This window comes from Pempheris klunzingeri, chromosome 19 (genome assembly GCF_042242105.1).
Source record: "Pempheris klunzingeri isolate RE-2024b chromosome 19, fPemKlu1.hap1, whole genome shotgun sequence".
Lineage (NCBI taxonomy): Eukaryota > Metazoa > Chordata > Actinopteri > Acropomatiformes > Pempheridae > Pempheris > Pempheris klunzingeri.
The window spans coordinates 9,254,745-9,490,000 of NC_092030.1; the positions used below are offsets into that span (position 1 = coordinate 9,254,745).

A 235,256-nucleotide genomic window follows, 5' to 3' on the forward strand; every position below is an offset into this window, starting at 1 on the left:
CCAAACTGTTACTGATCAAAACAGACAGTCAGTTAATGAGCTGACAGCACAGCACTGTCTGCGAGGGAGCAGTAGCTATGAGCTAAAAGTAACTTTACGTTTGTCAGCTGTTTCTCTTGCAGGAGAACCAGGACCTGGATCCACAGGAACCTGAGAACCACAGCAGGAGAATCAGGACCAGGATCCACAGGAACCAGAGAGATTAGAAAAGCACAGAAAGGCTCCGGGGAAGATACCAAGTTAGTAACAGACATTAAAGAGACATGAGGCATCAGGATGGAAAGGAAGAGGAGGAGAGAGGAGCCCAGTGCATCATGGGAGTCCCCCGGCAGTCTGAGCCTATAGCAGCATAACTAGGGGATGGTCCAAGGCCTGAGCCAGCCCTAAATTATAAGCTTTATCAAAAAGGAAGGTTTTTAGTCTACTCTGAAATGTAGAGAGGGTGTCTGCCCCCTGAACCCAGACTGGAAGGAGGTTCCAGAGGAGAGGAGCCTGAAAGCTGAAAGCTCTGGCTCCATCACTACTTTAGAGGACTTTAGGAACCACCAGTAGGCCTGCATTCTGGGAGTGCAGTGCTCTAGTGGGGTAGTACGGTACTATGAGTTCTTTAAGATACGATGGAGCCTGACCATTAAGAGCTTTGGAGGTGAGGAGAAGGATTTTAAACTCTATTCTGGATTTTACTGGAAGCCAGTGAAGAGAAGCCAGTACAGGAGAAATATGGTCTCTTCTCTTAGTTCTCGTCAGAACTCGAGCAGCAGCGTTCTGGACCAGCTGGAGAGTCTTTAAGGACTTATTGGGACAGCCTGATAATAAGGAACAGAAATAATCCAACCTGGAAGTGACTAATGTGTGGACTAGTGTTTCTGCATCATCTATAGACAAGATGGGTCTGATTTTAGCAATATTACGTAAAAGGCAGTTCTGGAAATCTGTTTAATGTGGGAGTTAAAGGACAAATCCTGATCAAAGATAACTCCCAGATTCCTCACAGTGGAGCTGGAGGCCAGAGTAATGCCATCCACAGCAGCTATGTTGTTAGAAAAGGTGTCTCTAAGGTGTTTGGGGCCAAGCAGAATAACCAGTTTTATCTGAGTTTAGCAGCAGAAAATTGCTGCTCATCCAGGACTTTATGTCCTTAAGGCAGACTTGGAGTTTAGTCAGCTGATTGGATTCATGAGGCTTTATTGATAATGTAAAGTATAGTATATAGATGTATGTATAGTTGTGTATATGTTTTAGGATCTAGTTTCTACATCACTTTCCCAAATAACAAATGTAGGCGGCTGTGTTGATGGCTGACAACAACACTGTAAATGTCAGTAGATCTCCAAATGTTCATGTTATCGGTTTCAAATTTGTGCCCTGGTGATTTGTAATGTGTTCATACTGACATGCAGCCTACAAGTTAAACAGTCTGAGGTGTAACATTATGTATCTGCCCAGTTTGAACAGAGAGTGATGTTATGCAACTATGACATGTTGTTAATCTCCTCCTAAATTAGATGTGTCCAGGCCAGCTTCCCTGGAGGTTACAGGTTACTAATAACAGTCAGCACAGGTCTGTTCTAAACATTTAAAGACATAACGGTTGGTGTAAGATCAGAAGTGGCCATCCCATAGTATCTCTACATTGTTCAGAGAGGCATGAGCATCTGCTGTAAACACAGAGATCAAGCCGAGATGATGTGTGCCAAGCTTCACTAAAACAAGTACGACTCTTACCAGACAGGAACATTTCTGGATGAAATCAGGCTGCTGTCATTACAGAACTGCAGCAGGTGTTTCTGTAATACAGGATTACTGACAAATCAGGATTATAATCCCCAGTGACAGAAACATGAACTGGACCAGCAGTATGGTTCCAGTATACAGTTTAATGCCACAGCTCAGTCACATTTCAGATGCATGTTTACGCATGTTAGTGCTCGTAGTGACTGACAGTCTGACTCCAGCATGGGCTGTTCTCTTGTTTCTATGTGACCAGACAGCAGATGATCGACTGGTGTGTATATCCATAGTGAGGAGGTCTAATGTTTCCTCTGTCCCTGACTGTCCTTGTCCAACCCCCCAAACCCACAAAGTGGTGACATGTTACCTACACTTGTGTATGCTGTGGCTTTTAATCACAACCATGATCGATGGTAGGAACAGATGTGTGACAGGTGAACACAGCTGACAGCTTTCTCCACACTCCGTCAGAGCTGTGTGTGTTCACAGCCTGACAGGCTGGATGGAGGCAGAAACCTTCCCACATCCATCAGATCAGTGACGACACTTGATACAAATATCAAGACGACTACAACAATGTAGTTACAGACTTAGTGGTGTTAGCAGTGTTTAACAGACACAGACACACACACTGTCTATCGTCCTTGTTTTAAACTAACTCCATGTGACAGCAAACAGTCTCTGTGTAACGCTGATGTCTCTAAAGTCATCGGCAAATCAATGTGATAGAAAAGCAAAGTCATTGCAGTCAGTGTTTATTTCGTCATTTGACAAATATTCTTCAAAGGCCCTCGACACATCTGTTCCACATGGGAATATCACCAGTTAATCCACCACTCGTTAGACCGTCACTCCTCCCCTGATGGCGCGTACAGCACTTAGAAAATGCCACTGTTTGACAGAGGACTTAATGCTGCCTGTTGTGGAGGAGAACATCATCAAAGAAGCCCAGGGTAAAGATTTTAGCACAAAGTAATCCGCACAGGAGAACTTTTTGAGTTCATTACCCTGCTGTCAGCTACAGGGAATTAAAGAAATGTCTTGCTGCCATCCTGCTTGAGGATCCGAAGGCCAAACTCATCTGCCAGGCATATGATGGAGCCAGCGTGATGAGAGGTGCCACTGCAGGTGTACAGACGAAAATACAGGCTGTGTACCCTAATTACCACTACATGTACTGCTATGCCCTGGTAATACCAGGCCACCTTGGTAAATTCAATCAAGCGGACCTCTGTCCTTGAAAAAAGCAATGCCATCAACACCATGTTTGAGCATAGAGAGGACCTCATTCAGTGTTTTGAGACCATTCGAGACTCAGGTGACTTTCACCCCATTGCTGCTAGAGAAACGGGGCCTGTGCTATGCTACTAGAGGATCAGGATTTCAAGTTCTTTCTGAAGCTCTTTCACCACATCGCGTCACATTGTGTCTTCACAAGAGGAACATTGATTCGGTCCATATCAATGGGTGCATGCAGCAGTTCAAGTAGGAGGAGTATTCCTGTTATTAATATGATTTGTTATTATTTGTTCTCACTATTTTATTATAGCTTAGTTTTTACTTTCGATGATCTTTGTTGTCCACAGAAATTATCTCCATTCCATGGTTGAGCAAAGCAGTGACCCACGGTCCAGAGGTAGGTTGTAGAAATCAGTCAGTTAGCATTTTGATAGTGACAAGATCAAGGACATAACCTCAATAATTTTATTTTCTTTACTTAGAAAGAAGTGAGAACATCAGAAGAGATATTATTCAATTACTCTGTCAAGGTGCAGGTGTTTTTTCATGTTATCAAGCAATGAAATATGAAGACCAGTTTGGCAAACAAGTATTTTTTGCACAACTTTGTGGAGAGGCATAACCATTACCAGAAATTTCATTCAAATCATTTTCTCTTTAATCCTGAGCTATTCCTACTGTGTAAAATGCACAACTTTGTAAGTGACAGCTTGTTCCACCCCATGTCAAAACTAGCTTATTATCAAAATGAACGTTTACTATTCCCACTGTGTAAAATGCAGAACTTTGTATAGGTAAAAAACAGCTCTTTCTTGAACCACTCCTTTCTTATACAATATAAAATATGCAATCCTATTAAAAATGCTTTTTTAACTGTAACTGTACAGGCACACTACTGCATCATTAGTTTTGCATTGTAAAATGAAGCTTTGTTTAGGGCTAGTTATTCAGAGCTGAAACCTGTATGAAGATGCAATAAATGAAAAGATAATGTTTTTTAATCCTCACCTAGTAAACATTCAATTCAAAGCAATATCACCATTATAACCAAGTTGGAATAGCCAATTGTGCACATGAATTTCTTGTGTCTCAGATATTGTTTCAATAGAGGGCTTTAGCAATGGACAGTATGAGATAAAATAATATTTTTTGAACATTATAACATGTAAACCTATTCTAGTAGACACCTAAAATAAAAGTATAACCCTGAAATCGAGCAGTTTATCATTTTAAAATCAGATCTATGTTCAACTGAGGGAGGTCAATGTCACAAAATATTAAATTTAAGGATTATTTTCTCCAGTACTTCAGTAATAATCTTCACATTCACATTTTGTCCAGCAGATGGCTGTAGAAGGCTCTATAAATGGCCCTGGAGTTGGGCTATATTAGTCTAGTGTTCTATGACTTGGAATGTAAGTCTTAAAACTAATTGTAGTACCAGATTTAAACACTGTGCTGGTGACCTTTGGGTGATGAAATCATCCATGGAAGGTGAAATGGGCTTTTGTCAGCTCAAATAGTTTTTGTTTTTTTTTCTTCTTCTTTCTGTAGGTCTGTGATTCCGTAGGGACATGCTGGGGAAAGCTTCGCCCTCACAAACCACCTCCTCAGTGCCACTTTACTGCTGGGGGACAAGTTTTAGCTGTGCAACAATGTATTTCCTTGAGGCCCTGAAGGCCTCCCCCCATGCTGAATGGAAGCAAGCTGAAGACGGAGCTTGGTCTAATCTACAGTTCAAAGCCTGTCAGAGGGGACACTAACACTTTCACTTACTTACAAATAGTTAAAACAGTTTCAAATATATCAATGAAAATGACATGTAACTAACAAGATGAAAGTTCACTTTTTTTTAATTGATTTATTATCAGTTAATTTTGTATATGTTTGGCTAACCCTAGATGGCTAAACTTAAGTGTGTTTTTATATATATGAATATCAAATGAGCCGACATTTTAGGCCTCAAACTTCCAGGTTCCATCTTAACACAATTTTCAAAACACTTAAAAAAATATCAGTAAATAGTATTTGGCATTTAGTTTTTGTAGCTCATGAGACTTGATAAATTCTCATCACATCGTGGCCAGTTAAGCAGAATGAGATGTCTGTTTTCTCCCATACAAATCAGCCTATTATACAAATGATACCAAATTAAGGATTGTTTTTTTTTCCTTGCAGGTAAAGATACTTCCTTTATTCCAAATCGGAGATTCTTTCTTCAGAAAAAAGTCGTAACAGGGACTGAATAAGAGGGAAGTGGAAAGAGAACTAGAATTTCTTCACTCCTTTGACAGCTTCTTGAGGCTCAGCAATGAAAAATCTCACTTTCAAACTCACTATCCAAGCAATGTCTGTTTAATGTGGATATTTCTTACAGTGGAGTGCAGGAGGGTGTGACTTGTGCTGAGGAAGTGAAAGTAAAAGTAAAAACCCATGAAACGCTGACAACCAGCCTGACAGAGCTTCTGTTGAAAGTTCATATCTTAAATTCTGAATCAGCTCTCCACCTCATCTTCACCTCTTCTGTCTTCACACTGAAGATGCTCCACAGCCTGAAGCCCTTTGAGGCGCACACTGGAGGTTTCTGCTTTGAAAATAGCCTCAGGTAAATGAATACTGCATGTCTTGTTACTGAGGCTGCTCAGGAGGAAGAATGTTCATTAGGGCCTAGTGGGTCTTTCTGCTCTTCATACTGAACTGATAAAGTTCAGTGACCATTCTTTGGCAATCTCAGTGCTGTGGGGACTTCAAGGGAGTCTTTGTGGCACAGAGGACAACAAAGTGAGGTCCATACGGGGCTTTAGCCTGGATTTTAGAAATCCTGTCATCATGAGTCCATAACCAAGTTCCAAACAACAATAGTTACTAGACAAGTTGTCTTGTAAAGCCTTCGCCACAGTCTCTGTGGTGGGGAAACACAGGATCTATTACTTCTCTATGTACTTACTGGGCTACAGTTAGTCTAAATATATTGAGTACAGGGAATACTACAGTCAGCTAATAAAAACCTGTAAATGAGCAATCAGCACTTGTGTGTGTTTGAAAAGTCACTCCTTGTTTGAAGTTGCAGTCTAATATTGAGCACGCAGCAAAGTCATAGATCCTTTATGGCAGGATATTAGGGGGAGGGCGGGTGTCTCTGTCCATGTGTCTGTCTCATGCTAATTCATCATCTCCAGGAATGCAGTATTGGAGTCCAATTTGTCGGAAGTCGGCTACAAAGCCCCCAGTGCCAGAAAGACGGGAACCACCATCGCTGGGATTGTTTACAAGGTGATGATCTGCCTTCTGTGTTTTCACTGAGAAGCACAGCCAGACCGACAGAAACCTGGGGCTAACTGGTATTTTTGGAAATAAGCTGCTATATGTATTGATTATGATTTAAACGAACATTTGTACTTAAAAGTCGAAGCTTCCTGGTTGGCACGTGTTTGGAATAAATCTGGAGGCTGTTTTAATGTTTTCACATGAGACCAGTGTGGTAAGTACTTCCTGTCCTTGTCCATCAGGATGGAGTGATCCTGGGAGCAGACACCAGGGCTACAGACGACATGGTGGTAGCCAGCAAAAACTGCATGAAGATTCATTACATTGCTCCGAAGATCTAGTGAGTAAAATCAGTGAGCAGGACAACCCTGGCTTCGTCTTAATTTAGATTTCCATTATATTTCTGTCTTTACAGTATTTTTACAGTATTACTTTTTGTGTTGGTGTGACTTTATTGAATGTTTATTAATGTATTTCTATTTCATATGCTAATTGTTACATTATGATTTATTGCCACTTTTACTGTACTCCTGCAAAGTCTCAATTTAACCTCATTTTAAAAAGAGGATCAGCAGAGCAGGTCAGGGTGAGGCATGTGCAGCTCCGTCTGTATGGCAGGGTTCTTTGGTACGTTGGACTGCTACGTCTGCTATGTTCTGTAGCTGCTGTGGGGCCGGCGTGGCTGCAGATGCAGAGATCACCACGCAGATCATGTCATCCAATGTAGAACTGCACACACTCAATACTGGGCGGCCCCCCCTCGTTGCCATGGTAACCCGACAACTGAAACAGATGCTGTTCCGGTGAGTGTAATAGATATAAAGCATACAAAATCCAAAGCACTGATTTGTAAAGCATTTCTAATTTCAGTGTTCATGCAGCCTAATGATCTCTTTCGTTTTCTTTTGTTTCTGTGTTCATTAATCCCCTCACACCTCTGGGCAGACAAGTTCTTTATTTCTCCCATTAAGAGAGAGAAAGCAACTTACTGTAGTGATGTCTGTCTGGTTTTTCAGGTACCAGGGACAGATTGGTTCATCTCTGATCGTTGGAGGAGTTGATGTGACTGGAGCTCACCTGTACAGTGTTTACCCACATGGCTCCTACGACAAGCTGCCTTTCCTAACCATGGGTATGTGTTTATGTGTTTAATGTAGTTTAATGTAGTGTGTACTTCGGTTAGTGGTGACCAGGCTGGACATTTCAAGGTTCCTTCAACTTTATTTGTTGTTTCGACCATAAAAATACAGCTGAATGAATATAGTGTCAGTCAGGGCCAGGCTTTAACCCAAGCGAGTGTCAGATAAGACATAAAATGCAAGTTTTTGATTGTGGTTCCAGGCTCTGGAGCTGCAGCTGCTGTCTCTGTATTTGAAGACAGATTCAAACCAAACATGGAGGTAAGACCTACTGACTGTCTACTTTCCTTTCATGGCAATAAATAAAGCGAGTAAAAATGTCATGTCTGTTATAGTACAGAACAGAGAATATAGTTTATTTTGATCACTGCAGATTACATCATAATGGAGATGTATGGGGATAAAACACCAAGAAGCCAACCCCCCCCTGAAATAAAGTAAAATAAAATAAAAATGTCATTCACATGTGGAAACTCTGACTCCAATCATGCTGATATCATTGTTCTCCAGATGCTCAGTTTTCTGCAGGTACACTGAAACATGAGGCCGGAGCTAAAAAACTCTCTTCAATCAATCAATCAATCTTTATTTATATAGCGCCAATTCACAACAGCGTTATCTCAAGACGCTTTACATGAAGAGCAGGTCTAGACCAAACTCTTTAATTAGAGAGAGACCCAACGATTCAGGAATTCAACATTAAGGATTCAAGAATTCCCACATGAGCAAGCATCAGATATTATATTGAGCAACAGTGGCAAGGAAAAACTCCCCTTCTTCTCATAACCTGATAACAAACATTTCTCCTGTTTTACTCCTCCACCCCTCTCCCTTTCAGCTGGGGGAAGCAAAGCAGCTCGTACGAGATGCCATTGCTGCAGGGATTTTCTGTGACCTGGGTTCAGGCAGCAACGTGGACTTGTGTGTTATCACCGAGGCCGGGGTGTCATACCAAAGAGGCTACGACGTGATCGCAACAAAGGGGAAAAGGTACGCTGTTATAGACACACATAATATTCTGTGTGTTCAGTGGTTCAATCCCTGGTAAAGCACATTGTCCTTTAGGGTACATATATGCACTAAATCCATACAAGTCCATTTACCATTTTTAGGGACTACAGATAAAAGTTAGCTTCAAGCTAACTCTGGTGCAATACAGCAAATGATAGCATTCACGTTTAATGCTGTACATGGTCTCTTACAGTAATTAAACAAATGTATACAAAGGTGTGGACACAGGAACTGAACATCTTGTATTTCTTGTCATTTAGTGGCAAACAATCATTCTCTGAAAATATTTGGTGCCAAAATTAACAAGCCAACCCCCCCTCTTTTATATATATAAAAGAGACTTACAGCTGACATCACCCAAAATACCTGGAACATTAAATAAAAATGTGAATTGGAGTCAAATATCATAATTGAAGACAATGTGTGGGATGACTTATGTGCTGGCAGCCACAAAGGAATTAATAGTCAGTTATGGAGGGAATTTGATCGGAAGTTTAAAAAACAGATATTTCAGGTACGTTAAAGAGCCCCTGGCTGCATTTTGTTGGAGGAAATGTGGAACAATACGAGATCACACGTGTTTTGGAAAACTGTTAAAGAGGAAATTGAAAACATTCTGGAAGTGACCACTGGATCCTCTGTACCTAAGGAGACATACCACACGGACCAGAGGGACATATTACAGATACTCTTATTGATTGCCAAGAAGATGATTACTGTGAACTGGAACAATGTAAAACCACCAACAATAACTCAGTGGACACACAAACTTAAACAGATCGGAAAAATGACCACAAGTCTACAAATGAAAACTGGCATTTCACTGGCACTTTCACTGCCATATCTGAATAACTGATGTGGTAGAAAGGGTTGTTGTGACGGGACTGCGCTGTAAGTGTGTCCTGTATCCAGCTCTGCTGAGGCTGCCTTTCCTCACGTCAGTGGCCTCTCTCACCTGTGTCACGGTATGCATTGTGGAAAATGAAAATAAAAAGTAAAATGTAATCAATACACCTAGAGATGAATGTGATTAAACTTGACTTTTTCTCCTCCTTGTCTGTCTTTTTTTCCAGGGAGGGACAGTACAGATATAAGCCAGGCACCACGGCTGTCCTCACCAACACTGTGACTCCGCTCTCTCTGGATGTGGTCAACGAATCTGTTGAGATCATGGATACAGAATGAAATACAGTATAATGCTCCTGGGGAAATGAAAATGTATTCAATATGTGGTAGGCACCCGTGTTGATTATTGTGTGTTGAGATTGAAATAAAGACTGGTGTGGGCAACAGTTTGAGAGCAGGCTGTTTTGTATCTCTAAAACATCGCTGCCTGTAGACGAAGTAGTTTTGTTATAAAAGCTTGTGTGTTAGGCGGAACGGACTGGCTGAACCCGCAATGCAGACACAGGACACGACTATTTAGAAGACAACAAATTTAATAAGTACACCACTAGGAGCAGGAATGGGAAAGGGACCAGGGGAAGCAGGCTGAAGGTGCAGGTAGCTGGACTGGAGCGGAGACCCGGGTAGGCAGGCTGGAGAGGCAGGGAATAGGACCGGGATGAAGACCAGGGGAGCAAACAGGAGAGGGAGACAAAAACCTGGGCAGAGACGAGAAGCAAAAATCACCACTGAATCGCTGAGTCAAGAGCCTGAAGTGCACCATAGCAAACGGACAATCTGGCAGTGAGGGAATGAATGGAGCTGGGTTAAATAGGCAGGGAAGGTGAGAGTGGCTGGGTGGAATGACCGTGGGTAACCTCCTCGACTCTGCTCCGGTTACAGATAGAGGGAGACAAACACACATGAGGGAAAAGGACAGGGAAAACAGGATCCTAACATTGTGCTTGTTAAATGTTAGGTGCCTGCAAGTTATTTGGTGATACATAGGGGCTGGAAGACTTTTACTTCTCTTTCTTTTTCTTACTAAAACAAGTCTTGCCTTAATGACTCGACTCCAGCTATTTCCTATAAACTATTGAAGATATTACCAGCTCAGTGTTTTAATGTTTTGTCTCACGTAGTTATATTGTCATGTTTTAAATGGGGACAGCATGGTGGTTGGGGTACAAATTTACTGGCCGGCAGGTTTGCAGTTTGAGCCTTGAACCTTTCTGTGTGGAGTCTGCATGTTCTCCCCATGCTTGTGTGGGTTTTCTCCTCCCACAATCCAAAGACCTGCAGGTTAATCGGTGACTCTAAATTGCTCGTAGGTGTGAGTGTGAGTGGTTGTCTGTCTCTATGTGTCAGCCCTGTGATTGACTGGCGACCAGTCCAGGCCTCTCGCCCAAAGTCAGCTGGGAATGTCAGCTGAGATTGGCTCCAGCCCCCCTGCAATTTTAAAGGATAAGCGGTGCAGACTGATGCCTCTCAGCAAGACAGTTCCAGGTTCAAATCTGCTGATTTGCAGTTCGAACCTGAGAAGAACTTACATGGGCTAGCACCAACCATAAAGAGGAAAGCTTCTCTTTAAGTGGAAGAATCCTCAGACAGAAGCCAGCTCAGAGGGAAGCAGCTTTCTGTCGGGCTTCATGTTGGGTGTGGGTTGGAGAGAGAGAGAGAGAGAGAGAGAGAGAGAGAGATGACACAACCATACTCATGAAAAATAGTAAACAAATTCCAAAAATCCTTGAAACCTTAAAACAGTGTGAACTGCTATAACTCCCCCTGGCGACAATTTGTAATATCCCTGTTTAATCAGCCGTTATATACCTTGGCATACATACTACAAAGGACAATAACACACTGGATTATCTCAACATCTGGAAACCTCATGTGAATTTGTGGTGTCAAAGAGATGTTTTGATTATTGACCGATTTTTTTCTTACAAAAATGGAATGTATTTCAAGATTCATTTATCCAACACAATAAAAGCTACAAATCAGACTAACTAATTATATTTGAAAGAGAAAAACATCATATTAGGAGAGGAATTATGGGCTACAAGCCAAAGTTATTGAGTGAGCATAGTTTTAGTCCCCATAACACCCCATCGTTACATTTAGAAATAAATCTACCAGTATGTTCTACACAACTGGCAAGAGAAAGGAATATGGTCTTTAATGCACTTCCTCTCTTTTCAAAATGTAACTAAATGACTGAAAACAGTAGGAGAATGTTATCAAAGCAATCCTACAGTGTATGTGTGTGATATGCTACAACTTATATTAAAAAAATGTAAATCTACATCTTCCTAAACTCTTGGTGAATGTTCAAACTCTCACCTCAACAACACTTCAATCTGGATAGCCTTTGTTGAGGAATTGTATCTATTTTCATCAAACATTTTACAATATTTTTCCAGAGATGAAGCTGAAAAATTGAGAACAACATTCTTTCAGTTCCAAACTGTCTTTAAAGCCCATGATGAAACATATCTTTCAGGAGAGTTTTTAAGACAATGATTTGGTCTTGATCACAACAATTGCTCGTTCTCTGATGGACGTGCTGAAACAACAGAACGTTTCTATTTGAATGTAAGTTTGCTTGTGTCTTCTGTAAAGATTTGCATTACTGGTTATTTGCTAAATTTGACAATCTCCAAATTATCAAAAGAAAATGTGATGTTGGTGTGTTTATGTAAAATGGAACATATGATTTGGCAATCAACATTTTTGTTATTCTTGGAAAACTCTTTTTACATACATCTTGAAAACAACTGAGCATAGAAGCCCCCAGGCTCCTCCTTTTCTTTTTCTTTAATTTATATATGAATGTTCTGCCCTCTTGTATAATAATAATAATCCTTTATATTTCCCCCATGGGGATCCATAAAGGATTATTATTATTATTGTATTGTTTATGTTTGTTTCATCTGTCTGGATGCTTGTCTGGATAATAGGAGGTTTATATAGTACAGTGCCAATTCTTTGGACATCACTTTCAGTTGTCATACATCCATGTTTAAAGGGCTCTGACCGAGAACATCTTCCCTCGGCTCCCATGATGGGCGTGTGAAGGCATCTCCGCCTGTGTGGCGAGTGTGGACACTTCTCACCAAGCGCTCCCTCAGACTGTGTCCAGCCCACTTGCTCCAAGCTGATTGGTTGAGCCGATGAAGAGCAACGTTTGAATTTCATTTGGAGTCTGTTGTGTTTGGTGACTATCAACAGTCGGACACTTCGGCCTCCAGTATTTTATAAAACATTGAATTCGGGAATATTACTCCATTCCACAGGTACGTTCACAGGCCGAAAGACCTACAGGAGCGTGTTAATATGAGAACGTTAACTCACAGTGACGTTGTTAACTTGAAATAGCACCTCATAGCAAAAGCGAATCGAGCTAACGCTAACGTTAGCTTGAATTGTAGTAACCCTCAGTTAAATTCAACGTAGCTAGTTGTGTTCAGTGTCCTCAATTATATAAGCTATGGACGGATATTGTGTATTTTAACGTTGTTTTACACAAAGGTTTCGGTTGCCGTGTCTGTCCACCATGAGCTCACTAAGAGAGAACCCAGTACCTCAGGGTCCCTCTGCAGTGGCTCACAGGACCAAGCTTAAATCATCATTGTTGGTGTCTGTATTTGTCTGGCATTACCAGCAAATGAAAAATGAATGGGAGATGAAGCATGTAATGTCCTCAGTTTTTCAGACCTTGGATGCAGTATATTTCCTCTTATGGTCCTGACCTGTTAATTGGAGGCAATGCGTCATAACACATCTACCAGCCGCCGGAAGGCCAGGACCCCCCAACGTCGCCCCCCGCTGCCAGCCCCGGGGACCTCTGATCCAACACCCAAGTCCCCAAGAAGAAGTGGAGTTACAAGTGAGACTGACTGAAGTTGTGGTGTTGATGTGTGAGGTAATGGCCGTGTTCAGACCTGGCACTAACGTGGGTCTTTTGTGATCTGATCACAAGTGGACAGCTGGAAGTACAGGCGTGAATGCACCCAAGACATATGGGACACACTGAGATCCAATTATTCAGACCACATTTGGAGGAGGTCTGGGCTGCATATGACCACATGTTTAAGTGTACATGGGGGCCACATGAAGGACTGCCTACTCTACTGACGTCCTCTGCCTAAGCAGAAGTTATGCCGATATTTAGGCAATATTTAACTTACCATGAGAACTAAAATATGTTCTAAAAATTCAGTTGAATTTGTGCCCTGCTGTGCATTTAGAGATGTTTCTGGTGGCACAGCATTTCTGTCCACTGAGCCCCATTTTAAATCCTTAATGTCTTTTTTTCATGGGTCTGATAACCAGCATCCTTGTTCTCCATATGCCTGCTCACTAAACTACTACTATTATGATATTAAAGATAAGACAATAATGTGAAACGGAAGCACAGACACACAGATTTTTAACAGGAACCTTTTGTTTAGTCTGCCGTTGTAGAGGAGAAAGTGCTATGAAATTGATTTTTTAAGTCTTTTTAGTCTTTTATAAATGTTTGTACAAATGATTGATATGTTTATTTGCATACAGAGCAATAAAATGAATGTCCACTTGTGATCTGATCACCCAAGACATATCTTAATGCCAGGTCTGAACAGGAACAAAGATTATTATTCACACAGAGAAATAAGTCACTACTTTTGTCTACACTGAATGCAAGTACAACTTCTGAAGAACAAGCAACGTCATTTAACAAAGCTGCTGTTAGGAACGTACTCCATAAGCTAAAGCTCTTCTGTCACCTGTACAAGGGGAGGTTGAATTACTTGACCTGTGTGTCAAATGTATTCCTTTAGAGGAAAGCCTGTCCCAACAAACACTCTACCTGTTTTCCAGAGCAGCCTCCTATGTCTCCCCGGAAGAGAAGGTTTCGACCAGGAACCAGGGCCTTAATGGAAATCCGCAAGTACCAGAAAAGCACAGATCTTCTGCTTAGGAAGGAGCCCTTCTCTCGCCTGGTGAGTCAAACAGTGGCCATTTTAAGTCAGAAGTAAGTAAGACAGAAGTAAAGCTCACTGTTGAAGAGAAGTTGATGAGGCAAAATGCTCTCTTTGAGAACTGGTGATTAAAAAGTCTTCGTTACTCCCTCCTGGTTCAGGTTCGTGAGGTGTGCCAGAGTTTTTCCAGAGAGGCTCTCCGGTGGCAGGTCTATGCTCTTCTAGCCCTGCAAGAGGTGAGCTGTTGCCTCTTCCACCAACCAAACAACGTGCTGTAGTTTGTAGCAGTAGTCTGCTAGTTTCAGTCTTACATTCCACCACCCAATATTATTTTATAATCAGTGACACCAGCCCAGATGTCAACCTGTCGGAGTTTTTTTTTTTTAACAACATAGACGACAAGAGGTTCATCTTGGATGTCGAAAAACACCTTCACTTTAACCTGCTGTCTGTAGGCTACAGCACAATACATGGTATTATAGTGGTATAAAAAAGACCAAATCACCAAAATCTTAGCAAGACAACTAATCAGCCAGGTGAAATTCTCCTGCTGGGATTTTAAGTTGTGCAGAGGATGGAACAAAACTGGAACAGCTGGAACGCAACACAGCTGTACCCTGTGGGATTTCAGGGTTATACAATTGATTAACCATCACACAACCGTTTCAAAGCATAAAATACATAAATGGTATGCATAAATAGTTTTACAAGCTATTGTTATTCGCAGCACTTGGCTGTGATTGTGGCCAATGGCTTCACAGCCTCTCTGTAAGCAAATTGTTAGTGAAATACTTCACTTTTCAGCAGGGCTGTACAAATAGTATGCTAGCCAGCAATAGCACTGTGCTCCAACAACTGACCTAGCAATGTCATAGCCTGTAAGTTAACATCAATTTGCTTTAACCCAGTCAGTGCCCCCAACCCCAACCAGTAACTATTAGTTGCCTACAAAGAAACCAGGCCCCACTACCTCAGTAACAACAACACAGGAGGCTATGAACTTTTGTAGAGTTATTGACTACCTTGATTCTGCAAAGCACACAGGCTCTGTCCAGTCCTTTCAATATGTGCTGTGGCTAGTGATGTTGGCTAATTTATCAAAATAAATTGATCATTATTTTATCAATCACTGTGGTCAAACAGTGCTGCTAGAAATGTTTTCTGATAAATGTGATCACTTCTTCATTTAAGTCCTAAAAATGCATGAAGAGGACCCGACTTAACAAATACCACCCCAGTCAGCTCTTGGCTTAGTATTTGATATGGTTCAAATGATTTTAGTCACATTTGGTTGCTTTTGGATCATCACTTAAATCGAGTAACAGATCAGGTACACTAAAGTTTTGGGCCAATTCTAAAACCGACTCAATGAAATAACACATAACACTTTTTGCCACAGCTAAACTGTCCTGTTGTAGGGTTCTATTTTCATCAGCTCTATTCCCACAAGTTTATCCACACTTCTCCATAGCAGGGCTCCAGACTAACTTTTCTTCTGGTAGCTCTTGTGCTACCAACTGTCTCAGTTGGTCACACCAGCTCAGGATTGATTTCATATTAATCGATTACCTTGTATACTTGTAAATAGTTTCTACATTTTTATAACATAGTTTTGTATTGATGTAAAGATAGAACATAAAGTTTCAGTATAATAGGTTATCTCATATTAATTACCATTAGATGTGGCAGTTTCTAAGTATGTTTGATTTGGAAAGGTGGAGTAACAGCACCGTCCAGCTAGTTCACATGGCCTGCATTGTGAATACAAAGTCTGGTAATGAAGAAAATAATTACATGAATTTGGTGTTTGAAAAAAAAAAAAAATCTCAAAAAAACCTCTAATTTCTTTGAATTAATCATCACCTGTTGTTTCTACTCTCTTGCCCTTCCAGGCTGCAGAGGCGTTTCTTGTCCTGCTATTCTCAGATGCAAACCTATGTGCCATCCATGCCAAGCGGGTCACTGTGTTCCCCCGTGACATTCAGCTGGCCAGGAGGATCCGCGGGGTGGATAACCTGTAAAAACAACCCCACAGAGTAGACGAGCGAGTTTCAGAATCAGGCACGATGTTCCATCTTAGCAGATTTTATACACTGAAGAATTTTACTACACATAATAGATCTGCTGTGTTAGTGTAATCACTGCTCTGTAATGTGTTGGTTTTGATATATTATTGATGTATACATATTGTGTTCCATTCATGTACATTTATTTTGTTAATAAACAGTTTTTTCTATTACATGCCAGATGCGTTATTTTGGTTTGGACATAAGGAAAGATTTAACTATTAGTTAAAGCTGCGAGCGGTGATGAATGGGCTCTGCCCCACCTCCTAAGAATGTGTTTGTGTGGGAGAAAAAACAAAAGCAAATACATGTCTACAAAAGCAATAAGTTCCTTGCACTTTCATCTTCATCTTAAAACAAAGAGAGACCTGGCTAGCACTACTACAAACAGAGAAAAGTCAAACTTATAACACAGGCCGGGCCTGAAGTAGCGTGTGGCGTCATCCATGGTTCTGTTGCAAAGATACAGACCCAGCACCCAGCATTGTGATATCAGGAGATTTGAAATCACGTCAGCCTCACCTCCCATCTGACATTGCACAGTATGTTGATTGTCCCACAAAGGAAAGCAAGACACTTGATCGGCTGTTTGCAAATGCCAAATAGGCATACACTGCTTCCAGTGCAACCTGGTCTTTCTAATATCTTCCTACAAACCCTGAGAACAGAGGCAGCCTGCAACCACCTGCACATTGGACAGCAGAGGCCAGAGTCTCTCAGGGCCTGCTTTGGGTGCACGGATTGGGATGTACTGCTGGGGTGACATTGACAGAATGGTTGAGTGCACTACAGACTACATTAACTTCTGTAGGGACAAGGTTATACCAGCAAGGACTGTATGCTGTTTTCCCAATAATAAACCCTGGATCACCAGTGACATTACGACTCTCCTCACCCATCCCCTCTTCCACTATCCCCTCCACCTGGGCCCACACTACAGACTAGGTGAGGGTGGAGCTCGAGAGGCTGCATCCAGAAAAAGCAGCTGGCCTGGATGGTGGTTGTCCAAGACTGTTTAAGGTCTGTGGAGCCTCTCCAGGGCATCTTCAGCCTGAGCCTGTAGACAGTGAGGGTCTGGTTCTGTGGAAAACATCATGTCTCGTTCCAGCAGCCAAAGTAGGGCAGCCAGATGAGCTAAACAACTACAGACCAATGGCCCTCACATCGCACATCATGAACACATTGGAGCGGCTGCTTCTCCTCCTCCTGAGACCACAGTGTGAACACACACTCAGCTTCCTACAGTTTGGGTACCAGGAAAATATGGGGGTGTAAGTTGCTCCACTGGTCTGACTTTCTCTTGGATGAGCCAGGTGGTGACTTGCTTTGTGCCCATCCAACACCATCCAACGTCCCACGCTTAGAGACAAGCTAGGAAACATGGGGGTGGATCATGGATTACCTGACAGGACAACCACAGTTCATCAGGCTGGGGATGTTGGTGAGCAGCACAGGGGCTCCATAGGGGACTGTTCTGTCTCTGTTCCTGGTCACCCTGTACACATTGAGACTATGAGTCCTGCCACATCTACAAATATTCTGACAACACAGCTATTCAATCAATCAATCAATCTTTATTTATATAGCACCAATTTATAACAGCGCTATCTCAAGACGCTTTACATAAAGAGCAGCTCAGACCAAACTCTTTAATGAAGAGAGAGACCCAACATTCAGGAATTCAACATGAAGGATTCAACAATCCCCACATGAGCAGCATCAGATATTATATTAGGACACAGTGGCAGGAAGAACTCCCCTTTAACAGGAAGAAACCTCAAACAGAACCAGACTCGGGGGGGGGGGGGGGGGACTTTCTGTCGGTCTGTGTTGGATGGAGGTTGGACAGAGAGAGAGAGAGACAGAGAGACACAGAGAGAGAGAGAGACACAGAGAGAGAGACACAGAGAGAGAGACACAGAGAGAGAGAGAGAGAGAGAGACACACAGAGAGAGAGACAGAGAGACAAAACAAACAGCAACCAACATACTAACAGCAGCTATAGCACTGACAATGGAATGTCACTAATAATTAGCAATATGGTAGCACTGGAAAAACATGACAGGACTAATATCAGTAAAATGTGGCAGCAGCCAGCGATCCACAGCAGGAGAACCAGGACCAGGATCCACAGGAACCTGAGGGATGAGAGAAGCACAGAAAGGCTCCGGGGAAGATACCAAGTTAGTAACAGACATTAAAGAGACATGAAGCATAAGGATGGAGAGGAAGAGGAGGAGAAAGGAGCCCAGTGCATCATGGGAGTCCCCCGGCAGTCTGAGCCTATAGCAGCATAACTAGGGGCTGGTCCAAGGCCTGAGCCAGCCGGGTACTCGTAACCTTAAAATGCCTTACAGATAAATTCCCACCCGTTCCCTAGTCCGTGAATGCGACATATAGTACACAGTTCCGGTGCAGCAGCAGCAGCAGCAGCAGCAGCAGTTAGTTGTCAATAGCTATCAAGCTACTCTTCCGTGGCTACAATAAAGTCTCGGGTCCACTGAGTCGGAATGCGGACGTAGCTTGCTGCTCTTATGGCTTTTTCACCTGCATGCTCTGAGATAGAGTCGGAATGTTTTCAACCAACATGGAAACAAAAAGAGTTGAGATCCCCTCCGGCGTACTGGACGACCTCTGCAGGTAAGCAGAGGCTTTACCGACCTTTGCCATCGTGGCCTGGCCGTCCTCTTTTTAGAGGCTTTTAGATGTAGTGAGGTAGAAACGCAGGCTTCGCTGTATGCTGCGGTGCAGTAAGAGTCTTTGTGAGGCCGAAAACAACGGGCTAACGTTGGCGCTTTCTTCTGCGCACGTTCGTGTTTGTCGCAGGCAGCTCAGCCTGTTAATGTCGTGTTTGTTGTCTCACTTAACGCTGCACGAAATGTTCCACTTATGCTCTTCAGCGAAGTGGAAAAGCTGTTTTAGATCAAGTATACAGCACAAAGCCAGGGGGAGGATACTTGGGTTTGACCAATAAAGCACACATTTAGGAAGGACCAGTGGAGATACAGGTCATTCTTTTACACCTACAGCCTTTGTGTGGAGAAGAAATAGGCGTATCCACAGTGGGCACTGTATTAGGCACCCTACTATAGTCTGTAGTGGTCCAGTGGGCACTGTATTAGGCAACCTACTATAGTCTGTAGTGGTCCAGTGGGCACTGTATTAGGCAACCTACTATAGTCTGTAGTGGTCCAGTGGGCACTGTATTAGGCAACCTACTATAGTCTGTAGTGGTCCAGTGGGCACTGTATTAGGCACCCTACTGCAGTCTGTAGTGGTCCAGTCTGACTGCTGTGTCCTGGAGTGTTAAAGCACTGGTGGTGTTTCTACCTTTCTAACATCCCCCTCTTGTTTGGAAGTGTGTAAGACCAAACCTTAAACTAGGATCTTGGTAATAAACATTGAATTGAAATCACACGTGTTTGATCTGTTGTAGGTAGTACTGGCGTACCGAATGTTTTAGTTTCTGTCCACAATGAATGATATGTTGTTGCATGTCCACTGTGTGAGTGTGTGGATGTGAACAGGAAGTAAGACATGTCAGGGCTCAGTAAGTGCCCACAGCTCATTGTAATCAGATCCAGCCCTGATCCGTCTCTGCTCTGTTTCTCCAGCCGGTTTATCCTGCATATCCCCAGTGAAGAGAGGGACAACGCTATCCGGGTGTGCTTCCAGATTGAGCTAGCCCATTGGTTCTACCTGGACTTCTGCATGCAGAACACTCCGGGAGCTCCTCACTGTGGGATAAGAGACTTTGCCAAAGCAGATATCCTTAAATGTGAACGACGATGTTAAATGATTTCATTTTTATTCTTTTGTTGTAATGGCAAATACCCAAAAGAAATGATCAGCGATTTTTAATCCAAACTAATATCAGCTATGTGTGTTTCTTGGGACCTCTTAAGGTTCATCCTCAAAAGAAGAAACCAACTTTAGCGCTTGTGTTTCTTTACATTATTTTCCTTGACAGCTGCAAACTCTTTCATCACTGTCCCTTTTTGCTGCCTCACGGAGAAGATGTGCAGAAAGTTCTGGAACAGTGGAAGGAGTATAAGATGGGTGTACCCACTTATGGAGCAATAATTCTAGATGAATCACTTGAAAATGTGAGTTGTTTTTGCTCACTAATAAACAGCAGCAATATTTGACAGCCTTTTTGAAGTCATTTTAAGCTGCAGTTGGTAGCATTGAGAAGACAGTGGACCTCACTTCAGAATTTGAAAGAGTACAACTTCCAGGGCCCTCTTCCTCCCTCTCCAGTGCGCTTCAGTTCTGCCTTCAAACCCCCTCCCCACTGAGGAGGCTGTCATGCACAACAACTAAGCACAGCAACTGAAGAGGCGAGGTATACAATGGCGTACAATCAGTACACAACAGTAACACTGGGGGTGGCAAGCTTACTGTGGAGCTCCAGGCAGCTGACTGGCGCCGTGGAGCTGCCTGCTCCAGCGCAGCTGTTAGAAGATCACAAGCCAGCTTGCTGCAGAAGCTCCAGCCCGTGGGCAGGAGCCACAGAGCTGCTGGCTGATTTTGTGGAGTTTAAATCCCACTGTTGCTTGTGATTGTGTTTTTTAAATGATATACGTATTCCACATATTTGAGTTATGTTGAGGCAGCAAGAAAGACAAGCAGACATACCCACATACAAGCAGACGGATGGGTGGGAGTGGGCGTGGAGAAATTCACTTCTAATGTGAACACCCAGGCTGCTGCTTGCTATGCAGCATGTGCACGACCAGTGAGTGACACTGTGTCAGAGAAGACTCCTGGCCCTGATTCTTTAGGATTGCATTGGATTCTTGCAAATACTGCTAGGAGCACTAGGAGGAGCCAAGAACGTTTACACTTTTCAACAAATATGACGAAAATCCATTTTTATGAAAGTTACTGAACTTTTTCTGATGTATTACAACTTGGTTCTTATTTTCACATCTTTGTTAATCAATTCTAAAACTACAAAAATAAGACCTATGTGGTAATAAACCAGAATTATTCTTATAAGGCTGGTTTTGTTTTATACTTAAGCTGTTTTTGCAGCAAATCCCACAAAAAGACAACCCCCTCCCCCATTTTATTGATGTTGCCTGAGTTATATAAATTAAGCGTTTAGGATCTTCAAATGGTGAGAAAACCAGAATTCTACGCTCAGTTGTCAGTTCATTAGGAACACCTAGCTAAAACTTATGTAGTCTAATGCAACTGCCCTACAATAAGTCCTACCTTCATGAAGGTTAAAATGTTACGGTGTTTAAACTGTATTGGAGAGGTGTAGAAACATTTAGTGTCATTAAGCCTGGGGTTCAATAGCTATAAGGACAAAGAGCACTCCAACTGGTGTCTCAGTAGAGAGTAAAATAATCAGAAACAGTTTAGTGTGTGCAAGCCTTTGGTGAAGCATATATCCAAGAACAAAATGCTGTGCCAAAGTTCAATTGATTTAAAGATGTAGATGATTGATTCTACTCTATCTGGTCAAGTGATTTGTGAGCATCGAGAGACAAACAACTCTGGAGAACGGGATCCATCAAACATAATGTGTGTTAAATAATTAGCATAAATTACCAAAAAGTTGTCACCCAGAGCTTAATCCTGTTTGAGCAGGAGCTCCTATAAAGTTTCTGATCTTATCAAGTTTGTCTGCAGGGACCTTGGGTAGAATCTTATTATCACTTGAAGGCAGAAATGGAACTGTGGCTTGTGTCATGTTTGGCAGTAGTGACTTCTTTTCGACGGTCTCTGCAAGCACTTCTCTTAGAATAGAGAACATACTTGTTAGTAGGACACATTCATAGTTTGGTCTCTTTTTGGGATTTGTTGACAATAATAAAATATAGAATATTACCAACCTCGTACTTTGAAATTAGGAGGAAAAGTTAAATCATAAACTATCCTTTACATTCAGACTTAGTAATGTTTTTGATGTGCGTTCCGTGGCACATCTTTCACCAGTATACAAAGGGGTGCTGTTTGAGGGAAAACCACCCCACATGCTGCAGCTAACTGTTGTGTTTTCTCTTCAGGCGCTGCTTGTTCAGGGCTACCTTGCTAAGTCAGGCTGGGGCTTTCCAAAAGGGAAAGTTAATGAGGATGAAGCTCCACATGACTGTGCAGTTCGTGAAGTGAGTCGACTTTGACCAATTGAAAGCATTAAGACTCATATGTAATTAATGCTTGCACTTCAGTTCACAGTTCAAAATACTGGCTGTTTTCTAGGTGATGGAGGAGACGGGCTTTGACATAAAGAATCGCATCTGCAAGGACATGTACATAGAGCAGAAAATCACTGACCAGGTGGTGCGGCTCTACATCATCCCAGGAGTGTCAAAGGATACCAAGTTCAACCCTAAAACAAGGAAAGAGATCAGGGTAAACAATCCTGTTTCTACACGTTCCCTTCTCAGATTGATTTCTAATTTTTGGAGCTGGCAGAAACTCTCTGATCTTGTTCTCTCTCTCTCTGTTTTTTTTGTAGAATATTGAATGGTTTCCTGTTGAGAAGCTGCCATGTCACAGGAATGACATGACCCCAAAGTCTAAACTTGGTCTCGCCCCCAACAGATTTTTCATGGCTATTCCATTCATAAGGTGCGTTTGTAGAATGCAATTCAATTAATTATTTTCCTTATTATTTATTGATATTTTTCCATTAAAAAAATATACACATTTACTTTGCCTCTGAGAGTGAGATGGATATCAGTCCACTGTCTGTATTTAAATCTAGATCTGGAGTTGGACTGGAACAATACATCTCCACTATCACCACCTCTGAAGCTCAATAAATCACATGTTGTGTCTCATTTTCTCAATCTGTACAAACAGAAGTGAAAAAAAAAATTGTGTGGTTTCCTCAATGTTGTTGACCATTTGTAGATTTCAACTAAGTGTGATTTTAGTTTCATCATATGAATTGACTGTAAATGATGACCTACTTCCTGCTCTACCTGTACAGACCACTGCGAGAATGGATCAGCAGGCTGAAAGGCGAGTCTACGGACAGTGATGAGGACTTCGCAAACAACAGCAACACTCCGGGCAAACCCTCAGACAATGCTCGGTACAAACATTTCATATACTGCAACATCAGTTCTCAGTAGAACTCTCATTGATTCTCAAATGAAAGTTACACAAAGTTACTCAAATAACATCTAGGGGTTCCATTTTTAAAAAACCTGTCCCACAAAGAACAGTCCTCAACTGTGCAGTTCCCCCTTAGCTTCACTGAGTGTTGAAGCTTTTGCGAGCTCCTTGTGTTGGTTTTCCAGCCCACAAATGACAGCGAATATTGGTGTCACATCATCAGGTGGACACAAACATCGCTCCAAATGAATGGTCATGTTGCTCTGTTTCTGGTGGATGTGCAAAGCATCACCATGAAATAAATGGAGGTGGGGTTTTTTTCTCTCTCAACAAAATCCTGATTGGTGCCTATATCACAAAGCGAGTTCAGCTTAGTCAGGCTCTCTCTGAGTTATCTGGTTAATTGAGCAAAACATTGGTCACTCTGGATAACTGATAACTGGATCTCTAAACTGTGGTCCTTACAAGGCAGCTACGAGCGCGGCCATGTGAAAGAAGCGGAGTTGTAACTTACACAAAACGTCATCAGAACCATGAATAAGATACTTAATGAAATGTGATGCTACAGTGACGCCCATGGACAAACTGCCATGAACGCATATAAAAACAGTTAGAAGTGATATTACACTGTTTATGCTGCCAAAGCTGAGAGGAGGAGAAAAGTAGTGAATATCTAATGAGGTCTATTTGACTGAAATACATTTCTAATCATGAAAGCTCATTAATTAAAAGCCAATTAGCATCACAAAGCCTTGTGTATATTGTTATACTGAGCTGCAGTGATGCTGCAGAATATGAGTGTGAAAGCATCAACACTGTTAGGAAAACTTTCATAAATAAAATAAGCTATAATTGACATTGTGTATTTAGTGACACAAACTGTCATTCAGTTTGTTTGAGGCTCTGTTTTAAAACCAGTTTAGAGATTGAAAGTATTGAACAACAAAGCAATTCCACTGACTGTGTGTTAAGTCCATGACAGGATGCTGTAGGAATAATGACCACATTGTTTCAGCCATCTTTGGAAGGTAACCTGCACTGGAGCAGGTTAGCCCTGCGTTATAGGTTACCATGGTGATATGCCTTGGTTAAAAGTGAGCCAGCTTCATGATACTGGAAAACTGGAGTTAAGATAACTGGCTAACCCAATATTCTCAGTTTGTGGTACAGGCATTGTGACACAGAAGAGCAGGCTATTATTATTATTATTATGATGATGATTAGATTTCCTGAATGCAATAGCGTTGGGTCTATATCATAACAACCCTTCAGTAGAAGTTTAGGGCATTCCCTTCTGGGCGACCAAGAGTTTATTATTTTTTTGTACTTTTATGGTTTTGTTTCACTTTTTTGTGCTTTGAATTTCGTTGTATTTATTTACAATGACAATAAAAGGCATCTATCTATCTATTATCCACCTTGTACAATTGACAATATCTTCTTTGTTTTTTCTCTTAGGTCAAAATCCCGTCGCCTCACAGGTACTGATGCATTTCCAGGAGATGGCTGGATGAAACAGAAACAGCAGAAAACGTTGTGCCAGCTGAGTCAGTATGAGCTGAGCCAGGTTAGAAAAGGCGAGATCACTCTGCTACAGTCAACCATTATGTAACAGCAGCTTCTTGTTAGCTTGTGTGTGTTAATAATCGACAACAAATCAACCCTGACTGTTTACTTGCTGTTTTGGGTTGTTTTGAAACCTAAAACCGCCATAGACAGTCCTCCCACTGCCAATAGTTATTATACAACTCCGACTATTATCAGCTTACTGCCAGCCAGAGAGTGGAGGAACAATACATGACTGGCTAACACAGAACTCTGCCCCATGACATGCAAGCAGGGTTCATACCTGGCCCAGCAGCACCTGCAGGCTGCCCCATACTTATTCAGACTTGAGGACAGAACTCCCCACCAGGGTGCAGTACCATCCAAGCCCTGTTTTCCTCCTGTCTCCAGTCCTTAAGGCCATCCTTGATAGCCAATTGTAGTATTTCATCATGGTACCAGCCTACTAGTTGCTACCTCCAATGCCATTCAGATCATTACTTTTGGGTCCTGAGATCTGCACAGCCTGTGTATTCACAGGACTATAGTAGATGATGCGAGTAGATGATGCAAGATGTAGTCACGTCTTTACTGCGTTGCAGACCATTCCATCTAGAGTGGCCAAGGTTGCTGCTAGTACATCCCAGTGATCTCCATTCCCCTCACCAAACTGCTCAACAGCACCAAATCATGTAGAGACATGCTACTCAACGGTTACCTCATTACTTCTGTTCTTTGCTCTGTAGAATCCAAATTTTAAAGGCAATGGGAAGAAATGCCAGGACTCCCCTTATATGAAGAAAGGAACCACTGACAATGGAGCCAGCAACCAGCAGGTAAAAAACATATTAGTAGTGGTAGTAGTAGCTACTGTGTGTAGATTTAGAAAATGATTGATTTGGCATGATACTGCTCTGTAAGTGATTGTTTATGAGCAGTGCACTCTTATACTATCTTTACAGAAAGATGATAAAAGACTTCAACCCAGAAGACTGCAAGACAGTTTTGAGAAAGGTATGGTTCGTACAGTTCAATGTCTGAGACATGGAAAACATAGAATATACTGAAAAGAATATATACAAAATCTGTTAATTCCTGCACTGTATCTGCTAATGTGACAGTGTTGAATTCACACTTGAACTGTGTAGGAAAAGGGGCAGCTGTGAGTCTTAAGTGGGTGGTCTATGGGTGCAAATTGTATTATTTATTTGTGGAAGTCATGTTCTCAGTTGTATTATAATACACTAATGTCATGTTCTACAGATGCCTGTTTGAACTTTTGCATTAGAATTAGAAGTTAGAAGAAAGCAAGTGCACCTCTGAATTTTGCGTCTTGCGTCGAGCACAAAGGCTTCCTCTGCACTTAACGCAAGAAATGTAATGACATCCTTGCATTTGTCTGAATTTTCAACAAAGTCGGCGGCAAATATTACAAAGACAGCCCGCTTTTGAGTTAAGAGAAACTCCTGTGAACTGATACCTTTTTTTAATGAAAAACAACACTGGCTCCTATTCAAACATGAGACCATCACGTAAAGTTACTGTGACATTTACGGAGTGAAATAAGCCTCTTTTCCACCACAGGAACTTTTATTACCTGGTAAAAGAATTCCTGGTAATCTGTGTGGTTTGTGTTTCCACCGCACCTCAAAGTTCAGGAACATTTATTCAAATCAGGCTGATGACGTATGGGGGGTGCCAGAAAATGCCGGTCTGTGGCCCAGTATGGTGTCGAGCTGGTCATTCCACTTAGTACGGAGGTCAGACTCACTACAACTGTTGTGGTCCTTCAGCTTCTTATAATCTTGCTTACGTTTCTTCAACTTTTCACGAATCTGTTGTCCTACATTTAGCTCCGCCAGCTTGTCGGCTATTCTTCCATAGCCTCAGTCGTTTCGACCACGTCCGTCCACTTCTCGTAGCTTCTCTTCTTTTGCTCCATTTTCCAAATGATCAAAACACAAACGAAGTGAAGCTTGTCAGTGACAGTTATTTGAGCTTACAGTATATATTGAAGTGTTGGTTTCCAGAAGGATTTCCTTGAAATGGCTGCCTGATTTAAGTACAAACACTCCTGGCAGTTGTTATGTTAAATTGTAATATTTAAGATGAGCTGGCCTGCTCTTCACCAACTAAAGCATTCTCCAGGTCACACTAGCAATTAATTGAATTAATTAATTGGACATTAATGTGTTGAACGCTTTACTTTCCAGGGCAACTTACTATGACTGTTATATCAGTTCCATCTGAGGACATGATGGAAAAATTATGTAAATAATACTGTCTCCAAATAAAAAATATAAGTGGAGAAAATGTAATGCAGTAATAAATTGCCATTGCCACTAAATGAAAACACATACTAATAACTAGTGTCAGAAAATAGCAAAAAATCCCACAATATTCTGTGTGCTGCAGATAGTAAACTGAAAAATAAGTGACTCAGCACGTTAGCCCTGCCATCATTTCTTGTCCACGCAGCCTCGTCTTCCTCAAATAAACGCAAAGCAATGTCTTCAAAGCAATGTGTTCAATATACGTACGTTTGACATTTTACACAACTAGCTTAACACAGTGAAATGAGAGTTGGAGCCTCTTCATGCTACACACACATACAATATACCGTATAAACAGATAATTACATTTAGAATATAACAGGATCAAGTATGAAATAAAAACAATATACACAGTTTTTACATACATATTTACTATACAACCAGGAAATACCTCAAAATACAAATACAGGTGGTGTAAACAGTAAATTAACTTTTCTTTTCACAGATGTGACACCATGCAGCTCCAACGGTCACCAGACAGTCCACAGCAGAGTGTGTGAGCATCTGGTGTCCTCCAAAACTTTCCTCAATTTCAAATTTGACAGAGACGCCATCATGAAATGTTTTGACTACTGACATGGCTGATGGCGCATTGTGTCTCCCTCCTTAACAACAACTAACTATGGCCGCAGAGACCAGACAAGGATATGGAATTCCTGTTTTTCATTGAACACATCAATGAGGCTTCACTGGAGTTGTTGCCTTTATTGCCCAACTTTTCAGACCTTACTAGCTAGCAACCTAACTGCATTCATCTATTCAAAGCAGAAACCTAACTTTAATTTTCACTTCTTCCTCTTTGAAATTCCATAGATTCTCAATTCAGTCTGCAGGAGACAACACATAGACCACAATGAGAGGAGTGCTCATATTCACCGTTTGTCTGTCAAAGGCAAACGATGAAAAGCTTTGAGAACTAATGAATTTTAAGATTGTGAGGTGATAGTGAAAAGTAATACATTCAATGTTACCTTGATCATGCTATATATTGATTTTAAGATATATTTGGGCATTGATCATTTCCACCATTATTCCAATTGAGTCCCTAAAATGTTAGGGATGCTAAAGATAGGTGGGTATTAACAGCATTATTGGCTTCATTGCCAAAATGGCTGAAGATTTTATTCAGAAATGTATAATGTAATGGAATATTGACTTGATAAAGGAAGTGCTCTGCAGTGTAAGTTGAATGTCATCAAATTGTTACTCTGAAGTATGGAAGCTTAGGAGTGTCAGTATTAAATGAAATTGACATTTGATCAGGCTTGGACAATTTCAAGTTTCCATTTCAAATAATAGTTAAAAAGCCCTAATTTTTGTATATCTTGCATAATAATAATGACAATGAATGAAATTGGTCGACGGTATGCAACGTGAATGAAATTGTCTGTCTAATGAAAATGAAGTTTACATGATGTCAGGATTCTTGCACACCTCTTGTCAAACTCAATCATCATGACACTGACCATTTTACCGTTTTATTTCCAAGTTCAGATTGTACAATATCTGCGAATTTTAAAATGAATATACAAAGTTGGTTTCACATTCAGTGTAATGACTGTGGGAGTGTAGAGCAGCTTTGTGTTGGCAGGAAATATTGAATATTTTCAAACATAGACTTCCATACATGATTGTTATTTGCCATAAAGTCACTCACATCACACTTGTCTTTGTCTAGTTTTCAGCAGCCTTGTAATTCCAGGCTGTTGGGTCCTGCAAACCAGAAGTTCTGAATCCTATTTAGCATAGTGTTGGGTTGGCGTGAAACTGTGCAGACTCAGTGGCATATGCCATGATGGAGGACCACTGGGTTAGACTACTGTGAACAGAAATTATTCTCAAAAACATTGCAAATGACTCTCACAATGGGCAACGATTCTGGCCACTAGGGCTGAAAAATAAGTACAATTTCATAGAATCATAAACTGTTTTAGAAGTTAAAGTTCAACCCACAGTCTAACAATTTGTATTTTCATATACATGCATTGTTTGAGATGAGTGAGTCTGGCTGTGTGATCCCTTCTTGTGATGTTTGTCACTGGGGGTTCTTTGTTATTGATGCACAGATGGTGATCTCAAGTTGTACTTTAGCTTCAACATATTTTTGACTTTAAATGTGAATATTAATAAAGACTTTTTTTCATTCTCAGTTGTTGACTTGTTATACAATTAACACGAGCTTATGACTATACACTATAGCAAACATTTGGTTTGACCCTGGAGAAATGCTCATATTTTGGGGCTAATGGTAGGTACACTGACTGTGTCCTTAATCCAGTAGGTTTTTGAATGTGTTGTCCATAATGAACATGGTGTATTTCTAACATTACACACCAAACATGTTAGCAGAGAAAGAAAAGGCTTTAATGCTAAAGATTTTCCTGGACTAAAAGTGAGGCACATGGATTGAAATGTTGCTTATCTGTGAAACTCTTTGGAGCAAATTATCTCAACAATTATTGAAATTTGCAGTGGGTAATAAAGGTTCCCAGATTATGATGGTTATGACAATGTTTACCATTACCAGCGCTGAATATCTGCAATCAATGTTCAACGGGTCTTTTTTTATTAAAGACTTGTTTATCAAAATTATTTAAAGTATGGTTTAACAAATTACACATCAAATCATGCTGTCGCTCAGTCCTGTGCAAAAGACATGAAGAAATGCTGTAAAGTAAGAATGCTTTAAAAGTTATTTTTATTGATTTACAACATGTAAAGTGAGCGAACAGGATGAGAATCTGATCAGTTCTTCTAGGTACATTTAGTAGGAAGAAGAAGAATTTAGTAGGATTATAGTCGGGTGTATGATTAACCCTTCGGAGTCTAGGACCGCCACACGGCGTCAAAGTCACATGTCGTACGTTTGAAAACGTAAAGCTGTGACACAAGCACGCAGGTGCTCAATTCAAAGACTGTTGGAAAGCGGACACTTCAAACTTTTTACAAGTGTTTGAATTTTGTCGATCGGCCTATTAAGACTAAATTTATGAAGAGCCGAAGTCGCGCACTACAGCTCTTCTACGAGTTAGAAGATGCTGAATCTGGGGAAGAACGTTCTGATTCTGAGGAAGACTCCTTTCAGAGGATGAAGTGGATGCTGCGCGTGAAGACGAACGAGAGGAGGTGTCCGCGCAGACCCCCGCTCCTCCAAAGATCCAACTAGTTCCTACTTGGATTTTGTGTTTCTTTTGCACTTTTACATACAGTGTGTCCATATATTATGTCAAAATAAATAAATACTTGTAGAATCACATAGGTGAGGTTGTGCTGAAAAGAAAGACACAAAGAAAGGCAAGCTAAGCAGTTTTAATGGGAAACACAAAGGTAAAATGAAAAGTAGTAAAAAACGCCGTTTTACCCCAGACTCTGAAGGGTTAACTAACTATAATTAACAGGTCGCACTACTGATCATCAATTTCATATCATTAACTGAATTTTGTCTGATATATATATTCATTGACCGTAAGTCACTGTTTTTCTTGCCTTTTTCCGTCTGCTTATCAGTGTTTGTCTCATAATATCAGAGGCGTTCAGTTGATGAACCACAAGGAGACAAGTTGTGGAACAGTTGACGTTATTGTACGTTTGTACAGGAAATAAGTCAGAGCTGCAATTTCTCAGTTTCTTGTTTATTCTTCTTGTTTGCAACTACAAATAATCTACGCTCGGTCTGTCGTGAGTCTTGGCCTGAAGGAGTCTGACCGCATGTACTTTCGTTGATAACAGCAGCATTACCGGCGAACGAAGTGTGCCAGGCTTTGAAGCCCATTTCACATACCGGCCAAACTGTGGAATTACAACAATGGCGTCCGTCACGTGATGCCACAGTTCCTAAAGTGACCTTTCCCCTGTAGACATAGCTTGTTAGAGAGACGTCTGGAAACCAGCGGTTATGTTTTGAGCGTCACAACCGCCGAGAAATGATTTGTTTCGCCATCAAAATTTGATTCATTCTGTCCGATTACATTTCGAAAGTATAGAAGAGCCGCGCGATTAAATCATTTATCCCTAACCAAGTTAGCGGAGGGCTAATCGGAAGTTAGCCGGCTCGACAGACCCGAGACACTAATGCGCATGCTCTATGGCCCCAACAGAGCTAAAGATCCGGGTACTTTTGTGCGCGGGAAGTGGAACTTTTTCGGCTTCAAGCGCCGCTGAGCAGCTTTCATAGGAAAGAGCGCAGCTCCGCCTCCAGCGCTGCATCCAGTTCTCTTTACACCCGTGGGCGGAACACTGACCGAACGCGGAACATTTCAGCGGAAGTAATATCAACGGTGTCCCCCTAATCTGACTGGATCCTGCTCGTGAGAGCTCACTGCCGAAGCTCTTGACTGATCAAGGCACAGTATCTGCGTTCGTTTCACTTCTCGGTTGGACATTTGGCGAGCAACGTCACACGGCCAGCTAACTTAGCTAAGTCAGTCCCGGATTCGTGTCCTCTAACCTTTGACACTGTGTTTGAATGCTCATTGAAAGTAGCTACTAACTACGCTACCTGCTCATCAGCTACCAGGGACAGTTTAGTTTGTAATTGCTTTAGCAGGCTGTCGTATTAATGACAACTGGCTGGCTAATGAAACATAGAAATGAATGGCTTCGGAGAGGAGCCACAGAAAGGAAGCAGGACTGCTGAGAGCCGACTGACGTTTATACGATGGGGAATTCGGCACGCAACACCCATTCACTGCTAGTGTCCTCTGCTCTCTTACTCTAGATCCACACATACAGTCAAAGTTAGCATGAACAGCTGATGAAAGATGGCGACAAGATGCATTGGTTGTTGTGGGTAGAGAGGAATTCTGTCAGTTTAGATGTGATGATTAAAGGCTTCCAGACTGTTGGTTCGTACAAACCCTGCTCTTAACACAAGCATTCATACACGACTTTGTCATGAGTTAATATAACATCTGGAAGAGTAATGATGTAAGCTAGGACACGTGATGAAATAATACATAAGCAAGACCTGACAAAGTATTCAATGCTGTAGTTCAATAAATGTTATGATGTTCCACTTGATAGTAGGGACACATATTGTCTGTTATGATAAAGGATGGCCTTTGATACCTAGTCCCAGCATTTTCATACAAAACCGTACTATTATTTTGTCCATTAAGATTTCTGGGTACATTCAGGAGTCGTGAATCAAACAAAACGTTTCTGCACTTCTGTTGATGGTTTCTAAGGACTGCTTCACACATGCACAGGAATGTATTAAATTAGCTTTTTCTCTGTTTTGGACTTTGCTCAACACACCAACAGCATTTTAGGACACTGAAAACAAACCTTTTTGAAAACTGCTAATCTTGCATCAAGACAGGTAAAATGGACTTTTGGCTTGTCATGTCTGAGTTTGTTCCCATAGTCATAAGGGGACATTTCCTAGCCAGCAAAGCTTTTAATATATTGAGGCATAAATTTACACTTACTGTTCCACTATGAAAAGAGGCATCAAAATATGGCATTACTAGTCATTGCTACATAATCCAACACTCCTACGACACAGATGTACCAGGCTGGACTAGTTGGTGGGGCAACTTTGAGAAAGGTTGTTGCTGCTGTTGTCTTTGAGTGAGCTGAACGTTGATGGGTAACAACTGCAATGAGGTCATCTGTCCCTGTTGTCTCTGCACACTCTTCTATTTATCAGACGAGAGAAGATTACTGTTATTTTTGGCTCTCTCAATTATGTTTCACTGTTTTATTGCAGTTCATCATGTTGAATGCTGGTACAGGCTCACGACCACCAGCCAAGAGCCGGAACACACCACTGCATGGTTCCATCTCAAACAGACTCAAAGAAATTCACATTGATGAAGCAGTCAAGATAGCAGTGAACCTCTCCCTGGAGAGGTTTCGCTACAGTGACCAGAAAGGTATAAATTATTTTTTATTGTTTATATCAGAAAATAAAAGCAGAACAGTTCCGTTTGGTCCACTTTAGTAAAGCATTAGTTGTTGTTATGATATGACGGGGGTACGCCAATGTCATGCTCAGTACTCATGCTAATGTGAGCAGGAAGGTATGGTGGTCGAGTCTTAATGATTGTCCTAATATTTACTGTTCCTTTTCCCCGACGGAACAGAAATGGAATTTCCCTCCTCCTTGACCAGTAGTGAAAGGGCTTTCATTCATCGAATGGCACAGTCCCTGGGTTATATTTCTAAGAGCAGAGGGTAAGTTCCTCAAACAGGCCTGTGTTCACCAATTACCTGAGTATCATCATTTTGAGGAATTTTGCTAAAAATATAACTGGTCTAAAAATGAAATTTATAAAGTAGCATAGACTCACTCTCACAATGGAGTAGAAGTTCTTAGCTGCTGTAAGTACTTCTGTCTAGGGCAGGACTAGATAACCCTTTGCATCAAGTTTAATTCCAGCTCAAGTGTAATGTCATGTAATTCTTTTTGCCATTTAAACTGATTTTCATTGTTTTAACCAACATTCATATCAGTAATGACATTCTTCTTGCAACATCCATGCATGGCAGTCCCAGTCTTACTCCCTTTTTTCCTGTCTGTCCTTTAATGTTAGCTTTCAGAAAAAGGCATTCCTTTAGAAAAAGAAATTCCTTTAAAAAAAAAAAGTAAGGACATTGTCCTCACTTATCCCCAATGAGACTTTGTTACCAGCTCAAAGTCATTACTTTGACTACAATATTATAGTAACTGATAGAGAATTATGGACAAAAGTATGAAAATAAGAATGGGATCAAAAGTAAGATCACTCAGAAAGATTTTGGGGTCAGCAACAGTTCTTGGCACTTGATAAGCACAAGCCCAAATCAGTTTTAACAAGTATATTGATGGAAGAAAATTCTCTCGTTTTCTTTCAGGAAAGGATCAAGCCGCTTCCTCACTATCAGGAAGAAAGATGGTTCAGACAAACCTCGACCTACCATGCCCCTCACACTCTCCCAAAATTCCTTATATTTTATTCGTAGCCTACTTCAGAGGTTTCCCATCAGCAGTAAGGAACGCACAGACCTGCAGCACAACACCAAGAGTGGCTTGTCTGTAGCTGCAGAACCTGGTGAGTCTCTGTGTTTGTGTGTAGATCAAGACTGTGCAGTGAGATACACTGATGTGGGTGTGGTAGCTCTATGAGATGAAAATGGGAAAATTGATAATGGTGCCTACCTCCTCTGGTGTGCTGTCTATACTGCCCCAAATAATTATGGCTGTTGGGCATTAACATGAACATGCATTGTTAAGAATGGGCAAAGTTAAGACTAGGCTTAAGTCTCGTTGGTGAAACCAAAAACTTGAAGTCCAAGACTGGTACTAACAGGATCAGGCTTTGTAAAGACCAGCGTGTAAAGCTGCTCATCCATGCATCTAAGCATGCTCATGCATCCATTCATGAACTGTGGGAGGAAGCCAGAGCACCTGGAGAGAATCCACACAAGCATGGGAAAGCAAGAACATGTAAACTCCACTCATACAGGTCCCAGGTTCAAACTGCAAAGCGCATTTTGCCGGCCAGCAGGTTTGAACCTGAAACCTTCTTGCTGTGAGGCAACAGTGCTAACTACCACATCACTGTGCCGCACACATAGTGTTCAGAAATAAAAAAATGTACACATTCCAATGCAAATAGAAATGTCAGGACACCAAACAGTCCAAATCGGCTGCAACTTCTTCTGCAAAGTCTTTCAAGATGAAAGTCAGCGTGTTGTATAGGGTCACCTAATGTTCTTCCACTTGTCCCTTAGACAACAGCTGTGACAGGAATAAGGCAAGTGGGCGCTTAAACAACGGTATACCCATGGTACCTCAGAGGAGGAATCCATCAGAACTGGACAGTTTTCGACGCTCCCTGCATGTGCATGAACGCCAGGAGGAGATCACTCAGCTTATTAGAGAAAACAGAGTGGTGCTGGTAGTGGGAGAGACCGGCTCTGGAAAAACTACACAGGTGGGTAAATCCAATAGACTGACAGACACTAGATCACCATGAAATTTGGCTCACACATTCAATATCCCCTCAGAATGACTTGTAATGACTTATCATCTAGTGCCGTCAACATTTCAATTTGTTCAATATTCTGTTTATGTCTGCATAAAAATAACTTTTCCAGAATCCTCACCTCACTTTGTTTACTGCTAATTAGCAAACATAAACTTGCTAACACGCAGTTGTTTCTTTCTTTTTTTATTTTTTGGCATTATTGTCCTTATTAGACAGTTGAAAGTGAAGATACAGTCAGGAAACACCCCCCACACCCAACACATACCCTGACAGAAAGCTGCCCACATCTGAGCCTGGTTCTGTTTGAATTCTTAATATTGAATTCTTGAATCATTGGGTCTCTCTCTTAATTAAAGTTTGGTCTAGATTAATTGGCGCTAAATAAATAAATATTGATTTATTGATTGATGAGACAATAGACAACCAGGATTCCCCTATTTATGACAAGGAGATTTATTAGTTTAATTTGGAATTCGTTCACTGATTTGACCATTTTCTTTAGGAAGATTGGGACACTAAAGCAAAGTAATATCTTGGATATACGCAGGGGTTGGTTTCATTTGAATCTTTCTCTGTGTTACAAAATATCACACTTTTGAAGGGGTTAAATCCACCGATATTGGACAACTGTTTTGTGTGTGTGTGTGTGTGTGTGTGGTAAAGATCAGCCTATGGATGAACTCTGTAAAGGTAATCCAGTGCCACTGTGTATTGTCCAGATCCCACAGTTCCTGCTGGATGAGTGTAGCAGAAATGAAGAGCCCTGCAGGATCTTCTGCACGCAGCCCAGACGTCTGGCTGCCATCGCTGTGGCTGAGAGAGTGGCAGCTGAGAGAGGAGAGAGTGTGGGCCAGACTGTTGGCTATCACATCAGACTAGAGAGCAGGTAGACACTAAGGCTTTATTTGAAATGGCAATATAACATACTAATCCTACTAAGTATGACACCAAATTGAGTATGGAGTGTGTTTCAACTGCATAGTTTGTGGATGTTGTGTATGCGATATTAGCTAGAATTTCTATGTGCCATGAGCTCGCTTGTTTATACTCAATTGCCCCAAAATGCACTCTTCAGACTGTGCAATGGCAGACCGCAGTGTGGCTGCTGAGGGGTAAAGTGAGGCGAGGAGTGATGTGCAGTTTATGTCGCATAAATCCACTGCTACCCACCAGGATTAATCATTTTCTTTCAATCAATTTAGAGTATGAATTATTTTATCCTTTTTAGATTAAATTGAGCAGCCTGGACTTCCTAGATGATTTCTTGTTTCTTGTATCTCTTATTGTTTTAATGTCAGAGATCAGAGTGGCTGCTCTGTAATTCAGTTATTCTAAATGTTTCCATGTGTGCCATAATGTCACTGCAGCAAATATTGTGGGAGAGTTAAGCAGCGAAACTATAAACTGTAGTTATAAACTTGACAGGACAGGGGAAGTATAAATAAATGTTTAGCTTCTGAAATAAAGACTGCTCTGATGGAACTCAGGATTAATCAGGTGGATGCAGCTTTAGTCCAAACAATCTCATTGTATGAACATGGGCTGTGTGTGTGTGTGTGTGTGAACTTTTGGATGTGCCGAAGAACACAGAACAAAAATCAACATTAGATCCTGACTGATCCTGTCTGTGTCTGGAGATTTAGATAATCGATGAAGGTACGCTGCTGTGTGTAAACGTGCACAGCGACTCTCTTAAGGTGGAGATGCGCTTATTGTTTGAAAAAAAACATCAATAATGGGGAAGATAAATACAATACAACCACCACAACCCGTCTGTCAATGATCAGAATGTGGTGAGTGAGCATGAAGCAGGACCTACTCAGAACCCTGCAGAAAAGATGTATTGCTTGAGCATACTTTAGTGTGAACAGTCAGCTGGAATTAGCATACTTAGTGGTTCATTTAGTAGACAGTATGCAGTCCATACTGTCGGAGTAGGTAGTATGCAGTATGTTAGTATGCCATTCCGAACACAGCCTAACACTTCTGAGAATGCTATGTAGCTTTTTTTCCCATCTTTATTCAAGAGCGTGACTCTTTGATTTCACATTCACATTCAGATGTTGTAATACTTTCCCTCCAAGCCCTTCCCTCGCTTTCCAATAGCCCCTGCTTACGTCATTGTCGTTGCAATTGATGATGTCCAGCAAAATATTCTACACACTGCATGTGAGCTAATGTTAGCAATTATGTGAGAAGCAGACCTCACTCTCCGTATCAAATCATGAAAATTCATGCAGAATTAGTGGATTCATTGTGTTTTTAAAAGAACAAGGCTCAGAAATGATAGAGCAGCAGCCCTACGACTACTGTGATGTAGCAGACGCTGATGCTTACTATTGTGGGAGTATTCCATTAGAAAGATGCTCCAGCCTTGTGGAACCAGATGTGCACACTAGAACTGTGCTCTGCCTAATCCTGTGTCAATGTACGTCCATGGAAAAGTAAGAGCAGATTAATTATTCTTCTTTGATAGATTTGTGGGTGGAGTGTGCCTTGACAGCACCATATCATATTTATGCAGGGTTGGCTTCATCTAGTGACTTATTCAGAGCTAGGTAGTCGGGGAAAAGGCAAGAAGTATAATGTTATTGAAATATATTGTAAATCGTTGCCTTGCATGCTTGCGCAGTGTAATCACAGTGGCTTAAAGGGAATGCTCACAAAAATATCAAACGGGTGGATTTAAATGAGTGTAAGCTATTTACTTCATAATCAGTTTATACTCTTCATATTATGTTAGTGCTCAATATGTAGATATTTTGTAGATATTGTTTTTTTATGTTGTGCATAGAATGAAATATTCTTTTAACCATAAATCTACTGATGCTCCCATCTGCCTCCACTAAGCCCACTTGACTGTTTCAGTGAGATTTTCTCTAACCCCATAATTCAGATGATTACTATCCAAATTTAAATGTAAGTGATATTGCCTTTACAAGTTAATTCTAGATAGGTCTATATTCTGTCTTAATGTTTGCAATATTGTTTTAATCTTTTCACATGATTTTTAGTTTGAGATGTCTAATACACGAAACAACTACAGTTCATACCCATGCATGATAGTAGCATGCCGTTTGTACACTGAGGGGACACTGTGAAACCTCTCATTCTGACAAAAAGTTATGGAATAGACAGGAAGTAATTTAGGAAAATGTGATTAACATTCAAAAAGTTATTGTTCAATGTTAAATCCAGAAATGGACTCATTTACTATCGTTAGAACATTAACCTTTGAACCTGCCAACTCTTTTTCTTTTAGTCGCTTGGTCTTCAGAAATCTTCATAAATATCTGCAGTTTCAAGCAGCTGGCTGGACCACAAATTTCAAATGCCAAAAGCACACCATAGGACAAACATACAGACAAAATGACAACACATATTGAAAGTTGAAGTATTAAAGAGTCATTTCCACTATAGTTTTTATTTTGTTCATAAATAGTTTGAGGCTACATTCCAAAGAAGACACACAGGTAAAAAGGCTGGTCACACCTGTTTCAAATGTCAAATGATAGGAATAGAGCCAAAATGAAAATGGCTATTGAGAGCTAATAGAATGGAGATTTTAATAGAACAAGTTTGTAGTGTGAAGCTCTTTTCAATATGTCTAATTATCAACATATCATGAACTGGGCTTGTTTGAAATACCTTAAAGGGTATGTCAGGTACCCTTTTAGCCCATGCCAGACCTCTAACACATTTTGACAAATTACACAATAAAAACGTTTTAAATTTGAATAAAGAAATTATTGACACTTCAATTGAGAAACAATCTTTCACTTTAGCAAATTTTTTTTCAAACATTATATACACTGCCTCACTTAAAGTAGAGCAGTGTATATTAAATATGTATGAAAAGTGAATTTGTGGGCTTAATAGGGACATTTACGCTACTGTATACAAGGACTGTCATGGTAAAGGAATTTCCCCCACAGTGATTTAGGTGGCTCAATAGCGGAGTAAGCAGTAAGGGTCGCAGTAAGATCACGATATGAACATGGAGGCTCCTTTGTCGGAGCAGGTGATCACAACTGCAGAGACACACCCGAGCAATGAACAGGTGAAATAAGGGGCAGGGGAACACTTTGGCAGAGATAATTACACTCAGAGCCTTTCACTAAAAGAGCCTCAAGTCTCACTGCACTGGCTACAGCCGGCAAGACGCTATAGCCAAGGGCAAGCTGTCACAGGAGGGGCCAGTCCCATATTAAAGGGCTCTGCAGCCGCTGAAATGGCACTTTCGTCAGTGTGCACATCAGTAGAACCAGAAAAACAACCATGAAAAGCTTTTGGCAGTTGTGGCTTGACATCCTCCATTGTTGGCCTGTTGATATTGCAGTTATCGTTAGCCCTACTGTGTATGCTGCGGTTATTTGGTCCTGTCTATCTCACAAGGTTTGGAGTTTGGAGTTTTTAGGGTCTGGCATGCTGAATGTATAACCAGTTTCTCCCAGAATCTCTCTTGTATTACTGGAAAAATAGTTGCTATTATCTGTATATTTCTTAGTATTTTCATTGTTCATTTGATTAGTGTGTGAGATTTACCTTTACCCTTTGGAGGGGATCATGGGTTTGGTCGTGTGTGTGTGTGTGTGTGTGTATCTATCTGTCTGTCTATCCACAGCTAACCTTAAACATATTGGACCTGTTAGCCTAAAATTTTCTGTGCACATTTATGACCGTATGCTGAACGATTTCTTGTGATCGACAGGTTTTGGAAAACCTATTTTTATACACCCCACTCCTCTTAACTGGCAGAAGGGGGCCGGACGCCATTGGCTGGCTAAAAACCAGCCTTACCTAGTTTGTTTCAGGCTAGATTTTGCTTTTGTTGTAGCTCAAAAACTGCATCCATAGAAAACTGTGGTCTCATTTTGAACCAGAGCATCTACAGATTGATTCCATGCCCAATATGTTATGATCCACCAAAATTCTGCACAAAACGACATGAAAAAAAAGCATGAATCTAAAATTGCAAAAGACATTAAAACAAAAACAAATTAAATTGTCTTGTGCACTGAGTGCACTTTTTTAATTGTGTAATAGATGATCTGGAAATTGAGAGTCAGGCTTGACACATGGTGAACTATAGAACTGTGCTAGATATTTTATAGGGCCCTGTTTTCCACTGTAACAGGGCAATAGGTAGAGGGACTTTGATTTACCTGAATCTGTAGGGTATTCACTGCCTTAATTGCAGCCTATTGTGTATAAGTATTATATTGGTAGCCTTGATATTAAGTTATATTGGTAATTTGTTCAGTTATTCATATGTAGAATCTATCTGGGTTAATCTAGGTATGTAAATAAATGCTCTAAATTACCATTCACATTAACATTCCTACCAAACATTTGTGAGGTTGCAGAAGACACTTATATTGCTTAATATGAAGATGACTCTTAACTGTTGTCTTAAATCCCAGGGTCTCCCCCAAGACACTGCTGACCTTCTGCACCAGTGGAGTGTTCCTCAGAACTTTGATGGCTGGAGATGCCAGCCTAACAACTGTCACACATGTCATTGTGGTGAGCACAAGGTTACAAATATACAGGACTTGCAGTCTCAGAAAACTCTGTAATGCTGCTTAATGAAATTCAGGGATTGTTCTTAAGAGTAACATAACAGCAGTCTGAAAAGTGGTGGTTTGCTGCCCTCTCTGGTTGAAAGGTGTGGAACCACAATTGGGCCTGAAGTACACATGTACAGTACATCACAGCAGCAAGGTGAAAAGTGAAACCACTGGAGGTCAGCAAAAACGATTTTCAGGATGTGTTAAGTTTCTCTTTAAAGGTGTTTCAGCTCAAACCTTTATCACCTCACAGACTTCTTTTTTGGGATTTACTGAGAATCATGTTTATGTGACTTGCTGTGTTTAATAGGATGAGGTGCATGAGCGTGATGGTCTGACTGACTTCCTCCTCACTAAGATGCGGGATGCGCTTCAGAAGCTCCCCACACTGAAACTGATCCTCTCTAGTGCAGCTCTGGATATCGACCTGTTCCATCAGTATTTTGGCTCCTGCCCTGTTATCAAGCGTAAGTCCTAACCCTAACCATCCCTTCATTCATTAAGATATAATATATGCAGGTGAATATGAATTACCAGGCAGCATATTACAAGAAATAATTACAGTACTGTAAAATATGATTTATGATCAACACTAGGAACTAGGAACGGATTGGCTCCACACCCCCAATTATCCTTAAGGATGAACGTTATTCTTTTTTTATTTAAAAAAATAAGTTAGATTGAACTGGTGACGTTGCGATCACAGTATACCGTATATACTGTGTCTTAACCACATGAGTGCACTGGGATGCAGCTAGAAGGAGGCTATGACGGGAGGCTTTTCATCATGCCCACAAGTGCCATGTATTTAGATCTGGCTGGAAGGCACTTTCTGTTACCTCACTTATTTGGCGGCTGTGGCTCAGAGGTAGAGTGGGTCATCCCTCAATCGGTAGTTCGATCCCTGGCTATGAGTCAGCATGTCGAAGTGTTCTTGGGCAAGACACTGAACTCCAACTTGCTCCTGAAGCAGCTTCAGTGTGTGAAAGAACAGTCTTAGACTCCTCCTGAATGAATGATGTGTGAATGGGTGAATGAGGATGTGATGTAAAAAAGCTTTGAGTGGTTGAAATTACTAGAAAGGCATTTACCATTTACTTATTGCAAGCTGTCTCAACTCTTTACTAGCAGGGTGGTGGGACCTGTTCTAAAATCCAGAGCATGTTAATCATAGATATAAAAAACAAAAACAATTGCAGTGACACGATTTCTTCACTTTACAGTATCAACACATTTCTTTGACATTATTAAGGCTCAGAATGTCCCATCAACATGGTTCCCTACAATACTTGACATTCATATATTCATTGGCAAATAAATGGTACATTGAAAACTTTGAGTTACAGGCAAAAAAAACATACATACATAAGCATTTTCTTTTCCATTAAAACGACCATGGAGCGTGTATAGTAGCACTCATGCAAACTGGTGGCATTTCTAAGTAGACCAGTGTGCTAAAATAATGGATAATTAAGTGTAAACACAGCAACAACATCCTGGTGCTTTAAAAGTATACAGGTAAAAAGGGATGGAACACTGTCAGGGAATTGCTAATAATACATTCACATGAATTACTACAAATAGGTTATACATAAATACTAGAGCAAGAGTGTCACATCCAGAACAACTGAGTTAAAGATGAGTTATCATTACCTGAAACGATGCAAATTAAGTGCCCCCCCCATTTCTGAGGGCCATCTGTGTACATGGAAGAGGATGTTAATAATTTTATTATTAATATGTTGTAAATGTTTTTAGTTAAAGGAAGACAGTTTGAAGTGAAGGAGCTCTTCCTGGAGGACATTCTGAGGCTGACAGGCTTTAATAACAAGGATATGAGGAAATACAAGGAAGAGACACAGAGAAGTATGAAAGTTTTATTGACTAGTTGACTAGAGTCAGACTGAATGGGGCGGAAAAATGTCTTCGTCTTAATCTCCTCTGTGTGTCACATCCTCTTTTCCTCAGAGGAGAAGAAGCAGAAACATCTGATGGAGTGGTGTAAGGCAGTGGAGAACAGTTCAGTTGTGGAAGAACAGAGGACCCCTGTGCCTGCCCCAGGTGTCCTCCATGACAACAGTTCTCTGGACAGCCACACCTTTATCAAGCTGGTACCCCAACACACACTCACACACTTGCCAGCCTTTACGTCTGCACCCCTCCAGTGGTTTGAGTCTTCAAGGAAATTGGAGCATTTTTAACCACTGACACATGTAGTTATTACTTTAAAGGGCTGTTACAAATGATCATTAGGTGAAATCTTCGAAGCGTTTCAGTCATAACATGATGCACATTTCAAAATGTGTTTTTTTTGGTCTTTGCATTTATCCTTATTCCAAAACATAACAAAGGCACACTTGACATCACTGACATGGCTGATATGTGCTCTAATCATACCTATGGGCGTTCATATCCTAAACATGTATGTTAATGTTAACACATTTGTCATTTATTTATCAATTTTACAACTTTATCAAGAATAAATTCCATTTTGTCATGTTGCTGCTCCCATGTAGTCTCAAATAGTTTTTTACCTCAAGAAGTGAAGTAAATGAAGAGGAAACCCAAGCCCTAATGTAAAGCTATATTTATCTTTCCCTATGTCGTAAAGTTAGTTTAACCATCGCTTCAAACGGACTTTTCGGTTCAGTGCGTATGCAGTGTTATCAGACCTTGGAAATCCAAAGTGTTTATACCTGGTCTACGGTCACACTAGAGGGCAGAGTGAAAAGCAGACTGTCGTCGAAGGACGAGACGTGATGTTTTTAAAGTATGGACATGACAACGCACATTTTCATACAGTCACTCCTGGAAGACATTTATAGTGTTGAACTTAATGGTTCACAGGAACAGTGACACATAGTTGTGTCAAAAATGGAAAAAAAAGAACTTGACAGAAACGTTCACACCCTGTCCAATCAGGGTGTGAAGTGGCTTGGCTGTGAGTGCCGTGTTGTCCGTTTCAGAAAGTGTCTGACACAGCCTGTGAAACCTGATCCTAGTCCAAGATCCAAGTCACTGTGTCATTTTGTGTCACAGAGTGAGGATGGCACAGAACAGTTGGAACCATGGCTGCTGAATGAGATGGACTCCTGCATTTCCAACATTTTCCTCAGTGAAGACCAGGATGCTTTCATTCAGCTCTTCAACCTCATCCTGTATGAAAATGTCAACGGTATGACTCTCATGGCTGATCTTTAAATCTTTTTAGAATAACTTAGATTATAGACAAATTCTGAATTCCATTAGAATAGTTATAATTATGCTCAGTGTACTATTGTGTTCAAAATTCCTGTGAATAATGTATATCTGATGATTTCTGTCATCAATGTAATAGTGTGCCTTGTATTTGTGAGGTATATAATTCACTGGATTAGACGCTCCTTTGTGTTATTTTATCCATCAGTAAGCTTTCACCAGAAATTGGAAATTCAAATTACATATATTGCAATGACATGATTTTATCCATGTCGCTACTAACAGTTAGGGGTACCCATAAAACCACATTGTTGATTTACTGAATCTGTCTTCTAGCTCTCAGCAAGAAACATCTTACTCTTTGCCAACAAGTCAATTTCCTAAAATGTCAAACTTCTCCTAGAACAGTTAGTCTTAGTTTTGACCCTGTGCTATCGTTAAAATAAAGAGAAGGTGTAGAGAATGAATGGATGTATTAAAAACATGAAGGCTGTACATGTTTTCTCATACTTGGATTCTTTTACCTAGTGGACTACAGCCACAGTGAGACGGGGACCACAGCTCTGATGGTGGCAGCAGGTCGAGGGTTTGTCACGCAGATGGAGCAGCTACTCAACATGGGGGCTGACATCGGCAAGAAGGCATCAAATGGATGGTAGAACATCCATTATGTTATAGTACCAAACAGATGTTAGGCCATTATGTTAAATTAAGTCTTGTTACAGTTTCCATTTATTTAAAGAGTTTACTGTGGTTAACTGCGGGTTTTTGTTAGTTTTCCTGTCATTGTCCACAGAAAAGAAGGAGGCATATGTTTTTGTTGGCAGGTATTTTTATCTCAAGGCATCTTCACAATATGACGGATATTGTAGCTGTATGAACTGCAAACTTTGCACCCAAGCCACTGCATTTTCCACATGTAGACCTATACCTACTACACCCTTCTTCCAGGGCACATATGAATGCTTGTGTCTTCACCTCATTTCAGGACTGCCTTTGACTTTGCCCAACATTTCCAGCAGACCGATGCTATGGATCTACTCAAGTCATCCATGTGAGTGTAATGTTGCCATCAATGCACAAAACATCACTGTGTAATGAGAACTGAAATTTGATACCTTTTGAAAAAGGCCTATACCGTGAGAAATGTATTGGACTCTTAATCAGCTTGCACCTACACTCCTGTTATTGTGCAGTCCTTTGGGAGTGGTGAAAAGCCTGGATGAGTCCACTGTGGTGCAGTGTGACAGTGCCGAGCTGAGCACTGATGAGCAGGAGCTGCTCAACTTGTACCACCACAGCTTTGATGATGAGTGGGTAGACGTGGACCTCATCATGGATCTTCTGCACAACATCTGCTCCACCACCAGTGACGGTTAGCTTCAGCAGTCATCTGGATTTTAACATCATAGCTGCTTATTGAATAGTGTGTTTCATGGCTTGAACATACCACTGCTTCTTTCAGGAATAGTACTGTGTATTTAGACCAAAAGCCAGGTGAATTTTATGCACTGTGTGATCTCATACAAAGTTAATGCAATGATGCGAATAGATGTGAAGTTGTGCCAAGCAACGAGAATGATGTGAAAATCATCATCAGTATGAGAGTAAGCGCGCGATCAAACTTGCATGAGTAAGACGAGGCAAATTTTAGTTTTGCTTTTGGTGTGAACACACACACACACACACAGAATGTGAGCATTTATGTGTTGGTCCTCAGGTGCTGTCCTGATTTTTCTTCCTGGATATGATGACATAGTGACACTCAGGGACCGCATCTTGTATGACGATAAGAGATTCTCCATCCACTCTGAGAGGTGAAATCTATATTGGATTGAAGGGATTTGAACATCATGCAATATCTATAACACTATGTTTTTGGTATGATGAGAACTCAGGTATAGGTTATGCTAATTTAAAGTCATGCTAAGTAAGGGATTTTTTAGAATTCTTGAAAAAGATTTTTGTCTCTAGATTTAGACTCAGATTTGGATTCATCTTGCCTTAAACAAAACATGGACACTTTTATATATAACTTATATACTTTTACATATAACTTCTAAGCGGACACATAACGTGCACTTTTTGTGTTAATGTGTACGTCTGTGTTTCTACGGACACTTTCATTGGTGACAGTTTGCCTTGCTTCTACTCACATTCTCTTTCATAACTTGATTCGATTATCATAGACTTTTGTGGGAGGGATCATTGCTTCAGCAGAGTTTTTTCTTTCTTCGCTTTGGCCCAATATACAGTACTGCAAGAGTTTGACATTCAAACAAGTGCACAGTGTTTTGAATTGCAACTGATCACTTTTACTCAAAAAGATTAAACTTCTTCAACTTTTTATATCTATATGAAGGGAGAACTGTTGTGCAGAACAATAAAAAAAAAAAACTTTACAAGATTATGCAGTTGTTACACAACACAATAAATTACTTAATTTCAAAGTTTGTGCCAACACATCAGTTTATCAATGTGAATATAGTGTAACGTAGTAGCATATTTTGTGTCTCTGACAGAATTGTGTCTTCTTTCAGTTACCAGGTGTTCACTCTGCATTCAGACATGCAGACTCTGGATCAGAAGAAAGCCATGAAGACCTCTCCCCCTGGTATCAGGAAGATAGTGAGTCTCCAAATTTATAAAGACACCTCTTGACTAAGACAACCACAACTTGTTACAGTGGGGCAAAAAAGTATTTAGTCAGCCACCAATTGTGCAAGTTCTCCCACTTAAAAAGACGAGAGAGGCCTGTAATTTTCATCATAGGTACACTTCAACTATGAGAGACAGAATGGAGGGAAAGAATCCAGGAAATCACATTGTAGGATTTTTAATGAATTAATTGGTAAATTCCTCGGTAAAATAAGTATTTGGTCACACACAAACAAGCAAGATTTCTGGCTCTCACAGACCTGTAACTTCTTCTTTAAGAGGCTCCTCTGTCCTCCACTTGTTACCTGTATTAATGGCACCTGTTTGAACTCGTTATCAGTATAAAAGACACCTGTCCACAACCTCAAAGAGTCACACTCCAAACTCCACTATGGCCAAGACCAAAGAGCTGTCAAAGGACACCAGAAACAAAATTGGAGACCTGCACCAGGCTGGGAAGACTGAATCTGCAATAGGTAAGCAGCTTGGTGTGAAGAAATCAACTGTGGGAGCAATTATTAGAAAATGGAAGACATACAAGACCACTGATAATCTCCCTCGATCTGGGGCTCCACGCAAGATCTCACCCAGTGGGGTCAAAATGATCACAAGAGCGGTGAGCAAAAGTCCCAGAACCACATGGGGGGACCTAGTGAATGACCTGCAGAGAGCTGGGACCAAAGTAACAAAGGCTACCATCGGTAACACACTACGCCGCCAGGGACTCAAATCCTGCAGTGCCAGACATGTCCCCCTGCTTAAGCCAGTACATGTCCAGGCCCGTCTGAAGTTTGCTAGAGAGCATTTGGATGATCCAGAAGAGGATTGGGAGAATGTCATATGGTCAGATGAAACCAAAATAGAACTTTTTGGTAAAAACTCAGTTTGTCATGTTTGGAGGAGAAAGAATGCTGAGTTGCATCCAAAGAACACCATACCTACTGTGAAGCATGGGGGTGGAAGCATCATGCTTTGGTGCTGTTTTTCTGCAAAGGGACCAGGACGACTGATCCGTGTAAAGGAAAGAATGAATGGGGCCATGTATATATGAAAACCTCCTTCCATCAGCAAGGGCATTGAAGATGAAACGTGGCTGGGTCTTTCAGCATGACAATGATCCCAAACACACCGCCCGGGCAATGAACGAGTGGCTTCGTAAGAAGCATTTCAAGGTCCTGGAGTGGCCTAGCCAGTCTCCAGATCTCAACCCCATAGAAAATCTTTGGAGGGAGTTGAAAGTCCGTGTTGCCCAGTGACAGCCCCAAAACATCACTGCTCTGGAGGAGATCTGCATGGAGGAATGGGCCAAAATACCAGCAACAGTGTGTGAAAACCTTGTGAAGACTTACAGAAAATGTTTGACCTCTGTCATTGCCAACAAAGGGTATATAACAAAGTATAGAGATGAACCCTTTTTTTTTTTTCCTCATTTTGTCTCTCATAGTTGAGGTATACCTATGATGAAAATTACAGGCCTCTCTCATCTTGCACAATTGGTGGATGACTAAATACTTTTTTGCCCCACTGTAGATGTTTAAATAATCGCTGATCAGCCATACCTAATCCTGGAGGGAATCATGCGTTAAGCTCTGTTTGTGTGTGCATGTGTGTGTGCGGGTACATGTATTCTTTTGTCTTACTTGGTGCGGCCCAAAAACTGGAGGCACACTCGTGGCGCCAACCGTACCTTATGGCCTTTTGCTGGCCCCCACTAGAGCAATGTTTTTCTAAACTATGTGGTTGTTACTGATAAAACAAAAACTAAAGAATACCTAACCTTAACCATCACCAAAAAAACATGTTGACACTTTAAGTATACATTGAAAATACCAGACTGATTAGTCTATTGTTTTTTGTTCACATGTTTGCCTGTACATTGAATGGTCTCATTTGGTTTCAGTAATTCACAATATTTGAAAAACCTTTTGTTGACTATTTTGTGCCATTGTTGACTACTGACTTCTCAGTCCTCTTAACCGTCTGGTAGGCTACCAGTCATCAGTCGTCAGTAACTGCTTCAGTTTGACATCACAAAGCCACAATTTGACCTTCGTTATGACTCAAAAACTGACGCCCATAGAAAGGTTTGTCCTCGTTTATAACTGGTGCATCTGTAGATTAATTCCATATCCAGTATGTTATACATTAAAATTATGCATGATACAACATGATAAATCCTGGCTAGTGTCAAGATGGCAGCTCAATAGACGCAACTCTCGAGCTCCACTTATGCAAAACGATATGAATAGAACTAGAAAGTGCAGTCTGTTAGTGACATAAACTCTGTTGTAACCTTTCTTTCATAGTTCTTTTTCCCATTTGACGTGGTTACAGGCAGTCACAAAGTGAAGCCACACGCTGCCAGCATGCAGTTCTATCTGTGCACTGAGCGGTGCTTTATTAAAGGCAGCTAAAAGTTCTTGAAAGATTTATCCTAAGACTTTTTTTCAGACAATCTCACCCCACCTGACCAGGAAAGTAGATGCCTGCTCTGGCTGATGATAGAAGAGACAGCTGGTAAAACAGCATATTACATTGGAGCACATGCCTTTGCGAATGGCATTCAAATCATCCTGTCAGTCATTACCTGATCATCTACAGTATGTTTAAAATTTACCATATACAGGTAAATTAGGTCTCACTAAGCAACTTTCTAAACTGCATTTTGGCTATAGAAACAGTTTTCAAATTTTTAAAGGACTGTTAGTGGAGCTTGAGCTCTGCTTTCATAAAGTTGACATCTTTTCATGTCTTTGATGCCTTTTATATTTTTTTCTATGCTGGGGGTCTAAGGAACCATTTAAAATGTTAAGCAGTTTTTTTTATTTATCAAGAAGTTTTATTCTACCGCTTATCCGGGATCTGGTCACAGTGGCAACAGGTCAAGCAGGGCGCTCCAGGCGTCCCTCTCCTGAGCAACGCTGTCCAGCTCCTCTTGGGGGATCCCGAGGCATCAGGCCAGATGAGATATATAATTCCTCCAGCGAGTTCTGGATCTGCCCCAGGGTCTCCTCCCGGTGGGAAGTGGCTGGAAAACCTCCAAAGGGAGGCGCCGAGGAGGCATCCTGACTGCAACGGACTGGCATTACTGCTGACGCTGCACCAATTCGTCTGTCCATCTTGCGCCCCATTTTACCCTCACTCGTGAACAAGATCCTCAGATACTTAAACTCCCCCACTTGGGACAGTAACTCACTCCCAACTCAGAGGGTGCAATCCACCGCTTTCCGGCAGAGACCCATGGCCTCGTACTTAGACGTGCTGACCCTAATCCCTCAGCTGCAAACCGCCCCAGCACATGCTGAAGGTCACGGTCTGAGGAAGCCAACAGAACCACATCATCTGCAAAATGCAGAGATGCAATTCTGAGGTCTACAAACCGGACACTCACCTCAGTTGCACCTTGAGATCCTGTCCGTGAATATCACGAACAGGATCGGTGACAAGGGTCAGCCTTGGTGGAGTCCAACAGCCATTGAGAACGTGCTTGACTGCTTGAAGCTCGTTGGTGCTGGTTGGGGTCCCTCGGCAAATCCTGTGGGGGGTACTGCAGGAGTATGGGGTACCGGGTCCGTTGCTACAGGCTATTTGGTCCCTGTATAACTAAAGTGAGAGCTGTGTCCGCATTCTCGGCACTTTGGTATTGTTATAGATAAAAGTGAAGATTCTAGATGGAATTTTTACTTTAGCCCCTTTATTGATAAAATGCATTGATTTATTCTGTGGCTGCAAAGAGACTGACTTTAAAAGGCATAACTATGTTAACAAAAGCTCAAGGCATATCCACGTTAACATATGCTGCACTTCCTTTAAATGTTGAAAAACTAAACCCATTACATCAAAAAAATGATGAATATTATTGACTCTGGTGGCCTTAACTTCCTAGATATTACTACCCTGACCTTTGCATAGGTCTAACTATATTATTGAAAAATTACAACTTATATTAGCTAATTTCCATAAACAATTGCTTTTAGGTTGGTCTCTTATTTATAAGATCTCTCCACACAAATATCACTTTTGGAATAATTGGGAAAGTAACCATTAATTACTTCTTGAGGTTTTCTATCTACAATATCCCTGTCACCTCAAAACAATTTCCCATTGTTATGGATGGAATTCTCTAAAGGTGTGATGATATTCTTTGAGGGTAACACTGAACCACCTCTTTTCCCTTGTCCCTTAACTTTGAATGACACCATAGTAGGAAAATATTTTTTTTATCCAGCCCCTCAAACTGGAACAAAAGGATGAAATCCCTCTTTCAGAAAGACATTGTCACCATCCCATATGCTATCTACTACTGGAGAGGGTTTGTCTCAAATGTCCACTGGAAAAACTTTGGACTTTATTTTCAAAATGCTTGATCACAAACAAACCTCTGCATGTCTGTTTCGAACTTCTCCATCGTTACTATTCAGCAAAACATTATTTGCAAAAGGTAGAAATTAATTACTCTTTATATCTGGCACAAACCCCAAAGCTGTGGGAACTCTTAAATTGTCTAATCTAATCTGAACTACTGAATTTTGTTCATAGCATGCAAACCATGGCATAAGTATCATTTTTTTTTTATCATTGTTTGTTTGTTCAGTTTTGCAATAAAAAATATATTGCCATATATATTATCCATATTATCAGGGTCCAAGCAGCTTGCCTGCTTTTGGATGCTTGTTTCTTATTTAATTGTCAAGATGAAAAGCTCTTAATTTCTTTTAAAATAATTCAGCATGGTGCATAGCATGCCATCACTCTATGCTGATACTCTGAGGCATATTAATCTACTTTCAGAAACATTTGATGTAGCTGATGACCTTTAGTGAAGACTGTTTCATATGACTACAAAACCGATTGGCTTATATGATTGAAATGAATTGAGATGGGAACAAATGGATAATAAAAAGCAAAGTCAGAGTGGTAATTTATTTTCAGAAACAAAACCCACACACGGCGTGTTTTTTTTTGTTTTGTTTTGTTTTTTTTCTGTCTTGCCAGACCAAGCATGTCATCACAGCACTTTCCAGCACCCTGCTGGCAGATTGCCAAACCATGGGGAAATTAAAAAAATCCGTATCACCACAGCCCTAATTAACAGATTAATGCCAAATTATAGATGCTCTTTTGTGTCATGAGTCAATTGTATGATTTTCCTGTTAAATGGAATTTAACAGTCAAACAAAATTATGACTGATAATTTTTTCTCAGATTCTTTCTACCAACATTGCTGAGACGAGCATTACCATCAACGACGTGGTCTTTGTCATTGATTCAGGAAAGGTCAAAGAGGTACAGTCACTGCTGAAGAGTCAGATTTACAATACAAGACTAACATGAGGTCTATCAATAGAGAGAATTTTACAAATGTGGTTGATAATTATGTAATGTTTTTCTACATTACAATTTTTCTTCTCTTTTCCTTTTGAAGAAATCCTTTGATACCCTCAGTCATGTATCCATGTTAAAGACAGTCTGGATCTCGAAAGCCAGCGCTCTGCAAAGGAAGGGAAGGTAGCATTAATGATGCCCATAATCTGAATTTTTACTCTCCTCAAAAGATCTTAAATTTTACATCTCACCTGATATTCTATGTGAAGGCCTCTGTTGCTGGTAATGCCAGTTTTTACCCATTGATATAAATCGATGTTTGAATCATCCAAACAACCCTCTGAATGTGTGATGTATCTACAGAGCAGGCCGCTGCAGACCAGGTATTTGCTTCCATCTCTTCAGTCGACTCAGATTCAGCAATATGTTGGAATTCCAGGTTCCACAGCTGCTGCGGATGCCATTGCAGGTAGCAGCATACTGACACACACATACACACATACACTTGAAGCAAAGTCCTTTCTTATTTTTTTGTTAAACACAGGATCACATTAAATGATTTCACTTGAATACAATGAAAATACAATTCAGACATTCCTTAAGGCAAGAGTTGAAGTAATTAACATACAAACATGGCTAAATGGACTGCTTAGTGTTGCTTATGTAGTGACTTCTTGGCAGTGCAACGATTGCTGTATCGTTGATATCATAGATAATGGAGTGCTTTGAATTTTACTAATTGTCAGCATTGCATCACCATTGTATAAATGAATTGTTATTAAAACCCAGCACGTGTATACTGTATGTTCACATTTGTTGCATCTCCCTCCAGACAAGTCTGATTTTGTGAGTTATTGCTGTGATAACCTCATTGTTATTGGCTCAGCTATTTCAGAGCTATGAGAGCAGTGATGAGATTGGATGAGTGTATTTATCAATCACAGCACCCTTCAATTTATGTTCCACTTCACCCAGTTCTTTAGCACTTTGATCTGCTGCCACTGCACTTGTTGCTATGTTTTCTGTATAATCATATGTCAGTGCATGTGCGACTACTGAATTTTAGCCTCCCCCAGCATAATGTCCTGGTCCCGACGGTCTCTGCCTGGCTTTAAAGTCAGCAGGACGAGAAAGAATAGTGGCTTCTATCGCTATCAAAGTATTTTTTGAGGATTCTAATAGAAATAACTAAATCTCGATGAACGCTGACACAGTGCTACTTTAAAAATGCAGTAGACTTAGTAATAGCCTGTAATAATGCATTATATTATATTGTGCTTTTAAGGAACTGTGTCTGCAGACCAAACTGCTGGCTCCCTCCTCCGCTCCAGTTGCTGATTTCTTGTCCAGAGCTCCACAGCCACCTCCTATACATGCCATCAGGAACGCTGTGCAGATGCTAAAGGTAGCAATTTATTTTATTTAATTCTGATCTCGGACACATGCCAGAGATCTGACACATGCCACTATACACACACAGACGAGCCTAAACATGCATGCCTACACATCCAGTAATCCAGCATTGTCACTTCAGACAATAGATGCAATGGACCATTCCGAAGACCTGACTGATCTGGGCTACCACCTGGCTGATCTACCTGTGGAGCCCCACCTGGGCAAGATGGTGCTGTGTGCTGTGGTGCTCAAGTGTCTGGATCCCATTTTAACCATTGCCTGTACACTGGCCTATCGCGATCCCTTCGTCCTTCCTGCCCAGGGCGCTCAGAGAGGAGCTGCTCTACACTGCCGCAAACGTTTCACTTCCAGCACCTTCAGCGACCACATGGCCTTGCTGAGAGCCTTCCAGGTAGGCGGGGAAACATATAAAATATGCAGTTCAAGGTTATTATTGGAGCTGATTTGGAGAGGAGTGTAAGGGCAACATGGTAATGTGGTGGTATGCACTTCAGTCTCACAACAAAAAGGTGGGGCCTTTTTGTGTTGAGTTTGCATGTTCTCCCCAGGCTTTTGTTCTCTCAGGGTACTTCAGCTTCCTCCCACAAATTGGTAACCCTAAATTGCCCATAGGTGTGAGTGTGAGTTGTCAACCTTGTGATTGACTGGCAGACAGTCCAGGATGTACCCTGCCTCTCCACCCTGAGACCCTTAAGGATAAGTGGTATAGATAATGAATGAATTAAGTGGCCACATATATTAGGTCACAAAATGACTAAGTTACGAAATAACTTAGAAACGCACAGTAGTTCTTCTATGCTACATGCTATTTTTATCTTTTAAGATGTTAAAAAAACTAAAATAATGGCAGGTAATTGTTCTGTTGAACTGCTCATATCTTATCATGCAATCTGCAGTAACGCGTGGCAAGTTGGCATGGCTTTGGTATAAAGTAAGTAGGGACAAGTTACCCATCAGTATTATGAAAAGATGGACAAATGCTAGAACTTTTCCTCTACAGTGCCTATAGAAAGTCATCATAGCCCTTTGAAATAGTTACTTTATTTGTTGTACAGCCTGAAATCATTTTTTTTTGTAGTGAAACATCTTCTAATGCATAGCTGGGGCACATCATCAGTGATGGACCTGAGGTCACTGGGTGTTTCGGGCCTTTCGAACATCAGACACCCTCTCTCAGGCGGCCCAGCTGAGGTTCATGATGCCTCAGCTTGTGCCCCAGCAGCATTCAACCACGGATCCGCCCTCTTTATCCAGAGCCACCTAGAGGCTTTCTCTGCTGCCTCTGTGTTGTTACGGATGGCCCTTCTCCTTCTCTCTCCTGTGATGCCGAGTGCAGTGTAGGCTTTGCACAGAGACTGTCCGGCGAAGCCTCTGCACCCTACTTCCACAGGCAAGCACCTAGCCTTCCAGCCTTGTCTGTGGCAGTCGCTGACTAAGTCGTCATACTTACCCCTCTTCCGCTCAAAGGCCTCCTCCATTCGCGCTTCCCACGGCACAGTGAGCTCCAGCATGACAACGTTCTTTGTTGCCTCAGACACCAAAACGATGTCAGGTCTGAGGTTGGTTTTAGCAACATGCTAGGGGAACTTGAGTTGGCTGCCCAAGTCCACTGACAGCTGCCAGTCTTGTGCAGTGTTGAGAAGCCCTCCTCTTGCTCTCAATGTTGTTCTTGGCTTCTCCCCAGCTCTGATGAAGTTGATGGCTTTCTTCGTGGGTTTTGACCTCTGACAGCTGGCGATGCCACTGCAGATGCTCTCTGCGATGGTCTTGAGCACCTGATCATAACGCCATCTGTATCGGCCCATCCCCAGGGCTTTTGGGCAGCAACTCATTATGTGCAAGTTGGAAGGGCTGGGAAGTACATCGTAGACAGCCTGGACCAAGAACTTGATTCGGTGTGGCTCTGCCCGCCAGAGGTCAGTCCACGAGATCTTCCTCTCCGCAACTTGCTCCCATCTCGTCCAGGCGCCTTGCTGTCTCATTCCCACTGCTCTGCTGGATCTCTCCTCCTCCACCACTGCTCTCACCTCATTCTGTACTAGTTGCCTCCGCTCCTTTCCCCGAGCCTTGTCAAAACGGGGGGTTGCGATGGTTCCTAGTCCAGCCCTTCCTCTGGCCACTGTTCCCACCAGGACTCTGTGGCGTAGCCAGGACTCTGCTTGATCCACTGCAGCCGCTGCTCTCCATTTCCGGCCAGTCTTAACTGCTACTCCTGCCCCAGATACTTTTGGATCCGCTGACTCGCAGAATTGCAGCACCTCCCTTGCACGCAAGACCTTGAACTCCTCCTCAATTGATTTCAAGGGGAGTGTCAGTTTGCAGGTGTTTCCATAGAGGGCGATGTTGCTCAAGCTCCTCGGCAGTCCTAACCATCTCCTCAAGTAACGGCTGACTCTCCTTTCCAGATCTGAGATTATAGTGAATCAAAACCCATAAAAAAAATTAAAGAAATCCAGCTTTATTTACAAAATTTGGCCTTACAATGTCAAGCTAAAGAAAAAAAAAAGTGCCAGTTCTGAAAATTAATAAAAAAAATGAAAAACTAGAATAACAGGGTTGGAAAAGTCATCAGTCCCCTGATTTAATATTTCGTAGAGCCACGTTTTGCTGTAATTACAGCCATCACTTTGTTTGGATAGGTCTCTACTACCTTTGCACACCTAGATTGGGGAATATTTGCCCATTCTTCCTTGCAGAATTGTTCGACTTCAGTCAAATTCTGTGGTGAGCAGTGATGAACTGCTCTCTTCAAGTCCATCCACAAATTTTCTGTTGGATTTAAGTCAGGACTCTGACTTGGCCACTCAAGGACATGCACCTTCCAATCCTTAAGCCATTGCGTTGTTCTTTTGGTTGTATGTTTAGGATCGTTGTCGTGTTGGAAGGTGACTGACCTGCCCATCTTCAGCTGTCTAGCAGAGGGATGCAGGTTTTCCTCAAGAATTTGGGTGTACTTGGCAGCATCCATTTCCCCTTCAATCTTGACCAATTTCCCAGTCCCCACTGAAGAGAAACATCCCCACAACTTAATGTTGGCATCACCATGCTTCACAGTAGGTATGGTGTGTTTTGGGTGGTGTGCTGTGTTTGGTTTTCCCCAAACGTAGCGCTTGGAGTTCAGTCCAAAAAGTTCAATCTTAGTCTCACCTGACCATAAAAAAATTTTCCACATGGCAACAGAATCTTCCAGGTGTGTTTTTGCATAGCACAAACGAGACTGAGTGTGGCACTTTTTCAGAAGAGGCTTCTTTCTTGCCACCCTGCCATTCAGGCCAGCTTTGTGTAAAGCTTGTGAGATTGTTGTCACATGCACAGACCTACCAGTTCCAGCCATAAAGACTTGTAAGTCTGCCATACTCTTTCCACTTCTTAATGATGCGCTGAACGGTACTCAAAGGGATAGCTAAAACCTTTGAAATCTTTTTGTAGCCTTCACCTAACTTGTGCCTTTCTACAACTTTATCCCAAAGGTCTTTGGAAAGCACTTTTCCAACCATGGTGAATTCTTTGCAGCACCATGCACTACTAGTAGTGGAATCTTCAAGAAACAGCTGGTTTTATGCTGAAGTAATCCAAACCACTACAATTGATGTCAGGTGGGAGGCAATTAGCTTGGTGTTTCATCTGGAAGTTGGTTGGTTGCACCTGAGCAAGTTTATAATGGTATACTCCAAGGAGCTGATCACTTAACCAAACCAGGTATTTCACTATTAATATTTTAAAACATTCTGGACAAATAATTAAAAATTAATTTTCACTTTGATAATGAGGTTTATAATGTGTACATACAGCTCAAACAAGTTAGCTCTAATTTATTTTAAGTTCCAGGGTGTAATGTAACAAAATGTAAAGATTTTCACAGGGTATGATGATTTTCTATAGGTACTGTATTTGAGAGCAAGTAAGAGCAGGGAGATGCCTGGCAGAACTACTGCTCTGTTCCTGCACACAGCCATACAACCGTGACATGATTTTTTTTTTTAATGATGTGCTATTTAGCATATTATGCTTTCAGAAAGAGAGAATAGAACATTTAAAAATCCTATCAAGATCACCATCATCACATCGTCACACCCTCTTCCAGTCTGCCATTATAAACTGATTTTTTTAATTCCCAATATTATAAATTACTCAATGAGTTGTATTTACTCATATCACAATGTTAAATGAATAAATTGTCCAAATCGCAAAATGATTCACTCCCATTCCCTTAAGACAGAATATTTAGAAGCCCAGAATGTTCCACTTGTCATATAGTAATTAGGACAAAAAAAAACAGAGAAACAGAAGTAGGGAATTATCATGTTTTGGTTAAAAAGACAATTTATCACCTTTGCCTTAGTCGAAAGCTAGCGTAGTATGCTGTCCATCATGTTTTTCCTGTGTGCTGTCAGGCATGGCAGAAGGCCTGCAGTGATGGCTGGGAAAGATCCTTCTGTGAGAAGAATTTTTTGTCCCAGGCCACCATGGACATGATATTTGGCATGAGGACGCAGCTGCTGGGGCAACTCCGTGCTATTGGTCAGTAGCACTTTCATTTCCTTTATACTCCAATGTCACTCCACCAAGGGTTTGTGGTATACCTCAACAACACCAAACTGCCTGTTATCTATAATTGGCCTTTTGGTTTTCTTTGTGTCATTATCACATTGACATTAAAGCTGTCCAACAATGTCGTACATTAATTCTCACAGTCCTATAATATAAGAAATACAGATTTTGAAGGACTTGGATCAGGGAGGAAGCACTTGTGTGCTTGTTGAATGAATGACTAAATGAACCAGAAAAGTGCACCGGGTAAAGTGCAGATCTCTGCCAGGCTAACTTCTGCTACAGCTAACCATAACCTAATCTTTTTTACTATTTTTTTTTTTTATTACACACTTTGATCCTCCAGCCATTTGTAATTGTAGACCTAAACTGTATACAGAAGTTGTCTTAAATGTGTTGTATATATCTGTCACATCAAACATAACTTTAGTGGATTATACAACATCCAGGAATAAATGCGCACAAAAAACATTAGGCAGATCGGTCTAGTATTTCCCAAGATTAGTAGATACACACACAGACAACCAAATGCACAATCCCCTCCAGGCTTCCACCTAGCTGAGACAATTAAGACTAATATTTAGAATTTTGCTTGTCTGTCCCCTAGGTTTTGTGCGGGCCCGTGGAGGCAATGACATCCGGGATGTGAATGTGAACTCTGAGAACTGGGCTTTGGTGAAGGCAGCCCTGGTGGCTGGCATGTATCCAAACCTAGTCCATGTCAACCAGGATACCTCCCTGCTTTCCAGTCACAGGGAGAAGAAGGTCCACTTTCATCCCACATCTGTCCTGTCCCAGTGTAAGGAGGTATGAAAACCAATTTCATTGATATAGAATTCTGTCTTTGCCTTGTGCATAGAAATTTCAAATAAAGGGCTGCTTCTGTCTTCATTTCAGATATACAGTACAGGCCAAAAGTTTTGACACACCTCCTCATTCAATGCGTTTTCTTTATTTTCATGACTATTTACATTGTAGATTCTCACTGAAGGCATCAAAACTATGAATGAACACGTGGAATTATGTACTTAACAAAAAAGTGTTGAAATAACTGAAAACATGTCTTATATTCTAGTTTCTTCAAAGTAGCCACCCTTTGCTCTGATTACTGCTTTGCACACTTTTGGCATTCTCTTGATGAGCTTCAAGAGGTAGTCACCTGAAATGGTTTTCCAACAGTCTTCCCAGAGATGCTTAGCACTTGTTGGCCCTTTTGCCTTCACTCTGCGGTCCAGCTCACCCCAAACCATCTTGATTGGGTTCAGGTCCGGTGACTGTGGAGGCCTGGTCATCTGGCGCAGCACTCCATTACTCTCCTTCTTGGTCAAATAGCCCTTACACAGCCTGGAGGTGTGTTTGGGGTCATTGTCCTGTTGAAAAATAAATGATGGTCCAACTAAACGCAAACTGGATGGGATGGCATGTTGCTGCAGGATGCTGTGGTAGCCATGCTGGTTCAGTATGCCTTCAGTTTTGAATAAATCCCCAACAGTGTCACCAGCAAAGCACCCCCACACCATCACATCTCCTCCTCCATGCTTCACGGTGGGAACCAGGCATGTAGAATCCATCCGTTCACCTTTTCTGCGTCGCACAAAGACACGACGGTTGGAACCAAAGATCTCAAATTTGGACTCATCAGACCGAAGCACAGATTTCCACTGGTCTAATGTCCATTCCTTGTGTTTCTTGGCCCAAACAAATCTCTTCTGCTTGTTGCCTCTCCTTAGCAGTGGTTTCCTAGCAGCTATTTGACCATGAAGGTCTGATTCGCGCAGTCTCCTCTTAACAGTTGTTCTAGAGATGTGTCTGCTGCTAGAGCTCTGTGTGGCATTCATCTGGTCTCTAATCTGAGCTGCTGTTAACTTGCGATTTCTGAGGCTGGTGACTCGGATGAACTTATCCTCAGCAGCAGAGGTGACTCTTGGTCTTCCTTTCCTGGGGCGGTCCTCATGTGAGCCAGTTTCGTTGTAGCGCTTGATGGTTTTTTGCGACTGCACTTGGGGACATTCAAAGTTTTTGCAATTTTCCGGACTGACTGACCTTCATTTCTTAAAGTAATGATGGCCACTCGTTTCTCTTTACTTAGCTGATTGGTTCTTGCCATAATATGAATTCTAACAGTTGTCCAATAGGGCTGTCGGCGGTGTATCGACCTGACTTCTGATGGTCCCAACCCCATTAATAAGGCAAGAAATTCCACTAAGTAACCCTGACAAGGCACAGCTGTGAAGTGAAAACCATTTCAGGTGACTACCTCTTGAAGCTCATCGAGAATGCCAAGAGTGTGCAAAGCAGTAATCAGAGCAAAGGGTGGCTACTTTGAAGAAACTAGAATATAAGACATGTTTTCAGTTATTTCACACTTTTTTGTTAAGTACATAATTCCACATGTGTTCATTCATAGTTTTGATGCCTTCAGTGAGAATCTACAATGTAAATAGTCATGAAAATAAAGAAAACGCATTGAATGAGAAGGTTTGTCCAAACTTTTGGCCTGTACTGTATAAAAACCTTAATCTAACCCAAGTAACATCATTAAAGTGGAGAAGATATTAAAATTCAAGACACTGGGCTGCCTGATTTTTAAGAGGAATTAAGGAAAGAAAATATGGCAGCTGGAGTGGTCATAAAACGTCAGGAGCTCTGAGAAAAACTTTAATCTTTATTGTTAATTCTAAATCCTTTTATTGAGTTTGTCACAGTTTTAGATAGATAAATATAAATCATACTTTTCTCCTAATGGGTATAAGCTAAAGTCACCTCTACTTCCTCAGAGTTTTAATGTTTTAACCTGATTTAAGTTTAGTGTAGGATTAAAAAAAGTTGGCTGGTTCTAGTGATAGTATTACAAAGATACTTTCCGTATTTCTTTCTATCACCAGTTATTTACCAAATAGAAGACAGAGATGTTGAAAATCTAAGTTCCAGTTTCATGACAGTGTGTGTTTTTGCTGTTGCCAGATGAGTCCAGCCAAATCAGCCCAGGCCCTTCCCACAGACTGGTTTATCTACGATGAGATGAGCCGAGGTCACAGGATGGCCAGTGTCCGCTGTTGCTCCATCGTGACGCCCATCACTGTGGCCATATTTGGAGGTTGTGCAAAACTACCCAGCTCTGCCCTGCAGGAACCTGATGTACAGAAAGCTACAGGTAATCAAGTCAATACAAAATAGCAGGTGTTTGTCAAGTTATTTCAATTACATGTGAATTCAACGGAAATAAGTTATGTCAGCCGAATCAACAACATATTTCATGTACTATTTCATTTCAGGTTTTCCAAAGATTTTACCTTGTTCCTGTGTTTCATGACAGAAGCTGATTTAGAAGCCTGCCTATGAAGAATTAGTCTTGGTCTCTCTTTCAGACATTCCACTGGATGACACCAGCGACAGTGAGACAGAGGACCTAGCTGAGTTGAGGATTGATGATTGGCTTGCTTTCCAGTCGGACACAGAGGTGAGGTAACATTGCTGTCCACATTGACATTTAGACCTTTCACATCTTAGTTTATCCATGTTAATGTGATTTTCCCCTCCCCCCTTATAAACATAATCTGTGCTGTGAAATCTGCACCAGTGGATATATTTCTACCATCACACAGTATGTACTGTCATACTCCCTAATCCTAGTCTATAATGAGTCCAAGATATTTGAGGGTGCACACCTGTGCAACTGGCTTGCCATGGAGGTTCAGTCCAATGTGTGTTTGATGTGCTTCTGTTCAGGTCTTCTCTTTGTCCACTTTCAGGTGCAGGTAGGTAGGAAGGTTCCCTTCACCACTGTTTTAGGTTTAGTTTTAGGCTGTAATACCTCTTAGTCATTGAGCCATTGTTATTGAATAGAGAGAATATTTTAAGTGTCATGAATTGGCCTAAAGTCGGTGTCAAAAAAGAAATTACACATGAAATAAAATTTAAAGAAATTGAATTTATTGTAAACTTCAGTCAGTCAATAATCAGGTCAGTAATGAATGCAGCATGTGGATGAGTGTAGTATGCCTGGGAGTAAAAAAAAGCACAAAACCTTAACTGTCTGGTGGAGGTCTTGGAGGAAGAGCAAAGAATGAGGTTAAAGAGGAAGCCCCTTAAATTTACTAAGATGTTGGCAGAATCCTGATGTCCTGCTTCATTCTGCCCATTCACTCCTGAGCCAGAGAGCTCATTTTCATTTGTTCTTTAAAGATTTCTTTTATAGAATTTTTTAAAATTTAAATCTAAATACACTTCAAATCGACTTTATTTATATTTCTATTTATTGTCTTGTTGGAATGTTATATGGGAGAGGTCAGACGGAATTTCATTGTACTTTGCTGTATGATGACAATAAATCTGATTCTGGACTTACATTTACATGATGGGAAACTGTACATTTGCCCCCCCATACTTAAAAAATGTTTAATTCTCAACAGTAGACCTTCCAAATCAATTGAAATTTTACAAAAGGTTCTCAAGACTTATTTATATATTCCCCACTTTTCTTAACTAACTGTTTTGTTCTGCTCTCTGTTATTACTAATTCTAGTCTGTGGCTCTTTTCTTACTTGCAGTTTTATCTTTTGTTGTTTATCATGTTGTCAGGCTGTAGGACTGGTGTTTGAACTGAGACAGAAGTGGCAAAATTTGTTCATCAAGAGAATCCGTTATCCGTCAAAGCCCTGGTCTCAACAAGACGAGGCCATCATCCGCACCCTGGTTTCTGTATGTGATATTTTCTTTTCTTTGCCTGAGTTTGATTTGGTTATACAGGAACTAACAACATAAATTGAGCAACATCTACATAAAGTGTCACATTTAGGGTGAGGAGCTTCAGGCAAGTTGTCCTTCTCTTCTTCCTCTCACCCACCTCCAACACAGTCAGTACCGTTCCGACTCACAATTTCATGTGCACTTCTTTTTGAGTGTTATGGCTTCATAATTCTACTGCACTCGTAGCATTTGTTGATAATGTTAAAATACAGTCACACTTTAAAAAGTAGGGGTCTAAATTAGAGATCTCTTTGTTTATTCATAATATTCCATAAGCTACCAATGTATGCTTGGTAAGGCTGTCTCAATGTCTTGTCTGCAACTTGTAGTAAAGTAACAAATCTATCAACTAAATTTTTCATAATTTGATCAACTCTTTTACACCAACAGCTCCAAAAATAAATTGAAAAAGAACCAAGACCCAGTAGACACAAACCATAGCAGTGCTTGACTGCCTTGTTTCACCCATGTGCTTAAGTTCACATAATTCCGTGATGCTACATATATTTTGTACATGTGTACACTGTGGTTTAGGTGGTTGAATCTCTATCTGCATCTTTTTAGTGTATCAGTATTTGCATATAATGCCTTTGGCTCTGGTGTTTCCACTTTGGACGCCAGGATGCAGATTAATGACTGATGTCTCCCAGGTGCTCACGGCAGAGGAGCACGGGGCAGGCCTGCAGCAGCCCACAGGGATTGGCCAACGACCACGACCCATGTCATCAGAGGACAGACACCAGGCCTCTGTGAAGAACAGCCCCCAACTACCCACCAATGACAAGTATGGAGTAGTCTCAGATACATTTATACTGCAGTTTGATGTGTTGTGAGGTATTGTGTGTTGTTTATAATCACATCTGGCTTGTAGCAGTTGGTTACTGTCAGTCTTACTGGCAGGCACAGGCTAAGAGGTGATGTAAGGTAGATATGGCTTAAGTCTTGATAAATATTCACTGTTCAGGAGGTGATTGAATTATTAACATCAGTGAGAAGGCAGACATTTTAGTGGTGACAGTGGAGATTAGGGGGTGGGCTGTATGGACAATGTCAGGTCATCAGCAAGATGCAGTAGCAGATGTGATCTTCTACAAAAATGGCCATGAAGACAGCCAAAACAGAGGCTAGTAGTAGTATTTGTGTGTGTATGTGTGTGCGCTTGTCTGTGAGTTTAGTTGTACAGCTATCTTTGTGAGAACCAATTCTTAGGAGTCCTCACTTTTTGACAGACATTCAAAGGACTGTTAGAGGGTTCAGACTTGGTTCAGACTGGTTTTAAGGTTCACTTTAGAATTAGGTTAATGTTAGAGTAAGGGTTGAGGTTAGAGTAGAGGGCTGGGGAATGCATTATGGCAGTGAGGGTCCTCACAAGTAGAGAAGTAAATGCTTTTGTGTGTACGTGTGTGTTTGTTTGTTAGTGACTGAGACACCTTAAAAAAAAGTCAGAGTTCAGTAGCTAATCAGAATACAGCCATTACCAAAAACCCATAGAAATGAATGGAAACTCATGCTTATGGAGCTACATGGGGTGGCTGTGGCTCATGGGTAGAGGGTCGTCCATGAATTGGGAGATTGGCAGTTTGAGACACAGCTCCTCCAAGTCCGCATTTGGAAGTGTCTTTGGGCAAGACTCTGAATGCTATGCTTCAGGAGCAAGTTGGGGTTCATGCAAAAGAATAGTCTTCTCCAACTTAGTTTCCCCCTGTATGAATGTCTTACGAGCTTTGCAAAAACATCATAAGGACCCATTCATTTGATTCTGGTGTGGTGGAGCAGGCAAATATATGAAACATGCAGGACAGTGGGCCTCCAAGACAGGAAAGAAGTGTTGTACAAAGAATCAAAAAAACAGAAAGCTCTTGTGACTAACAATCTAAAAAAGGATGTTAAGAAAAACCTTCCCTGTAAGCCTCTTACTCTGACAATTTTTTGTAAAAAGTGCTGTAAAAGAAATCCTAAAATTCCACTGTGGGTATTAATGGGTTCATTTGAAACGTGCAGGAAGTTCCATAGAAGGAGGGCTTAATGGTGCTTGAAAAAAGTAAAAAATTATAAGCAATTGGAATTAGTACATGAATAAAGTATTTTCACTATTTGTGTCAAACATTGAAACTCAGAGCAGCAGAGAGGTAAAAATGATTGAACTGTTTTTGGAATGATGGAATCGGTGTTGTGGAAATGTACATTATGCTGATGTTATCAAGGCAACAGGTAAACATGGAGGACATGTTGTTTGCATTAGGAGCAAATGAAAAGAGGAGTAGACCACAAAAAAGTAAGACATTATACTTCAAAGTAACATGTGAATTGAAGGCCTGTTCATAATATGAGCCTGGTCACATGAAGTCCTGGCTCTCTCTGCTGTTATGGTAAATAAAAGCCCAGGCTGGTGTTTGAGAATTTAAGATATTCACCTGTCATATTCACTTCATACTCTCACTACTGCACCATTTCACCACATCCTCTGGTTTTGTAGGATGCCAGCAGCCTCAGGACAGCAGAAAGCCCACAGCAGGAGTGAGGTCTCACTGCCGCTAAATAAGCTCTCTGAGGACCCTCGCTCTTCCAGTAATTCTTCCTGCTCTGTGACCTCTGACAGCACATGTCCCTCCTCAGAAAAGGTATTCACTGTTTGCCAAGCTTTGTTGATCCTCCTGATTCTTATATTAGTTCTTTTGTGAGATTTTAAAGTATGTCTAATCTTTCTGTGTTTATGACATTTTTCAAAGTATGCTAATGCACAAGGTTTTGTGTTCAGTCCTCATTGATGCTGGTTCAAGTGTCATCACTTGAGGACATGTATCAGATTGCACCCAGCTTCCCCTGGAGACACTAAAAGCTTTATGCTACTTTTATCATATATGCAGTAGTACCCAGCACCCAAAGACTTCCGGTTTTAAAGAAAGTGTCTATATGTAACATGGAGCCACGGTTTGCTCAACCAAAATAACAAAAAGCAATATCACTAAAATACTGTGTGTGCAGTGTGTGTGCAGTGTGTGTGCAGTGTGTGTGCTGTGTGTGTGTGTGTGTGTGTGTGTGTGTGTGTGTGTATGAGTCCAATTTAAAATTGGGCAATTATATTTAAATATACAAAAATGTGGTTTTCAGTTGCTTTCAATGTTTTACTATTACTGTTCAACTGCAGCAACAGTAACTGCTCATTTACATTGTCAGTATTAGTCAGTATCTTCCTAAACTCCAACAAGTAAAAAAGGCCGCGCTGTGTATAGACCCTAAAAGTGAGGATTATCGTGGGACATTCCTGAATTTACTACTACTTTATCAGCTGTGTGAGGGCAACTGCACTGTGGTCATTTCTGATTGAATCGTGAATGGGGGACATTAGTTTGGGTCCCTGCAGTCAAGGGCAAGAGTTTATTGTCATTATTATTATTTTATTAACAACAAAGCTATGGTGTGCACGAAATACAGATCAGTCTGAAGCTTTTCATTGAATTTCATCAAATTATTTCTTCATTTCATCAGATAAGTAGCTAGTCACATTAAATATGAGGTCTTTTTGTTAGTTTGGACATGTTGTTGTTTTCATCACCAGGTCTCAAAGCCAGTGTCCCCACAGCTGATATTTTCATCGGTGCGGTACTTCATCATGAAGAGCAGCAACATCAGAAACATAGAAATTTCTCAGCAGAAAGGTATCTGGTCCACAACACCAAGCAATGAGACCAAACTCACCAAGGCCTTCCTGGAGAATAACCTCGTCATCCTCATCTTCTCTGTTCAGGGCTCTGGACACTTCCAGGTAACACAAAAGCTACAAAAGCTGCATCATGCTATATGTAATTCATGATTGTAATTTAAAATGTGTAAAAGTCCAATATAAAAAAAATATTTAAAAGAAAAAACAAAACTGATGTATTTAGTCTTTTTCACAGGGCTACACTCGCATGACATCAGCAATCAGTCAGGAGACCTGTCAGGACTGGGGCTTCATGGGACTTAGAGGGGTGTTCAGTGTAGAGTGGGTCCACAAGGAGAATCTTCCCTTCCATTGCACTCAACACATCCTCAACCCATGGAACAACAACAAGAAGGTCCAGATCAGCAGAGATGGGCAGGTGAGTGGGTGGTGCATATACAGGTGCAGCTGAGTTAGCTTCATATCATAAAGGCTGTTTCATTTCATGATAAAAGCAATTGCTCCTCACTAGCCCCAGGCTAGTGCACTGGGTTTCTGCCTGCCACTCCCTTCTTTCCTTGACTGCCTACTTTCACTACTCCCTTAGCCCTGCCAGTCGCTGCTTCATTCTCAGTGGCAGGGATGCTCATATCCTGTGATCTTTGATTACTAGCCTGTCGTTTGGGCTTCACCAACCTGATTTGATGGACTTCTTAAAAAGTACTGATCCGTGTGGGGTCCCTTGCCACTGCCCTCTTCACCTGCCCCCAAGCTCCCTTTCTCCTTAGTCACCTTCATTCTACCACAAGGGCATAGTTGCCGATGTCTTAGAAGGATCATTTCCTGTGCCTTTTTATGTGATGCACAGAAAACAAACAAACAAAGCTGTGCAGTTACAGCAGCGCAAACTGTATTCACTCAGTTGGCGATGTAGAAAATCTGTGAGATTAATACACTCACTAACAAATGTTAAAGCGCAGATCATCCATATGCTAAACAAATGATGATGACATTCTCAACCATCTAAGTACCTTGTTTTCACACACATTTACTTAAAAATTAACTCAGTCAGGCAGTCTTTAGGCACACTGGGGACATATTTAGGTTGAAAGGACATAAAAAAGGGCATTTAGCATAATATGGGACCTTTTTAATGTGCTAATGTGGAGCTGGTATATTAGAAAGAAACTGGAAGCATTGAGAGTGCATTGAGTGGTTAAATAAATAGGTAAACTTATTCTGCCAACATTCCTCTTATTTCCAACAACAGTTTTTACAGTCTTCATATTTCTCCATTATGAAGAGCTGTTTTTTTCTTAGTCTTTATTGAGAAAACATTGAGGGATTTTCTGCAGAAGAATGAAATGATGCACCAAATGGCCCCTTTTATGGGAACAATGCACAGAGCCTGAAGCAGAAAGCCTGGGTTAACAAAGATAGTTGGTAACGACCTTTGCAATATTCCCACAGGTTTGTGTGAATGGGTGAGTGAGGATGTAATGTCAAAATAACTAGAAAGGCAGACCATTTACCATGACCCATGATTGGGAGTTTGTTTAGCCACCTTGCACAAAGAAAGTCTGGTTATGTTGAACTTGCCTCATTGCACACCTTTCAGCACCTCTGCTGCTTCAACCACATTACTGAAAATAGAAGATGGAGATGCTCAGAGTCTGAAAACCCAAGGACTTCCAGTTTCTGCTGGTCATTGCACTTGACAAGATTAGAATTGGGCCCTAAATGTCTATATAATGTATATATATTATTATATATATATTATATTATTATTGTTGTTATTATTATCATTATTATTATTAGAATATGGTACAGCTCCTCACTCTGAGTGTACATGTTGTTATATATTATTGTTGGTAGTAGTAGTAGTATTGGTATTATATAGTACAGCGCCTTACTATGATCTTTTGGAGCTGTCTGTAACAAAAAGCAATTTCCCCCTGGGGATTATTAAAGTGATTCTGATTCTGTATTAGGACTGTAACTGATTTTATATCTGTCGGTTATGGTTAGGAGTATTTTTCAATTAATTAAACTGCATGTCACAATTTCTCAAAATTCAAGGTGAAAACCCAAGATATTTTATTTCAAAAGAGATAAAACAGAAACGGTGTATGGTCTGCATTGGGTGTCTCTTCCTTAAATAGTTTCTTAAAGTTTGACAATAGAAAACATTTCCATTCCAAACTAGTGTTAGATCTTTGCCAACGGGGGATGCACTTCCTTTGCTCCATGATTTATGGAGAAACTGTCAGTTGCTTTCATGTTTACTTGTGTAATTACTGCATTTGAACCTTTTTCCCATCTCTTCTGCAACTCATGTAGGAGTTGGAGCCTCAAGCAGGCCGCCAGCTGCTGTTACTGTGGGACTCTGGGAATCAATAACAGGTAGCAGCAGAACACCTGTCTGCGCCACATTCATCAAGTGTTGTTCTTTGTCTGCCTCAGACTACATGCATACATTGTACATTGATAGAAATGTGTATTTTTCTATCAATTAGGGAGCAGATCTCGTTATTGTTTGATTTCTATTTTCTCTTGAACAGTCCAAGGATTGTTCTAGCACTTAAGGCAAAGAAGGCTGTATGTGGAAGAGGGACTGATTCATCTGAAAGCAAAAGTTCAAGTACGTTCTAATTCAGTACTCCTGTTCTTCTCAATATGTTCAGTGTGTAACAGTATGTTCACAATTAAATGTGTCTTTGTGGGCATTAAACAGCATTTTAAAAAGTCTGACATGAATTAGAATGGATGAAACATGTTTGTATCACTGTTTTGTTCATGATAAATCCAGAAGCTATTGCAGTTCGTTCAGCTTATTGTAATGATGTCCAGTTAGCTTTATGGTATATATACACTATTTACAGCACATAAACAATGCATGTGTACACATCCTTTAAGAATTTCTTTAAAATGTTTGGGATGTTAAAGCTTTGCTCTGATGATTTCATAGTGCCTCAGGCTCACCTGGGCATCAGCAGGGACCTTTTATGGTATTCATTTTAACACAACTGTCAGCGTTTTGTTCATTTGACTTTGACCTTTTCATTCTTACTGCTGTATGAGGAGAGGTGCTTAAGGCATACTCATGACTGTGTTGACAGGATGGCCAAATTAAATAATGATTTCTTCTTAAAACCCTGTTGTTAGTGTGATGTCCTCATTTCTCTCTAACAGTGAATCCACGTGAAATAAGACTTGCATTCACAGCAATAAGAAAGTGCTTTATGTTCCTGGGTTTCACCTCTTAGGTTGTGCTAGACAGACAAGGAGTTCTGAAGATACTACCAAGGGCTGAATAAAAACTGCTGTACTGCCTTTTTAGCAGAAATCAGTCATTTTACTAGTATTTTGATTGACATAGTTATTCAAAGGATTCTATTGCTTGAACATGCTTTTGAAGAATTCAATAAAGGACAATAGTACTTTCTAGTTAAGACCAGGCACAATAACCCACTAGGCAAAGCCTAGCTGTGAGCCCCTACTGACCAAACTGGAAAATGAACTACACAAGATTAACTGTATGTCAGTGTGTCGAATCAGCACTGTGTAATGTGCACCATGTGAAAATAATATCAACTGATTAACCTTTATTTTGACACAAGGTCCCACTAAAAGACTTAGCTAAGATCCTTATCATTTCAGTTCATTGTGTTTTTTAACTGTACTGTTTTACTTGTTGCAGCTCAAAAGACGGACATAAAGCAACCAATTAAAGAAAGAGAAATTCAATAAACATAATATACAGAAACATTATGTACACAGTAATACAGTAATTATAAAGAAACATTATGTGGATTATTGCACAGTGGATTGGTTGAGAAATAAAGTGCATCAGTAAAACATCAGTCATACTATGCTGAGTGGTGATTGCAGTTGGTGCAGCAGGTTATAACAGCATTATACTGACTGCAGTCGGAATGAAAGACCTGCAGAGGCGTTCCTTCTTACACCTGGGGTGTAAAAGTCTTTTACTGAAGGAAATACTTAAGGCCCCTACAGTCTGATGCAGAGGGTGTGAGGGCAGCCACAGACTGAGCTGGCTCTTTTTATCAGTCTGTTGAGTCTGTTCTCGTCCTGCTCAGAACACCCCCCTCCCCAACACACCACTGCATAAAGGACCACAGATGCCACCACAGTCTCGTAAAAGGTTCTCAGCAGTGGTCTGCCCACACCGAAGGATCCTAGCCTCCTCAGCAGGTATAGACGACACTGACCCTTCTTATAAAGAGAGTCTGTGTTGTCTTTTTTGTCCAGTTTGTTATTTAGGTGAATATCCACTAAGGGCAACCTTGGTGCTTGTCTGTGATTCTGTGAATCTTGAGTAGAGCTTAACATACAAGAACCTAACTCATGAAGCCTAACATATGAGAACCATATGAGAAGAATCTTGTTTCTTACTGTTAACCCTTTATCGGGCAAGGGACCATATTTGGTAACTTAAGTGGGAGTTCAAAATGCCGCCCCTTGCCTCACCATGAGCCAGTAGAACTACGAGATTTCTCCAAGCCAAACAGCGACAATCAGGCTATATGACAGACCGGCAAGAAACCATTAAATTGAATTTCTTTTTTAAAAACTCTCAAAAGTAAAAAAGTCTTGTAATGACCACCAGTAATGGTCTAGGGTTGAAATTTTGAATTTCTAAGTATTTCAGTGAGTATATATAAATAGGGTTAAAGAAGTTTAAGTTTAAATAAAGGGTTAAAGAAGTTTCATAATGTTAACAGATTGAAATGTTAAGAAAGCTTTTATAAAAATCTACTGTATGTGGCATAGCACATGCTCCACTGAGTGAGGGAGACTGAGGACTGGTGAGAATCAGAGCCACTGTCCAGGATGAAACAACCAATATCCAAAAATACTTCAGGAAGATGCCCCCCGAAGATGAACTGCTAAGTGAGTACCTCAGGTAGCAGAAACCTCATATAGTAGAAGAGGAGGATGAACCTTCCATGCCCTTACACAGCATGTATGACTGACAAATAGAAGAAGTGGCTGATATCAAGAAATCCTATATGTGGCTGGAAAAGGCTGGGTTATAAGACAGTACAGAAGCACTAATCGTGGCAGCACAAGAGCAGGCATTTAGTACAAGATCAATAGAGGCAGGGGCCTACCACACCGGACAGGACCCCAGGTGCAGGCTGTGCACAGATGCTTCTGAAACAGTCCAACACATTAGCAGGGTGTAAGATGCAGGCAGGAACAGTGTAGAAGTGGCTGGCATAGTGAAGAGGAACATCTGCAGTCAGAATGGATGACACCTCCCAAAGTAGTTGAGAATGACCAGACTAAGATTCTTTGGGACCTCCAGATCCAGACTGACAAACTGGTGATGGCTAACCAAAAGGACATCATGCTGATTAACAAACAACAGCAGAAGGCAGTGGTGGTAGTTGTAGCAATCCAGTACGATGGCAACATGAGAAGCTGTAAAAATAGTTCAGTTCAATTCAATTCAATTTAATTTAATTTATTTGTATAGCCCAATATCACAACAGAGTTGTCTCAGTGCTTTACAAAGTTCACTGAAATAAACAAGTGTAAGCGAACAAACAATCTAATAAAGAGTCCAGCAGTTGATGAGGCCAATGGATCAGTCCGAGGCATCACCTGCCCTTTATGACCCTCCTTCTTTGGGATGGAAAAACTCAAAAAACCCAGTGGGAAAAGAGAAACCTCCGGGAGCACCACAGTGAAGTAGAGATCCAGCTCCCAAGGACGGACAGGCTGTAGCCTTGGACAGACGCACATCCATTGGCTGGTGGAGAACCACGTCAGCGGGACCAGGACCAGGATCCATAGGAACCAGGGAACCACATCAGCAGAACCAGGACCAGGATCCACAGGATCCACAGGATCCTGAGAGATGAGAAAGCACAGAAAGGCTTCGGGGAAGGTAGCAAGTTAGAGGCAGACATTTGGCTGACATGAGACATAACGATGGAGAGGAAGAGGAGGATAGAGAATAGAGGAGCTCAGTGCACCATAGGAGTCCCCCGGCAGTCTGAGCCTATAGCAGCATAACTAGGGGCTGGTCTAAGGCCTGAGCCAGCCCTTAACTATAAGCCTTATCAAAAAGGAAGGTTTTTAGTCTACTCTTAAATAGTGAGGGCAGAAAGACGAGCTAGAAAAGATTTGGGGAGTGAAGGCATCGGTGGTGCTTGTGGTGATGGGAGCACTGGGGACTTTGGCCCACAAACTGGGAGAGTGGCTCCAACAGATTCCAGGTCTCTGTCCAGCAGAGCACAATCCTAGGAACAGCTAAGATGCTGCCCAGAACCCTCAACCTCCCAGGCCTCTGGTAGAGAAGCTTGAGGAAGACGCACGCAGTGAGAAGTTTTTATTTTATTTTATATATGCAGATACACTTAGCCATACATTATGCTTACATTCATACCCACACATGCAGTATAAATATGTGCCTGTATGAAATTCAGTGACATTGTTGTCCATCCACTCAAGGTAAAGACTTTCTAAAGTTATAGTTGTTAGAATGTAGTTATAATTTCCAATCATCTAAAGTGTACCTTTTCTCAAACACTTCTTTGATATTCCTTATTTTGTGGGCAACTTCCTCCATCAGTTGCACTTCTCAAATCATTCTTTTCCATTTATTAAATCTGGGGGTTCAGTTTTCTTCACCCCTTTTGATATTCGCGTCACTGCTGTGATTGTATTTGATCATTTGCATGAAAAGAAGATATGTAAATAAATGTTACCTTCAGCACTGACAGCCTTCTCTTCTTTTATATTTAGAGGTGATTTCTGGCATATCTAATATTTACTTTCCAAGCAAATTCTCTCCAAGATAAGGAACAGTTGGTTTTGTGAATTTTATTGCATATCTGTGTCCATTCATCTGTTACTTGCATCCCCAGCCCTTCTTCCCATTTTTTTCTTAAAACAACCACTCATTGTTTCATGCTTCCTTTGTAAAATGTTATACACATTTCCCATAGTATTTTTCAATTTGTCATTTTAATTGACATACTCCAACCTCATATTCCTGACATATACTCTGTAAATAACTTCTTATTTGCATGTATCTATAGAGCTGATGATTAGATACAGTAGCACTCAAACGCTTTGCATCACATTTCACAGTATGGCAGAAGCAGTTACTGTGAGGTGTGTATGACTTGAGTTAATGCCTGGCTTAAGTGTTTTGAGTTATATAGAATGTACGAATACGTTTACATTGCATTTACATCATCTAATAAAGTCTAAATTGGTTAAATCAAATGAGATGACTGTATCTTACATAAAATGGGATTTATTGGCATGGTCATTTGTTTTTTGAATACAGCTCGGGCAATATTAGTTCCTGAGCGCCGATGGTCATCACCGGAAGTGATGTGAGGCTGTATGTAAGGCAGGATGGTTTCCATGGACACGCTGCGTCGTCAACTGCAGTGTTTACCGCGCCAGGAATTACTTTCGCAATCTGATTGGCTCCTTCTCTCTCACCAGACATCGTACATCTCATCCTATTGGATCGCCGGTACGACTGTGGCGCGTGGTTGTGATTCCTAAACTCTGATTGGCCAGAAACATGCGGGACCTGGTAGCGCCGCATGTCGCCTGTGAGCCGTGATTGGAAGCCAGGTACTGTGGCGCAGGGTCACCGCTGCTCCGTCATCCTTATATACAAGTACACTAGTCCGGCTGGGAACGACTGAGAACGGAGTAGTAAGTCCTACCGTCACCGGAGGGAACTTAACACGGGTGAGACACCTTACACACACTCTGCTGCTTCATACTTTGAAGTCTTCTCGGGTTCTGTGGAGATGGTAATAATGAAGCAGAAAGCTTAGCTTGTTGATTTGCAGTACAGTTGGTTTAACCCACAAACACCCAGCTAACGGTAAATCAAGCCACCGTAGGAAGTCTCTTGAGCTGGACAGGAAGCGGGTCCGTCAGCCATCGGTCCGTGTAGCAATCAAACTGTCCGAATTGATGCCGTTACTCCGCAGTAAAATGAGGGTTTATCCTCCTGTATTTGTTCTCACGGGTACATCGTCTTCTCTCACACAACTGACCCTTCAGTGTGACAGTGTGACGGCTTACAGGTTTCTGTACCGGACATTAACGACTTAGTTGTAGGAAATCCCGTTGCCCTTTCACCTAGTTTTGCTCCCCTCTATCCTTATCTCCCAAACACGAGCTTAATGTAACTGTTCAGGTATGTCTAATAAACTGTATACGCTAACAGCTAACGTTAGCTAGTTTCCAGACGTTGACCTATCAAAGTATCAGTTCCATTAGCCTAGCTAACGTTACGTTAGATCTGAAAATGCCCTGCGTATGCCCTTTTAATAAGCTAGCGTTAGCAACTGTGTCTTTGTGTGGATTTCGATCTTTTTTGTTAGCTAGTGGCATGTGCGTTTTGATATCTTGATTACTGTGTAAACGTCTGTAGTATCTCAACCACAGCAACAGTGTCATAACGTTATTACTAGTGCAGCGGCGTTGGCTAACTTGCTAGCTGGTCCATGTTGTCAGTAACTTAGCCAGATGGCTAAACTTACTTTAGGTAAATAATGATGGCTACAAGAGAATACAAAGTTGATGACTAATGTATAAGGTCACCTGACGTATGACATAACTTTTAAACTCAACAAAGCACAAAGCACAGTGTTATTAGCCTGGTTCCAGGCTACTGAGAGGCTATGAGGTAACTCAGTTATTACAAAGCTGTTGGCTGTACTCATGTAGCTTTGAGTAGTTTTGTGTGTTTGTGTCCACCACCTTTTTATTCATCCATTCCAACATTAACAGTTAGGTAGCATTGCAGGCACCTGGTTGTTAACTGTAGACATTTCAAACTTGCATACTCCAAGTCTAACCACACACAACTTATTTATCTGATGAATTTATTTCTGAATGTGAAACCCCTTCTCAACCTGTTCAGGATGCCTGGATCAGCCCCAATCAGTTGCTTGGGACCATGGCCCAAAGATGTGGGTATTATAGCCATGGAACTGTACATACCATCCCAGTATGTGGACCAAGCTGAGCTGGAGCAGTTTGATGGTGTGTCAGCTGGTAAATACACAGTTGGCCTGGGTCAAGCTCGCATGGGCTTCTGCTCAGATCGTGAGGACATCAACTCTTTGTGCCTGACGGTGGTCCAGAGGCTGATCGAAAGGAACGGCCTGTCCTACGACAGTGTGGGCCGACTGGAAGTCGGCACTGAGACGATCATTGACAAGTCCAAGTCTGTCAAGACAGTCATCATGCAGCTGTTTGAGGACTCTGGCAATACAGACGTGGAAGGCATTGACACTACAAATGCTTGCTACGGTGGTACAGCTGCACTCTTCAATGCTGTCAACTGGGTAGAGTCCAGCTCATGGGATGGTGAGGGAACAAACTTATGTAATGTTTGTTGTTGTCTTTTCAGTACTACATCGTTTTATTCCATCAATCGATTCATTTCTTGGTCTATGAAATATCATGAAATGGTGACGAATGTCTGTCACAAAAGGCGAATTAGAGAGAGGCATCAAATTCATTTGAGATGCTGACAAGAGAATAGTTGCCATTTTTGGTTTGATAAATGAGTTAAATGTTGTTGAGTTACTCAAGTTTCTGTTGAAAGTTTTCGTTTTTTTTTTTAGGCAGTTTCACAAAGCAGAATGTGATTCAGTAACAATGAGCTAATGTTATTGTTATTTAAAAAAATCTGTCCTACAACACAAAAAGTGATTGTAATAATACAGGTATTATGATATAATGCCTCAGACATTTGAACAGTGAAAAAATGGAATAATTATTGATCTTAATGTTTCCTCTCTGCAGGACGCTATGCTTTGGTGGTAGCAGGGGACATTGCTGTCTATGCCACGGGAAATGCCCGGCCTACGGGGGGTGCAGGTGCTGTGGCCATGCTGGTTGGGCCTAATGCACCTCTGGCCTTTGAACGAGGTCAGTTAAGTGATAACTGTACTCTTCATTTATGAGGCAGCACTCCATTTATTTAGCCAATATTTATGTAACTGATCCAATCATTCAAGTGCGTACTGATAACTGAATTTTTGATTGAATCATTTTGTCTGTTTGGCTCTGAGATAAATGTTAGACACTTGGAAAGAAGCTGCCTATGAAAGCAAGGCTTTCCGTTTTTATGATTGTGCTGCTGGTAATTGCTGCGGCTGTGGTACAGGTCTGCGAGGAACCCACATACAACACGCATATGACTTCTACAAGCCAGACATGGCGTCAGAGTATCCTGTGGTCGACGGCAAGCTGTCGATACAGTGCTACCTGAGTGCCTTGGACCGCTGCTACGCTGTGTATCGCAACAAAATCCACGCACAGTGGCAAAGAGGTGGGTTAAATCAGTGGTCTTTGATCAGCACAGACTGATCCTCCAACGTTTCAAAGTATTCCATGAAGACTTTTTCATGAGCAAGAAGAATATAAAAACAACACTTCATTAGATATTTGTTAGTCCCGGTACCTTCCTGTTTGAAAGGCACTGTTGCTATCATGCATGTGGAGGGTAGTATAGTGGAGGGACTGGTTGGATAATAGTTTAATTAGTTAAGAGGGTTTGGGATATTACCTACTTGTTGTGCTATGTTTACCTACGTTCAAGGTGAAAACTGTTCTCAATGCTCTTTGCAGCCGTGCCAATTAAATGGAACCCAGTGTTTTAGGAATCTGATACCAAACAAAGCAAGTAACAATGATTTAAAACAGGAAATAGTTATATGTGCTATTCTTCTTCTTCACAGAGGGTTTAGAGAAGCGCTTCAGCCTGGATGACTTTGGCTATCTAGTGTTCCATTCTCCATACTGCAAGCTGGTGCAGAAGTCTTTGGCAAGACTGGTGCTTAATGACTTTCTGAGCCATTCCAGCCCCAACACTGAGACAGGTCCCTATGCCGGCCTTGACGCCTTCAGGTACACTCTTTTGGGTTTTGTGCATGGCCTTTTGATTTCAATTTTGCTGTAAAGGATCTCTTTATAAAGCACTCACTTTTTGGAATGTAGATGGTCTGAAGATAGATTCTTAAGTTCCTTTCTATGTATAGTTATGAAATAACAGAAGTTAGGCTTACAGTCGCAAGCACTGATGGCTGCCTGCTGAAATTAGCACAGTCATCAAACTGAAGTCCAGCTGAGCTTGCTTTAGGACACAAAGAAACACGTCTCCCTGCCTGAGATCACTTCATGCTATTATGAAATGCCCCTCTGGTAGTACATGTATCCAGGTGTATGCCAAAAAAACACCAAAGCTTTGGATGTAGCAATGTGTTGTGGTGGATTATTTTCCACTTTGTTGGTTTCTCAACGTCATTGGTTTCTCAATGACGGAAACAAAGACACTATACTTTACAATGCTTCCATGTAACCATATGAATCACTTTAAACTGGAAAGAAATAGTCCCTATCAAAACTGTCAGTAGTGTGTTTTGTGCATTAAAGTATTCAGGGCATTGACATACCACTGTTGATTTTTAATGATCTAGTATTTCATTACTGTGATCACCATAAACTACATTCCATTCACCTTCACTGTATTTAGGTGGAAGTAGAAATCTCAAAAAATGACACTAAAACTATCTTAATGGAGAGGTCGCAGCAGAGGGAAGTGGGGAAATATAGTTTTGGTATTTGGGGAAAACTGATCCTTTAAACCCTACGCCACCGTAACTCAACATAGACTACATTTATTTGATTTTGAATTCTGCAATGAATCTCCAAGCACCACGAAAAACTGACGTAAGGTTCAGTGATTAACAACAGGTTTTATAGTTGTATGTGATGATGCTAGCCTAATCTCTTGATGTTAGAGATGATGTAACTTGTAACTACAGTGATCAACCACGTATATGGATCAAAAAGCTTCGGAGAGAACCATTCCAGTGTAAATGGTCTTAAAATAGTTTGCTCATAGTAATCAAGTACTCTTCTCACGGTGTTCATTTCACAAATAAGGGAAAACAATTTAAAACTATGGTAATGCTATGTAACTTGTCTGCTTCTGGCTGGCTACCAGCCAGGCTATCAATCTGGCTATCATGACGAGAACAAGGGTAATTTTCTCTCAGGTCAAGTTTGTCAAGTTTGGTTTTTGTCAGTCATAAGTTTTGAAGAGACTGTTTTTAACTAACAGCAAAACCGTGTGTTACTCAGGCTACTGTGCCCTGTGCAATCTACTCAAATAACGAAAAGCAATCATGGCTGCTGGCGGTGGAAAAGAAAAACTGATGCACACAGGGTGAACACCTGTGGTTATCAAGTTGACTAATTATGTCCAGTCACATAATCTGTTTCATTTCTTCATATTCATGATATAAATATACAATTGTCAATAAGATGGTGATCTGCATGATAAATAAAGAAAAAAAGGAAAAAATAGTTTTGGTTAAATAATCATCTTGCATTTAATGATAAATTAGACCTGAACAGATGACATCACTATAAACGATTTCCACGGTGGTTTTGATTTTGCCCCAGCTAGTTCCTTAGTTGACAAGTTGAGCATTTCACTCATCTTTCTTGCCATATTTTCTTTGTCTCTAAGTTTTTATTCAGAAAGTGATCAGATCAAACATTCAAGATTCATGATGTCATGTTATTGTCATATGTACAGTAGGGAAACATGTTTCCATGTACAATGAAATTCTTTCATTGCTGTATGCAATGAATTCCTAACAATTTAAGTAACATGTCAGCTGGCACAGAACACAACCGTGACATGGATTCAGAGGTTGTCTGACATCATTTAGAGACCTTTCAAATATTGAATACATGTTTGTAAATGGCATGAGGCCTGCTATCATTCAGTATGTGTTTGCATGAACTGCTGTCGCCAAGAGTTTAGCGATGACCTTTAGGTGGTCAGGGTGTCTGCTGTCTAATTTTGCTCTGTTTGTGCGTGTGTGTGATTGCAGAGATGTACAGCCAGAAGACACTTACTTTGACCGGGATGTGGAGAAGGCTTTTATGAAGGCCAGTGCAGATCTGTTTGAGAAGAAGACAAAGTCTTCCCTGCTGATTTCCAACCAGAATGGAAACATGTACACCCCCTCTGTCTATGGCTGTCTGGCCTCAGTCATTGCACAGTATGTCTCAGTGTCTTACTGGTCTGACTTTCAGTGATTTATTTACTATATTTAATCACTTGATGCAAGAGGCAGGAAGTCAAACAACATAGGAATCAAAGAATCTGTATATTCAGTAAAGGCTTTAAGCAGAGAAAAGGAAGAAAATCAAAACAACCCAGTGTGTCCGCTGAGGAAAAGACACTCTACCTCTGAAATTAATCTAAGCATGAATGCATCTTAAGTTTGAAGATTATTTTGATATTTCTGACAGCTGTTTGTATTGTAAGATTATTGGTGAGATCTTCAAACAGCAGTATTTTTTTATTGCAACAAAAACACATTTTCAGGAAAGTCACTGCCAGCAAATTACATTTGAGCGGTAAAATGACTATTCAGTGTTGTAGTTTGCAAAGAGAATCTTTGTTGCCTGTGTTCCAGACACACACCTTCACAGATGGCAGGACAGAGGATTGGAGTTTTCTCCTATGGTTCAGGATTTGCTGCTACTCTGTATTCTCTCAGAGTTACACAGGACTATACACCCGGTAGGTCTGCCATGGTTCAGTGCATTTGTGTGACATCAATGTAATTAGAATATATGGTGATTATAACACCGTAGAACCAAATGGTAGTATCTTCTTCCATGTGATTTGTTGATTGTGTGTTTCAGGATCTGGACTGGACAAACTTGTGTCCAGCCTGAGTGATCTGAAGGTCAGACTGGACTCAAGGAAGAAGGTGTCGCCTTCAGTCTTCTCTGAGAACATGAAACTGAGGGAGGAGACTCACCATTTAGGTATGACCTTGCTGTTGCTGCCGCTCGTGTCTACAGGAGACGAGCACAAGCCTATCACACAAGTCTGTCAGGAATGAAAGCTTTGCCTAAAACAAGGGGTGGTCCTTCTCTCTGGATGATGATGATGTTCTATTTGTTTGACATGCAGGTAACTAAAACCACATTCCTGGTGGCATTAGCTTAAAGAACATGTGGAGTCATTGATAAGCTCTCGTGCCTTTTTGAGCACTTGTTTTGTATTAAGCTGTGCAAGACATCTATGATTTGCACATATTATTACATTAGACATTAATAACATCTAACAATTCATTCGTGTCCCATTATTATCATCCGAAAGAGTCCTGCCCCGATAAGGAACACTGTGTACTGACTTGGGATTGTGTCTCACTAACAGGACATAATATTTAGAACCCTTCATGTCTCACTGATTGCTGTCACTGAGATCATTTTTTCTGATCTTTTTATACAGCCAGCTATATCCCTCGAGGCTCAGTGGAGGATTTGTTCCCAGGTACATGGTACCTGACACGAGTGGATGAAAAACACCGCAGGGAATACGCCAGAAGACGTCTGGATAATGACCTGCCAGCAGAGCCAGAACTTGTTCGCTCCAGCAGTGCCACCGAGGTACAGGATGAATAAATGTCAGGGCAGACTTTCCTACTTCGAATATTATATCTAATGGACATCAAAGGAACAGCAGGTAGAACAAAGTGATGATGAATTTATGTAAATGTGGGAGTCCATGTGTCCAATTGGATCTTGTATGGCAGTTTGAGTTTAGGATCATTTTGGTTTCTTCTAGCTTTGGTCCTTTATTTGCAGTTCTGTCCGTCATGTTTGTCAGTAATCTAAACACTATTCACCAAGTTAATATCTGGGAACACGGTGACAATACAAAAAATTGGTCAGATGGGTGAAGACATGCGAGTGGGCAGATGATCAATCGGGTTATTGTGACTGATAGAAATCATGGACAAAACTAGAAAAGTCGACTTACATTGTGATAAACCAGAACAATCTTTTAAAGACAACATCCTGGCTTACATGAAAGATGTTCTTTTCTAACTATCTGTAGTAAACAGAGGAAGATATTTACGATGAAAAGATCAGATTAGAAATGTACATTTCCACAACAGTAATTCCATCAGTACAACAATATTGTTTCCGTTCACTGATCATTTTGAGTTGCTTCTACTTTGTATATGCAGCAGTACTCCTTGACACTGATGTGGAAAACCAGTGGAGTTTCCCTTCGCCATCAGTGGAAATTAAATTACTTCCTGCTGATGTTTCAGATTAAAAGCCAGTCTAAAAGAGGAGGAATTTTGCTCTTTGAGCATTTAATGTGAAACATCTGTGGTAAGAGGTGTTCACTTTCTTTGACTATTTAAAAAAAGCAACAAAGAACAAGTGACTGCAAATAATGAGTAAATGAAAACAGAGGAGCAGAGAGCAGGAAGGTGGTAATTATGACAACTGTTGTATTGATGGAATTAGTGCTGTGGAAATGGAAATTCTGGTCTTTATTGAGACAATAGGTTAACAGGAAGGGCATGTTGCTTTAACAGCAAATTGAGGCTTTCAATGAAAAACTAAAACAAATATACTTGACAAATATACTTTTAAACAGGGGAATTAGAAATGAGATGCATGAATACAAGTTCCAAATAATAAAACTGGAGTTCTCCCTGCAGTTGAGGTAAATGCAGTATGCACAACCATATCCAGCCCTAGTTCACAGCAGTTTACAGTCCTTAATTCTGCCTTCCGGAATCGTATGTATAATGCTGCTATGACTGGCATTGTGTTCCACAGTGTCTTTTCACATATATGTGGAAAGGTGAGATCAAAATGTACTTAGCCCTAAACCATTTAGTGTTTCGGCATTTCTTTCCTGGTGTTAATGGTCTGTTTTGCTCCTTCAGCACATCCCCAGTCCAGCCAAGAAGATGCCTCGTATCCCCACTGTGACCAGCCCTGAGGCTGCTGTCAGCAACTGAGAGCTCTTGGCTTACCCCTGGGAGGTATCAAGGAAACTGTAATAATTAGACAACACTAGAGGTCAGAAGGCTGGAAGAGACAACAGTGTCACATCTGAAATCATTATAGGATAAACTTAATTAGGTTGGAGCAGTGTGCGACAACTGAGTAGAGGCCAGTGGATGGCTATAGAGACTCGACTGCCTGTACCCTTCCCATCATCATTTAATGCTCCAGATTTGACTACAGAGTCTATTTTGATCACAATAATTGATTTTGAAATCCTCTAGTTGAAAGTTAACTCTTGCTCTCCTTTTGCATTTGTGCAAAAGTTGTATATTTGGGAGGAGCACAGGCTGATGTTTGCATGGAGTGTTGCTGATACCGGACTTCCTGCTGGCAGCTGGCAGCCAGTGACAGGAAGAGGAAATGGACATAATTAATGCGGTTTTAGTTGCTCCTGCTGATAAAAAGAACCAAGGGAAGTGGGCCTCAACTGCGTTAACGCATCCAAATATTGCTGCCACAGCAACCCAGTGTGAGACAGAGCTCATACATCCACCCTGCTGTTTGTGTTCAATACCTCAGTTTTCTATGAAAACCCTGCAGGTTCATCATGTGACGCTGTAAGTGGTGCTTTGCCCAGACGGTGTCAGAGTCCTCTCTCAGCCTACACACAGCGGCCACAGTCTTGCTTTAAACTGCATATAACAAATTAACGTGGTAGGAAATTCTGCCACACAGAAGATGTCAGCTGTCCTACTTGATGAAGACCAGTTCTGTTCCATAGGTGCATGTTAAACTGAAGCCATTTAGGATAACATCAGTGTCATTTTAGTTTTTCTGTTTGCCTTTCATTGCAATGAAATGTCTAAACCCCTTGAATGATATGGCATAACTACTGCTGTTCTATGTTCAGCTCTGATTGTTTTCAACTTCCATAAAAGCAGCTGACTAGATTATTATTCAGACTGGATATGATTATTTAACTACTTTGCAACACCCAAGACGTGTCTTTGCCTTTTCACTGCCACCACATGTAGTCACATGTCCAGTAACAGTCTGTCATAATGGAGCAAAGTTAATTGAAAAATGTTATCATTGCAACGTAATAGTAAGGCTCAGGAACACACAGTAGAGTGTGACCATAATCAGTGGGTTTAGACTTTTCTAGACCAGTAATTAATGAAAAACATTCCCCCAGTGTCATCCTTTAAAGGTGCAATCAGCAAAATGTGGCTGTTAAATAGTGATAGTACAAAAAGAATTATGCTGTAACTTGACTCACATTTTAAACTACCACTTGTAGGAAGCATGCTCCTTCAATGAGAAGATGTGGAACTGCACATCAGAGCGACGTTTCTGAAGTCTATCCAACTTAAGTTTACTCTGCAAATATCCTTTGCTCCCATATCTGCTCTGTGTCCCAAATCAGCAGTCTCACTGCTCCAGCTAGCAGCATGAGATCAACAGTACCCAGTTTATTAATGTTCATCTAGCTAAAACTAATGCTGTCCAGTGAAACACCTCTTTGTGTAAGGCAAAATGATGTTTAATCACCACCAATACTAACAGAACCTTAGAACCTTCATGAAGGTAGAATTTATTGCTGCATTAGGTTTAGAAAGGTGGAAAAGTCACCTGGAAACAAAGTGTAAATGTGGCCCCTGTCATAGTAAATCATGCTGAGCAAGACTAAACAATATAATGTGATTTTACTCTGGTTTTACAGACGAGTGCAGACAAGATAGTGGATTCCCAGCGAATCCCCTACGTTGTGCAGGCTGTCTCATTAAAAGTTTGGAGGCAGCCACTGAGACTGCAGCTGTTCGATTGTGTTTATTTTGTGCAAAGATTCAGCAAAATATTACCGATTGCTCCTTCAATGGTATACACCACATCAGGCAATGAATTAAGGACCATTATATGCAAGAGTTGTTTTGTGTTGAGAAAGCACATGGTTGGGCAATAATTTCACCATATTACCATATCAGCTAGTGTAGCACTGAAACTGCTGCTGTGAATGTGAACTGCAGCACACCTGTGTTGTCTGTCCTTGTCAGTTTGATTCAAACAGAAGTCAACATATTAAATCCTACCAAAGCCTTCATGTGAAAGGGCTTTGTTTCTTGGAGTTACAGGTCAGAAGATTTACATGCAACAAAAAGAAATGAAAAGATTTTTTATATTAGTAACAGTTGTTTTTCCTGTTTAACATTGATTTGTTTGGTGATGGCTGCTGTCAGCAACAAGAAACCAAATGTTGAAACAGAGCTCAGGCAGAAAACATCAGCCTTAAAATAAGTGTTGGTGTTTTCCAGTCGATGGCTGGACCGGCTCTTAGACTAGCACACAGGGATCAGAGGAATGAGAAGAGTTGATGTCAAGGTGACTACATTTTGGAGAAGCCTTACGATTAGTATGTATGAACTGTAAACAGACAAAGCGATTCTTCTAAAACTGTATAGATATTCTTTTTAATTGTACAGTCAGATTTAGTTCATCTGAAGTCAGGCCTTGCTCACACCAGTATCACAAACACAGTGTTGCTGCGAATGTTCTGGCCATGACTGTAATATTACATCTCTGTGGTGTATAACCTGTCTCAGAGGTCACATGATCTTTACCAATGTTGATGGTAATGTACAGTACAACCTGTAAGATTATTTATGCTGTGTAGATATGAATGAATCGATGCCTCAGATGACTTTTATCCAGACAGTGTGTGTGTAAACCTGTAGACTCAGAATAAATGGACATTCAACATGTGTGGTGTAAGTATAATTATTTTTTCATCAATAAGCTTAATCATCAAGACCATACATGGATTTAGGTGTAACTCAGGTTTTTCTCACTGTTATGCCTTAACATGCTAATCAGTGTGAAGTTACTCATCCAAGACATTTTGATATGTATTCCTACGTATGTTAGCACAGAAGCTCTGAGTTTCAATGAAATATGAATATGTACACTGTGAAAAACCATGTGACAAAGCCAACTGCTTCCAACACCATTTCCACCATGGTGACATCCGCCCCTTCCTGTAACCTTAAAACGACAAGAAAAAACAGTAGATAATAGAGGACAGGATTTCACGCAAAATACATAAATCAAAGAAGACGTGTTTGCAAAACAGCTCTGAATTCATTTGCATTCATTGTATCACAAGGATACATAGACTAGAGGAGTTTTCACCTTGTATACTGCACATTTATTAGATTACATATGAAATACTGTATTAGCAGCGAGACACTTGGTTAGCCACAGAAAAACTTCTGCCAAGGTAACTTGCAATGTGTTGTCTCATTCCACGTATAGTATGTAGAAGCCTTGTGTCGTCATGCATTCAGGCCCATGTGACCACACTGACGACTTCTTCTAATCTTCAAAACCTTTCTAGTCTTTTTGACCACTCAAAGTGCTTTTACATTACATTCACACAACAGCACAGCACAACCCTGCTGTCAGTGGGAACTAACCATTGACACGCACTCACACTGAAGCTGTGATTGTCATGACTGTAGAATTAGAGACTTACCCCTAGTTAAGCTGCAGATTCTGTTGTATGCTCCGACCACTACAACTGTGCACAGTCCTTATACCGGAGCATTTCGGCATTCTCAATAGATCCCCATGAGAATTGAACCTTTACAGGGATAATGGCACCAATAACATTTAGAATCTAATAGTTGAAATAATCAAACACATGCTGCTTGGCTGTGGACAGATGAACCAGCCCAAATGGATGACTCCATGCACAACAAAGGGCTCTGGCACACCTGAAAAAACCTTCTCCTTATCCCCCTAAACCATAGTCCTTGGGGCCTGTCCTCCAGCCACAGGCCAATCATCTGCATGTTCTGCAGGTCCAGCCTCAACCAGTACCTCAACCACTATCCCACTGCAGCATATCTGGCCCTTCCTTTCTCCCCTCACCATCGCCCATCATGACAACCAACCTTGGGCCCTTCGAACACCTCGAGGATCATTGCCCACCAATGTCTTGTACAATTTATTTGAACAAAATCACCGCATCACTCACATTCTCCGGTATAGATCTTGATTGAATATCAGCAGAAAGCAACATATCAGAGAAAACATAGTCGAAGAGGCCTATTTCACTTTCACTTCATTTCTGTAAAATGGCCACATGTCCAGAGGCTGTGGAATTAGTTCGGAGTGTGAGTATCTCTGTGGCTTCATGGTTTTTCATTTTATTTCTTCAGTTTCCTGAGGAAGAACTTCACTGCTGGGCTTTTTTGGTGGGGTGACTTAACACTCCACCAGAATACTCTGCACATATGCATGCCAAAGCATTTAAATGAGTCAGTGATGGTCATGGCCTCACCTGAGCTATGTACGGGAAATCTGGATGGGGCACTGGACCTGAAAATCAATGATGACGTCCTGGTTTTGGGATTCGTTGTTGTGGCACGAAGTGACTGCTTGGGCTACCTGCTTTTTAAAAAATATGGATATGAGTTCTGTTCTGACTCCAAAGAGTGGCAAATACATGGACTGCATGAATAATATGGGCTTCATTTAAGAGGCTACAACAGTCAGTGTGGGTTATCTGCCATAACTGGCTAGTAAGAACATGTGCTAAAACTGTGAAAGAAAAGAAAAGGAGAGGGCAGACAGTGATACCATGGCCTGAAAACCAACCATACTTTTATCACACTAATGAAATATGCCACCACAAACCACATCATCATCAAAAGTGAGTGGACTGAAAGCATATCTACTACACCTGTAACTGGAAACCACCACCACCTGCAGCACTGGAAATAAAGAGAGACAGAATGATCATATGTTATGTAAAATCCAACCTAACATGAATACCCCTAAAACAATAAGATGCATAAGACTAAGGCAGGGTGATGAGACACAGGCCCTCAGGGCTGAGTTCTAAGGATTAAAGGACAAGATAAAAGAATGTTCACCCACTTTCTTCCTCCCCACAAGAGGCTCAGGATTCACTGGGACTGATGTTCATGTCCATCATTAAATTGGGGAACTTGATAGGAGTTATGGCATTAAAGGCAGAGCTGAAATCGACAAACAGGATGCAGGAGTAGATGCCAGGGTTGTCCTGGTGTTGCAGTATGTGGTGAGGGGCAAGGTTGACAGCATCTGCGGCAGATCTGTTGGTGCAATACGCAAATTGGTATGCATCCATTATAGCGGTGGTGCAGGCTTTCAGGTGTGACAGAATTATGCACTCGAACGACTTCATGACCACAGATGTTACTTTAATTGATTTATAGCCACCGAGACAGGAGATCTTGTGCATTTTGATTGGATTGAGTAGTTGAAGTCTTTAGTTAACACTGCATAGTATTTGAGCACTGCTGGCCTGATCTTATCCCGGCCTTCCTCTTTTAAGCCTCTGAAGTGTATCTCACACCTCCTTCTTGTGGATGTAGAGTGGAGGGGCAAAAACACGGCACTGTTGGAATCTCCCATAGAATCTGTCAGGAAGGTTCAGATCAGTCTCAGGAGTGGGACTTGGGGCTTTTTGTGATTATCATATTTTTGTGACTTTATTCCAAATGGTCCGTGTGTCATTAGATAGCAAATGGACTGTACAAGTGTACTAGTGTACTGGTGGACTAGTGTACTAGTGACTGTACTAGTGCTTTTCTAGTCTTTTTGACCTCTCAAAGAACGTTTTCACTACATTGACATTCAACGATACACACACCGTTCATACACTGATGGGAGATTGCCAACCCTTCCATCAGAAGGAAACTATTCACACACCAACGCTATGCTTTGGGAGTTCAGTGTCTTTCCCAAGGACAGTGGGGGAGCTGGAAATGGATCCTGTGATCTTCTGATTGGTGGACAACCTGTTCTACCTCTGAGATGACGATAAATGCAATGTGTTGTTCCTGCTTGGTTGTGTAATTTGATTTTGACCTCACTTCATATCATCAGTTGTGACAACAGTCAAATCAGTGGCAGCTCAGTGAAGGTCATTTTATAGGTTGGTGAACAACACTTGTGGGGTTCACTGGAGCTCAGCGGGTATTCACTAATGGCAATCTGTTAACATTCAAATGAGTCTGTACATAATCACACTACTGAAGTTCAGGGGGCTTCAGACAATAGCTCTTGTTGCTGCCGCTATTATCCAGCAGCACCTGTTTCTGCCGCCAGGTGTCACTGTCAGAGTCTTATAGCTAGATAGATAGATAGATAGAGACAGACAGACAGACAGACAGAGAGAGAGAGATAGATAGAAATACTTTATTGATCCCCGGGGGGAAATTCTGGTATACATGTCAGTATGAATGTATAGTTTGAATACTTTACTCTTGGACTATTTGAGGTTGTTTTTTACTGTCGTCTTCTTTTTAAATGTAATTTAAAGATTGTGTTAGTTTATCGAAAATGATCTTTCTATATAGTGGGCTTTTTTCTTTTTAACTCTTTAACTCTTCTTTGATTAGAAGACTTTTTACCTATCGTACTCAAACGGGTTCCTTCCTGGTACAAACATCCCTGAAGGATTTGTACCATGGCCGAGGCGCTGATCCAACAGCAGCAGTACACTCATACCTCCACCAGCGTGACACCGCCCCACTGCAGGGCGACGCAGGGTGGAGAGTTTAAGCACCACCCTGCGTCACCACCCTTGCTGAGAGCGGACAGGGAGGGGAACTGAGGAAAAGTCGCTTTTTGGCCTTTCCCCTTGCTAAAAACTGACCTTGTGCCGGGGAATAATTGATTTATCATTAACAATCCTGGTGTCTGAAGTTCGAGGGGCCGCCGGCCGGAGTGGACTCGCGCTCAGGTCAGACTGAATATTTCTAACTTGAAAAAGTTTCCACTATTCTAGCAAGAAGTCTTTGACGTCACCAGAAGCTCGATGTGGAAGCGAGAAAAGTTAGTGTTAGTGTGCAGACACAGGCCCACAATCTGTAGATGCAGTGCAAACTGTCGTGTGTGTGGAAACCCAGAAGTTCGTTAACAGAGAAAAAGAAAAAAGAACGACGACAGGCGCCACACAGACTGAAATATGGCTTTCCCCACACACCCAGCTGAGCGACGAGTGGGCTTAACGCTGCTCCGTCAAGAAACATGCAATGGTGTGTTCAAGTTTCCGTCCGTGGAGTAAGTTAGGGCGTCTGGGACTTTAATGAGGCAACCGTTAATGTCGAAGTGTGTGTGTGTGTGTGTGTGTGTGTGTGTGTGCGCGCGCGCCCACGCCACAACGAGCGAGAGCATTTGTTTCTGGTAAAATGGTGCTGCTCTGTCAAAGTTCCGTATTTGGAAGAAGTTCTTGTGTTCAGACCACCTCTGCACTTCTCCTACAGACTGGCACGTTCAGCTCCACGGCCCCCACAGACCACAGTGCTAAGACAAGCAGATTGTGACCCATCACTTGTGGTTGTGCTCCCATGATTCTCAGTGGTGGCATGTTAGCAGACAGACAAGCAAGAAAAGATAGCCTCTGGCTGGGAATGATCACCCCGCTGTGATGTGGAGGAACTTGTATGGTGACACTGCCCAAATAGCAGTTGTATTTGAGAACAGGTTTGGGAGACTTTGTGAGGTCTAATAGCAGTTTGTATCCATGCATGCTGCAGGGCTTGCTACGTGTTAGGACATGATATGAATGCCTGCATGCAATTTATAGACATTTTCACATATTTCTACAAACATATATAGTACTTCCATGGTCATTTTTGGATTGTACATGTCTTTGCAAAAGCTTTCCACTAGTAGTTCACCCATTATACTACAATAATGCTGTTTCAGCATAATGATCCAGATGTCTAATAACACGATTTTATCAGAGTGTGTAGTCAACTTCCTGGTGTGTCTCAGCAGAGACTCAGGTCAGGGCTAAAGTTCTTAAGTCTGTCAAATCTTGGACTCGGACATCCATGGTCATTAATGACATTGCTCAAAGTCTGCTTTGTTCCAACTTTTTGCTGTCTTTTGTTTCATATTGTTGAATTTGATGCATTACGATCTGAAAACAATGTGTTTTTAATCAGCTTAGACCTCAGTGTACATCTTTGTCATGCTACGGTCGTTTGCAATAAAATGACTTCTTACATGTGGCCACCACGCATGTAACGATAGTGAGCCGGCTCTTGGTGGCTTTATATAGAGAGGAATGAACCTAATTGATGGAATTGTGATTATAGTTTGACTGCGAAGAGTTTGCAACTGTAAATGATTACTGAATTCTCAGTTGGACAGAAGTAAGTCTGGATGTCTGAATGAAATTGTCTTTAAAGACAAACTGAGTGAACCAAAAAATGGCAATAGAAACAAGAGCTGTTGAATCCAGTGATGACATAATTAGTTGATTGATCAAAAAAAAGAATGAATATATTTGGACACACAATAAGAGCACAATAACTGCTGTGAACATGTGATGGCCAATTGCACTATTTTCTGACATTTTGTAATAGAAAATTCATCAAAATTAATTGGTCATGGAAATAATTGTTAATTACAACTAAGATGCTTAAATTGTCAAAAAACAGGAATAATTTCTCAGGCTTTAGCTCCACAGGTAATACGGTTCTGAGTCCTTTCATAGTCTGTGTTGAGTATAAGAAAATATAGCACATTACCAGCCTTATCCTTTCACATGACATTCAGGTATTTTCATATTCTGGTGAAAGTGACATTGTAAATTCCTGAATTTTTCTCAGATAAAATGTGAAAAGGGAGGTAACTGTGCACGCCACAAACAAACAGCTCACCTGGTCTTTTCAAAACAAAGGTCTTGACAAGAAGCATTTACTGCCAGACTGACAACTTGCTGCTAACCTTTTCCATCACTTTTCTGCTGCTCAACTCTTTCACTCCTGCTTAACCCCTCGTTTGCAACACTATGTAGATGTCCTGAAGATGTGGAGAATGAGGAAGTGGAAGATTTTAGCAGCGGTGCTCATAATTATGCAGCGGCAGTGCTTTGCTACCAAATGAATACACAGGAAACACTGCTCTCTCTATCCGTTCTTGTTTCTAAATACAGCACTTGAACCAGTTCAGCATATTTGAGGCTGATGTGCTCAGCGTGATTCTTGCTAAAGGAGGAGCACATCTTACCCAAAATGCATTGTAATCATTCATGATTTTGTTTGCACAGTATGTGAAGGGACACAAAGTGACAGGTGGAAGTAAACATCGGCCATACCAGATTCTTTAACTCTGGCTGCTGGCAGCTGGACGTTCGTAAAGTTACTTTTTGCAATCAAACAGAATACGTTTGAGTGCAAAACCTTCCATTTTGTGAATCAAAAAACAGATTTGAGAGCAAAACTACTGACCGTGCCATCAAAAAATGTTTTATTCCAAGTAAGTACATTTTGTGATTGAAAATGTATTAATGCTTTTCTTTGTAAATCCAAATGTTTCGACTCCGGAGGTTTTGCAGTTTTGTTGAGCTTGATCTTGTGGGTGGGACCTATGCTGAAAGATGTAAGCCACGTCTCCACTGGAAACTTGATTTGACTGTGTCTTACATCTTTCAGCGTAGGTCGCGCCCACAAGATTCAGCTCAACAAAAGCAAAACTTTTGGATTCAACTTTTCGATTTGCAAACAAACCTTTTTGATTTGTTAACAAAACTTTTGGATTGCATTAACATATTTTAATCACACATTTATTTTACTTGCAATAAAACATTTTTTTGACTGAATAATGTTTAAATCAAATTTTATTTCAGTTTTTTAGTTAGTTTTAGTAGTCTTGCTGTCAAACTTATTCTGTTTGATTGCATAGTAAAGAAAAGGCCTCACAGCCATTCTCCTCATGTATGATGTTACAGTATGTATTAATAAATGTGCCAGTGTTCTCCATGAGAGCTGCTTGTCAGATGGTCAAATAGCTCCAGAGCCCCCCACCCCACACACCTTTCTGACCTTGGATTGGTCTGGACTGTTTCTAACCAATTCTGTAGCTTTCTGAGGCTAACATTTACACCCACTTCAAGCCGATATGGAGGTGAGGATGGAGCAAGGGTTTGGCCCTGTCTGCAAGGCTTCTCATTTATCACACCCCTTTTTTGTCACTTTGCATGAGAACAATTAGGGCTCAATGTATCATTCTTTCCCCACTGGCTCACTTGGCCATTAGATCAGAGTTTTACTGGCTGCATGAATATTTTCACAGGCCCAGCATCAACATCATGAAAGTAGCTCTTTTTCCCATTATTTTGGCGATTTATTATACATAACATTTACAACATCGCTGCCCACTTCCTCACATCACCCATGTTAACCAGCTGGTCTCTTCAGTCAAGAAGTGGCGTGGCGCGGAGCTGGACAGTGCAATCTGCAGTGATGCTTCGGCATTCTGTCTGTTGCAAAATCTGTCTACAGCACAATCACTTGCTGACTGGCACAAAGAAATGTGCCTCTGGTTTGAATAGCCAGGCTACTGCCTGCTAGGAACTGACATAGTGTGGCATGCAAACAGCATGGTTTCTGCATGGTTCAGTCAGGTTCTACTTCAGTCATGGATATTGCTTTGGTGTATGAAGTTAAACCAGCAGATTACATGTTCTGTTTCAGTATAAACAATCATTATCTCATCTCTGTCATAAATCTCTCATCCCTGCCTCAATGTGTGGTAGTCTAATGGACAGACAGCGGTAAAGCTCTGTTGGATAGATGTCAGTGTGTTGTATCATGGCTTACTCTCACACCAGTTAAGGAAACCTGCTTTTCATTCCAATGTGCTGCAGAGATCAGAGTGTAGTGTTTTCACTCAGCCATATTTGGTCAAGACAACATGTGCTGCCACTCCTCCAGCACAAGAAATTATTTGTTTTAGACTTGAGCCAATTCCCAAGCCTGTGTCAGATGCCTGGGGAGTTCAGTCAGACCAGGACTCAATGTGCACTTAATTTAAAGGGCACATGAAGCAGCAAAGCTGTTTGGACAAATCAGATACTTCTAAGAAGCTATTGATTTTGATGTTTGACTATTATTTTACTTTTACAATGGTAGACTTGAGAAAGCCATGCTAGTTTCCAAGCTGAAGTTTGAAGTGAGCCTTGAGGAAGATCTGAAACAATATGTACACTGATTCATGGTTCCAGTGAATCCTGGTAATTGATTTGGACCTGTCAACACCACTGACATGATTACAAGCATTCTGGTGTATTTATTCATCCAGAAGCTGAATCTGTTGTTGAGTGTGGTAGACAACACCAATGCACTGATACTGATATTGGATATCGGTTATCTTCCTTCTGCCACAGAATTTCTTCATCTCCACATTCCTGTATTCCACTGGGATTGGCTTCATTTAGCTCTTGTGCTGGCTGCTAGTGACATGAGACTGAATAAAGCCTCTCTTCTGTCTTCTCTCTCCATTTCTCTGTCTCTATGTTCTGATGCTGGTATTCCAAAGGAATGCAGAGTTGAATTCCTCTGCGGGGCTGGAGGCAGCAGAACAGCTTTACAGTCTGGGTTCATGTTGCCCTGCTAAATATGTACCTGTGTGTAATTTATATAGCAATAGGATAGCAATAAAACTCTCCATTATGCAAACATACAATATTTCCCTCACAACTTCATGTGTTTCCTAACTACAATTCAAACACTAAAAAATGTACTTCAGGTTGTGACAAAATGAAATTAACTTTCAACCTCTAGATTTAGATATGAGCCTAATAATGATATATTTGGACTGAAGTAGATCTCTTATCATTATTAACACTTTGAAAGTCAAAGTAATGAACACAGGGTATTTTTTCCCAGGAAACTGATTGTATATGGGGTATTTTTGGGATTTACAACTCTGTCTGATCACAGTTATTGATGCAGACAACTCATACAATTTCATGGTACTCATACAAATCCTACAAACTTGAAACTAGCTAAAACACAATGTATGTCTTCAGTTGATGATTATCAAACAGTTTAGTGCAGCCATGTGTGATATAATAGCACACATGGTATAAATAGTATGAACACAGATGTACTGTTGAAGTTACATTGCTGTGTGATGTAGCAATATGCAGATTTCATAAAAGTATAATAAATTGTTCTGACATCAGCAAGGGTCAATTATAATACACTGCAGCAAATACATGAATGACAGTGGACGTTTTGACTTGTAATTGGAAGAAGGTGTTAATATTAATGTGGCTCTGTTCTGTACTTTAAGTGTCCTAGGAAGCTGTGACGGTAAACTAGCAGGAACAATACCAAGAGTTGTTCACACTTGTGTGTCTATTCGGGGTATTTCAGGGGCCTATTTCCAATAGTTGTTGGATGTTTCCATATAATGTAAATGTTACTTTTGGCTCTACTTCAGTAGACATTTAAAAAACAAAAAAAACTGCATATTGTTTGCAGAAATCTACCAAAGATTTGTAGGTGTGAATGCCCTCAACCATGGGAGACTGTGAAGATCGCAGCTTTTGTCACGCTATTTTAGGAGGTCACCATTATTTGACAATTAGAAGTCAGGGAAAGTACTGATACAACTGCAACTAACAACTATTTTTGATTGTTGACCAAGTTTTGTTAATTTTCTCAATTAATTGATTATATGGCCTGTAAAATTTCAGAAAACTGTGAAAAGAGCCCAAGCAGACATACTGTATTTAAGCTGGACTTTGGATGGTGCGTTGAGCAAAAATATACAGAGATTCAGTTTACTGAGATAAGTTTGCATTTCTCTTTAACTATAGTAGGAAATTCCAGTTGGAAAGCAATGAGAAAAACGATACAAATGTTCACAGCCTGCCCTCTGGAAAGAGACATGACCAAGTTCTCTCACTTAGGTTGTGATACATGAGACATTTAGTAGATCATGACTGCTGAAATGTCTGACGCGTTATGTTGGCTGCGTGTGTCCATTGTTTTGCATTGTCAATTATTTTGATAATTAATTTAGTAATTTGATATTGATCAAATCTATTCGGAGGCATAGAGTAAAATTAAGTAGGCCAGGTCAAATGATCACTTCCTTTTAAATTGCTTCAGCATGCTGTATTTATGTGTTTGGGTGGCATATGTTAGTATTGGCACTGCTACTGGTGTGTAACAGTAACAAACTGCATGACAGCTCCCACATCCCAGCACCAGTTCTCCTTTTGAAACTGTGACTACCCACAGGGGAAGCTGATTACTACCATGAAAGTTGTAGAGCGAGCTCATTGCTATTATGCCACAGCAGTTAAAATACAGGTGTGCTGCTGCTTTCACATTGATATGCTAGAATTCGTGGGGATGTTTTGGTTATGCTGTTGGTGTTGCAGACCACTAGGCCACCTTGATGACCCCATCTGGTCACAGCAGGATAAACACAGCTGCATCCGATAACATTAACAGGTGGCACGGTTTGATTTAGGTGTGCCAGGTAGTGAGCCCTGTAAGAAGGACGACTGTCGGTGCTTTGTCGTTTGCCACTTTCATCAAATAGAGACTTAATTTGTTTTTAGGAGCTGCAGCTGTCTACTCTGCTTTGACACACCTGTGAAAGACTTCTTTTGGCAGCTAAGTGGTGCTAGTGTGGAAAATGACTGACCAGAGATCATCGCTAAGAAAAAGTTAGCAGGGCCTACAACATTTTTCAGGATTTTAACATCCGTATGTCCAAGCAATAACTGCATACTTTTTCTCAGGTGGCTTGTGACAGCAGGGCATTTATTGGAAAGCAAAACATGAGAACTAAAATGGGTAAATATGCTACCATTTGTATACCCTGCCCTAGTACAGGTAGATTATTGTTATTCGTGGTGCAGGGTGTGCCAGTATTGCTCTGCTGCAGCAGGACTGGTTAACAGCCACGATCACACAGGATGTTTGAGTGCGGCTCGGAGCAGAGACAGTACAGCTCATTGGTTGCTAACAGCTGTATATCCCCCGTAGCGCTGTGAACATGTTCACAACTGTTCTTCACCACAGATTGTCTTGCCTCTGCTACACTGCTTACTGTCAACATTTCTATAAGAAGACGTGTTCTTTTACCTATTTGTCATTGCCAACAGAAATGTATAAAACTTAAAAAAAGATGACAGTTGTGGTCTGAGGAGACACAATTTATTTTTCCATGTTGGAGAACAAATGTTGTCTTTAAGAGAAATGTCAAATGCAGGATGTGAGTATTATGTTATTGTTGTTCTACTTCTGGTAATTCACTACCCTCAGTAAAGCATATCTGTGATACAGGTTTCTGTGAAACATGCAGTTACACTATATCCACACAATGGTTCAGATTGCGGTGGATAAAATTACAAGTACTACTCTATTGTGCTAACCAACTTGTTCAGTAAATAAGCAAATGAGTATTTTCCCTCCTATTCCACTGCTGCACTACTGTCTTTTCACCCTGTAGATAGACCATAAATGGTTAATGAGTGTTTACTTTGTTCAGCTTTGTTGTTCTTTTTCTCTGATTCTGTGCAAGTCAACCAAAGTCAAATCCCTTGTGCTTGTTCACATACTTGGCCAGTAAAAGCTGATTCTGATAACTGCCAGTTGAATTATTATTATTATTATTATTATTTTACTAATGATCGACAGGTGGATCCGAGAGGTCTTTGTCTTCCTTCCTCACAGTGTTGTCTGAAGCTGCAGTCAGCTTCAGCTTGTAGTCAGAAACTTACTCGTTTGTCTTAATTTTGGCCTTTTTTTGCCTTTTGTTAGTAGCAGGAGTCAGTGGAGTTTCAAAAAAATGAAGAGTGAGAGAGAGAACAGTAAAAGCTAGATGCCCCAGCTGATCCAAATGGGCCAATCTGGGCATGTTTTACTGGATCGTTATGGATCGGTGTTGAATGACCACACACCCGGCCAGGGTAGTACGCTGTGCAGAGGTTTTTTTCCTGCATTCCTCTACAGCGTGTAACATTAGACTGGCAATCACCAACATTGTTAGAACAAGCATGCTGCATGTTTATTGGCTCACTGGCACTGATGACATTTACTCTTTATGTATTGAATTTGGTACTTAATAACAAGGCATTTTCCAATACTTTCTACTATCAAAGCAATTCAGTCGGTGCATTTCAAGTATTAAAGTTTGGTACCCAGCCCTAGTTATGATTAGAGTTTTTACAATGAACTGAACGGGATGTTTTTAACATAGAAGCTGATGTCTGCAATACTACAGGCAGTGCATGTACAGAATCACATTGCTTATCAGCAGTTGCAAAACTAAAATTTGTTGCTGTGGCATAATAAGATAAGTTATTGTAATATTCCTCTGGTTGTTGGTTGACAGTGTGACTTGAAAGCAGTCTGGTCAGGCCTGAAGGACATGAGATAGAGGCTGAAATGTACAGCGTCTGACTGCTGGAGATGGACAGGATGTTTGTTCTCAGAATGACAGTTGACTGCAGTCACTTTCCAGTGGAAGTATGGACTGGACTGATAGCAAGTGAAGTCACCTAAGAAAGTTCTTTAAGCATGGATGATATATATTTATCTTATGTATATATAGCTCCTCCATTTTGCTTTTTTATTTTTCCACAGGTAACCCAAAAGAGGTTTTGTCTATTGCTTTTTGGATTTTGAATAATTTGTCATCTGTGTATGTAACCTTTGGTTGATAATTGTGTGGTGTTCATGGTGTGATTTTCAGTGTCATTGTGTTTCTTGTTTGACAGGTTGCTGAGATGTCAAACATTTGCTCCTTTGCTTCTTTTTTGTTTGATTTTGGATTTGGTCTCTTCATTATGGGCTCTTGCCAATTTCATAAATATGAGATTCAAATCTTTTGTGGCCAGATCCATATTATCTTTATCAGGCACATATCACGTATATAGACAGTTATCTAGTATGTTTTTGATGTTTGTGCTTTTAAATGCATTGGTGTAATCTGAGAGACTTTTCTCTGTCCAGGTTTTTGGTAACTTGCCCAGTCAAGCAGGTGGCTCAGAAATCTACCTGCCCAAAGTCAGATTTGACATGCTTTCTATTGTCAAATAACAACAAAGTCTAAATTGTCATGTTTAATCTTTTAAACAAGAAAACAGATAAAAAAAAAAAACAAAAAACAATAAAATACAACACAACTATATTTCACTTTTATTGATTCATCGAATGTATGGTTTAGGACAATGTCATTTCACTTTAACTCAGATAATTGCAGTGCAGAACTGCCACTGCTTGTGTCCTTGAGCTCCTGTAGTTTTTACACAAGAGTTGCCCCAGAGCGTTCACTTCAGACAGCATCAACATGACAGCATGCACTAATAAAAGTGACTAGGTAGTTCCCAAAAAGGACACTTTCTCCTCAGTCACCTGGATGGCGCTTTGTTTTGCAGCGTCTCACCTTGACCAAACCATTGTCGGCTGTAAAGTAAACGCACGCAGCAGTGGGAAAAGTGTGAGGCACTGCGAGTGTCATTCCATCAGTAGAATCTTTTCACTTAGTTTAAAGGGAAAAAATATATAAATCCGGTATGGTGTGAAAAAAATCTTTTTAACAACATTTTTTACATTTGCTATAATGCTGTCTATACTCTCGTGGAAATTTCTGAAAGATAAAGTCTGCTGCAAGGAGTTCTTGTGCGCATTTATTTTTGCAAAAAGGAACAGCTGTTACAGAGACAGTCACGCAGTCTAACAGTTCTGAAACAGAGTTCCCAGAGTCTCTCCCAGTGTTGCTATTTATGTGGTGAGAACAATGGGGGTTCACCTGTAGACTTGGGGGTTTGCCTGTAGACCTGGAATATGCTAGACAAATACACATCCTGTTGATCAGACGCTACTTTAACACCCCTTTGTTCCCATACCTGGTCGGGATGCATCCTGACAGACCAAATGTTTTAGCACCTCTTTCTTCTGTAGTCTGGTCGGGACACACCCTGGTGGATCAAACTGTGAATTTACATTTCTTTGTCTTCCGTCATGTAAATTTCCATCACAACACCTACTAGTAAAATTTGTTATTACCTGTCCAGTCTGGCCTGGAGGCTTCATATCAAATCGAAAGTTTTTGCATTGGTCCGAGCCTAATATAGTCATCAATCCAAAAGTTCAAATGTTCATGTGTGTAATTCCTGGTTTTGTCTCTCTTTCTGCTACTGGTGAGAGGACAGCTGTGATCAGGGAAGTTGCTGCTCGTGAAGGGCCCAGTGGAGATGCTCAGGGTGGTGTGGAGGGTGTATTAGCTGATAGCTGGGATGCTGCTGCTTCTGTTGGGTTGATCACTGCTGTTCCTGGCAAGGGTGGGGGTACCCCTGGTGCTCCTGGGGAGGTTCTTTGTTCAGAGCTGTCTCTTTGGCAAAAAGTTCCTCTGTCATTGAGATGGATATGATCTAACAAGTTACTTAACCATAGGGTGCCACAATTACATAAGTGAGATTACTACAATCCCTGAAGATCTCTGAGTTATTGGTGCTGATAATACAGTATTTTGGGTAATGTCTGACTGAGGAAGTAATGTGGATATTGTTACTTTTGCAGTTGGGAAGTCGTCAGTGGCTCTTTTTGCCCGCTTCTATAGTGCTGTAGGTATATCACAGTTTCTCCTGGTGGTTTGGATGAAGATATGCTTAATGGATATGTTCTACTTCTTTCTTGGCTTGTAGTTGTAGTAGCCACCTTTTGCTTTGGTGACAGCTTTGGGATTGAGATGCCAAGAGTGTGCAAAGCTGTCATCAAAGCAAAAGGTGGCTACCTTGAAGAATCCAAAATATAAAACATATTCTGTTTGTTTCACACTTTTTTGTTCACTGCATAATTCCAATTGCATTTCTTTATAGATTTGATGTCTTCAATATTTATCTACAATGTAGAAAATAATAAAAATAGAGAAAAACCTTTGAATGAGAAGATGTGTCCAAACTTTTGACTGGTAAAATGGTAAATGGTCTGTATTTGAATAGTGCCTTTCTAGTCATTTCGCTACTCAAAGCGTTAAATCACATCACCTCACTTACCCATTCACACATCATTCATACAGGAGGAATCTAAGTTGGAGGAGACTGTTCTTTCACACAGTTCAGTGTCTTGCCAGAGATCGAACTGCCAACCTCTTGATGGGGAACAACAGATAGCAAAGCCAAAGCTCTATCATATGACAAACACTGTAATAATAATCATCATCATAGCATGTGCATAAAATATATCAGCCACCTAACGATCACCAGTGTGTTTAACCACTTGTTTATTGCTTATTTAACTTATTACTTAGTCTGAATCATCTGAGTCTGCTGTGTTTCTGGTGAGTCTGCTAACTCGCCTTGTGTACTTAGAGGCAGCAGCCAGAGGACTCATAGGATCCGGGTTAATGGAGACCTAGGACTCGTGATTCCTGATTCAGTACAAAGATGCCAAATCTTTGTACTGAATCAGGAAATCATTAACCCGGGTGTTTCAGGAACCGACCAGCTCTGATATCTGCATAGGACTCAGAAACCCAGTAGTTGCTCTAACTCTAGTACATGGTATGCAGTATGTCTCATAGTTATATGTTGGTTTGTTACCACAACTGCAATTTTTACTTAAAATGCTTTGAACCACTTGGTGTTTATGCAGCTTATATGCATATTACCATTGATAACACTGCTTGGCTGCTGTGGACTTTATTGCACTCTTCCTCATTTCTCAGTAACTGCAGTAATTACTGTTGTGACTCAGCACTTCCTCTTTCAGTCAGGGTGGAGTGAGAAGTACTATTTCTTAAGTCTCCAGACTTTTTTCAAACAGTATTATCTCTTTGTCATTGACTTGATACTGAGCAAACAGGAAGAGTGGAATGTTGAAAGTGCCATGGCTTTTTTGTCCCAAATGGGCTTCTTAATGTCTTTAATTAATAATATTGTCGATAGTGACACTTACATCCACTGCAGACAGGATACACTGCTCCCAGATGAATCATGGCTGGGAATATACAGATGGCTGAAATGCCCTTTTATGGCATTGAAGGGCTTTTTGAAACAGGAAATTACTTCAGGACATCTGAGAGGGATCTCACAAGAACCATGCCATTCCAGAATAGAGGAAGATCCTAGGTCCAAGTCACTCGAAACTAATGATGACATTATTTCATCTCTGAAATTCTGATGATAGCCAACAGAGAGAACCCAGAAGCTCTGTTGTGTACAGCAGCCTGAGAGCTCTGCAGATTACAGTCAGAGGTCTCAAGAGAGAAATGTTGCTGCAGGCAAATCCAGACTCAACCAGTAAAATATAGGCAAGACCTGACTTCAGATGATTTGAACTTGTAACGAAGCTTCTGAATTTGAGTATTGACTACAGGAAAGAATTACTGGACAGCTGTTTGTAGTCTTTGTGCTATGCTAGGCTAACTACCTGCTAGCTGTAGCTTCATATTTACAATTATAATCTCATGCAAATAATTTGGAGATTTGCTTGAAATTGCAAGACCACAAATTACTGGAGGGTCTGGTAATTGTGTTTTCATTGGTTATGAAGGTGAAAGAGTTCTTGTCATGTCCGTAAAAAGTGTTGACTGAATATAAAATTAATGTAACTTGGTCTGTTTTTTTTCCTTTTTCTTCAACCAGAGAGAAGAAACCATCATCCACACATCAAGTTCATCATCTGGCTAGCACCCAAACACTGGTTACATCAGGTATATTCTTCTCTCACCGTCTTTCAAATTAAATTAGAGTGGATATTGAAAGTCAGTAGCAAGAAAGCAACAAGCACTCTCAACAGTTGATCTGAGATTTATTCAGTCCTCACACTCACCTTAGAAAGTAGGATCACCTGAGTCAAATATTACAAATAAAAATCTTTCACAGCAATATGAAAACAAAAGAAAGAATTAATTAAAAAATTAATAAAGTGCAAATGCTTTAACTATTGAAAGTCCTGCTAAACAAAAAAGTCAAACAAGGTTATTCAAACTCTAGCCATTGATAAGTCACTCATCATTGTGGCTCATTTGGCTCAGCTTATTTTGACCTTGTTAAACTAGAATCATTCATTTTAAGTTTGCCTTTGTGGTTGTGGATCTTGTTTCACTCTTAAGAATCACCCTTGGGGGTGGAATGCACTTACTATATGCCATGAAAATACAGTGTTTATTATTACAATACAGCATTCAGTTTGATTGCTGTATCCTTAGATCTGATCCACTCCCTGTTGCACATCATCAAGGAAGCAGCCAGACAGAAGAAGGAATTGATAGTGGCACAGTTTCAGCAGGATGTGAGGCTGAGGCTGTGTTGTAACATTCAGTCCCTCTGAGCTCTGATGCCATCATATGCCATGCTGTCACCCTGCAGCTAAGATGTCACCTCCAAACAGTTTTAAAAAGAAACCTGCTTACTTTCTGTTCTTTCTACCAGTCTCCATATAATACACTGCCTCACTTGACAGACCCTCCAGAGTTCTTTCAAGTATTGGAGCCCAAAATGACAAGATTTGCACGTGATTATCTAGATAGATAGATACAGACAGATCATCAAACAAATTTTAATATCACACAAAGATAACCTGAGTAAATACAAAAAGCAGTTTTTAAATGATGATTTCATTTATTAAGGGAAAAAAGCTATCCAAACCAACCTGGCCCTATGTGAAAAAGTAATTGCCCCCCCTTGTTAAATCATGAATTAACTGTGATTAACCACGTTTGAAAGCTGAGTTCAATTTCACTAGCCACACCCAGGCCTGATTACTGCCAGAGCTGTAGAATCAAGAAATCACTTAAATAGACAATATGAAGTAGGCTAAAAAATCTCAAAATGCAACACATCATGCCCCTATCTAAAGCAATTCAAGAACAGACAAGAAACATAGCCATTGACATCTATCAGTCTGGAAAGGGTTAAAAAGCCATTTCTAAGGCTTTGGGACTCCAGCGAACAACAGTGAGAGCCATTATCCACGAATGGAGATAACATGGAACAGTGGTGAACCTTCCCAGGGGTGGCCGGCCCACCAAAATGACTCCAAGAGCGCATCGACGACTCATCCAGGAGGTCACAAAAGAACCTGGAACAACATCTAAAGCACTGCAGGCCTCACTTGCTTCAGTTAAGGTCAGTGTTCATGATTCAACAATAAGAAAGACACTGGGCAAAAATGGCCTCCATGGGAGAGTTCCAAGGCAAAAACCACTGCTGACCAAAAAGAACACAAAGGCACATCTCACATTTGCCAAAAAACATCTTGATGATCCCCCACACTTTTGGGAAAATATTCTGTGGACTGACGGGACAAAAGTGGAACTTTTTGGAAGGTGTGTGTCCCGTTACATCTGGCGTAAAACTAACACAGCATTTCGGAGAAAGAACATCATACCGACAGTCAAACATGGTGGTGGTAGTGTGATGGTCTGGGGCTGCTTTGCTGCTTCAGGACCTGGACAACTTGCCGTAATTGATGGAACCATGAATTCTGCTCTCTACCAGAAAATCCTGAAGGAGAATGTCCGGCCATCAGTTCGTGACCTTAAGCACAAGCGCACTTGGGTTATGCAGCAGGACAATGATCCGAAGCACACCAGCAAGTCCACCTCCGAATAGCTCAAAAAAAAAATGAAGGTTTTGGAGTGACCTAGTCAAAGTCCGGACTTAAATCCGATTGAGATGCTGTAGCATGACTTTAAACAGGCCGTTCATGCTCGAAAACCCTCCAATGTGGCTGAATTAAGACAATTCTGCAAAGAAGAGTGGCCAAAATTCCCCCACAGTGATGTGAAAGACTCATTGCCAGTTACTGCAAACGCTTGATTGCAGTTGTTGCCGCCAAGGGTGGCACAACCAGTTATTAGGTTTAGGGGGCAATTACTTTTTCACATAGGGCCAGGTTGGTTTGGATAGCTTTTTTCCCTTAATAAATAAAATCATCATTTAAAAACTGCTTTTTGTATTTACTCAGGTTATCTTTGAGTGATCTTAAAATTAGTTTGATGTCATGATTGATCACAGTAAATGTTAAAGCATTTTTTTAAATCAATAACAACAAATGATTGCTGGTAGTGTGGATGTGCATGTGTGTCCTTGTGTGTGAGATGCAAACGCATTGGGACTGGCTGACAAAAGCATTGCCCCATAGTGCTACTAGGGGACAAGAGCTTTGCTCTCCCTTATAGACAGCCTGGTCCTCATACATTTCCTGCAGATTGATCCCTAATTGAAAAAAAATCTTGCTGTGCTGTTCTAGTTGAGATAGCATACGTTTATGCAGGTACAAGGGGGGCACGTGACAAATCATGGATATTTAGAGGTTAGCCACAGTTTTCAACCACTATTAACCATTATACTCTTAGGTTAAGAGTTCACTAAGTAACAGAAAATGTTTTTATAGGTATAATCTTGTAGATTACATAAACAAACATTTAGTGTAACTCTGTTTCCTGTCCGAACTGTGTTTCTCACAGTCCTCTGGTTTCTTGTGCAATTATATAACTTGTGTTGCTTATTTTAAACTCAGCTCTGCATTTTGTACAGAGAAATGTAATAAAACAAGTACGAAATACTCTCATTAAAAATGTGTTTGTTCAGTGAAGGGGGGGTGTTGACTTTGTATTGTATTAAGCATTGTATCTAATTTCTGGCATATAAGATTGATTTGTCTTGACTAACTACTTTGCAGGTGTGAGTTGGGCCGAAGTGCAGAGCAGCAATCATGGTGGCGTTGTCACTAAAGATCGGTGTGGGGAACGTGATAAAGACCATGCAGTTTGAGCCCTCCACCATGGTGTACGATGCCTGTCGTATCATCAGGGAGAGAGTTCCAGAAGCTCAGTTCGGCCAACGTGAGTTTTCTCTCTCTTTCCCTCCCCTCACACACACACACACACATATTTAGTCAGTCCTGTTTGTTAGATGATCCAAAAGCTTCAGAACCCCCACCCCACAACTTTTCGATTACTGCACTTGTGTCAGCAATTGTCTGAAACTTACAATCCAACATTCACACCCACTTCTCACTGTGACAGGCTAGGCATGCATTTGACTATTTGCAGGAATTAGCATGTATAACATCATTCTCTTCACATGTTCAGTGTCAAGTAACAAAATTTCCTAAAGGTGGTGAACATGTGGAAGCTTGAGTTAAACCTATCCCCAGGCCAGTGGAGTGGAATGCAGGAGAAATTGTGTAACGGCAGATGAATTGTGGCCCTGCTACTTTTTGTCTAGTTGATAACAGGCTCTGCAAGAAGTGCTGCAGTTGAAACTTAGAAACTGTGTCAACTGGGAATAGCCCCCTACTTCACACGTGCATCTGGTGTTTGCGGAGTTATGTCTCATGCATCAGCTATTTCAACAGCAGCTTTCTGTGTTACTTGTTCCAACTTGTAAGTCATTTTACATTTAGAGAGAGCTAAAGCCACTGTTTTGTTTTTACTCTCAGACATATTTAATGGTCCAGTTCTCCTGTCTTACCCTGAAGAGACGAGTGGTCACATTTTAAGAGTGGAACCTGATATGATTGATGCTGATGTATGTGTTGAAACGGATCATCCAGACATGATTAACAGGGACAGGGCAAGCTAGTGCAAATATTTTCCTTCCAGCACAAGTACTTGAGACAGTAACAGCTTCATAATGGCTGAATATCCACATGTGTATGTATGTGAACGAATGTACTCACAGTGACTCATTCAGTATTTGTCTTCCCTTCTGCAGCAAATGACTATGGGCTGTTTCTGTCTGATGAAGACCCAAAGAAAGGCATCTGGCTGGAGGCAGGAAAGGCCCTGGACTACTACATGTTGAGGAATGGGGTGAGTCATTCTCAGACTCTACACAACAATAAATGCCACAAATACATATTAGCACACACCAGCCTCCCATACAGAGAATAAATGAAAGGGTGGCAAACTGGGAGGATGAAAACATGTGTCCAGTGTGATTTAAAGGTTCCGTGTCAGTATTAGAGGTTTGTGCAAACCACCTTCCTGTATAGGACATTTATGGGGACCCTAACAATTAAACGATTTTTTCAATAGACAGGAATATAACAATATGTATTAAAGGTAACATCTGTAATATTATTCAGGAAATGCATCAAGGCCGTATTAAACTGCCATGGGGTCCAGGGCCTTTAAACGCCCCTCTTCCTTCTGTGTATTTACAGTTTTGATGGAACTAATTGAGCCTAGGTTTACTGTGTGTTCATTTGATTAAACCCACGTGCCTTTAGGAATATGCACCATGTAAGCATAACACTGAAATCATAACAGATCTTGAAACTAATTCTTGATATAGGAACTCTTTTCACGGCTGAGCCTCAAAATCAAGGTTATAAAGCAAGCCCCTTTAAGACTGTTTATATTTTGTTTACCAGTACATATTCCCAAAGAGATTTTCAAACCAGTCACATCAATCTGACACTGTTTTAATCTTAATCCTACTTTATCTCAGGACGTATTGTAATCAGAGGATTAGAGCCTGACAAAACCACTTGTGATAAAAATCAGGACAGGAGGTAATGATGTGCAGGTGAACAGTTTGCATACTGTGCTCTACTATGGCATGTACATCAGTGACTGCAACATATGTGTCTTGCTGCCTTTAGATGGCCGCAGAGATTTAATGAATGAAAAGAGGCTTTTCAGACAGTATAAAGCATCTGTGGACAGTGGAGATTTAAGAATCTCGTGGACAATCATGTCTCATCTGTCAGTATATTATTCTCATTATCAATATCTTTTTGATTAATTGATAATTTGTTTGGTGTCCATCAGTTTCCTAGAGCTCAAGCTGCTGTCTCCAAATATCTTGTTTTGTTTGGTCAACAGTCCAAAACCTAAAAGATATTCAATTCACAATGTTGTAAGACAGAGAAAAGCAGCTTATCCTCACATTTTTTGGATATCTGCCTGAAAAGTAAATCTCATGATTGTACTGTTCTCAAAATATTTTGCCGATTAATTTTCTGTCAATCAACTGATTAATTGATTAGCATCTAGTAACAGAGCTCCTGACCTTTCTTCTCTGTCTGTCAGGACACTTTAGAGTACAAGAAGAAGCAGAGACCTCTGAAGATCCGCATGCTGGACGGCACAGTGAAGACCGTTATGGTGGACGACTCCAAGATTGTCAGTGACATGCTCATGACCATCTGTGCTAGAATAGGTCAGCTCTTACCTGGACAACTCTCTGATATGTGTGGTTGAAATGTCTGCCCTTTGACTGTTTGAGCCCGTTGTCATTCTGCTTGTCTCTCCATCAGTGCATCACAATATGTGTTGACACTACTGGTTAATGATGTCTTACATTTATCATGAAAACTGCTATCAATCCAATTAAATTTTCAAGTTTTGCTTGCTTGTAAGTAAATGCAGTAACCTGAATCTCTTTGTGTGTCAGGCATTACAAACTATGATGAGTACTCACTAGTGCGAGACATTGGTGAGGAGAAGAAGGAGGAGACCACAGGCACCCTGAAAAGAGACAAGACTCTGCTCAGAGATGACAAGAAGATGGAGAAGCTGAAGCAGAAGCTCCACACAGATGATGAGTGTATGACAAGCACAAGCTCTCGCACTCATTGTTTTTTAACACACTCACTTCATGGCCTGCAGTTTCACAGAGTCAGAATGATGAAACTGAAAAAGAATGCAGCACTGATCCACCATCTTTAACCTCATTTCTTGAGAATACCTGTCACTGTTTCTGTCAACACATTTTACAAGAAAGTCCAGGGACCAGTAAGTCTTTGCTATTCAGGTTATTTGGTTGATGTGTTTCCTTAGTGAACTGGTTGGACCATGGCAGGACTTTGAGGGAACAGGGTGTGGAGGAAACAGAGATGTTGCTGCTGAGGAGGAAGTTCTTCTATTCTGACCAGAACGTAGACTCCAGAGACCCTGTGCAGCTCAACTTGCTCTACGTACAGGTAGAAAAATGATGCACACTCTCTCTAGTTTCCCTGACTTAGTTTGCTGACATGCTTCCTGTGTCCTTTTTCTCCTGTTTCATCAAATGGTTTTTAAAAAATCAGCATGAATTAATCAGATGGTCTCTTTTTGTGCTTTGCACTAGCTAACTGCCAAGCAAAATTCTTTGTTCACAGTTAAAAAGGTTTTCTCAAATCTCTCATATATTTGTCTAGTGTATTTTGAGATTTTTTTTCAACAAATAAAACTGCTAATAATACATAAAGATAAAACACAATAAAGAAAACAGTGCCTGTCTTAGAGCAACAAGTTTCCATAAGGGAGCAGAAGACAAATCAATGTATCTCTTTGTATGTCTCCAATATGTACACCACACACGTACCATAACGCACGACAATTTGATGGCGCTACTTCTGTTGACCTTGAAATAAATATTGCTTTACTTCATCTTCAAAGCTTCGTAACAGCGGAAACTAGCAGCCTTTCATATGAGCCTTAAACCCTTAATGTGTATTTGAGTTTTCTCCATGGCTATTGGTTGCAATGGTCAGGTTATCTTTGTTAAAAGTTGTTTTCAGTTTATGTTGGATGATATTCTGTGGCTTGACTAGTGTCTTTGTGCACAGGCCCGTGATGACATTCTGAATGGATCTCATCCGGTCTCCTTTGACAAGGCCTGTGAGTTTGCTGGCTATCAGTGTCAGATTCAGTTCGGTGACCACAATGAGTCCAAACACAAGCCTGGATTCTTAGAGTGAGAATTGCCTTCATATTCATATTCACTGTTTTATTTTGGTTACATCAATTGTTATTTGACATTATCACTTGAGGCTCATTTCATTCCAGTTGAGCTTTTTCCTCCTCAGTTTAAAGGAGTTCCTTCCCAAAGAGTACATCAAGAACAAAGGAGAGAGAAAGATCTTCCAGGTAAGAACTAGACTCTATGGAGGCAAAGGAGTCCGTCACTTTTGATTCTACTCTTCTCCTTACTGATCTGATTCTTCCTCAATCCTGGTTAGACGAACCACTGTACACAGAGGTGTTGTAATATTTATTTAGTTTTATTGACTGAAGATACACTGGTCTGGTTTTGCTATAGCTTCCAATATTGAAACAGAAACTCTTTTTTACATTGTTTTTTGGCCTTTACACTCTGAATAGTGACAGTGGATAGATTGGAAACGGATGAGAGAGAGGAAGACATGCAGCAAAGGGCCACAGGCTGGAATTGAACCCTGGTTGCTGCAGTAAGGCCTAAGACATAATGATTTGCGCTTCACCAAGTGAGCCACCAGGGCACCCAGACATATAAACTCTTAGTAATAACTTTGAAATCATCAGCAGTTAGTCTAGTAGTGTTGAACTAACGCTAAGCAAAACTGTAATGGTCTGATGGAAAACAAACACGTTGCATGCAGGACAAAATAAAGTAGCATCCCACATGGTCATAAATCATGAGACGAACATATCTAAGTAAGATGACTTATTTTTGGGTTTGCTTAGTTAATGCTGCACTGAATTAATCTACTCCTCTGATTGTTTCTCTTGTCTCTGCAGGCACACAAAAACTATCAGAACATGACAGAGATCGAGGCTAAAGTCAGCTATGTGAAGCTGGCCAGGTCTCTGAAAACCTACGGAGTGTCATTCTTTCTGGTCAAGGTGACATGAAAGCTATCACTCAACATTTCTGTTTGAGTTCGGCTCTTAGCTGTTTGTTTTTGATTAAAAACTGTAGTGTTCGATTTTTTTCCTTCAAATGATAAGATGGATAGAGTGACTTCATATCTGTCGTCAGGTGCCGAACTTTTCGCCTTTCATACACCTATCCATTCACAGACACAAACCAGTAGCATCTAGCTACCATGCAAGGCACTGGCCCAAGCACTGGGTGAGCAAGTTAGTTACAACTCGCCTAACCAGTCAGCGATGAGATGCCCTCCTACAGGCTGCTAAATGTATTTTTCCCAAACAAGAACTAATCTCTGTCAATGTTTCCTACATATAGTATCAACATAGTCTGTGAATTATACTTTGTTATCAGTGTGTTAAGTCTTTTATTTCCAGTGAGGACATTCTAACTTTCCTCAAACTTCCCGCAGGAGAAAATGAAAGGCAAAAACAAACTGGTGCCACGTCTGCTCGGTATCACCAAAGAGAGTGTGATGAGGGTGGACGAGAAGACAAAAGAGGTGATCCAGGAGTGGAACTTGACCAACATCAAACGCTGGGCTGCTTCACCCAAGAGCTTTACCCTGGTGAGTGTTTCATTGAAAGACGGAACGTCATTGACTCCGAGCTGCTTCAAAACTATTAAAATGTGCTTTAAAAAGCTGCAGGGATTGAAGGATCTGTATTTAAACAGGATATCTAGAATTGTAACCTGCCTCCTCCTCCTCCTCCAGTCAGCCCACAACCATCTGCTTTAAAAATGTGTCAATTTAATGTATGAAACAAAATTTCAGAACTTGTTTGATAAATCCTCTGCTGCAAATCATATCTTTGTATGTCCAGTGTACAATTGTTGGGGTGAACCTATAGTCTCAAGCATTCAAAGCACAATTTTCTTTCATTCTCAGAAAAAGTAGGATCATATCAGTTGAATCTGCACAATTTGAATAAACAAAGTACTGGTTTTCAGTTAATATAGTGGTAGCTGTGGCTCAAAGGTAGAGCAGTTTGTCCACCAATCAGAAGATTGTTGTTGCGACCCCTCCTCCACTCACACACACACTAATTACATTCATGTTCACGCATCATTCACGCACACTCACACATTGAAGCTGTGCTAGTGTGAGTGTGTGAATGCTTCCTTCTGATAGCAGATTGTGTGACTGTGAATGTAGCGTTTAAGTGGTCAAAAACACTAGAAAGACTCTGCACAAGTATACTTCCATGTACCATTTGTTAAACTGTTCATTGAAGGGATATTTCACATTAATTTTTGTCATGTTGGAGGACATCACTACACCACTGTTCTGGCAATAGTCACTGTGCACCTGTATTAATTTTGGATGTACATCAAGCTCCAAGACAGGCAGAGCTGGTAATATCAGCAGACTGACCACAGACCAGGGCAGCACGGTAGTGCGATGGTTAGCACTGTTGCCTCAGGTTGCAGGTTCAAATCCACTGGCCAGCAGGTTTGTGATTTGAGCATTGAACCTTTCCTTGTGGAGTTTGCATGTTCTCCCTGTGCTTGTGTAGGTTTTCTCCGGGTACTCCGTCTAAAGATATGCAGGTTAGGTTAATTGGTGACTCTAAATTGTCCGTAAGTGTGTGAGCTATGTGTCACCCCTGCGATTGACTGGTGACCAGTCCAGGGTGTACTCCACCTCTCGCCCAAAGTCAGCTGGGATTGGCTCCAGCCCCCTGCGACACTTCAAAATAAGCGGTGTAGACAATGGATGGATGGATGACCGCAGACCAGCTGTGATCCAGCTGTGCCATCATCATCAGAAACAATGTTGCTTCAGAGGAAAGGACATCTCGTTTATCTAAAAATGTGTTTCCTCTATTCCTCTCTCCTCCCATAAACTTTTTGTTTCATCTCTTTCTCACATGTTAAAATGCAAGTGAGAGAAACAACGAAACCCTTAGGCCAGAAGCATTCAATACGATGTCATCTCAAATTACAGTAATGTGAGCTACGAAATGTGTTTGTTTTCCTTTGCATTTTAAGTAAAAGAGAGATATAGCAAAGGTTCCCAGCAGCACTCAGGCCAGGGATGTTGATGGTCATGATCAGCATCCTATCTCCTAAGCTACAGAAGATGATCCTGCACATGTTAATCTTTTAGAGTTTGTTCTTTGTTGATTTCAGGACTTTGGAGACTACCAGGATGGTTACTACTCTGTGCAGACCACTGAGGGAGAGCAGATAGCTCAGCTTATTGCTGGTTACATCGATATCATCCTCAAAAAGGTACCGGTCAGCATTAATGTGCGACCAACATTACACAGTACAATGGTAAAACATAACAGTTTAGGTTATACTCACTTGAGTTTGATTGAAGTGTAGTTTAAGATATCTTTTGTCTGTTGCAGGTAACTTGAAGTGGATTCCCTATGTTGTGAACGCAAGGTGACAGTGTCTCAGAAAATCCATACCAAAGTTGTATTGGTCACCCTCAGTTTTATCATGTGTAACCCATATGCAAGGAAGGATCCTTTGATTTGATTTCTGATCTCTTCTTTTCATATTTACCATATATTTTAAAGTCATTTTTGAATCACAGAGGTTTATGTTTCAAAAAGATAAAAAATATCAATAATGTAGTCAATGCTCGCTCAACCTATCTGCCATAATATTACTTTGATTAAATTTATTCATTGATCCCTGTCCTTGAAATAAGAATTATTTTTGTAGTGGTGGTGTCTCAAATGTGCCATACCGATTTTTTTTAGTCTGCCTGATGGCCAACCTTCCTAATATCTATATTTCTGTAAAATGATGCTTCTTATGACCCAGTGTTGTCACCACTGATGTCTTTCTACAGAAAAAGAGCAAAGACCACTTTGGCCTAGAGGGAGATGAAGAGTCAACTATGCTAGAAGACTCTGTGTCACCCAAAAAGTAAGTGTGTGTGTGTGTGTGTTGTGTGTTTTACTGATGCAGCATACTATGATTCTTTACAGATATTGTACATTTGGCTGCCAGTAAATAGTGGTAATTTACATTTTACACACATTAATCAATCTTTCTAAACAGTTTCCCTGTACTCCAAACGACTGAATGGCCTATCCCTTACTGGTTAACATGTGCTCACAGCAGTCAGCACCAGTGAGGGCTTGAGGGATTTGCTCCACTCCCCAATGTCCCGTAACCAAGTCATTTTTCTCTTCCTTTTCCCTTTGTTTCCAATACCACTCCAGGTCCACAGTGATGCAACAGCAGTTCAACAAGGTTGGCAAGGTGGAGACAGGCTCAGTGGCCCTGCCAGCCATCATGCGCTCAGGAGCTGGAGGTCCAGAGAGCTTCCAGATGGGCTCTATGCCTCAGGCCAAGCAGCACATCACTAGTGGACAGATGCACCGAGGACACATGCCTCCACTGGTAAAGCAAATATCACAAAAGGCTTTAACTGGTCAAATGTGCCTCAAAACAAACTGTTATCAAAATGTTCTGTTCTCATGAGATGATCAATCAATCAATCAATCAATCAATCAATCAATCAATCAGTCTTTTTTATATAGCACCAATTCACAACAGTGTTATCTCAAGACGCTTCCATAAAGAGCAGCTCAGACCAAACTCTTTAACTAAGAGACCCAACGATTCAGGAATTCAACATCAAGGATTCAAGAATCCCCACATGAGCAGCATCAGATATTAGATTAGGAAACAGTGGCAGGAAGAACTCCCCTTTAATGTGGAGAAACTTCGAACAGAACCAGGCTCAGAGGGGGGGCTTTCTGTCTGGGTCCGTGTTGGATGGCGGTTGGAGAGAGACAGAGCGAGAGAGAGACAGACAGACAGACAGAAAGGGAGAGAGAGACAGAGAAAGGGAGAGTGACAGAGAGACAAATCAAACAGCAACCAATATACTAACAGCAGCTATAGCACTAACAACAGGAATATGACTAATGATAAAGATGATGCATCCAGCCTGCTTGAATTTTCAAGATGTTTTGTTTTACAAACCTGAATCAGAGTGGATGCCATTTGTGTTTTTTGAGGCAAAGGAAGCTATTGGAAGTATTGATTTTAATTGTTTATTTAACAAGGACAGTGCACAATACATTTATTGTGACATATATAGCTAAAAGCTTATACATATCAATTTTACAGTAACAAAATGCATATTGATCATATGTAAACATATTAATGATATATTGAGGAGGGAGTTTTATCAGAATTATGAGATTGAATAGTGTTTGTTAAAGTACAGTGAGCAGCTGGTTTTTGGAACTGTTGAGTCTTTTTCAAAACTCAAACTATGTTTGTTTTTTGTTTTTTTAAATATGCAGTCCAAAATATTTTAAATCTAGCGATGTAATTGATATTGAGAGCGCAGACATATTTAGCAAATTGTAATAACTATGAAATAGTAGATCATAACACTGACAGTACCTTTGTGTGTCCACAGACTTCAGCACAGCAAGCCCTGACTGGAACCATCAACTCCAGTATGCATGCTGTCCAGGCTGCCCAGGCCTCTTTGGATGACTTTGATACACTGCCGCCACTGGGAACAGACGCTGTGAGATTTAACTCTCTTTTTTCTGTGTCTAAGTGAATTGACTTGAGTACAAACAAATGGAGTGTTGAGCACTCCATTCTAGATATTTTTCATCAGAGGGTTTTATTCTTTGTTCAAGGCATCCCAAGCCTGGCGCAAAAACAAGATGGATGAGTCCAAACATGAGATCCATTCTCAGGTAGATGCCATCACAGCAGGAACCGCCTCCATGGTTAACCTCACTGCAGGTAGAAACATTGTCCTTCACCTTATTGCTTTCAGTCTGTGTAATACCAGTGATGTGGAAAACATGTTGGTCAGCTTAAAGAGCAGTTTCTCAATCTTGCAGCTGTGATGTAAAAAAGTCCTGCAGCTGGAAACTTTCAACCAGACAGGATGCTTTTCAATTTTTCTGTAATGACTAACCAACTATAGACCATGAATTACCTGTATGAAATACTGAAAAACTTTAGAATCTCAAACTACACAGGCCTTCCCATTTGCAGTTAATGTCCAGAAAAGTGACACACTGCTTTACATATTAAACACTTTCAGAACTTGTTTGATAAATCCTCTGCTGCAAATCATATCTTTGGATATCTAGTGTACAATTGTTGGGGCGACCCTATAGTCTTAAGCATTCAAAGCATAATTTTGTTTCTTTCATAGAAAAAGTAGGATCATATCAGTTTAATCTGTACAATTTACGCCCACGAACTGAGCAGTGGTCAGTATTTTGGGGTAACAGCATTTTGCCAGTGACCACAGTAGGATTAATAAGCTGGTCAGAGGCTGGCTCTATAACTGCCTGTGCTAATACTGGGTCTTGATTCATTAGAAAGGAACCAGGGGAACAGTTCACACTATACATCAGTTAATGGTGTAGTCAGTAAAATAAAAAGAGTTATGTCTGAATTTGTTTGACCAAACTTGTTTGTGCTCTTGGAATGAATACAATTATCTAACTATGGATCTACCTGTCTTCAGGTGATCCAGCAGAGACAGACTACACAGCAGTGGGCTGTGCTGTTACCACAATCTCCTCCAACCTGACTGAGATGTCAAAAGGTGTTAAATTGCTGGCAGCTTTGATGGATGATGAAGGAGGAAATGGGCAACAGCTGCTGGGTGCTGCTAAGAACTTGGCCTGTGCTGTCTCTGACATGTTGAAGACCGCCCAGCCTGCAAACACAGAGGTACACAATCAGACTGCAAGAGAGATGGAAATAAGTCATGTTTTTTTGAAGTTGTTTAACTTTGTGTCCATGATATCTTTTGATTCTAGCCTCGGCAGATCCTGCTGCAGGCAGCAGGAAATGTGGGCCAGGCCAGTGGAGAGCTGCTCTCTCACATAGGAGAGACAGACACTGATCCACAGTTCCAGGTGTGTCAATCTGAACTTCCATCTTCCAAATTTAACCGGTCTAGAATGTTCTCCTGTTAATGGGGGTAATGTGTTGTAAAATGAAAAAGATCTTAAAGGTAAGTATTTTAAATTAATAAAATTAACTTTTAAACTATTAACAATTCAATGTTATTTGGCATACATTCTCTTCATTCATTTAAGATAGCTTTTCAAGTGGCACCACAGGGGTCAAATAAAGTGAACCTTTAAAAAACAGCTCCCTAACAAATACACTAATTAAGGATTTTATTCCCCCTGAAGCAAGATTCTCATGCAATGGTTATTATAAAACTGTTTCATATCTGTATTTGAAAGTTTCTAGTTAAAGGATCTTTCAGAGGTGCCAGATGGAGAGTTCCCTCTCCATCTCCATGTGTATTTTAGACAAACGCTTCATTCTAAAAAGATGATCAAAATGATCTCTTAGTTAACCAGATAGTAGTAAGTAATCCACTCATAATCCAATCTGTCAATCATAGTCCAATTCAAATCCAAATTGCTAACAGATGACTCCAGAGATTTGAAACCATAGTTAGGTACAGATTTAGTTTCAGAATTGCTCTTTAATAATTCATACAAAGTAGCCTCATATCATGTCAGGTTTAACTGTATAATCCAGTTTGTGTCTTAAAAGGCTCACAGCAGTAATGGTTAGGATACCTGCATTGTAAGGTGTAGGATATTTACTCGAATACATGACTCAGTCAGATGCCGATGTGTGCTTTGAGTTAATCGTTGCTGTAATCATTCTCCCTTTGGCTCTGAGGGGACTGTCCCTACATGACAACACTGTATAGATGTGAGTCAGAATCCAACTGATTCTAAAGTTCAGCTGAAAGTAATATGAGGCTGCTGCAATCTTTGTTGGTCAAATCAGATGGGTATTTTTCAAAGTTACAATCTTTGGAAGTTACTATGTTACTACTTACTGTTACTCCCCCTCCACTGTTCAACAAGGAAACACTTGACAGGGAAACATAATGAAATAATTCCACACTAAAAAGACTAACTTCACTTGTCTCAGGCACCTGGAGCCCCATATTAGCCTCATCTGGACTTCAGAACACAGTTCACAGAACAAGGACAGTAGATTTTGTCCCCTTATTCTTAAAGTGTAATTGAGGGATCACTTAACTACCAGTTTGGACAGGAAGAATGATTACAGTTAGCAATAACTCATTCAATGTCATATGCATAGCATGACCATGCTAACTAGTGTATTAAAATAGATCCAAATACCTTCTGCTTTAAAGCCATACTCCCTGATATTGTCGACACACAAATCCGAAAATGTGTTTGAAATGGAACAACATTTTGGGAATTATGGGCGGTGCAGTGTTGGGGCCTCACTTCTATTCCAATAAAATGGAACAACACCTTTTAACTGTCACTGTAGGCAGAAAAGATGAAGCCTAATCAAGTCTGAACCATCCATAGGACTTTAATAGTCTGCCTTTTTCCCTCATGTCACTTCTCTTCCATATCACTACCACATCATTCTTTTCAGATTTCAATTATGTTTTGAGTAATTTCATAAATCTACATAATTCCAAGCATTAATTTTTTTACAACACATTATATTCTAATATATTACATTATAATAACTGTTCTTTCATCACCTAGTGACTGGCTAGTGCTAAGTAATTCTGACTGCTGTGTGTGTTTGCTATTGTCAGGACATGCTGATGCAACTGGCTAAGGCTGTGGCTAATGCTGCAGCAGCTCTGGTACTCAAAGCTAAGAACGTGGCCCAGAAGACTGAGGACTCAGGCCAGCAGAACAGGGTCATTGCTGCAGCCACCCAGTGTGCTCTGTCCACATCTCAGCTGGTAGCTTGCACAAGGGTGAGTAGTCTGCCTTAGAGATTTCTACTCAGAGCTGACAGTTACCATAGTATTCACCATCTGAAACCCAAGGAAAACACTTTTGTTGAGGATGTTCACAACTTGGATTTTCCTGTTGCATGTGAATGCATCTTAACACTCCTCAAGGTGGTGGCTCCAACCATTAGCTCCCCAGTATGCCAGGAGCAGCTGATCGAGGCAGGCAAGCTGGTGGCTAAGTCGGTAGAAGGCTGCGTAGAGGCGTCACAAGGGGCCACCAATGATGAGGGGCTCCTGAAACAGGTGGGTGTGGCTGCCACAGGTGTCACTCAGGCCCTCAATGAGCTGCTTCAACACATCAAACAGTATGCCAGCGGAGGCCATCCTATTGGACGCCATGGAGAAGCCACCGACCGCATTCTCGATGTCACAGAAAACATCTTCAGCTCAATGGGAGATGCTGGTAAGTGAGTTACCATCATGACCACAGAGGTCACAGAGAGACACACATTGGTTTTGCTACCAGATGGGCATCAAAATGATGCCATCGATCTGTCCATCCCTGTAGTGTCTGCTCCAGATTAACATGTTTTGACAGCTATAGGTCAGATTGCCCTACAATTTACTGTGGCTCTTGATGCTCCTCAAAGCATAACCTTTGACATTTTGGACCCTCTTTGAGCTTTTCTCCATCTGAGATCAAATTTGTATAAAAGATATCCGATGGCTTGATTACTATAAAATGTTTTGTGGGTATCTGTGGTCTCTAGAGGATGAACCATGGATGTATTATGAAAAAAATAATGACTAATGACAGGATATTGGTAAGGCAGTGAACTGTTCTCAATGTTCTTCTGCCAGAAGCAAGGCTAATAAATGTGATAACTCGTCGGTATGTCGTTGAATGTACCTAACACTTGTATATTGTGTGCTATAGTTAACATTGCAGCCTGGACTTTATATTATTAGACCCTCACTATATAGAAAAACCAAATCATATTCTGTGGTGTTGTTGAAGAGGTTAGAAGATATACTAATATACTCCCTTTTAACTTCATTCACTTAATCATGAAATATATAACTCCTGAAATGAATTAAAAATGACAGATTGATGATATCCAACAATAATGGAGTGGAATTTATTTCTAAAGTTGTTTCTTCATTTCCATCTTGTTTAACCAACCAGGAGAGATGGTTCGTCAGGCTCGTATCCTTGCCCAGGCCACATCTGATCTGGTCAACGCCATCAAGATGGATGCAGAGGGAGAGTCAGACCTGGAGAACTCACGAAAGCTGCTGTCAGCCGCCAAGCTCCTGGCTGATGCCACTGCAAAGATGGTGGAAGCTGCCAAGGTCTTCCTTTGTCCTTCTCTTTCATACAGTTGGCCTCAAAATTATTCAACCCCCATTGCAAATTAGGTGTATTGGAAAAATTTACAATCTTTCGGCTGTGTTCAATTAACTACTCAAACAAGAACAATTTAATAGTGCAACACAACTAAGATAATAAATGGTTTCTCAAAATTCTACACAAAATGCCACTTTACATCTAATTTGAGGGTTGAATAATTTTGAGTGCAACTATATGCCTTTTTTTAAAATAATGAATAGGCACTTTTCGTTTCAGTCAGTCTGTAAGTATAAAATACGATTAATATAATTATCTGCATGTGTTTCACCCCAGGGTGCAGCAGCAAACCCTGACAGTGAGGAGCAGCAGCAGAAGTTGCGAGAGGCTGCTGAAGGCCTCCGCATGGCCACCAATGCTGCTGCCCAGAACGCTATCAAGAAACGACTGGTCAATAAACTGGAGGTATAGTGGCATAGAGAGAGACAGGGACAGAGACAGCATTTAAACATGCATCCCCATATTAGTTTTATTAACAAGTTGATATTAGCTGCCAATGTTGTGCTAGCTATTTTGATCGTACAATTCTAAATGATTTTTATTGCTAGTCCTATACAAGCATGGTTCTTTAAGCTGACATGTCTGTTTCCTATATCCCGTCAGAACGCAGCCAAACAGGCAGCGGCAGCAGCCACTCAGACCATTGCTGCAGCCCAGCATGCCGCCTCCTCCAACAGGAACCAGGCTGCCCAGCAGCAGCTCGTCCAGAGCTGCAAGGTGAACACACTCACTACTTACTTCTGTCTGTTCACACACTGCACCAGGGCAGTAATTCAGGGTAGTAATAGAAGAGTGTCTTTGTCTTCAAAATCTCATCTCTCCTTTTTATTTTCACATTTTTGTCTGTTCTCTTACTCTATGTATCACCGTTTTGGATCTTTTGTTTGCAAGTGCAACTAAAATTACTAAAAGGCATCTTGTTTTGAGGTGAAAATGTCAGTAATTTGACCTATGTTTACATATCTATTACACAAGATTACAATACAGTGGATTGAATGGCAATCTGACTTGACTTTTTTTTTAAAGCATTGCATAGGGCATGCATTTTTAGATGTACATTCCATTCCATTTTTATTTTGTAAGGTAATATATATGTGTGTGCGTGTGTGTGTATGTGTGTGTACGTGCGCACGAGATTAGGTGGTGGCAGAGCAGATCCCTCAGCTGGTTCAGGGAGTCAGAGGCAGCCAGTCTCAGCCTGACAGTCCCAGTGCTCAGCTGGCCCTCATCAGTGCCAGCCAGAACTTCCTACAGGTGATTGTCACACCACCAGCTTCATTTACTCAGTGAATACATCTATAACCAATAAAAGCTCATTTTCCACAGGACAGCATACTTCTAACAGAGCAGGATGCACAATGGCAGAACAGTACAGAAGTGGTGGTACAGCTAGGATAATTACAGTCTCAAACAGCTATTGTTTTGTGGGTATGCACGTCATGTGATCTGCTGGGATACTGCTTCACTAAGTAACAATAATACTATGCCAGTCCACGCCTCAAGTTTCATAACCTGAAATCAGGGTCTGGGTGATTAGCTGAAAAAACCCATTCAGGACAACATGCTTGGGTAAATAGTCAACAACATGACTGGATTTCAATGGCAAGATTTCCTTTACATTTAATGTAGTGGACTGGATATTTATGATCCAGAGAATACAGGTTTTTTAGATGATCTTGGTCTTTTTGATCCAAATGAGTCAGTTTTCTTTTAATGACACAGTCATTAAAAATATAATTAATTTTAGCATTGACTTTGGTTCCCCTGCCCCTGTCCCTGCCCAAAATTCATCCATTCTCATCTGGTCATCCTATGTAGGACACATAAGATGGTTTTGACCCAGGCAAAAAACTCAAGCTAAAGCATCATCATGTTTTTTGGTCTATTCAGCACTCTCATATTGTGGAGATAAAGTTATTTGAAATTTAGCCCAGTGCTAATAGTTTGTTATTTCATCTCCTCTACCAGCCTGGTGCTAAGATGGTTACAGCCTCCAAGGCCACAGTTCCAACTATCAGTGACCAAGCCTCAGCTATGCAGCTCAGCCAGTGTGCTAAGAACCTGGCCAGCGCCCTGGCTGAGCTTCGCACCGCCTCACAGAAGGTACTATACATGTATATTCTTTCTTATATTGTCTACTGTAAACAGAATATAAATATAGCTGCAAGCGTCAGTGACTGGGGTCCAAGTAGCTTACTCTGGACGCTTGTTTCTTATTTAACTGTCAAGAAGCAAAACAACTGGCAATTCTATAACTATTAATTAATTGACATCGAAATTTCTCTAACAACATATAGTAAGTATTTAGGCCAAGAGTTTTTCGAGGTATTTGTGAAAATGCAAACTTGATTGTTACAGCACCACCATGAAGTCTGCTGCATGAGCAAATTTAGTGGAATAAATAAATAGATAAATAAATGCATACATAAAAACATTTTTGAGAAAAACTGACAGGCTTGAATATTTGAAATGGGTGGGTGTCACAGTTTTTATTGTATGAACTCTTTTAGCAAAGAAGAAGAACAATAGCAACAACAAAAGCTAAAACTAAAACAATAGGACTCCAGCAGCAAGCATCACTCCTTGGACCTCTAATAATGATACATCTGTCAGTAAAGTGCCATCATCTGTCGGGCTTGACGTCAGGTGGATGTCTTGCATAAGATTATTAAAAGTCTTAATTACTCAATCTTAAAAAAAAAAAAAACTCTGTGAATTGGTAAGCCATGTGGCAATTTTCACATAAACGTATCATAGTCTGATTTTCTGGCAGTGTTTAACATGTCACATCACATTGTGTGTGTGTGTGTGTGTGTGTGCGTGCAGGCTCAGGAAGCGTGCGGTCCACTGGAGATAGACAATGCTCTGTCAGTCGTTAAAGATCTGGAGAAGGACATCCAGGAAGCCAAGGTTTCAGCTGAAGAGGGCAAACTCAAACCACTGCCAGGAGAGACGGTGTGACACACACACTCACACACACACACACACACACACTCTCTCTCTCTCTCACTCTCTCTCTGTCTCTCTCACACTCTCTCCCTCGCTCGTCTTTTTATTCCTTACCTGGTTGTAACATGCCATGAACTGGGCATAGACAGAGGAAGCTTTATTTCCCAATTAGATTAATTGAATAACAGTTTGTTTCTTCCTATGTCTCCTCTCTGTGTTGTTCAGCTTGAGAAATGCTCCCAGGACCTGGGTACCAGCACTAAGGCTGTGAGCTCAGCCATTGCCCAGCTGCTGAGTGAGGCCACCCAGGGCAATGAGAACTACACTGGTTGGTTTAATCAATCAATCAGTCTTTATTTATATTGTGCCAATTCACAACAAGTGTAATGTCAAGATTCTTTCCATAAAAGACCAGGTCTAGGCCAAAGTCTTTAATTAAGAGAGACCCAACAATTCAAGAATTCAAAATTAAGGATTCAAGAATTTCCACATGAATGAGCATCAGGTAACAGTGGCAGGGAAAATCTCCCTTTTAACTGAAAAAAACCTCAGACAAAACCAGGCTCAAGAGGTTGGCAACTTTCTGTCGGGGACAGAGAGAGAGGGGGGGGTCGGGGTAGGTACACAGCAAACAACAAGCATAATAATAATATTAACAATGTTACTGATAATAGGAATATGACTAATAATGAGCAATATAGCAACAATAACTAACATGACAATAATTAATATATGAATAATAGTAACATGAATAATAATACTAAGCATGAGCACACCTAGATGAAGAGCAGCAGAAAATGAACTAATTTGTTTGGACAATCCCATCACATCCAGGGACGTTCATGATATGAGAATTCATTTTGCCACAAAAAACTGCAAAAGAAATCAAAAAATGAAATCAGTCTATAAACTACTGCGACCAAAATGCTAGAATGAATATGGTGGTTTGTGTAAAAACAACAAAATACATTTTTAGCACCTCTTAAATGGACTATACAACCAAAAACCAACCAACCTAGAACCAAGCTGTGAATTATGCATTTGTAATACTCAGGTCTTTTCAATAAAATATTATTTGCTCCTGCTCCTTTTTACATTAACCCTTGTATGGTGTTTGGGTTTGTGGACCCGATTTCATCCGTTTTCATGTTCTTTATCAAAAGAAAAATTATACGATTAATAATTTTTTCAAACTCAGACTCATCAATATGAGCCATGGCCAATGAGTCTGAGTTTGAAAAAATAATTAATCGTATCATTTTGCTCTTGATTAAAAAAAAAAAAAAAAAAAAAAAAATGAAAACAGGTCCCACAGATCCGAACACCATACAAGGGTTAAAAAGAAGTTTATTGGTGATTTTTATTTTAATTCCCACAGTTTTAATTTCAAAATGTCCTTTTTCCAAATTATAATCCCAAAGTATTATGCTTTCAATCAAGACAAACAGAATAGTGCTAGTTTTTTGAGTGGCTGTTACCTTGGTCTGAATGAGCAGACAACCAATCACAAGTCTGCAAGTAATTAGCTTCAATAACCTTTTAGAAGTGGATGGAATAACTTTTAGAATGTGTTTGATTTTTTCAAATGTAGTGGTTGCTTTATATTATATCCTCATGGTTATTTATTGTATGATATTTAATTTATTTAATTTTTAACAATTTGGGTCTCCATAGCATGAAGTGCATTCATTAAGTATTCATGAAGTTACGCTTCTATTGCATCCAGGCATGGCAGCTAGAGATGTGGCCCAGGCTCTTAAGTCCTTGGCCTCAGCCGCCAGAGGAGTTGCTGCCACCACAGCTGATTCACCAGCACGTAACGCCATGCTGGACTGTGCCAGTGATGTGATGGATAAGTCAGCCAACCTGATCGAAGAGACCAAGAGGGCCATCGCTAAGCCAGGAGATGCAGAGAATCAGCAGAGGCTGGCCCAGGTCAGACATGAGTAGTGACATGAGAATATGAACTGTTTGTGAAATGACTGTCGGCTAGTTAGTTAGAAGACGGTCACTCAGTCATGATGATGACGTGTGTGTGGGTGTGTGGGTGTGTGTGTAGGTGGCTAAGGCAGTGTCTCAGGCCCTGAACAGATGTGTGAACTGCCTTCCTGGCCAGAGAGATGTGGACAATGCTATCCGCACTGTGGGCGAAGCAAGCAAGACTCTCCTGTCTGATTCTGTAAGAAAGATACATTGCATTACCCTTAATGTCCTTGAATATTTTCCTCTTGGTTTTGTGTGTTTCATAGTGGAGATCCTCTGTTAGTGGACCAAGCCCCAAAAGAGCCTTTCCATGAATGTCAATGAACCAGTCTCATCCAAAATGAAGTATTATTGATTCCGATAATAGTTTCCCAGATGTTGGTGCCATGGCAACCACCTATGTTTTCATTCAGACCTCTGTTTTTTTCCTCTTTCATATAGATATATATCTATATCTATAGATATAGACATATACACACACACACATAAGATAGAGATAAATAAATAATAAATATATTGCTACTTGCATTGTTCTCCTCCTCCCTCTGTAGTTCCCATCCAGTGGAAGGAGCTTCCAGGAGGTTCAAGCTCAGCTAAACAATGTTGCCGCTGGTTTGAACCAGTCTGCCAACGAGGTGGTCCAGTCATCCAGAGGGACCACCCAGGACCTGGCCAGGGCCACCGGCAAGTTTGGACAAGACTTCAGCAACTTCCTGGATGCTGGTGTTGACATGGCTGGAGCATCAAATGTCAGTATGATGAGAAAATAGTTACATAAGTGATTCTGGCTGTGGCCAGTTGTAACACAGGTTTAAGACTTCACTGACACTTCATCCATTCAGGAGGAGGCAACTGAATTACGTGATTAGCTAGCTAAGCTATCCTCAGCATCCTCAAAACAGAATACATAGGTATAGGTACGTAAGTATAACAGAATATAGGTAACAAGCGTATGAACTTGCTATTTTATGATTCATTTGCAAAATAATTTCCTATTAACACTTGCAGATGATCCTTGAATAATGTGTTGGTACGAGTAGTTTCTCCAAATTCAACACAGAATGCCACTTGTGCTGTCTCAAAAGGATTCAACCCCCTAAATAGAATCCCTCATAAAAGCACTCATTTGCAAATCGAGTCTTGTCTGAAGCACACCTGATGCAACTTATCAAGGGCCTCATTAGTTTCATCAGATAGAACACATCACATACCTGGACTGGCTAGGTGTTTGTTCACAGTGATGTTTGGTTGCATGTTAAAAAAATATCTGAGGAGGCAGGAGGCCAAAAACCCTTGAGTGACTGTAAAAGACCTGCAGCAAGACTTGGTGACAGCAGGCACTGAGGTGTCAGTTTCTACAGTAAGGAGCACACTAAACACTGAAGGCCTCCATGACCGAACTCCAAGACATTCACCACTACTGACCCAAAAGCACAAGACAAGTGGGCTCCAGAATGCTTGAGACCATATAAATAAGCCACAGAAGTTTTGAGATTCTGTTCTGTGGAGCAGGTCATTGGGCCTTCCAACAGGACAATGATCCCAAGCATACCTCAAAGTCTCCTAAGGCTTGGTTTCAGGAAAAGTCCTGGAAGATAAGAGTGGCCGTCACAGGCACCTGACTTAAATCCCAAAGAAAATCTCTGGTGGGATTTGAAGAAGGCGGTTGCAGCGAGCAAACCCAAGAATATTAGAGAGCTAGAGGCTGTTGTCCATGAGGAATGGACTCAGAACTTGATGTCTGGCTATGCATTGCATTTGGAGCAGGTCATAACAGCAAATGGGTGGACTACTAAGAACTGAAGATGCTTGTCAAGAAGGGGTTGAATAATTAAGAGCACAGTAGTCATTAAAAGTGGCATGTTGTGTTGAATTTGGAGAAACCACCTGTAATATTAGTTGTGTTGAGCTATTTCAATTGTTCTTGTTTGAGCTGTTCATTGAACACAGCTGAAGGTTTGTAAACTTTGCCAATACATCTGATTTGCAATGGGGGTGGAATCATTTTGAGTTCAACTGTATGTAAATGGTAATTGGTCTGTATTTGTATATACCCTTTCTAGTCATTTCAACCACTCAAGGCACTTTTACATTACATCCGCATTCACACATTCACACATCATTCATTCAGGAGGAGTCTAAACTGGAAGAGATTATTCTTTCACACACATTCACACACTGAAGCTGCTTCAGAAGCAAGTTGGGGTTCAGTGTCTTGCCCAAGGACACTTTGACATGCTGACCCATAGGAGCTGGGGATCGAACCACTGACCTTCTGATTGAGGGACGATTGATCTGACCCATATTCAATATAGGATTGTGGATTTGTTTAGGACTGTTTTGGATAGGATTAATCCACATTTGGTGCTTATATGAGTATTTGGGGCAGCAGAATGGTGTATGTGGAATTGAGTCAAATTAAACAACATTGTGTTTGTGATAATGAAGCAAGATGTCGTGTTATCAGGATAAATGGATAGGAGTCATTTTTAGGCATAATCATTTTATTTCAGGTAGTTATACAGTACAGTTACTACAACTGTGAGTTTTCTGACATTTTCAACAAACCTTCCTCCCCCTCCTCCAGTCTAAAGAGGACCAGACACAGGTGGTGTCCAACCTAAAGACAATCTCCATGTCCTCCAGCAAGCTGCTGCTGGCAGCCAAGGCCTTGTCCACCGACCCCAGCTCCCCCAACCTCAAGAACCAGCTAGCAGCCGCTGCTCGGTAAGAAACATTTCTCTCGGTTTGTGCTTGCCTCGTTGGGGTTGTGCCATTTTTGGGGCAAATCAGAAATTATTAATAATTGTCAGATGATTAATAATTATATTTATTAATGGGACTTTCTGTTAAGTCCTCCTCAAGGGGCACCACTCCATTAAACGAAGAAAAAGATGGCAAGTTTAACTGATTCAGTCTGATAGAATAACTACACATTCAATTCGGAAATATGATAATTAATGTAACAACTACTCCAAAATTGTCATATTGATAACTTTGATTTCACAGTTCTGACAGAGTAGAGGTTGGGAGTATTCACTCTTATCCAATATTAAAGAAGACAGCATGTGTAGTCAAACATTTATTAAAACATAGCAAAGTCAAACATACAAACTATCTAACTAAATGTGCCTAGCTTATGAACAATAGTGAGAGTGTGTGTGAGGGTGTGAATGTGCAAAAGAAGGTAAGATGGAGGCTCAGCCATGTTGTGGCAAGTCCCATGCTATGTGCTTTAGGCAAGTACATAGATGTGGAGCAGCTTTGTCTCTCGGTGGAGACCAATTTGTGAATGTAAGTATGTAGGATAGAGGTGCCAGGTTATGAAAGGATGGTTAGTTTGCATGCAGGACCTTGTGTATGTGTGAGCAGAACTAAAGTCAAAGGTTAATAGAGGTGGACCCCCAGGCCCAGGAGCGTCCAGGACAAAAAGGAGTGCCCAGGTGAAAAGAAAAGGAAGACCTGTCACAGAATCCTACTTATATTGACCATTGGAGGTAATAAAGCTGGGTCTAGGGGTGTGATTCACACATAGGTGTGAAACTTCAGGACTCTGGGAAACTGAGTTCAGAGAGGAATCCCTTTGTTTAGAATACAAGAAACATGGAGGCCCAGCCTTCATCTTTTCTACAGTCTCTAATGTCTCTCAACTCTTGTGTCCACAGGGCAGTTACAGACAGCATCAACCAGCTCATCACCATGTGCACTCAGCAGGCTCCTGGTCAGAAGGAGTGTGACAATGCTCTCAGAGAGCTGGAGGTGACAGCTGTCATACAACCATACAATTATTATTCATTATTATGATTATTTCTCTACAGTTTCATCTCCTCTTTAGTCCGGGTTTGCTTTTCCTGAAATCATTAGTACTGTTTCAGCTCAGGTTATGGATACCGCCTTTAAAAATGGACTTATGCTATTGATAATAAAGAAAATTACAAAATGAAGACTTAATTCCAGCAACTAGACACTACAGTAGCCAATGTGGCATTGACCTGCAAAGTGAAGACACAGATGTTTGTGTGTGTCTGTGTGTGGTGACTATATTGGGTCTGTGTGCAGTCTGTGAGGGGAATGCTGGAGAACCCGACAGAAGCCGTCAATGAGCTGTCATACTTTGACTGCATCGACAGTGTCATGGAGAACTCTAAGGTAAAACATACGCCACTGTGTTTGGTTTTTTTACTTTCCACCATTTGTCATCTAATTTTTCTTTAATCACTCCCCTCTCACCTCTTTATGTTGCAGTATACATTCAGTGTTGATTGCATTTTACGGTTCTTTCTCTTAAAATAGGTGCTGCCTCACATTAAGATGTATATATTCATATGTAAGACACAATTCAATTCAATTCAATTTTATTTGTATAGCCCAATATCACAACAGAGTGTCTCATAGTGCTTTACAAAGTTCACTGAAATAAACAAGTGTAAGCGAACAAACAATCTAAATCTCACAATAGTGGCATTCAGTTTTCGATAACCTGTGCTACCAACACAATTCACTTGTTACCAAGGAAGTATTGAGGTTTGATATCCACACTATTTTTTGAAGAGTTATCAGTTATAGGATTATTTTTTCAATTATTGTTTTGCTTATCAATTTTTGTTCTTTTTATTGGCTCAGTGAATTGCTCAGCATAAAAATATACAACAAAGACATTCTCCAAACTAAACTGTGTCTCTTGTGTGAATCTCTGGTTTCCTGTTGGCAGGTCCTTGGCGAGTCCATGGCTGGCATTTCCCACAATGCCAAGAACTCCAACCTGCCAGAGTTTGGTGATTCAGTCAGTGCTGGCTCCAAAGCCCTGTGTGGTCTGACTGAAGCAGCTGCACAGGTAAAAATGTTTCCTGAAGGCTACTACAATATAGCCCTGGTCTGAGAGACAACTGGATTAGGCTGGCATAGTGTGTGTTTTGGTTGTGTCAGTAATGCATGCACTTGTAATGTTTACTATGTAAAACTGACCAGTGAATTGTTAATGTCCTCAGGCTGCCTATCTGGTGGGAGTATCAGACCCCAACAGTTCAGCAGGTCAGAAGGGCCTAGTGGACCCCGCTCAGTTTGCTCGGGCTAATCAGTCTATTCAGATGGCCTGCCAGAACCTGGTGGACCCAGCCTGCACCCAATCTCAGGTACATGCTGACCTCACTATAACATCACTCTTAAGGTCAGTTTTATCATCAGTCTTCTTCGTCTTGGTTAGTGAGTGGTAATGTGGTAATTCAGCCCTGTATACTGATATTCCTCACAGGTGCTCTCTGCAGCCACCATTGTGGCCAAACACACCTCTGCACTGTGTAACGCCTGCCGCCTGGCTTCATCCAAAACTCCAAACCCTGTTGCCAAGAGGCAGTTTGTCCAGTCAGCCAAAGAAGTTGCCAACACCACTGCCAACCTGGTGAAGTCCATAAAGGTTTGTAGTACAAGTTCAAAAAAGTACTGAAAAAAGCAATACACAAGTTGTAGTAGCTATACAATCTGTATTTTAACCAACTTCGATGGTCACCCCGGAGAACCTGCCCCTAAAGTTGCTAAATTTATGGAATTTGCTACCTCCCAAGTAGGGACTTTTCTAGCACCTGGGACTGTTGTACAGTAAGATTTGCTATGTAGGTTTAGTTCCTGAGTTCCTCAAAGGTCTTGGTTCTCTAGCAAAGTTCCAGCAATGGAAACACCCTGACAAAATGCAGAATTAGTCCCCAAGTTCCTCAAAAGGTTTTTATTTCACTGGGAAGGTTCCTGTGATGAAAACACCCTACTGGACATTCCAGTTTGTTTCCATTGCATCTAAGGAGCTGTGCTAATGAAGCAAATCAGAATCAGTCAAACTGACCAGTGATGCAATTGTCAGAGCTGCAAACTCTGTTGCATTAGCTCCTGAGAATTACCCCCAGAGCAGAGACAGGCAGGGATTTTAGTCAGTGGTCAGAGGGACAGACATGAGAAGTTCTTAGGTGAAAGTTCTTGCCAATGAAAAGAGCAGGTTAGATGGTTAGGTCTTGTTTAAGCAGAAACGTTATGGACAACCCTGACCACCCTCTCTACCACCAGCTGGACAAACAGCAGAGCACCTTCTCCAACAGACTGGTGATCACAAGGACAGATACAGGAAATCATTCCTGCCCAAAGCAATAACCCTTCACAACAGCTCACTACTGTCGAGCAGGGACTTCTCATCGTCTCTGTCTCTGTCTTTCAAATTGCACTCTGTCCTGCTAATTATTCTACATTTGCGCATTGCTATGTATATTCCTTCCCAAAGTGTCATTATTTTATTTATGCTGTTGTTAAGATATAATTTCCCAGTCTGGGATCAATAAATACACAGTAAGGGAAAAGTAAAGTACATCTATCTACCTACCCCCCTACCCACCCACCCACCTATCTACCTAAACAATATTTTTACTTCAGTCAATTAAAGCTACATCATTTACATTGAGGACCAAGTGTGGATTTCCAAGCAAGCAAAACAGGCAACATCCCTGGGTTCCCAGAGTTCAAGTGGTAGAAGTATAATCTGTTGCAAATTTCTGACACCGGACCTTTACTGCCTTGATAAGTGCCACTCTTGTCCCAGGGGCATATCTACAGGATACAATCAGAACAAATGCCAGTGCAAATTACATTTCACCACTGCAGGCTTTGGATGGAGCCTTTAACCAGGAGAACAGAGAAAAGTGTAAGGCTGCCACTGGTCCTCTGATAGAAGCTGTGGACAACCTAACTGCCTTTGCCTCCAACCCAGAGTTCGCCAGCATTCCAGCTCAAATCAGTCCTGAGGTATGTCCTTATCTAAACAAGTAAGTGCAATCTGAAATTGACTGAGAGCTAGTCTGACACTTAACTGCCAGTTCTTGCGTTAAATAATTAAATGGCACAGGAGCAGGTCAAATGCATGACTATTTTTTTGCGCTGCCTTGTTTCTCTGTTTTGTGGTCAATTCTTATCTCAACTTCTGGAAATGCTACGTTCCTGATTTCCACTCTCTCTTCAGGGACGCGCAGCCATGGAGCCCATTGTGGTGGCAGCAAAGATGATGCTTGAGAGCTCGACCGGCCTAATCCAGACTGCCCGCTCTTTGGCTGTCAACCCCAAAGACCCCCCCAAGTGGTCAGTATTGGCCGGGCACTCCAGGACTGTGTCTGACTCCATCAAGAAACTAATCACCAACATGAGGTAAACTGGGCATTATCCCACCTTCTCTGACGGGTTCATAGGTCATCTCCTACTCTGACACAAGCCTCTCCTTCTCAGTGACCTTAATTAGTAGTTCGTAATTTGACAGAGCCAGGTCCAACACCACATTACATCTTTAGCAGCTCTGGTCACAGAGATGCAGGAAGAAATATTCAGTGTGTGTTGACCCCCTGAAACCTTTCCTTTTTCTTGATTGTTCCATTTCGTACTTTGTCTCTTAACTCCTAGTTGCTTTTGCTGTCTATAGTAAATACAAATAAATTGTTGCAGTTCTGATTGGATGGCACTATTTCTCAAAGCTCTGCTGTTACAGCTTATAGATATATTTTAAAAAGAGTGAAATATACAGTAGAAACAGCAGACTGTACCGCTGCAGTAATTAAAAAAGAATAATAAACAGGCATTGTACTCAAAGGTAGACATTCACTCAAGCTAATTCGAAGAGGCTGTGATAGTTAGGGATAGAATCAGACAGATGAAAGGAACTCCTGACATAACAAATTTTATGTGCATGTGTGATGGAAAAACTGTATCAACTGCACACGGCAAAATAAAATGCTATTAGACTATAACACATTTTAATATTTAATGAAAAAATGCAACCAAAATAAAATCTATATATAGGCTTAATGCATTAACAGCACAGCACATTTCTATATTGTTTTTGTTATACCACCATTATTATAGAAAGCACAATAGTCTCTCATATCATCATCATCAGGTTTTATGAAAATCAGCTGTTTATAACACCCCCAGCGTTGTCAAATGGGTCTCAAAAAGTCTCAAAGTGCCCCGTTGCTTTGGCTGGGCAGCTGTGGCTCAGAGGTAGAGTGGGTCGTCCCTAAATCGGAGGATTGGTGGTTCGATCCCCAGCTCCTATGAGTCAGCATATCGATGTGTCCTTGAACCCTAACTTGTGAAAGAACAGTCTCCTCCAGCTTAGATCCCTCCTGAATGAATGATGTGTGAATGGGTGAATGAGGATGCGCTTTGAGTAGTCGAAACGACTAGAAGGGCGCTATACAAATACAGACCATTTACCATTTTAGCAATAATATCGTACAGTCAGTGCATAAACCCTCCGTCTCATGCACGTTGTTTTGCAGAGAAAAGGCTCCTGGTCAGAGAGAATGTGATGATGCAATTGAGGTGCTAAACGGCTGCATACGTGAAGTTGATCAGGCCTCCCTGGCTGCCATAAGCCAGCAGCTAACACCCCGAGAGGACATCTCCATGGAGGTAAATGCACACAGACACAGACTCCACTTGCTAGCTTTTCTGTACTTTTACTGCTGTAACTTAATCTGTCAGTCTGCTGCAAAGATGTCTTATGTGTGACACCTATGTCAGTTCCATTCACTTTAAGTTTCTCTTATGAATTATTGCATTAAACAATATTTGCTAAGTAAAGATACAGTGGAGTAGTGTTGGCAGAGAATGAATACTCTATAATACTATAATACTCCCATTCATTCTGTGTGTATTGTATCCTACCTTCTCTGTCCTTTGTTTTGGCAGCAGTGATGGCTGCACATGCATGTTAGTGCATGTGAGTCCATGAATCATTCAGTGAGTGAATATATGGCACAGTGAAACCGAGCAGAAAAAAACGAGTCAGAGCTGCAGTCCAGTGACAGACTCGGATAAGCTACTGAGCTAGCATAGTAGCACAAAGGCTGAGAGTGCAAGAAGAGACGTGGTAGAGGTGATCTGAGTTACTAAGATCCTGTATAAAGAACCTTTTTAAGAGGATTTGAGATGTTGTTGGAAATCCAGAGCTGTTTTTTTTCTTTGATATAATGTCCTTAATTCAAGGTTCACTTGCTGGCTTTTCTTCAATGCTTTCAACCATATTCCATAGCATTTCTCAGCTAACTGAATTTCTTTGGGTGTTATCAGGCAATCAAATGATCAAGATGTAAATCAAGAGTGCATTGTGCCTGACATAAGTAATAACAAGAATTATTAGAATGAAATTAAATGTGTACTAGAGTTAAGGTATATTGATGAATGTTATATTTGTACATGTTGCAGACTCTCCATGAGCAGATGGCTGCCTCAGTCCATGAGATCAGTAACTTGATTGATCCTGTAGCTGTGGCTGCTCGCTCTGAGGCCTCCCAGCTGGGACACAAGGTAAAACACAGGACAGCACCTTTACATAGCTAACACAGTGGATTGTGAATCTTGAACAGCTGGTGGCCCATCCAAAGACTGACCAGGGCTACATTGACATTGTTAAAACTTTTTCAAAGCTATTTTAGAATCTGTTTTGAACTTATCTTCATGTATAATTTGCTCCCTACACACTTGAACAGGTATCTCAGATGGTCAGCTACTTTGAGCCCCTGATAATGGCAGCCATTGGCACAGCATCCAAGATCCTCAGCAGCCAACAGCAGATGGCTGTCTTAGACCAGACCAAAACTCTGACGGAGTCAGCTCTGCAGATGCTCTATACTTCCAAGGAGGCTGGAGGAAACCCCAAGGTACTGAAGCTAGTGCTTGTCCTACAGAGCCCTCCGGAGAAGCTGGTAGAGAAACCTGGCCAAATGATACAGCTCCTTAATTTTTAATCTATCTCGGTCCTGGGGGAGGGGGGCTAACAAAGCACACGGCCAATATTATGATGTAGAGTAGAATTTTATCTGAAACGAAAGAAGATACAAGCATGTCAGTGGGCGACAACATAGTTTTGTTCAGTATTGTTTTTATTTGAACTTCCAAAGTCCATCCTCACTTTGCAGAAATCTTGACCCCTGTCTGCAAATATCAAAACTGCAGCCAGAAACCTGGGTGTATGGTTAAGATGAAAAACAATCTCATGTTAGTATAAAATGCCGCTGCTCAGCTTCTAACAAACAAGATCATATGTAAGTCCAAAGTTTCATTTTTACAAAACCACCAGGCTGCTTATTTGTTTGTTTTTATAGTTTGCACCTTATTTTACTCTTTTTCTTTTTGCTGAATTTTATTGAATTGTGGTGCTTCAGTTGTGGTACAGTCACTTGAATATTTTAGCATTGCCCAGCCAAATGTGTTTTCCTTTCTCCAGGCAGCACACATGCAGGAGGCCCTGGAGGAGTCGGTGCAGATGATGAAAGAAGCAGTAGATGACCTGGGTGCCACTCTGGCTGAGGCAGCCAGTGCAGCAGGAGCTGTGGGTGGCATGGTGGACTCTATCAATGATGCCATTAATAAAATGGACACACCTGCACTAGAACCTGAAGGCACCTTTGTGGACTACCAGACTACAATGGTTAAGACAGCCAAGGCAATAGCTGTCACTGTGCAGGAGATGGTAAGGCAGTAGAGTAGAGGTGACTAAAGCAAAGTCAGATATTTAGTCAGATAGCTAAATGATAAACCATGTTATCCAATTCAAATGCCCCTTGTGGCTGTAGCAGACTCCTGTTTAAAAAATAAAAATAAAAGCCAGAATTTTTTTTTTAAATCACATAATCCATTATATCCTTTATAGTTTTATTAATATAATACTAAATTAGCCTAATTTGATTCAGCATAAATTATAAATCAGCAGTATATGTTTTTTGTTCTGGTTATGGTATCATCAGTACTTGTTTTAAACAACTATTGTGGTTTCTCATCTCTCTTCAGGTGACCAAGTCTAACACTAACCCCGATGACCTGGGAGGATTGGCCAACCAGCTGACCAATGAGTTTGGCAACCTGGCAGATGAGGCCAAATATGCAGCCATAACTGCAGAGAATGATGAAGTAAGTATCATTAAGTCAGCTTGCTGTCTTTTGGGAGCTACTTTACAGGCCATGCCAGCTTCGCTTGTCTCTTTCTCTCTGTCGCTTTAATGCTGTCAGTCAGATTTATCTCTTTGTCTGTTCCCAGATTGGGTCTCACATTAAGAAGCAAGTGGGCGAGTTGGGTTTCAGCTGCACAGGTCTGGTAACCAAAGCTGGAGCTCTGCAGTGCAGCCCCAACGACTCATTCACCAAGAAAGAGCTGATTGAAAGTGCCCGCAAAGTCTCGGAGAAGGTCAGGCCGCAACCAATCACTACTCACTACTTTTTTTTTTTCCAATTATTTTTGGGGCAGTTTATTTTGGGGTGCATTTTATTAAATAGCATGGCTGAGGAGATCATAGTAAACAAGGGAAGGGAGAGAGATACATGAGATGGCATTCATGGCATTTCTTTTTACATAACTAGAAATAAACAGTAACTCCCAATCATAAACAATTGGTCATCTTCTTGCAGGTCTCCCATGTGCTGGCATCCTTGCAGGCAGGTAACCGTGGCACCCAGGCCTGCATCACAGCAGCCAGTGCTGTGTCAGGGATCATCGCAGACCTTGACACTACAATTATGTTTGCCACTGCTGGTACCCTGAACAGAGAGAACGCAGAGACATTTGCTGATCACAGGTACTAATCAAGACAGAGGCCCTCAATAAAAAGATATCATTACAGTAAAGACTTAGTGGCAGCCTCAAAGATCTCTATTTTGTTCTCTTTTGCTACACCTGTGGTGAGTAGTGATAATTGCTGAAATGGGTGTGATTTTGAGCCTCATTCTAACAGAGATCCACACATCGTCCTCACTGCCATTTTTCTTAGCTTATTTTTGAAGTATCATCATTATCTGTAGTTAATTTATTTCTTTGTTTGGTTATAACCATCTACTAACCACTGCTAGGTGATGGATGCCACCTTCATTTGGCGGTGACTTACTGGACATTTAGTCAACTGAAAATATTTGAGACTGCCAATTAACACTTGAATGGACTTGCTATTGAATGGAGACAACAAAATACCACCTGTAATCATATAGAAAGATATATGTGCACTACTTTTAGCTTTTTTCAAACCTTTTGGTGCTAGCTGGTGACTGTCCTTCCTGTGTGCAGAGAATACATCTTGAAGACAGCCAAGGCTCTGGTGGAGGACACCAAGCTGCTTGTGTCTGGTGCTGGAGCCAGTCAGGAGAAACTGGCTCAAGCTGCCCAGTCCTCAGTGTCCACCATCACCAAACTGGCTGATGTGGTCAAACTGGGAGCTGCCAGTCTGGGCTCTGAAGACCCAGAAACCCAGGTACAGACAGTAGAGATGACAAAAAATGTTGCATGTTTGTCAGCTGTGTGTGTCTTCACAATTACCTTTTGTAAAACTGATCCACTGACAAAATGTAGTTGAAAAGCAAAATGATAGATTTAGACCAACTTCTAACCTGAGCAACAACACAACATACATTGGATCCTGCCAACAGGTATCATTAGTATGAAGGCTCTGTCTTTTTTGACTTCATCCTGACAAGACATTTCATGCATCAGAAGACTTTGCTAAAGATGTAAAAGTGAAAACCACCTTCAACCTTCAGTATGACTGTCAGAGGTACCTCTACAGGGCCAGACATTTATGCTTCTGTTCATCTTTGATTCTACCGTTTATACTTTGTAGGTATATTGTGATTTTTTTCAGCATTTATTTTAAGTACTCCACAAAGTCAGGTTTTTAAGCAGTGCAATGCAATGCATTTGAGCTTTCAGTTTTTCAGGCAATTTCATTTCATATTTATTCATTTTTAGCATTTCCTTTTGCGCTTTCTTTCAACTGTCTGCATTCATAAGCAAATTTTGTAAATTTGTCTTTTACACAATGTTGCTTTTAAGCAGAAAATTCAGCAACAATCTCACTGCTTAAATAGTTATAGTGAGCCCTTCCACCATCTCATTCACTCTCATTATATTTTGGCTGTGAAACTTTTGACCAAAACCACAACTATTGGACTTTTTAATCTGTGTTTTCACATGCAAGTAGCAATTTTTCTAATTATTACTGTTTTTGGCAGTGAAGCACTGAGCCACTTTGATTGGATGATTAACACCTGCATCACTTTCTAATTGGTGTGTCACTATCACTATAAGAGTAGAGTAACAATCATTTTAGCCCTGCTGTACTGCTCACTGAGAGTGGTCTGAGGTTCGAATCTTAGGTCAACTTGTGCAGGCTATTTATTTTAAACCACACACTGCTGATGTGGTGATAGAAGACACCTCTTGTTGGGTCTGATTGGGTGCCACTGAGCAGAACAATGATCAAAGTTAGCTGACAAATCATTTGGTTCCCACAAACTCTAACGGAGTGGTTTCAAGGGTATGTCAGTTGTCCTCACCTTGTATGCAGCAATGTGCTACAACTACAGCTACATTAGAGTTTTTGGCTTTTTCTGCAATGGGCATTTCAACTGCTAGTGCTACTGCTAATACTTCTTCTACTGCTAATATTGCTACAGGTACTGCTAATACTAGACTAGGACTTCAGCCTTATTGTACTGCTCAATGGTAGTTGAGTGGTTCAAGAACATGCCAGTTGTCCACCATGCTGTGTGGGACTGGTTTGAGGTACAAATCCTGTCTGGTGCACATTCTTTTTGGGGAGGCAGAATTACAGAAGACAATTGTTTCAAACCACACACTGCTGGTTTAACTACAATGTTTGTTAATGTTAATGTTTAACCACTTCACCACTGACCAAAAAAATCAGGTCCTAATTGTTAGAGTTTGTGACATATGTCATCAGACTGAAAACTACATGATTGGTAGTTCAATTTCTAGTTGCGCTGCAGTGCAATGCATCACTGGCAATGGACATTTTGCACTGCATTTTCCATAGGAAATGCCTCTTCCAGTGAATGGCTTAAAATGAATACTTATCTCATTAGAACCTATTGTTTCAAATGAACACATTCTTCTAGTACCAGAATTCATTGTTCATTAAAAAGTACGTAAACCTGAAGATATAGAGTGACATGACTGAGCACCAAAGATCAGCTAATAAGCAGATGGTTGATTCAGGAACAGCTTTTAAAAATTGCCAGGCATCACACAGGCTTACAAGCTTTGGTATTGTGATGGACTTAACAAACTTATAAATTCCTTAAAATAGGAATAGTAAGCTAAACAATAAGATACAAAAGAGCAAATTGATTTGGAGTAAAAATATTGAAATGATATTTTTAATTCTCCATTTTATACGTTATATGTTTTCTAGGACAAAAGACACCATTAACTTTGATCTACTTAAAGCCAGGGGACCTTGAACCTGGAATCTTCTTTCTGTGAGGCAACAGTGCTAACCACTGCACCACCATGCTGTCCTGCCACTAGGGCATATCATACATAAACACAAAAGTACAGTATTATTATTATTGAGATGACATGCAAATCTATGTCCCATGTCCCACATTCTAGGTATAGTCATGTCCTGTGTGAAAGTATCAAATTAAACTGAACCGGTTTCCTCACTCTACAGGTGGTCCTGATCAATGCAGTGAAAGATGTGGCCAAAGCTCTTGGCAACCTCATCAGTACCACCAAGGCAGCTGCAGGCAAACCTCATGACGACCCCAGCATGCTGCAGCTTAAGAATTCTGCCAAGGTAAAATTCAAAGCCCAAAGTCAAATGAGATTTATCTACTTTGATCTTAATTTATCTGAAGATCCACAGAGTTCTCCTCTCCACTACATCAACACCCTGCCTCACACCAAAGACAGGGGTATGAAAAAGTTTGAGAGAGAAGTTCAAGCCCTGTAGACTTTCTCGACTCTGCACAGTTGGCAAATCACTACATGAAATGGGCATGAGGGTTGTATTGTTGGTTTTGGAAAGTCTATCACTGTAAAATGCTTTTTTTCCCCTTGCCATTAAGAATTCAATTGCCATGCCATTTCTAACCTATCACCACATGATCTGACTGATGTAGGTGATGGTGACCAATGTAACATCCCTCCTGAAAACAGTGAAGGCAGTGGAGGATGAAGCCACAAAGGGGACCAGAGCTTTGGAAGCTACAATTGAACACATCAAACAGGAGCTGGCTGTGAGTAATCATACTCACATACAAATTTATGTTGTCAATATCTTGGTCAACATTTTGAATACACATTTTTTTTTTGTTCAAGTTCTTTATTTATTTCTAGCCATTTCTAGCTACTTTTCAGTGCCCATCCCTGTCATGTGCACAACAAATACAGTGAAACAGTTGTGGGCAAAGAAATTCTTCAGGCTTTCAGGCTCCCTTCAACAATGCTCACACAGATATGTATACAAAAAAGGATCTAAGACATTAACCCTTTATAGGGCACTCATTGAAATACTTAGAAATTCAAAATTTCAACCCTAGACCATTACTGGTGGTCATTACAAGACTTTTTTACTTTTGTGAGTTTTTCAAAAAAGAATTTCAATGTTATGGTGAAAATCAAGGTCAGTGAAGTTACCATATATGGTTTCTTGCCGGTCTGTCATGTAGCTTGATTGTTGCTGATTGGCTTGGTGAAATCTCGTAGTTCTACTGCCTCATGGTGAGGCAAGGGGCGGCATTTTGAACTCCCACTTAAGTCACCAAATATGGTCCCTTGCCCGATAAAGGGTTAATAGTGGAGCAGCTAGGTGTAGGTGTAGTTTGATGTATAAACTGTAATGTTAACAGTTTGTACAGTAATGTTGTAAATATATGCACAATATGGGTACAAACCATCTCTGGTTTTATCACACAGGTGTTCAGCAGTTCTGACCCACCACCAAAGACAACCACACCAGAGGAGTTCATTCGTATGACTAAAGGAATCACTATGGCAACAGCAAAGGCTGTGGCTGCTGGGAACTCTTGTCGTCAGGAAGACATCATTGCCACGGCCAACCTCAGCAGAAGGGCCATCGCTGACATGCTGCACTCCTGCAAGGTACACAGGAGACTCATGTCAGGGATTTCTTGACACTCTGTTAGCCAACACAACTGCCTAGTGATAAATTAAATGTTAAAGGGCAGGCAGTTTATTTTTTGAGTGTTTTTAATGTAAAACTGCCACTTTCCCAAGCTCTTCTAAAAACTGTGTCCCATGTGCCCTGATGTAGGTATTTGCATGATGATGTTGCTACATATAAACCCCCTAACCTTCTGCCTCTTTGTGACTAAATCAAGTGAGTGTTCTCAATCTTGCAAATTAGCTATTTAGCCATTGGACGTTTTGTTGTTGTGCTTCCCTTCTGTCCACCTACCAGTTACTCTTCTGCTGGGGATACATGCAAAGTGGGAGCACTGAGAAGTGCTGTGATCCTTTTAATACATCCATAGATATCTCCTGCGAGCAATGGTGTAGCTGTTCACAAGGGAAACTCATTTCTCTGCACCTGTCTGTCTGTGTGATACTTGTCATTACATATCACCTCTCTATACTATGGCACCATGCTACTTATTCTTGACTGATTATAACACATTCTCTTGCAGTTGTGGGTCACAAATGTTAATTATTTCAGTTCTGGATTCTGATGTTTATTCTACACTGGTTTTTGAGGGCAAAATCAATTACCCATTTAATCATTACAATAACTTTTGTTCCTCTGAAAAGACAAAGATGTTTCTGGATGAAAGCAGCAGTTGGTAAGACAGAGAAGAGAGTGGATTTAGCATCAGAATTTGAACTTCCAGGTCCCTGCTCTTCGCACTCCAGTGCCAACCATGGAAACTGAAAAGGCCTGGTATACAATGGCATACACAACAATACAAGACGGTAACACTGCAAGCCACAGAGCCCCCTCCTGCTGTTACACCCTTCCTGCTCTGACTTTTTCTTCAGTGGTGGATTCTTACAAATTACATTAGAAGCACTATGAGGAACCAAATGAAACAACATTTTTTCAAAATGCTGTCTTTATAAGTTACCACCTGAAAATTGACCATTTACCAACTTCATATTCCATTTTTGTCTCTCTGTTTGTTTGCTCTTTCAGCAAGCAGCCTATCATCCAGAGGTCAGCAAGGAGGTCCAAATGAGAGCTCTGCGCTATGGCAATGAATGTGCTTGTGGATATCTGGGACTGCTGGAGCACGTGCTGGTGGTAGGACATCATTACCCACATGCACATACTGTGCTTTCGACAGTTCACATTGCTATCCAGTTGTCCTAGCAGTCCCTACAAACATTTCATGAATTGGAGAGAAGCAGTCAAAATACGAGAATTCTGCAGACCTGCATGACAGTAGCCTTGTCATAGCCACTAACAGTAACTAACTAGTTATGGTGACAAACACTTTGTCACCACAATTGTGTAGTTGGAATAAACATAGAAACAAGGTCTTTAGAATGACACCTAATTCAGAGCCTATCTGGGCGGACATTAGAGTAAAAATACAACACTGAAATGTCACATTGTGAATGACAAAAGATATTTGGGATATTCAGCACAGAAAGTAGTTGCTTTCTGATGCCGAAAAAATAATTAAACACTGCTGTAGTTTTTCTAAGTAATATTGTCGCCAAATTTAAGATGTATACTCATCCATTATGAGTGATCTAATTATCATCTTTCACTTTTCTTCTTCTTATGAATGATGCCCCTGAACCACAGTCCACTGATAGCTCATTTGTATCTGTCATATCTGTATTCATGTCCTGATCTGCTTGTTGGTCTCTCAGCACACCCCAGTACCTTCTAGTATTTCTACTCGAACTTTGCCTGGCACAGATATGAATGATGCCCCTGTTGTTACCCCTGTAGTCACTTGGTACCTTTTCTTCCTCCTGTATGTCCAAAGAGTTGGTGGAGTGGGGTGGTAGCTGTTTCCAGGTCTGTTTTGTTGACTCCTGGAGTTAAACCATCAGGTCCTGGTGCTTTGTTTTTCAGCTTTTGAATAGCCTTATTTATTTCTTGTTTATTAGACTAGCTGGTGTTGACCTTTGGGGGGATGGAGGGATGTTGCCTGGTTCTTTCGGAATGAGTATGGCAGTATGACAATTATGATAATTACAATATTAATTATTTTTATTTATAGAGCATTTTTTTTAGCTCGATGACTATTTACAAATGGTTAAACAATCATTAAACATAAAAAAGATAAACAGCACACACTTTCATATTAATATATTTTATGATTATGATTATCATTATTCCATCTACGGTAAAGTGTAAAAAAAAAGTCCAATAAGTGTTGAATGTGGAGTACTTCTTCTCTTAGCCCATGTTCCTGCCCTCTGGTGGGTGTAACAAAACAACAGCGCAGTCTCTCTGGTCCTTAACTTCGATAGGAAGTATGGCACAAATACAAACAACTCCATGCATCAATTCAAGGTAAGGAGCAAAACCAAACCATGTCACTGAGCAACATAGTCAGTGGCAATACTGTATTTCCTGTTTCCACCTGCCGAATACTGTTTCAGCAGTTTGTTGGTGTGCAATATGTGGAAGTATTTGTGTCTGGCCCGCTGCATGCGTTCCTGAGCAGTTACGTCGCTGCCTTTATCTTCTCATGACAACACATCTGAATAAACCTGAGCTGGGTATGGGCTGTGCCCTATTAATGCCCTGCACCTGTCACGCATTGCTCCAACCTAATTACTGCATGTCCACATAGGACAGACAGAGGACACAAACTGAAACACATCTGAGCACAAACAAATCAAACTAGTCTGCCTATGGGCTAACATCAGTTGTAATATCAATATCAATCAATCAGTCTTTAGTTATATAGCGCCAATTCATAACAGTGTTATCTCAAGACACGATCTCTCTCGGTCTCTCTCTCTCTCTCAAGAGAGAGAACAGTCCCCCGGCAGTTTAAGCCTATAGCCGCATAATTAGTGGCTGGTCCAAGGCCTGAGCCAGCCCTTAACTATAAACTTTATCCAAAAGGAAGATTTGATACCCAAACTGGAAGAAGATTCCACAGGAGAGGAGCCTGATAGCTGAAAGCTCTGCCTCCTGCACTACTTTTCAGGACTTCAGGAACCACCAGTAGACCAGCAATCTGGGAACACAGTACTCTAGTGGGGTAGTACGGTGCTATGAGTGACTATTGACTATTACTGACCATTAAGAGCCTTGTATGTGAGGAGAAGGATTTTAAATTTTATTCTGGATTTTACTGGAAGCCAGTGAAGAGAAGCCAGTACAGTAGAAATATGGTCTCGTCAGTACACAAGCAGCAGCATTCTGGTCTAGCTGGAGAGTCTAACGACTTATTGGGGCAGCCTGGTAATAAGGAGTTGCAATAGTCCAACCTGGAAATGACTAATGTGTGGACTAGTGTTTCTGCATCATTCATAGACAGGATGGGCCTGATTTTAGCAATATTACGTAGATGAAAAAAGGCAGTCCTGGAAATATGTTTTATGTGGGAGTTAAAGGACAAATCCTGATCAAAGATAACTCCCAGATTCCTCACAGTGGAACTGGAGGCCAGAGTAATGCCATCCAGAGCAGCTATGTTGTTGGGGGAATTTTGGCCCACTCTTCTTTGCAGAATTGTCTTAATTCAGCCACATTGGCAGGTTTTCAAGCATGAACGGCCTGTTTGAAGTCATGCTACAGCATCTCAATCGGATTTAAGTCCGGACTTTGACTAGGTCACTCCAAAACCTTCATTTTTTTTTTTTTTTTTTGTGCTATTCGGAGGTGGACTTGCTGGTGTGCTTCAGATCATTGTCCTGCTGCATAACCCAAGTGCACACCTCCCAAAAAGTTCCACTTTTGTCCCGTCAGTCCACAGAATATTTTCCCAAAAGTGTGGGGGATCATCAAGATGTTTTTTGGCAAATGTGAGATGTGCCCTTGTGTTCTTTTTGGTCAAAAATGGAGGCCATTTTTGCCCAGTGTCTTTCTTATTGTTGAATCATGAACACTGACCTTAACTGAAGCAAGTGAGGCCTGCAGTGCTTTAGATGTTGTTCGGGGTTCTTTTGTGACCTCCTGGATGAGTCGTTGATGCGCTCTTGGAGTCATTTTGGTGGGCCGGCCACCCCTGGGAAGGTTCACCAATGTTCCATGTTATCTCCATTCGTGGATAATGGCTCTCACTGTTGTTCGCTGGAGTCCCAAAGCCTTAGAAATGGCTTTTTAACCCTTTCCAGACTGATAGATGTCAATGGCTATGTTTCTTGTCTCTTCTTGAATTGCTTTAGATAGGGGCATGATGTGTTGCATTTTGAGATCTTTTAGCCTACTTCATATTGTCTATTTAAGTGATTTCTTGATTCTACAGCTCTGGCAGTAATCAGGCCTGGGTGTGGCTAGTGAAATTGAACTCAGCTTTCAAACGTGGTTAATCACAGTTAATTCATGATTTAACAAGGGGGGGCAATTACTTTTTCACACAGGGCCAGGTTGGTTTGGATAGCTTTTTTCCCTTAATAAATGAAATCATCATTTAAAAACTGCTTTTTGTATTTACTCAGGTTATCTTTGTGTGATATTAAAATTTGTTTGATGATCTGAAACATATAAGTGTGACAATAAAGCAAAAACAGAAGAAATCTGTAAGGGGGCAAATACTTTTTCACAGCACTGTAAGGTTAATAATATCAGTCCACCATAGTCTATGGTGTTAAGTGCAGCACTCAGATCTAACAAGACCAGTACAGAGAGAAGTCCTCCGTCTGATGCCATAAGGAGGTCTTTTGCAACCTTCACCAGTGCTGTCTCTGTGCTATGGTGCGCTCTAAAACCTGACCGAAAGTCCTCAAATAGGCTGTTGGAATTACACAGCTGATCGGCTACTACTTTCTCGAATATCTTGGAGAGAAAGGGAAAGTTGGATATAGGTCTATAGTTGGCTAATACACCTGAATCAAGAGTAGGCTTTTTCAGAGGAGGTTTAATTACTGCTACTTTGAAGGACTGGAGTACGTAGCCTGTTAGTAAAGACTGATTGATCATATCTAGTAAGGACATGTTAATTAAGGGTAGGACTTCCTTAAGAAGCCCAGTAGGAATGGGGTCTAGGAGACAAGTTGACGGTTTGGATGAGGAAATCACTGAAGCCAATTCAGGAAGATCATTTGGAGAAAAGCAGTCCAAATGCACATTAAGCCCAACAGCTGTTTCCATGATTCCTGAGTTTGAGGTTGAATCAGAGCCTGTTGAGGGCAGGAGGTGAATTTTGTGTCTAATAGTTAGAATTTTATCATTAAAGAAGCTCATGAAGTCGTTGCTACTAAGCTTTTAAGGAATACAAGGATCAACTGAGTTCTGGCTCTTTGTAAGCCTGGCTAACGTCTTTTTATCAGTGAGGAGTAATAGGCGGCTCTGGCATTACAGAGGGCCTTTCTATAGGTTTTCAGGAGTTCAGTGTTGCCAGATTAAGCATGATTCTTCCAATTTCATGGCACACCATATCCTTTCAAGTTTTCGTGAATTTTGCTTGAGTATATGGGTCTGGGAATTATACCAGGGAGCTTGTCTCTTTTCTTAAATTATCTTCTTTCTTAGAGGGGCATTAGATTCAAGTGTCATTCGCAGGGAGCCTGAAGCACTATCGACCAGATAATCAATTTGGGGGGGGCTAAGATTAGCATAGAGGTCTTCTATTGTATGGAGACATGGCACTGGCTTGGATAGGCATCTAGTGAGGACATTTTTGTCATATGGCGCATAGTCCAGTAACAAGAAATCAGGTAATGGTCTGATAGAACAGAGTTTTGGGGGAAGACTGTTAACTGTTCAGTTTCAATACCATATGCCAGAGCAAGGTCAAGGGTGTGGTTAAAGCAGTGTGCGGGTTCATTTACACTCTGAGAGAAGCCAATTGAGTCCAATAGTGAGATGAAAGCAGTGCTAAGACATCATTATCATCGTCCACTTGAATATTAAAGTCACCTACTATAATTACTTTATCTGCACTAACGACTAAATTTGATAGAAACTCTGAGAACTCAGCTAAGAATTCAGAGTATGGGCCAGGAGGGCGGTACAGTGTAACAACTAAGACTGGTTTTAGTGTTTTCCAAGTTGGATGATAGAAACTAAGAACAAGGCTTTCAAATGAATTATAGTTGTGTTTTAGGTCTGGGCTTGATTAATAAGCTAGATTTGTAAATGGCAGCAACTCCACCTCCTCGTCCAGAGTCTGGAGGAATATGAGTATTAGTATGAGGGGGGAGTGGCTTCATTAAGGCTAACATACTCTTCATGGCGCAGCCAGGTTTCTGTCAGATCAATAAATCAGTATGATGGTCTGATATCAGATCATTTACTAAAACAGCTTTCAAAAAAGTCCACATTTAACTCTCCTGTCCTGTTTGACTTTGCCAGTGGTGGTATTAACTTTGATTAGGTTTTTATGCAAGATGAATACATAAAAAGGTTGAATTAGGTTGTGACTTTTTTTCTTCATCCATAGATCATCCAGAAGCCCACTCATGATCTGAAGCAACAGTTGGCAAACTACTCGAAGCGGGTGGCAGGCTCTGTCACTGAGCTCATCCAGGCTGCTGAGGCCATGAAAGGTATCTTAACCTTTGAACCCTTCAGCAACAGAATGACAACCAAACAAACCCACATTCCTCGGATGGTGTCACTGTCGGTGTCCTTATTGATCTGTCTAAATGGGCCTGGATACGGCTGGATAGTTGTAGGGTAACACCAAGGCTTACCACACATTTGTTACCAATAATGAACTTTGATCATGGCAATAAGACAATTACAAATTTCATGTACAGTTGCACAGAAAATCATTTAAACCCCATTGCAAATTAGGTGTATTGGCAAAATTGTATTTGATATGTTGTATCTCACACCAGATGCAATTAATGAGTCTCTTGATTAGTTGCATTTGGTTTGCTTGAGACAACACCTGATTTGCAAATTGCATTGTATGAGAGAGGGTTGAATACTTTTATGACTGCAGTAGTCATTAAAAGTGGCATTTTGTGTTGAATTTGGAGATGCCATCTGTAATATTAGTTGTGTTGAGCTATTTAAATTGTTCTTGTTTCAGTTGTTCACTGAACATAGCTGAACATTTGTAATTTTTGCCAATACAACCTAATTTGCAATGGGGGTTGAATAATTTTGAGTGCAATATCAAAAAAGAAAGTGCAATAGATAATTTTTTCACCAGTGGAACGATAAAAAAAAACAGACAATACATGTCTTGTGCATGTGTGAAAGGCAGTGTGTATTAAGTAGCCCAGCACAGCTCTTTTTATAGCACTTCATACAAATGAGCCCTGTCAGTAATTTGATGTAGGATTTGTAAATCTCCCCTTTAGCGTTCTAGTTTCACACAGCTCTGTTCTAGTGTATAAATTACATTGAACTCAAGGCGATTCCATGAATGTATCATCTGTCAAATGGAGGGAAAGTCTTCCTCAGAGCTTTAAGAGACATTAGCTGCAACTGAATCCTGCTGCTTGCATGGCAGTAGGTTCATGACTTCATTCAACAGATGATGCGAATGGAACGGCCATAGTTCCTCTATCCTAGCCTATATTCTCTGCTGCCATTAAATCATAGCATCAAAGAGTGCTCATCTGTGATACACTGGAGGGTGTACGGTTAAAGAAAACCTTGACCCAAAGTTGTTTGGAGACCCAAATATTATCTATAAGCTTATTCAAGGCAATTTAGAGTCACCAATTAACCTAACTTGCATGTCTTTGGACTGTGGGAGGAAGCCGGATTGCCTGGAGTCTCCCACGCCAGCATTGGATGAACATGCAAACTGCAGACAGTGCTAAACACTGCACCACCATATTGCCCTCACTGCAACATATTGCACCAAATATGAATAAACAATGAATGGATAAAAACCAATGTATGTAGTACAATGGAGCATAAAAATGAAAGACAATCTGGAATGTGAAGTGGTCCCAGTCAATTAAAAAGCAGAACTTAAATTGAAAAGATACCTTTTTTTTGTGGGTGTCGTAGGCACAGAGTGGGTGGACCCTGAAGATCCTACCGTCATCGCAGAAAATGAGCTGTTGGGAGCAGCGGCAGCTATTGAAGCAGCTGCCAAGAAACTAGAGCAGCTGAGGCCCAGGACCAAACCCAAGGTTAGAGGGCTTTTTACAGAGCAGCAGCATTCACACTGAGCCTGTTACCCTTACCACAGAGTTGCATAGTGTGTGCTGCATGTCTTCTCTGATGTCAGCTACTCATACTGTGAATGATAGCTGTCATTCACACCTCAGCTACCCCTCACACAAGCCCTGTTTTTGTCAGTATAAATCTTCCCGAGATCGTCACAGTCCTGTAAGAGTGTGTTTGACTATTGGTGTCCTTTTCTTGTAAACAGGAGGCTGATGAGAGCTTGAACTTTGAGGAGCAGATCCTAGAGGCAGCCAAGTCCATTGCAGCTGCCACCAGTGCTTTGGTCAAGGCTGCTTCAGCAGCACAGAGGGAGCTGGTAGCTCAAGGGAAGGTACAACTGAGGATAAATATTCTTTGGGATCTAATTATAGAGCCAATTCTAAATACTGCAGGCAACATTTGAACTCTTCACAGAGAAACAGTTAACTGAGTTTTCTTCATGTGTGAATTTATTCTTCATCTCGGCACCATTTGCCCTGAACAAAAAATTAGAACATGGATATATAATAACATTTAATAGTACACTTTTGGAGCACATCTTTCCTGCCACCTAAATCTGCTAAACAAACACATAGTTTAGAGATATACCAATCCTAAAAGAGACAATGTGATGATGTTTTTAAGAAATGTGTATATTTCTGAGTTTTCCTGTATTTCCAGGTAGGAGCGATCCCAGCCAATGCAGTGGATGATGGACAGTGGTCTCAGGGGCTTATCTCAGCTGTAAGTCTATTCCCTCAAAGATTATTTATTTTATGAAGTCATTAGTAAAGCATCTCACTCTCTGTGCCTTTGACTCCCTAGGCTCGAATGGTTGCAGCAGCAACCAACAACCTATGTGAGGCAGCCAACTCTGCGGTGCAGGGACACGCAAGCGAGGAGAAGCTAATTTCATCAGCCAAGCAAGTGGCGGCCTCCACTGCTCAGCTGCTGGTGGCCTGTAAGGTCAAGGCTGACCAGGACTCTCAGACCATGAAGAGGCTCCAGGTCAGCAATACATGCTAATTTATATCAAGATGCTTCATACACACATCCACTTCTGTTTTTTAAATGCACTGTGCTGTTACTGTAGCACTTCAAGACACATCATTTAGTTATCTGCTAAATAAAGAAAAGGGCTGCAATTATTAGAGGGGAGCAGGGAGGAGAGCTCAGTTGTTCAGATATTGGCACAAAGAGGGAGAAACAATGAAGATATAAGGTAGAATCCATCGGTGCCTAAAGTCTCTTGTGGTTCGGTAAATTTTTTTCCACACCAAGGAAGAAAATGATACATAGTTATCTTTTCGTCATTCATAGGGACTTACAAGTAACAAGTAATTCATTGGACAGTTGTTGTAATGTTATCCTGCATCATCAGCTCTACATGGATGATGTCATACTGTTGTTAACCTTATCAGGGTTAACCATGTATCAGGGAAAATCCTGATACTCATCTGCACACACACATTTTACCATGGTTACCAGATGACCTTGCATAAATGTAGGCTAAAACATCAGATTCTTTAAGTATTTTAAACACTCCTCACTTCCTCACCAAAATATGATTTAATTGCAGTCAACATGGGAAATATAGGGAAGGAATCTGTATTAGTTGCCATGGCAACTGTGTTCTTTGAACTTGATCCATTTTCTCAAGGCTGAAAAGCCAGGGTTAGTTCCAAAGTTAGCTCCCAAACCCTCTAATCCTGCTTCGTCAGACTGATATCTGATAGCGAGATGTATGATCCTCGTCTGTCCTAATGGTTCAGACTTACAGTACCTGCTGAGGGAACAATAACATTAGTCAGTATGCAACAGTTGAAGTCATTGGAGAGCACACAGTATGTGACAGTCTATTAATAGACTGGAGTTTGAGTGTTTACGGTTACAGGTGAGCTGCATGATCTTTACAGCTGTTACATCAGGATTAGTGTGCTCTATATTTAGCACAGGTAAGAGTGCTCTTTACTGCTGCACTTCAATGTTTTAAACGTGTAGATCTCCAGAGACTTAGTATTGCATTTCCATAAAGTTGGGGACTAAGAGCAATAGAGCTGGTAGAATCTCCCTGGTAAATGCACATGTATTCTCCACACTGTCAGTTTGTAGGTCAGGCCTTCTGATATAAACTTGTAATCTCAAAGCCCAAACTGGGTTTGTCTAAACTTAATGTGTGTAATTGGTGGAATGTCCCTTTGACTTAAGTTTTCTTCTTAAACTGCACTGAAAGCACCGACTCCCGGATGGAAGCAAAAGGGTTGTTGTGTTACGTATTGGGACTGACTGCATCAGTTACACATAAAGGTCACAACTAGAAGGATCCCCTGGCAACCCATCCACCCAAAAATACTATCTTTGAGGCTGTGTGTATGCTAGATGTGAGAACATCAGCCTGGCCAGGCCATCTCAAATTCTCTGATCCAATCAGCAGTGGCTTATCTCCTCCTCTTCTGAGCTTGCAGCTGCCATCACAGTAATTCCCATACATTTATGTCTACAGCAGCTCTGGAAACAATCCACCAGTCCACACATTGCACCAAGAACTGGAAACATTAGCCGGTGTAATCATAGATCAGCTATGATTACAACAGCACCATTTGCTCTCTTCACTCCTTACCATGGTACTTTTTAAGGTTGTAATTATTGTGAGAGCTGAATAATGATTAATAATTCAGCGTGGGAAATATGTATTTATAAGACTCAATATTGCATTTTAATCACAGGTAACTAGCAGCAATGGTGGTGAATTGAGACCATTTTGTCACTGGTTTGTTAACACTTATATAGTTCTCTTTGCCAATTGGTGATTTCACTAGCAGTAAGAAATATACAGTGGGGCAAAAAAGTATTTAGTCAGCCACCAATTGTGCAAGTTCTCCCACTTAAAAAGATGAGAGGCCTGTCATTTCATCATAGGTATACCTCAACTATGAGAGACAAAATGAGAAAAAAAAAAATCCAGAAAATCACATTGTCTGATTTTTAAAGAATTTATTTGCAAATTATGGTGCAAAATAAGTATTTGGTCAATAACAAAAGTTCATCTCAATACTTTGTTATATGCCCTTTGTTGGCAATGACAGAGGTCAAACGTTTTCTGTAAGTCTTCACAAGGTTTTCACACACTGTTGCTGGTATTTTGGCCCATTCCTCCATGCAGATCTCCTCCAGAGCAGTGATGTTTTGGGGGTGTCGCTGGGCAACACGGACTTTCAACTCCCTCCAAAGATTTTCTATGGGGTTGAGATCTGGAGACTGGCTAGGCCACTCCAGGACCTTGAAATGCTTCTTATGAAGCCACTCCTTCATTGCCCGGGCGGTGTGTTTGGGATCATTGTCATGCTGAAAGACCCAGCCACGTTTCATCTTCAATGCCCTTGCTGATGGAAGGAGGTTTTCACTCAAAATCTCACGATACATGGCCCCATTCATTCTTTCCTTTACACGGATCAGTCGTCCTGGTCCCTTTGCAGAAAAACAGCCCCAAAGCATGATGTTTCCATCCCCATGCTTCACAGTTGGTATGGTGTTCTTTGGATGCAACTCAGCATTCTTTCTCCTCCAAACATGACAAGTTGAGTTTTTACCAAAAAGTTCTATTTTGGTTTCATCTGATCATATGACATTCTCCCAATCCTCTTCTGGATCATCCAAATGCTCAGAGAAGAATCAGAATCAGAATTCCTTTATTGTCATTGTGCAAGAAGCACAACGAAATTTAAATGAGAAACAGCAGCTCTCATGGACAGTGCAAACTCTCTCTCTTGCTCTCTAGCAAACTTCAGACGGGCCTGGACATGTACTGGCTTAAGCAGGGGGACACGTCTGGCACTGCAGGATTTGAGTCCCTGGCGGCGTAGTGTGTTACTGATGGTAGCCTTTGTTACTTTGGTCCCAGCTCTCTGCAGGTCATTCACTAGGTCTCCCCATGTGGTTCTGGGATTTTTGCTCACCGTTCTTGTGATCATTTTGACCTCACGGGGTGAGATCTTGCGTGGAGCCCCAGATTGAGGGAGATTATCAGTGGTCTTGTATGTCTTCCATTTTCTAATAATTGCTCCCACAGTTGATTTCTTCACACCAAGCTGCTTACCTATTGCAGATTCAGTCTTGTCAGCCTGGTGCAGGTCTGCAATTTTGTTTCTGGTGTCCTTTGACAGCTCTTTGGTCTTGGCCATAGTGGAGTTTGGAGTGTGACTGTTTGAGGTTGTGGACAGGTGTCTTTTATACTGATAACGAGTTCAAACAGGTGTCATTAATACAGGTAACGAGTGGAGGACAGAGGAGCCTCTTAAAGAAGAAGTTACAGGTCTGGGAGAGCCAGAAATCTTGCTTGTTTGTAGGTGACCAAATACTTATTTTACAGAGGAATTTACCAATTAATTCATTAAAAATCCTACAATGTGATTTCCTGGATTCTTTCCCTCCATTCTGTCTCTCATACTTGAAGTGTACCAATGATGAAAATTACAGGTCTCTCTCATCTTTTTAAGTGGGAGAACTTGCACAATTGGTGGCTGACTAAATACTTTTTTGCCCCACTGTACCACATCTCTGACTAGGAACTGCTACCAGCAGGCTGGCATGAATGGCTTTTTCCACTTGGCAGATGTGAGTGCAGCCTTACACTGTTGAGTTTGTGTTGACTCTGGATGTGTCAAGTGTAAATTGTATACACTCAAAAATTCCCACAAAGCAACATAAAAACTCATGTTTGTGGCATGTACCAAACTTTCTGCTTAACAATCCCACAATGTAGCTTGGCCTCTGTGACTTACAAATCTATCAATCACAAATGTAGATCAGGTTACTGTCCAATACAGAATAAAATTGAACCTCTGTGTCAGAGGTATTGATTCAACCCTGTGCTCATTCTTGGAGGCTCAAGTTAGCTGTATCCGTGCATTAGACTGTATTATGTGACCCATACAGTACATGATAAAACAGAATATAAAAGGGCAGTAATTCTCTCCAGTTTTGGTTAATTTGTCTCTGATATTTTGGGTTAGGGTTAGGGTTCCATACAATGAGGTGAGTAAAAATGCAACATCTTTATTCAGGAACAATGTACTTGTTACTGCAAATAATAATAATCCACAGAACACACTGAAGGTGGCTCTAGTATGAATTCTTTTGGTAGAAACTAATTTAGTTCCAGTGATGTATTATTATTATTATTTTTCCATTATTTAGATTCCATTGACCATGTGTTACTACTACATAGCCAGTCCATAACTAGACAGCTACGTCCACCAGAAACCTAAACAGAGCCATATAAGAGGATGGTCATATGACCACATGACAACTTGGACATGGATCAGCCCATATGATCACACGGGGTGGGCTTTGCAGTGCAGCATTAGTCTTAAAACACCATATTCTATGGGTGGCTTTGGCTCAGAGGTACAACGGGTTGTCCATTAATTGTGGTTTGTCAAAGTGTCCTTGGGCAACACACTGAACTCCAACTTGCTCCCGAAGCATAGCTTTAGTGTGTGAATGTGTGTTCCTCCGACTTAAATTCACCCATTCACACATCATTCATACAGGAGGAATCTGAGTTTGAGCTTTGAGTGGTCGAAATGACTAGAAAGGAGCAAAACCATATAAATAACTGTGTGTGTAAAGATCCTGTAGGTGAACACGCATGACAAACTACACAGTAATTGGATCACTGTTAGATGTCTGTGCAAGATTAGACAGACAGGGAAAGATACTGGAGGAACATTCTGTCACAGGTGTGAGTGGTAGGGATGAGTGTAGGTCGTGGTGATGGGATGTCCCTGGAATTTAGTGGAATTTTTTGAGTGTGACTGAACAGAATTTTAACAGATTGATTTGATGTACATTTTTAGAATATTAGTCCTTCAGTGGTGCCTGCTGTGACAAACACTGACAGTCCCAGTTTAGTGTGTGGACTTCACAGTGTTGTGTATATCAGGGCCAGTCTAACGGTAACATTCTAGCCAAAGACAAACCAGCAGAGGAGAATTCAATATTGTATGTGTGACTGTACTGTCTTCTGCTAGCTCAGTGTCTGTTTTCAGGCCACGGAGCCACAAAAGGAAAAAAGTCCTCGTTGTTGGAGCCGAGCTGCTAAAAGAGACAAATGTTTGGCTTTGAGTGTAGTTCAGTAGGCTGCCCTTCGTTGCCTTTTACAGTGATTCTCAGTCACTGAGCAAGAAAAAACCCTGTTATGGTTATCCTTCTGAGTGCTGGTGGGAGTTATCATTCCCTTTCCAGGAGTTGCTGCTGACAAGATGCACAGTTGACGTGTCTGTCTGACGAATCTCCACATTCCCTCAAAGACTAAATCATGCTCATGGACCTCTTTTAAGCATTACTTTTACAATTCAACTAATCTTCCTTTCATTTTTGTAAAAGCTTAAATCAAGATCCACTTACTTGCTTTTTCAGGAACTTTCAACTGTGAAAACCACCAGAAAACTTTGAGCTATAATGTGTTCTGTCACACCCAGCTTTCTGGAATCCTGACTGACTCTGTGTGTGTGTGTGTGTGTGTGTGTGTGTGTGTGTGTGTGTGTAGGCTGCTGGAAATGCTGTGAAGAGAGCCTCTGATAACCTTGTGAAAGCAGCGCAGAAAGCAGCTTTTGATGCTCAGGATGACCAGGCTGTGGTGGTCAAGAGTAAGATGGTGGGGGGTATTGCTCAGGTGAGTCAAAGATCCTAAACACAGTGAAAGCACAAACACATTACAAATACAGCTGCAGCTAAAGAGCTAGTTACATTAAGTAAAGGCCAATGGTCATAGGTATATTTGGTCACTAATTAGACATGTGATTGCAGCCGGTGTTTCTTTAGTGCACTGACAGACTGTTATGTTGCAGATCATCGCTGCTCAAGAAGAGATGCTACGGAAAGAAAGGGAACTCGACGAGGCCAGGAAGAAGCTGGCCATGATCAGACAGCAGCAGTACAAGTTCCTTCCCTCTGAGCTGCGGGAGGATGGCCAGGAACAGTGAGAGTGTGTGTGTGCCAATAATGATCACACACAGTGATCCATGGAATGCTCAGGACCCTTCCCCCAGCTACATGTAGAGAGAAAGGAGGTTTCATACTTCAGTACAAACTTACTTTACACCGTGATGTATCAGTATAGTTATTATCAAGTCAAAAGCATACTAATAATTATGAATTTTGATAATATAGATATATGCCATGAGTCCTTAAGATATCAGTGCTTTTGATTATATATGATCATATACTTTTCAATATATCTCTCTTTTCGTCCTTTTTTATCTGGATTGCATGTCTTCGTTGGTACAGTATACATGCTGTGACCTGCCAATACATTGTGCACGCTGTCACAAATGGAACTTTACGGTTAGAGTTTAGAAATATAAAGGCATGCACAATTTATTGTTCTATGCAAATTATGCATAATCTATGCAAATTTTCTATGGAGATGTTTTTGTGTCAACATATTTAGAGGCAAAGAGGCTCAGTGCGCAAGTCCATTGTCAAGCAGAGGTCTGTGGTCACTTAACTGATGATAGTCCGTAGGTCATACTACAATAGATAAAATATTGCCTTTTTAAAGTTTGGATTTGGACAAACTTGCTCTGAAACGGAACAAATCAGAGTGAAAATGTTTTTTTTTTAAGATTGAGCTATTACATGTAAAGGTATCTTCCAATAAATTGCTATCTGTCAGTATTTTGATTTAAGCAGCTACAGTATTACAGGCCTGGATTAGATTAGAGGACTTGTTTAAAGACTTGTGTAAAGATTATGAAGCCATATATTTAACTTCAAGACATTGACATCATATTGATTGTATTTGGGTGCTCACTCCAGTAACATGTTATCTGTGCCAATATCATTGCCTAAAGCAGAGGATAATACTGTCTAGAGAAATTCTGATGAGTCTAGTCAGAGGTATACACAATGCTTTTGCTAGCTAACACTTTCCTGTTGGATATAACTTACTTAGAGTTCAGTTTATCTCTTATTACCAAGGGCCTTATGTTAGCTTTAACTTTTTGCTCAGAATAAATCAGTGCTTCTAAAGTGCTTTAAAAATGTATTTGTCAAATATCTTTGAGTGTGTACAGTAGCACCACCTCATGGGCACTGTAACAGAGATTTATATTCAATAAAGCCAGTTTTCAGTGAAACTATTCACTTTCTGTCTACATTAATTTGTTAAATTAAGTGTCATTGTCTCATCTCTCCCTGTTTCTAAGATAACGTTTCCACAACTATGCTAAGAGTTACGTGCGTAACGTGCTGCAACCTAGATTGTTTTCTATAAATGCACTGGACAAAAGGTCATCCATCCACCCAACCAACTATAGTTGAACCAGATTTATTCTGTTGATATAATCAGACAGCATATCTTGCTTACTCATTTGTTGCTACAATATCTGTCATAACTAAAGCGTTCTAGAGGTTTAGTAAGGCACTGCCAGATTAACCTTCTTTCTTTGGGCACAAAGAAGGTTAATCTAGGTGCTGGGCCCCAATTAACCCCCCATTCCTACTCTGTGCAATTAATTAATCAATCACAAATGAATGCAAGATTATGGTAAATGATCTGTATTTGTATAGCGCATTGTCCAACTGGATTTCAACCCTAGGACCCCCTTCAAGATGGGCTCAGGTGCTCTCTCTTGCGTGCACCCTATTTCATTCCCACCCAACTTGCTCCAATCGACAGCAGGACCACATCTCACCCACACAGCTTCAAACATGAGGCTAGACATTACAGATGGAGATGGAGTTAATTGCAGATCATTTTCCATTTTTGGATTATATTCAGGTAATAACCGTGCACTACATTTTTTTCCTATTCCTACTCATTTTTGTGTGACCATTTCTGGATTTTTTACACTTAAAACTCTTGATTTTGTGTTTTCACAAAAACAATTTACATCTTCAAATGATTCCATACAGTTTGTTACTTTAATATCACATGTCCTGTTCTGTTTAATCCTATTTGATTAAGGTTGTTTGGTACTAGAGTATTTCCATTCCATCCTACATCTACATTTCAAGGGCAAAATATTGTAGTTTTTATTCAAGATGTATTTCCAGTATTTCTACCTTTTAAGTTAAATATCTGTATACTTCCTGAGCTGAGTTGTTAAAACTGTATTACTTGTTAGGAGGAACTTGAAAATGAACTTTTTCTCCTGTGATTTCTTGGATGTGAGAAGAAGTAAATCAGTTTCTACCTTTGCTGATGTCTCAGGTGGAGAGTAATTCATTGCTGAGGACAGACGTCACGTACTTAGACAGGACAACTGTCGCTGCCTAAATATGGGCAACGTCCCACCACGGGTGTACACTGAAAAAAGTCTGGAGCCCGTGCAGCTGCCGTCCCATCCTGCAGCTCTCCCCGAACCGCTCAGACAAGCCTTCTGTGCGCTCCTGTCCACAGACCGCTGTCCGGATAACCGAGGACACATTTCCCCCTCTGCTGAGAATACACAACCTGCAGAAACATGGAGGCCATCAAGAAGAAGATGCAGATGCTGAAGCTAGATAAGGAGAACGCGATAGACCGAGCAGAGCAGGCTGAGGGGGACAAGAAGGGAGCAGAGGACAAATGCAAACAGGTATGACAAATAAAAGATGGACCTACATCACAGCTGTGGTGAACGATCATATTGTTGAGGCTTACCTTATGTTACAGGTATTTGGGAAGTCATTTTCGTTTGTCACTGGATCACTTCAAGCAATTTCATAAAAAGTATATGATTAAGGCAATAAGAATAACAATAAAATGGCGAATACAAAAAACAGCATTAAAGTAAGAGAGGAACAATCTTGCTTATCTAATGAGTTTGAGCTAATGGTTGATGAGATTAAATGAGTGTGGTGCATCAGCATGGCTCTTTGAGCTGAGACACTGTGTGTAATTAAGCAACACATAGTTACTCTTGAAAGATGGAGGACCACATTCTCAGAACGTCATCAATCATAAACTCCAGAGTTTTGCTGCTACAGCCTTATTTGGTCTGTTCTGACCAGAGATATTACTGTGTGCTGATTGGCTGGTAGAGGTCACCAGTGGCTGCTGTTCATCCAAAGTTACACTGTCCTGCTGATGGACAGAATCTTAAAATGGTAGTAGATGCTACAATGGGGGGTTTTATGACCACTGCTTGTTCAGCATTGTGAAGAAATCTGCAGATACTGGCCTATTACACATATATACACTGTTGCCCATAAAGTTGGAATTTTGTTAAAGCCTGAATACACAGTTTGCAAAGGTTAATTGTGGTTTCACTGTGATATGTTTGGAAGAGTTTGATTAATAAAAGTTGAGAAGATATACACTTTATTTATCAAGAATAAATCATATTGTCACAATCATTTCATGAGAAGAGGTAAAAAAAACATTTTATTCAAACTTTATGGGCAACAGTGTAGTATCAGCATAAATATCCACCAAGCTGCAATATATAAATGGTAGAGACATTTTAGAGGTATTGTAGAAAGTATCTCCACTGCATAGTTTGTCCACCAGAAAGCGCAGACAAGTTTTTATTGTGTAAAATACCCCAATCAACTGATATCTTGGTCTCAATTCTTAAATAACAACATTTTTTTTAATTCATTTCTGTGAGCATTTTATGCCTATATTACATAATGGAGATCCCACGGTCAGACATCAATGTTGCGCTTCATGGTTACTGCCTTAACCCTTAGGCTACCTTGTTTATGTGTAAAATTTAAAAAAAGATATTGTATCGTTTTATTAATTCAAAAATGTCTATATATCTGACATCAAGCCTAGAAATCTTGTATCAGCTGTGTGTGTCATCAACTGTGAAGTACATGAAGGGTTAGGAGTCCATTGTGAGTGTTAAACTCAGGACAGGCTACAGGGAACATGTAACATATGTGAATGAGAGTGTTGCTGCAAAATGAGCAGAGGATTCCCTTTACAAATAATTTTTTTGACAAATTGTCAATTTTCTAGTCACGAACTGACTAATGTGTCATAAGGCATATCTTTGAATGTAAACTACTGATATACATGAAATGACTGACTGCCAGTTAACTAATTAACAATTAAATTTTGAGAATTTCTACTACTGTTTATGTCACCTCAGTCTTTTTCTAATAGCTTACAAGAGAGCTTGAAATAGCAGACTGAATGACAGAGAAATTATAAAAGTTTCACATAGCTGTGGTTTGCATACGTTTCTTGCTCATTGTAGCCAAATTGCAAGCTGTACACCGGCACAAAAGGTAACCTGCCTTAAGGGAGACGCGAATAGAACTGAAGGGGGTGTGAATCCGATGTGAGATACGGGTGTGTTGGCGCAGCCTGCCAAGGGGATTCAACTCAGCAGAGTAGGGATGGCTGCTTGGTGTGAGAGGATCCCCTAGTGCGACATAATAAACTCCCCTGACTTCCTCACTGAGCTCATTTCCTCCATGGTGCTGTGCTGCAGCTCCAAGTCAGCTTGTTACTTGACATAGTAAATGCAATAAAGTTACCAAAATTGTATTTAATAAGATGTTAAATGTCTTCATTACTGGAGCCAATCCCAGCTGACTTTGGGCGAGAGGCGGGGTCCAACCCGGACTGGTCGCCAGCCAACCACAGGGCTGACACATATAGAGCCAACCATTCACGCTCCCACTCACACCTTACACCTGCATGTCTTTGGACTGTGGGAGGTACCGGAGTACCCAAAGAGAACCCACGTGAGGAGGAAATGCAAACTCCAAACAGAAAGGTTTAAGGTTAAAACCACAAACCTGCGGATTCAAACCCAGAACCTTCTTGCTGTGAGGCAACAGTGCTAACCAACGCAACACAATGCTGCCCACACAGTGGAAATATGTATAATGAAAATAAGATGAGGCCTTCCAGTAAAGGCACACCTCACAGATATGGAAGACTGAATGTGCATATGCAGAAAAATGTCTATCAGAGAGGCTGTAACTGTATTCACATTCCCAAGACAATAAAGTCAAATATCATGATCAATTGTGTCTATTGTAGCATATCAATCAAGAGGAATTCAAATGGCAAAACTTGCGTCATCAAATATATGAGATCATCAGTGGCTTTCATATGAGCCCTTTTCATACCTCCTCAAAAACTCAACAAATCTGCCTCTCCAGGAAATCAGATAGTTGTCTGGATGGAGAAGAGCTAAACATGTTTTTTTTTTTTTTTGAGACGTCTATTCTCAGTGTAGACTCATTTTCCACCAAAATACCTATGATTACCGTGCAGATGAGTATAGAGAATTTCAATTTCATGAAGATATAAAACTGTACTGGTGGTGATAATGAATAACAACCAGCTCTGTCCAGTCCAGTCCAGTTCTGTCAGACAGACATGCAACAGATGCTGTGTGTACAATGCAGAGCAATAAAAAATCAGTGTACACAAATTATGATGGCAAAGGTGCAGATACATCACAGATAATTATAGATACAAGACTATAATATATTATCCTCTCATGGCACAGTGCGAAAGCTCAGTATGTAAATCCAGAGGGTGGTCAAAGACTGACCAATGAACAGCACCATATAGGACATTCAAGATTTGCTGCCCCCACATCCAGCCACAGGATCCAGCTTTAAACCGACAATTTGGTCATAGATATTATATAGAGGCTCTTCAACAATGCAACTGTCCACATAGCATTTGTTTCCAGAGGATTCCAGCTCAGCACTGTTACAGTCACTTGACAACAATTACTTCTGTCTGCCTAAGAGCACTGAATACTGGGATGTCTATTTCTGTGTTCCCTCTGAAGACCCCCACCTTCTTTGAATTGTTGCCCCTCTCAGAAAGACAGTCAAGGCTTTGGTTTGCCACAACATCAACAGTGGGATCAGGACTGTCCCAGGCTATTTGTGACTGAGAGACCTTACATGGCTACAGGCTAGGGAAGACAGTCAGAAGTGGTATAGAAAGGACATTTGTCTTGCGGACACATTACTGTCATTTGCAAGTGGCTTTTTATAGTTCTTGAAACAGTTGTTGCAAATTGCAACGAGTTGAAACGAGATTTGGAAAGGAGCCATTGGATAACAAAAGGCTTAAATGTTCTCTATACAACATTCAGAACATTCATATGTCATCAAACAACTATTTGCTATGTAAAGATACAGTTGTCAATCAGTGGTTGTTTACAGAATGAACAAGAATGAGCGAGAGACCCCACCATGGAGCTGTGGCGACAGGGAGTGGAGGAAGGGAAGGCACAAATTAGTTTTGGTCTGAGATGCTGAGATATCATTTAAAGAACCTTTAAGTTCAAAATGGGGGCTAATCTCATAAAGAAGGAAATTCCCAGCATATGTGGGAGCATGAATATCCTCAGTAGAATTCATTTAGTAGTATAAAAGGTAATATAAAGCTTTTAGTGTCTCCAGAGGGAGCTGTGTTGCAGTCTGATGAATGTCCTCAAGTGATGTCACTTGAGCCAGTGTCAAGACTACAAGTTAGAAAGAAGTTAGCTGACCATTTGGCTGTAGCCCACCGTTCATCTCTGCTGCAGGCTAGAAGCTCCAGGAAATATTAGCTGCAACTATCACTAACTAGCAAAACACATCCCAAACTCACAATGTAGGTACAAAGTTTTGACTAAAAAGAAGAATGTGTGGAATAAAAATGGGATGTTTTTAGTACAGCTGCATCAATTCGGATGATTTTTTTGCACTTAATCTTTATTTTAATATGTAATCATACAGAAGTGAACATACAAACACGATACATAAATCATAGCAAATGTAAGCAGCACATATGATCCTTTTTTAAAAAAACTGTCCGTCAGGAATATGACAGTTACTGAAGTGCAATGATAAATAAATGGAGGACTCTTTTAAGGTCAGCAACATGATGGCTGAATATTGAAAAAAGAGAACAAAAGTTTTGACCAAAACCGCCATCTTTCCTGAACCATAACCAAAGTGTTGTAGCAGCCTATACCGAACAACAGGTGGCATGCAAGACACTGACCCCCTATCAAAATCTTGAGTGTCAGACATTCAACCATCCACCCCCACCTCCTTTCATTTATTCCAAAATGTATTTTGCAAAGCAAATGAGTAGCATATAAATGTTTTGTAAGAGAAAGGGTTTGATGTGATATCTTGCTCTGTACCACACTTTTGGAGAGAGAATAATACCTTCACAGAACATGTTGCTGGCGGTATAAAATGTGTTCCAGTTATTCTTGATGTATATAATTTCAACATTCTTTATGGTTGCACATGTCAAACACAAACTTTCCAACCATCTGATGTTATGTTCTCTTTCTGTGTTTGTGCACTGTGTATTTGTGTGTGTGTGTGCTGTAGCTGGAGGAGGAGCTGCTGGGTCTGCAGAAGAAGCTGAAAGGAGTGGAGGATGAGCTGGACAAATACTCAGAGTCACTGAAGGATGCCCAGGAGAAGTTGGAGCAGGCAGAGAAAAAGGCCACAGATGTGAGTGAAGGGAGCTGATGCCAGTGGTCATATTACTGCAGAGGGGCAACTATATTAAGACCACATTAACCTATTGTCCTCACTGCAGTCACATCCGATACCTCGTACAGTAACATGGGTGTCATGTTGTTGACTACATGTGCTGTCATTTTGAAATGTTTTGTATGTCATTACTCAGTTTGTTTCCTTCAGGTATTATAAAAAATGTAGCAGCAGGCTGTCTTAGCTCATCCTGTCTTTTAAATATACACAGACCAGTTTGTTTCATTCAGTCAATCTTCATACTCCATCACCGCAATCCTACATGTACAGTAACCATAACCATTTTAAAGTACATTTTAAAGCTGGTTGTGCTAAATCTCTAAAGCGTCATCATTAGCTGTTGCTGAGTAGCATTCTCAGTGCTGAGCAGCGGTAGAGACAGTATTAAATCTGTCATGTGCAGTATCAGATTCTAGCAACATATCATAAAGCTTGTCAGCACCTACAGACAAATGCCATCTATTCTAACCAGTTTGGAGTGCTTGGCATCGCAGATTTAAGTCCTTTCTTGGCACCACCCTATACAAATGTCATAATGTATATCATGCACCAACATTAACCTCAAGTATACTAAACTGTGCATGGTATTTTCCTCTTTCACACACTGTGAAACACTATTGAACACTATTGAACAGAGATGTTATGGCTGCACAAGGTAGTACCACTGCAGAGTATAGCAAACATTGGTTAGTCGGCCTATCAAATCTGTGAAAACCACACATATCAGGTAGGCAAACTGATTTTTCAAGTCTGTCTAAAATCTTAGGTCAAGGTTCCATATGAATATAGAAATACATTTCGCTTGCCTCCTGTTCATACTCGATATTAGTAGATCAATTTCTAATGCACTTCCAATGTAATTGATGGGGAACAAATTTGTATTTCAAGTTTTATCTGAAGCTAATATAAGACTTCAGATGCCCAAATCCAAAGTTACCTTTATAGGCCAAAATTCCCTCTCTTCCCACTATTCTTCCGCAGCAGAGAATTTTATTCTAAATAATGAATATGATTTATAGATATCCACTTGGCTGCTGATATTAGCTTCAGATATGACCCTATTATAACCCATCAAATTTTACCAATTGCAGATCAAACCAAGTCACACTTCAACTTAGCAAACCATCTTTCTTGCATATATATTAAAGTTTCAGGGACCCTTTCCCCCCTAAATTGGTCACATCAGGCAGAGGTTCAGTGGTTGTCTCCAACAAGAGTCAAGGTCCTATCAAGGTTGAAATCCTTGAAACTCACGTTAACCTCCTACCTAAAAAGTACCATTTCTAACATAATATCTGATAACCATGTGATAGATAGAAAAACTTGCCTGTATTCAGTGGAAAAAGTGTCTCCCCCAAATCCTCAACTCTATCTGTACAGTTATCTGAGTAAGTCTGAATAGTTATGGCACATCCATGTGTCCTTGACTTCTGAGTTTGAGTTCTGAGCATTTATGACTAATTATAGTGCAAAATGTCAGAACAACTTGTGGAAGATTGAGGACTCACTTTATTTGTCCTGAAAGGAGTGGGACCTTCCTGCATGCAGCGTTACTGTGATGTTACCAAAGATGGACAAGAATTGGAGCAATGCATGAATTTGTTTATGCTTCCACTGCTTACAGAAGTCTGCTAGTGTCAGCAATGTTCACTCAAACATTCCTGCCTCAGGACGTCACAAGCACATTTTTACTGTACATACAGCAGGAGATATGACAGAAAATCAATTTACAGGATAAGTCAAATGCCATTTACGCTTAGCTTACTGTCTAAGCAATTATCTTTCTTTTAAATAGCTGCATTATACGGTCATTTATGTGTGTTTCTAAACCTGTATTTATACTTTTATTATTATATTATTATTATTATTATTTAAATATAATGTATCAAACCCGACATGATTTCAATACATATTCAGAATTGTAAAATGTTGCACCCTTGATGCGTTTCATAATTTTCCAACTCTTCACATTCCTTCAGTTGTTCCTTCATACAAAAGTAAACCTGCCGTGCAGCTGAGCTTTTAAACATTCACCAAGAAATACTATTGAGCTCCTGGCTATACAGAGACAATAGAGCTCAGCATCATCTCTTTGACAGCCAGTAATCTTACCGAAATTTCTTCAGAAATTGCATTCTCTACTATTTCATTTTTGGCTGTGCTCTATCTTTAATGTCATGCAGCAAGTGCAACAAAACTATACAAATTAATGAACAATACTTAAAACACAGCTCAACATATTGAAACATGTTATCAATAGCGCCACCATGTGTCCATTAATAAAGCTCTAATTATGTAACATTTTTTACACCCTTCTACTTAGAGCTAGACACATGGCTCCAGTTCTCATATTTCCAGTATGCATAGGAAACTGATGCTTGTACTTAATACATCAGTGCATTTCTAGTTTCAGAGGCAGTACATCTGACAGAGATATAACTGAATTAAGTCCTGGGTCGTCTGTAACCTCACAAGTCGCATGAGAAATGTTTTGTTTAGGTTAGCATGTCAGGTTCATACAACAAGTTTTATTTTTGCATTGGGGTTAAAATCATGGCAAGGGAGCTGATATTTGTCTGGTCTCCAACCTATGACAAGCAGACTTGGTTGTTTTACTTTTTTGGATGTGCAATAGCACTTTTTATATTTATACTTAAAAAAAAAAAAATATATATATATATATATATATATATATACAGTTCCCAAGAAATATTCAACCATCTCACCTCAAAAGTCATTAATGTGATGTGGATGAAAGATAATGACAATAAATGAAGAAAAAACCTCATTAAACAACAAAAAATATTTATAGATACATATTTGAGTTATTTTGACATCCGGCCGGTAGCGCAGTGGATAATTGCGCATGCCATCGGCCTGGGGAACCCGGGTTTGACTCCCCCCCAGTCCCAGCTACCAAAAATGGGCGAGGGTTACGTCAGGAAGGGCATCTGGTGTAAAAAACTAACGCCAAAATCTTTGCCCATTCTTCACGTGGCACGATGGCTTCCATGCTGCAACTGCCTTCTTTAAATCCCACCAAAGATTTTCAGTCGGATTTAAATCTGGTGACTGAGAAGGCTGCTTCAGGACGTTCCAGGATCTTTTTCTCAACCAAGCTTTGGTTGACTTGGAGGTGTGCTTGGGATCATTGTCTTGCTGGAAAGTCCAATCACCAAGATTTAATTTGTCAACAGAAGGCATCATGTTCCTCTTTAAAATGGTCCACGATCAAGATTGCCAGTTCCTGCTGCAGAAAAACAGCCCCACATCATCAATGACCCACCTCCATGCTTGACCGTGGGGATGGTATTCTTCTGGTCATAAGCCTGGCCTTTTGCACACCAGACATACCGCTGGTCCATATGTCCAAACAGTTCCAGTTTGGGTAACTGTCTCCTAAAACTCCGTAGTCTTATCCAAATTCCTCCTGGCATATGCTAGTAGACTTTTGATGTTCCTTGTTCCTGTGGTTCTCTGGTTCCTGTGGATCCTGGTCCTGGTTCTGCTGATGTGGTTCCCTGGTTCCTATGGATCCTGGTCCTGGTCCCGCTGATGTGGTTCTCCATCAGCCAATGGATGTGCATCTGTCCAAGGCTATAGCCTGTCCGTCCTTGGGAGCTGGATCTCTCCTTCACTGTGGTGCTCCCGGAGGTTTCTCTTTTCCCACTGGGTTTTTTGAGTTTTTCCTTCCCGAAGAAGGAGGGTCATAAAGGGCAGGTGATGCCTCGGACTGATCCATCGGACCGATCCTTTGTAAAGCACTATGAGACACTCTGTTGTGATATTGGACTATACAAATTGAATTGAATTGAATTGAAGTGAATTGAAGTGAATTGAAGTGAATTGAAGTGAATTGAAGTGAATTGAAGTGAAGTGAACAGTGGAGTGCGTCTTGCAGTCCGGCCATGAAGTCCTTGTTTATTCAATGCACGTCTTATAGTTGCCACTGAAGCACTTGTACCTGCCTACATCACGTCATCCAGTAGGTGTCTTGCAATCACACTGGGTTTTTCTTAGTTGTCCTGACTAAGTTGCTAAGGGCCCTTGATGACATTTTGGGCTTTCTTCCATGACCAACTCACCTTGAATACCTTCATGGGTGGGGTTTATATATGCATCACAGCTGAAGCAAATGAAGGATCATTATAGAGTTCCCAAAGGTTTAATTACCTTTGGGGGGTTGAATATTTCTGATTCTGATACACGTACAGGCATGTGTCTCCGTGCCTTCAAAACGTAGACAGTAAATAAGTGAACGTAGCCACCGTGATGTCACCCATTGATTTGTTGACTGCTGTTTTGAAGCCTTGAGTTGAGCATTTTCAAAATTGCCATTTTGGTTTAAGAGCTATTGCTATCTTGATTTTTGAGCTAGAAGTGACAAAGCCCTCAAGAAGTACACCACGCTTTTGAAGCCAATTCTACATAGTGGCCAAACCATACCATTACAACTATGGCGTCCGTCATCGACCCGAAAGACTTTTTTTCCAAAGACATTGTGAAAGTGATGTCTTTAAAGTGGATAAATTTTTAAGAGAGTCATACGCTGCTCTTTCATTTTATGAAAGGAAGACGGTGACCTCTGGCTCTGACTTGAAAAATAGCCTGACTTCCAAGTGTGAAGACGAGGAGGCTGACCCGATAGAGGCATACAGTGCCTCGGGTTTTAATTATATAAATGAGGAGAATAGTGTGTAGTTGCAAACTCCACAATGGCAGCTGTGCTACAAGCTCTTTATGCTGGTAAGAAGTATAATATTCCAGATAAAAGTCTATATTTTAAGTACACAAACGGAAGGGGAGGCTTAGGGGTGTGCAGGTATACAGGACCACCTGCACGCGCACATTTGCGCATTCACGTGTGTACTTCAAAATGTGGGGTTTCACTTTTGACCAAGAAATGTGTGAATTTTGACTTGAGTCGTAAAAAATGTCGATCAGTTCATATGCATAAGTGTCCCTTTTTCTCAAAAACAAGGTTTCATGGCAGTCGACATTTGGAACAGTAGCCTATATCTCACTGAATATTTGGGGTAGAACGACAGTGTTGGTATAGACTTTCCTCTTTACAGATACATGAAAATGTGTTTCTGAGTGAAAGTCACTCAAAATGATGGAGCACGTCACATAAACTGGGGAATCTGTGACGAGTTGTGACATTTTCGTAAAATTCCGTTTTGTCTCATTTCAAAATAAGGGGATTATCGGTCATCGCTTTATTTTGAAATGGTAACCGGAAGAACTCTGATACCGTTGCCACGGAAACACCGAAACACGGTGGAGAAACGGAGTAATATTCACAGCATGGCGACTTTAGCGTCCGTAGACGCGGTGAGAAGGAAAATCCAAACACTGCAGCAAGCGGCGTACGAGGCGGAGGACCGAGCCGAGCTGCTGCAGGGAGAGGCGGACATGGAGAGGCAAGCACGGCAGAGGGTAACACCGGAAACTCTTCTTTAGTCGCTAAGAGATGACGAAATGATGAACAATCATCATCTGTTGGGTGCAGAGCAGGGCTAAAACAAATAGCGACTTACACTCAATAAAGATGACATCCTTTGTGCTTCTGGACTTATTTTCTTTTTTCTTACTCTTAAGCATCCCAAATGTCTGGTTGTTGTTGTTGCACTGGCATATCTTCTTTGTTAGTTTCTTTCTTCTAGCTGCTTCTTCTCGTCTGAAAGACAATGTTAACAGTGGGAGCACTGAATCAGAGTAGAGCAGAAAAGCTTACAGTATCGAGAGACAGCTCCTTGAGGTGTCTAGTAGCTCACACTGTCAATTGACGAACAATAAAATGGTAAACAATACAAGTCAGAAAAGTCAGTGAGACAGTAAGAAACGAGCACAATAATAATGTAAATAAATAAGCCACTATTGCACATTGTCCAGGGGGAGGGGTGCCTGGAAACGGAGAGCAAGAGAGAAAAAGCCATCAGCGGCTGCCTTTGACTGAGGTGTTGTACAGTCTGATGGCCAACCACTGTGCCAGCCTTTTCTACCAGCTTGTCCTGCTGCCGGGTTTTCTTAGCTGTCGTGTTACTGCAGTATAAATCAGTACACTTACCACCACTGACTGGTAGAACATTTGAAACATGTCACTGCAGACTTGGAAGGACCCAAGCCTCCTTTCTGTAGAGGGCATCTGTATTCAGGGACCTGTCCAGTTTGTTATCCAGGTGCACACCTAGGTATTTGTAGGATTGCAGCACCACAATGTCTTTTCCTCAAATGTTGACTGGGTGGAGGTCGGAGCTTCGGCCTGCAAAAGTCCTCGACCATCTCCTTGGTCTTGGAGGTGTTCAGTAGGAAAGATATGTGGTGGTGTTCAGTAGGAGGCCATTCTTGGTATGATATGTGTTTGGAGGTGTTAAGTAGGGGGCAGTTCTTCTCACTCCAGTCACCAAAGACAGTAGGAATATAGCCATATTTATTATTGCATACCTTAAGCGCCAGATTAAATTGAAATTGTTGCATTCACTATGTTTTTTGTATTTGATGTTTTGTATGTGTTCTATAGGCCTCTTCCATTTACGCAGTTATCATTGTCATTGTGGATGTAATGTGGCTTGAGGTTCTTATCTGCGGAGTGTGGTTTGTGTGTGTGTCCCTACAGGCCGAGGCAGAGGTGGCATCTCTAAACAGGCGTATCCAGCTGGTAGAGGAGGAGTTGGACCGAGCTCAGGAGAGACTGGCTACTGCTCTGCAGAAGCTGGAAGAGGCTGAGAAAGCTGCAGATGAGAGTGAGAGGTGAAGAGCCTCATGTTCTTTTTATCTAAAAGCGAATCACTCAATTTCCAAAGAAAGCCAATCGTGTCAATCATTTTGTCTATGAAGTTTTTTAGTTGAATGCAACATACCAATGAACCAACTTTGACGATATTTGCATTGCTTCATAACACCTAATGAGAGTGGCTGTAAGGTATGGAGAGACACTTCAATGATTCAGTTTGTTTTGCTTGTTGCAGGGCTGGATTAAACTACAAGGGGGCTTAGAAGCAACCAGTAGTATTTTGATCAAATGCAAAGTTCTATGTAAAATGAAATACATTTTCAAGTGTTCTTGTGGTCCTGTCCTGTGGAGGAGTCCTGTATCAAATCCTAGTTTTAATGCCTTTATTACTGCACACAAATACATTATGAAGATGATGATGATGAACTAAATTACCACAAACTAACTGATGAACAGCAAATCTGGAGCAGGTTGTATTTCAATATACCAGTACTGGTTTGTTCCAAGGGTATAATAAGATGAAATATAATTAAACCTGCATTGTGCCTGATGGGTACTAACAAACAACAGGACACTTGCATTGAGAATCCATCCATCCATTATCTATAGCTGGAGCCAATCCCAGCTGACTTCGGGTGAGAGGCAGGTCAATCACAGGGCCAACCCATAGAGACAACCATTCACGCTCACACTCACACAATTTAGTCACCAATTAACCTGTCAATTAGCATGTCTTTGGATTGTGGGAGGAAGCCGGAGAACCAGGAGAGAACCCACACAAGCACAGCAAACTCCACAAAGAAAGGCCCCAGGTTCAAATCTGGAACCTTCTTGCTGTGAGGCAACAGTGCTAACCACCGCACCACCATGCTGCCCTAGAGCATCCAGTGATTTAATCTTTTTATAGTGTTAGAAGGCAGAAGAATGGTCAAAATTGAAGCAGCAGAGGCTGTGATAACGTGATTTTAAATCTTTAAGATGGGGTAACACTGTCTGTTCTTCTTGTCATTCAGAGGAATGAAGGTCATAGAGAATAGAGCATCAAAAGACGAAGAGAAAATGGAGATCCAGGAGATGCAGCTGAAAGAGGCCAAACACATTGCTGAGGAGGCTGACCGCAAATATGAAGAGGTGAGGGGATCACGAGCATGACATAAACAAAAACTGTCTCTCAGTTCCACGCTACATGCAAATTCTGCAGTGTTTTCACACTAGAAAAGAAAATTAGAGATACTAAAAGCATAATTTTGTCCTTCTTGAAATACAGTATATACTTTACACAGTTTGCAATATATAGCATATGATTAGAACAAAGTAATTTGTTTTTTAATAAATCCTAAAAGTTAGTGTAATGACAGATCCTAAGTAATGAGAACCATTTTATTAGTTTGGAGGAGTCAGTTGAGTGTGTGCTGAATGTGTGCAGGTTGCACGTAAACTGGTAATCCTGGAGGGAGATCTTGAGCGCTCAGAGGAACGTGCTGAGGTGGCCGAGGCGTAAGTCAACACCTGCACCATGAAAACTCACACCGACACAAGAGCCACCGTGCATTATTCATGCTGTCATAGTAGACATCATGTGACCACTACTATGACAGCATGCATCTGTAGACATTAACTTTTCATCGATGAATTTCTTACTTTACAATAATTAACCCTATTAGGTGTGTGGTATTGATGGTGTGGGAGTCTTGCATGAACTCATAAGTCATAAGGATTCTCTCAACACCTGCAACTAATGATTGTGGTCAATTAATCTGATGATTCTTTTTTCAGTACAATAACCATTTGGGCTATACGATGTCAGAAAATTGTGAAAAATGCCAATCACAAGTTCCCAGAGTCAAACAGCCTAGAGAAAACCAACAAATCCTCATGTTTCAAAAGCTGTAAACTGCGTTTGGCATTTTTGCTTTCTAAATGACCTAAACAATTAATCGATTAACCAACTGATTATTCACCTAATCATTTCAGCTATGATATACGCTCATACTCTAGTGTCATGCAGCCATGTGTGTAACGCAAGCTGCAAAGGCCAATGCACAGATCGCATAGAGATCTGGATGTGTATTTTTATGTAATGCATGTCTGAATACACCATCACTGCCTGTATGGGATTGGTTATTGTTTGTTATTGTTTTATGGCTGCCCTGCCCACTGTCCCCCCACACCCCTGACCTCCTGGACTAACCCCTGCAGACGAGTGAGGGAGCTGGAGGAGGAGCTCAGACTAATGGATCAGAATTTGAAGTCCATGATGTGCGGCGAGGACGAGGTACTTATTGCACAGACCATACTGTACAGATCAAGGTCTAATTCTGACCTGCTGCCTTCCGCTCCTCTGACCTGCAGCCTCTCATCCCCCACCCCCTTTTGTTTTCTGTCTAACCTGAACTAACCTGAATCTATGACATTAAGCATGTCCTTTTAAGCTGCACTTACAAGATCAGTCTGGGGATATTCTAAGTTATTTTTCTTCTCAACAAATCCCATGAAAATACCAAAGGCAACAATAAATTGGTTCATGAGAATATATATATATATATATATATATATATTTATATTAACTGAGCAAATGGTGATGAATATGATAAAACTGGTCATAATGCTTTGCGGCATGTTTTAGCTAAAGTGACCCCAGGTTGTGTTCCAGAAGTAAGAAAACCTCATTCAAACTCCAATTGACATTTTTTAGAATGAAAATAAATAAAAATCAAGCCTTGGCAAGTCACCTCTCTCAACACTGTGCTGTGTGGCTATTAGATAAGGATGGCAAGTTGTGGAAAAAAAATGTAATTGTTGTTGTTTATTCAATATTTTAGATTCTTAGCTGCCTTTGAAGAACACAATTTCCCTTGAGCCAGAAAGTGACGTCAAAACTCTCTCTTAAAAGGGGTGCAAGGGATGCAAATCACAAGTTTCATCAGACAGGACATTCTACTGGTCCTCGTAGTACAATATTATTCACAAAATCTGCCACAAGATATCTATTTGACTCAATTTAGGGGCGTGCAATTAGTATGAGATGATAGCGTATGCCCATTTAACACAGTCAATTATATTTACTGTACATCAACTCAAAAAAAGATATAGAACAATGTTCCTTAATCCTCATATCATGCTGAATGTTGTGGTGTTCGTAAAAAGAAGGAAAAAAAGGTTTAGAAGTAAGCCTCTGCATAATATGTTTTAGTGTTATTCACATAACTGTGTGGTTACGTATCAACATTTATACTCACTGTTTGTGAGTTCAGCGCAGCACAGCACGTCCATTAACCTAGCAGCAACATGTGAAGCAGCCAAGCAGTCTGTAAAGTTTCAGATTTTTCTGAACTCAAAACATTTCCACATTGCTGATTTATTCCCAAGAAGGAATGAAAATATCCTCAATGTCTTTTCTTTTTTTGCCATTATCTGCCAGGCCTGGTGCCAGCACTGTAATGATGACACAGACAAGCCATGGGAATTTAGAAAAAAAGGCATATCTTAAAGGTGACTAAATTGATTGATGTTTTCACTTTCTGTCGTTGATCATTGAATCAATATATCGATCCAGATTGATGGATTATTGTACCCCCTTCAAAAACACATCAGGTTCCTTCCTACCACGAACACACACACTGTAGTTTGTTTTGACTTGGTCACACATACACCATCTTGCTGCCCTACTAGAATCTACCAAATGTGGATTATTCCACGTCACTTTCTGTCCTCAGTCCTTAATCCATCCCTGAAAATAGTCACCAACCAATGCATGTTTTCCTCCTGTTTGAGTAGCTTTTAATAAAAACTACAGTGAACAGCTGTTTTAGGAAAATAACTGAACCTTAAAGATTTACATCCTCAGAGGAAACCAAGTCAGAAAAGTATGAGGAGACTATCGCATTGTTGGTTTGGGTCTTTTCATGGGATCCGATGGCAATAAGAAAAATATAGAATAACAATGGACTTACATTCTAATTTGTCATTTATCTACAATATATCTTAATTTTGGCTGTAATCTGCCATCCATCCAGGTTACTTTCATGACTACCTTTCCTCCCCTGCTTTTACTTTCCCTTAAAAAACACTCTGGCATTTAGCTAAAACTCTTGTTCTCTGTCTTAGCCAGAGTCAGACAGAAATAGATGAGTTGCATGGGAGATATCCATCTTCTGTCTCTGAGTAAGACATAGGAATATGTTAATAAAATGTTAGAGTGGCTGTTCAAAGGGGTTTAGGGTTTGATCACTTCTGCTGTCCTACCTTTCAAATCACTGCCTTTTCTGCTCTTGCATTTCCTCATTCTTATGTTGCGCAGTAAATCAGGTGACCTTGAGGAAGAGTTGAAAAATGTCACCAACAACTTGAAGTCACTGGAAGCCCAGGCTGAGAAGGTACAGTAGGAGCTAAGGCATTCAGCCTTAGGAATGGCCAGTCACACTGTATATATGCTGTCCATAGTATTTAGATGTATGAATATTAGGCTCCAAAAAAGTAATTAAACAAATTCAAAGACATTCAGTGATAGGAACCCATGTCCATTTAACAACGCACAGTCTCGTTAATCTACTATAGAGACGCGGAGGCATGAATCAGGAGTTCAGAGGATGACGGTCCTTGTTTCAAATCCTGCATTTGACAAGATGGAAAGCTGCTTCAAATGACTGTAGCCCCATGTAGCCCCACTTTGTACCGCTTAGATAATGTCTTTAGAAGTCACAGACATAAGTATCAGTTCCTAACAATAAGGTTTTGTACAATATGAAAAAATTTAATTGGCCAAAATCTAATTTCTAGCTACCATCTATGTTTCTATTAAGAGAAGAAGTGAGCGTTTGGGAATCAATGAAACCTCTTTTTTTTAGCATGCATTGGACAGTGTATTTGCCACCCATTTGTGAAGACATTTTAGTAGTTAAAACAGTATCTGTAAGTATATATTAATTAATGCCTTTCGTGTTTGGATTTCAGTACTCACAAAAGGAGGACAAGTATGAAGAAGAAATTAAAGTTCTTACTGACAAACTGAAAGAGGTGGGATGTTTTCAGTTGTGTTATGCTGTTATGATTTCTGTTGCTTTATCAGCTGCATTAACTAAATGAACAGAGAGCCACAGTTAATACATGCCAGAATGTGTACTGACACATGTTGTGCTATGGTTTTGTCCTAGGCTGAGACCCGTGCAGAGTTTGCTGAGAGGTCTGTGGCCAAGCTGGAGAAGACCATTGATGATTTGGAAGGTATTCAACACTCGTCTTCCACTGACACCACTAACATGTCTGTTCTCTGTCCTGCAGTGAATCATGTCACAGTAATAGTATTTTTCACTAAATCTATCCTGGTGTTGGAACTTAATTGATGTGTTGTGCAGTTTTGACCAATGACACCACTGATGATTGAAAGGACCAAATCACCTCAAATACTGGTCATTTGGTTCATTTTGTTGGCCTGGTTATGCTTCCTGAGAATGTACGTAGTGTACTAAGTGCGTAAATATACAGTAGTCACAAGTTTATGTTAACCAGTCACAGAATGATAATACTCAGGCTGAGCATTATTTCTGTGGTTTTCACCTTTGCAGTCTTGTGGCCTTGATGAGCACTTGATTATGTGAGGGTCTGTAAAGGCTTAGAGTATCTCAAATACTCATAAATATGTATGTATATATATATATATGAATTAGGGCTAACGTGACAAACATGACAAATTTAGCATGTCGTAATATGTCTGATGAAAATTACAGGCCTCTCTCATCTTTTTAAGTGGGAGAACTTGCACAATTGGTGGCTGACTAAATACTTTTTTGCCCCACTGTACATGAGGGCTATGTTCACAAGATGCCTATGTACACCCTCACAGACATGAGCAGAAACAGTATACAGACCCTCGCAACTATTTGTACAATTTTATAGTACATTTTACACACAGGGTAATTCAGAGGGCCTTGCATACATACAGTAGAAACAACAACAGAATAAGTTAAAAAAATGAATCGCTGCAAGCGGCAGTAATCAGGGCCCAAGCAGCTTGCGAACATTTTGATGCTTGTTTCTTACTTAACTGACTAAGTTCTTAGACAATTGGGTCAGCGGTTTCTAATGAGATGTTGAAAATGGGATTTTGAGAAAACTGAGGAAAAAATTGCAAAATTTTACATTTTAAGAAAAGAAGACCAGCAGAACAAAGATGCAACTGACTTGAGAGGTTAAAATGATGAAAACACACCATATGCATGAATTGCCACATTGTTGGCAAGACGGATTGGGCCACCAGGGTATTCAAACCAGCAGTGCCACTGGGGAAACGAGTTTTCCACAGACCATCTCACATGTTGAGGCAATGGCACCACATATGCAAAACTCTTTTTTATTTAAAGATAGAATAATCATGTTGGTGATAAAATTCTGAAAAGAAAAATTCTGCTAGGCTCACGGGTATTGTGAATTACTTTGGTAAGGTTTGATCAAACAGTTGGGGAAACAGAAAATGTTGTTCAAACAGTACTAATTACAGTAAGACACTGAATGTCGCTGCAGACTTATTTGACAGATCTGGACACCATTCTTTTTTTTTTTTTAATTCTCTTTTTATTGAACATTATAACATACTTACATACCTTCTACATACAGCTGGTAAACAATGGCTCGGTTTTTTTCTTTTTTCCAAATGCACATGAAATATGTTTTAAAATTAAACCTGACATTCAAAAAATAAATAAAAGAAAAAAAAAAGGAGAAGACTTCTTCAGTCTTTTACTTTAAATCAGTATAAAGAATGTCTATACCTTTCCATGTACCTAAACGGAATCATGCCCAGGACATAGTGGTTATTTGCATTCTACCTTACATTTTGAATGGTTTAATCTAACAGAGTTTTGATATGTTACCAGTGTAGCGAATATAGTAAGAGAAAAGAAAAACTAAAAAAAAAAAAAAAAGAGAAATAAAAGAAGAACAAACATTCCAACTTCTGTAGCTATGAACTAGGGGTTTTTTTCCTCCACAATGTACATCTCAAGCAAAGTCAGACCTAATTGGTTTTATGTACTCTATCCAGTTTTCCCACATTCTTTTATATATATCCACCTCCAATCTCAAAGAAAAAGTTAGCTTTTCCATCACATATATGTCGTGTATTACCTCAACCCAGTCCTCCACCTTAGGTGCCTCATTCTTCATCCATCTTCTGGTAATTGCTTTTTTGCTAGCAATCAGCATTATTCTATAGATCTGGACACCATTCAAAACATGTGACATCTAGTGTCCAGTGAATGTCCAGCAAAATCCTGGTAAACTCTAAGCACACTTGTATTAATATTTACACTGCACAGTGTTTAGGTGCCTGTGCTAATCACATAATGTTAATTGTTGTTAGCTAGCGTGTTAGCTGTTGATATAACTGTTAATATTAAGTGCTGTGCTACTGTTGGTGTCCAGTGTGATGATGGGGACATTGGGAAACATGAGTTTGTTTATTTGCTGCCTCACAGGTAGTTTAAATAATGAAAACTGTAACTGTCTTTTAAAGGCCCATTGGCTAGTTCAGGGCATGTCAAACTGGCCATGTGGATAGATCATTTTAGAAGCTGTACTGCAGCCACACTCTCGGACATCCGCGGCACTGGCTGTTTGACCCTGGTATAATTCTTGCCTTGTAAGATGTATTGTTTCCAGAAACTGTACATGTCCAACGTGGCTTCCAGAAAGATAACTGAATGCATTAATAATTTTAATAACAATTAAACTCCTAAGCCCTTTTCATTGAGGTGGTCTTTGTTAGGTTTGGCATCACACTGGTTCTATTGTCTGGAAATGTTGAGTCAAGCAGTCATTGATAACACTGCATGATTTGTTCAGTTTGTGTGTATTTGAAGTCGGTCTCTAGAGGAAACAGGGCATTTGGTTGAATGAGCTTCATGTTGAAACGTGTGTACATTAGCTGCTGCCTGTGATTTGCTTGCTGATGTTATGACATTAACACCAGCAGATCTTCAGCCACTCAGATTGAAAATTACCAGTTGTTCTGATTTTCTCTTCGTTATTCTTCCCTTCACCTCATTGTGTTTCTTGTTTCCGTCATCTCTCTATCTGTTTGCGTGTGTGTGTGTCCTCCTCCAGATGAAGTGTATGCTCAGAAGCTGAAGGGAAAGGCTCTCAGTGAGGAGCTGGACCTGGCCCTCAACGACATGACTACCCTGTAGCTACACTGTCACTTCCTCTCTGCTCTTCCTTCCTGTCTTAACTTCTCTTCCTGCTTGCCGTTCCATTCCACAGTGGTATAATGGGTTAGAATATCACCCACCCTTACAGAAAGCTGTATCTGTGTTACGCAGCACAGAAGGCTAAGTTACTGCTCACCCAGTCACTGCTGTGTGTTTGCTGGTTCACTGACTTAATTCTTTATTGAACTATTCATGTAAACCTTCCTGCTCCCACCTGTAATAAATGTATTAAAGCTTCCTGAACTTTTCTGTCTCCTTCCAGTCTTGCTTTCTTTCTTTTCCATTTGCTTCCTCAATTTATAGACAGTGTACACCACAATGTAGTTGAAAACACAAGTAAGGATATTTCTTTCTTTTTTTCATGAATTTATAATACCGCTCCCATCTATAACTGGTGTATAAACATAATTATAGTCACCCAATGAGGATGTTTTTCAGTTGCCATTTTTTCCTTCCCATGTAAAGCTTTGTAAAGTGTGTAGAAAATGGTGCTCAATATATCTTGATATGTGAGACATTATGCATGATACTGTGAGACTGAGCAGAGTATGGAAAGGGTTAAACATTTTTTATTGCTTAGCTTGAGGATTTGCGAGCTATTGGGCTTCATGCAATACCCACTTGTACAAACAGAGTCATTCTTAAGTGGCACGCACGAGTGACCTAAGAGAATTTGTGGAACACATCAATTTCCTCATATATGACTCCTCTCCACAGGGTAAACACTTCTTTGACCTGAAATCATAATGCCTGTTATTTCAATGAATTTGAAATACTGATGATACTGTAATTTAGTAAAATATAGAACTTAGTGCAAAATGAATATTCTGTTCACCAATTTACTGACTTTTGTTTTAGATTTTATTGTCATACTTTGCATATTTTTGCTAAACAGTAGAAGCATAGAGAGTAGGAAAGCCAGGAATGTGACTGTAATGATGCTTCCAGAGTCAGACACAGACATTAATAATAGAAAGATACATTTTATGCACATCTACACACTGTTCCTCATGCTCTATACTTTACGTGTAAGTGTATTGTTTTCATAAAATGAATTATTGAAAGGCTCTGGAGCTTTCCGGTCCATTGTGCCACTACTTTGAATTAGTCACTTTGATCATTGGGTAGGTGTTTTATCTGTGGCTGCCATACATTTATGAAGCTGCTCTCCAGACTCTTGTTTTATTGTAAGGCATATCTTCAGGGATAGTAATATCAGTCTGTCTATCTGTCAGTTTGGTCCACTTTGATCCAGTCTGAAACATCTCTGTTGGATAGGACTTGGTTTAGACATTCATGTTCCCCTTCATGTTACAATAACTTTGGTGAACCTCTGACTTTTCATGTGGTGCCATCATCAGGTCATATTTTGTATTTGTCAAATATTTTGTTTATGACAATATACCTGCACAACTAATGACATTCCAAGCAACCTCAGCTATACACTGTGTTTAGGACTAATTAGCAAATGTTAGCATGCTAAACTAAGATAACGAACTTGTTCAACATATCCGCTTAACGTCTGCATGGTAGCTTTGTTGTTAGCATGCTGATGCATTTGAGCATGTAGCTCAAAGCACTGCTGTGTCTAAATACAGTGAAAGTTTTAAATGGTACACAAAAATGAACATTGTTCTTGTTCAAGACAATGCCATTTGGAGCACTTGAAACAGTGTTATTAGTGTTTTTCTCAAACTGGCCTTTTGTTTCACCACGCTATACTGTAGATATAACTATTATTAGTATTTCAACACTGGGACAGATATTGGAACTGATGTGGACTACTGGATATCTGGATTAAATAGTTATGTGTTATAAATCAGAATCAGAATCAGAATTCCTTTAATAATACCCAGGGGGAAATTGCTTTTGTTACACACAGCTCCAAAAAGAATAAGAATAAACTTCAAACACCAAAGTAATAATATAAATATATAAAACTATGTTTTAAAAATTATGTATTAAAAATAATTATTACAAATTATTACACAGAGGTAAATTATTGCACCAGGTGAGTCCAGAGTCTTCTAATAATAATAATAATAATAATAATAATACAAATTATACTACTGCTACCAATAATAATAACATATAACAACATGTGCACTCAGTGAGGAGTTGTATTATGTAATACTACTACTACTACTAATAATAATAATACAAATACTACTACCACTACCACTACTACTACCAATAATAATAATAATAATATATAACAACATGTGCACTCAGAGTGAGGAGCTGTATTATATAATAATAATAATAATAATAATAATAATAATACAAATACTACTACTACTACCACCACTACCAACAATAATAATATACAACAACATGTACACTCAGAGTGAGGAGTTGTATTATATTATAATAATAATAATAATAATATACAACAACATGTACACTCAGAGTGAGGAGCTGTATTATATAATAATAATAATAATAATAATATACAATAACATGTACACTCAGAGTGAGGAGTTGTATTATTATATAATAATAATAATAATAATATACAACAACATGTACACTCAGGGTGAGGAGTTGTATAGATTAATGGCCACAGGCAGGAATGATTTCCTGTGGCACTCTGTAGTGCATCGTGGCACAATCATTCTGGCGCTCTTGTGTCTGACCAGCGCGTCATGGAGTGGGTTAGACACATTGTCCAAGATAGCTCCCACTTGGTGAAGCATTCTCCTCTCTGACACCACTGTCAGAGAGTCGAGTTTCACTCCCACAACGTCACTGGCCTTGCGGATCAGTCTATTCAGTCTATTGACGTCCTCTACCCTCAGCCTGCTGCCCCAGCACACCACAGCATAGAAGATAACACTGGCTACCACAGACTCATAGAACATCTTTAGCATAGTCCTGCAGATGTTGAAGGACCTCAACCGCCTCAGAAAATAGAGGCGGCTCTGGCCCTTCCTGTAAAGGGCATCAGTGTTCTTCCCCCAATCCAGTTTGCTGTCAATGTGTACCCCCAAGTATTTATAGTCCTCAACAATGTCCACCCTGACCCCCTGAATGAAAACAGGGGTCACCGGCACCCTGGACCAGTTCCTTTGTCTTTGTCACATCCAACCTCAATGATGTCATTTCAAGTGAAGTTCATGTCAAGTGAAGTTCATGACCGCAGTGAGCTATTTTGCAAAATCTAGCCAATTAAGACATTTTCCAATTATCGTGGCTGAATTTAGCCGTGACTCAGTTTCATGGAAGTAGTGGCACATAATTTACCAGTCTGTTGCCTCCAAAACCAATGTGGTTTTACAGTTATTCCCTGTTGTTATATTTTGTCTCATTTTTATTAACCTGCATTAAGATACCATATTGTAACATATTGTCATACAGATATTACTATTACTATTAACATTATGACCATTGTTTTTTTTTAATAATTATTCCTGTAATAGTCATTGTTACTCTGTGTTTTTGAAGACTGCTGTTCATATTGTTGTTAGAGGTTTTATTAAAGTATTGCAGTTGTTGAGATGACTAGAAATGGCTGATAAAGTTACAAAGGTGATTTCAACGAAATTAGTGATAAGGGCAATATTTGTGTGTTTATATATGTGTGTGTGTATATATATATATATATATATATATATATATATATATATATATATATATATATATATATATATATAGATGCTGTAAAGTAAGAATGCTTTCAAAAATATAAATGAATCTAATCTACATCAAATCAACATTTGGTCTGACCACCTTTTGCCTTGAAAACAGCATCAGTTCTTCTAGGTACACTTGCACAGAGTCAGGAACTTTGAAGGATTATAGTCAGATGAATGATTAACCAATTGTATCAAACTTGTGCTACTGATCATCAATTTCATATGGCGGTTGAAACATGGTCATTCACTGAAACAGGAACAGCTGTTGTAAATAGTACCTTGCCTCACACGGCGGCGCCAAAATGTTGTGCTCAGTACTCTGGGGCACCAATAAATGTTGGGGTTTGCACCATTTCTGGGGCAATTTGGCTATCAGAAAGCTAACAAACAACAGGGAGAGAAAGTGAGTGTTTGAGGGTGTGTGTGTACATGTGAATAGGCAAAGGAATGTAACATGGACAAAAGGTGGGAGAACCAAATGGTGACTATCTCCAAACTGGCCACCAGACCCTCTGGTGTGTGGGTCAGAGACAGACAAAGGGAAGCTAAGTGCTGTAGCTGTTAGCTTATCTTCGTCTCTCCGTTGGGGCCTATTTGTAACACTGTATGTGTGAGTGTGTGGGATAAAGGTACCAGGTTAGGAAAGGATGGTTAGTTGCATGCACGACTCTGTGTCTGTGTGAGCAAACATCAACTTAACTTTATGGCTACACAGTAACTACAACACACACAATAATCAAACTCAATGAACATTAAAGCAAATCAAAACCAATACATGTATACAGTAATGCTCTGCTATATATATATGCCCAGTTAGAGTTTGTTACCAGCCCTCAAAAAGGGAAGAAGGTCCTTCAGTGTGGTGCTTTCTTAGCCTGTTGATGAGCCAGACTGGAAGAAGGTTGTGCCACAATCTATTACACTTCACAAGCAAAACAGGCTGCAGTCATGATAACCTCTCATATTCCACTGGCATTCCACTCCCATATTCCAACTTCCACTGGACGATGACATAGCAGATATCTATATCAACACACCCTCCCTTCCTGCTCTAATCTGACAAAACGGGTCAGTCAGTCAGTCCCATGGCAAGACAGCACAGTCCATTCACATGTGACATGTTAATTTTATTTAACACTAAAACTGGGTTTATGAGCATACAAATCCTAGCCAGCTAACTAACATTTATCTGAGGCTAGCTGAGCTAGCCAGCCGGACAAATAACAAACTTGCTAAAAACTCGGCGTTACACCTCCCCCCATCACGAACAAATGCCTTACCTTTATCCTTTGACTGTTTTTCTTCCTCCGTTTTCTTCTTCTTGTGTTTTTCTGCCCCACTAGCATAATTTTTTTTTGATGCCATAACGCTGTTTGCCATTAATATCCTCACTAACGGGAATGATGGGTAGTTATTAATCATTCCCATACCGTCACTCACTGCGTGACAGTGCAGTCCAATGATTGTGACTTAATTATGCCATAAAAACACTAGCCACAGCTTATCCATCCATCCATCCATCTATTTTCTATACCGCTTATCCGTCAGGGTCGCGGGGGGAGCTGGAGCCTATCCCAGCTGACTTTGGGCGAGAGGCTGGACTGGTCGCCAGCCAATCGCAGGGCCACATACAGAGACAGAGACAGAGACAGACAGACAACCTTTCACTCTCACACTCACACCTACGGGCAATTTAGAGTTACCAATTAACCTAATGTGCATGTCTTTGGATTGTGGGAGGAAGCCGGAGTACCCGGAGAGAACCCACGCTAGCATGGGGAGAACATGCAAACTCCACACAGAAACACCCCGGATTCAAACCGGGATTCAAACCCGGGACCTTCTTGCTGTGAGGCAACAGTGCTAACCACAGCACCACCATGCTGCCCCCACAGCTTATCATTGCAGCTTATTTTATTTATATCCTACATTTATTCTTTTAAGCATATAAGGGATATACTAAACACATGAGATAGCTACAGATAAAGACAGGCAATTTTAATTCTCCTCATGAGGTTGAACATGCAGCTTTGGGGCCCCCTGGTGGCTTAGTGGCCCAATGCATTTGTGTAGTCCGCATAGAGCAAGAAACGGCTCTGCTCAGGGGTCCTGGTGAGATGAGGTGCAGCACTGAACTGGTCTCCAGCAGAGTCCAAGGTGAAAGAGAGCTGGACCCTCAGAGGTCCAGAGGAGAATTGGGAGAGCTCTGCTGGAACCTCAGGGATCCAGAGGCAGAGGCTCTCAGGGGTGTGAGAGAGCTCTGCAAGGAGAGCTCCACAGTCCAGATGAGAGATTAGAGAGAGAGAGCAGTGGGGGAGCTCTGGTTTTGTGGCCTTAGGTTGTAGGTATTAAGCACAGGGCTCAGAGACAGGGTGGACCCAAATGCACGAAGCAAGACACTGATAATCAGGTGACAAACTCTTTAATTCAATACAATACTTACATAGACAAGATACTTACTACAACATGGCATGGAAAACTATGGCTTGGTTTGAAAAACACAAGTGACCTATGATGCTCGGACAGGACAAGACAATCTGGCACAAGACAAAGGGAGACGCAGACTATTTATACACAAGGTAATGGGGAACAGGTGGAAACAATCAGGGCGGGGCAGACAATCACCCAGGCGGGAAAACACACAAGGGCAGGAAGTCAACGGCCTGAAACGAGAGGAGAGTTTAGTTTTCAAAATAAAACAGGAAGTGAGAGACGAGACAAAAACACAAGTGAACAAAAACAACTTAACAGACACGACGAGACATGACAGTAGGGTCATGTGTCACACTGTTGTGATTTGGTACTTTGCCTCTCACGGCGGCATCAAAATGTTGGGGTTGGTACCAATTTGGTTAAAACTAACTATCAAACATAATTAATTATTTTAATTAATGGGCCCTCAATTGGGGCACCACCTCGATAAACGAGGAAAAACATTTAATTGATTCAGTCTCATAAAATAACTAAGCTATCAATTTGGTATTATGATTAATAATTAACTTAATAACTACTACCAAAATTACCATATTGACAGCTAGTTGAAGGATTTCGGAGGTCTTGACAGAGTAGAGGTTGGCAGTGTTCACTCTTGTACAATATTATAGCAGACAGCATGTGTATTAAAACATAACAAAATCATACATACTAACAAACTAACTAACTGTGATTAGCTAACAAACAATAGGGAGTGTGTGTGTGTGTGTGTGTGCGTGTGTGTGTGTGTGTGTGTGTGTGTGTGTGTGTGTGTGAGAGAGGGTGTCGGTGGAGAACAAAAGGTAGGGGACCACGTGGTGACTCCCTACAAAATGGTCATCAGACCCCCTGTTGTGTGGGTCAGAGGCAGACAAGGGAAAGCTAAGTGCTGTAGCTGTTAGCTTATCTTTGTCTCTTCGTTGAGGCCTATTTGTAACACTGTATGTGTGAGTGTGTATGATAAAGGTACCACAAGGTTGAACCATTGCTTAGCCATGTATATAGTTATGCTCTGCTATATATGCCCAGTTAGAGTTTGTTACCAGTCCTCAAAAGGGGACTGTTTGTTGCTGAGTCAGGCTGGAAGAAGGGAGTGGTTCTTTGTCCTTGTTTGGGTCATGCCCGCTGCTGCTGATAAACTTGGTTCAGGAAGGGCTTTGTGTCGCTGCCATGAAAAAGGTGACCTGGTCTGGTACAAGCCACACTGAGGCTGGGTTGGAGGAGGACTTTCGTCAGTCCAGATGAGAGATCAGAGAGAATTTAGACCCTCATGGGTTCAGAGCTGGGGTCAGAAAGAGGTGATCTCTCCTCCGTCCAGGACAGAGAGAGGATCAGTGGGGAAGATCTGGTTTTGTGGCCTGAGGTTGTAGGGTCATGTGTCCCTCACTGGCCAATGGTGGCTGTAAAACTGGGTCCAGGGGTGTGTTTAGCACCTATGTGTGAAAAATTAAGGACTCTGGGAAACTGGGTTCAGAGAGGGAGCCCTTTATTCAAAAGACAGAGAAACATGTAGTCTTCACCATTTTCAGGTGAAGGCCCAACACAGCTGTGTAGGAGGCTTAAAACTGGGTGAGGAACAGCCAAACTACTAAGGTGAAGTTGTGGAAGACAGTTCCATGTCACAGGTGATACACCATGTCAAGACTGAGCCCAGCAACAAGTCACAAGGTAGTTACACTGCATCAGCAAGGTGTTTCCCAGGCAAAGATTTCAAAGCAGGCTGGGGTTTCAACATGTGCTGTTCGAGCTCTTTTGAAGAAGCACAAAGAAACGGACAACGCGATGGCCAAGAGTAGTAATTTTGATACTCTTATTAGCAAACCCTGTCATGGTGGTGAATTAACAATGCACAGATTGTGCATAATGAATGATTAGAATTATCAAAATTGGAAGTTTACGTGCAACTCTTTTTCTACTCCTCCAGAGAAACTGGCCCAAGCCAAAGAAGAAAACCTGGACATGCACCAGGTGTTGGACCAAACCCTTCTGGAGCTCAACAATCTATAGAGACCTCTTCAGAGCCAGATGAAGGACATCTCACACCCAAAGCTCCCAGCATACACCCTTACAGATGGAATCTTACATTAACTGAACAGTTGTTATTGTAAAAACACAAGTTTGAGTGAGAATTAGTTTAGATGCAAATCTATAAAGCCCCTGAAGCAACACGAGCAAGGAAGTGGCAATTTCAAACTGAAGTCAATTTTATGTGTGTGTTCTAGAAACTGTTTGGTGCATTGAGTCGTACAGAAACAATCTTATCATCAGTAAAAAGTTCCTTGCATGTACATGTAACTATCTCAAGAGCAATAGTTTCTGCCGGGAAGGTTTGTCTTGTTTGACCAAACATGACAAACCTTTTCATGAGTGTGAAAGCGCCCTCTTATGTATTGTCATCTTAACATATTGTTATCAAGTGAAACTCAAATGCAATAGTTGCTGCTCCACACAAGAAACCTTCATGCAACATAGTCACTGTATGAACTACAAGCATTTTGTTTGTTCATGTTTTTTCTCTTTGTTGATAAAGTGTGATACAGGAATATCCAAAACTGTCCTCCCAACAAAAGCAAAGACATTATTTGTTCAAATGTCTCATACAACTTAAGTTATAGTGTGTCACTCACAAGGACAGAGTGAATTAATCTTAAACAGGTTTTAGTGTCCTGTTTTCTACCAAGTTACTTTTGTGTTGTCAACAGTTTTGGAAGGCACCAACAAATGATGTCTGATTGGAGCTTCAGATCAACACACAACAATTTTGGAAGGCAATGACAAAAAGTGCATTTTGTCTTTTTCAAGGAAATGTTGTAAAGCAAATTGTAGTAGTAAAATGAACCCTTTCTATTTAGCACCATTATTATGTCATTTTAGGTTAAACAAGTATGGCACCTCAATATTTTGAATTAAGTTACATTTACAAAGCCAAACATTTATAAAGAATGGAAGTCAAGTACCAATAGATCAAACTAGTGCATCTGTGAAAAGAATCAAGTACTGGGAGCTGTAATGCTAACATCTAACTTTGAATAAAGGTTTTCTATGAAATATGATAATTCCAAGATATCTTGCAATGAGGTTTGTTTTACAATGTCATACTTAAGCAGCAATTCCTGTCTGAATGCATGTGTCCAAATTATTGTTGTTATAAGATAAGATAAGATCAACTTTATTGCTCCCGAAGGAAATTGCTTTGCCAGAGTACAGTACAAAGTTGCCGCAACAATACAAACGTTAAATACAAATACAAAGTAAAAAGTGTAAAGTGTCTAAAGTGAAAAACAGAGAAATAGTTAAATTACAATTAAATAAAATAAGTACAGAATGTAAACAAGAGCGGATAAATAAAGTGAAATTGAGGGTAAACAGTAAACTTTTGACAACTACTGCACATGATGATATTGCACATGATTGATTGAGTCTTTAAGTATCCCTCCTGCAGAAGGAGGAGGAATTATAAAGTTTGATTGCCACAGGTAGGAGAGACCTCCTGTGGCGTTCTGTGGTGCACCTCGGTGGTCTCAGTCTATGACTGAGTCATGGTGAAAATATTAGAAAATTGATTGTTCCCAAGATATTACTCCTGTATTTATACAAACAGTACATACAACATACAATCAGTGTAAGCCCTTTGAATTGGAAGAATTAAAACAATGAAAGTGACTCTTTGGATAATTAAGAGAGATTGCAAGATATTTGTAATTCATCCATTCCTGTTGGCTCAGGAATACTTAACCTTTAGGACACCACAGCAAAGGCAGGTACATGAGTAGTACACTAAGTACCAAGTTAAGTTAAATTAATAGATACCATCCCAAGACAACATACACTGACCAGAATTGAAAAAAATACAAAGCACAACCTAAACACAACACAGGAATGTAAATGAAACAACTCATTAACAAGACACTTCAACCCCAAGATAGTAAGTAAGTGTAAAAAGGATCAGATTTAAGGGGACAGTCCGTGGTAGCATTACTGACAGGGCATTGCAGGGCTCAAACTTAACTTTTTTTCACCATCACCCCAAACTGTTTGTAAACATTTAATCAATACATTTGTTACATACTAATTTATCAATTCACATACATCACATACATTCAGTTCATAAATAAACATTTTCATGGTAGGATCTGTGTTGTGTGTGTGTGTGTGCATGCACACATGAGATGGACACCTGTCTGGCATGTATCAGTGTGAGGAGGTTATAGCCTTAAACTAATGTTGGGACTCAACCATTTGCATCCTGCCTACTGAATGAAAATTAACGATAAAGTATGCCATTACCAGCAGAGTGCTACATCTTCTCTGCATCCCATGACTATATTAAATATATACATATATAATATATCATGGCGTGAGCAACAGCTGAATGAAACTTGATAACCACAAATGTAAATCAACATGACCTATCCCATTCCATACAATATTTTGCAGTATTATTTTAATGTAAACTATAACTATTTAATATCTTAGTGTTAACTAAGTTTACTACAGTGCATTATAAATGAGAATTTTTCCTCTTAGCTGTACCTAAATGATCTGCAGGGTCCTCTGTAGCTCCTGCTTCACATTCACTCACCAATAGTGATGTGCAGATTGTAGTTATCCATGGCCACATTGTCCACGGATCAGATGGGTTGCGTCATAGATATTAACATTGTAATTAATAGCAGATGGATTGAGGGTGCATGAAATAGACATCATTCTGAGGACAATATAAAATACTGCAGTGACCCCCCTCCAAGACTCCTCAAGTGTTCTACCTGGGTACGAACTCCAAGCCTGAACCCAGCTTTCAGTTGCCATTGCTCAATATGTGGCACGTGATCCATGACATCTTCAGGTCAAGCAGATGTAATGGGTGTACCTGGCCTACTGCTGTCTTGTATCTGATTGAATACACGTCTGTTAAACCCTGTTTGATCTGCATTGTGTTTGATGGCTTTGCTGAATGAAGGAAGGACTTAGACCACATCAGCTGCTGATTTCTCTTTTAATTGAAACCATATGCTGGCTGTGCCTCTCTGTACAAGTCAATAAAAAAATAAAATGCATTGTAACTCACAGTCCCTTCCATACATCATGGGTCATCAAATCCCTCCTCTAAGTTAACGCAGCACAGACTGAGCTCGCTGCATATACAGTATTCAGTAGCTCATACTAACAGAAAGTGTCTTGTATAACAACATGAAGATTAATTCAATCAATCAATCTTTATCTGTATAGCACCAATTCATAACAGTGTTATCTCAAGACGCTTTGCATAAAGAGCAGCTCAGACCAAACTCTTTAATGAAGAGAGAGACCCAACGATTCAGGAATTCAATGTTGTACAATGTTTGAGAAACATATGAAACACTTAATGATTTAAAGTTCTAATTTACATTCAAGACATTTTGTTGCAATATCGGAGTTAATAGTTAACACTACAATCACATGGCCACATTGACTGTAGTTACTTTGATTGTGCCATTTTTGTAGGCATTTGTCTCAGCCAGCACAAAGTTGCACTGTTGTCTCCTTTTTTTTGTATATTCACAGTTACACACACGCTATCTGTCTTTAGTTAGGTACTTTTAGTTAGATTATATTTTGTTTGACTTTTACTATGTTTTAATAAATGCTTTTGAATATCATGTCTTGTATCAACACGGAACGATCTCAGTGTACTGATCAAGGAACAACATTTTTGGTATCTTTTTTCACTATTAATAAAACCTGCTACATTTTGTTGTAGTTTTTATTGTAGGACAGAGAATATATTAAAAAAAATACCTGCTTGCTTGGTTGGCTTATGTGCAGCCCTTTAAGGTTAAGAATCTAATGTTAATTAGATGTAAAGCGACCACAGTCAATTTTCCCTTGTCTCATAAATGATGTGCTGTCTGGTTTTATAAAGTCCATGCCAAGAGGTTCACAAATCTTTGAGGGTATGTGTATTCTTGTGACCCAGAGGGGCGGAGATATACTGGAAAACAACAGTGAGTAATGCGTGACAGTAATACCGGAAACCTCCGATTCGTCACAAGCGTTTGACAGACAGTTTCTCAGATATATCAACAAACAGTGTGTCTTCATTGCGCTTCTAAGCAGAACCTTTTAAATGCATGAGGTAAGGTGAACCTTTGACAGTAACGACTTCGGTCCATTAATATGCTGTAAGATCGCGTAAGTGTGGCGCAGCATCTCAAAATGTTGCGACACGAGTTTCCTTTAACGGGAAGTGGGTGGTCCTACCACGGAATCTTTCCACTTAGAAATACACAGACCATGCGCGTATTCACATGACATTATGGTAAAAGAACATAACTGATTCCAAAATAAAAGCAACATGCCAGTAAATGTGATAACCTTACATAAAATGCACGTCAATTATGAATGAATGATTGAGAGATTATATACTTGTTTCTACTATATGTAATATATGTTTGTTTGTTTGCTTGGTTGAAGGAAACCTACTGTTGCCACACACTATTTTTACTTCAGACTGATACCAGACCACTCCAGGATGTCCCTCAGACAGTATTAGAACGTTCTGATGCAAAGTTTCAAAATTAAAGCCCTCTCAAATGTCATGTATGTACTGTCTTCCCTCTACCATCAGACTGATATCAAAAGGAATCCTCTTGTTGTCACAACCTAATTTGACTCCAGACTGATAGCAGACCACCTCAGGATGTCCCTCAGAGAGTATTGGGACATTCTGATGCAGAACTTCAAAATAAACAGATAAAATGTGAGAATTTAGAGGGCTTTAATTCTGAAATTTCACATCAAAATCTTCCGATACTGTCAGAGGGACATCCTGAGGTGGTCTGCTATCAGTCTGGGGTGAAATTAGTCTGTGGTAAAAGGAGGTTTCCTTTTAATATCAATCTAAGGTAGAGGGAAGACAATTTGAAAGGTCTTTATTTTTGAAATTCCACATCAGAATGCCCTGATACTGTCTGAGGGACATCCTGGGGTGGTCTGGTATCAGTCTGAAGTGAAATTAGTCTGTGGCAACAGGAGGTTTCCTTCAAGCAAGCAAGCAAGCAAACAAACCAACATAAAGTACATTTATAAATAACTATATAATCTCTCTATCATTCATTCATTCATTGACTATTTTATTATAGTATTTTATGCAAGTTTATCACATTTACTGGAATGTTGCTTTTATTTTGAAATCAGTTCTGTTCTATTGCCGTAAAGTCAGGTGTATAAGTGCAAGGCAAAAAAATATGTGCAGGCTGGCTTGACCGCGGTGAATCTTTGGCACGGACGTAAAACAATGATAGTTAATATTTATTTTGTTTGTTCTGGCGATTGTTAGGTTTTTCGTAAGAAATAAAAATGATATTAATCTAGCAAAAGATTATACAGGACCAAAACGGACGTCCGTAAGGTATGTAATACCCTTCTCCTTTTGGTTGCCTAAACAGAAATGGCGTTAGAGGGGGTGGCGATGTGAGCTGCTAGTGCTAAAGTAACGCAAAATATTTAGTTCGCCGTATAAATGTGTAAAGTAACATTCTTAAACATACACTACCGTTTTCCTTTCGTCGGTTCGTTTTTTAAAACAACTTACGTTTGATAATATCTAGCTAACATCGTAACAATTCTTTAGTTTTAACTTTAAGTATTTTAGCTAAAGCATAAGATGAACAACTAGCTACATAACGGAGCCAGTCTCGACGTTTCTCCATCAGATGTTACTAAGAATCGTTGTAAACCTGTAATGTTTTAGATATGACTGACGCCACCTTCTCCAGGCTAACACTGTTCTTTTTTTCTCCTAGCTAGTCATCATCATGGTGCCTGAGAGAATGCTACGACTATTGGTGTTAGCTTGCCTCGCGTGCCGTCTACCTGTCAGATGTGGTCAGTAACATTACCATTTTACTTTTCAAACCCTGACAGCACTGGGGGGTATTGTTTTTCACTGGACATACAAACACCGAACCATGACTTTACTGTTAACTGTATTGTTGTGTGCATTTTAAATTTCATGTCTGCTGCTGTCCTGGTGAAAGCAATTTCTCAACAATTTTGACATGTCACAGCAGCAAAAACACAGGTGGAACCAAGAACACTATTAAGGGCTGCATTAGATACTTCAATTCGCGATTCCAGGGTGTGGAAAATCAGGGCTACAATCCTGTTGGGTGAAGTTGGCTCAAGCCATCATCGCACATTCTAGTTGCAGCTGACAGTTACGATAAACATTGCCAATTATTTGTTCGTGACAGTCTTGATTTGGTGACAATGGCTTAGCTGGTTAGCTAGCTATTGTTGTCATTAAACATACTGTGAAATTATGTTTACAGTCTGTTAACTGTATGCAGCATTATTCACGTTCTAGCTTGCTACTTTGACGTTAACTTTCTGTCTAATAGCTGTGCCAAAGGGATCTATGAGCTGAGGGACTAGGAATATCTCCTGTTGCCACGTCGTATCTATGATCTGTCCTATTTCCTAGTGTAGTGAACAGTGTTTCCATTGCATTAGAACCTAATGAGATGGCAATGACTGTTCCACGTATTAGTCAAAACTCCCAGGCATTACCAGCGAAAGGGAGTTATGACCTGTGGAAAACATTTTTGGTTGTAAAATGCATTAAAAAAATAAACAGATGGCCGTAATTTTTTTTCTTTCGCAAGTGACCACGGTATGAGAGGGATAATTCCCTTTGAGGTGTCCATAATCAACTGTATGTTGGACAGTTTTCGGCCTCCATGTTGTCCCTTAATTCCTAATAATGGGCACGTCGTCTAGCATGATCCTTTACATACTTTGCAGTTTGTGCACTTTTGGAAATGTTGCCACAGATTCCATCCAGCAGAAGACTTCCAGCAGCAGACTAATATGTATCATAATATACAGCACTGTTCTAATGAACAGACAACACAGCTCAATGCCATTATTATATATATAAAAAAAAAAGACAACAATTTTAAAAACCTGTTTCTGCTTAAGTTATCATTTGTAGCATTTTTAGAATTAAAACAAACATCAAAACCTCTAATACTATCTTTGTGGTCTACAGTATAAGATGACATTGTAATAAAAGCTCACATAATAAACATGCCAGCAGACTAGCTTGCTAGTGGAAGTTCTAGCTCACTTACCCCCATCTGTAACTTGACTAATGCCTTGCCAGTTGTAGTAAATGGTCTGTATTTGTAGAGCACCTTTTTAGTCATTTTGACCACTCAAAGCTTTTACATTACATCCTCATTCACCCAATCACACATCATTCATTCAGGAGGAATCTAAGTTGGAGCAGACTATTCTTTCACACACTGAAGCTATGCTTGGGGTACCTCTGAGCCACAGAGGGCTGACAGTCAGAAAATGTAGTGGTTTTAGTTTTAGTACTAGATCAGATTGGGTCACAGGTATATGCTGCCCTACTCTGTCACCTCACAAAACACTTTTCGCTACAACTCAAGAATTTATATGCTAATTACGACAGAATTCCACACAAATGTCTATATGATAAAATGACAGAAGGGTCCAGCTGCAGCCTTGCAGACCCAAATGCAATACCCCCTCTAAACCATACCCATTTATACATGGCTCTGCAGTGGCTGAGTAGGAGGTAGCAATTCTAAACTCCAACTATTCCTACTATTAAGCAAAGCTATTAAGATAACCTAGTCTACATGTTTGAACAATATGACTTTCATTAAAAATGTCTATATCTGTATATAAACATAGCACAAAAAGTAAGGAAATTTGTGTTTGGTAGATTATTTCTTTGTTGTAGCAATGCTTCTTGGCAATAAATCATATACCGTTGGAAATACCTTTTAAATGGTGCCACATTTGTAAGGAACATGCATTTGTGGGATGAGCAGCAGAGCTGAGTATGTCTGTTGTGCCCATGAAAAATTTGCATACATTTTTGTAACTGTTAAGCCGAATTAACAAGGATGAACTGAGTTGCTACCCTAACTGCTAAAAATATATTGACATATAAATGTTATTTTTGAATATCAAAATTTAGTTTTTAATGCTTTTAGAATGTGAATAATTGAATATCCTGCGCAAACTACACATCATGGAATCATTAAAGTTTCAAACACATGCTTTTTATATAGGCCTCCTACAACTTAAAGACATGATTTTTAGTCTCATTTCTGAATCTTACATTAGCCTATTCACTTTTCTATGTTATTGATGGAAACTGAACAGTGCACAGCCCTTCACTTTGATTGCAATTATTAATTGTCTACCTTTTTACACCACTGATATGAAATTCCTGATCTGCTGAGCCAGCTATATTCCATTTTATCAGAGCATCTTTACAATGGAAAAGATAATATTTTCAAAGATTAAAACTTTTAAAAGACAAACATTTTAACTGCAGATATTGGTTTTTAGTGAAAAATTCCTTGGTTGAGTTTGATTCTGAACATGTTTTCTTGTTTTGTTGGCCTTCAGAAAATTACAGCCATCTGATGATAGTCCCACAGGCTCCAGTGCTAGAGATTGGGACTAACTTCACAGCTACATGCACAATCATCAACACAACTAAAGTTACAGCAGATAACCTCTACTGGAATCTATCATTGAAGACTACTATATCCAAAGAACAGTACACCAAGATCAACAGATCAGCCCTCAGTGTCACGGTCCCCATCATCAGTGAAAAACCTGAATGGCTATTTTGCCTCTGCAAGCATGTGTCACCCTATGTTGTCCTGAACGAAGGCAAATTTGTACATGGGATCTTACTCAATAAAGGCTGTAAGTTTTTTTTTTTTTTTTTGTCAAAACCTATAGCTGTTTCCTAACCATTTGTATTTAAAGTTAATAGGTTTAAAGTTATTACCGAAACTGTCTGCTGTAAGGGTCCACGACAGCTTGCATACCTACTTATTGTTTTATTGTAAGCACACACAGGTTTACACAGGGTTCACAGTGTGCTGTGGATTGTTAAGGAGGATTTCCAATGTGTCTATTTAAAAAAAAAAAAAAAAGGACAGGAAAAACATTTGAAGAGAAATATATTCAACCCTCACCCTTATTTAAGTAGCCTATCAAAGATGTATGTCTGAAAAAAAAAAAAAAGTCAATTATATGCCTGTATTGTTTGCCCCAATGTTAGATCGTCCGGGGAAGCCTGAGAATCTATCCTGTGTGGCAGCTCAAAAGCAAACATATATCTCTCCTATCATCAGCTGTGTGTGGGACACAGTAGGACTTCAAACCACATTTGCCCCCACAAATTACATATTGAATGTTAAAGTCATCCCGTGAGTACACCACTTGATGTTTTTATGTAATAGCCACTTCTATTTGGAAATTTCATCATCAGACATTTTGAAATTTTAGTTTTGGTTCAATCCAGCAAAGTGGAATCAAGTCAGCTGGCTGTTGAAGTAGTTGAAAGAATGTGTTAATGTCAAAGTGTTCTCTTTTCTTAGCGGACTTCAGAGCTATAATGTGTCAACCCCTAATAAGAGTGCTGAAGTGTCTCTGGACACTTTCCCCGCTCATATGATACTGGAGATCTGGGTGGAAGCACATAATAAACTGGGAAAAATAGAGTCTGAGCGTCTGAAAGAAGATGCAGGATGGTTTGGTAAGTAACATTTTGTAGTATTGTGTGAATAAAGTTTACACAACACTAACATCTTTATGTCTGCTTGTTCTTATCTAGTCTAGTCTTAAACATGTATTCACAATAGTGTCTCTGCTGAAATGTGACTCCAGTGTGTTGATGCATTATTTATGATGGATGATTGTCATCCCACCTGTTCTTGATAGATTGTTGTGTCTTTTATTGCAGTGAAAACAAATCCGCCATCAGACGTAAAAGTCTTTTCAGAGAAGAGCTTCCCCACCTCCCTTCTCATAAACTGGACTCATCCTATTGATAAAACATATGTGGGATTAACATATCAAATCCGATTCTGCCGAAATGGATTTCACAGTTGGACTTACGTAAGTATGTTTGTGTATTATTTGACCAGTCACAGTAATTTCTCATAGTGTGCACTGTCATCATTGCTGGAAAAGCAGAGGTGGAACTGATGATGACTGTTCCATTTTAGCAGCAGTTCCATTCAGTTTTGTGAATGAGCCAATATTCACAATAACAGACAGATTTGTCTCATAACTATTAATACTAATATGTGTCAACTTGTGTCTGACAAATGAATGAATGTACAATCATTTGTACAAATGGATATTTAAATGTATGAATCCAAGTGTAACATTTTGCACAAATATCCAAAAATATGTACATATTTTTCCCATGTCCATACGCATTAGTTGCAATAAGCTAACATCTGAGCTGTTGCAATCTGCATTTGTTAATCATGTGACGTGTGCATTTAGTGAAATAGTTTTGAGACCATGTCTTTTTCTCTTGACTTGAGTGACAAATTTCATGGTGATTCAGATTGGTGATTGACACACACGTAACTAATGATTGTGTGTACTTACTGCGGTTTCTTCCTCGGTGATGCCGGCCGATGCTGCCCTCATCATTGATCTTTCAAAAGCATTTGACACTGTTGATCATAAAATCCTGTTCCAAAAACATCAGTCTTTAGGTCTTGATGAAGCTTCACTTACTGGTTCCTCTCATCCCTGACAGAAAGAACTGTTGTTGCTATTGTAGGAGATGGTTCTCAGTCAAGTCCTTTTACCATCAGAAATTGGGTACCACAGGGGTGTATTATTGGTCCATTGCTGTTCACATTATACATACATAACACAATTCTTCCTAACCAATACTTCAATGTCCATTTTTTGCTGATATTTTTTGCCATTTTATTTGCCACAGGCTCCAACCTGCCCCAGGCCCTGACTCTTCTTCAGTTGCACCTGTTAATCACAAACTAGTTTTAAATGCAGAAAAGACTGAGTACATGCTATTCTCCACCTCCACCGGTGTCTGTCTATCCTACCATTAAAACTTAAAAGGGCTTCCATATCACTCATACAGATACTTAAGAATTTGCTTGTTCTCAGGTATCTCTTGTAAAACAGATCTTAATCTCAATGAATTTCAAAATAAAAGGCTAATGCTATTTCTGCCTCTGCCTAGTTAGGGGTTTGACTAATACAGGATTTATCAGAAGGATGCAGCTTAACCCCAAAAAACCTTACTGTATGACTGTGGGCTGTGTATGTGTGACCTTTTGGATGTGCAGAAAAACACAGGACATTAATTAACATTGAATCCTGACCGATCCTGTCTGCATGTCTGTGAATTTAAATAATCAATCATGTTAAGTTGTATGTAAATGTACACAGTGCCTCTCTTAAAGGGAGCTTAGCAGCAATGCTTATTGCTGCTGATTTGGGGAATCGTTGCAGGTATTTAATATTTTCCTCAAAATTATGTCTTGTTTAACCCCCCCTAAACGCATCCGCTATTAATCAGAATGTTAATATCTGTGGCCCAACCAACCTGATCCGTGGATGCTGTGCCCATGGGTATAACTGCATTTCGCACATGACTATTGGTGAGTTAATGTGAAGCAGGAGCTACTCAGGACCCTGCAGGACATTAAGGTACAGCTAAGAAGAAAAAAATCACATTTATAATGCACTGTAGTACACTTAGTTGACACTAAAATATTTAATAACCCTAATTACTTTAAATAATACTGGAATTACATTAAAATGATAGTGGAAAATATTATATTGAGCAGTAGTATTGATTTACATTTATGGTTATCATGGTTTTCATTCAACGATGGTTCTGTCCTTGATGTTGCGATTAATAATCATTCATACCCATTCATTCAAATGCCAATTTACAAGAAGCAAGTTCTACTAGACACACATATGAGACAGTTATGAGACAAATCTCTCAAATGAGAATGCATTCGACAGATATCCATGGTGACTTTATGTCAGCAGCAGGCCATAGTTTTCTTTATATAAAAAATATCTCAACATTTACTAGTTACAATGGTATACAATTTGTCACATAGTCATGTACCCTTCAGGAAGAATTGGAATTGTGCCTTTCTCTAACTCTTCCTCTAGTGCCATCATCAGGTCATAATTTTAATTAGTCCAGGTCTTTGTTCATGACCCAATACCTGCAAAACTAACATGACATTCCCATCAGCCTAAGCTGTACTGATGCTTTTAGAATTTACAGCACTTGGTAAAGTACAGCCTCAATATGAGACCTGTGTAGTCATTCCCACAAGGAAGCACAGGTGTCACCATCAACCATGACTGACATTGGAAGGATCATAACTTAAATGTCAGTGTTTATCTTCATTTGTGTGTCTTTTTTCCTTTAGTCAGGCACATATTTTTGTGTTTTTGTATGTGTGGTTTTCTGGTTAACTGACAATTCTCCCATCTTTTGTAATTATTAGTTGGCAATATCAATGAAAGAGATCTGTGAAATATCCTTTAGGTACCACATGTGGACACTGCCAAGGACATACAGTCCTTCAGACTACAGAATCTTCAACCAGACACAGTTTATGTCACTCAAGTGCGTTGCAAAAATGCTAGAGAGGATCACGGTTACTGGAGCGACTGGAGTACCAACGCCACCAAGAGAACACCACAGAGCCGTGAGTTTTATGCCTGCCAATTCAGACTACTTTCACTAAGGGAAAAAATAGAAAGCGCCACATTTGGCTTGACTTCTACTGTGTGTGTGCAGAACTGAAAAAACAACTTACAGTGATGAAAAGACTTGCTGAACCTGCCCACTCTAATGTTGAGTTATAGATTTGTAAGATATGTCATGAATTACCTTTGGTTAATTTGATAAAGTAAAAGATTTGTTTTTCTTTTTCATTTGCATAGGACCAACAAGTAAACCAGATCTATGGAAAATAATTTCTATGAGTGACCACATACATGAACGGCAAGTGCAGTTTATTTCTAAGGTAAATTCCCACACCACATTCAGTTTAACATAAAAAAAACTATAACGCTTCATAATACTAATATTATAGTTTGAATTGAAGAATCAAACAGTGTTTGGAATATATTGTTTTATCTAACTACTACTTGTAAAAAGATTTGTATTCAGTCATATCACAGTCTAAGAATTCACTAAAGTAGAAGATGTTTGATCACATGGTTGCTACGCATGGACAATACATACCATAGTTTTGAGAATAGTATACAAAATGTGGATTGTGTGAAAAAACATTCATCATTTGGACCATGGCAGCACTGTGGATTTATCATGTTTACACTTTGGGACACTGTCCACTGAAAGAGTTGAGAAGTAGTGAGTCTACAACTAACTTGTGTTTCAGCAGACAAATAATGAGCTAGTTTATTCATGTGTCTTCAACTTCTGCTATGCATTTATTCTGTCACAGTTGTGTGTGCACTTTCTCTTTTCTCTTGCTCCATGTAAGAATTTTACAGTAAGATTGTGGTAATGTAATGTTAGTTGGTAATGTTATCCTTCCGGAGTTGATGTTGAAAGATAACATACACTGTGTAACTTTGCCCTGCTAGGATCCTGTGTTTTCCAATGGGATGATAATAAGATATGACATAAAGATTCAAGATCCAAACGATAAAGTCAAGAATGGAAGTTGGGAGAGCATCCCAGTCAACAGGTCAGAGGCAGACAGCGGTTCTAGCCAGCGGAAGATCGCTGTCCTCAAGCTGGCTAACAACAAATCTGTCAAAGTTTATGTCACCGCCATCAATTCTGTCGGGAAATCTCCAGAGGCATTTTTAGTCATCCCTGAAAAGGGACATGGTAAGTGTTCATGGTGACTCTATCTTTCATCCTAGCTAATGTAAGGACCCTCCAGTTTTTTTGTTTTTTTCTAAATGTTTAAACCATCACACTTACATCATGCATGTCATCTTTGACCTATTTAAATGAGATCTTCAGTCGTAATCTCCTTGGGTAAGAAATGACAAAAAAAGGAAAAAACCAATGAGGGTACTTGTCAATAATACGATATGAAGTGTATTTTAATTTGACTGTGTGTATGCTACAGAGCACGCCCCAGTGGAAGAGCTGAAGGTGCAATCTCGTGGGGGCCAGCTGTGGCTGCAATGGAAACCACTCAACAGTACCATTGTATCAGAGTATGTGGTGGAGTGGGTTAGTCGCTATGGGACAGACTGGCAGAGGGAAAACAGAAGCACCAGACACACTGCCATTAAAGGTAATGTCTTTCTTCTAAAGAATCAGGAAGAAAAGTACCAGAGTAGTTTCATATGCTATTAAAGGGATAGTTTACCCCAAATGGTAAATGGTCTGTGTTTGTATTTACAAATCTGTTAATAAACCAGTCACCCCCTTTAGGTTTGCAAAGTGACTGTGAATAGTTGTGTAGTTTTAATCATCACAGGTAGCAGACTGTAGTTTGCTTAGATGTACATAGTTAAAATAGATTCTAAGTAGAAACTTCTCATACAATTTGTTAATCCTGATCAATGCATACTCATAATATTTTCCAAAACTCCAAAATATGGCTGAGTAGCACTTTTTGTGGGGATACCATGTATATACTTGCACTGTAAAAAGCAGGGTAATTTAACCACTTAGTAATAACTGGCTTTGAACTTAAGTTTTTTATAGAGGAACTAAATGTTTGAGTGATGTGCCACTGGTGTCAAAAAACACCAGTCACCAAGCAAAGCATGAGCTAGGACAGGCTAGATCTTTCTAGAGGTGGGAACATTCATTACCTGTGAAATTGGACGATCTGATCTAATTGCAAACATGTACATTCTACCAGTCATTGTTACAAGTCTTCTAATCAGACAACAGATAAAAATGAATATATCTAATAAAAACATCACAAAAACCAAGAAATGAATAAGCAACAACACAGATAAGAAACACAGATACTGAGTGATCCCACACAGTCAATGCTGTGCTAAACTACTGCTTAGAGGACCACAACACTATGTATGCAAGTTTTTTCTCCTTAACCAAAATCATGTAAACTTTGTTTTGCTGTGCATTTTTGAAAGCTAGCTATAAGGCCGCTGTATTTTGATGCCTTTGTGTTTGTTTTTGGGTTATACATCCTGAGAGCAGCAGCTCTCCAAGAGAGAGCAAAGTATAAACTTTCTACAAGTCCATACTTAAAAGCTCGATGTGGGCGGGGTACCCCTTCACTGATACTCCACTTAACTCTAAATACATAGTTTTAGATTAAGGATACACAGGCTTTACTCTAAACTAAAACTTAATTGAACTCTTGGTCTCATTGTCAAATCTAGGCAAGCTTAAGGGGTTTGTTTGCTACCGTGTATCTGTGTATCCAGTATACTCTGGGTGGATCGGAAAGCCTGCCAGTACAGAAGCCTATCTGGAGCAAGGAGGTAAGATAATGTACTTATCGGTGACTCAGCATAAGAAGTAAACAATTGTATATTGAAGTATAATAAATATTAAAAGCTGGTCAAAATTCAGTTATAAAAATTAGATGCCTGAAACAAGAACCTTATTTATACAAGAATTGTTGTGATACAATAATCATAATTCAATGGTATGCCACAACCGTATGAAATTAAGTTTTGTTATAATTACCACAAGTCATCAGTATAAAGTCAGTCTATTTGTATTCAGTTGTACAGCACACTTATATGATCCATGATGTTGCTGTTGTGTTTGCAGCTCCGAAAGAAGGCCCTGCCGTTAGACTGAATGGTAAACCAGGACGTAACGAGGCAGAGCTGGTGTGGAAGGAGATTCCCCAAAACAGCCGACAAGGTTTCATCACAAACTACACCATATTCTATACGAGTGGGACTGAATTACATGGTATGTACATATTTTATCTAGAATAGGCTTGAGTTTTTGCATTTACAGCTTTCTGTTTACTTGTAGACTGCAAGAATGTCAGTCATACTCCCTGATTTCTGTTTTGCTAATTTTCAGGCATAACAGTGCCAGCCAACACCACCTCATACACTCTGAAATCATTGTCAGGCAACACCAAGTATGACACTTGGATCAGGGCTTCAACCATTCAAGGCTCAGCCCTCGGCTTTAATCACTCATTCACCACTCTGAAATATGGTGAGTGTAACAGTTCCATTGTGATAAACTGCTGAATTTCCACTGTTTCATATTAGATTATGAAAGAAACATAATAAAACACACACAAAGCCAAAGTTCAGTTTTGACAAGCGTACTGATACTGCTTATTGATACCTACAACATTGCCTTTTTGGCAAAATAAAATGAAAAAAAACATGAGATAAAAAAATTCACAATAAATCACAATGAGAGAGAAAGAAATTTTTCGTAGTAATATTTTTCAGAGGTCCATGTGAAAAACAGTTGTAGTAGATTGGGTTCAGCTTGTTGGTATTTGTGTTAACCGGATGTGTCAAAGTGAGGAATGTAGAGGAACTGTTGAGGTGATATGACAGTATTGTTAGCACAGTATATCTATATTTTGGCAAGCTCAGTAAATTTCCTCCAGTGTGTTTGCTGAAATGATAGTGATTTCAAGGTTTTATTTTCACTTAGTACCTAGCTTGTGTTGTTGATTTTTTGGTAGAATGTTATCTTCTCTAAATATCCTCCATTTCCTCCAGCACCCGGAGAGATTGAGGGCATCGTGGTAGGAGTGAGCCTTGGCTTCTTGTTCGCTGTTCTTATGACCATGCTGCTCTGTATCTACAAAAAAGATGTGTAAGTTACACTTAAACACCTAAACATGTTGTTGCTCTTGGAGCATTATCAGTGTGAGAGACGTGAGGTAACTATGTGTACAATTCAATGCACCTCGTCCCTCTCTATGACATCAGTTCCATTCGCAACGGCTGTAAACACTCAGCCTTCAGACATGGCTGTATGAACCATTTCATTTTGAGTATACCCTGCCCTTAAGCCACACAACAGTCCACAGTGTGACTATGGACAGGTAAATGGTTAAACCGAACAAACTGTAAACACAACTTTCTAAGCTGATATACAGTATAATGATATATAGTGTTTCCTCTCTTACAGGATCAAGGAGAATTTTTGGCCTCAGATTCCAAACCCTGGAGAGAGCTCCATTGGAAGCTGGTCTCCTGATTATCCTTTGAAAGTAAGGACTTCTTTTGCACTGACACACATATGGGTGACAAACATGTGGGTGACAGTATTTAATACACTAGACTAAACCAATATAATAACAGTATAACCAGTGTCATGCATAAACCAGATTTCTCAAGTTGGGGTGACGACCCCACCCACTTTGAGGTGGTACACAACTGTAATGGAAAACGAGTTGAGTCGAGTAGAGGCGAGTCGAGGCGAGTAGAGCTAAAACTGTGTAATGGAAAAGCGCCAATAGCTACTCAGTAGATCAGCTGCAGAGTATTTCTTTGATAACTTTGTCCATTCAGGTCCAGCTTCACAAGCTTGCAGTAGTTGCAATCTGACTCCTACTGGACAGGGTTAAAACTCTTAACACACCTCTGAGAGGATGCATCATATAATGCATTCCATCACTTTAAAGCTTCGGATAAAATCTAAACCATTGTTATGGAGCAGCTGTGGCTCAGAGGTAGTGTGGGTTGTCCACCACTATCGGTGGTCCATCTCCAGTCCACCTTTCTAAGCCCTTGGGCAAGAAACTGAACCCCAATTTCCTCCTGAAGCACAGTGAATGTGTGTGAATGAACTGTCGTCTCCGCTCCAGTGCATCCATTTGTCTTGATAAATACACTACTTTTGTTGTGGGTGGATTGAAATAGAAAGAACATTACCCAAAAGATTGTGTCAAATGTTGGCATTAAAACAGACAGTGTTCAGTATTCACTGAATACTCTGTAGTTTCCCGGTTAATTTGTTTTGAGATTATATTGAGACATTTCTCTTCAACTTGTCCTCCTCTATAGGCGGAGACACCAAAGGAGAACTGTCTGTCTGGAGTCAGTGTGCTTGATGTAGATGTGTGTGACGGAAAGTGTGTGTTTGATGAGGACAAGGCATGTATGCCTCTGAAGAAAGACAAGTATCTGTCTGAGGAGCACAGCAGTGGCATCGGTGGCTCATCCTGCATGTCCTCACCTCGCCAGAGTGTGTCTGATAGCGATGAAGGCGGCGACATGGCTGACACCACAGCCAGCACTGTTCAGTACTCCTCGGTGGTGGCCCCCAATGGTTACAAGGGTCAGACCCCGTGCTCCCAAACCCAGCAGGCCATTTTTTCACGGTCTGAGTCCACACAACCATTGCTGGACTCTGAGGAGAACCCAGACATGTTGCTGCAGGAGGGCAGCAGACATTCCCAGCGTTTACCCCAACAGCCCTGCTTCACATACATTCCAGGGAACAAAGATAGCTCCAACCCTGCTGACTTCAACACGCTGGAGGTGGAGCGGCAGGAGATGCTGGAGCCTCTGGACTTTTGTCCCCTGGAAGATGAGATGACATCTGCAGATGGCCAATCAGCTGACTGGCTGCCAGCAACGCCAGCATCCAGCTACATGCCGCAGCTAGGTGGCTACAGGCCACAGTAAGAACAGAGACCAGCCTAGATTTGTCATCTATGTGTGGGTTTCTGTGGCTTTGTTAATGTCAAATGTTAAGTTTTTGAAAAGACTGTACTGTATTTTGCAGGTAACTCTGTAAAGTGCAATGTGACTTGGAGCTGGTAGCGTAGTTTGCTAGCTTTGCACTCACATGGTAAAAAATACGCAACCCATATCTGTATAGTAAAATAACAGAAAAAACATACTTAACACATGTATATAGGCACTTGTAGGTACACAGTAATTGTCACATGTTGCATTTTAGAATGGCTCCTGAAAGTTGTAAGCCTCACACATTTGAATCACTGTTTCAGGAGTGATGGGCAGTACAGCAGGCTGCTTCAGGATCAAGCAATTTTTGATTTCTGCTTGTTTGTGATGGAGCAGTCTCCTGCTGCAGCGTCCTCATGTGGAAAGCTTATACATCTGCAGGAATTTGTTCCCCCGGTATTACCGGGATTTAACTTGCATAGCGTTTGATTTCAGATTAAGTATATACACTGCACATGAATGTAATTAAGTCACAGAAGTTCAGACTGACATGTACATGATACCAGTGCATGTTCAATTAAAAGCATTTAACTGCCACTGCCTTTTGAAATTTTGAAAAAACTTGGTGATGTACAGTTTCGGGGAACACAGCACTACTTTATTTGTGGATGTGAGTCTGTGGCAGAGCAAGCATTACCTCTTCATTACTCTCCTCTGTGGGGCCTATCAGACAGAGACCTGTTGCTAGAAATGAGTTGCCAGCAAAATTATTTTTTTCCTGTGTTACAGAGCACCTGGCATGTGCTTCTCTATTGTCATGGGTGTTGTATTTTTCTAGCAGTTTTTAGAAGCGTATAAAAGTTAAAATATCCTCAACTTTTCAAATGCAAGGTGTGGAGTTGCACTAGTCGTCAATGTCACACTTGGCACCCAGACAGCCAATCAAATTAAAGAAGAGGTGGGCTTTACTACTTTACCACTTCCTTCCTGTTTTGATGCAGAGAAATGTGGTAAGATAAGTGGGACAGTGACAAATACTGATATTAGCTGTCTTTAACCACGGTGAACTATAAGCTCTTGTTAGCAAGACAGCTCTCACCACCATACTGTTTCCCTTTTTTCACGGTCTCCTAAGGCCAAAATCTCTCTTTCTTTTTATAGGCTTTTCCCCCTCCTCATTCAGTAGCACAGCAACAGAAAGGGCTCAAAGTCTTCTTGAATACCTTTTCACATTTGATGACTTGGTGGCATGGTTGTACATGCAGTCTCATTCCACAGGCACACAAGCTGTGTTGCCTGATGTGCTTTGCGTTTTTGAAGCAGTCGCGTTTTTAGAGATGTGTGTCTGTTTCATTGGCCCTTACAATGTTCAAATACAACATTGGATGTACTGTAATCAAACAGTAGTGTTCCTGTGCTCTAATGCTCTGAAATCCTTACATTTGTGACTGAAATCCAGCTTTGAGTCACTTTTAGGAAGCGTGCTGACAATGTGATCAATCACTTACTGCGGTCACTGTGATCTGGGTCATATGTGATCTCCGCAGCAGTACGTTTTCTGAAAGGATAAGGATTTTTAAACCTGGGCCCTATTTTATTTATTTATTTATTTTTTTTACACATTTTGGGTTTGAAATTACTGGTAGGTACAAAAACTTTTGGAATTAGTCCAGTAGATCGCCTCCACTGGTAGCCGAGAACAAATGGACTATAATGGCTACAATGTGATCTTTTGGGGCAATTACACCCGATCAGAGCATATCCACAGAGAGTGCTTGTTCAACAGGCTGAGATTGTCATTTGAAGTGCCTGACAAGTTTGAAGGGAGCAGGTATGAAAGTACCAAAGTTATCTGTCGAATGCTGTAAACTGTTTTGAGGACTGATGAGTTTGAGGAGTTCTTTTGTACAAAAGCATTTTAGGGAAGGGAAAAATCTGCTTGCCTGCAAAGCTTTTGAGTATGACACATCCATAGGCTGAATATTACAAGGAAATTTGCTGACTGAATGAAGTGTTGTTAACACTAAATAAGCATTCAGTGTGAGCTGTTGAAGAGGTCATGCATTTAATTTCCACTCCATCCTGATGCCTCATGTCTCTTTAATGGCTGTTGCTAATTTGCTATCTTCCCCGGAGCCTTTCTGTGCTTTTCTCATCTCTCTGGTTCCTGTGGATCCTGGTCCTGGTTCTCCTGCTGTGGTTCTCAGGTTCCTCTGGATCCTGGTCCTGGTTCTCCTGCTGTGGTTCTCAGGTTCCTCTGGATCCTGGTCCTGGTTCTCCTGCTGTGGTTCTCAGGTTCCTGTGGGTCCTGGTCCTGGTTCTCCTGCTGTGGTTCTCTGGCTTCATGAATCCCTGCTGAGGATCGTCGTCCGCCAACACTTTTTGCTAATATTAGTTGTGTTATTATTATTCATATATTATGAATTAACTATTGTCACGTCATGCTTTTCACTGTTACCATATTGTCAATTATTAGTCACATTCCTATTGTCAGTACTATAGTTGCTGTTATTATTTTGTTTGTTGTTCACCCCCACCCCCCCTCTTTCTGTCCAACCTCCACGCAACACCGATCCCAACAGAAAGCCATCCACCTCTGAGCCAAGTTTTTTCTGTTGCTGTGTCCTAATATAATATCTGATGCTGCTCATGTGGGGATTCTTGAATCCTTAATGTTGAATTCCTGAATCGTTGGGTCTCTCTCTTCATTAAAGAGTTTGGTCTGAGCTGCTCTTTATGTAAAGCGTCTTGAGGTAAAGCTGTTATGAATTGGTGCTATATAAATAAAGATTGATTGATTGATAGTAACCTGCTGACAAGGGTTAAGGGTTTCAATCTTTCATTCTAATATATGAAATCTGAACTAATGTGTTAATGACAGCTGGCATTATTGTGGTATAGAAACTGGATTTGGGAGAAGGTAGCTTATCTAGTTAAGAATAAATAGAGGTACATTAGTTAGTTTGACTTGTGAGTAGTACAATTTACTAGAAAGGTACAAGAAGTATGAATGAAAAAACAATAAATTGCATATTTGAGGCTGCACTTAAAACCACCTTTGTTTAGTATAAATCATTCTAGTAGTATTAGTAGTTCAGTTGCTGCTTTTTGCAGAGCTCAGCAATAGGTACGTTTTTTTCTAAATGAATTATTTGGCTTTAATAGTAGAGGACACTTGTTACCTCAATGTCCATCATCCCTAAAACAGACAACACTAGTAGACTCAACAACTCTGACTGACGTGAGACTGCTTATGAGAACCAAAGAAGTAATAGACTGTTCTTTACACTGACCACTGACAAATTGGTTAAGTAGGGGCCCCTATTGTCCACTCGTTTGATGTCTTTTAATATAAATCAATTTAGAATTACACACCTTCAAGATTTTGACACAATTCACCACTACAAGACCGTCTCCGTGAATCAAATTGTTCACAAATGAGCCTCTGGACAGTAAGCCTCTTCACTGAGTGATAAACAACGGTAGGATCCCAGCACTGGTTTCAGTGTGAGCTGTTGCCTGTGCCAATATCATTCCAAAATATGAGGTCGATGTTTGAATGTTGATTGGGGTTCATACTTGTATAGTCTTTTAAATAAATGAAATGTAATACTATGTCATAGTAATGATTAATTACTGCACAACTGTTGGCTTAGTGGTTTATACTTACTGCTATTGCAATATTAGTAATTATGGCTCAAGACAATAGCTCATTTAGTAACGGTGTTATGATAAGCAGGTACTTTGGGTTTTGTTAGAGATCAGAATTTGATCTACATGGTCAAAATAAATTAAGAGTTTTTATCTGCTCTTTCTTCACTAACTGGATGTGAGAGCTTCGTACATCATGTGTGAGGACCACAGCCTCCACACTGGCTGTTGTAAATCGTGTCTCTTTAACTGAGGTATTCTCAGGACGGGGAGGGGGTGGATGGGTTCATCGGGTTCATATAGTATTGGACGCCTCCTCCCATTTCAGGTTGGCTGCTTCCCTGGATCCCTCGGTTAAAGGGTTAGCTGTGAGGCACATAGATGATGGAAACGGTGGAAGTTTGCAGTGGAAATGGATAAATAGTCGATCTTGACCTTTATTCGGGACACAGACGTCTATCAGCTGATGACTCCAAACTAGCTGCCATTTTTAGGTCATTCAAGGCATCTCGGTTACTAGTTTGTAGCTGCAGCTGGTTGGATGAAGAATCCTGCCTTATCCGCCTGTTAGTGGCCCCCTGGGATGGATGAATCTGCTTGCTAGTGGAATATAAATCATGATGGCTGATGGATGTTGCAGAGGGATGGAAAGAGGCAAGGGTAAGATTGCATCAGATTCTTTACCGAGATCCGCATATCCTCAACAATATGTCCAGACCGGATCCCAGCAGCAGGGCAGCGACATCCAGGAGTTAGCCTCCAAGCGCGTCGACATTCAGAAGAAACGCTTTTACCTGGACGTGAAGCAGAGTGTCCGCGGGCGCTTCCTGAAGATCGCCGAGGTGTGGATCGGAAGAGGACGGCACGACAACATCAGGAAGAGCAAGCTGACACTGTCGATGTCGATGGCCCCCACTCTCCGCTACTGCCTGGGAGACTTCATAGATTATTACGCCCGGATCGGACTGCGGGGGGGGTTGGCGGCGCCTTCGCAGCTCGAGGAGCACAGCAACAACGGCCAGGGCCGCGGGCACGACTCCCGCAGAAGAGCGCAGGAGCAGCACACGGCGCTGTCTCCCACCGGCTCTGCGGTGTCCGACGACCATGCCCACCGCGTCCTCAAGAGCGACTTTATCGAGAGAGACAATAGGAAGTACTTTCTGGATCTGAAAGAGAACCAGAGAGGCAGGTTCCTCCGCATCCGGCAGACTGTCAGCAAAGGACACGGCACAATGGGCTACTACGGCCAGGGCATCGAGCAGACCATCGTGCTGCCCGCGCAGGGGCTCATCGAGTTCAGAGACGCGCTGTCGCAGCTCATCGAAGACTACGGAGACGAAGATAGTGACGAACGCGTCCGAGCCGGATTCAGGAACCACGACGATAACCCCGAACTTCCAGAGGCTGCGTCCTTCCGGGTGGACAACAAGAGGTTTTACTTTGACGTCGGATCCAACCGGTATGGTATCTTTTTAAAAATTAGCGAAGTGCGGCAGCCGTACAGAAACACCATCACGGTACCTCTGAAAGCCTGGGCCAGGTTCGGAGAGAATTTTATCAGATATGAGGAGGAGATGCGGCGGATCTTCTCGTGTCACAAAGAGAAGAGGACAGACGGTCGGCAGGACAGTGAGGAGCAGGAGGATTGACTTCTGCAGTAGGCTGATTGCATGTATTCTAGGGCTAACCCCTAAATACCCCCCATGGTGTACTGTGTCCCCACTATACTACAGAGTACCAGTTCAGCTGCTACACTACTAATCGGAACCTGTTAACCAGTTGTTCATTCACAGCCCAATGTAAAAAAAATCTTCCAACTCTCTCATTTCTCAGTGCACTTTTATTGCACGTTCATCGCTCAGCCAGGGCTGAGGCATACCCAAGGCTGAGGCATACCCAAGGCATATTTGTGAAACGTTTTATGATGGGCAGACAAATTGTCAACCACAACTACTCACTGAAAGCAAAAACTTAATATATGTTCAGTTCAGTTTTTATGAAAAGTCCATTATAAGATAGTTCTACAAGAAATTATGACACTTAACTTTATATGTAAATTACCGCACACACTTGTTTGGGGGGTTCAGTTAGGAGTTAACTGTAAGTGCAACACATACAGGCTGCATCACCTGACACCTGCAGACATACTGCAGAGAGACAAAAGGCAGTCAAGGAACAGTAACCGGGATGTACGGAACAAATGTGATAATGATAAATGATAATAAGAAAATATTATTAACACTGCAGTGCGCGCACACACAAACACACGCACACATATGTCAGATGTTACCACATCTGTTAGGCTTTTACATCAACAACAACTCCATAGCAAAAATGAATAGTGCTGTCCAACTAGTGCAAATCCAATATGTGCAAATGACCAAAGCAGGCTGAGTGCCTGCAGTGTGTCAGATGTAGCAATGTGCTGATTGGCCATTTGCTTTGGTGGCATGGAGATGAGGGGGAAAATTAAAGTTGTAGTGCAGCTGAATCCAGTTTCAGAGGAGTACCAAAACAGAAAGTGCTCTATGGTGGTCTTCAGACTTGCTGCGTGTTTCTTTCATTTTCCTGTGCAGCACACCAACACAGTGCTCATTCTCAGTGGGAAAGCAGCAAACAGTTGGTTAACAAAGTTTGCAAAGTAGACAAAAGTGAATTTTAAGCATTCACTAGCTAGTATTCTCCTTTATCCTCCTATCCAACACAAGCACTTATTTCACAAACACATGCATGTTTGTCATATTTAGCGTTGCATATTAAGACACATTAAGATACTAATATTTGATTTGTTACTTGCTTTGAAGGAGAAAAAGGTCAATCATTGTATGAATATATTTTTGAAAAGATGTCTCTTTTCATTATCCAGAAATAAAGTTAAGACAGAGAAGAGAAAAGTGGCAGCTGTCTGAAGAAACATGTAGATCTCATTATTCTTAAGGATAATTGTGTTGCTGTAGTTACTGTACGTGATTCATACTGTATGGCAATCAAAGCCTACCAGCTCAGATTTACACACTTTATTTGCTGAATGAAAGTTATTACACGTGTTCTACAGATCACACAAGAGATAATCAGCTCTTCTTCAGTTCTGTACACCATCATGAAAGAACATCCACCTAAAGATGGTGGCAGTTACTCCAATGTAGACAGCTAGACTGTTAAATGGAACTGTTCTGAACTGAAACATCCAGCGTTTAGCTGGAGCAGAACTAAATAGGTTCTGCACTGAAACCTGGAACAACATGGCTTCATGTTTTCCTTTTCTCACCATTTGTTGCCACTTTTTAACAATGAGCATTTCTTCCACAGCTGTGAAGAAGTCCTGTGGTCTCCAGACCGTTAGGCTTTTTAGCACTTTGAACAAAACAGTGTCTGCCAGTTCACTCAAGAGGAAATTCCCTCTCAGATTCCTTTATTCTAAGAATTATCTTTGTGACATTAAGAGGTCAAATTTTGAGTAAAAAGAAAAAAATAGAACGAAGCCTGAAAAATACATTACAGAAATATGATTTCAGCTTGTCTGTCCTGTTAATCATCTTGTGAGCCCTGAGATCGATCTTGGGGTACTAACCCTTAGGTTTTGAACCTCTGATGTACAGTATATAGATGTATAGTGATGCCTTTAAAATTCTTGTGGATACTTGAAACAATGGGATTTATATTTTATGTTATTTAACTACATGCCCCGTAAATCTTTACACGCTGATAATGTTTGAAATTAGCCATCAAAATAAGGATGAGTTATTATTATTAATTGTTAGTTATTATTATATGTCATACATTAGACCAGTAGATCCAAAATCTACTAAACAATGTGTGGCGAAATGTATTGATTTGCTTTTTAAATATGTGGTGCTATGGAAATGACATTGACACATTTTCTGTTTGTCATATAATGCAGTTTGTATGTAGGACAGCTCAAATCTCCAGGTCTCTGTGTTTGACATAGATAAGTGAAGGAAAAACTGGACATGCTACTTTGATGTCAGTGAATGCTTGCATGTTCATTGGTACACTGGGTAGAAACATAAGTGGTAGCATAGAAAAGGCTCCACACCCTGCTCCAACAGGCCTTTGAAGCATCATTGTTACAATGTACTCGTTTCTGCAGAGCTGCGTATTTTACCTTTCCTAACTATCTGCTGACAAAGAAGTGATTACGTTTTCTTAAAGTGTTGATGTCTTACTTGTGTGTTCTTTTTGGCTATGAGTCTGTGAAAATCCATTAAGTGCTGCTGCACCATAAGAGCTTGAATGGCGCTTTGCTGTACATTGTATACATTGTATGTGAGCTGCATGACAGATGTGCCGGTCACTAATGACAAAGAGCCTGATTCAGACGTTGACTTTAGTACCATCCCACTATAGACATTATGCTCTGCACATTCCAAACCTTGGAGTCTGTACACAGTGATTGAAGATACTCAGTAGAGTGAGACACTGACGTAACCAAAATCCAAAAAGTGCTCACAAGTTTTAGTGAATAGGAAATTTAGTGAATAGGTATTCCAGTGAACACAAACATTAAATTAAAATTAAATAATAATTATAAAATAATTAGAAATAATTCATTCAGTCAAAAAAGAAAAACGAAACATTTGACTGTGCAATGCAGTTTACCGTGGTACCTGAAATATACCATAATGAATGAATAAGAATGAATGAATAAGAATGATAGCAAGTAAAATACCCAATGCAAAGGCTGGTCTCCAACTACTTTAGCTATAATGGCTCACATTGGTTAATTCACCATAATGTATTTTTCTAAATCATACACACACCACATTTACTGCAAATGTTTCACATTGTGAATGAAGCTAAAGAGCTGCAGAGTGGCAAGTATAACAAAACTGTTGTTGAAATGTCCACTATTTGAGTTTTGATGGTATATGTAAAATATAGGTCCTAACATGCTTAAGAATTACTAAGTAGGACAGCAACTCATGGGTGGATGTAGGGAGCATGTTGAGTTGTGTTGTCCTCTAAATGATTATGTTAGAGGGTAGATTGCCCAGTAGATGCTGATTCAGTGAAGCTGCTGACATGCTGCTGTTGAGACATATCTGAGCTTATATGTCAGGCCATGGTGCCTCATGCAGTTTTAAAGACACTTTTAAAAATATAGATCTTTACCTGATGCTGACATCAAAAGGTCAGGACATGTATGTCATATAGGAAATGTGTTTGTAAGGACAATTCATATAGAGCTATGACCATGGAAAACACATGTTTCTAATAGGCTGGCTGGTGTCTGTGAAATTACTATATTGAGGCAATTTGAACACAGTTCCACTCAATAGTTTAACCACTCTTCTAAATAAACATGCTAGGTGTATTAAACTGCAGGTAAATATGGCAATAATACTTATGCTTCAAATGACATTACCTGTTAAAACTCTGGTAAACATAAGAAGACAATGGTTTGTGCTGATTACAAATAAACTTTAAAAGATAAAATGACTGGAATACAGCTTTTATCATACTATTGCACCCCACTGCACTCTGAGTGTGTGAATTCAAAATGAATCCTGCTGTTATTTTGATTGTTCTTACAGTATTATAATACTAAGCTGCAACACCAAGGCACTTGTAGAGTGTTCTTGTACTTGTTCACTTAGAAATTAAATTAAAAAACGAATGATTAAAAGCAGTGTAAAAAGATGAATAAGCCACATCATAATCTTTAGTCCATTTATTGACTAGTCCATGTCTAAACAGAAGCAGCTCAAACAGGAGCTCCAGGGGTGTCTGAGTGTCTGAGTTGGGCCCTTTGTCTCAGTGTAACTCTACAGTGTACGGATGGCTCCAAGTTCAATGGAGCAGACAATGACAATGGAGCGGGCAATGAAATGAATGGAGGAAAAAGTGCAAATGCTGTTGAGAATCATCATTGTTAAAAGATTTGTACTTGTGGCAGCCAATCCTTGTGATGCCTTTAGGTGCATGAAAAGCACAGGACTAGTTAGGTTTGGTGTGTTTGTTTTCAAGCGTTGGTGGGATCATTAATGATTCAATGAGTTGTTTTATTTTCATATAAATGACTGACATTCTAGTGTAAGAAGTCCAATCTAAAGCACAATTTATTTTAGAATGATGTGGAATTAGAATATATACTAAATTCTTCAGTGATTTGATTCCACATTGATGGACAGTCAATTTTGGCTGGACTCAAATTTTAAACATGAAATCTTTCCTCAGCTAAGATATTAGATGAAGACATGGTATTTATTCTTCTTAAAATGTATAATGTCATCTGTCCTTTGAATTCCAAATATCACTCCAAAAAGCACTTTAAATAAAAGCTGCACCTTTGTTCTGCTGCTTTGTAATCAGTTGACATAGAAGGACCATTTCTATCCATGCCTTTGGTGTAATGTGACAATCATGGATCTCCACTCGTAGAATCTGATGAGCTGCTGTTAAACACAACTCCGATCATGATCTGTGTCTCCTTGTCACTGAGGTGACAGTATGGAGCTAAACATATTGTGTATATTAATACAAATCCATCTATTCATTGTCTATACCGCTTTTCCCTGTCTCTCGACTGTGAGAGGAAGCCGGAGTACCCAGTACCCAAGCAAGAGGAGAGCATGCAAACTCCACACAGAAAGGCCCCAGATTCGAACTGCGAACCAACCGGCCAGCAGATTTGAACCTGGAACCTTCTTGCTGTGAGGTAACAGTGCTAACAACCGCAGCACTATGCTGCCCTATATTAATGCAAATGCGATAATAAATAATCATTGTCAGGCATACTGACACACTAAAGTCTCACTGAATTTTGTAAGATGAGCACAAAGCTTGAAATTCAGATTTTATCCTGAACAATGTGACGAAAACCACAAATGAGACTAGCTGTCACATTTTATTTGAAATTCAAATTACCAGTTAGAAAATGTAATGTTCATTGGGTAATCATCTATTTAAATCTAAAATTCACAGTTTAGTAGCTCAACAGCCCATGCCTTGCACTGCAAAGGGAGACATTCATGTGCTTTTATTGCTGCATGATAATTATGGCAAAGTAAAGTAATGTGAGGAATTTGTTCGGATAAGTTGATTACCCAAGCACAAAAGGGACATTCTACCTTGCATAAAAAGGGCATTTTGTTCATGGAATTTGTCTTTACCAAAATTAGTTTTTATCACACACAATTAGAATGACCCTCATCTTGGTGAATGCAATGCAATTCTGTTCCCTTTGTGATGTGAGAGCATACTTTATATAACTTTGTGCTCATTTCACAGAATTTCATGAGACCAAGATGAATGAGTGTTGAAGGAAAATGACTGAAGCCCTACAACATCACTTTTTCTCCATCTTCTCTGTAGAATCAAAATGACATACTCGATTTACGTGGTGGAACCCTCATAAGAAGTTTCCTTATTGTTGGGAAATCATGTCAAATTGCAGAACTAAAAAGATTCCTAAGAAAGATGTGTGAGATTTTGATTGTCTAAAATTATTCACCCTGATTTCAGAGAATAGCAAATCTAAAATCCAAAATCTAATTTAATAATAAAAAAAAACTTTATGGTGATAATGCTTTGTCTGTATTTATAATAATGTTAGTCTCTCATTTACATAATAAAAATGGGTGTTTGATATATTCATATTTGTTATTCTCTTTGTACCCCTTAAAGATTATCTTTTATGCTAGTACCAACAAATCATGTATTCTTCATATTACAGCCCAGCTGTTTCTAAAGCAGACCATCAGATTGTTCTAGCTCTATAGTTAAGACACTCAACTCTCAATCACACCCACAAGATAAAACATAAGCTAACATAGATGATATGAAAAAGGATCAGTTCAGTTTTATAACTTCTTGTATTAAAATGATTGCATTTCGCAGCAGCAGCAATAAAACGTAATGTCATGTCACAACTGTCAGCATCTTCAAGCCCGCATTCCTACAGAAAACGCAACATAGAAAACACTACTAAAATAGCAAAGAGAAAGATGTAAAAAAAGGAAATGTTTTTTCAAACTGATCCTGGGACAGCAGCCCATTTGTCACCGTCTTGACTTCCTTCTTCAAATCTGACCTGCTGTTCTTCCTTTCTTAGGTGGGTGCACACAGTTTTCCTGGGCCACAAATACTTCCTTTCCTGAAAGTATAAGTGGCATTTCAGATGCACTCACTTCCAGTTTTATCTCCAAAGAAAGTGGTTTAGGTAATCTTTTACGTAGAACTTTCTCTGTTGTCCCTATAATTTGTGCCAAATGACATACTTTGCAGGAAACTTCCTTGGTAAAATATTCAGAAATTATGGATCTGTAAAATAATGTGTTACTGTTTATTTCCATGGCATACTGACCTGAATAGTATCTGAATCAATCCGAGTACTGATGATTTTTAGAGTAATAATGTAAAGAGCAACTAATACCCTCTGTAGACGTCAAAGGTGGCTGTAAAAAATCTATAGATGCCTCACCGACAGAGAACAGCAGCTATGGTCAGCTGGACTCCAGTCATTAGATTCTAATTCAACTGAATTTCACTTTAATTTACGATTATTTAGATACATATTTTGTTACCAAGGCCAAGAAGGAACCATTGCTACGGTCTGTATTTTCTAAATACCCATATTTTTGCGTTAGTGCTTCACAGGTCTTCACAGTCTTCACAGGAGGATGGAAGCACAACAAGAAGCTGTATATTCAGCCTTAGTTTGACCAAAGCTGCTCTTCCTTGTCACTCAGGACAGTATGAACAGTAACTAAGTGTTTGATACCAAGAGGACAGTTTTTGGGTGTTACTTTTAAGACATAAATCCCAAACATACAAGCCGCTGGTATGGTCCTCAAAGTCACATTTTCAGTGGCCAGTCAACTAAGAGCTACATGAGGAGGCTTACAGGATGTTGGACTTGATAAGCTTGATAAAAGGAGATCTGGACTGTTGTTTCCAGCCCTGACGCCTTAAAACACCTTTACAATTTGACTGTGTCTTTGCTTATTTTGATTCATGTGCTTTGTTTTAGCGAATAGAAATTAAAAAGTCAAAGCCAACAGAAAACTGGTTCTTAAAAGATTGTTGCTCTATATTTGGATGGCATAGTCATATCCATGCTAAAAATGAACATTTGACAACAGCAAGTACGAAGAAGTGGGACTCACTTTGACAAAGTGTATGTGTATCTGTGGTTGTGCAGGTAGGGTGATGTGAATGTATGCATACTGAAGAACGCGTTCTGGTTTGCTGTTTTGTTTTGCTGTTTTGGAGTGGGAAATGTAGAGATGTAGATGTTTGGTAATCATTTCAAAATTAACTGAAGTGAATCATGAAAATGTGAACAGGTATATATTTAGATTAATGTAATGTAATACATTGTTGTGTCCTGTAGTCCTGTAGCATAAGACTTAAAAAACAACAAAGTTTTGTACTCTAGCACTTTCTTTATGTATACTGTATTAGCTCATCTTCAACATGTAAAGTACTGTATGAATATTCATAACTTGCCTTGTAACGTTTGAAACAATAATACATTTAGAAGTGGTAACCAAGAAACTCAAGTTTTTAGAGTGTATGCATGCCAATGGTTGGGTCCCAGTATAATAGGAAAACTATATGAAAAAATGGTGCTATGTTACAGTATATAAAGGTGCTTCTATGGACCCTAGTTGAATGCATGCAAAGAGGAACTATCAAAAGAAGAAAAAAAGGGGGAAATTGATGTCTTACTGCTGTTCTCAAAAAGTGCTGCTTCCCAAAGATGTTGGAAATTTGGAAATTCCAACTTTCTATCTTTTAAAATCCAACAGCCCATGTTAGTATTCACTCTGGTGTATGATGTAAAAATCTGACAGCATGTCAGAGTTGTCTGCAAACTGTTGAGTACCCTCCAAACATACATTTAATGTTAGTTTGTTGGGAAGGAGCTTTTAAGTTGGGCAAAGAAAATTTAAGTGTTACATTTTCTTTCCTGTTTTTCTGACCTACATCACTGGAACACAAGGAGGTTGTTAATACAATCTGTTCGCTGGGAATTTCCAACTGAAGACTAGAGATGGAATGCATAGTAGTTGACAGAGATCCTTCCTAATCACAAATGGTTAAGTCTAACTGTAAATATCACCATTACCAGCCTCTTCAGCTCTCAGATAAACCAGAAGAGCAAACAACCAGTTAGTCATGAGGTGGTTTCTACTTTTAAGACAAGAAAATGTTGTGTCTATTTACAGTTACATTGCCTTTGTGACAAAGGTCTAAAAGATCTATAGACAATCTAATTACATCATTTTGTACTTCTAATTCCTCAGATGTTTATGTGTTTAAATATTATTTCATGTAGCAAAGTTATAGGACAGCAAACATCAATTTAGTCTTTGAAAGGTTAAAGTTGTGATGTTGGAATTTGGAAAACTGTGATTGTTGCTAGAAAAGAGTTTGGAAAAAGAAAATGTATATGTTTATTGTTTGTATGGATCATCTTTCTTTTTCTGTTGTTCATTAAATGTTTTACAGGATATTATCAATGATTTCATTTGTTTTCCATTTGAAGATTCCAGCCAGTACCATACTACACCACAGCATGTGTTGTACTTATTCAAGACCAAGAATCATTTCAAAATGTGTGTTGATTTATCATTTTGACAAATTATTCATAAGTGAGTTAATGGAGGAGGACAAAGCAAATACTGACAAAAAATATGCATGCCTCAGAGCATAATGATGAGTCATCAGATATGTTTGATATAATTAAGAAATTAAATAATGATCTTAGAAATTCAAGGTAGTGTCCAAGAATAGAAACATTCTCAGGTTACTTTTGTTGTCACACTTTAAGGATGGAGGTCTGGAGGTCTTCAGAAACCAGCAGGCTCAAAAACAAGAGCTACAGACAGACAGATGTCAGAAAGAAAGCGCAGACTAATTTGTTGGTTTGAATCTGCCCATTGGATTTGATAACAATACAAAAATATATAATAAGAAGAATAAGTGATTATTTAACTCATAAAGACGACATACACAGTTCTGATATATTTTCAGGTTGCATACATATATACATGCATATGTTACATATTGTGGTGTAATGTAACTAAGTACCTTTACTCAAGTTTAGTGTACTTGATTACAATACTGGGTTACTTGTACTCTACCTGAATATTTGAATATATTAGTGAGAAAATTTCAATTTCAATTTAAAATGCCAGACTTCCTGTTGGAGTTGGGATATGGCTTCAAGCTCTCATATCTCTACATACATATTACATACAACTACGTAAAATTTGTGAGCGGGGCTGTGATTTTTAAATTTTCCAGGGGACACCCTTGAGCTAATTTACTACAAACATGCCCAATACCCATGCGAAATATTAAGTTTGGCCCCTCCTCCCCATGCAAATTTTAGGAGTTTTCTAACACCCCTAGCACCTCAAAAATGATAAAAGTCATTAGGGGGCGCCATGGAGTCCACGTGTGAGGCCTAAGAACAATTGTTATATATACTGAACCAGAAGTATGGGTGCAAAGTTGCGTTTTTGCACATTCTAAAGGCCTCAAACATGTTCGAAAAATGAAAATTGACGTGTTAAATCCAAAACGGCTGACTTCCCTCCTTAGGAGTTGAGAAAAAGTCATCTGGACTTGTTGAAGGTACTTGAAGACGTTTCGCCTCCCATCCAAGAGGCTTCTTCAGTTCTAACTCTTGGATGGGAGGCTTTAAGTACCTTCAACAAGTCCAGTTGACTTTTGCTCAACTCCTAAGGAATAACTATGACCTGGATGACTGAGAATCTTCACAGACATATGGCTGACTTCCTGTTTATTTACTAACCACTGATTGGTCTACGGCCTACGGTAAGCGTGTTTTGCCATTTCTGGTTTGTGTACTGTGCTATCAATAGCGTCTTGGCATTTCAACTTCAACTACATCTGTTTTATACTTCATTGTTACATCTAATCAACCATTGTACATTTAATCCTAGCACTCCTAGCTCTCACTTCCTTTTAGCGATTGCCCCCCTATTTCTACAGTTTAATAACTTTATCTTATCAGCTAGCTTGAAAAGCTAACCTAGCTAAACACTCGGTGATGGCTCTCCCTCTCACTCTCCTGCTCTCTCTTGCTCAGTGCATCACATGTTTAGTTATTCCTCTGATCTTCCTGAATTGGCTTCAATGATTTCCTCATCCAAACTTGTCTCCTAGACCATGTTCCTACTAGGCTACTTAAACCCTTTAACGTCCTCACCAAGAAAAAAGCAATGAAAAAATGTATTCTTTATATATTTTATTTCCTTGGGGCACTAATTACAAAAATCAATGTTTTTTTATGAACAGACCCCACATCTTTTTAAATATTGGCCTCTACCAAACGGTTGAGATGTCGTAGGTAAAACATGTTTTCAATAAGATATAGTGAGTCAAAATGTGCTCTACCATATGGTTGAGCAGAAGGTTAAAGGGTTAAGGAAGTCCTACGCACGAATTAATACGCACTTACTGGATATGATCAATCAGTCTTTACTAACAGGCTAAGTACCACAGTCCTTTAAAGTAGTGGTAATTAAACCTGCTCTGAAAAAGCCTACTCTTGATTCAGGTGTATTAGCCAACTATAGACCTTTATCCAGCCTTCCCTTTCTCTCCAAGATCCTGGAGAAAGTAGTAGCCAAACCCGCTGTAAGTAATCTGGGAATTATCTTTGATCAAGATTTGTCCTTTAATTCTATCAATTCATATTTCCAGGACTGCCCATCAGGCCCATCTTGTCTCCATGCATTTGTCACTTCCAGGTTGGACTAGTGCAACTCCTTATTATCAGGCTGCCCCAATGTCCTTAAAGACTCTCCAGAACGCTGCTGCTTGTGTACTGACGAGAACTAAGAGAAGAGACCATATTTCTCCTGTAATGGCTTCTCTTCACTGGCTTCCAGTAAAATCCAGAATAGAATTTAAAATCCTTCTCCTCACCTCCAAAGCTCTTAATGGTCAGGCTCCATCATATCTTAAAGAGCTCATACTACCGTACTACCCCACTAGAGCACTGCGCTCCCAGAATGCAGGCCTACTGGTGGTTCCTAAAGTCCTCTAAAGTAGTGATGGAGCCAGAGCTTTCAGCTATAAGGCTCCTCTCCTGTGGAATCTCCTTCCAGTCTGGGTTCGGGGGGCAGACACCCTCTCTACATTTAAGAGTGGGCTAAAAACCTTCCTAAATGATAAAGCCTATAGCTCAGTTCTTGGACCAGCCCCTAGTTATGCTGCTATACACTTACTCATTTACACAGACTGCCGGGGGACTCCCATGATGCACTGGGCTCCTCTCTCCTCCTCTTTCTCTCTATCCTGATGCTTCATGTCTCTTTAATGTCTGTTACTAACTTGGTATCTTCCCCGGAGCCTTTCTGTGCTTTTCTCATCTCTGGTTCCTGTGGATCCTGGTCCTGGTTCTCCTGCTGTGGTTCTCTGGCTTCATGAATCACTGCTGCAGATTGTTATTCATATATTAACTACAGTCATGTTTTTCACTGTTACCATATTGCTAATTATTATTTTGGTTGCTGTTTGTTTGTGCCCCCCCGTCCAACCACCACCCAACACAGAGTTTTTCCTTGTCACTGTTGCCTGATATAATATCTGATGCTGCTCATGTGGGGATTCCAGAATCCTTAATTTTGGATTCCTGAATCGTTGGGTCTCTCTCTTAGTTACAGAGTTTGGTGTGAGCTGCTCTATATGGAAAGCGTCTTGAGATGACGCTGTTATGAATTGGCGCTATATAAATAAAGATTGATTGATTGATTGACAATGTTATTCAGCATGACAGCTACGATCCCACCAAGTTTTGTGAAGATCCTAGCTGTAACAATCCAAATTTAGTACCAACCAGTGGACGCTACAGAGCTTGCTGACCATGTCAAAGCCCAATCACTGCAGAGAATTTTCGAGTTTTCGAGCATCCCAAGCCCCTCAAAAATGTAATCGTTTCGGAGAATAATAATAATAATAACGATCATAATAATAAAAACAATAATAATAATAATTTACAAAAACAATAGGTCCCTCACACTTCGTGCCAGGGACCGTTTCAGCCCCTGCTCGGACCCTAATCTAATAAAATAATAGGCGCTGTGGGTTAAATGCCATTTTACAGATGCCAGGACAGGAGCAAGCACACATTCCAGTTCAGGAGGTGGCGGTGTTGCAGCTTGACGTTGTTTGCAAACTCTCAGAAGAAGAGGAAATACACATCCATGGGAATAAAGAGCATAGAAGAAGAAGAAGGCTATCAGTGACAACAATAGGACAAGCAGAGTCTGCCTCTCAGCCGAGGAGGAAGATACTTTAAATTTATCACAGCTCCTTCTACGCGGTAGCTTTCGGGCTGTTGAAGCTGTGGAGCTTTAGTTCAGCCGCTGCGTGTAAGCGTCTCATTTTTGATCACGTTAATTCAACTTGGTTATAACATTTGCTGATTCTGCGGACTTGAAATGAGCTGAAGAAAACTGAAGGAGCACTTCACTGCGGACTGTGGTACGGGATGTTAACTTCTGCTTTAACCATTACTCTGCTAACATGACAGGTAACGCTGTCATTTAACTTACGGGCCTGCATGTGGGCTTTTCTCGTCCATAAAGTTGGATAACCTATTTAATGTGAAATATTGTTTAAAGGAAACAGGAAGTTAGTTAAATCGCTATTGCAGACTCAGCACTTTAACGTTACATGCCTTAATGATGCCCCAATGTCACGTGAAATATACCACCAGAGTAAGAGGCCTACATGACGCGTCCACATCTCAGTCAGAACGGAACATGTTGGATGAAAACGTTGTACTTTTTTCAGGCTTTGTTACTTTGCTTGTACGGGGTTTATTTGTGCTGTCACGTGCCACCTGCTTTGACGTCTGTGTGAGGTCATCTAATGTCAGCGTTACAGCAGTATCTGGTATTTAGGTGCCAGGCTGAGTCCTCCACTGTGGTTGGTTGAGTGAGTGTATAATAGATGGGTCATCCTCATTTCATCCCCCACATCAAAAACCTGGGCTGAGGGTTTTAACCTGGGTGTATTCAATGCTTTTAGGCAGTACATCAAATCCCTAACAGCTGGATGATGTTCTGGGGATAGTCCTGACCTTTGAGCTGTGGAGCAACACAACAGACCCTCTTTATTGAAAAGTGTAAGAGTACTGCCACTACTGCAGGCACTGTACTGATTTTCCTGAGCAGCCTTACAGAAATATTTACAGATCATTTGTGATATTTTCACTTATGTGAAGCATTACAGACCACATCAGTGAAAGACGAATGATCCTAAAGTTTAGGAAAAGAATTACACCTGCACACTGACTCCAAACTACAAATGTAGACAGACTTTGGATTGTTGTCAGATCAAAATGTTTCAGTATGATTACCACACCTACATAAAGTGTATACTTAAAAGTTTTATGATGACATCTCTTCATCCAATCCACCAAGGTGATAAATATCTCAAGACTACATCACATTACATTATATTTATTGAGCTAACACTTTTATTTATAGCAATTTACAGTAAGTGCTCTCAACCATGTGAATGCAACCCAGACATTGCAAGAATCATGCAAGTACAACAGTTTTCTCAAATATGCTGAGCTGCTTGTTTGACAGTATGAGATAGTTTGTTATAAATTTTAAAACAGGTTGATTAAAAAATATTATTATTGGCTAAGGTGCAGACTTAAATATAGTAATTTTTTCTTCTTTTTTTTTTTAAGATTCCATAATTTATTTCTTTTTTTTAATGCTTGAATCATTTTCTCATACAACCTCATTCATTCATACTTCTTTTTGCAACCAGCAGATTTGCCCCCCTGTTGGCCATTAGAGGGAATGCAGGTTTTGGATTGCCTTTACTTTTCAGATCCAGAAGCTATGTCCACTTCTTGTATACAGTCTATGGTACCCAAGTGTAGTGCTCACTCTTCTGTTTATACCATTACCCCATTGTGCGCACTTCCATGTTCACAGCTGTTTATGATGTTGTTTACCATTTGGGAGCACACAGTGGCGCTGCCACAAGAAAATCATGCAATTAATGTCACAAAGACTGACATGTGCATTGTATTTGGAAAAAGTGCCTCATGATATACAGTCTCTAGAAATGTGTAAATCAGCTTTTTCTCATGATCCAGTGAATAAACAAAATCGAATTGCAATACTCACAAATCGCAAGCCATATAGAGTCAGCAACTAAGTATCATGATAGTATTGAGTTGGGAAACAAATGTACTGCTCCTGTCCTAATGCAAAGTTAATCAGAGGTGAGTGCAAAGATAATAATACATCACATTGAAGAAGAACTTGCATGTTACATGGGCTGTTTGTCAGCCTTACATATCCATAAAGCTTTGAGTATAGCACCATTATTGGCAGGCTCATGTGTTGTGTTTTCTACCACTGTAGAGAAATCAATGTCACTTGTGTACAACGTTGTTTATCTGATGGTACTTATCCCTTATGTTAACACAACCAGCAGCTCTGTATAAGAGTCACAAATTGGGGCCACAGTTAATCACAGTGGGAATCATAAATCTATGTGACTTGTCATTCCCCCCTGTCTCATAAATTCCTTTCCCCAAATACTGGGCAGTTATTGCATTGACTTTGGTGCGTCAAGTGTGTCCAGCATACACATGCTTTTGTATATGTCATTGTTCTTTTTTTCTTCACTGGTGCCTGTAGTGCCAGAGAGTGGCAAAAAGACTAACTAAAGAGAGACCGCCAATGAAGGATTCAATAAGGGATTAATTGGCCTTGAAGCTTAAAGTGGATTTTATCAACTTACAGCTGGACCCAAAATGGAACAGGCTATTGAGACCCATTCCTATTCACATGCCATTTCCATTTTTGGTGATTCAACATATGTTAAACAGCAAATTGCGAAAAGAAAAAAAAAAAAAAGAAAAAGAAATTGCCCTTCTTTAAAATAACTGACGGAAGTCAGAGAATTACATTATTAACTATGTTTATGCTGTACTCCTCTGAGGGCAGCATGGTGGTGCGGTGGTTTGCACTGTTTCCTCACAGCAAGAAGGTTCCAGGTTCAAATCCTGATTTGAACCTGGGGTCTTTCTGTGTTGAGTTTGCATGTTCTCCCCATGCTAGCGTGGGTTCTCTCTACTCCGGCTTCCTCCCACAATCCAAAGACATGCAAACCATTCGACCTCACAAAGATTGTCCATTAATATAAATTTGTGGTTCAGAAATGCAATGTCAACTATATATGATTGCTGTAAATGACTGTAATCTTTTATTGTTCTGTGATGGATGGTCTCTCATTAAATTTTTGACATATTTCCTCCCAGTCAGGTAAGGAGAGCTGAGAGACTTTAGCTGAAAGTCAGAGGTATCATGGAGGATGACTGCAGGCCTCTGCTGAGCTCAGAACAGACTGGAGAGAGCTACTCACACAGAGGCTCCACAGACTCACTGGACTTAAAGGCTAAAAGGTATATTACACTGAAACACTACACCAGGTCACTAACTGGCGGTCCGGGTCCAGACCAAGACGCCATTCTATACGGATCTGGACCTATAAATTACAAGGGGATTTTAAATTTGACGAGACACTTCTATTTTAACTGGCGCAGTTTCTCTAGTGTTTACGGCATTGGTTGAGCAGATCAGGAAACGCACAGACCAATTGAATTCGAGTTAAGCCGTCCCACATTACACTACTCAGCCAAAGAAGTCTCTGCATTCCAGGCGCTAAACATTGCCACTCTGCATACAGACAAAAGTTAAGAGGCGAGGGACAGACGAAAGACAGACGAAAAGCTGCTAAACTTTATTTTTCTAAAGTTATGAACTTTATTATAAGACGCAGTTATTCAAAAACTATTTAATTTATTTTCCCTTATTTCTAAATGCAGCCCTTCTTTTACTTAATGAGACAAGAACGTTATACCTATCTACAGTATTATGTATCTGTTTACTTGAATGTTAAGTGTCAATAAATATAGTGAGTTATTGATTACATGCAGACATTGATACAACTACTAGGCTACATTAACATATATCACACTAACTCAAGTTAGACATTATGATGTTCTGGACCTTTGCTTTAACTGGACTGGACCTTTTTGAGCCTGCACACATCTTTATATAAACATGAAAGTTGGTAAATTCAAATGTTTTCTTAGGAGTAGCCCAGAAATACTCAGTTTGAGACTTAATACAGAACTTGGCCAACAAAAACAAAACCAAGGGATGCTTTGTGAAGTTGTGGGGTCACATCCATAATCCAACCAGTATGCTGCAGTTGGCAATCAAAGATGGATGGCCTGGCAGCTGGGCAGTTTTGCTGGTGGATTTACTTAGTAAAAGAAGAAGTTGTGGGGAAACACTACAGATGACAGACTTATTGGCTTGTTTCTAAGGGGTTAGAAAGCTAGACTATCGGGGACTGCACCACCTCCTCTCTTCATGCAAAACAGTGATATATATCCCTGTGTGACTGATGGAGGCTGTGCCAGCCACTTTCAGAGCCAAGCTCCACTGATAACGATAGTTTGTAAAACATCCCGTCTTAGCCGATTAATTGGCCAAGCTGAATAATTGATCACCCTTTTGTGCAGAATCATAATTGATAACAGACAACAGTAAGACACACAGTGGATTGTATTTCATCATATTCATGATGTCTGGACTTTGGGCTTGTTAAACAGAAATCTTAAAGCTACAATAAAAATGGCTTGTGCAGACCAAAACCAACACACACAATCCGTATCAAGGGAGTCCAAGGCATAAAGTGAAAGAGACTGTAGTAACAAACCAAAATAGTTTATAAGTGCCCTCTTTTAAATTTGATTAATTTTTTTATGAAACATAGGGTATCCCTAGGGCACTGAGCAGATGAGTCAATGGGAACTTTATTATTTAAAAAGTAGCTGCAGTCACTAAGGCTCTCTGGGGGAATATCTTGGGGACTGCCAATATAGAATCAAAGTGATCAAAATAGTAAAAAAGAATTCAAAGTATATATTATATGTATTATGAATAGAAAATGATAGAGGGGGGTGGAGTTAGGGTTGGAGAGAAGGGTGTAAGGGTTATGGGGTTTGGGTCAGAGTGAGAGGGTCGGAATTAGGTTTGGAGAGGGATTTGAGTTATGGGGTTAGGGTCAGGGTTAGTGTCAGGATCAGAGAGAGAGGATTAGCATGAGAAAGAGAGGGTCAAGGGTTAAGGTTAGAAGTTAGGGTCAGAAATAGGGTTACTGTTAGAAAGAGAAAAGAAAAAGAGTACTGGTCAGGGATTAGGTTCAAGAGGGGTTAACAAGTTGCCTCAGTCACCCACAGTCTCTAGAGGAATATGGCCAATATAGGATCATGGTGGTGAAGGTTGTAAAATTATGTTTTAATCTGTGTGCTGGATATGAAATGTGTACTATAGGTATTCTAAATATAAAATATAAAATGATATGTGCTATAGACAAAGATCTTATGTAAGCGCCTTAAAATTAATTAAAAGAACTGACAATGATGGGAATGAATAAGTAAATAATCATAAACTGGTACTGTTGGGCACTGGCAGGGGCAGGTTTGGTTATTAGCAATAGGATAAACTTGATTATTAAAAAGTTCAAAACAATTATTAATATGAATACAATTATTAATAGATTTAACAATTTCGGGGCATGTGTGCACGTGTGGAGACAGAGAGGTAGGGGTGAGGAGGAGAAGGCAAGATGGCAGCCTATTCATGCGGGTGGATGCACCACGATAGAGTTCAAAATGGTGGGTGAGCCTGCAAGAGTCGAACAGGGGAAACGGGAGCACAATGGAAACTGGAATTAACCAGTCTATAACACCAGGTGGTGCAGAACACCATTGTGTGTACTATGGCACTAATCGCTAAATTAAATGGTAAATGGTCTGTATTTGTATAGCGCCTTTCTAGTTATTTCATCACATCCCCATTCACACATATTCATTCAGGAGGAATATGATGGAACCTTGTAGGTAAGGAGAAGGATTTTAAACTCTATTCTAGATTTTTTACTGGAAGCCAGTGACGAGAAGCCAGTACAGGAGAAATATGGTCTCTTCTCTTAGTTCTCGTCAGTACATGAGCAGCAGCGTTCTGGACCATCTGGAGAGTCTTTAAGGACTTATTGGGGCAGCCTGATAATAACGAGTTGCACCAGTCCAACCTACAAGTGACATATGCATGGACTATTTTTTCTCCATCACCTATAGACACGATGGGCCTGATTTTAGCAATATTGCGTAGATGGAAAAATGCAGTTCTGGAAATCTGTTTAATGTGGGATTTATAGGACAAATCCTGATCAAATATGACTCCCAGATTTCTCACAGTGGAGCTGGAGGCCAGAGTAATGCCATCCAGAGTAGTTATGTTGTTAGAAAAGGTGTCCCTAAGGTGTTTGGGGCCAAGCAGAATAACTTCAGTTTTATCTGAGTTTAGCAGCAGAAAATTGCTGCTCATCCAGGACTTTATGTCCTTAAGGCAGACTTGAAGTTTAGCCAACTGATTGGATTCATGAGGCTTTATTGATAAGTATAATTGGGTATCATCTGCACAATAGTGGAAATTAATGGAGTGCTTCCTGATAATATTACCCAGAGGAAGCATATAAATCAGAATCAGAATTCCTTTAATAATCCCCAGGGGGAAATTATTAAAGGAATAATTAATTATTAATAATAATATTAAATTATTACCTATATATGGTAAATAGTATCGGTCCAAGTACTGAACCTTGTGGAACTCCATGTCTAACTTTAGTGTGGACAGAGGACTCATTGTTAACGTGTACAAACTGAAATCGATCTGAGAAATAGGACTTAAACCAGCTTAATGCAGTTCCTTTTATGCCAATGAAGTGTTCCAGTCTCTGTAATAGGGTGTGATGGTCAATGGTATCAAATGCAGCACTCAGATCTAACGAGACAAGTACAGATCGACAAGACAAGTACAGAAACGACCTCCTTATGGCATCAGACAGAGGACTTCTCTGTCTGATGCCATAAGGAGGTCATTTGTAACCTCCACCAGTGCTCTTTCTGTGCTATGTTGTGCTCTAAAACCTGACTGAAAATCCACAAATAGACTATTAGAGTTTAGAAAATTACACAGCTGGTTGGCTACTACTTTCTCCAGGATCTATGAGAGAAAGGAAAGGTTGGATATACATCTATAGTTGGCTAATACACCTGAATCAAGAGTAGGCTTTTTCAGAAGAGGTGTAATTACTGCTACTTTGAAGGACTGGGGTACGTAGCCTGTTAGTAAGGACTGATTGATCATATTCAGTAAGGACGTGTTAATTAAGGGCAGGACTTCCTTAAGTAGCCCAGTAGTAATGGGGTCTATGAGACATGTTGATGGTTTGGGTGAGGAAATTGTTGAAGCCAATTCAGGAAGATCAATTGGAGAAAAGCAGTCCAAATGCACATTAAGCTCAACAGCTGTTTCCATGATTCCTAAGTTTGAGGTCGAATCAGAGCCTGTTGAGGGCAGGAGGTGATAAATTTTGTCTCTAATATTAGTATTTTATCATTAAACAGGATTCTTCGAAATTGGTGGCACGCCACATCCTTTCAAGTTTTTGTGAATATTGGTTAAGTTCACGAGTCTGGGAATTATACCAGGGAGCTTGTCTCTTTTCTTTAATCGTCATCTTTTTTAGAGGGGCGATGGAGTCGAGTGTCATTCGCAGGGCGTCTGAAGCACTATTGACCAGATAACCATTTGGGAGGGGCTTAGATTCACATACCGGTCTTCTGTATAGAGACATGGCACTGGCTTAACTACTGAAGGAATCACTTCCTTACATTTGGCAACAGCGCTATCAGATAAGCATTAGTGAGGACATTTTTGTCATATGGCACATAGTCCAGTAACAAGAAATCAAAAGTTTTCAGGTAATGGTCTGATAAAATAGCGTTTTGTGGGAAGACTGTTAACTGTTCAACTTCAACACCATATGCCAGAACAAGGTCAATGGGGTGGTTAAAGCAGTGAGTGGGTTCAATTCACACTCTGAGAGAAGCCAATTAAGTCCAATAGTGAGATGAAAGCAGTGCTCAAATGATCATTATCATCGTCCACATGAATATTAAAGTCACGTACTATAATTACTTTATTTGCACTAAGTACTAAATTCAATAGAAACTCAGAGAATTTTTTAGGTCTAGGCTTGATTAGCAAACTAGAGTTGAAAATGGCTGCAACTCCACCTCCTCATCCAGAGTCTCGAGGAATATGAGTATCAATATGACTGGGGGGAATGGCTTCATTAAGGCTAACATTCTTCATGGCGTAGCCAGGTTTCAGTCAGACACAATAAATCAATATGGTGGTCTGATATCAGATCATTTACTAAAACAGCTTTGAATTGCCAAGTTTTGGGATAAAACTAAAATGTTGCCAAATTTCTACATTCTATGTTGCCTGCTCTGGCCCCTGGAATGCATTTGTCTATGGTTGCTGACGTCGCTAGCTTCACGTTTCTGACTATGGAGCTGCCAATTTCCAGAGTCGGTTTCCCAGCGGGTGTGTCGCTGAGTGGGGAGAATCTAGAGACATGAAGCGGGTGGTGGTGCACCGTGGGCTTCTGCTTAGGGCTATGCTTCCTCCAGACATTCACCAGCTGCCTTGGCTTCTGGGCTGCTCGGGAACTGCCGAGGGAGCAGGGGCTATGCTAGGTTGGCCCACACCGGCTACTAGGGGCTCGCTAACTACAGCGGCTACTGATTTGTTTTCCATGGTGCCTGCCGCGTTTCCAATTCACTAAGCCAGCACAGCAAATAAACTACATTTATTACAGTCACCACATTTGATAAACGAGGCAGAGGAATAACTAAACATATGACACACCAAGCAAGAGAGAGCGGGAGAGTGAGAGGGAGAGCGAGAAGCCATCACTGAGTCTTTAGCTAGGTTAGCTTTTTAAGCTAGCTGATAAGATAAGTTATTAAACTGTAGAAATAGTGGGATAATCACTAAAAGGAAGTGAGAGCTATGAGTGCTAGCCTAGGATTAAATGTACAACTGTTGATTAGACGTAACAATGAAGTATAAACAGATTTAGTTAAAGTTGAAATGCCAAGACAGTATCGATAGCACAATACACAGAAACTCAGACAAACTGTAAATTACATAACACACTTACGCAGACCCCTAGACATACTCAACCTTTGTGCAGCACCACTGGCCTTTGGCAATTTCCAGTTTGGGTCCTGGTTGATCACTTGATGGTTCCTGGCCAGGTGTTGTTTGAAAGTTTGGCTCCTCATGAGGATGTCGTCCACGCATATTAGGTTACCACGTGCAGCGGCGTAGCTCATTGCCTTGTGAAGAAAGATGTTGAACTCAGAGTTCGAGTACCTGAATGGGCAGCAGTTCCAGGTGTACTGGTGGTTGCCAAAGGAGAATACCAGCTTGTGTTGGTCAGCTGGATCAACTCTCAGCAGGTACCTTTGCCAGTTCCTGATCCAGGTAGATCATGGGTCAGCGGGAAAGCGGGACTTGTCTATTCAATGGGCGATAATCAATTGTGAGCTGCCATTTTCTATTTGGTTTTAACACTGGCCAGATTGGTAATTTATAGGTTGAATTTCATTTCCTGATATTTTACTTCTGCAGCAAGTTGTTGAGCATCTCTTGTATGGACTCATAGGCTGCCAACTGGATTTTGTACTGCTGTACAAACGTTGGGGGTGCATTCGGATCAGTGGGAAGGTGGATGGTGTGGAGGTCATTGACCCCACAATCAAGAGAGTCCTTAACGAAGATCGACTGGAACTCATGGAATAGTTCCCTAAGAGTGTCTCTTTGGTTCTCTGTCTTCAGAGCATAGAATAGAATAGAATAGAATAGAATGCCTTTATTGTCATTGTTCACAGGATACAATGAAATTTGGGCTTTCACTTTAAGTTGCATGGCAAACATACAATATACATTATATAAAACAGAAGGACGCTAAGCTACTTTGCAAATGTAAATTGAGGTAGAAAAGGAAGTATCTGCATATAAAATTTAAATATTGCACTGGAGTTAAAATATTGCACTTGATAGAATATAAATATAGACTATGTACAGAGTATATGATAGAAGTGTAACAAAAATACATGGTGTATAAATAGCATGATAATGATGTGGGTCAGGGAGGAACAAGTGTGTTATGTGTGAGGTTGGTGCATGTGCGAGTTCAGTGTTGTAATTGCTTTGGGGAAAAAACTGTCCTTGAGTCTGTTTGTTCTGGTTTTGATACACCTGTAGGGCCTGCCGGAGGGCAGCAGGTCAAACAAGTGGAAGCTGGGGTGTGCATGGTCCTCTGCGATGTTTCTCGCTCTGCTGAGGCAGCGCGATATCTTTGAAACTTTAAAGGTCTTTGTGTTGAGGAATGTGAGCTCTGTACACTGGCATATTACTCTTTGTGTAAATGCAGGATGGCTCACCATCCAACCCAGCCTCTTATGAATCTAAAATGTAATGTAGTTTTCAACAATATTCCCCTGGCCCAATAGTACACTAAAAAGTCTGATAGTCTTCTATAAAGAGTCAACTTATTTGTCAGACCCATTGAACAAAATGATTCAGTGCTTGCCAGAGCTACAAAAGGTTAGGGTTAGGTTTAGAACCCCCAGGAAGGCTAATCACTGCTTCATATTGTAGAGTTACATTGACAGACAATTTTGATATATCCACCAGTTGTGACAGTACAGTCATCAAATTCTTCTGCTTCTTCTTCTTCTGCAGTTTGTTTGCTTGCCTTTCTTTCTGAAGCTTTTGTGTTTTGTCTGAACACATTGACAGTGAGTTTTTTTTTGTCTCTTTGGTTCCTCCCTTCCAGGCCAATTTGCATCAAAACCATTCCTTTCGTCCTCTGCATTTCCCAGTATGACAATCATAGCACAGAGGCAATAAATCAAAGAATCCAGAGAGTAGACAACAATTAATTCCACAGATACAGTACAATGAACCTCATTTAAAGCAGGCTATTCATGTACACCTGTTCCACACAGCCAGCGCAATGGAGATTCGAGACACTGGAATAACAAAAACAACCATACCAACAACCATTTTGTTGTCATTTTGTCCCCAGTGGACTAGCCTCAGTAACCTTTCATAAACTGTGTCCAAACAACCAATACATAGTTCGAATCAATATTAAGGTACTCCGCATTGGTAGTTGTCAGTTTGTTGTATACCTATCCCTGTATATGACACACCATTTGAATGATCTAGATTTACTTCAAAATATATGTTTTATATATGTTAGATTTCATTGACTAATTCAAAGTAAAAAAAAAAAAAAAGAATGAAATCCAGGTCATGAAATTGATATGTGCAAAAATTAAAGTGGATGCTGAAGTTTGTGGCTAGCAGAAAATGTGAGAACTCATCCCCTGTCCTCTCGCGATGCAGGTAAACTGGTGAATAAATAGACAATGATTATTGCTAGTCCAACCCCCATGATGTTACACCACACACAATGGGTGAGATGAGCAAACAAACATATAAATATATAAATGGCTCCTTAAGATGGTTCAGAAAGATTAGAGAGGCCAGGGGTCTGACATTGAGGGGTGTTATGAGTGATATTGATGGAATATGTTGCAGCTCTGAAAACATCAGTGAGTCTATATAAGTAGTGCCAAGCTTGGCAATTATATCATCCCAACGGTGACTCCAGTAATTTCTGAGGTGATGGGTTTATGGATTCATACCCACATCTTCCTACATGACGTGTTCAGAGTTGCTAAGCAAAGTCTATTCTAATTGATAGTAGTACTTGGTACTGAATGCTTAAAGGTTTTTTGGCACTCCTGTATGCCTCCCTTGCATTTCATTGCACATGCTGAGAAATCATTCTCTATTTATATAGTGCCATTTCATAAATATTTTTATCTCAAGATGCTTTCCATAAAGAACAGGTCAAAACAAAATTCTTTAATGAAGAGAGAAATTCAGCAATTCAAGAATTCTCAAATGAGGAAGCATGAAATATGCTTGAAATATGAGAATGTGACAAATCCCTAAAACTATGCTAGGCTTGCAGGTGACCTTTAGAGTCTATGCCAGCATTTCTATGGCAAGGCAACCTAAGAAGCCATTCACCCATTGATTTAACAGTTGGTGTTTCAGTTTTTTTCCCTCGATGGGTACAACAGCATTTTTCTGCTTTTATGTTGTGTTATTTAGGCTTTCTATGCATTTTACCCACCTGATTTTTTTTTGTGTTTTTTGCATTGTAGTTTCTCTTTTATTTCCTTGTGAGAAACCAAAACATGCCAATATAGTCGCTTTCACCTAAAGTCTGGATCAAGCATGGACCCTGGTCAGCTGAGCTGGCCTAGACTATGCATGTGTTAGATGTTGTTAGACAATAAACAAGGTGGTTTCTACAAGGCAGGCCTCCTGGAATCCACCAAGACGTTAGCTCTGCATATATGTGTGTGTCTTTGGCACCACCCTATCATTTGCAGTTTGTTGTGAATTTTAATCCAGTTAGGTATTTCACAATGACCAACTACCACTACCAGCATTACAAAGGCTCCCTTCTTTGTCTATTTGTTTTAGTCAAGTCATGTTTATGGTACAAATAGAGTTTGTACTTGTGCTTCGTATAATTTCCAATCTGACAGGGTTTTTTGTGTGCTTTTTTTTTGATGAATTTCATGTCTATAAAATGTCAGAAAATAGTGAAAAATACCCATCAATAGCCAGAGCCCAACTGGTAGGGCAACTGTCAAGATCCAATTACATTCAGTTTAGAATGATGTGAAACACATTGGAGAAGCTGGAATCATAGAAATTACATGATTTTGTCTGCTTCTTTTAGGCCTTTCCATGTAGAGCCCAGGAACATTGTAGATGATGACCTGCAAGAGAGAGTCTCGGCTGAGGCTGCCATCCTCAACAGCAGAGTCCATTACTACGGAAGACTGACGGGCTCTTCTGATAGACTACTAGTAGGTTGAATCATTACCTACTTTGTTTTTACAGCCATGGATGAAGTATCATTACCAGTTCAACTAAAATGTAATTATTTACACAGCCAGTTTGACATGTCATTTTTTGAACTGTTTATGTCCTGAAAAGAAAGGTATGATTTTCATCATTGAAACTACCTATGATAAAGCAAATAAACAAACTCACATCATCATTCTACTACACTAACAGAAGTACAACACATCAGCTAACCCGCCTGCTAACAACAGTTAATATTATAAGCACAAACAGCTAAGATTCAAGATTCTTTATTTGTCACATACACAGTTATACACAGTATAATGTGCAGTGAAATGTTTTGAGTGCTTGCTCCAGACTGAAACAATAATAGATCAAATAAATATAAAATAACTAAGCAATATACAGTATATATTAATGCACGTTTTTAAAGTTTACCTGGATGTTACTTATATCTCCTTTAAGATGGCAACTAAATAACATTATTACAGCATTAATGGAGTCAAAAGATTCCTTAACATAAGACACACCAAGCAAGTGAGAGCAGGAGGGGGAGAGAGAGAAGCCTGCTGCAAACTGCTAGTTAGCGTGCAAACACCTGTGGGAGAATAAAGCAATATTAACTTGAGAGCAGCAAAAATACTAACATTAACAGAAACGCTGGCAGCTGGAAATGAGACAGCTTTCTGCAACACATTAAGTAACAACTTAATCAGGGCAGACCTATTATTTTCTGATTAAGATATATAGAATTTTATTGATATGTTATGTTTAGACATTGTATTTTTGATATGTAATTTGATTATTTTACTTCAAGCATTCAAGCATTTTCCATGTTCAAATGAATGTTTGTATATCTATGTTGATATTATTCAATGTTGATTGCAGGCATGCTAACCTACCAAATAAACAGCAAAACAACATGGCAAAACTTGATGGGAGGACATGAAGACTGCTGTGTGGGCTTTTGCAGTCAACAACAGCACTATTA

General features: G+C 40.3%; 10 protein-coding genes across 20 annotated transcripts in view; all 10 read left to right on the plus strand.

Annotated features, from left to right (window-relative positions):
- The first annotated feature begins 5,381 nt into the window (after nt 1-5,381).
- On the plus strand, nt 5,382-9,679 carry psmb10 (proteasome 20S subunit beta 10). The gene is made up of 8 exons (XM_070850890.1): nt 5,382-5,575; nt 6,150-6,243; nt 6,480-6,577; nt 6,900-7,040; nt 7,254-7,369; nt 7,579-7,637; nt 8,215-8,366; nt 9,461-9,679. Exons 1-8 carry the CDS (start codon nt 5,511-5,513, stop codon nt 9,570-9,572), a joined length of 837 nt encoding a protein of 278 aa, XP_070706991.1. The 5' UTR covers nt 5,382-5,510; the 3' UTR covers nt 9,573-9,679.
- A 2,800-nt stretch (nt 9,680-12,479) lies between these two features.
- cenpa (histone H3-like centromeric protein A) lies at nt 12,480-16,455 on the plus strand. 2 transcript variants are annotated; one of them, XM_070850651.1, is made up of 5 exons: nt 12,480-12,568; nt 12,980-13,161; nt 14,136-14,257; nt 14,398-14,472; nt 16,129-16,455. In XM_070850651.1, the coding sequence occupies exons 2-5, from the start codon at nt 13,041-13,043 to the stop codon at nt 16,255-16,257; spliced, it is 447 nt and encodes a 148-aa protein (XP_070706752.1). In that variant the 5' UTR covers nt 12,480-12,568; nt 12,980-13,040; the 3' UTR covers nt 16,258-16,455. The 2 variants fall into 2 exon arrangements, with proteins under 2 accessions (XP_070706752.1, XP_070706751.1); XM_070850650.1 differs by lacking the exon at nt 12,480-12,568 and having other exon boundaries at nt 12,899-13,161.
- Nucleotides 16,456-18,734: 2,279 nt separating this feature from the next.
- dcp2 (decapping mRNA 2) lies at nt 18,735-29,406 on the plus strand. Its single transcript, XM_070851065.1, has 11 exons — nt 18,735-18,942; nt 19,917-20,068; nt 20,281-20,408; nt 22,323-22,421; nt 22,516-22,668; nt 22,775-22,887; nt 23,252-23,356; nt 24,838-24,946; nt 25,671-25,760; nt 25,887-25,938; nt 27,703-29,406. The coding sequence occupies exons 1-11, from the start codon at nt 18,875-18,877 to the stop codon at nt 27,831-27,833; spliced, it is 1,200 nt and encodes a 399-aa protein (XP_070707166.1). The 5' UTR covers nt 18,735-18,874; the 3' UTR covers nt 27,834-29,406.
- A 3,565-nt stretch (nt 29,407-32,971) lies between these two features.
- Nucleotides 32,972-69,498, plus strand: ythdc2 (YTH domain containing 2). Of its 3 annotated transcripts, XM_070850464.1 has the most exons (31): nt 32,972-33,133; nt 33,344-33,434; nt 34,095-34,291; nt 34,974-35,176; nt 35,950-36,116; nt 40,654-40,756; nt 41,111-41,267; nt 42,559-42,666; nt 42,769-42,911; nt 43,840-43,975; nt 44,527-44,653; nt 44,987-45,052; nt 45,195-45,373; nt 45,719-45,815; nt 46,539-46,626; nt 51,862-51,942; nt 52,082-52,164; nt 52,345-52,450; nt 53,267-53,386; nt 53,516-53,788; nt 57,792-57,918; nt 58,556-58,755; nt 60,913-61,102; nt 61,317-61,408; nt 62,530-62,649; nt 63,348-63,481; nt 65,174-65,318; nt 66,257-66,463; nt 66,597-66,779; nt 68,681-68,743; nt 68,902-69,498. In XM_070850464.1, the coding sequence occupies exons 1-30, from the start codon at nt 32,974-32,976 to the stop codon at nt 68,738-68,740; spliced, it is 4,143 nt and encodes a 1,380-aa protein (XP_070706565.1). In that variant the 5' UTR covers nt 32,972-32,973; the 3' UTR covers nt 68,741-68,743; nt 68,902-69,498. The 3 variants fall into 3 exon arrangements, with proteins under 3 accessions (XP_070706565.1, XP_070706564.1, XP_070706567.1); XM_070850463.1 differs by having other exon boundaries at nt 68,681-69,498; XM_070850466.1 differs by having other exon boundaries at nt 66,281-66,463; nt 68,681-69,498.
- Nucleotides 69,499-73,932: 4,434 nt separating this feature from the next.
- hmgcs1 (3-hydroxy-3-methylglutaryl-CoA synthase 1 (soluble)) lies at nt 73,933-84,966 on the plus strand. Its single transcript, XM_070850053.1, has 10 exons — nt 73,933-74,086; nt 75,273-75,721; nt 76,163-76,288; nt 76,527-76,691; nt 77,101-77,269; nt 79,267-79,437; nt 79,858-79,964; nt 80,090-80,215; nt 80,685-80,842; nt 82,144-84,966. Exons 2-10 carry the CDS (start codon nt 75,274-75,276, stop codon nt 82,216-82,218), a joined length of 1,545 nt encoding a protein of 514 aa, XP_070706154.1. The 5' UTR covers nt 73,933-74,086; nt 75,273; the 3' UTR covers nt 82,219-84,966.
- Nucleotides 84,967-88,860: 3,894 nt separating this feature from the next.
- tln1 (talin 1) lies at nt 88,861-155,873 on the plus strand. The gene is made up of 57 exons (XM_070850052.1): nt 88,861-88,997; nt 101,664-101,731; nt 104,707-104,869; nt 105,744-105,841; nt 107,066-107,195; nt 107,430-107,582; nt 107,816-107,958; nt 108,586-108,713; nt 108,826-108,886; nt 109,517-109,621; nt 110,062-110,217; nt 111,783-111,884; nt 112,459-112,535; nt 112,835-113,015; nt 114,049-114,162; nt 114,281-114,389; nt 115,129-115,337; nt 115,427-115,525; nt 117,223-117,390; nt 117,538-117,832; nt 118,556-118,722; nt 119,054-119,182; nt 119,381-119,494; nt 119,918-120,031; nt 120,746-120,880; nt 121,604-121,732; nt 121,952-122,054; nt 123,453-123,661; nt 123,786-123,905; nt 124,261-124,458; nt 126,297-126,436; nt 127,375-127,468; nt 127,769-127,858; nt 128,421-128,543; nt 128,698-128,841; nt 128,961-129,122; nt 130,349-130,489; nt 130,704-130,885; nt 132,013-132,145; nt 132,941-133,042; nt 133,225-133,395; nt 133,962-134,207; nt 134,525-134,644; nt 134,772-134,918; nt 135,140-135,306; nt 135,789-135,972; nt 138,193-138,318; nt 138,644-138,760; nt 139,440-139,625; nt 140,674-140,781; nt 146,057-146,162; nt 147,589-147,713; nt 147,956-148,081; nt 148,411-148,473; nt 148,555-148,737; nt 154,280-154,405; nt 154,581-155,873. Exons 3-57 carry the CDS (start codon nt 104,740-104,742, stop codon nt 154,713-154,715), a joined length of 7,623 nt encoding a protein of 2,540 aa, XP_070706153.1. The 5' UTR covers nt 88,861-88,997; nt 101,664-101,731; nt 104,707-104,739; the 3' UTR covers nt 154,716-155,873.
- Nucleotides 155,874-157,058: 1,185 nt separating this feature from the next.
- tpm2 (tropomyosin 2 (beta)) lies at nt 157,059-186,304 on the plus strand. Of its 4 annotated transcripts, none has more exons than XM_070850057.1 (9): nt 157,059-157,313; nt 162,034-162,159; nt 168,821-168,954; nt 169,951-170,068; nt 170,364-170,434; nt 171,137-171,212; nt 173,891-173,953; nt 174,091-174,160; nt 185,173-186,304. In XM_070850057.1, exons 1-9 carry the CDS (start codon nt 157,200-157,202, stop codon nt 185,253-185,255), a joined length of 855 nt encoding a protein of 284 aa, XP_070706158.1. In that variant the 5' UTR covers nt 157,059-157,199; the 3' UTR covers nt 185,256-186,304. The 4 variants fall into 4 exon arrangements, with proteins under 4 accessions (XP_070706158.1, XP_070706156.1, XP_070706157.1 ...); XM_070850055.1 differs by lacking the exon at nt 171,137-171,212 and adding an exon at nt 173,238-173,313; XM_070850056.1 differs by lacking the exon at nt 185,173-186,304 and adding an exon at nt 177,038-177,389.
- Nucleotides 186,305-190,474: 4,170 nt separating this feature from the next.
- il6st (interleukin 6 cytokine family signal transduce) lies at nt 190,475-206,544 on the plus strand. 3 transcript variants are annotated; one of them, XM_070850252.1, is made up of 16 exons: nt 190,475-190,638; nt 191,033-191,114; nt 193,680-193,985; nt 194,347-194,494; nt 194,666-194,823; nt 195,031-195,185; nt 197,632-197,794; nt 198,033-198,115; nt 198,702-198,951; nt 199,199-199,369; nt 200,436-200,537; nt 200,833-200,979; nt 201,097-201,237; nt 201,762-201,858; nt 202,177-202,258; nt 203,055-206,544. In XM_070850252.1, the coding sequence occupies exons 2-16, from the start codon at nt 191,045-191,047 to the stop codon at nt 203,676-203,678; spliced, it is 2,697 nt and encodes an 898-aa protein (XP_070706353.1). In that variant the 5' UTR covers nt 190,475-190,638; nt 191,033-191,044; the 3' UTR covers nt 203,679-206,544. The 3 variants fall into 3 exon arrangements, with proteins under 3 accessions (XP_070706353.1, XP_070706354.1, XP_070706355.1); XM_070850253.1 differs by having other exon boundaries at nt 191,037-191,114; XM_070850254.1 differs by lacking the exon at nt 193,680-193,985.
- A 1,389-nt stretch (nt 206,545-207,933) lies between these two features.
- On the plus strand, nt 207,934-209,022 carry purg (purine-rich element binding protein G). Its single transcript, XM_070850616.1, has one exon. The coding sequence runs from the start codon at nt 207,950-207,952 to the stop codon at nt 208,979-208,981; it is 1,032 nt and encodes a 343-aa protein (XP_070706717.1). The 5' UTR covers nt 207,934-207,949; the 3' UTR covers nt 208,982-209,022.
- A 12,562-nt stretch (nt 209,023-221,584) lies between these two features.
- The window catches only part of slc38a9 (solute carrier family 38 member 9), a 62,252-nt gene continuing 48,580 nt past the window's right edge, over nt 221,585-235,256 (plus strand). For 2 of the 3 annotated variants that reach the window (XM_070850437.1, XM_070850439.1), the window contains exons 1-3: nt 221,585-221,819; nt 224,632-224,775; nt 234,138-234,267. In XM_070850437.1, coding sequence (XP_070706538.1) covers nt 224,678-224,775; nt 234,138-234,267 — 228 coding nt within the window. In that variant the 5' untranslated portion in view covers nt 221,585-221,819; nt 224,632-224,677. The remainder of the gene's footprint in view (nt 221,820-224,631; nt 224,776-234,137; nt 234,268-235,256) is intronic. The other variant, XM_070850438.1, reaches the window with a different exon arrangement.

Excerpts from the sequence above, each read along its gene's own strand:
- psmb10 (XM_070850890.1), top strand. The coding sequence starts at position 5,511 with ATGCTCCACAGCCTGAAGCCCTTTGAGGCGCACACTGGAGGTTTCTGC. Across the intron at positions 7,041-7,253 it reads CTGAAACAGATGCTGTTCCG|GTACCAGGGACAGATTGGTT; the intron begins GTGAGTGTAATA and ends CTGGTTTTTCAG. Across the intron at positions 8,367-9,460 it reads ATCGCAACAAAGGGGAAAAG|GGAGGGACAGTACAGATATA; the intron begins GTACGCTGTTAT and ends CTTTTTTTCCAG.
- cenpa (XM_070850651.1), top strand. The coding sequence starts at position 13,041 with ATGCGTCATAACACATCTACCAGCCGCCGGAAGGCCAGGACCCCCCAA. Across the intron at positions 14,258-14,397 it reads AGGAGCCCTTCTCTCGCCTG|GTTCGTGAGGTGTGCCAGAG; the intron begins GTGAGTCAAACA and ends CTCCTGGTTCAG. Across the intron at positions 14,473-16,128 it reads CTCTTCTAGCCCTGCAAGAG|GCTGCAGAGGCGTTTCTTGT; the intron begins GTGAGCTGTTGC and ends TTGCCCTTCCAG.
- dcp2 (XM_070851065.1), top strand. The coding sequence starts at position 18,875 with ATGTTTTCAACCAACATGGAAACAAAAAGAGTTGAGATCCCCTCCGGC. Across the intron at positions 18,943-19,916 it reads GTACTGGACGACCTCTGCAG|CCGGTTTATCCTGCATATCC; the intron begins GTAAGCAGAGGC and ends CTGTTTCTCCAG. Across the intron at positions 20,409-22,322 it reads TAGATGAATCACTTGAAAAT|GCGCTGCTTGTTCAGGGCTA; the intron begins GTGAGTTGTTTT and ends TTTTCTCTTCAG.
- ythdc2 (XM_070850463.1), top strand. The coding sequence starts at position 32,974 with ATGTTGAATGCTGGTACAGGCTCACGACCACCAGCCAAGAGCCGGAAC. Across the intron at positions 52,451-53,266 it reads TGCTGCGGATGCCATTGCAG|GAACTGTGTCTGCAGACCAA; the intron begins GTAGCAGCATAC and ends TGTGCTTTTAAG. Across the intron at positions 61,103-61,316 it reads TGATGTACAGAAAGCTACAG|ACATTCCACTGGATGACACC; the intron begins GTAATCAAGTCA and ends TCTCTCTTTCAG.
- hmgcs1 (XM_070850053.1), top strand. The coding sequence starts at position 75,274 with ATGCCTGGATCAGCCCCAATCAGTTGCTTGGGACCATGGCCCAAAGAT. Across the intron at positions 75,722-76,162 it reads AGAGTCCAGCTCATGGGATG|GACGCTATGCTTTGGTGGTA; the intron begins GTGAGGGAACAA and ends TCCTCTCTGCAG. Across the intron at positions 80,216-80,684 it reads GGAGGAGACTCACCATTTAG|CCAGCTATATCCCTCGAGGC; the intron begins GTATGACCTTGC and ends CTTTTTATACAG.
- tln1 (XM_070850052.1), top strand. The coding sequence starts at position 104,740 with ATGGTGGCGTTGTCACTAAAGATCGGTGTGGGGAACGTGATAAAGACC. Across the intron at positions 112,536-112,834 it reads GACTCTGTGTCACCCAAAAA|GTCCACAGTGATGCAACAGC; the intron begins GTAAGTGTGTGT and ends ATACCACTCCAG. Across the intron at positions 148,082-148,410 it reads AGCTGGTAGCTCAAGGGAAG|GTAGGAGCGATCCCAGCCAA; the intron begins GTACAACTGAGG and ends CTGTATTTCCAG.
- tpm2 (XM_070850057.1), top strand. The coding sequence starts at position 157,200 with ATGGAGGCCATCAAGAAGAAGATGCAGATGCTGAAGCTAGATAAGGAG. Across the intron at positions 162,160-168,820 it reads CAGAGAAAAAGGCCACAGAT|GCCGAGGCAGAGGTGGCATC; the intron begins GTGAGTGAAGGG and ends GTGTCCCTACAG. Across the intron at positions 171,213-173,890 it reads TGATGTGCGGCGAGGACGAG|TACTCACAAAAGGAGGACAA; the intron begins GTACTTATTGCA and ends TTTGGATTTCAG.
- il6st (XM_070850252.1), top strand. The coding sequence starts at position 191,045 with ATGGTGCCTGAGAGAATGCTACGACTATTGGTGTTAGCTTGCCTCGCG. Across the intron at positions 197,795-198,032 it reads CAAGAGAACACCACAGAGCC|GACCAACAAGTAAACCAGAT; the intron begins GTGAGTTTTATG and ends TCATTTGCATAG. Across the intron at positions 201,238-201,761 it reads ATTCACCACTCTGAAATATG|CACCCGGAGAGATTGAGGGC; the intron begins GTGAGTGTAACA and ends CATTTCCTCCAG.
- purg (XM_070850616.1), top strand. The coding sequence starts at position 207,950 with ATGATGGCTGATGGATGTTGCAGAGGGATGGAAAGAGGCAAGGGTAAG.